The sequence below is a fragment of the Mercenaria mercenaria genome, chromosome 13 (genome assembly GCF_021730395.1).
Source record: "Mercenaria mercenaria strain notata chromosome 13, MADL_Memer_1, whole genome shotgun sequence".
NCBI classification, from domain to species: domain Eukaryota; kingdom Metazoa; phylum Mollusca; class Bivalvia; order Venerida; family Veneridae; genus Mercenaria; species Mercenaria mercenaria.
The window spans coordinates 67280600-67568957 of record NC_069373.1 but is presented as its reverse complement, the minus strand read 5'-3'; the positions used below and the strand labels follow the sequence as shown (position 1 = coordinate 67568957).

General features: G+C 35.1%; 11 protein-coding genes and 2 long non-coding RNA genes across 26 annotated transcripts; 5 read left to right on the top strand and 8 right to left on the bottom strand.

Moving 5' to 3' along the window:
* Positions 1-9691: 9691 nt before the first annotated feature.
* Positions 9692-26576, top strand: LOC123544078 (G-patch domain and KOW motifs-containing protein-like). The gene is made up of 7 exons (XM_053520956.1): positions 9692-10529; positions 11564-11703; positions 12190-12293; positions 14660-14923; positions 18401-18480; positions 23540-23625; positions 24914-26576. Exons 1-7 carry the CDS (start codon positions 10322-10324, stop codon positions 25052-25054), a joined length of 1023 nt encoding a protein of 340 aa, XP_053376931.1. The 5' UTR covers positions 9692-10321; the 3' UTR covers positions 25055-26576.
* A 9355-nt stretch (positions 26577-35931) lies between these two features.
* Positions 35932-54805, bottom strand: LOC123529994 (uncharacterized). The gene is made up of 3 exons (XM_045310662.2): positions 54459-54805; positions 50991-51098; positions 35932-50470 (listed from the first exon to the last, which is right to left on the bottom strand). Exons 1-3 carry the CDS (start codon positions 54550-54552, stop codon positions 45645-45647), a joined length of 5028 nt encoding a protein of 1675 aa, XP_045166597.2. The 5' UTR covers positions 54553-54805; the 3' UTR covers positions 35932-45644.
* Positions 54806-61541: 6736 nt separating this feature from the next.
* LOC128547990 (uncharacterized) lies at positions 61542-74228 on the bottom strand. The gene is made up of 3 exons (XM_053522155.1): positions 74096-74228; positions 73505-73618; positions 61542-68816 (listed from the first exon to the last, which is right to left on the bottom strand). The coding sequence occupies exons 1-3, from the start codon at positions 74142-74144 to the stop codon at positions 64042-64044; spliced, it is 4938 nt and encodes a 1645-aa protein (XP_053378130.1). The 5' UTR covers positions 74145-74228; the 3' UTR covers positions 61542-64041.
* Positions 74229-84655: 10427 nt separating this feature from the next.
* Positions 84656-95912, bottom strand: LOC123528446 (uncharacterized). Of its 2 annotated transcripts, none has more exons than XM_045308160.2 (4): positions 94149-95912; positions 92314-92410; positions 90334-90447; positions 84656-90085 (listed from the first exon to the last, which is right to left on the bottom strand). In XM_045308160.2, the coding sequence occupies exons 2-4, from the start codon at positions 92360-92362 to the stop codon at positions 85320-85322; spliced, it is 4929 nt and encodes a 1642-aa protein (XP_045164095.2). In that variant the 5' UTR covers positions 92363-92410; positions 94149-95912; the 3' UTR covers positions 84656-85319. The 2 variants fall into 2 exon arrangements, with proteins under 2 accessions (XP_045164095.2, XP_045164096.2); XM_045308161.2 differs by lacking the exon at positions 94149-95912 and adding an exon at positions 94006-94110.
* Positions 95913-96237: 325 nt separating this feature from the next.
* LOC123528445 (RIB43A-like with coiled-coils protein 2) lies at positions 96238-104924 on the bottom strand. The gene is made up of 6 exons (XM_045308157.2): positions 104696-104924; positions 102381-102462; positions 100986-101216; positions 99212-99444; positions 98586-98813; positions 96238-96596 (listed from the first exon to the last, which is right to left on the bottom strand). The coding sequence occupies exons 1-6, from the start codon at positions 104810-104812 to the stop codon at positions 96348-96350; spliced, it is 1140 nt and encodes a 379-aa protein (XP_045164092.1). The 5' UTR covers positions 104813-104924; the 3' UTR covers positions 96238-96347.
* Positions 104925-115550: 10626 nt separating this feature from the next.
* Positions 115551-154778, top strand: LOC123530165 (ubiquitin-like modifier-activating enzyme 1). Of its 5 annotated transcripts, none has more exons than XM_045310900.2 (27): positions 115551-115859; positions 116240-116323; positions 122528-122617; positions 123911-123981; positions 124485-124653; positions 128660-128794; positions 129732-129838; positions 133332-133416; positions 133883-134015; positions 134455-134552; positions 135095-135241; positions 135711-135881; positions 138112-138222; positions 140621-140701; positions 141533-141688; positions 142070-142235; positions 143684-143766; positions 144316-144543; positions 145065-145211; positions 145827-145901; positions 146257-146452; positions 146822-147003; positions 149228-149314; positions 150870-150974; positions 151394-151477; positions 151790-151890; positions 153948-154778. In XM_045310900.2, the coding sequence occupies exons 2-27, from the start codon at positions 116240-116242 to the stop codon at positions 154084-154086; spliced, it is 3231 nt and encodes a 1076-aa protein (XP_045166835.2). In that variant the 5' UTR covers positions 115551-115859; the 3' UTR covers positions 154087-154778. The 5 variants fall into 5 exon arrangements, with proteins under 5 accessions (XP_045166835.2, XP_045166838.2, XP_045166839.2 ...); XM_045310902.2 differs by lacking the exon at positions 115551-115859 and adding an exon at positions 116011-116076; XM_045310903.2 differs by lacking the exon at positions 122528-122617 and having other exon boundaries at positions 115552-115859.
* A 4023-nt stretch (positions 154779-158801) lies between these two features.
* LOC123529420 (uncharacterized) lies at positions 158802-161378 on the bottom strand. Its single transcript, XR_008366845.1, has 2 exons — positions 160758-161378; positions 158802-159316 (listed from the first exon to the last, which is right to left on the bottom strand). It is a non-coding gene; the product is annotated as an uncharacterized LOC123529420 (long non-coding RNA).
* Positions 161379-169430: 8052 nt separating this feature from the next.
* On the top strand, positions 169431-177339 carry LOC123530204 (uncharacterized). Its single transcript, XM_045310948.2, has 6 exons — positions 169431-169471; positions 170053-170123; positions 174840-174967; positions 175590-175754; positions 176436-176482; positions 177149-177339. Exons 2-6 carry the CDS (start codon positions 170068-170070, stop codon positions 177218-177220), a joined length of 468 nt encoding a protein of 155 aa, XP_045166883.2. The 5' UTR covers positions 169431-169471; positions 170053-170067; the 3' UTR covers positions 177221-177339.
* A 4429-nt stretch (positions 177340-181768) lies between these two features.
* On the top strand, positions 181769-187077 carry LOC123529837 (uncharacterized). 4 transcript variants are annotated; one of them, XM_045310383.2, is made up of 3 exons: positions 181769-181923; positions 184797-184927; positions 185382-187077. In XM_045310383.2, exon 3 carries the CDS (start codon positions 185895-185897, stop codon positions 186654-186656), a length of 762 nt encoding a protein of 253 aa, XP_045166318.1. In that variant the 5' UTR covers positions 181769-181923; positions 184797-184927; positions 185382-185894; the 3' UTR covers positions 186657-187077. The 4 variants fall into 4 exon arrangements, with proteins under 4 accessions (XP_045166318.1, XP_045166320.1, XP_045166317.1 ...); XM_045310382.2 differs by lacking the exon at positions 181769-181923 and adding an exon at positions 181977-182741; XM_045310385.2 differs by lacking the exon at positions 184797-184927 and having other exon boundaries at positions 181776-181923.
* Positions 187078-189727: 2650 nt separating this feature from the next.
* Positions 189728-201611, bottom strand: LOC123528986 (myosin-2-like). 3 transcript variants are annotated; one of them, XM_053522152.1, is made up of 7 exons: positions 201444-201611; positions 199911-199968; positions 199478-199704; positions 199074-199284; positions 194656-194748; positions 193357-193425; positions 189728-192701 (listed from the first exon to the last, which is right to left on the bottom strand). In XM_053522152.1, exons 1-7 carry the CDS (start codon positions 201563-201565, stop codon positions 192336-192338), a joined length of 1146 nt encoding a protein of 381 aa, XP_053378127.1. In that variant the 5' UTR covers positions 201566-201611; the 3' UTR covers positions 189728-192335. The 3 variants fall into 3 exon arrangements, with proteins under 3 accessions (XP_053378127.1, XP_053378129.1, XP_053378128.1); XM_053522154.1 differs by lacking the exon at positions 201444-201611 and adding an exon at positions 200926-201152 and having other exon boundaries at positions 199911-199965; XM_053522153.1 differs by lacking the exon at positions 201444-201611 and adding an exon at positions 200926-201151.
* A 3429-nt stretch (positions 201612-205040) lies between these two features.
* Positions 205041-258438, bottom strand: LOC128547988 (uncharacterized). Of its 4 annotated transcripts, none has more exons than XM_053522148.1 (8): positions 258185-258438; positions 218140-218221; positions 217748-217784; positions 215641-215789; positions 213127-213337; positions 212432-212524; positions 211112-211180; positions 205041-210452 (listed from the first exon to the last, which is right to left on the bottom strand). In XM_053522148.1, the coding sequence occupies exons 1-8, from the start codon at positions 258384-258386 to the stop codon at positions 209964-209966; spliced, it is 1332 nt and encodes a 443-aa protein (XP_053378123.1). In that variant the 5' UTR covers positions 258387-258438; the 3' UTR covers positions 205041-209963. The 4 variants fall into 4 exon arrangements, with proteins under 4 accessions (XP_053378123.1, XP_053378124.1, XP_053378125.1 ...); XM_053522149.1 differs by lacking the exon at positions 258185-258438 and adding an exon at positions 220290-220616 and having other exon boundaries at positions 205043-210452; XM_053522150.1 differs by lacking the exons at positions 218140-218221; positions 258185-258438 and adding exons at positions 218283-218362; positions 220290-220615 and having other exon boundaries at positions 205043-210452.
* On the bottom strand, positions 222279-227046 carry LOC128547989 (uncharacterized). Its single transcript, XR_008366844.1, has 5 exons — positions 226863-227046; positions 226304-226403; positions 225696-225793; positions 225202-225286; positions 222279-224590 (listed from the first exon to the last, which is right to left on the bottom strand). It is a non-coding gene; the product is annotated as an uncharacterized LOC128547989 (long non-coding RNA).
* Positions 258439-280702: 22264 nt separating the features above from the next.
* On the top strand, positions 280703-287519 carry LOC123528450 (heat shock 70 kDa protein 12B-like). Its single transcript, XM_053522147.1, has 6 exons — positions 280703-280952; positions 281758-282084; positions 282558-282779; positions 283769-283931; positions 284133-284353; positions 284702-287519. Exons 1-6 carry the CDS (start codon positions 280836-280838, stop codon positions 285545-285547), a joined length of 1896 nt encoding a protein of 631 aa, XP_053378122.1. The 5' UTR covers positions 280703-280835; the 3' UTR covers positions 285548-287519.
* Positions 287520-288358: the final 839 nt, after the last annotated feature.

Below are 288358 nucleotides of genomic sequence, written 5' to 3'. Positions count from 1 at the left end.
TCCGTGTTGGCTCCCTATGGTGGTAGGTGATTGCATCCCTGAGCTGACTTCAGAGGATAACAAAAATCATCGTCTTTGCGGTTTAACGGCACAACCATGGACGTAAGCTCTGCGCTGGGAATATCACATCCAGGCGAGTGAAGACAGTGAACCTCGGGCATTGTACTTCCGGGTTATGACATCACCAGGAAAAATCGTCTGGCGGAAGAAGCTAAAATATATAACATATGGTAAGCACCATAGCAAAACAAATAAGTCAGGGCATAAAACTGCTCCTTTGGGTATACCATACCTCCGTAGGCTCCCATAAATAATACGTGCTACTTATACAAAACATATGTGCTACTAAGTTCATACGTCACATGATTAAAATACGTCACTTATACTTCCATTATTACAAAGATTACTTACTTAAAAGACTAAAGTTAAAGTATGAAATGATATGAAAAGTATATGATGAAACATTATAGATACGGACATGATAAACTGCAGCTATTATTTACACTTACAAATTAACAAAATTCAATATAAATCAAACGTTATATCATAGTTGGCATCCATATAATATCAAATGCCATACACTACAACGGACATTAATTAGATGTGCTATAGACTGACACACAATTACAAATTACAATAATATATTACAAACATGGCACTAGACTTGCCATATAGATTTATACATAACCATACAATGCAGTGATGGCGTTCCATAATTAACAAAATGTTTGACATAAGTTTTTGAAACAAAGTACTTTATAAATATCATGTTACAAATTTCAGTACAAATTTTACATCTTATATAAATGAAACATTTTAGATTCCTCTTTCGAAATAATTTACAAAAGTCTGAAAAATTTAATAAATCATCCTGACATACCGAAACTAGCTAAAATCATATGCCGAAAAGTAAATGTTACAGAATTCTGTAGAATGAACAAAAATTTACCAAATAAAAATCGTAATGCAAAAATCATACAAAAATCTAACAAATAAATTTCTTACCTCGATCGAGCATAAATTTCTAGCAAGAAAATAATTCAGACATAGATTCGTCTATAAAGTCGTAAGGTGGTGTGCGCAAGGCATATCTAGTCCAGTCTATTTAAAGGATAATGTCCCGCCAAATACTAAATTTCATGGGATTCACGGCTAAGCCGTGAGCTATGACTATTTAGTATTTGGCGGGACATTATCCTTTAAATAGACTGGACTAGATATGCCTTGCGCACACCACCTTACGACTTTATAGACGAATCTATGTCTGAATTATTTTCTTGCTAGAAATTTATGCTCGATCGAGGTAAGAAATTTATTTGTTAGATTTTTGTATGATTTTTGCATTACGATTTTTATTTGGTAAATTTTTGTTCATTCTACAGAATTCTGTAACATTTACTTTTCGGCATATGATTTTAGCTAGTTTCGGTATGTCAGGATGATTTATTAAATTTTTCAGACTTTTGTAAATTATTTCGAAAGAGGAATCTAAAATGTTTCATTTATATAAGATGTAAAATTTGTACTGAAATTTGTAACATGATATTTATAAAGTACTTTGTTTCAAAACTTATGTCAAACATTTTGTTAATTATGGAACGCCATCACTGCATTGTATGGTTATGTATAAATCTATATGGCAAGTCTAGTGCCATGTTTGTAATATATTATTGTAATTTGTAATTGTGTGTCAGTCTATAGCACATCTAATTAATGTCCGTTGTAGTGTATGGCATTTGATATTATATGGATGCCAACTATGATATAACGTTTGATTTATATTGAATTTTGTTAATTTGTAAGTGTAAATAATAGCTGCAGTTTATCATGTCCGTATCTATAATGTTTCATCATATACTTTTCATATCATTTCATACTTTAACTTTAGTCTTTTAAGTAAGTAATCTTTGTAATAATGGAAGTAATAAGTGACGTATTTTAATCATGTGACGTATGAACTTAGTAGCACATATGTTTTGTATAAGTAGCACGTATTATTTATGGGAGCCTACGGAGGTATGGTATACCCAAAGGAGCAGTTTTATGCCCTGACTTATTTGTTTTGCTATGGTGCTTACCATATGTTATATATTTTAGCTTCTTCCGCCAGACGATTTTTCCTGGTGATGTCATAACCCGGAAGTACAATGCCCGAGGTTCACTTGTCTTCACTCGCCTGGATGTGATATTCCCAGCGCAGAGCTTACGTCCCATGGTTGTGCCGTAAACCGCAAAGACGATGATTTTTGTTATCCTCTGAAGTCAGCTCAGGGATGCAATCACCTACCACCATAGGGAGCCAACACGGAATCAACGTATTCACGGTTTAAAGGGACTGTATTTGAATTTAGAAGCTACATTTTGTTTGTGCTACTTAAAGTTCACAATTGAATTAAAGAACTGTGTCACGTCAGATTAGAATGGAATTTAAGAACTTTTGTATCTAGAGATACTGAACTTTCTTTTTTTTTTCTTTCTTATAATCAGTTTTTTTTTTCTTTTCATATCTATTCATTGTAAATAATCATCTTATGTAAATAAATTTGTAAATATTGTAAAGGGTGTTGATTTGTTCTGATGGTTGCTGTCGCCGGTACGGCCTTTCCTGTCACAATGGTGGTCAGAAGTGGGATTCACGATACAGCCGGGAAATCTAACTACTTTGGCGCGAATTTAAATTGACAATTTGAGGCCCATTATAGTGGTTTTGGGGATAAAAAAATATATTACTGAAGTTTATAAAATATCAACTTTCTTATTACTGAACAGAATTTAATGAAATTTACATTGAAATTTAAGTTATGAAATACAGAAAAACATGAGAGGTATTTCATGCGTGAAATCTGACATTTACCTCAATAACTCAAAAATTTACAAAAAGATGATGCAATACCTGCATTTACAATACAGATAAAATAAGGCCCGTATGTCAATTTGTGACACACGTCCCCCCTTAAAAAGAAAATTTATAATTTTCTTAAATGAAAACAAATTGGCATACTGCACATAGCAAACACAACAAAAAAAAAACACGCTGTCACTATCTGTACACCATATAATATAGCCACCTGTCTACACTCTACTTAAATAATCTGCACCTACATTTTCTCTACCAGGAATTGCTCTGATACTGATCCTATATGGCTGCAATGCCAATGCCCATCTCATCAGCCTGGAGTTGCTAAGTTTCGCTTTATTCAAATAAGTGAGCGGCTGATGATCTGTCTCTAATACAAAGTCTTTACCGAACAAATACCGGTGAAACTTAGCTACTGCCCATACTATCGCTAAACACTCCTTCTCTATCACTGAGTACTTTTGCTCCCTGGGTAGCAATTTTCTACTAGCATACGCTACAGGTAATTTCTCTCCATCACTTTCCTGAAGCAATACTGAGCCTAAGCCTACATCTGAAGCATCTACTCTCAATATAAAAGTCTGATCTAAATCTGGCAACTTCAAAATAGGCGGACCCATTAAGCTAGCCTTCAAAGTCTGGAAAGCCTTTTCTTGACTTTCACCCCACTCTACAAGATTTGGCTGACCCTTTTTCGTCAAATCTGTGAGCGGAACTGCAATGGCGCCGAAATTTGAGATAAACTTAAAAAATATCAATAAAAATACACATACAAAATAAATGTCTGTCAATACATTTGAGAAATTGTCTAACAAATCTACTACTTCCTGTTTACATTCTACTGGTAACTCTGGATTTACCTCTACATCTTTGTACGTTTCTGTACCCTGCTTTATAGGACACAAAACTATATCCTTTTCTACTCTACTCGAAAACTCATCACTAGTTTCATTCGGATCTAATCTGTCATAATCTCTCTGATCCTCCTCTACAATAGCTGCTCCAACCTTACTTAATATACCCTTATCTGGTATAGACTTACTATCATCCTTCCTTTCACAGTACTGTTTGAGCATGTTTGCATGAAACGTTTTCAACTTTCTGTCTACATCTATCCTGTAATCTAGTCTATTTACTACCTCTACTACTACGTAAGGACCCTTCCAATGTAACAACAATTTATTATGTTTCGTAGGTAACAATACAAGTACCTTACTACCTGCCTTAAACCTCCTATCTCTAGCCTTCCTATTGTAATACTTCTTGTATCTAGCACTACTTTTTGCTAACTGTTGCTGAGCTATCTTACACGTATCTTCCAACTTTTCTTGCAAATCCATAACATACTGGTAAGTGGTTTTAACCTCATCATTCTCCGTCTTACCAGCCCATAACTCTCTTAGCACAGTTATCGGTCCACGGATTGTTCTGCCGTAAAGTAACTCAAAGGGAGAAAATCCCAAACTTTCTTGCGGAACTTCACGGTAAGCAAACAACATAGCATTCAAATACCTATCCCAATCTCTAGGTCTCTCACTACACATACGCTTCAACATTTGCTTCAAACTACCGTTAAACTTCTCTACTAAACCGTTACACATAGGGTGATACGGTGTTTGTAGTTAACTGCCTTAATGACAATAACCTACTAACTTCTGCCATAAGGTCTGACGTAAACTGCGATCCACAATCGGTAAGCATTTCCTCTGGCACTCCTAATCTACTGTACATATCTACTAATGCCTCTGCTACTCTCTCAGTTTCAATACTAGGTAGTGCTATAGCTTCTGGATATCTAGTAGCATAATCTACCATAGTCAAAATGTACCTGTTTTTCCTATCAGTCATAGGTTCGATCGGACCAACGATATCGACGGCAACTCTCTTAAACGGAGTATCAATCAAAGGCATTTTTCCTAACGGAACTTTACTTACTCTACCCTTAGCTATAGTACGTTGACAAATACTACATGACTGACAGTACCTCCTAACCTCTGCCATTACTCCTGGCCAGTAAAATTCGCCTAATACCCTATCACTAGTTTTCCTTATACCTAAATGGCCTGACAGTAATGAATCATGTGCAACTTTCATTACAGTTTCTCTAAGACATTTAGGTACAATCAACTGTCTACTTTTGTCTAAATTCTGGGCGGTATACTCTCTATATAACAATCTATTCCTTATCTCAAACCTAACTGAACCTTTACCTCTACACTGCTTAATCGTACCTTCCTCAGCCTTCTTTCTACACAAATCTAACGTGCTATCTTTCTGTTGCTTTTCTAAGAATTCCTCTCTAGATATATCTAAAATCTGAGACGGAACTTTAAGCTTTACTTGCTTCTTAACTTTGGCTTGCGCCCTAGTTTCTACTGCTGACGCTAAACTACTAAACTGAGGTTCTACAGCTCCCTCTACATTACCAATTATAACATCATTGGTAGGATTATCTACAACCAACGCCTCTACTGTACCCTTGAAATACGGACAATCAATATCTATTCTAGCTACATCTAGCCTATGTTCACTCCCATCTATGTACTTACATCTACGGGTTTTCTCTAAAAACTGACTTGCTTCTACTAAGTCCCGTTTCACTATCACACATGTACAACCTGTATCTCGCATAGCGATTACATCCCTACCATTACACGTACCGGGTTTTGTAGGACATGTACTTACACTAAGCATACCTAACTCCTCAACATCACTTAGTTCTATAATGCTATTTCCACTCTCTGACCTACTTGACTTACTCCTATCTCTATCTCTATTTCTTCCTCTACCTCTACTCCTAGATCGGTCACTGCCTCTACCTCTACTTCTACTTTCCTTACTATTTCTATTCTCCCCTTTACTACTTTCCTGTTCCTGCTCTACTTCTAACTCTGCTGCTGCATTAGCACTGTTACCGCCGTACTTTCCACTCCTACAGTAATATGAACTATGCCCTATTCGACCACACTTATTACACTTCAGTACACCAAAGGGTTGAAAACTTCTACCTCTATTAGCAACATTGCTACTACCTCTATTACTAGTGCCTACATTACGACTACTAGGATAGTGTCTCTGAGGTATATCATATGGTTTATAGCTCCGGTCCTTAATGGTTCGATTCACGACATACTTGGGACCTCCACGAGTCTTTGCAAACAAATCTGCATCTTCTGCTACATCCTTAGCTTTAACTAACTTCTTACTACTCAAATTCTGGTATAGTTCTCTATTACATACATCTAAAAATTGGTCCCTAAGAATAAAATCTAACAATCCTTCGTACGTTTTGTCTACCTTACTCAATCTAAGCCAACCATCTAAATATCTACTTATTCTGGCTAGAAACATCACAAAGGTCTCATTATCCCGAGGCCTCTCAGTTCTAAACTTTTTCTTATAGCCATCGTCAGTGAGTTCGAACTGACGTAGCAAAGCGGCTTTCAGTTTATCATAATCCTTCCTATCTTCCAACGGAAGCCTATCAAAAACCTCTCTTGCCGTACCCTTTAGAAGGAACGGTAAGTTAAGTGACCATATCTCTTTATCCCAATCCTGCGCAACAGCGTACGTTTCGTACACATTCAAGTACGCATCCATGGAATCAATTTTCTCATCAAAGGGAGACATCTTAACCTTTACCTTTTTCTTACTCATCTTTTTCTAAGTCTGTCTTAAACTTATGCTCTGTTTCTAATTTCCTACTTTCTGCTTCCTCCTTCTCTGTTTCTAACTTCCTAGCTAACATTAACTTCTCCTTTTCCATTTCTAACTTATCTAGTTCTAACTTACGTTCGTATTCTAACTTATCTAGCTCTAACTTACGTTCTAACTCTAACCTTTCCTTCTCAGCCTCTAAGCTACTACGTCGTTCATATTCTATCTTTTCCTTCTGCAACCTAACTTCTAACTCTAATCTTTCCCTATCTGCTTCTAACCTTTCCTTCTCTCTTTCTCTCTCTGTTTCTACTCTTAATCTCTCTGCTTCTAAACTACTTTGTTTTTCATATTCTATCTTTTCTTTCTGCAACCTAGCTTCTAACTCTAATCTATCTTTCTCTGCTTCTAACCTATCTTTCTCTGCCTCTAATCTACTATGTCTTTCCTCACGTTCCCTAGCCTGCTCTTCCTTAACAAAGTTACGTAACTCCTCTCCTTCATAACCTAACTCTTTTCCTACCTTCGTTAACTCTACTACACTAGTCATGATTACACTACGTTAACACTATAACACTACAGTACAACAGCTACTATAACAACCTGAGACACTAGTTAAACAATCGTGAGGGAATACTAGACTACACTAGTTTACACTAAGGCTCTAACAGTTACCACTGAAGCCAAAACAAAGTACTATACACTACGTATATACTACACAAAACGTCCTCACTAAAATAATAATACACTAAGTTGCGCAACAGTACTATGTGTCAATCAAGGTTGCATAGGCAACAATCAACAAAGTACAGTGACAGTAGGCTGTAACAATACCCTAGCCTTATCAAATATCAATCAACTGTAACTGGTGTTAACACTTTAGTGTAACAAATAAACAAAAATAAATCAACGTGCTTTATCCTAAGATAAAGTATAGGTATAACACAACTGTGTAGCACTAAAACTTAAAAGTAGGTAAAAGTAAATGCAAGTAAACAAGCTTGCTAAAACACACAAATTAAAAAAAAAATACTGTATCTGGTATGTATACAGTACACTAATACAAAATAGGATCACTGGGAGAAGTAGGGCGACGCACAATTAAGAGTGAGTAGGATAACTCTCCTTGTCAAGGGCGGTCACTCTCAGCACAGATATATGATGGCTTAATCATAGAGTGACACAAAAACCCAAAAGAAAAATAAAAGGAACGAACTCACCCCAGAATCCAAGTGTCGTAAGCAACTGTCTATCAGTCTGTGACCACTAAAGCTGGTTAGCTGAAGCTATGGATCTGTCCTTGTCTTGTCTGAGGTAAGACGTCACTCTGAAAAATGAATAAAACTATTATATGTGTACAAATAGAACAAAACAAGAGGAATCTTTACAAATTATTGCTGCAGTTAAATGGGTGTTAATAATGTTCGAATAGCTACTGTGTCTGGTCGACCAATCCCACTTCTGACACCATTGTGACAGGAAAGGCCGTACCGGCGACAGCAACCATCAGAACAAATCAACACCCTTTACAATATTTACAAATTTATTTACATAAGATGATTATTTACAATGAATAGATATGAAAAGAAAAAAAAAACTGATTATTTCGAAAGAGGAATCTAAAATGTTTCATTTATATAAGATGTAAAATTTGTACTGAAATTTGTAACATGATATTTATAAAGTACTTTGTTTCAAAAACTTATGTCAAACATTTTGTTAATTATGGAACGCCATCACTGCATTGTATGGTTATGTATAAATCTATATGGCAAGTCTAGTGCCATGTTTGTAATATATTATTGTAATTTGTAATTGTGTGTCAGTCTATAGCACATCTAATTAATGTCCGTTGTAGTGTATGGCATTTGATATTATATGGATGCCAACTATGATATAACGTTTGATTTATATTGAATTTTGTTAATTTGTAAGTGTAAATAATAGCTGCAGTTTATCATGTCCGTATCTATAATGTTTCATCATATACTTTTCATATCATTTCATACTTTAACTTTAGTCTTTTAAGTAAGTAATCTTTGTAATAATGGAAGTAATAAGTGACGTATTTTAATCATGTGACGTATGAACTTAGTAGCACATATGTTTGTATAAGTAGCACGTATTATTTATGGGAGCCTACGGAGGTATGGTATACCCAAAGGAGCAGTTTTATGCCTGACTTATTTGTTTTGCTATGGTGCTTACCATATGTTATATATTTTAGCTTCTTCCGCCAGACGATTTTTCCTGGTGATGTCATAACCCGGAAGTACAATGCCCGAGGTTCACTTGTCTTCACTCGCCTGGATGTGATATTCCCAGCGCAGAGCTTTCGTCCCATGGTTGTGCCGTAAACCGCAAAGACGATGATTTTTGTTATCCTCTGAAGTCAGCTCAGGGATGCAATCACCTACCACCATAGGGAGCCAACACGGAATCAACGTATTCACGGTTTAAAGGGACTGTATTTTGAATTTAGAAGCTACATTTTGTTTGTGCTACTTAAAGTTCACAATTGAATTAAAGAACTGTGTCACGTCAGATTAGAATGGAATTTAAGAACTTTTGTATCTAGAGATACTGAACTTTCTTTTTTTTTCTTTCTTATAATCAGTTTTTTTTTTCTTTTCATATCTATTCATTGTAAATAATCATCTTATGTAAATAAATTTGTAAATATTGTAAAGGGTGTTGATTTGTTCTGATGGTTGCTGTCGCCGGTACGGCCTTTCCTGTCACAATGGTGTCAGAAGTGGGATTCACGATACAGCCGGGAAATCTAACTACTTTGGCGCGAATTTAAATTGACAATTTGAGGCCCATTATAGTGGTTTTGGGGATAAAAAAATATATTACTGAAGTTTATAAAATATCAACTTTCTTATTACTGAACAGAATTTAATGAAATTTACATTGAAATTTAAGTTATGAAATACAGAAAAACATGAGAGGTATTTCATGCGTGAAATCTGACATTTACCTCAATAACTCAAAAATTTACAAAAAGATGATGCAATACCTGCATTTACAATACAGATAAAATAAGGCCCGTATGTCAATTTGTGACAAAAAGCTTTTAAAATGTTCTTGTCAATAACTAAAACATTCAAATTTGGACCACATGTATATTTTTGAGTGGCAAGATGAACCTTGACACGAGTTGACCTTGATTTTGACCTAGTGACCTATTTTCACATTTCTGTAGCTACAGCCTTCAAATTTGGACCACTTGTATATTTTTGAGTGGCAAGATGAACCTTGACATGAGTTGACCTTGATTTTGACCTAGTGACCTACTTTTACATTTCTCAAGCTACAGCCTTCAAATTTGGACCACTTGCATAGTTTTGTGTACCGAAATGAACTTTGACCTTTACATTGACCTAGTGACCTACTTTCACATTTTTTAGGTACAGGCTTCAAATTTGGACCACATGCATAGTTTTGTATTCTGAAATAGAATTTGACCTTGATTTTGACCTAGTGACCTACTTTTACATTTCTCAAGCTATAGCCTTCAAATTTGGACCACATGCATAGTTTTGTGTATCGAAATGAACCTTGACCTTTACATTGACCTAGTGACCTACTTTCACATTTCTGTAGCTACAGGCTTCAAATTTAGACCACATGCATAGGATTGTGTACTGAAACAAACTTTGACCTTGACATTGACCTAGTGACCTACTTTCACATTTCTCAAGCTACAGCTTTTGAATTTGGATCACATGCACAGTGTTGTGTACGGAAATGAAATTTGACCTTGAGGTAGTCAGTAAGTCTTGAAATTTGGAACACTCAAAAATGGCACATTGGTGGGCGCCAAGATCACTCTGTGATCTCTTGTTTTTATATCTCAGTTTGAAACCAAAAGAAGAAAAGAAGGAGATAATTATACCATTGATAAAGACAAACAACTGGAAGACAGATCATGTTAATAAAACACAGACTGATAAGCCTCCCCTGCCTACAGATGGAGTTGATTCACAAGCCATCAAGGAAATTATGCAAGGTACAACAGAATATATATTCTGTACATTATATGTGTATATATTTAATATTAATGAAATGTCATTTTTTGTCGAGCCCGCTTGCGGAAGCGAAGACATAGTTGTCCAAGTGGCTGTTTGGTGTATATGCGTCAGTATGTCCATGTGGATTTGTTTGTCCGGACCATTACTTTCACAATTTGACATGCATTGAGGAATCTTGTTTTTATTTGGCTTGATTGTTAACCTCAGTGAGACAGAGTGCCATGCGCAAACCCCAGATTCCTATCTCAAAGGTCAAGGTCACAATTGGAGGTCAAAGGTCATGTCAGATATTTTCCGGCCCATAACTTGAACATGCATTGAGGAATCTTGTTTATAATATAAACTTTATATTTGTCATGAATGTTTAACTCAGTGAGACAGAGAGACTCTTGTCTCAAAGTTCAAGGTCACAGTTATGGGTCAAAGGGCAGGCTCGACATGTTGCCTTTGGGCTTGTAGTTTCAGTAAACAAGGTTACAAAATTATGATTTTATGCTCAAGTTACGGAATTCAATGCAGATTCAGAAAATGTGTAGGTCATATTTTTCATCATAAGATCTTAAGTAACAGATCTGACCTTATAGTTCTTGGACGGGTTTTTTTTCGACAAATTGTTATAGACGGTGTTTTTTTATTGAAATGGGTATTGCTTGACTTGAGATGTAATTACTTCAGTCTGAACTTTTTTTTGGGACATTTGGATGTTACAAAATACTTGAAGCAACAGCAAGTGATAGTTTTATAAGTACCCCAATGCTAACATTACCAACATTTGACAGAAGTTTGATAAGACCATGTTGCAACATTTTAATGCTTGTTCAGAAAGAGATTCAGTCAGTATGGATTGGAAATCTATTTAATATGATTTGATGTGGTGGGACTTTCTTGATCTTGACCCAAAAATAGACTTGAAATATGCACAATTATACATTTTGTCTAAAAAGAACTTTAAGTAACAACAGTTGTATTTTTGAAGTCTCTTAAAAGTAAATGCACTGCTTTTCTATTTTAGATACAGCCAAACAGCTTGACTCTTGGCAAACACATGGAGTTGTTGATCCGAACATAGAGATTCCATTGTTGATGCAGAACCAGGTTCCAGAAGGGTTTGAAACCGATGAACGACTTGATGTCTCCCTTAGACCTGACGGGGTTTGTACAATACTAAACCAACGATTTTTAAAGCTTCATCATAAAGCTATGCCTAGCCAGTTATAATATTTTATCAATGAATAGCTCATCAGAAGTTAATGCTGAGACTCCCACATTATATGGTTAATAAAATAAGAAAATGTTAACGCTTACGTTGCTAGATTTTCAATTTGGACAGTACCATTAACTGTTAAAAGGAGTGATTACCAAAAAGATACTGACTGAATGGTGAACAGTGCAGATCATGATCAGACTGCACAGATGTGCAGGCTGATCATGATCTGCACTGGTCGCAAAGGCAGAATCAGTCGTGTCCAGATATTAGGGTTAAGTGTACTGAGATAGCCATTTAGTAGCAATTCAAGGACTTACACTTTTCATAAACCAGGCGTATAGATTTACCCTTCATCAGTCATCAGTGTTATTTCATGGTTTGTTGTGATGTATAAATTCAGCCAGAAATTAAGAAGTTATTTATAATTTCAGCCTGAAGATACTGACTATGATGAGGTGCCCATTGAAGCATTTGGTATGGCAATGTTGAAAGGAATGGGTTGGAAACTAGGTGAGGGTATTGGAAAGAACAACAAGTAAGTGGTATATGAGAAGGTCTGTAATAATTACAAAATGTTTGGAAAGATGACATCCTTGTCAGATCTAGGGCTGTCATTGCTTGAACATTTTATATCGATTTATATACACTTACAGCCATCAACAATACGTCAATAGATGGACAAAAATCTCGAAAGATAGGGCAGGATGGAATTATTCCATCCTAAGGAATTCCAAGATAAGGTCATATTTTTAGCTGGACTATTCATTGTTCAAGGAATATGTAGAGCTGTTGGAAGTGCCCATTCATCGTCATCTGCATCTTGATTTGGTTAAGTTTTTGTATGTATGCTAGTAACTCTATTGTGCATTTTTATGAAATTATGCCCCTTTACGACTGTGATTTTTGGTTAAGTTTTTGTATGTAAGCTGGTATCTCAGTACCCATTGATGAGAATGAATTGAAACGTCATACATTTGTTCACAGTGATGATTTAACATGCAGAACATGTCATGTTCCATGACTCTGCTTTGCACTTTTACAAAATTATACCCCATTTTCAACTTAGCAATTAGCAATTTTTGATTAAATTTTGTGATTTAAACTTTACACACTTGTCCACTGTGATTAGTGGACTTGCATTGTACTGGTTTCATAACATGTTTTGCATGTTTGAAAAATTATGCCCCCTTTTAAGCTCAACTATTCATAGAATAGTAGAGCTATTGGACTCGCCCGTGCGTCGGCGTCCGCGTCCCAATTTGGTTAAGGTTTTGTATGTAAGCTGGTATCTCAGTAACCACTTGTGGGAATGGATTGAAACTTCACACACTTAATAACTTATTCACTGTGATAAACTGACTTACATTGCACAGGTTCCATAACTCTGTTTTGCTTTTTTACAAAATTATGCCCCTTTTTCGACTTAGAAATGTTTGGTTAAGGTTTTGTATGTAAGCTGGTATCTCAGTAACCACTTGCGGGGATGGATTGAAACTTCACACACTTATTCACTGTGATAAACTGACTTATATTGCACAGGTTACATAACTCAATTTTGCTTTTTTACAAAATTATGCCCCTTTTTCGACTTAGCAGTTTTTGGTTAAGGTTTTGTATGTAAGCTATTATCTCAGTATTCACTTATGGGAATGGATTGAAACTTCACACACTTATTCACTGTGATAAACTGACTTACATAGCACAGATTCCATAACTTTATATTGCTTTTTCACAACATTTTGCTTCTTTTTCGACTTAGAAATTTTTGGTTAAGGTTTTGTATGTAAGCTGGTATCTCAGTACTCACTAATGGGAATGGATTGAAACTTCACACACTTGTTCAGTATCATGATCTGAAATGCACTAAACAGGTTCCATAATTCTACTTCATTTTTTTTTCAAAATTATGCCCCTTTTTCCGGCTTAGCAGTTTTTGGTTAAGTTTTTGTATTTAAGCTGATATCTCAGTATCCACTAATGGGAATGGATTGAAACTTCACACACTTGTTCACTGTCATGATCTCACATGCACTGTGAAGGTCCCATAGCACTACTTTGCATTTTTACGAATTTATGCCCTTTTTTGTCTTAGCAGTTTTTGGTTAAGTTTTTGTATGTAAGCTGGTATCTAAGTATCTACTAATGTGAAAGGATTGAAACTTTACACACTTGTTCACTGTCATGATATGACATGCAGTGCAAACGTTCAATTACTCTATTTTGCATTTTACAAAATTATGCCCCTTATTGCAACTTTTGTATTCATTCAATTGACAAGGCTGTTGAATAGTTGAGTGTTGTTGTCCACCGACAGCTCTTGTTGACTTGTATATTCATTCAAGTGACAAGGATGTTGAATAGTCGAGCATTGCTGTAATCTGGCAGCTCCTGTTTATAATTGAAATGTAAGACAATCTGTGCAAAAAGAAATCTTAGTTTGAGTTATAAGTCAAGTTTATAGTTATATTCATTTTCTTTCTGATTGATCTACGGGAAAATTTTTCAGTAATCTGCATCTCTTTCTTCTTTGTTTTTGGGGTATAATGAAGTATACTTTAAATTTGGTAAAAGTTACATTTTGTAAAAAAAAGTCTTTAGTATAACCTTATCGACACACAAATTTGTGTCGGGTATCCAGTTACGTTTTAAAGAATGATATTTTCAAATTACATGTAGTAATGCATGTTAGATATTTTCTACAATGTCTAACAAAATCAACATTCTATACAGGTTTTTAAAATTCTGGTCAACTGCTTTTGTTATTTCTCAATGTCAGAATTTGACAGATATACATTTCATATCAAAATCAGTGAGAACAAAGGTATTGAAATTTTACTCTACAGATAAAAAACTTGAAGTTTTGGTTGTTGCGTTCTTTACACATAATTATATTTTTTTCAGAGCTGTTGCCCCTGTGGAAGCTGTTCTTCGACCGAAGGGAATGGGTCTTGGTGCAGACAGGAAACAAGCACAGAATTTAAATAATGCGAAACAAAACTCTGAGAAGGGTAACGATTCAGGGGAGTTGACCATGAAGAAGGGTGCTTTCTGTTTGATAGAGAATGGACCACATAAAGATCTTTATGCAGTAGTAAGCAAAAAAACGTTTATGATTTGTGAATTTAGCCTCTGCATAGAGACAGACTTTGCAAGAAAAAAGGATAAGTTACAAGGATAAAATACATAGCTATGTTTAAAAAAAACTGTTGAAAAAGAATTGAGGCAGCTATATTGCAACTGAGTGAGCAAACTTTCATATTGCAGGAAAATTAAAACTTAGAAAGTGGAGAAGAAATTGAACATTGTTAAAAGGTTTTGTCCTGTACTTGAAATGTCATTTGGAATTTAGGTAATTCTGTATGTTTATTACATCAGAAGGTATGGATTCATGCCATTTATCATGTCATTTATCTAAATAACCTAGAATAAAGTCTGGGTTTGCAAACGGAACTGTAAAATATCTCACTAATATATGACAACTTTTGTGTTTACTGATATAGCTAGAAAGTCAGATGTATATCTGGAAATGTTCATTTACTCAATATTGGCCTTTACTTATAGCATTTTATAGATTTTTATTGATACTAAGAAAAGTTCAGTAATAGAATCCATTTGTTGCAGACTAATTTTTATTGGTTTCCTGATTTTATCTGTCCACAAAACTAAATCCCAGCAATAAAATATAATTTCATTTGTTTCATCTTTAGACTTGAAATCCATTAATTCATGCAATCTTGAAATCAGGTTTTCCCAGAATCACAAAATTCTGACTAGCTAAATTTAAAATAATTTTTCTTATTGAATGGAAAGTATTAATTTTTTTCCATCAATTTGTTTTACAGATAGGAAATTGAGGACAATGCGAGACGATTTAAATTTTAACGTGAGCGTAAACGTCACAGTGGTCAGTAAACACAAACTCTTTGTAAAGGGGAAGAATACAACAAAACTCAAAATATCTTAAGTTGCAAATATCAGTATGTTTTTTTTTAAAAAAAAAAAAGAAGAGGAAAGATTTTTAAGACTTTGAGATTGAATTACTTGAGGTTAAGTTGTTCGGGATGTTGTGTGGGGGTTTCAGTCAGTCGTAATGAGCCTTCAAACTTACTTTTTATGCCTGAGAATGATGTCGTATTGGCCTTTTGCTTGTAATAAAAGGGCCATTGCCCTTGGGGCAAAAAGGGTTTCTCATATTAAAGAAATCCATGTGCTCTTTGTTTAAACATTGTTTATCTTTAGATCCCCTTTTAAAAGTGGAAAATTGTCTGCTAAATTTAAAATTGAAAAATATGAAAACAAACGTGTTTGTAGGGAATAAGGGGTTTCAGGTTTGGCCTTTTAAAGGGGCCAAAAAATTTGCTTTTTTGGGTTTTTGCAGCCAAATAGGACTTCATTTAGGGTTTTATTTGATACAAATTTGCAAAAAATATCTTTAAAAACAATGGGTCTTGGATTCCAAACAATCCACAGATAAATCAAGTTCCAAATTTTGGGCCCCCTGAAAGACCCCAAAAAATTGTTTTTTTTTTGTGAACAGATAGGAGTGACATTTTACTTCGTTTTAAAACCATACTTAAACGAAAATTTAATTCCATAAATATGAATGATTACAATGAATGACTGTGATCAAAAAGGTTTACTCCAAAAGTTTGATATTTAGCAATTTACTTTGAGAAACAAAAATATTTCTCTTAAGTAAGCATCAATTTCAGAATTAGCATGGCCACGTTTTTTATGCATGATTTAAATGGTGAAGGCATTTTGCGAGGATTTGTTGCAAAATGCCAATGAATTCAAAAAACGCCTTAATGTCTGGTAGTTTTTTATTGGATATAAGAAAAAGGTTTAGTAAAGTTTTTCCCATGTTTTTTTACCCTGGCAGAGATGGATTAACTTTCAGGTAATTTGTGAAGAACTTACATGTTGCCCTTGAAGGCATTCAAAAAAATTCAGAGGAGGCTGGGTGTCCCCTTTCTGCAATTAAAAAATGTTTTACATGTAAAAAAAAATTTTGTTTTTTTTCTTTTTAAGACAAAGTTTGGGGACAGATAAAAAAGAAAAAAAAAAGAAAAAGGAGAAAAAGAAAGACCAGATGAGAGAGTGAATCACCGGAGAAAAGAAACACAGAAAAGGGGAAGATGGGTTTATCCGGGGGGAAGTAGATTAAAGATCAGTGAAAGAAGAATAAATAAAAGATGAAAAAAACACGATCAAGAAAGAAAAAAGCATGAAAAAAAGGATATCGGCAAAAACCCCATTGTTTTTACAAAATTATGCCCTTTTTTCAACTTGGGGTTTTTGGTTAAATTCTTTATGAAAGCTGGTTCTCGGCCCCACTAATGGGGGGATTGAAACTTCACACCCCTTCCACTGTATGAGCAGATAAGCACTACGCGGGTTTTCCAACCCTGTTTTTTTTTTACTAAATTATCCCCCTTTTTCGATTTTGTAATTCAATTGAAAAGGCTTTTAAAATTGTCGAATTTTGCGTCTTCCCGACGCTTTTGTTTTTATGCAACCATTTCTGGATAGTGCGTAGCGCTATTAAATTCAGCCTAAAAAACCAATATCTCCCTACAAAAGCAGATTTTTTCCTTTACAGTTAGCGTTTTCTTAGTAAATTAACCTCCCAGATCAAATCCTGGGTTCAAAAACAAATTTCAGACTCCTTTCGTGTTCAGAATATAGAGTACCTAAAAAGGTTAGTGGTTTTTTAAAACCCTTACCTGCTAAATTTCTGTAATAACTTGCCTCTTTAAATTTTGGACAATCCATAATGTTAAAAGGGACAACAAAAATGATACGACTGAATGGAAAAATTTACAGGGGTCGCAAAGGCAAAAATCAATCATGCCCAACTTTATAGGGTTTTTAAAAGAAAACCCCCCACCGGAGCCGACATAATTCGCTTCAGAATTAAATAAAAGGGAAAAATCAAAAATGTCAGTTAAATAAAAAAGTTATGTAATCAGGAAATTTAGTTAGTTAAGGAAGTTATGTCTCCCCACCACACAGTGGTTTGGGAGATATATTTTTTATCCAGTCTGTCTGTCTGTCGTCTGGGTCTGTCACAAAATTATCCCCACCCCAAGTCGAAATTTTCATCCGATCTTCACAAAATTCAACAAAAGGGTCGCCCAAAGTTCGGCCCAAATTCGTTTCTAGCCAAATCGGGCCCGGCATTTGGAAAATTTGGTCCTTGATTACCAAAAAACTAGATTTTGGTTCAGTTTTGCCCCCAAACCAACCCTTATACTAGTAGTATAGGCGTCCCTTTGGTGTCAAGAAAGACATGCACATGTGGATTTTTAAATAAACATATAAATTTTGACTTTTATTTAGTGTTAGGCAGTTTTGGGAGACATGCGCTTTTCTCAAAAGCATCTCTAGTTTATATTGAATATAGTATGAAGTTTTATAGATACATGTACAAAGGTTCAGCAGTTTCTTTCGAATTCAGATTAGTCCTTTCTTAAACTGACAAGAGATTTAAGACCGTGGAATTATAAATCTTAAAAGAGTACATTTGCTGAAGTCCAAATTCAGACAGATATAATTTTTTCTTTTTAAGGGGGTTTGTTTTTTATATAAAAGTCATTCATGGGGGAATGATGTACGATCGTTTCATTGTTTATTTTACAGGTCCACGCAGTATATCATTGTCATCATCACTACAAAAGGAAAAGCAAAACTCAGTTATTTGGGGTTCGTCCAAAGTTGGGGTACGACTGGTAGCGAACGTATAAAAAAAGGAAAAATTAAATTGCAAAGAAGTCCAACTTTAATTGAGAAGTATTTGTTTGCCATTAAAAAAGATCACCTTTTGGCGGCTGTGATAAATAAATATAGTTTCGATTTTTCTAAACAAAATTGTCATTTTTTAAAAAAAATTGATTTGCTAATGAAATTTTTTCACATATCCCCTTTAAACTTGTGCTATTTTTAAAAAATCTGAAATTACTAAACCCCTGCTTAAAAATTTTGTATCCGTTTCCCGATAAGGACTCTTCAAGCCTTTGACAAGTGTAAAATTGGCCCCAAAATTTTCTAAACCAGCACCGTTTGCGTTTTTGAAGTCAAGGCAAAAAAAATTTTCCCCCCCGTTTATTGTTTTTGGTGTTTGTTTTAAAAAATTTACTATCATTAAAATGTCCATTTTCTTTGAAAATTCAATTTTTGAAAAAAGTAATAACAAAAAAATAGTTTTGGGTTAAAAAAGTGTTAAGTATGGAATGGAAACACTTTTTTGCCCAAAATTTTGAGTCTAAATGACATTTGAGCTTTTTTAGTATGTGTCAGTTGAAACGATTATATTTGTACAGTTTTTTTAACTAATGACAGTTCTGATTCTTTGTTTGTGTATTTATTCTGCATATTTTAAAAAAAATTTTTTTATTTGTTTTCAGATTTGGAATTTTGATTGGGTTTTATAGGGTCACTTGTATGGAAAACGTGAGGGAAAAGTTTTTGAAAGGGATTTTTCTTGATGTTCACATTTTTGGTTTTGCTCGACTTTTCGAAAAAAAAGTAGAGTATTGTACTCGCCCCGGTTCGGCTTTTTTGTTGTTAAAATTTTTGATTAAAATCAAAAATCTCTGAAAATATTAAAGCTATTGACTTAAGTAAAATAGTTATTTACTATCAAAGTCTACACCCGGGAAAACTCCCCATAACTCGTTTTAATTTTTACAGAATTTGCCCTTTTTAAAATTAGAATTTTTTTTAAAGTTTTGATAAGTCAAAAATCCTTTTTACTTCAAAGCATTACTTGAAACTTAAATATTATTTTCCAACAAAATCTAATAGGGAAACATCCCCAAAATCTGTTTTTTAAATTTTGACAGAAATTTTGCCCTTTTTAACTTTGAATTTTTTGTTAAAATTTTTGATAAATAATATCTCTGTTTTCTACAAAACTTTTTATTTGAAACTAAATCAAAGTCTACACAGAGAAACAATCCCCATAAATTGATTTGAATTTTGACAGAATTTTGCCCCCTTTTTAACAAAAAATTTTTTTTTAAAATTTTTTATAAAGTCAAATATGTCTGTTACTATTAAAGCTTTTGACTTGAAACTCAAAATAGATATTCACTATCAAAGTCTACACCAGGAGACACAATTCCCATAACTCTGATTTGAATTTTGACAGAGTTATGTCCCTTTATAACTTGGAATTTTTTTTACTGGCAAAGCTCTAATTCAGAGTCAAGCACTGAGAAAAGTCGAGCATGCTGTCTTACGGACAGCTCTTGTTAAGTAAACTTTTCTATGTTGTTTTATAGTATTTGGCACATGCAAAGATGTTATGGTGTTCCTCATATCACAATAACAGCAGTTCATAATTTTAACGTGTCCGAAACATTGCCGAATGATATTGATTTCACTTGGATAATGATTACAGTTTACTCATACTTTATCATAGACTCCCTGTGTAAAATATCAAATTTTAAACTTAAATAAAGGTATTAAATCCATATAATATTTCAATGAAACTTCAAAGTTTTGTAGTTTGTAGCATTGCCTGGGGCATGTGCAGTCAAAAATCTAATTTGATTTTCTGAAGTAGTATGATATTTATTTCTAGTCACTATTATATAATTATGTTCATTATAAAAATACTTTGTTTTACCTCAGTGGAAACTGGCAGGTACTTGAAAATGTGTCTCTCTGATTGGTCAGTTAGAACTTCTGATATATCATGATAAAGTTAATAACTTATGAATGTCTGTAAGATATCAAAAGCCATATTTATTTTTCTATTAATCAAAGAGTACTGAAACTTTGTATTATTATGCAGCACATGCATCATTTGTATGTCACAATTACTGTGTCATAGAGACTGCTGGAAAAGAATACCACACAAACCAGACAAATATTTGGTGAATATCTTCAGAGATATAGATAATAATCATCGATACCATGATAGAAGCAAAATAATATTTCTCAAACAGTTATTTGCCCTTGAATAAAATCATTGGTTGTTGTTAAGGTGTGTAGTATCATTTTACTTGGGCTGTGCCCTTGTGATATAATTCTTTAGCATCTGAACTCCAAACAGTGATTTTATTCAACGAAAAATCACTAATTTTGGATATGTAATTTCTCAGTTGGTATCACTGAAGTCGATGTTTTATGCGTATGATATGAATTTACAGTTGAGGTCAGTCTTAATTGTTAAATAACACATTAGGTAGCTTGTTGATACACTTTTCACGCTATACAAATATTTGATAGATAGAAATTGCAAAGAATTCACAGAATAACTTTATGGTTACTTTTAATTTAAGGAATATGTACTAACAAATAACAAAAAAATTTGTAAAGTTTGATATATTTGATATTGATCATGAGAGGACACCCTTCCAGAAACGAGATACAGCTATTAATGAACAAAAATCTATGTATTTCTTTTCATCAGTTAATTTTCTTCTTGATGATTATTCAGTATTATGCTTTTACTTGTTTGTATGGCTTTAAACCAACATGCAATGTAACTCAAACAGTGAGTCATATTGTTTAACACTGTGTTTTTGGACCAAATTTTGAAATTATTAAATATTAGAAATCCAGCTCATGAGGCCTGACATGTTGCTTATATGAGTTTAATTATATAGAGGATATTTGTTTGTTTCAGTGAGATATCAATTTTATTTCACAAGTGAGCATCAAAAAGTGATATTTTCAAGAGTGGCGTAGCAACGAGTGAAAATGACATTTTTTGGTGCTCACGAGTGAAATAAAATTGATATTTCACTGACACAAACAAATTTTCTTTTTATTTCATGTGTAAAACACTACTTTTGTTGCGTAATTTATAAAATGTCGAAAATCGCGGGAACGATCAACAGAAAGCATAACACAAATGACGTCATTTTAACGACGTCATCGTCATTATGGTCCCCAGTATTCATAACGCTCGGTATACAATTTGACTTCGATCGTGACGAAGGACCGGAACTAGTTGGGCAAAAACAGTGAAAAATAAAAATGATAATCTACTGTTTCAAAACTGTGGATTATCACTTTTATTTCACTGTGAAAACTCAATAATTCACTGGAAAACATAAAATAAATAGTTATTCCTTCATCATTGTTTCAGTTGTTATAGTACTTACAATGTTTACTATTTTTAACAATTCGACATTGCAAATGGATTAAGGATAACATGGTGTAATAAGCCTAATTTCACCAAAAACGTACATACAACTTGATAATTTTAGCTTTAAAAATGTCAAAACAATAGAAGTAAGGTGCATATTGACAAGTTATATAGTGACAGAAGTTCTCAAAAATTTCCTTTAGATTACAACCCATGATTAGTTTAGTTTTTTGAGTCGGCTAAAGGCTGAAAGCCTTTTGACGAGTCCTTGCTATCCAACGATTCTCTAAATGGACCGAATAACATGTGAAGGGATGTAGTTCCATTAGATTTCTCAAATTTCAAATAGTTCACTGCATGAATGAAGTTAAGTTGTGTCAATTCCCTTTGCTATGACCAATATACGATGTAATCTGTCATATTTATGACTTGTAATTGTGCAATTCTCGAATGTAACTCATTAGGCATAAATGTGCATTTTAAGAATTGCGCAGGCCTACAAAGCTTGGGTAACATCCAGCGAAAGACAAAAAATAGTTCCAGCAGGGCTCCAGATAAGATGCGTATTAGCGTAAATTACGTATAGAAATAATGCAAATACGCATGTCTAATAATTTCTAAGCGTATAAAAACGTATATAAAATTACAGAAACGCACACAATGCTTTTTTAAAAACAAAATCTGAATCGTCTGGATGCGTTAGGTAACATAGCCGATCAGCCTTAATTCTCCCACATTGAACGTAAACACGCATCGAATGATTTCTATAAACTTTGCGTGGGTTGAATTTTGCAGTCAGTAAACGGATAAATTATCGGAAGAAGCTGTTACTGGTTTGTTTAGTTACTACTGATATTAAAAATGATTTTAATTCTTATTTTTCGAGAAATAAACAAATCGGCGAAACATTAAATTGTATTTTCTTGTAGTTTTTGAAATCGAAAGTAGATCGTCTATGTTTTGCGAAACGAAACAACTTTTTTATGAAAAGATTTAAATAAGAGGTAATTTAACCGTAAACTTCAATGTCAGATACTGCCAATTGCTGCTAAATGTCTTCGTATCATCACAATTTGTAAAACATATTGTTCAAACTGGAGAAAAGTGTAATCGTATCCGGATATAATATTTTGGGTAAATATCGAGCTGTGTTATGAAATTTTAAGAAAAAAAACGAAAAACAAACTGAAACTGGTAGACTATACTGTCAGTACTAATCATTAGCCGACTCAGGCCATTCAGGCCTTTGATTATGAGTTATCTTCCCTGAAAACTAGAAAAAATTATTTTCTCCTTTTCCCTACGGGGAATTTTAGATTTCCTTTTGATTTTTGTATCAAACTCATATAATGCAGCTTTCTACCACAAACGTTTCGCGAAACTCAAGTTCACATCTCATAATCAGAGAAATTATATATTTCCCATAGGCATCACTGTTAACTTCAATACCGATTATTTCCCCAAAAAATGATAAAATTTGAAAAATCTCTTTGTGAAAAGTTTTTAATTTTGAATATCTTTAAAGTCACAGAATTTCATTTAAATATTACCATCCAGTTACAAGATATGAAATATGGCTATTACACCATGTTATCCTTAAATACTCCATAAGAAGTCAATTAATTGAAAAATTTAGAATGAAATTTTATAAAGACAACCCTTTCCATACTATGTTTCAGATATATCACAGTCTATGTTAGAAACAATGGTGCCAAAGTCTGATTCCTCATATATCTGTATTGTTTCTGGGAAATACAGGGGGCAGGTAATGACTGTTATACTGTTTTCTGTTGATTATTGTTTGTTGCAGTAACTGTAACAAGATAAGCAGGGAATGTATCATTAAGTTGATGCTAGTATTGAATGATAATTGTTCTGAATGAGGTTTTTGCTTGAATACTCTGGCAAAAAGCCAACTTATTTATTACACGTAAAAAGATTGTGTTTGTTTTGATGGGTTATACTGGTTTTTCAATAGGTCTTCTATTTGAGAGGGAGATGTGGGGAGCTGATATAAAACTTGTTCCTGGATTCTTTACCACTGCTGATTTTTTCTCCATATGTAACTTGACAACTCCCCTACATGACTCAGACAAAGGTGAAGGACTAGTTACTTTGGATACATTGTTCTCCCCCAAATTGTCATGGAGATCAAAATCACAAACTCTTATTATATGGTCTTGTGCTCAACATAAATGCTAAAAGGGTGGAAAGATATTATGTAAATATGTAACAAATTGTTCATTGAAAATATACCTTTAGTAGTGAAATGTCCTTTTAGTTCGTAATGAACGTAGAGAACACATACTTGGAAGATCAGTTTGGGAAGCCAATTCTTTGTTCTGCTTAAAAATTTGGTATGAAGTTGAACTGCCTTAACAGCAACCTGCATCGAGCAGCCACTTGCTTTTAGCAGCCTGCCAGCTAATTTCTCAAACTGATCTTTTGTTGTAATTTTAAACTTACTGAAGCTGCCATATTGCATTACTCCCTTTGGCTGGCTGCATAATACAAGTACAGTTGACATCGTACTTGCGACCACCTCTATTAGGCGATTTTTGTATTAAACGACCGGTCAAAATCCCTCCCAAACGTTTTCAGTATATAGGTTCATTCCATTAAACGACTTTTTTATTAAACGACTAGCGACCACATTAATGTAGTCCCTACAGGTAAAATATTCGACAAAAGTATCTATTAAGCGACCGGGTACCAAATTTCTACCGGTCATTTCTTCATCTGTGTAATTGGAAAAGTGCTCATGATGTTAAAACAGATTTTGAAACCATACATGTATGTTCATAATAAATACAGTTACATTAACAGTTAAAATAACTTTTCTTTTCATCTGACTGAAATTCATTAAGAGACCATTCCATTAAGAGACCACTTCTTTGCAGTCCCTTGGGTGGTCTCTTAATACAATGTCGACTGTATGACAATATGCAGTATAGTATATATACAATGTTGTGTAGTGTTATGGTTATTTTGAATGCTTGTCATCAGCTTTTCAAAGAATATTGTTTAATTTATTTTCCCTGCTATATTTTCAGCTTGGACAGGTTTTAGAAAGGGACAAGAAAAGATGTGAGGCTTTAGTACAACTTCTAAGTGACAGAGACAAAGTTTTACAACTGGAGTATGATTCTGTCTGTGAATATGTTGGTGATATAAATGAAGAGTTTGATTATTAGTGTTACACCTTTGTAAAATGCCTCAGATAGTCAACTAGAGCATCTAATCAAATGCACAACTCTACTTTATCATTAGGAAGACTGAAACAAGGTCATAGTTTTGAAGGCTGTGTGCTTAAGGGAAGAAAGTAGAGTCCGGTTAATAACTAGAGTGAAATGGTCACAAATTTGAATTTTGAACATCCAGCAAGATTGTGACAGGATTATAAACAAGAAAACAAGATTGGCAGCTGGACTAATAAATCCTTACAGTGTATGTTATAGCTACTTCATTTAAGATATCAGAAGTGTATGAATCAGCTGTGGACATGTTGTGCAATTATGTGTGATGCTGGTTGCCATTGTGATAAGTTGTATTGACAGCAGTTAAAAAATGTTTTATTGCCTCCATACAAGACATATTATGAAAGTTTTAGGAAGAAAATTTTTACTTATCTATATTGTCTTTCTTTTAGATCTGTTTGTTACAATAATTCAATAGAAAGATAAAACCTGGATAGATATAATGTGTTTTGTCCACAGTTAACAATTTAAGTTAAGAAACACACTGTGAATCAAGAAAAAAACAAAAAACAATTATGTTTATATACAGGTTCAACAACTTAGACTGTGATGAAATTTCGTGTATCTTTTTAAATTCCAATTACAGTCAAATACCATTACCTCAATATTCAAGGGACTGCAAAAATTGCATCGACATATCCGAAGTTCGACGTAATGATAACGACTATCTAGGACTACAGGATTACAACCCATGCTTCTTGTAGAGGATTTGAAAAGGGAAAGAAATAATATAAAACGTAAATACTATCTTAATTCTATTGACAAATGAAACATCTTATTTCAATACTACATACATACAACTTTTTAAATTTTCCCCGGGTCCTTCCCCATGATAGCATGCTTGGTAGAGTTGTTAGGTATCCCCCTCCGGTTGGTTAGCGGGTCCTTCCCTAAACAAGTCTGAATGCAGCTGTAATGATCCTGGTTGAGTAGTCTCAATAACGAAAATGTGCCACTAAAATACGCATATTGTTACTCTGTCAAAAATGGCAGATTTTCACTCCGTCAAACAGAAAAATATTTTGTCCAAATTAATTGAGAACTAAATGCAAACTTACTACATTTAAATTGGAATAAAGACACAACAAAACAAACACACAAACTAACCTGATTATAATTAATACATCGCCGGACAACAACAGGTTGATTTCACACCTTACAAATAATTTGAATACTTTTTGACAAGCTTTGATATCGAGGAAACTAGGTGTAAAAAATGTACAGGACTGAAAAATCCCATCGAGCTAAACAATATCGTGCTTATAATATCGAGGTAATGATAAATCATACCATTAAAATAAATAGAGAAAATTCGGGACCGATCAAATCACATCGTGCTAACAGGAGTATTGAGCTAACCGATATCGAGGTAACGATATTCAACTGTACTTATAAAGATTTCTGTATAAAAAAGTATGTATTTATCAGTTCATGCTGGTCAGTAAATTTAAATGACAAATTATATGTTCCTTCTTATTCCCCAACACACTTCTGTACGATGCAAGTTCCCAAGACGGTATCTTCATACCTGTCTTCTAAAGCAACCAGATTTCTGTTTAAGAAGCAACTTGGAGGTTGAATTAGAATAAATTGCAGTCCGCCAACCACTTTTTGGGACTGTAGAATTACTTCATTCCCTACATTTTCCAAAAGGTCCAATGGTCTGTTTGGGTTTTTGTAACAGCTCCTGTAACTTCCTTTGCCATTTTTAGCTTGACTATTCGAAAGAAAGGTAGAGCGTTTGGACTCATCTGTGTGTCAGTGTCCCGATTTTGTTAAGTTTTTAACTCACCAGAGCAAGATGAACTATTGTGAACGGTCATTGTCTGGCGTCGTGCAGTGTGCTCCGTGCTTCGTCCATCAACATTTGCTTTGTTAACACTCGAGAGGCCACATTTGTGATCCAATCTTTATGAAACTTTGTCAGAATGTTTGTCTTGATAATCTCTTGGTCAAGTTCGAAACTGTGTCATGTGGGATCAAAAACTAGGTCATTAGGCCAGATCAAAGGAAAATCTTGTTAACACTGTTGAGTCCACAGTATAAATTTGAAACTCATGAGAATTTGTCAGAATGTTAGCCTAGATGACCTCTAGGTCAAGTTCATATTTGGGTCGTGGGTTCAAAAACTAGGTCACCTGGTCAAATTGAAGAAAAAGCTTGTTAACACTCTTGATGTCACCTTTATGAACCTATCTTTGTGAAACTTTGTCAAAATGTTGATCTTGGTGATCTCTAGGCCTAGTTTGAAACTGGGTCAAGTGAGGTCAAAAACAAGTCACTAGGCCATATCAAAGGAAAATCTCATTAACACCCTAGAGTCTGCAGTTTGAAACTCACGAGCATTGGTCAGAATGTTTATCTTGATGACCTCTAGGTCAAGTTAAAATCTGGGTCATGTGGGGTCTAAACCTAGGTCACCCGCACAAATCAAAGGAAAAACGTGTTAACACTAGAGCCACATTTATGACCCTATCTTCATGAAATTTGGTCAGAATGTTTGTCTTGATGATCTCTTGGTCAAGTTGGTATCTTGGTCATGTAGGGTAAAATAAAACTAGGTCACAAGATTAGATCAAAGGAAAATCTTGTTAACACTCTAGAAACCACATTTTAAGTTTTAAACTCATGAAAATTGGTCAGAATGTTTAGCTTGATGACCTCAAGGTCAGGTTTGAATCTGGGTCATGTGGGGTCAAAAACTAGGTCATTCAATCAAATCAAAAGTAAAAGCTTGTTAACACCCCAGATGTCACATTTATGACCATATATTCATGAGACTTAGTCAAAATGTTTGTGTTGATGACCTTTAGGTCCAGTTTGTATCTTGATCATTTGGGATAAAAAACTAGATCACCTGATCAAATTAAAGAAAAGTTTGTTAACTCTTAAGGGGCCGGATTTATGGCCCTATCTTCATGAAACTTAGTCAGAATGTTTATCTTTATGATCACTAGGCCAAGTTCAAAACTGGGTCACTAGGCGAGTTCAAAGAAAAAGCTTGCTAAGACTCTTGAGGCCACATTTATGAACATATCTTCATTGAACTTGGTCAGAATGTTTTTTCTTGATGATTCCTGGGCCAAGATTGAAACTGGGTCATGTGGGATTCAAAAACTAGGTCATCTGCACAAATCAAAAGGAAAAACGTGTTAACATTCTAGAGGCCACATTTATGACCCTATCTTCATGAAACTTCAATTACTTGGTCAGAATGTTTATCTTGATGATCCCTAGATCAAGTTCGAATCTGAAATGAGTGGGATCCAAAACATGGTCACGTGCTCAATTCACATGAAAAGCTTGTTAACATTCTTGAGGCCAGATTTATGATACTATAATTATGAACTTTGGTCAGAATGTTTGTCTTGATGAACTCTAGGTCAGTTTTGAAACTGGGTTATGTGGGGTCAAAAACTAGGTTAGTAGGCCAGATCAACTCTGGTGAGCGATATAGGGCCATCATGACCCTGCCGTTGTATGTAAGCAAGTACAATGTATCTCAGTTACTACATGTGAGAATAGATTGGAACTTCACACACTAACTCACTGTGATAAACTGACTTAATATTGCACAGGTTCCACATTACTCTATTTTGCTTGTTTACAAAATTATGCCCCTTTTCCGATTTTGCAATTTTTAGCTCACCTGTCACAAAGTTGAGCTTTGTGATCGCGCGGTGTCCGTCGTCCGTGCGTGTGTCCGTAAACTTTTGCTTGTGACCACTCTAGAGGTCACATTTTTCATGGGATCTTTATGAAAGTTGGTCAGAATGTTCATCTTGATGATATCTAGGTCAAGTTCGAAACTGGGTCACGTGCCGTCAAAAAGTAGGTCAGTAGGTCTAAAAATAGAAAAACCTTGTGACCTCTCTAGAGGCCATATATTTCAAAAGATCTTCATGAAAATTGGTCAGAACGGTCACCTTGATGATATCTAGGTCAAGTTCGAAACTGGGTCACGTGCCGTCAACAACTAGGTCAGTAGGTCTAAAAATAGAAAAACCTTGTGACCTCTCTAGAGGCCATATATTTCACAAGATCTTCATGAAAATTGATCAGAACGTTCACCTTGATGATATCTAGGTCAGGTTCGAAACTGGGTCACGTGCCTTCAAAAACTAGGTCAGTAGGTCTAAAAATAGAAAAACCCTGTGACCTCTCTAGAGGCCATATATTTCAAAAGATCTTCATGAAAATTGGTCAGAACGTTCACCTTGATGATATCTAGGTCAAGTTTGAAACTGGGTCATGTGCCGTCAAAATCTAGGTCAGTAGGTCAAATAATAGAAAAACCTTGTGACCTCTCTAAAGGCCATATTTTTCTTGGGATCTGTATGAAAGTTGGTCTGAATGTTCACTTTGATGATATCTAGGTCAAGTTCGAAACTGGGTCACGTGCGGTCAAAAACTAGGTCAGTAGGTCTAAAAATAGAAAAACATTGTGACCTCTCTAGAGGCCATATATTTCATAAGATTTTCATGAAAATTGGTCAGAACGTTCACCTTGATGATATCTAGATCAGATTCGAAACTGGGTCACATGCCGTCAAAATCTAGGTCAGTAGGTCAAATAATAGAAAAACCTTGTGACCTCTCTAAAGGCCAAATTTTTCATGGGATCTGTATGAAAGTTGGTCTGAATGTTCATCTTGATGATATCTAGGTCAAGTTCGAAACTGGGTTATGTGCGGTCAAAAACTAGGTCAGTAGGTCTAAAAATAGAAAAACCTTGTGACCTCTCTAAAGGCCAAATATTTCATGAGATCTTCATGAAAATTGGTCAGAATGTTCACCTTGATGATATCAAGGTCAACTTCGAAAGTGGGTCACATGCCATCAAAAATTAGGTCAGTAGGTCAAATAATAGAAAAACCTTGTGACCTCTCTAGAGGCCATATTTTTCATGGGATCTGTATGAAAGTTGGTCTGAATGTTCATCTTGATGATATCTAGGTCAAGTTTGAAAGTGGGTCACGTGTCTTCAAAAACTACGTCAGTAGGTCAAATAATAGAAAAACCTTCTGACCTCTCTAAAGGCCATATTTTTCATGGGATCTGTATGAAAGTTGGTCTGAATGTTCATCTTGATGATATCTAGGTCAAGTTTGAAAGTGGGTCAAGTGTCATCAAAAACTAGGTCAGTAGGTCAAATAATAGAAAAACCTTCTGACCTCTCTAAAGGCCATATTTTTCATGGGATCTGTATGAAAGTTGGTCAGAATGTTCATCTTGATGATATCTAGGTCAAGTTCGGAACAGGGTCATTTGCGGTCAAAAACTAGGTCAGCAGGTCTAAAAATAGAAAAACTTTGTGACCTCTCTAGAGGCCATACTTATGAATGGATCTCCATAAAAATTAGTCAGAATGTTCACCTTGATGATATCTAGGTCAAGTTTGAAACTGGGTCATGTGCCTTAAAAAAACTAGGTTAGTACGGCAAATAATAAAAAAACCTTGTGACCTCTCTAGAGGCCATACTTTTCATGGGATCTGTATGAAAGTTGATCTGAATGTTCATCATGATGATATCTAGGTCCTGTTTGAAACTGGGTCAACTGCGGTCAAAAACTATGTCAGTAGGTCTAAAATTATTAAAATCTTTTGACCTCTCTAGAGGCCATATTTTTCAATGGATCTTCATGAAAATTGATCTGAATGTTCACCTTGATGATATCTAGGTCAAGTTCGAAACTGGGTCACGTGCGGTCAAAAACTAGGCCAGTAGGTATAAAAATAGAAAAACCTTGTGACCTCTCTAGAGGCCATATTTTTCATGAGATCTTCATGAAAATTAGTGAGAATGTTCACCTTGATGATATCTAGGTAAAGTTTAAAACAGGATCACGTACCTTCGAAAACTAGGTCAATAGGTCAAATAATAGAAAAACCTTGTGACCTCTCTAGAGACCATATTTTTCAATGGATTTTTTATCTTGATAATATCTAGGTCAAGTTCAAAACTGGGTCACATGAGCTCAAAAACTAGGTCACTATGTCAGATAATAGAAAAAACGACGTCATACTCAAAACTGGGTCATGTTGGAAGAGGTGAGCGATTCAGGACCATCATGGTCCTCTTGTTGGTTAACCCACTGATGGGAATAGATTGAAACTTTACAAGCTTATTCACAGTGATGGTCTGACTTGCAGTGCACAGGTTCTATAGCTCCACTTTTCATTTGTTTACAAAATTACGCCCCTTAGCAGTTTTTGGTTAAGATTTTGTATGTAAGCTGGTATCTCAGTAACCACTCGTGAGAATGGACTGAAACTTCACACACTTGCTTACTGTGATGATCCGACATGCATTGCACCGGGTCATAACTCTACTTTGCATTAAACAAAATTAAACTCCTTTTTCGACATTGCAATATTTGGTTTAGTTGTTTATTCTAGCTTGTAGCTCAGTACCTACTAACGGGAACGGTTTGAAATTCCACACACTTGTCTACTGTGATGAGCTGACATGCACTGTATAGGTTCCATCACTCTGTTTACAAAATTCAGGGCGTCAAGTTACCTATATTTACCTATATTTTCCTATATTTTAGCCCTCTACCTATAATAACCTATAAAATCCTATATTTTGCCAAAATACCTATAAATACCTATAATCTGGAAATTTTGTGGTAAGCAAGGAATACAAAGGTCATTCAAACCATTAAAAAAGAAGTAATTCTATGATAATTGAGTTTATAAATATGCTGTTACCTTTTAGGCATTGAAATTTGTATTCCTTTCAGGTGTAGCAACCCTGCCCAGCCCAGCTTTAGGAAAGCTTTAAGTAATGGAAGTTCTTCTTTCAATTGGAATATTTTCCATTTCTTAAAGCTTTCATGTATAAAAATGTGAATAGGAAATGCACATTTTTTTTATTTTGTTTTCAGAATAAGCAAGCCTTAATGTTTCATAATTAAGCCTTATAATGCCTGCTAATAAGAGTCAGTTTCGAGATAGGTGGCTATCAGAAGTAGATGGCAATGGACATGAACTGAAATTATGGTGTGTCAAGGGGAAGAGTGACTCTAATGGTCACTGTACATTGTGCAAAACTGACATAAAGTGTGATAATGCTGGACTGAGACAAATTCTTCAACATGCAAAAGGCACTCAACACAAGAAATTAAGTAAAGTTGCTTTCTCATCAACACAAGCTAAACTGAAATTTAAACCTATAACAGCTGATGAAAACCCATGTTCAACTTCAGAAGGAACAGTCCATGGTAGCATTAGTGAATCACCAGCTTCCACCTCAAAGCAAAAGCAAATTTTAAGCTATTCATATGCTAAAGATGATGTTATTTCTGCTGAAGTATTGTGGGCAGCAAAATGTGCCTATTCTAACATAAGCTTTAGAGCCAATGAGCATCAGATGGAATTGGAGAAACATTCAAAGCTATGTTTCATTGTCCAATAGCAGATGGATTTAGTATGAGTTGAACAAAATTGTCATACCTCTTGTCTGATGGGTTAGGACCTTCCTTCACCAAACTGTTGCTGTATGATGTGAGACAGTCAAGTAACTATTTTTCTCTTCAATATGATGAAACTACTCAGGCTCAAGTGAAGAGGCAAATGGACCTTTTAATAAGGTATTGGTCTCCAACATACGATGAAGTCTGGTGTAGGTATTACAAATCCTTGTTCTTTGCTCATGCAGATGGAAAGACTGTTGCATCAGCAATGGTAGAGACTCTTCTTGGGGACACTGTACCAATTAAATATTTAATTGCACTTGGCAGTGATGGACCAAATGTCAACAAAACAATTTTTAGGGAAGTGTCTAAACAGATTAAAGAAACTTCACCTCAGTGGGAAGGACTATTGAATGTTGATACATGTAATCTTCATACCATGCATAATGCATTTAGCAAGGGCATTGAAGAGTATGGTCAAGAAGCAGAAGACCTTGAAATAGCCTTATTTGGTTTGTACAAATGCAGGCCCAACACAATATTTTATACTTGTATTAACAATGTACTGATATATGTTGTTAGCAGTATGGCTTGGTTTGCCTAGTTCCCTGTTAAACTGATTTGAGTACCAGTATTGGTAAAGTTTTGTCTGTTGGTGAATTAAAAGTTTATTATGAAAGTAAGATATATGTTAAAATGTTATTTGTTTAAAATCATAAAAGTAGCCACTTTTTCTGTTCCTTTGTATTTTATGTTTAATAAAAGAGAGTGCTGATAGGTGGTGGAGGAGGATAAAACACTTGTCTGACTTGTTTTCTTCATTATAAGCAACCTATATAATCCTATATTTCTGGCCCCCAAATACCTATATTTCAGGATCCTACCTATATTTTTGACTCCCAAAAGCACTTGACGCCCTGAAAATTATATCCATTTTTCTTCAATAAGTTGACAAGGCTGTTGAATAGTCGAGTGTTGCTGTCCTCCGTCAGCTCTTGTTCAAATAGCTTGGCACAATTTTGACCACAAAAGTATGTTTCACGAACAAGACTTGGGCCCTTATCTTGACAGTTGATTTATTTATTTTATTGTGTTTGGTTTAACGTCGCACAGACACAGTTATAGGTCATATGGCGAGCTTTGATGGTGGAGGAAGACCCAAGGTGCTCCTCCGTGTATTATTACATCATTAACGAGCACCTGGGTCAAACCGTCGACTTTTCGTAAGCCAGCTGGATGTCTTCCTCACATGAAGAATTCAACACCACAAGTGAGGCTTGAACCCACATCAATCGGGCAAGTGATTTGAAGTCAGCGACCATAACCACTAGGCCACGGAGTCCCCTCTTGAAAGTCACACTTGAAGTTGACTAGGTCAAAGGTTAGCAGGGTCTGCCTAGTGCAGCTCAAAAAGAATACTTCTTTTCAGAGCATTAGGTTAAGTGGTAAGAATCTTTTTATATGCTTACTTTGGAAAAACGGACATCTGTATGTCCATCTGTCTGACATAGTTTATTATTTGGTGTAACTTTAATAACCGTTCAATATATAGGTAGATGGCGATGAGAGATCATGTGCAGAGCGTATGAGCCGGGTCATTAGATCAAAGGTCAAGATCACAATTTGAGCTCAAAGAACAAAGATTGAATAAAATCTGGAAAGTAGATCCCTCAGAAGCACCGAAAACAAAGCAAACAGTGAAAATTGCAGACTCGGTTTGATTGAGTCTGTTCATGAGCAGTAATGGAAAATGCAACACTGCCCACGTCCCCTAGCACCGGCTTAAGCAGTATTCAATCTTCAAATCTAAACGAGTTGAAATCAATGATCCCGAAGGACCAGAAAATATAACAACACTGAGATGAAGTCGGGGCGACTTTTTACGGCCGCCACACAGCACTTAACACCCGCTGTTGTGAAGTAAATAAAATCTGGAAAGTAGATCCCTCAGAAGCACCGAAAACAAAGCAAACAGTGAAAATTGCAGACTCGGTTTGATTGAGTCTGTTCATGAGCAGTAATGGAAAATGCAACACTGCCCACGCCCCCTAGCACCGGCTTAAGCAGTCATTTTTCTTGTCTGTTACTTTACTATGCATATATGGATAGTCAAGACACATATATCAGGTAACTGCATAAAGCCTCAGATCTATATTAACCACTTATTGATTAAATCGGGATCGCAACTTTTGCTTATACTTAAAATAATGATACAAAACGGGAAACGTTTCAGTCAATTTCATACACGAAAAAATAAACAGTCACCATAACAAACTTAACGGCTTCTCATGAACCACTTGACAGAATTTCACTAAACTTGGGTTTTGGCATCTTTGGACCTCTCTCAGGTTTATACAAATGATTCCACTTTGCCCCAGATTAAAAAGTAGAAACATTTAAGTGACTTCTTATGAACCACTTGATTGATCTTTACAAAGTGTGGTCTGTAGCATCATTGTATAGTTCCCTCACCTGTGCTGAAAATAGAAATTTTTTTAAAAAGGTTGTCATGAATCTCTTGATGGATCTTCTCACCACATTTGGTCTATATCATTCTTGTATGGTCCTCTCTCAAATTTGTTTAAATGATTCCGCTTGGCCTTTTTAAGAGCAACCAGAGCTGAAGATAGAAAAACGTTAAATGGCATCTTCTCATGAACCACTCGATGATTCTTCACCAAATTTGGTCTGTAGTATCCTTTTTACGGATTTCTGTAAAGTGTATTCAGATTGTTCTGTTTGTCCCCTTTTTGGGCTTTCAGAGCTAGAAATAAAATAACGTTTAAATTACTTTTTGTGAACAACGTCTGTGATTTTCACCAAAGTTTATCTGCATCGCTTTTGTAGGGTCATCCTTCCACTTTGTTCAAATGTTGGCACTTCTCCCCTTTCAAAGATATGTGTGTGTGTGGGGGGGGGGGGGGGGGGGGTGGGGGGGGGGGCTAAAGATTGTTGTGTGGATTTTTAACAAATTCTGAACATGAATCATATGATGGATTTCAAGCAAATTTGGTCTATAGAATCCTTGAAGGGTATTCTCTCAATTTAGTTCAATAGGTTATGCTAGGCATTTTTAGGTTACACTTGCACACTTTTCGGGGCCGCCAGAGCTAAATAAAGAAAAACCTTTAAACCGTGTTCATCAAACTTGGTCAGAAGCAGGGTTTTGTGTTTTACATAACGTTTATATAATGAAAGTTTTAAAAACTGAGAGTAAGAGATGGGTATAAAGTGTTTCATGACATACTTATGTACATGTATATTCAAGGTCAAAAGGACAGCGTAAGACGAATGCCGTAGACAGTTTGATGGTAGCTATGTCTCGACACATGCAATGTCTTAGAAGACAAACGTATAGCTGTGAAAATCTTTCAATCCGAGACGAGAAAAAACAATACCTTTCAAATTTCTTTTATTTTCACAGTGCAAAACATTAACAATTAACGGTGCATGATAAATGTACAATAGACGCATTCACACTTGTTGTAGAATGAAATATTGACATTGCGGTACATTTGTTAATAAAATTACATGTTCAAAGTAATTGAACATACACTATACAGTAATGAGCGGCATTAAAACTTTAATTAAAACACTTTCAATTTAAAACAAATACATACACTTCGCGACAGCAAGCTTTAAGAAAATAGATATATCAAACACAAATTCAAAGACATAGATGTAACAAAATGGAAATATCATGAAATATGTGAAAAAAAATAAGAGCCGACACTTGTGTGGCTTTTTGTTAAACCATCAGTTTTCAAAAAAGTGAATTATATATACATGTGGTATAGTTTCTATGAATTTAACACTGGAACAATTTTTTTTTGAATTGTAACAGGTTATAGCATTAGTTCTTGAGTATTACTGATGTGATGGTTAATTGTCTCATCTCAGTTATGGCCCGTTAAGCGAGATCATCTAGTCTAGGGCTTTGATGGATTATTTCCCCTGATCTTGGGAGCGAATTCTGGCAATTTGAGGCCGAGTTTCGCTCGATCATCTGCTATGCAAGCATCCTCTGACATTTGGCTGACATTTCTAGGGCACGTTTATGATTTTGGATATTTCCCCCGAGTCTATGCTTATAGAGACCATAGAAACAATGCGTTTATGGTTATTGCGATCATAAACAAAAAAGTGTAATGCTGTGCGTTTATGATCACAAACAAAATGATTGCTTGGGATGTATTTGGCAGACATTTTAGGATTCGGTTATGATTTTAGCGACCACAAACAGTCATTTGACTCTGCGTCTATGAATAAAGCGATCATAGACATGTGTTTATGGTTATTGTAAACAAAATTTGTGCAAGGAAAAGATTGTTGGCGCTGCGTTTAAATACGTCCCTACTTGGTACAATTTGGTAACCAAGAGAGACAAATTGTCCACACACTTTTTTGTTTATTTAAAGCATATGTTCTGTCATAATAATTTATCACATGTTTGATGTCAGGAGACGTTGGTCCAATTCACTTTGCCTGTAATAGGTAAAGAAAACAAGAGGACCATGATGGTCTTGAATCGCTCACCTATCCCCACATGACCCAGTGTTGAACTGAGTATGACGTCGTTATTTCTATTATTTGACATAGTGACCTAGTTTTTGAGCACATGTGACCTAGATATCATCAAGATAAAAAATTCTGACCAATTTTCATGAAGATTCATTGAAAAATATGATCTCTAGAGAGGTTACAAGGTTTTTCTATTATCTGACCTAATGACCTAGTTATTGAAGGCACGTAACCCACTTTTGAATTTGACCTAGATATCATCAAGATGAACATTCGCATCAATTTTCATGAAGATTGCATGAAAAATATGGCCTCTAGAAAGGTCACAAAGTTTTTCTATTTTTCGATCTACTGGCCTAGTTTTTGACCGCACATAACCCAGTTTCAAACTTGACCTAGATATCATCAAGCTAAATAGGCTCACCAATTTTCATGAAGATATATTTAGAAATGTGGCCTCTAGAGGGGTCACAAGGTTTTTCTATTTTTAGACTTACTGAGCTAATTTTTGACCGCATGTAACCCAGTTTCGAACTTGACCTAGATATCATCAAGATGAACATTCTGATCAATTTTCATGAAGATCTCTTGAAAAATATGGCCTCTAGAGAGGCCACAAGGTTTTTCTATTTTTAGATCTACTGACCTAGTAATTAATCGCACGTGACCCAGTTTCGAACTTGGTCTAGATGTTATCAAGATAAACATTCTGACCAATTTTCATGAAGATCCATTGAGAAATATGGCCTCTAGAGAGGTCACACGGTTTTTCTATTTTTAGACCTACTGACTTAGTTTTTGACCGCACATAACCCAGTTTCGAACTTAACCTAGATATCATTAAGATAAATATTCTGACCAATTTTCTTGAAGATCCATTGATAAATATGGCCTCTAGAGAGGTCACAAGGTTTTTCTATTTTTAGACCTACTGACCTAGTTTTTGACCGCACATGACCCAGTTTCGAACTTGACCTAGATATCATCAAGAGGAACATTCTGACCAACTTTCATAAAGTTCCCATGAAAAATGTGACCTCTAGAGTGGTCACAAGCAAAAGTTTACGCACGCACGGACGGACGCCACGCGATCACAAAAGCTCACTTTGTCACTTTGTGACAGGTGAGCTAAAAATGATGTTTTTATGTTTAAGCAGAAATAACTTACGTGTTATAACAAGAATATTACATTTTTTTTGTCTTTCCATATTGAATTTATTCCAGTCGTTTAATAAATTCAGTATGAAAAGACGCTCATGAATATTTATATTTATTGTTTATTATAGTCTCATCTACATACAAGTATATTACACCAATTATATAAATGCATATGGCCATAATAGAACAGAATTATAAGAGAATTGTATCAATACTGTACAGATTAAAACAACAATACATGACAGGATAAGATACATCGAACATTACATATAACACAAGCTATGCACTGTATATCAGTTCTTCTCTGTATAAAACTATATGAAATGTCTGAAACACTTGAAAACAAGAGCACCACCTTGCGGGTGCAGACGCTCATCTGATTTTTATTGCCTCTGTATAATATAACTATTGTCATACCCATGACTTTTTTAGTCCAGAAGGGGCCATAATTCTTGCAAAAAGCAATGTAGAGTTACGGTATTTGCTGTGCAAAGTCAGCTGGTAATGGCAAATAACTGCTCCAAGTTTTAAAGCAATAGCTTTGAACCTTAAGAAGAAAAGTTGACCTAAACGCAAAACTTAACCAAGAAATCGGATTCTTTCCAAGTCCAAAAGGGGCCATAGTTCATGCAAAAAGCAGGACTGAGTTATGTTTCTTGTTTTATAGAGTCAGCTTTTGATGGTGATCAAGTGTTGCAAGTTTTAAAGCAATAGCTTTGATAGTTTAGGAGAAAAGCTGACCTAAACACAAAACTTGACCAAGAAATCTGATTTTCTAAGTCCAAAAGGGGCCATAATTTTTTTTAAAAGCAGGAGTTATGTTGTTTTTTTGCAATACTGAGTCAGCTATTGATGGTAAACAAGTGTTGCAAGTTTTAAAGCAATAGTTTTGATAGTTTTTGATATAAGCTGACCTAAACATAAAACTTAACCAGGCAACGCCGACGCCAACGCCGATTGATTATTTTTCAAAACATCAGATGAGCTAAAATTAGAGATGACATTCCCTAAGAGTGCAGAACAGCATTTCAGCTAGATTGCAGAACAGCATTTCAGCTAGACGGACAATACGAAGCCCGGTCAAGGAAGCTCACAAACGCTTAAGTCTCTAAAACATAAATAAAATCTGGCATATGACAAGAAGTATGCATTAAATGCATTCCAAAATTTAAAATAGCCTACAGTTTAGGAAAAAGACAGATTCGCAAACTTCCCATGCAATCATGTAAAATATTTTGTATTCAAACAGGTATTAACATACAACATCCACTACCTAAAACATTGTGGCAAATTAAAATTACAGTTACAATAAACTTACATACCATGTTTCACTTTAAAACAGAGTACACATAGATTATAATATCTAGTTATTAAAATATTTTCTAGCTAAAACTACTTATTACTTCAACTTTTTACTACAGGCCTACAGAGAATTATGACGGTGCTTCAATATAATTATTGTAAAAGGTTTTTGCTATTACCCTAATCATATCTGGGTGGGTAAACAAGAATTCAAATCTATCATTGCTATTCAGTGAATTGAAGTTAATACTGAGAGAGTTTGCTTTTACAAAAAGAGCATTTCTCTCGGATAAATACAGAGTACAATCTAATATGACATGCATTTCTGTCTTGACTGTATCGGCACAGAATGCACAGACCCTTTCTGATAATGGGAGATTCACAAAGCGTCCTGTTTCTATTCTAAGAGGGTGGGGTGGGAGCGGGGGCAACCCCACATCTGAATTTGGCTAATGCTGATCTATGACAATACGGTAACTGCATTTTACAATAATACTCATTTTCATAGCTAGTTTTAAACTTTCTGTATGTTCTTAGCTTATTATTGCTGTCATGAATGTAATATCCTTTATGTACCATTCATGTAATATTACATCAAAATTTGCATTATAACACTAATGGTAATTTGCAATAGTTTGTTTGGTTAATTAGAAAATATTTGTCATAAAATAACAATAATGATCTTTTATTTTTCTGCGTGCCAGTTCATTCATTTCATTATTACAACTTGATGTTGCACGACTCATAGGTACAGTGGTGAAGAGCACATACTTTATGTGTCAAGCCGCCCTATACATAAACAAAAAATAAACATAATGAATAAAATAATCTAAACAGGGCATGTGTACAGATTCACATTACAATAAAAATGCATTCCTAAGGAATATCAAAATTGTAGAAATATACCATTTTGTGTATGTGTGCATATTTAAATTACGCTTTTTATTTACAATATCATTTTTTTAAAAACAGAAATGTTTACAAGATCTGTAAAATCATAAATCATTGTTGTCTAAATTGATGAATTATATAAAATAATAAATAAATGTCTATTCCATCTAGTTTTTTATGAAAATTGTACTGCATAACCAAAGTTCTACATACATTTGTATTTATAAGTGTTTCCCGTATAATTCAATACTTCCAAAACTCCTCAAACACTTATTTAATTTGAAATAACTAAGGAATAAAAGCAAACAAATCCATATAAAGCTTGAAGCGTGCTCATTGAAAATACGATGCGTAAAAAAAATTATATTGTTGTCCAGCTTTGTGTTACTTTTCTTTTTGAGTTTTTCTGATCGCTCGATGTCCGTCGTCTGTCGTCTGTCTGTCAACATTTAGCTTGTGTATGCGATAGAGGCTGTATTTTTCAATTAATCTTCACGAATATTGATCAGAATGATTGCCTTGATGAAATCTAGACCGAGTTCGAAAATGGATCATCTGAAATCAAAAACTAGGTCACTAGGTCAAATCAAAGAAAAACCTTGTGTATGCGATAGAGGCTGTATTTTTCAATTGATCTTCATGACATTTGGTAAGAATAATAACCTTGATAAAATCTAGGCCGAGTTTGAAAATGGGTCACCTCGAGTTAAAAACTAGGTCACTAGGTCAAATCAAAGAAAAACCTTGTGTATGCGATAGAGGCTGTATTTTTAAATTAATCTTTATGAATATTGGTCAGAATGATAACCTTGATAAAATCTAGGCCGAATTTGAAAATGGATTATCTCGAGTCAAAAACTAGGTCACTAGGTCAAATCAAAGAAAAACCTTGTGTATGCGATAGAGGCTGTATTTTTCAATTAATCTTCATGAATATTGGTCAGAATGATAACCTTGATGAAATCTAGGTCGAGTTCGAAAATGGGTCATCTCGGGTTAAAAACTAGGTCACTAGGTCAAATCAAAGAAAAACCTTGTGTATGCGATAGAGGCTGTATTTTTCAATTAATCTTCACGAATATTGATCAGAATGATTGCCTTGATGAAATCTAGAACGAGTTCGAAAATGGATCATCTGAAATCAAAAACTAGGTCACTAGGTCAAATCAATGAAAAACCTTGTGTATGCGATAGAGGCTGTATTTTTCAATTGATCTTCATGACATTTGGTAAGAATGATTGCATTGATGAAATATAGGTCAGACTTGAATATGGGTCATCTGGGGTCAAAAAGTAGGTCACTAGGTTAAATCTAAGAAAAACTTTGTGTATGCGATAGAGGCTATATTTTTCGATTGATCTTCCTGAAATTAAGTCAGAATGATTGCCTTGGTGAAATCTAGGCCGAGTTTGAATATGGGTCATCTGAGGTCAAAAACTATGTCACTAGGTCAAATTAAAGAAAAACCTTATGTATGCGATAGAGGCTGTATTTTTCAATTGATATTTATGAAATTTGGTCAGAATGATTGCCTTGATGTAATCTAGGTCAAGTTTAATTATGGGTCATCTGGGTCAAAAAGTAGGTCACTAGGTTAAATCAAAGAAAAACCTTGTGTATGCGATAGCGGCTGTATTTTTCAACTGATCTTTATGAAATTTTGTCAGAATGATAGCCTTGATGAAATCTAGGTCAAGTTCAAATATGGGTCATCTGGGTTTAAAAACTAGGTCACTAAGTCAAATCAAGGAAAAACCTTGTGTATGCAATAGGGACTGCATTTTACACTGGATTTCATAAAATTTGGTCAGAATGGTTTGCTTGATGAAATATAGGTCAAGTTTGAATATGGGTAGTCTGTGGTCGAAAACTAGGTCACTTAGTCAAATCAAAGAAAATACTTATTTATATTTAAGATTTTTTGCCCAAATATTTATGATAATTGGTCAGAATATTTTTTTCCATGCAATCATTAGGTCAAACATGTTTACACTAGCTGTTATGGTGTGTTTCTCAGGTGAGCGGCCTAGGGCCATCTTGGCCCTCTTGTTTTCTAAATAGTATCACATGTTTATACTACAAATATATGGTATAAAATAAACCCAGACATTGCCAATCCAATCCACTGTACGTTTTGTGTTCAATTCAGTAAAATGACCTAAACTTAGATCCTTCAACTTACTTATCAATTGTGTTTATTTTAGAAGGAACCTTAATGATGCTATGTAGAAAAAAATATAGATACGAATTTACATTTAAATAGATACATGTATGAAATTGACTAAATGTTTCCCGTTTTTCACCTCGTTGATTTACATAGTACTTATCAATACATATTATCTAATATAAAGTATTTCAAGATACTACGATACTATTATCAATATCAGCAACAATTACACGTTAAAATGCATAACATGATATTAAATATAAGCACAAGTTACGATCCAGATTCAAAGAATAAATATTTCAGGTTTTATGCAGTTACCCTGATATAATATTTGTACATGTATATAAATATAGAAGTTAGTAAGACTTTGAGTCATATTTCTTTAATGACTAAAAATCGCCTCGATAGCCTTGTAGTGCAGCCGCTCCGAGTGCGGGAGGTCGTAGGTTCGTTCCCTGGCCACGTCATACCAAAGTCGTGAAAATGCACGGTGCATGCTCATTCCTGAATTTGTTGAAAGTTTAAGATTTAACGGACAAAACATCTAAATTAGTGTTTTTTCTTTCGGAGAAATAGGTAGGAGGATTTTTGCGCTTCAGTTTTGTTTTGTTTAAGTTATTTCATGGAAGATTCAATGATTTATGTAGCTAGCACAATTACATTTTCCTTTGCAAAGTTATTTTTAGCTCACCTGTCACGTAGTGACATGGTGAGCTTTTGTGATCACCTTTTGTCCGTCGTCCGTCCACAATTTCTTGTCTGCACGGTAGTGGTGTCATTTATGATTTTATTTTAACCAAACTTGCATACAACTTGTATCACCATAAGATCTTTTCTTGAACTGGCCAGATCCCACTAAGGGTTCCAGAGTTATGGCCCCTGAAAGGGCCAAAATTAGCAATTTTGACCTTGTCTGCACAATAGCAGCTTTATTCATGATTTGATTTTTACCAAACTTGCACACAACTTGTATCACCATAAGATCTTAGTTCCTTTCTTGAACTGGCCGGATCTCTTTATGGGTTCCCGAGTTATGGCCCCTGAAAGGGCCAAAATAAGTTATTTTGACCTTGTCTGCACAATAGCATCTTCATTTATGATTTGAATTTAATCAAACTTGCATAAAACTTGTTTCACCATAAGATCTCGGTTCCTTTTTTAAACCGGCCAGATACCATTATGGGTTTCAGAGTTATGGCCCCTGAAAGGGCCAAAATTAGCTATTTTGACCTTGTCTGCACAATAGCAGCTTCATTTATGATTTGATTTTAACCAAACTTGCACACAACTTGTATCACCACAAGATCTTGATTCCTTTCCTGAACTGGCCTGATTCTTTTACATGTTCCAGAGTTATGGCCCCTGATAGGGCAAGAATTACCTATTTTGACCTTTTCTGCACAATAGCAGCTTCATTTATGACTTGAATTTAATCAGACTTGCACAAAACTTGTGTCACCATAAGATCTTGGTTCTTTTCTTGAACTGGCCAGATCCCATAATGTGTTTCAGAGTTATGGCCCCTGAAAGGGCCAGAATTAGCTATTTGACCTTGTCTGCGCAATAGCATCTTCATTTATGATTTGATTTTAACCAAACTTGCACACAACTTGTATCACCACAAGATCTTGATTCTTTTCTTGAACTGGCCAGATTCTATTATGGGTTCCAGAGTTATGGCCCCTGAAAGGGCCAAAAATAAGCTATTTTGACCTTGTCTGCACAATAGCAGCTTCATTTATGATTTGATTTTAACCAAACTTGCACACAACTTGTATCACCATAAGATCTCGATTCCTTTTTATACGCCCTAAGAGACGTATTGTGTTATCGCCTCGGTATCCGTCCGTCTGTCTGTCTGTCTGTCTGTTGGTTAGCGATTTCCCTTCTGCTCTGTACCTATTGAAGCCCTTGAAGGATTTCAAAGAAACCTGACACAAGTGTTCACCTCATCGAAACGATGTGCAGAGTGCATGTTTCGGATGGCTCACTTCAAGGTCAAGGTCACACTTAGGGGTCAAAGTTCATGTGACTTTGTTTTGTGTGTATATTGCTCTGCATTTGCGTTGCATTGCAGTGCTCATGTTTTTATTTGGCAGATCCTTCTTTTGTTCACTTACAATAATTTTTTAATTACTTCCCTTTTATGTTACTATAAATAGCTTATTTAGTAACTTTCTTATTATTGGCCGTAGGGAAAACCCAAGACCACTTTCCTGTGGTACAACATGGATGATACCTCCAATTTCTAGGTGTATTTTGACATATCTGTACCTTAAAGAAAATTTCAACTATATTTTCTCATAATTCTTTTGATTGATCTTATGATTTTTTGACCTTCTTGTCCTTAAGTGCAGTGATGACAGGTGAGCGATAAAGGGCCATTATGGCCCTCTTGTTGTTATTTTTCTTTCGTGTTAGATTTTACAAAGTCTTTGCTTACCAATTCAGATGAGATTTGTTACAATATATTAACAGCTTCATAGACAGATTGAAGTACCATAAGAATAGAAGTTTTTTTTACCAAGTGATTGCTCATTTCCAGAAACAGTTTGCAAAATAAAAAGTATAATTGGATACTTTAACCATTAATCAGCTACATTAGGGTAGTGTAAAACAACATCATTACGAAATTATCAAGCCGCTGATTTTGTGGTAGAAAAAGGTGTAGAAATATGTTTTGCTTCTCATGAAGAAATGATACATTTACAGTTTAAACACATGCTAACAGTTTACAAATGAATATAGTGTTACGTACCATGTCATTATTATATATTAGGTGATGTTTATAAATATTTCAGTATTATCATATACTTGTTGGAAACACATACGAATTTTTAAAAGTGGTGCCTTTGTTTGAATAATATATCTTAAATGATGATAGCATGATGTTGGCGAGAAGATGCAAGACAGGGTACAATACTGACAATTCTCCGAACTTTTAGTATGCCGAGTAATTATTCGTCGTCACTTATTATTTATTACCCAAGATATTAAGCAATTTGCTTCCATAAGTATGTCCCGTTTCTCATTTCAACACTGTCATTTAAATTTATGTCTCAATTACATCATTTAACTTCATTCAGTTCGTCCTTCTGGACTGGTCTTCCGCATTTACAATACAACGTGGACTCGCAGCTTGTGAACTCGAGTTTACGACTGCAGTGAGAACATCCATAGCGTTTGAGGATTTTGACATTATATGCCTCAAAGCCGTTTTGGAAGGAAAAAGCCAAATTAAATTCTACTCTATGCCCAGCAAAACGAGTTCCTTCTAATCGAACTATTTTTGGGATAAAGTATACCCGAACCTCTGGCGTGTTTGCTCCGAGATCAAGAGCGATCATTCCATTTACTTTGTTCGTGTTAGGTCTGCAAATTGTGCCTTTACATACTGCAAGGTCAAGTCTGTTGTTTGAAGTTTCTCTATCCTCTGCATAGATTCCAACATAACGATTTCCAGATTTTAGCCGCTTTATTCCCTCTCCATCACTACCTAACCATTCGCGTGGGTATTTAGGTCGTATAATTAAATTGTTCATCTTGACCAGTCGCTCTCTACAATCTAGTGCTTCAATCAAACATTCTGTCTTACCCTGAGTTTGTTCTGTGCCAAAACCCAACAGACTTTTTAAAATGAATAGATAAAATGTCGATATTGGAGACCCCAATTTATCGTTCCATTGCTGGACATGACTAAGAACTACTTCCAGGGAGTAATCCCTTTTGAATTTATCAAGGCGTATGGCATATATCCAGTCCCTGTAGTCTCTTTCCAATTCCTTTTTGCCGTCTTCTTCTTGAAATCCATAGTCTTGTATGTCAGTGAAGTTTTCCTCATACCAATGAATTATCTCCTCTAGTTCCTTTTCATCATCTATTGTTTCAACACCACTTAAAATGTTTGATGTTTTTCCATACTTCAGTTTTTTTGCAGCTATTTTAAGTCTTCTATTGCTGACCATATCATCAGACCAAAATGAATCAAGTGGAAGGATTTGTTTCTGAAAAAGCGTATTATACCAAACAACGTAACGGCGCAGTGATTGCGAATCTCTGTCCATCAATATCACATCCATGTAACATTCATATATCAGATTTTCAATGACTGAAAAACTCTTCTGCACGAATAACTTGGACCTCTGGTCGGCATCTGAACTCAAAAACTGTGTAATTCCATTTTCTCCTTTGCGAAAATGCCTGTTAACAAAATCACAAAATTGTAGTCTGGATTGTATTTCACCTGTGTATGCATATGTGTAAACATCATGGTTTGGAGGCGTTATATCTCTCGATTTTTTAAAGTATTCACAAGCCGTTTCAACAATAGGTACCAATTCTTCTGTAATTTCATGGAATAAAAAATCTTTGTCGACGGTCACAATTCTTTCTTTTTGCGTGCGATCAGTGTATTTTGACATACATCTTTGTTTCATTATTCCATACATATGGTATATGTGCATCATAGTCAGTTTTATTCCATCGTCTATGTCTTCATCACGTTTGCCATGTATTTGGTCTTCGCATATTTTTATAGCTTTCCGGAAACATTTTTCGGCTTCATTTTCTTCGTTAGGTCTACAAAAAGCGTAGAAACGCCCTAGATGTGCACAGTAATTTGGATCATCAGGGAATGACTCTGTCAGTTTCTGCAATACTAAAAGCCTTTCTGTGAACAGTGGCTTTCCACCTGGAATATCTATCATTAATTTCGATAAGACTGGTTTCTTCCGAACCTGTTCCTCATTGTCGCTCATGTCCTTTTCGTCCCGGAAAATGAAGGTTTTAGTAAGAATAAATCGTATAGTTGTTGAAAGTGTGCTCACCTTAGTTTTCTTGCTGCACGAATATTCGATGAATTCTTTGCAAAATTTTGCCAGATTATGACATGCTACTTTCCCGATTGTGTCGTTTCTTTCGGTTATTCTACCTACATGTCGTGATAAAATTTGTTCGAGTATTTCTTTGGCTATTATGTAATGGCAAATTCGGATGTTGTTGCGTTTTCCTTCATTTTTGTCATAGACAACAAATTCTTGAACCAGTGGAGGAAAGTCTTCCAACGTCATGTTGTAACCTGATGGTTTGTTGAACAAAGCCGAGAAGAATTGGCATGGGACGCATGACTGCCCATAATAATAAACCAAAGCCAAAAATCCTAAACATTTTTGACATGAATTGAGATCTCTTGTAGGGTTTTTGTCAAGTTCAAGATAACCCTCAACGTAAGACACGATGCCTTTAAATTCATGTAAATAGACTGTCATTCCGTATTCGTACATACAATGATTTGATCTTCCATTCTTAATATCAATTGTCATCTCATGAAGGCGTGCCCTTTTGTTCTCATCGCCACACTTGACGCCTAGTTTTGTTTCTAGTTCCAGCGATTCTTTAGACGAAACAATACCAGACATGTAAACTCGATCATGGTCTTTTGAAAAGTGAATTTTATAAGGATAACGCTTAATATACAATATGACAGTATATTTTAATTGCCTGGAGAGAAGACGAACTTTGGATTCTTCTTCGCCATCAATTAGAAGAAGAACAGGTAAGTCCGTTCTGTCATACAAAAAACAATTTTTTCTGTTCAGCTCATCTACATTGGAGACTGTTCGAAGCTTAAGATGAACACATGGAGTTTTTCGATGAAAATGCCAAAGTATTTTCTGTGCTAATGTTGTCCCACCTGAACCTGGGGCATGACAGAGTGTAATCATTGAAGTTCTGTAATCCTCTAGATGTTTGCTAATTTTTTCCTCCAAGTCCTTCTCAATGCCTCGTTCAATAACGGATGTTTCAGCTTCCCCACTGTACCATGTATACCATGGAAGTGATCCTCCTTTACTAAAATTTGTCAGCTCGTTTTGTATTTCTTCTGAAGAAATGTTTGAAGTATCATATGGATTATTGACAAAAAGAACTTCGAAGTCTTCTCGCAGCCACGTTGCATCCTTCTCTGATACTGCTGGTGACTCGTGCATTTGGTTTCTTGGCAGTTCGTATGATATCGTCTTACTTGTTTTTACCGACGACTGTTCGCTGATGCCGATACACATCTGTTCATATTGGAGGTAACAGACACTGATACTACTTCCGAAGTCATCACAAAGCGTTTCAAATTTCAGTCGACCGCTGTTTGTTTCTGGTTGTCTGTTCATACACAAAACCAGATTCGGCGAACTTGTGAGTGTCTCTGTTAATCGTGACAGAAATTTTACCATAAATGGTACAAGTTTTTCCGTTTTCGGCCACAAGAAGACAACAGTTGGGACAGTGTAGTCCTCTGCAAAGTTAGCAAGTTTTTCGCAGTTATTTTGGATTCCTCTTTTCGCCAGTTGAAACCAAATATTTGTATCTTCAATCACATTGTCTTTGAGATCTGTTCGTGTGCTACCCATCTCCTGTCGGCCCCTCATAAAGCACCAGCGTGTCCCTAGTTCTGATATATTCTCTGCCGGTTCATTCCATGTATTTATTGATAAATGCCTCTCCGTGTTCAAAGAGTCTTGCATGGCATTTAATAGTCCGTCGCTGTAACTGAATATATCAAAGTCGTAGACACAGATCCACGGAACTTTTGCTAAGTGATGCAAGTGTCGTTTGTCACACGCTATGTCCCCGACAAGCAGTACGAAATGGCCTTTTTGGAAACCCTTAACTGATTCCCAAAAGAAACTTAATGTTTCTCCAGACAGATATCGAGTTTCTACGTTTGAGTTGATAAGATTTCCTTGCATGTGGTATTTTTCATCATTGTCGTCATTCGTTCTTTTGTCTGTCCAAACTCCTGTTTCCGACACCATACTTCGTTTGTGTTTTGGCAAGTGGCCGGAAAACCAGCTGTATATTTCAGGTAGATTTTTTGATTCACAAACAACGTTGCGAAATGATTTCCGGACCCAGACTTGCATCTTCTTTATAGTAATACCATCAGGGACCTTAAAGTTCTTTTCTACAACACATGGACTACCAAACCCGCAGCTTGATAATATCTCAATCACAAGAAGACATTTAGAGTTATACTCAATATTGTAATAATTGAATAAAGGTTTCTGTGAAAAATACGAGGTTTGGAAAAGATTTTCAAAATTAGTGGTATGAAACTGATCATCTACCCCAATTATATTTCCCTGGATCATCCCTATGATAATATATGATTTTGATCTATGTGGAGTGTTCCACATACTTACAATATCTAACGATAGTTTGTTTGGACTATCTATATATTGGTGAATGGATAGTACAAATGCAAGATCTCGTTTTTCGCCATGTCGTATCAGAGCGTCAACTCTGTCTGGTGACCAGTCCTTTCGGATATTGCTGGCAGTTGTTTCATCTAATTTGTTTGTTTGTTCAGTGTCTATTGTTTTATCGTCTCTGACATCAAGTGAATATATTGTCATATCGTTACTATTTGCCCCACTTGTACTTTTGGAGTCGGGTACAACTTGATTTTGCTGTCTTTGTTTCACTTGTTTCCAGTTCTCTGTAACTGGCTGTAACTGTTTAACTCTAGCATCAGTTTCATCTTTAGCACAGTTATTACTTTCGTTCGGAACATCTTGAAGTTGCATGCTATTTTCAACAGAATCATACTTGTCGAGGCAAGTTGAGGAATGTACGATATTGTGTTTGCGTTTATGACGTAGTTTAACATATTTTCGTTGCTTTCTGTTAAATGTATCAAATTGATCTCTATTTTTTATAAGAAAGTCGTTCAGTGCCCAACCTGTGACTGTTTTAAAAGACTTTAGCCCCTCTGTATGTACATACTCTTTCACTTGTAATTCTAGGTCAGCAAACAGTATTGGTCTATTTTCATTTGACTCGAAAATTGTCTTCAAGATAAGAATCCCTGCATGGTTTTTCGCTTTCTGGCTGCCATCATCTGATAAAAAGAGATTTTACTTAACAGTGTTAAAAGAAAGAAAACGTACGATTATATAACTGCTTACTAATTTACGCCGATTTAGCAGAGTTCCCGATCATGACATGTTGTTAATATTTTCACGAAACCAACGATTCCATACTGCAGGTCCGATTTATCCACACATTTTTGCGGCGGATGCTTCAGTTTGTTTGTTTTTACTCTTCTTTGCGTTAGTACTATACATGTCCTAAATATCATTAGCTGTTGTTTTAAAAATGATAAGAAAAAGACATAGTCATATTTTTAACAGTTTCACATACAATACATGTATATCATTCTTTAGAAGAAAAAGTATTTTCATGAATTACTTTTCGCTTGAAAGTACAAACTTTCTCTAAAAACTAGCCCTCAGCTGAAAGCTACGCAAAATAAACATCAGAGCCACACCATTTCAATGTTATGTATAAGATGAAGCTTGTGGCATGCAATGTTACCTCGTTTTGACAGATGGAATGACGATAGTAAATACTTATTATACCTTTTCTTCTCGGGGAAGTAGCACTGTGTCCTCCATCTGACTGCACTAAGGTGTTGTTGTTTCCTATTTGACAGTTTGACAAATGCACTTGATATATTGTGGAACTAGCTGCAAGGTCAAAGGCTTTATGTTACATAGCATTGATGATTTAAAATATCACTTTTCATGAAACAAATTTACTAGTGTGTCTTTTATGAATTGTTTTGGTTTACTTAGTTGAATTTTAGCAATTCCCTTTGAAACAAAGAAAATGACTCCCTGAATCGAGTTTTCAACGATTATTTCAAGCGCCTACTTTAAGGTGATGCTTGATCCCCATCATGATTCAGTCATTGCCTGGAGATGTACATAACGGTCTAACGACAAATTGAAAGACGAAACCATTGAACTTGATCAAACATTCCGTGATTTATTTTCCTAATTTTGAAAGACCCAAACACCGGTATAATAAAACCTATAAGAAAATGCCTTGGAAGCATAGAACACGTCCAAGCAAAATTATAGCAGATTTCGCCTGACCGAGTCTGTACACGAAAGGTCATGACATACGCAACCGCTCACATCCCTAGCGCCGGTGTAATGAAGTATTTCGACCCCCATAGAATAATGACCCCGGTCATTATTCTATAGAAAAAGTGACCCCCTGGTCATAGTATTATGACCTCCAGATCATAGTAATATGACTCCCCCACGTGAAGTAAACTGAACCTCACAAAGAATATTGACTCCCATAAAAGAAACGACCCCCGGTCATTTGGTCAAATTTAGTGATAACTCATGTATCTAAGGCCTAATTGCTGCATTTTATGCCCCCACTCGGGGGAGGGGGGCATATAGATTTGCCCCTGTCCGTCCGCCCGTCCTTCCGTTTGACCATTAGCCCCAGATACCATCACTTGACACAGAAATCAGAGCGTTCCGCAACGGGACAAGGGATTCTATGTCTAGACGCTGTATCTTGGTGTATACATTTTTTCAGGAAAATAACAATTCACAATACGTTCACAAAACACACCAGTGTCAATAATCCCTGCAAACGTCGGTATGAAGTAATTCTTCAGAAGAAAACTGCACAAGAAACTGCTAGCATAGAACTTAGTATTAATAGAAGTTGAAATACTTAGCAGTGGCAGTAAAGTACGGTAGCGGCAACAATAGAAAGTAGTAGTAGTAGTAGTAGTAGTAGTAGTAGTAGTAGTAGTAGTAGTAGTGGTAGTAGTGGCAGTGGTAGTGGTAGTGGTAGTGGCAGTGGCAGTGGCAGCGGCAGTGGCAGCGACAGCAGCAGCAGCAGCAGCAGCAGAGGAATAAGTGACAGCAACAACAGCAGCAGTAGAAGAAGAAGTAGATGTACAAGACGTATTAGTGGAAGCAGGTATAGTAGTATCAGTAGTAGCAGTTGCAGTAGTAGTAGTAGAAGTAGAAGTAGTAGAAGAAGAAGAAGAAGTACATGTAGTAATAGCAATAGAAGTAGTGGCACCAGTAGTAGTAGTACAATCAAAATGTTAACTATTGGCAATGGAGGGTATTAGAGTTGTAGATCTAATAAAATTGTCCGTTAGGTTTGGTGGGGATCACTTTTTAATAGATATTATCGTTGAAAGTCTTTTTAGGAGCCGGTGTTTTACACGGAAAGAGTAACTTTTTTAAATAGAATTATGTCCGGGAATCGATATTGTATGAGAGTTCGAATGTAGTAAGTGAGTATTTTACATGGAAGGAGTCACTTTTTCTATAGAATAATAACCGGGGTCGTTATTCTATGAGATTCGAAGGGAGTCATCTTTAGGGAGTCAGTATTTTTCTTGGAGGGGTCAGTTTTTCTATAGAATAATGACCGGGGGGTCGTTATTCTATAGAGTTTTCAAAGGGAGTCAGTTTTTTATAAAGGGAGTCAATATTTTACAGGAAAGGAGTCACATTTTCTATAGAATAATGACCGGGGGGTCGTTGTTCTATGAGGGTCGAAATACTTCATTACACCGGCTTGTGCAAAATTCTGTTATAATAAGATTGAATGTACTCAATGATCCCAAAGGAAAATATAAGAACACTGAGTCAAATACGGGGGGAGAATTTTATAGTGTCACACGGCACTTCAATATTTAATAAAATCTATAGGAATATCCTTTGGAAACATAGAACGAAACCATACAAAATAATAGCAGACTCGGTTTCCGTGAAAGGAAAGGAAAAGCGCAAAACCCCTCACGCCCCCAGCACTGGCTTAAGCGGAATTCTGTTATGATAAAATATATTGTGCTCAATGATCCCACAGGACCAGAAAATATAACAACTTTAGTCAAAGTATGGAGTCGCTATACGGCACTTAAATACTTCTGATCTGATAAATAATAAGAATCACTTGCCCCTCATCGATGTGGGTTCGAGCCACGCTCGGGGCTTTGAATTCTTCATGTGAGGAAGCCATCCAGCTGGCTTACGGAAGGTCGGTGGTTCTACCCAGGTGCCCGCTCGTGATGAAATAATGCACGGAGGGGCACCTGGGGTCTTCCTCCACTATTAAAGCTGGAAAGTCGCCATATGACCTATCATTTGTCGGCGCGACGTTAAATCCAACCAAAAAAAAAAAAAAAAAAACTAATAATAAGATCTATAAGATCTTTCCAAGCAAAACATCATTTAAATGGTATATAGTCACATTTATGAGTTTTTAAACACTTATTTAACCATTTCAGCTCTATGGACCAAAATTGCCGAAAAATGCCAGCTCAGATTTGAAATTATTACGATACGAAACAACTTTTAATTGAAATATTACTAATATCATTTAATTAAATATTCTAAATCGCTAGTAATAGACCCTTTATCGAATATTAAGAATCAATACTTAATATACTTAGCTGTTTGATACGATATTGTATTATTCGGATATGATCAGTTTTTATCGCCGATAAATGTTTAAACCTTTAGTTGATTTGTATTACTAGTATTGCGTTATCGGTCTTTCAAGTTGACCCGCAATAATTATCTATTCAAAAACTTACGTAATAGTTGAGTTTCCATAAAAAGCTGATAAAGTACTTATAACGCAGCAAAAATAATTGTATCCTCTTCAGAATAATAGTAAGATTGAAATAAAACGAAATATAACAATACAGATAACTTCATGCGTAGAAAACCAAACAGTTGAACTCGCGATTTTATTAGAAAAATATATGCGCATTTGGTCGTATACCCATGTTTAGCAAGGGTGTCCCAATAATGTTTTAAATAGATTTCATTTTATCATTTGTAGCTAAATAAAACCATGTTTGAATGTATACTGCATTTTGTGAGAATACTTAATATAAAATTAAATACATTTTAATATAATCATTACCCTTAGATTTTATGCTCGTGAACTACTTGGAAAGGTCCAAGCGTTTATACAAGTCTTATATTTTTGTTTTTGTTATCAGAGTTTTAGTGACACACACCAAATTCTGATATATGACATGTACCACTTACCTTGTTTGTTCTGTTGTATACATCGATTATCTATCTCTTCTTCCGGCTTAACTGAACGGATACTCTCCGTAATTTCCTTTCGTGATTTCTTCATCGTTCATAACAATTATTGTTTGATTTCCAAGTTACACTCAAGGTCGTATATAAGTACATGTAGGCTTGGTAGGGTATGATTTTCAACCATTCGTTACTACTTCCTACTTTCTGTTTCAAAATTCACTTATTTGATTATAACTCACTTGTTAAATGATAATATTATAGTAATATATAACTGTTAAGTATTATATATGATACATTATTCCAGCATGAATACATTATATTGCTTATAACCGACTGGTTGATTTCGGTGTATGTGGGCCTATGTTTATAATACACCTGATAACAGGTGTTTTGTCACTTCAGTCAATAAGGCGTAAAAAAATGTTTGTTTCCGGTATCCCGACCTACCCTAAATTTTTGGCCCGACCCTAAATGTTTTTATGACCTTGGAGAATAATTTTTTCAACTTTTTAACAAAAAGTTGCAAAACTGCACTTTTTATGCTTCAAACATGGCCAGTGATGTTAGAAATCAACTTACTGATGCTCTAAAGGCATAACCCCATTAATTGTATTCATTTTTTGACACAAAAGTAATTTCCGAAAAGTCTCCCTTAATGAAAAGATATCAAAAAAAAGTCCGACCTACCTATCCTAATATTTTTGAGCGTGTTACCGGAAACAAAGATTTTTTTAGGCCTAATAGTCGTGTTGATATATATCAATGGTCTTGTTGAATATGATCAAAGAATTGAAATCATTCCAGTCCATGTCGATCAAATAGTTTTAAATGTATTATAGCTATTTCTTTCGTATATTACACAGACGTTTGACTTGCTCTGCAACAAATTTTGGTTAGTCATGTCAGTAATAATAATAATAATTATCAATGATTATTATAATATATACGCACAAAATGTGTTTTACAAAATTCCAAAGTACAAACGATCAGATTACAAATCAAAGAAATGCTGCATGAATAAACTAAACATTAGCCGGTCGCTATGGCCGAATGGTTAAGGGCACTGACTTAAATCTCTTGCCCCTCACAAATGTGGGTTTGAAGCCTCGGTATGACTCTATCCAAAACTAACTAACAAAACAAAACAAACTAAATATGAATATAAAACGAAAGAAAAGATATACGGTATGCATTTTGCAGACGGGTTCACGATTACCCGATCAGTTGAAACAAGATTAAACTTGATTTTGATAAGGTCAGTGTATCAAAGTTTTGCGGTGTGTGTGTGCGTGCGTGTGTGTGTACGTGTGCGTGTGTGTGTGTTTTCAACGTTTATTTCAACAGTTTTTATACGCCCGTTTCGGACGTATTATGTTTCCGCCCTTTACAATCTTGCGGGTAGGCGGGTGGCGGGCGGAAAAAATCGGGGTCTGCCCTATAGCCTAACTATATTTTTTATCAGAACTAAACTAAACTTAAACAACATGTGTATCTGTATAAAATCTAGGTCAAGTTTGATCACCAGCCATTTTGAACCAGTATCTACAGAGTTATGACCCTTGAATTGGTCAAAATTTCTAAAATTAACAGTGTCCGCTCGATAACTAAAGTAATTTCTCTTTGATGTCAACCATACTTACAAAGAAGATGTATTACAGTTACTATAAAATCGAGACCAGGTTAGATAACCAGCCAGTTCGGACCAGAATATCCATGCTTTTGAAGTCTGTTCGATAACTAGAGTTTTTTTCTTTGATGTCAACCATACTTATAACGAAAATATATTACTATAAAATCTAGGCCAAGTTGGATAACCAACTAGTTAGGGTTACTGTCTCCAGTGTTATGGCCCTTGAACTGGTCAAAAATTGCTAAAATTGACAGTGTCTGCTCGATTACTAGAGTAATTTTTCTCAGATTTAATCATAACTTATACAGAGTTTGTAATCTCTAAAAAGTAGAAGCCAAGTTCGATAATAAGCCATAGTTCGATAACTATCAGAATAGTCGTAATTCCTCTGGAGTTATGGCCTTTGAATCATTTGAAATTCTGAAAATGACATCCAGTCTGCTCACTGTGTAGAGTATTTTAAAAAGTCAAAGGTAATTTGCTGTAAAGGTCGTATTTGTGACAATTTGGCACTCTTGTTCAGTCACTCTTGATGAGAGCACAATGCCCAACGTTTAAGCCGAGTGACTAAAGTCGCTGGCTCCGAAGTATTTGCACTTAAACTTGGGTCGTGATACTCCTAAGTCATCTAGATGTTTTATGGAAGGTCATTGTTTTTATTCAGGAGAACGTTCTTGCCTGGCATGTAGTCCTGAGGGGCACCTTAGGGCACTTCATCCTCAAAAGCTGAAAAATTGCCATATGAATTTATCTGAGTTGGTATTTCTAACACCAGTCTCACAAATGAGTGCATCTTGTCCTTTTCCCCTGTCATCTTTAGACGGATCTTAAGTTCCAGCATAAATATGTTATTCCTCCACTCACGTTTATTTGCCATCATCTCCGTATATCGACGTAATAAATATATGTGTAATGCTCGATATTCTCTCATGACAGTAATCAAACCAAACACGTGTACAGTTTTGTTGAATTCAAACCAGTACTCTCAGACGTATAACTCATACCATCACTTGTGACAGACGAAAAGAAAGATTCACATAAAAATATGGATACATGAACAGTACAAAACAGATTCATCGGCTCTTTAAAAGTTTTCTACATTTATATACTAATTTAACCTTTTGCTGCTTTAGTAGAAGATCACTTTATGGTAAATTCCGTAAAATCAATTTCTGACCATTGATTGTTTGGGAAAATGGGCGTGTCCCCAGGCAGCTATGTACTTTGCTATCATTTGTCAATAATCAGGTTTTAAATAATTCCTTATGCACCCGTTTGATAAAACACTTACCACCACCATGGCCAAAATTTGAGTCACCCAGCTTGAACAGCCTTAAACGTTTGCTTCATGTCTCTAAACTTTGTACTTTTTGCTTCATGTCTATATACTTGGGACTTACTGGTCCGCCCGCTTAGCTCAACAGTCAGAGCGCAGATCTACGGATCGTGAAGTTGTGAGTTCGATCCCCGGGCGATGCGTATCTCCTCCGTAACGATTGATGAAAAGACATTGTGTCTGAAATCATTCGTCCTCGTTAGCAGTTATTTACGGAGAACAGGTTAGTAATGGTATAGAATCCACGATCTATGCTTCTTGTCAGAAAGTGACATCAATATGTAACAAAGCAAGATGACATAAAATGTTTTGCCTAAATAAAGTTCCAAAGTTTACACTGTGTTAATTTACTTCCCAGGGCATGCGCAAATTAAGAGCATTGTCGACATAGATTTCATGCATGATCATCTTATATTGGAGAAAAATGATGGAAAAAGGTGCATTTCTAAAACATGCTGAAATTGTCAAAACAAAAAATTGTGAACGCCACCCTATGTTCGATTTATAAAGCTAAATTTTGGCAGGGGAGTGTGGGCTTAGAAATCTGTTGAAAGTATTAGAAACTGAAGCAATATTGCTCGTGTGCAGATGCATTGTCATGCATAAAGCAGATGCTCCGTAAACCAGTTTTTGAGCGAAGTTTAACGTAACCTTTTTTGAACCCCGTCACTTTAAAACTTTCCAGTAATAGATTTGCCGGGCTCATTGGGTATTTGCTCAAAAGGGCAAAAGAAAATTATTTATAGAACTCGTCAGCAACTTTGAGTTATTTTTGCGATAACTGGTCGTTCTTGCCTTTTCAAGCCACTGTTTGTTGTTTATCGGCTTTTGAGGTTCGAAATAATATACCTGTGTCTCATCCTCTAATAGAAGATCTGCATTTTTATAGAATTTTAGAAGTTTTTTGCAACATTGCACCCTTTGGGATTTTTGCTGTTTAGTCAGAAGATGGGGTCCCCGCTTTGCACACACCTCCGATAATTCATAATTTCAAGTGTTTAGTCAGAATGTCGTGAACACTTCCTTGATGTAGCTATTTGGGAAACTGTATATCTCGTGTCCTCTGCTACAATGCCTGCTACAGCAACAATGTTATGAGAGGAAGCTGTTTAAGGACGCTTCTTGGACTCCCTTATCGTACATGGCCATAACACATTATTTTTAGTTTTTATTCAACTGGTATATATAAATGAGAAGCAAATTTTTTCTTTTCATCAATTTATGTATTTTAAAATAAAATGCTAAGCAACATAAATATAAGTCTTATGTCCTAGCAACTGATGTCTAATAACATCAATAAACCGAATACTTTGTGTATATTTTTTTCTACATGTGATGGAAATCAAAATACAATTGCCCTTGATACAGAACTAATAATAATCTTAACAAATCAAAAGATATTCCACATCTAGTTATATCCAGTATTTAATTATTCTTTTGTCTTTATATTTATAATCAAGAAAAAACAGCATATCAACACAGACGTTTAAAGTGCTTGGCTTTTTAAAGATGCAATACTGATACATTTGTATTAATAAATGTTGGAAGGTAAGTGTGCATTTACGGCAATTGTTTCTGGTAGTGATACATGGTAGTTGATGATTCATTCGTTCGATTTATTGATAAAATTTAATGTGCAATGATTTTTGTTTATATATCGAGATCAGTATAATAATTATACTGATATAGAAAACTTAAAGTAAACTTATAACTAACAATAAATTGTTCAACATGTACCAACATGTATTGTATAAAATTGTTACAACAAAATCTCTCCTACTTTGATTACTGATATTATGATTTCTGGTCCTTTGAAATCACGTAGTCTATTCAATATATACGTACAACAGAATGTCCGCCTGAGTCTGTGCTGATTGTGTTTTTCATTACCTGTAATGCATAGACTTATTTATACTAAATAATTATGATCTATTTTTGATTAACTGGTTCTATTCTTCTAAAGGATCATCTTATAGATTTGTTTCAGATGGGTAGTACTAAACTCATAAGAATATGGAAAAGCATTGAACATGCACATCGCAATCAGTGTCAAACACAGTGAAGCCAGCAACTATCTAATCAAACTCATTGTTTCTCGTTTTTTTTTTATGAGAAAATGCCCATACTTCAAAGAACTTCAACAAATGTAATAGAGAACTTGATGAGGAAAGTTATCCCTTCCCTTCAAAATATATTAAAAGAAAGCGAAGCTAATTTTAAATAACTGAACAGATCTATAATCAACATCACAAAAGAAAGATAAATAATAAATAACCAGCATGTAACAGAAGTGCATTCAAATACAACAATAACTATCCAGCGTGCTCGACAATTCGATTGCTTTAAGATGAACACGTGGGCCAAAGTGGTCCTAAGTCACTCAACTGTAACTGACTATTTGACCTAACATGTATGTATGAAAAACAAAATTATGGTTTGTAATTGATGTGTTTAGTGTAGAAATATATGAACAGGTGAACTGCCCTAAATTGAACAAATTTGAAGCAGGACCTTACAACGGACCATGAATGAAGATCCGCCAAACAGTTCAAGGGAAAAGATAATTAAAAAGTTGTTTAAGCTCTAGTGTCCCCTTAACGGGGCCAAATAAGCCATTTGAAGAAATTTAACCTAAAACTTAATTAGAATGCTACAGATCAGGTTTAATGAAAATCAATCAAGCTCTTCATGGGAAGAAACTGTCTAAATGTAATGCTATTTTTAGTTATAATAGCCCTCAAAAGGGGTTAAGTGTGCCCCAATTTGAACAAAATGAAGACAGGAATTTATAATGATGCTAAAACCAAGTTTGATGAAGAAATATCGAAAAGGTCGTCATAGGTGTTTCTATTTTTGGCTTTTGTGAATGCTAAAGGCCAAGTGCCCTCATTTGAATAAATTTTAGATAAGACCTTACAATGATTGCAAAGACCAAGTGTAATGAAAATCCATCAAGAGGCAAAAGTTATTAAAAAGGTCTTGTATTTCTTAGCTTAAAAAGAACGAAAAGGAGCCACTTTTCCCATTTTTAATAAATTTGGTATAGGGCCTTATAAATGATACTACAGACGAAGTTTCATGAAGATCAATCATGTGTCTTTATGGGAAGAAGGTTCTCTATCTTTACCTTTAAGTCTAAGTATCCCTTTTTCAAATAGTTTATAATGATGCTAAAACCTAATTTTGATAAAGATCCATCACGTGGTTCATGAGAAGAAGTCGTTTAAATTTTTTTTCTACTTTTAGTTTTAGCGGTCCCTAAAAGAGGTCAGATGAAACCATTTATATACATTTGAGGGAGGGCATTGCCAGGATTCTAGAGACCAAGTTCGGTGTAAGTCTGAAATGCAGTTTTTGTGATAAATTTAAGTATTTGATAATCAACCGAAAACGAAAATAGTACAATGACAGTATAGCTACGGAACATTATGAAAAATACATTCCAGGACTATATAATATGCAAGTAATCAATACATTGTGTAACAAATTACACTAAAATACCATAGAACAATGTTAGTTTGTTGTAATTGTTCGTTTTCATTAAAAATAAAATATTTTAACTAAATACAAAAATACAAAAGTAGCAAAAATAAGCATGATTGTGACAAGATGTAAAACAGCAGTTGTATTTTATTTTGGTTATAATATTATAATAACTAAAAATAAACATTCAAAGACGTATAAAGTAGCACACTGGTGGCAAGATTTAAACAGCTGTTCGGATTTTATTCAAATAACTATAAAACTAAATTACAAAAATAACAAAATGTAGCATAAACTAGTGGCAAAATATTAACAACAATCACACTTTTAATTTTGTTATGCATGTAATACAGTATCACAGAGTAAACAAGGAAGTCTTATGTATTATATGCGTAGTTGTTCCCTGAGCGATGGACGATTTTCAGCAGTGATGATTCAATCAATTATGTTTAGGCCGTCAGTGTAATCATGCTTAAAGTTCGAAAATCAAAACTCCAGATTAAGAAAACAGAACATATGTGAGTATTGAAGGTTTTTTGTTTAATTCTCTGTTAAGAAAAGCTTTAAGTAATATCACGTAAATCATGAGATAAAGCTTTAAGTTTCGTCTTTACAAATGAAAGAACTGAATCCCTGCACATATTAAAGCATATGTTTTCATGTTCGGTCGCGTAATTTAAAAAAAATTGCGACCTTCAAGTTCATGTATATACACTCTTGAAATCGACCATCATTCTGGAACCAACAATAAGATTGATCAATACTTTAATTTATTATTAACCCTCGTACACTAAATTTATAAGGAGAACTTATGTATTTGAATCCAAAACATAACTTATTTTATAATGCTGCAATTTTTTTATCAGGCTGTTAAACGTTTTGCTGATGTCTCCTTAAAAGTCAAAAAATAAAGTTACACTCAAAATTGATACAGTTGAGGTTATGTAACTATGTAGATCTATTTATATTATCTAATTTATTAGCAGTATTACTAAGAAACGTGTCTGATGGCGTCAACATATATCACTTATGAATAGTATGCAGTGTATATAGAAATGAAAAGCTATGCGTTCAGTATACAGACCCTTGATTTCCGAGACAGACAATTTGTTTGATATACATAAGCTTATGTCATAGGGCACGACGGGAGCTTCGACAATTAAATTCAGAACAACATCCGCTATAATTTCATTAACTGCTCTGCCTACTATCGAAGCTCCCGTCGTGCCCTATGACACTTACACAAGGAGACTTGGAAATATTTCAAAATGTTAAAGGTATACTAGACCAAACTTTCTTGTTTGAAAACATAAACGAATACTACATATAGCTAATGTGTATTAACAGTACTACTCATTAGGTTAAAATAGTATATGCCGTATACATGTATAGCTGAACACAGTATAAAAGTGTGATATCACTAAAAAACTAAACAATTTATAAACAATCGACTGTTACTGCATGAACAATTAATTTATATATTTAATACAGTAAAATACATCTGATGAGGATTTTCTGCTTTTGAAGTAAATATAAACTATTTTAGTGAAAAATAGCTATTGGATATCTTTAATGTAAAGAGATATGTACATTCAAACTTGCTCTTGAAACCATGTCTATTAAAAGACCATTTGCATTAAGAGACCACAGTTCCTTTATGCAATGTTAAAGAACAAAATTAACTATGTTGCATTAAGAGACCACCTGTGCTAAAAGACCACTACTTGTAGTGTATACTCCTTTCATGCTATTAATATGACCTCATGTAGTCAATTGCCATTTTGATACAATCGTCACCGTAAAGCGTTGACAACATTAAGATGAAATTTTCGAAAAGCAACAAGCCATACAAAAAACAAACATTTATTATTCACTTACCTGCTTCTGCACACATTCAAGTCATCTAATGGGCTACATAGATATACAGCAACATAACAAGTGCAGATGTATTTTCACTCAATATACCGGCACATAAGACAAGCACTAACAAAACTGTTAAAAAAGAGCTTGCATGAAGACTACTCCAAGAAACAACTATTAGAAGCTACAATCTATATACCTATCTATTACAGTAAATGCTTCTAATATGAACGTCTGGAAAAACCTATCTTATTTCTTCATCTCTAGCCGCATTTAAGATCAGAGCAAAGGCTCTGGATAAAGTGTCAACAATATCAAATGTACCATTTAATGTACTTTCAAACTCGAGAGTGTTCCTCTTTATACAATGGTCAAGAGCTAGGTGGTCTGATTCCCTTCGTTTGCCTTTAAATTCTAAAATGGTCTGACCTGGCATATGAGCAAAATAAATTATAACATACGGAATAAAACAAGGACAAAGATCAACAACAGCTCCGCCAAGCGGGGCAATATACGCCCGAAGGGTTATATCAGAGGATGGGAGCAAATTTTAAAGAACTTGACTGTTGAAGCCCGAAGGACAGGAACAACAAAGGAAAGAAATTCAAAAAAAATATTCTAAGTCCACAAAAAAATCTTTACCAGGTACAGATATGTCAAAATACACCTAAAAATTGGAGGTACCATCCATGTTGTACCACAGAAAAGTGGTTTTTCCCTACAGCCAATAATAAAAAAGTTACAAACTAAGCTATTTATAGTAATATAAAAGGGAAGTATTTCAAAAAATAATTATTGTAAGTGAACAAAAAAGGGATCGGCCAAATAAAAACAAGAGCACCGCAATGCAGAGCAATATACACACGAAACAAAGTCATATGACCTTTGACCCCTAAGGGTGACCTTGACCTTGAAGCAAGCCATCCGAAACACGCGCTTTGCACGTCGTCTCGATGTGGTGTACATTTGTGCCAAGTTTCTTTGAAATCCTTCAAGCAGTTCAAGAGTTACAGAGCGGACACGAAACAAACTCATATGACCTTTGACCCCCGAGTGTGACCTTGACCTTGAAGCAAGCCATTCGAAACATGCGCTCTGCACGTCGTCTTGATGCGGTAAACATTTGTGTCAAGTTTCTGCCAAATCTTTCAAGGGGTTCAAGAGTTACAGAGCGGACACGAAATTGCTAACGGACGGACAGACGGACACCGGGGGTATAACATAATAGTCCCTTCGGGCGTATAATAAGGTACAACTATATTCCAAGAACGTATTTATGTATCCTCAGGACTCTCCCCACACATGTCGATTTCTGCTGTATCCTCTTGTACTGTTTTGATCTCATTCAGATGATCTCTGTGTATCATTTCGCCACAAGCACAGGACAGTGACTCGTCTACACTTGTGAATTCAACCATTGCGCTGCATGAAGAACAACCATGTCTCTTTAGTAGTTTGACATGAAATGCCTCATATCCATGCTCTACACTAAAAGCGAGATTAAACTCGACTCTTTGTCCGCCATAACGAGGTCCTTCAAGATTACTATGCTTTGGAATGTAAAACACGCTTACTGTGCTAACCTTCAAATCTAACGCTATTCGGCCCCCAAACTTGCCATTATTTGGGTGGCAGATTGTTCCTTTGCAGACTGCCAAATCAGTGAGACCGCGCCCAGCCTCTCTGTTCTCGTTTAATCCAATTCGCCTGTTTGTCGTTTGAAGAACTCGTATGCCATCACCCGAGCTCCCCAGCCATTCTCGAGGATACTTAGGGCGAATTACTAAACTATTCTTTTTGAACAGCTCAGATTTAAGACTTTCTGCAGCTAACAAGCATTCTGTTTTCCCCGATGTTGTTTCTGTGCCAAACCCAAGAAGACTCTTCAGAACAAATAAGTAATACGTTGACATCGGTGAACGGACGAGGTGATGCCAGTTTTGGACATGCACCAGTACTTCTTCAATTCCATAAGTCTTTCGGCAGATATCCCGCCGAATGGCAAATATCCATTCTCTATAATCATATTCGATTTCTTTCTTGCCGAGTTTTCCCCCAATACCATTGCTTTGTATTTGCTTAAACATTTGCTCATACAAATCTATGATTTTATTGAATGCATCCTCATCAAATATGCACTCCATGCTTAGATTCTGTGTACCGGTACCATATTGTAATTTCAGAGAAGTTATTTGTAATCGTATGTCACTCACTTCATCGTCCAAAGTAGTTGACTCTTCTGGTAAAATCTGACGTTTAAACAAGGCATTGTACCACTTCACTAGCCTCCTCAAAGTCGCTTGATCTGCCGACTCCAAATTAACGTCCATGTAGCACTCAAGAATTAGTCTTTCTATCTTCTGAATGCTAATTTCAACAAAATACTTACTGTCTTCATCGGCAGATGAATCCAGAAATGCTTTGAAAATCTTGTCTGGTTCAGCTTTTGTGTCAAAGTGCCGCATAATATAATCACAAATTTGAAGTCTTACTTCTATTTCGCTGGTGAATGCATGTGTAAAGATGTCACATGCGTCTGGAGTCATTTCTCTGCTCGTTGTGAAAAAATCACTTGCCATTTCTGCTGTGTGCACCAAGTCTGTTATTTTCTCGTTAAACTCTGATTCTGTGGACATGATTTTTACTTGGTCTTTCTGTTGTTTTCCTGTAAAGGAACTAACTTTGCGCTTTTTAACAATACCATACATATGATATATATGCATTAGCGTAGACTTCATAGAGTCGTCAAGGTCATCTAATTGCTTGCCTTTATTTTTCTTTTCACAGAGCTTTATTGCAGTTGTGAAACGATCTTCAGCCTTTTGCTCATTATCTGGCCCACAGAATGCATGAAAACGGCCAACATGTGCGTGATAATTCGGATCGTCTGGAAAGGAACTTGATAGCGTTTCAAGTATCTGCAGTCTTTCTGTGAACAACGGTTTACTGGCGGGAATATCGAGTAAAAGCTGGGATACCTGTTGTTTCTTTCTTGTGTCTTGTTCTTCATTTTCTCCTCTATCCCTTTCGTCTCTGTGAATGAAAGTCTTTGTAAGTATATGCTTGATGGTTTGGCAATACACGCTGTCTTTTGTCTTTTTCCTGTTACAGTATTCAATGAACTCTTTGCAAAAAGACGCCAACTTTCCACGAGCACAACTGCTCAAAGAATAAGACCTTGCACTAGGTTTTCCTCTCGAATGCCTTGACAGTAACTGCTCCAGTGTTTCTTTTGCTATTTCGTAGTGACAAATTCTAAGGGTATTCCTTCTTCTTTCGTGTGATTCGTAAACCACAAATTCTGATGTTGGGTAAGGAAAATCCTCTTCTAGTTCCATCACGTAATCAGAAGGTCTACTAAACAAAGCGGCGAAGAACTGGCTCGGAACAGAGGTTTGTCCATAATAATACACAAGAGAAAGATATCCAAGACACCGTTGCCAAGGTAATAAATCATGGGTTGGGTTTCTCTCAAGTTGCAAGTATCCTTTCACGTAGGAAATCAGACCTTTGAATTCATGGTGATAGACTGTCATGCCAAATTCATACATGTAGTGATGTAACCTTTTACTTATATCATCTCTCATTTTCTTAAGGCGTTTTTTCATTTTGCTAGAACATCCTTCACCGAATTTTGCGGCAAGCTTTTCAGCTTCTCTTCCCGATACACGTCCAGATAAATATATCTTGTCCTTTTGATTCTTTTCTACGAGTTTCTGCATATTCCAAGGGAATCGTTTCACGTGTAGAATAATCGTGCGTCTCAAGGCATTAGACAGATACTTGACCTTTCTATCTTCCTCACCGTCGATAAGTAAAAGAACGGGTAACTGTGTCTTCTCGTAAAGAAAAGATAGTTTTCTCTCAAGATCACTGGATTTCAGAAATGTGCCACTTCGTGCTTGTGCACACGGAATGCGTCTGTGAAAGTTCCATAAGGCCCTCTGAGCAAGAGTTGTTCCTCCTGATCCTGGGGCATGGCAAACGGTTATAACTGAGGTTCTGTAGTCATCAGTATGGTTTTGAATCATTTCCTCTAATCTTTTCATTTCGTCTCTTTCTATATCTATGCTGTCGGCATCTTTATGGTATCTCGCAAACCAGGGTAATGTACCACCCTTATAAAACTTCATCATTTCATTTTTAACGTTCTCGCCATCTGAAGACTTTTTGTATGGATTTTCAAGGTACAGCACCTCAAGATCCTCTTTCAACCACACTGTATCTTTCTCTGGGATTATAGGCGTAAGATACGAACACGCTACTGGAAGTTCGCACTGAGAATGTAATGGTTCTTCCTTGGAAATGAAATTGCCTATTCCAAGACAAAGCTTACTAAAATTAAGCTTGCATACATGAATATTGTTAGTATATTCATAACACAGAGATTTAAATTGCGACTGTCCCATTTCTGTGGCTGGTTCTTCGTTTAGACATAGTACAATTCTAGGAGAGTGTGTAAGAACTTCTACTAATCTGTCCAAATATTTCTTGATAAATGATACAAGTTCCTCTTTCTTTGGCCACAAGATAACGATTGTAAAAACCGTGTGATTGTCCGAAAAGATTGCCAGTTGCTCGCAATTTTCAACCAGACCGGATTTTGCTATTTTAAACCAATTCTGAGGAGACTCGATTAGTCCATCGGGAGAGTCAGTCCTTGAATCCGATAGTTCACGACGACCTCGGAGAAAGCACCAGTATGTGCCATCGTCCGACGGATAAGGTGGAGCTTCCCTCCAGGTTTCAATGCGTAGATGCCGTCTGCTTTCAAGGGAATCTTGGACGGCATTGAATAAACCGTTCGAACAACTGAAAACATCGAAATCATACACAGCTACCCAGTCTATCAAAGAAAGTTTTGCCAAGTTCAGTTGCTCATTAGGAACATCGCCGGAAAGCAAAATATAACTATTGGTCCCTTTGAAAGAATTTACGTAGCTCCAAAACTGTGCAAAGTCCTTACCTATTTCTGGAAATGTAGCATCAGATAGCCTCTCGTTTGTGTCAACTGCTGCCTGCTTATCACTGGAAACAACGATATCTGTTTCTCTATAACTTACCTCTGTTGGTTCCGCTTCTATTGGTACAACTGGCATAGCTCCTAAAAACCACTGGTAGATAGAACCAATAGTTAAATCGGTAGGTGGACAGACAACGTTGGTACGTCCTTTCCTGTACCATAATTCGTTTTCTTTCAGAGATACACCATCCTTATCATATGAACATTTTACGATGCTAGGTTGTCCTTTACCACAACTAGAAGCGATTTCTACTAGAACGAAAGACTTTGACTGATATTCAACAATGAAACAGTGATACATTGGTCTCATAGTAAACAAATCTATACTGAAAAGGGTTTCGGTTTCATAAATAGAAATGTCAAAGTCTTTGTCTATACCATTTAACTGCAACTGTCCATCATCAGTTTTCTCCACGCCAATAATTATGTACGACTTTGTCCTTTGTGGAGTATTCCACATAGAGACAATGTCTTGCATGCACTTTCCTTGATTTTCGGCATACAATTTATGATCTGGAATAAACAATATGTCTCTGTCTTCCTTTTTAGCCACGAGATCTTTGAACTTCTTTACTGTCGGGTCTTCCTCATTTCGATCAGATATTATTTCTCTTGCAAGGGGTTTTGGGGTATTTCGTTGCCGGTGTTTTGTTTGTTTCTTCGACACATATTGCCAATCGTTTGATCCAATATCTGAAGCAGATGGTGATTCCCCTGATGAATCGCCGTCATCAACATCCTGACGCTGCTCTCCAACATTTCTTATGTTATCTTTGTTCTTAATCAGCGCAACATACACTGTTGATCTTTCTTGATAAACACGAAAGTCACTATTATTCACTAACACATAGTCCTTTAGTGGCATATGGCATAGGTCTTCAAATGACTTGGAATCGCCTTTTTGTAATATTTCCGTGACACACTCACCTAATTCTTCCAGTGGTAACGGCTTTCCTCTGTCTTTGAGTAGATTCTTGAGAACAAGAAGACAAGTCTCACTGCCAGCACGGTTACTTCTTGATAATTCTGAAATACGAAACCTGCAAATGACTGATACAAGGGATATGCAGGTATACTGTCGAAGTGCTGTTTACTTAATTTGGCCTGCTGCACAATAAATTGACCTCATGTAATGCAATCTTTTTAAAGAAAATAACTTTCTACAATCCTTGTTTTTGAATTTTCTGGTTGTTCTTAGAACTACATCAATGCATTTGAAATAAATAATCAGTCAGAGTATCAGAATGTTTTACCATTTTTGAAGGCATATAAAGCGCCAATTTATTGCTTGAAATGCGTTAGCATGAGGCATTTTGCTTTTCTTCGAACTGATACCGTAAATTAAAATGATAAATCTGAATTGGAAAATTGTATTACATTTCATATGGTTAGTGACACTTGAATATAGACAGTGACAATTTTAGTCAACAACGGATTTAATAAAAAGTGTCTCGTTTTTTTCGAATAAGGTATGCCATACATGTACATGTATTGCAAAAATACACATTTAGCAAGAGAATAGTAATATTGTATTTTATATGTTAAGAACAAGAAATAACTAATTTTACCAAGTTTGCATATATTTTGTAGACAAAAAAACACTGAATTGAAAAACAATCCTTTCTAACGATATTTTACATACTTATTATGAACAAGAGGGTCATGATGGCCCTATATCGCTCACCTGTTAAACTTGGCCTTGGAATCATCAAGATAAATATTCTGACCAAGTTTCATGAAGATAGGGTCATAAATGTGACCTCTACAGTGTTAACAAGCTTTTCTTTGATTTGAGTTGTGACCTAGTTTTTAACCCCACATGACCCAGTTTCGAACTTTGGCATAGGAATCATCAAAATAAACATTTTTACCAAGCTTCATGAAGATAGGGTCATAAATGTGACCTCTACAGTGTTAACAAGCTTTTCTTTGATTTGAGTTGTGACCTAGTTTTTAACCCCACATGACCCAGTTTCGAACTTTGGCATAGGAATCATCAAAATAAACATTTTTACCAAGCTTCATGAAGATAGGGTCATAAATATGGCCTCTAGAGTGCTAACAAGCTTTTCCTTTGATTTGAGCGGGTGACCTAGTTTCGGATCCCACATGACCCAGTTTCAAACTTGGCATAGGAATCATCAAGATAAACATTCTGACCAAGTTTCATGAAGATAGGGTCATAAACGTGGCCTCAAGAGTGTCAACAAGTTTTTCCTTTGATTTGACCGGGTGACCTAGTTTTTGACCCCACATGACCTAGTTTCGAACTTGGCCTAGGAATCATCAAGATAAACAATCTGACCAAGTAACAAGCTTTTCCTTTGATTTGACCTGGTAACCTAGTTTTTGACCCCACATGACCCAGTTTCGAACTTGGCCATGAGGTCATCAAGATAAACATTCTGTGCAAATTTGTTTCAAATCAAAGCATAAATGAAACCTCTATATGACTGAAAGGGCCAAAATAGGAAATTTTGCACCTTTCAGGGGTAGTAACTCTACAACCCATGAAGGAATCAAGCCGCTTTTCGCAAGGAATTGAGATCTTATTGTGACTTAAGTTGTGTGTAAGTGTGGTTAAAATCGAATATAACATGTCACTTCTATCGTGTTCACAAGGTAAAAATTAACAAATTTTGGCTCTTTCAGGGGTCAATCAGGGGCCGTAACTCCGGAACCAATGATTGGATCTGACGGATTCATCATGGAATCCACGATCTATTGTTGTTAAATATATTTTGCAATTTTGTATCAATTCAAACCATAAATGAAGTATCTTTATGGCTGCAAAAGCCAAAATAGCAAATATTATGCCAATACAAATTGTTTGCAAGTTTCATTAAAATCCATTGCAACATGTGGTCTCTGTCTTGTTCACAAGCCAAAATAGAACATGTTGGCCCTTTATGGGGCCATAACTCTGGATCCCATGATGGGATCTGGCCAGTTTTCGAAAGAAACCGAGATATGCCAATACAAGTTGTGTGCAAGTTGTTCTATCGAAAGAAATTGTGAACGGACGACGGACGGACGACGGACGAAGGGCGATCACAAAAGCTCACCTTGTCACTACGTGACAGGTGAGCTAAGAAAAGCAAAAAGAATAATTATTAAAAGGAAAAAATTCCAACAAAATCTAAAAGTTATGTTTAACATCCGTCCCCCGTAACATCCTTCCCTTATATATGCATCTTAATTAATTGCACGTTATACATATTCTCTTTCATATAATGAAAAAGGAATTTCATCTCTCCTTATGTAAGAGACTAAATACATGAAAAGGTTAGTCTTTTTGAAAAAAAGTTTATATTATTTTTTTTAGAAATAAAACGAAAATTACAAAAATACCCATTAGTCTTGGTCAATATTAATAAATCTCTCACTTAATTTTATACACAGACATGCAAACAAATGTTGTTTGATTAAATATGTCTAGCCATTTACCAATGTAATTGTCAAGATATATCTGTAGCCAGTCGACGGATGTAACATAAACTAAAGTAATGCCTATTTTGGGCATTCATATGTAAAAAATGTCTATTTTCAAACATATTCTATATTTTAGTGATCACTATGGTCAATAAGAACTTACTAACTGCATTATTGTATATTCAAATGGAGCATATTTATGTACTTCTTCAAATGGTCAAAAAATGTCCTTAATCAATTAGCTGTGAAAACGCTAACCTCCATTAAGCATTAATTAATACTAACTCTAATCTGTCATAAAGATTAGACAGCATTTGTTCTGTGACAAGATGCTCTATGTATACAAGAGAAGTCGCCTGTGGTTCTTACAAATTATAATCAGCCTTTCAAAAAACAAAGTATTTCACGTACCAAATCTGTGCCAAAGCCGGAGGAGCATAAGATGTCAACATATGCAAATTAGACAATGGGCCTGTGATTTATGGCAAGCAATAGACAGCTATTGTTACAGAAGCACTGAGATTGATGTGGTTACATTCTAGTCAACAATAGGAAATGAACATACTGTTATGGTTTTTTTTTTGACTCAGGTACCGGTCAGTAACGAACGGACAAGGACATTCTGCTGAATATCAAAAACAAAACAAAAACAAAAAAGGGGACATAACTTCCCTAAAACTTGGTGGACTGTAACCAAAATCGAACTTAGCCTGTATTTTTTAATCACGTACCTGTGTACCAAAAATAATTTCAATCCGTTCATCCTTTCAAGAGTTACCAAACGGATATCGAACAGTTTGCTGAAAGTCGCAAAGCGGCCTTATCTCTGGAAAATTTATGGATTGTAACCGAAATCTTAAGGTAATATACTTGTATACCAATAATGAACTCCATCCACTCATCCTTTCAAGAGTTATCACAGGTGCACGGACGAAGGACGCACGGACGAACGTACGGCAGAACAAACGGACAATCCAACTTGGTAGTGTAGTGGTAGTATACCTTCCTATCCTTCATTTTGTTTACGATAAATATGTGGATGGAAACAACAAGCAGTTTCACAATGAAATCGCTATAATTTGAAATGTATTCCAACATATATATATATAATATTCAAGTAAGTCCCCATCAGTTCATAATCATACAACGTTCTTGGCCCAATATTTCTTATCAAAAGTATGCTCACTGTAAAAGTTTCCGCAACTTTAATACAAAACTCACTCAAAATACATATTGATAAAATGATAAGAAAGTTGCTTGCTGTTTTGAAAGAATTTTTTATCAGACAATTACATATATTTCTAAATACTTGTTCTAATACAGTAAGCAGAAACCTTCCTTAAAGCTCATATTTCAGTCCATAAACTGTTTTAATGTAACATTTAAGGTAAGATTGATGTCACAGCACTCAATGAAGTTAAAAGAATGATGAACAGTCATATGATATCTTCACATCTTGGTGTATGCAATTAACACCAGTCCTTCTGCGTTTGTAAACAACGACATTGTATTTTTAACACATTTTGAAAATATTGTAAAATGAAAGGATGTTCTTTTTTTAAAAGAGTATGTTTACTTGTGTTCTCGGCAGGGAAAAAGTTTTTCGTATTTCACAGGGCGTTTTGACATGTGATATTGATTGCAAAAATATATTTCATCAACATAAACAACCTGTTTGATTTCTTTAATTAATCTACACAATCAAATTTGGGGAGTTTTTCAGCTACGTGTTTCAGGTAAGGTAAAGCTAAGCTTTTATTTAATGTCGCATAAAATCAACAGACAATATGACTTACAAAGCTTTTATGCGACAAACCAGGTATTCAGTAACAAATATATCCACTAGTGCTCCTGACAGAGAAAAATATCATTTGGATTGATTCTAAAACAGCTGTAATATTTAGGTTTTACTATGCATTTGTAATGTCCCTCCTGATACCTACCTACTGAAGTAAAATGGTAGATATTGAAACAAATTAGTAGAAAGTTATCTTTTCTTTTACCGTTTCATAAATTTTATCTAAGATAATTACCTTCATCAAAAAGGTGGTAAGTAATAAATTATTTTTGGCCTTTAATGCTAACGTAATTGAACCATTTACTGTGCAGCAGGCACTTTGTGAAACGTTAATAGTAAAAACGAAGTGAACTTCAAATACAAACATTTTATGATTCAAAAAAAAACAAATATTGTAACGTAAGAGAGCTAACTTTCAGTTGAAAAGTACATGTACTAGTTTCGCAAATTTTATGACAAATGTACACCTGTATTCGGGTATTACCTGTGAGTTGACTGGATGCAGACTCGTCATCGCCGGTATCTACAGTTGATATGTTAGTTTGGCCAATCTGTACAGTATGACAGTTTTTGATGTTGATCACTTTTTCTCCGGTATCTAAAATAAATTGCAGATATCTAACCTGTATAGCCAAAATGCACGTGCAAATATACACAATCTATTTGGACTCTAGATTAGAATCCAGTTAAGTAATACAATACTGTACAATGAACGATATTACTTCCATAACAATTCTCTGTAAATGTTTGGAATGAGCTCAAGCTAAATGGATGTAGTTTAAATATATTTTATTCAATTTACAAAGTAACTGAGGAAATTGGCAAATTTATGTTAGTTTGCTGTTGTTCTATACACGGATTTCATGAAACACTCTGCTGAATGTTAGTGACAACTATCTAGTTTAGAAGAGAGCTGAACATTATACGATAATTTAAGGTTTGAAGAGGAAAATGGTAATACACTAGTCTAGTTCATATGACTGCAGGTTAGAGTATTAGACTGGTTATTGCCGAACCTATCAAACACTTTCACGATGTCTCTGTGACAGACCAACTAAATGGACAAATAACACACCTGCTTCTGTCCTTTTACGTGCAGACTTTCTGGTGCGTTTCCTCGTCATTGTAACTGTCAATTCAGTGATTAAACGTCTTATTTTGACATCATCATCTTGTATATATGTTATCCTACAAGAAATAGAACAAAGTAAATCAGGATGAATAAAATTAAAAAATGGCTTATGTGACATTACATAGCTTTTGTTTTCCCATGTAACCTATTTCTTTCACAGGTGCTCGTCCAGTTTTGGTGCCCATATATGGGTTTCCCAATAAAAAAAGTTAAAAAGTAACGTATTTAATCCTTAAACAAAAAAAAATATTTTTGAATTTTTTTTTACTACATGTATATACAGATAAATTGAAAAGGTCCCAATGTTGCCGTAACGCTATGGAGGTTTACTAGGACACGCTGTGGAACAACCAAAATGTCCAGTTCAGTAACAATGCAGGCTACCTTGCTGTCGTTTACACATCGGGCATTTAGAAAATAGTAAACAATCCTATTCTGCCTAGTCTGCAGCCTTAAATAACTTACATTTAAACTCAAAGACGCCAAGTACGGCATGGGTTTTCTACTTTCGTTTTGCAACAAAATGGCCGATCGTCACTGTTATTTTGCAAGTGTCTATACAAGTTGGCGTGTTTGAATTTAAAAGTAAGTTATTCAAGGCTTTTAAATAGGCAGAATAAGATTGTTTACTATTTTCTAAATGCCCGATGTGTAAATGGCAGCAAGGTAGCCTGCATTGTTACTGAACTGGACATTTTGGTTGTTCCACAGGGTGTCCTAGTAAACCTCCATAGCGTTACGGCAACATAGGGACCTTTTCAATGTATCAGTACAGTAGAGTAAAAAAAAAAAACATTTTTTTTTTTCGTTTTAGGATTAAAAACAGTAGTTTTTAACTTTTTTATGGAGGACCCATATATGGGCACCAAGACTGGACGAGCACCTGTGGAGTAATCATGACCCTTTTCAAACACAGGTAAATTCAATATATAGTAATTAGTATGTCTTCAGCGAAAATGCATTAAACGTAAAAACATAATTATACGACCCAGTTGCACTTCCTTGTCGAACACAGTTAAATTCAATATATAACACCTTCAGCAACTTTGTTAAACATAAAAACAGCATATTAAGAAATAAATGGAAATCTTACCAGCAGAAGAAAATTCATATTAATCACTGTTGCTGTCTAAATAAATAATCTAAATTTAGAAATATAATTTTCCGAAAATCTTGTTTTGGTTTCAACACTGGATTTTCCCATTTATTAATAACCACAGGGATTTGACTAGCAACACATAAATTATAAAATGTTGTAATACATTTTTGAATGTATCCCGTGTGCAGCATTGCTTTCGAAATAAAACTTCTTGATATAAGATAATAAAGATATTTAAAAAGTCCAAAAGAAAAGAATCATCGAATATAGATCGTTGAAACCGTTACGTAATGACCGGTAATTACACAGCCATGTGCGTCTGACCTACTTTTCTGTTCGGGCCACGTCGTCGTTAGTGTAAATAAATAACGCATTCCCGTGACTTCACGTAACTTGATAGGCTTTTAAGACCGATCTTAAAAGATATTGTGTATTAATCACAGGGTCTGAGTTTTTGACTTCGTCTACACTAAATAGAAAATCTTAAAATAAAGAATATTATTCTGGTCATATAATAAAACATTAATTTCACTGCATCTTATTAACAAATGTGAGTAAGTATTTGACTCTTAATTCATGTATAAATTTGCTCGTTTGAAATGGTCGGAAAACCGCAGATGCGATTGAAAGTTCATTAAAAGATTTACGACATTCATCAATAATTTAACAGTTATATACGATATACATGATTTGATAAAAAGAAATCCATACTAAGTGTCAAATAAAACCAATTATAACTGGATTGTACTCATTTAAAAAAAAGAGAAAACGTTAAATTCGATTTCCTCGTGCATGCACGGATCAGTATAATCCGTGTTTATAAAATCTAACCTTTCAGTCTGATCTTATTAACTTTGATGTCAATAAAAAACCATGTTGAGAAAAAAAAAGAAATTTATTCAGTTTTCTTTCTTTTTTATATGCCTTGAATTCCACCAAATTTACATGAACGTGCAATTGGCAAGCTTAATGCTGGTATGGCGACGTACGAATTAGGTTGCTAGGGTTGTTGGCAGTTCTAGCCGTGCTATTCGAAACCTTAGGCAACGGTTTCAAGCAACAGAGCGTACGGAAGATTTACTACGTAGTGGACGTCCGCGCGTCACGATGCCTGGGCAAGACCGCTATATCATGAACACCAACCTATGCAATCGCTGCAACTGCTGCTAACACCCCTGGTACACGTAACAACCGAATATCTGACCAAACTGTACGCGATAATCTGCACGAGGGTGGTCATCGTGGACCTCGTCCTTACGTTGGCTGTGTTATGACGCGAAGTCACCGCCTAAATCGTGTTATTTTGGCACGACACACCATCGCTGGTTAAGGCAACAATGGAATAGTGTTCTCTTCTCCGACGAGTCGAGATTTTCCATTCGTCGAAGTGATGGCAGGGTTAGAGGCATGGTTCGAGTATACCGTAAAAGAAATGAACGTTATGCCGACGAGATCGTTTTGGGGGTGGATGTTCCGTCTCTTGGTCTGGGCAAGTATTGCACATGGTTATCGCACACCTCGTGATCGATGGGAATTCGAATGCCCAACGCTACCGATATGAGATTCTTGCGAGGCACGTCATCCCTCTGTTTCAAAATAATACCACTCTGTTTCAACAGCCATACAGCTAGAGATACTGTGAATTTCCCGAGGACGAATAACATTGCCTTTATTAGCTCGACAAAAGCCCTGATCTGAATCCCATCGAACAACTGTGGGAAATTTTGGACCAGCGAGTTAGACGTCGCCCTATTCTACCGTCGAACGTCAATTAACTAACACATTCAGGAGTGGAACAACATTCCACAGGCCGAAATCAACATACTTGGCGGTTCTATGCGCCAATGATGCCAGACAGTCCTCGATACTCAAGGTGGTCATATCCGGTATTAATGTGTGATTTTGGTGTACGACCCCTACCTCATTTAATCAACCATTTCATCATTTTTCACACTGAAATACTCTTGCAATACATATAAAAATATTTTAACCTTTATTTTCATGTTTACGTACATCTGCACTTAAACACAGCGGAAGTTACTTATTTTGTTCAGTATATAAAAACAGGAAGCGGTATGGGGAATTTATGTAAACTTCTTTATCCAAGAATTTAAATGGTATGTTTGTTCCTGAACGGGAAAAAAGACAAATAAATATTAAATATATAAGAAACAAGTGGCACGCAAATCGAAGACAAAAACGTACAGTCAATAAAATTAAATATTTCACGAAAATATATATATATATATATATATATAAATATTCACTGAAATTGAAACGTTTATTGAACAAGACAAAGTAAAGTAAGATCAAAATGAAATGTAATCTTGTGAATTCCAATAAAAAAAAGGTTGAATGTTGCCGAAATGGAAAACGTGAAAAGCCCATGCTAAGACGGTTTAACGACAGCTAGAGTTCTACAAGGTATATTGGAGAGATATAAACTTTAAAAGGGAAGGATAGATTTCCCGAAAGCACAGAGCACAGAGTACTCGACAAGAGCCATGCATCGGCTGGCCCGCAACAAATGGCAACTGTAGTGGAAAGATATAAGGTTGTTTTCTAATAATGGTCACATGTCTGAACTACGGAGCAAAATATGCCCAACGCAAAGGTCAGAGACTTCCGATGTTATTGAACGGAAGCTAATTTGCAACCAGGCGAGCGGACGACCAACACAATCGCACATTATGCCCATTTGTACACTGGTCACGACAGCGGCCATGACGTACTTTGATCAAGAAACCTGAAAACCAAAACGGATCCATGCTGAAACTTCTTTTTGTACTAAAGGTCACTGTAATCTTAACCTTTGACTCAACGATCTCAAACACCTTTGGAATCATTAACTAAACATGAGTCATGTGTCTGCATAGTTTGAGGGTCTTCGATTATTTAAGGCATTTGGAAAGGAGTCACTGCGACCTTACCCTATCAGGATTTCAATCATAGCCGATTAACACTAATTAACCATTTTTAAGCTGATAGAATATACATAGTACAGTCGAAATTCGTTATCTCGACTTCTTCGAGATCTTGAAAAAAGTCAATACACCATCTGCCGACCATCACGGGTGTATCTAATTAAAAAAAGGAAAATAGATGGGGAATAAAGATAAAGAAGTACAGCCAAATATGAAATTACACTTAAGCATACTGTTTAAAACAAGACTCTTTCAAAAATTAGACCAGCCATTTCCTTTAAAACGCTATGTTCAGAAAATTAAAAAGGAAAATAAATATAACAATGAGCAGTTTGTTTCTGAAGTATTATCATCAAATTACTTTATGTCAGTAGAAAAACTAATCTATCACGTATTACGACTAGAACCCTAACTGTGTCAGAACTAAATAAAATTTAAAAGTCTTATATGTGATGTAGGCCAATATTTTTTGCAAAATACTGTCCACCAGGACATGGTCGGGTATACATATATTATGAATTTAGACTCGAATCTCAATTTAAGTTTATAACTTGTGTCATAGGTTTGATACATTGTTTGATTTTGGTTACTAGTATTTAAAACCTTGATGGATCAAGATATTGAGTCTGTGCTATTGCACAAATTCAATGCTTTTATCCATAGCTTTGACCTTGACCATCGCTTCCTCCTCTATAGCATTTTCACATTCACTGCTGGATGACAGATTCAAGCCATGATCCCAAGTGAGAAATGGTAGTGTAAACCCTACCTTTGAGATTCGGAATCACAGTGCATGACATATTGTGTGGCGCACATAAACCGAACCGTTACTGGTCAGAGGGAAGTAACCAACGAGTCCGAGCTGATTGGTTGAAAAAGTATATGGTATTCTGCGGTTTATATCTATCATGTAAAATAATCTCCCATTGGTGCAAAATATGTTCGATGTGTTTGAAAACTATCTTATTTCATAAAATAAAACTGAAATCCATGATTACTGGCTAAAATAATATGAAATGATGCATTTTGTTTGAGAAATATGCATGTTCTATCAGTAGGGCATATTTATGAAAAATAAAAATAATCACTGCCGGACTACGGGTAACCGAGTTCAAAGAGAAAAAAAGTGCCAAAAAGTGATGGTCAACATATATATTTCCTGCAGTTGTTCGATAGTACTTGGATAGTTCTTTCAACCTGAGTAGGTGGCATCAAAAGTTTAAATGTTAGGAAAGCCCCATGACCGGAAACATTACAATGTGGGCCTATGGAAATTTAATTGTTTCCCTATGACCTACTGCGACGTCTATGATGAACTCGCCAAATGCAGGACTGGCAAAAATGTAAGTCGAAATAATGTTACAGCATTGAGACATTCATATTTCAGTATGCAAAGCTTTCAGTAGGGACGATTGTTTATTGATGATAAGGATTAACTAAGAGATAAATCTCTAATGACAAATGAGATCCATAAAATTCTACTTTTTTGTAATTACCAGCGGCACAAATAATTGTTAGTTACAAATATTTCGAAGCATTTTTAAAGCACTGTTCAAAATATTTCTGTTTTATAACATTATTTTAAAGAGCACTACACCATCGCACAGAAATAATGTAAACCTCAACATTTTAGGTGAATTTGGTGTAAAAACAAATCAGACCAACTGATAATGGATAATGAAAGCAACAGAATCATTTGAAACTATGCACACCTAAAAGGTAAATAAGGTATTAAATAAATGTAAACAGGCACAACACATGTCATGGATTTGTCTTAACTTTCCGAAATGGAAATTTCATACTACCTTAAGAATAAATTACGCTTGCGCTAATGTATTATTTTTTCTTTTTCTTTAACCTATCTGCCGAATCATAAAGGTATATGTGACAAACATTTTTGCGTACAGAAAATAAGGAATACACGTTTATGAGAAAGAAAATTTGGGAGAGTGGTGGGGGGGGGGGGGAGTAACATTGAGTAAAATCATTCTTTTGGAGACACATTTGGTTTGTATTTATTGTAAAATATCTAAAGATAAGAGAAAGTGACTTCCGCTGTTAATAACAGCATAACAGTTATCTAAAGATTCAAATTATTGAAAACAAATGTTAAGACGCTCGTACACGTAACTACAAAACAGAAATTCCTATTCTAACAAATACAAATTGTTTTCAGTATTTTCTTTTTAATGCTGAGCTGTCACACAATTCGATAAAAAGGGTCAATTAAACAAAAATTGTATTAAAATGAAACTACATTTTTGGATACACATTATTTAAGAGCTAACCCGCCATTCGTATATTGGACTATTTTCACCAATATTGCGTAGTATTCCTAAAACTGGTTGGCCTTTGTTTCGTGTAATTTGGACTGTGGTGGAGAAAGAACACTTATAATAACTTATATGTAACCAGAAGGGTGAAATATTCAAATATGACTTAAATAATTATGAAAATATTAAATACGTGTATCTACAATCTCTGCTGAACACACTGATGGCATTTAAACAATAATGAGTTTTACCTGACCCGTGAAATAAATCTAAACAGTAAATCATACTGTTTAAAAAATTTAAGCAATCAAGATACAATGCATGTTCATGTTTATGTATATTTATCTAGGTATTTCCTTTACCAAGCAAATACTAGTAATATTTCTACAAAATTATGTCAAATAGTCAAACAGTTACTATTATTATATAGTTTATATCTATCAATAAACCACCGCCTGATTCTTTAATTAAGTGCTCTATCTCCTGTTTTTAAAGAAAATGAGATTCTTATAGATATTTTGTTTGTCTTGACGAGCTCTATGGCTCTATATCAAGCAAGTTTATACTGGCCAATCATGCCCTGAAACTACCATCATGTGGTTATATAATTATGTCTTTGTAAAGAATCGATGTACAATAAATCAGAAATTTCTGTAAATTGAAATAAAGAGATACAGATTTGTCACTATATCTTCCGATAGAGCACTTCACATTTAACAACTTTTGTCTTAATTAACGATCACCAAAGTGCAAAAAAATGCATTTGCAGAACAAAATGAAAATAAACTGTTACATAAATCATACACAGTCAGAAAGTACTGAATTGCGGGTACAAACATTGTGAGAAAAAGCTTTGGGGTCAATTTTCTAAAAATGTTGAAAATAGTAGAGCATCGTTTCATTGAAGCGACGAAATTACCAATGTTTCATCTTATAAACAAACATAATATACATGTCGTTGAAATGTTTCACTGGAAAAGAATATTTCTAGTAAGACAATTAACATAATTAAGAATTATGCATCTTACTCCAGCATAAAATGTATGATACATTGAAATTTATGAATTGTTTAAATATATTGCTATGAATAAATCCTTGTTTTTAATTTCTATGAAAAGTAACAAATACTTACCGTAAGTACATTATAATGCAGAACAAAATTAATTGTAATTATCCAAAGATAAAGTATGAAATATACATCATGTAGCAGCACATGTACAAAATTCATTCATAATATTTCTTTGTATAAACTACTATAAAGATACAATAACAAAACATGTCAAATGTCAAACATGTAAATATTCTTTTCTTATTTCATTACAGCATGACTTAAGCAGCATAATAGAAATTTAGCCAAGTACTCTATTACATAATGAAACACATATATACCGTAATTTAATCGGAAACATAAGGGTATGCTATAAAATGTTGCCTGTTCCACCTAATGCATACAGACTGATGGGAGCAATTCATTTTGGATGTAAACAAATGTATCAAATGCGAAATTACAAACCAAAGTTCGTCCTCTCGTTTAAAAAAAATGAAGAAAAACACTCAGCATATTAATTATATTTACAGTTGCCATTTTGACTTTGACTTTTCAATGACGTTTGAATATAGTGCATTTACTATATAGAAGTCGCACAAAAAAGAGAGTAATTGTTCTTTAAAGGAAAATGATGTATCGTACCTTTTGTACCGCCTCAGTCTAACTTCTGCTGTAATTAAGACTGATCGAGCCAATGTGATGAAACATTTAAGTACATACAAACGGACAATTAGACCTAGAAATCACAATATTCCTACATACGCTAACCACTAACATACTCACGGGAGGGGATCCAACATATGTATTCCCGAATGGGCACCGCTTAAATTCATATGTTGTGCTTCCGGTAGTACATATGTGTAAAAATTTCGAAGAAAAACAGGTGAGGTTTTTATTTGTGATTGAATTTTGTGGAAATGACATTGTTTTGCCAAAAAATCGCGATGCAGTGCAACCGAGTATACATTACCTAGCATGTAAGTTCATTTATCTTGCCTGTATTTGTAGAAATGACAGAGAAAAACATATCCTTCGTGAAGCGGTATGACTGAAAATTAGCAACATTTTTATCAACAGATGGAAATATGTTGTAATTGCCCTGCACTTGCTTAAATTTTGCCCTCGAAACATTCCGTATGCTAAACCCCATCCAGAAAAAAAAATATATGGCGATCACTTTGCTAGAAAAATATTTTTGGGCGAAAAACCGAATGGGATACATATGTTGTGCATGGGCTACATATGTAGTGCATTAGATTTTTTAGAACTCAAGAGATCTTGAGCTTAAATGGTACCTGGATAAAGAAACGAACAGCCTGTTCGGAAATACGTGCCAAGTACATGTCACATCATTCCAAAAATTATACACATGTATATTAAAGGGATGGCATATTAGAAACGAGAACAGTTTTAAGCTTATTTCCACTTAGGAGTCAACGCATCTCTCCTAAATCCGAAGGCGTTTATGTGTTGCTTATGATTGTTGACCTGTGAATATCGGAAATATGCATGTATAGTTTGGTGTATAGCATATTAGCTGCCGATACCGTCTGCGTAATTGTTTTGTTTTTTTTTCGTGTTTGTTTTACTCGTTCATGTGCGCCTCTATATATATCTTTGACAGTATTCTCCATCGTTAACTGTGAAATTGTCTGTCGTTGAATCATGTACGTGAACTGAGTTATAGAGCCAAATATCTGTGTCTCGGGCAACGGACTCGAAAATAAAATGTAATAAATACTTTAGGGTCTGGGATTTCAATTCAGGAGATAATTTTGGTTTGCTCGATACAAAACTATTGGCCCTGCCGCTCCAATACATAAGATATTGTGAACCTGGCACTTACTTGTGTTGAACTAGGCAGTAACTTCGCAAGCTAGACCTATATAGTTTGTGGCAATATAGGAAGGAGGATATACTGCAAGGTACTCGGTCAAAAATTGTGTGAATATAACTGAGCATGGTCATTAAATTATGAAATATGTCCTAGGCCCTTAATTTGATTAAGTTTCCTACCAGACCAGCTATGTTCTGATTATATGACCGAGTACCTTGCAGTATATCTCCCTCCTATATTTCCACAAACTATGATAGGCATAGAATGTGGAGTTGCGGTATACATGTAACAACGTAGTTTTACACAAATAAGTGCCAAGTCCACAATATCGTATGTAAATGTAGTGGAGAGGCTGGGCCAGTAGTTCTGTATCGGGCAAACCAAAATAACTCCAGAAACACCCTGACCGTAAGGTATTTATTACATTTTATTTCTGAGTCCGTTGCCCGAGACACAGACATTTTGCTCTATAGCTCAGTTCACGGACATACAAATACTTCCACAGTTAACGATACAAAATACAGACGAAGAGGTGCACATGAACGGGTAAAGCAAACATGAAAAGAACACTAGATTCAAGAACATATAATTACGCAGACCGTATCGGCAACTAATGTACTATAAACCAAACTATACATGCATATTTCCGACATTCACAGGTCAACACATATAAGCAACACATAAACGCCTTCGGATTTAGGAGAAATGCGTTGACTCCTAAGTGGAAATGTTCTACCACATCTAATATAAGCTTAAAGCTTTGCTTGTTTCTTATAAGTTATCCCTTTCATACACATGTATATATAATTTTTGGAATGATGTGACATATACTTGGCACGTATTTCCTGTTCGTTTCTTTATCCAGGTACCATTTAAGCTCAAGATCTGTGGAGTTCTAAAAAATCTAATGCACCACATATGTAGCCCATGCACAACATATGTATCCCATTCAGTTTTTCGCCCAAAAATATTTTTCTAGCAATGTGATCTCCAAATACGTTTTCGTCTGGATGGGGTTTAGCATACGGAAGGTTGCGAGGGCAAAATTAAGCAGGCGCATGGCAATTAAACAACATATTTCCACCTGTTGGTAAAAATGTTGCTATTTTTCAGTTATACCGCTTCACGGAGGATATGTTTTTCTCCGTCATTTCTACAAATACAGGTAAGGTAAATGAACTTACATGCTAGGTAATGTATACTCGGTTGCACTGCATCGCGATTTTTTGGCAAAACAATGTCATTTTCACAATATTCAATCACAAATAAAAAATCTCACGTGTTTTTCTGTGAAATGTTTACCACATACGTACTACCGGAAGCACAACATATGAATTTAAGCGGTGCCCATTCGGGAATACATATGTTGGATCCCCTCCCGTGATACTGCAGATGTAAACTGTATTAGCATCAACCCTCTGAGGAGGAAAAGCTGAATGTATAGTATGTCGAGGGCTTAACGGGAAATAACTGAGTGACGACTATGTGCCGTTATACCCTCAATATTCTTCTCTATATTGGGGAGAATAGACAAGCCTGCATCATTTTTACACTGGCAGTTGGAAATCAGTATACATATCAAATTTAACTTTAAAACCTTCACTGACTACATGCAATCGTCTTCACACCGTAAGCAACAAACATGTGAAATAGTGTCGAAAATCTGGAAAGTTTCAATGACTCATTCGAAACTGTCAAGAGCAAGTCGCAAACTGACTGTGAAACTATTATCGATGTGTATTTATAAGAATTTTGAGGTTTGGCGTTGCAGTTTACAATGTTACAGAATTTAATATAGAATACGTACGCTGACCCTGTATTTTCAATATGTAATAAGTGTATATTATCTGTTTTAGTAAAATATATGCAGAATTATTGACAGTTGAACTAAAGTAATGTTGAGACACCTACTTTGGTAACTGAAAATACACCAATGGTCACTGATATCAGTACATGATAATCTTAAAACTGAACGCACAAAACCTATCATTCTACGCAATCATGGAACTGATAAATTCCATCAGTATCTTCTTCTATTCTGACCTCATTCAGGTGGTCTTTGTGTATCATTTCCCCGCAAGTACAAGACAAGGAATCGTCAACACTTTTGAATTCAACCGTTGCGCTGCATGAAGTACAGCCATGTCTCTTTAACAGTTTGACATGAAAGGCTTCATATCCATGTTCCACACTAAACGCAAGATTGAATTCGACTCGCCGCCCGCCGTAACGAGGTCCTTCGAGATTACTTCTTTTTGGAATGTAAAACACGCTTACTGTGCTTACCTTCAAATCTAACTCTATCCGACCCCCAAACTTACTATTATTTGGATGACATATTGTTCCTTTACACACTGCCAAATCAGTGAGACCCCGTCCAGCCTCTCTGTTTTCATTTAATCCTATCCTTCTGTTGGCGGTCTGAAGGACTCGTATGCCATCTCCAGAGCTTCCAAGCCATTCCCTAGGATATTTAGGACGAATTACCAAACCATTCTTTTTCGATAGTTCGGTTTTTAGACTTTTTGCATCAAACAAATATTCCGTTTTCCCAGGTGTCGTATCTGTACCGAATCCCAGAAGACTCTTAAGAACAAATAAGTAATACGTTGACATCGGTGAACGTACTAAATGGTGCCAGTTTTGGACATGTATCAACACCTCTTCAATGCTATAGGTCTTCCTACAGATATCTTGCCGGATGGCAAATATCCATTCTCTATAATCGTACTCGATTTCTCTCTTGCCTAGTTTCTCCCCAATACCCTTGCTCTGAATAAGCTTGAACATCTGTTCATACAAATCTATGATTTTATTGAACACATCTTCCTCAAAAACGCACTCCATACTCAGATTCTGTGCCCCATACTGGATTTTCATAGAAGTTATTTGTAACCGTATGTCACTAACTTCATTGTCCGCTGTCATTGACTCTGCAGGTAAAATCTGACGTTTGAACAATGCATTGTACCACTTTACTAGCCTCCTCAAAGTGGTTTGGTCTTCTGCTTCCAAATTAACGTCCATGTAGCACTCAAGAATTAGTCTTTCTATCTTCTGAATGCTGATTTCCACAAAATACTTGCAGTCTTCATCGGCAGATGAATCAAGGAATGCTTTGAAGATCTTCTCTGGTTCTGCTTTTGTGTCAAAGTGTCTCATAATGTAATCACAAATTTGAAGTCTTACTTCTATTTCACTGTTGAAAGCATTGGTGAAAAAGTCGCATGCGTCTGGGGTCATTTCTCTACTCTTTGTGAAAAAGTCACTGGACATATCTGCTGTATGTACCAACTCTGTTATTTTATTATTAAACTCAGATTCTGTGGACATGATCTTTGCTTGATCTTTCTGTGATCTTCCAGTAAAGGAACTAACTTTGCGCTTTTTAACGATACCATACATATGGTATATATGCATAAGCGTAGATCTCATTGAGTCGTCAAGTTCATCTTCCTGTTTACCTTTGTTTTTCTTTTCACAAAGTTTAATTGCTGTTTTGAAACGAGCTTCAGCTTTTTCCTCATTATCCGGACCGCAAAATGCATGGAAACGCCCAACATGTGCGTGGTAATTTGGATCGTCTGGGAATGAACTCGACAATTTTTCAAGTATCTGCAGTCTTTCGGTGAACATAGGTTTGCTAGCGGGAATATCGAGTAAAAGCGGAGATACCTGCTGTTTTTTCCTTGTGTCTTGTTCTTCATTTTCTCCTCTGTCCCTTTCATCTCTGTGAATGAAAGTCTTTGTAAGAATATGCTTTACAGTTTGGCAATACACGCTGTCTTTTGTCTTTTTTCTGTTACAGTATTCAATGAACTCCTTGCATAAAGACGCTAAGTTTCCACGAGCGCAACGACTGAGAGAATCTGACCGTGCTCTAGATTTCCCGCTCGAATGCCTGGACAGTAATTGCTCCAGTATTTCTTTTGCAATTTCATAGTGACAAATTCTGAGAGTATTTTTTCTTCTTTCATATGTCTCACAGACCACAAATTCTGTGGTTGGATAGGGGAAATCTTTTTCTAATTCCATCGTGTAATCAGATGGTTTACCAAACAACGCCGCGAAAAACTGGCATGGAACAGAGGTTTGTCCATAATAATACACAAGAGAAAGATATCCAAGACAACGTTGCCAAGGTAATAAATCCTCAGTTGGGTTTTTCTCAAGTTGCAAGTAGCCTTCAACGTAAGAAACCAGACCTTTGAATTCATGGTGATAAACTGTCATGCCAAACTCATACATGTAGTGATGCGTCTTTTTACTTATTATTTCATCTCTCATTTTGTAAAGGCGTTTTTGCTTTGTGCTACCACATCCTTCGCCGAATTTTGCAGCCAGCTTCTCAGCTTCTTTCCCCGATAAACGTCCGGATAGGTATATTTTGTCCTTCTGATACTTTTCTCCGAGTTTCTGCATGTTCCATGGAAATTGTTTCGCGTGTAGAATAATGGTGTGTTTCAATGTATTGCAAAGATATTTGACTTTTGAGTCTTCTTCTCCATCGATAAGTAACAGCACGGGTAACTGTGTCTTTTCATGAAGGAAAGATAATTTTCTCTCAAGGTCTTTTGACTTCAGGAATGTACCAGCTCGTGCTTGAGCACAGGGGATACGTTTATGGAAGTTCCATAAGGCTCTTTGGGCTAGAGTTGTTCCTCCTGATCCTGGGGCGTGGAAAAAATTTATAACTGAAGCTCTGTAATCATCAATATGGTTTTGTATCGTTTCCTCTAATCTCTTCATTTCATCCCTTTCTATATCTATGCTGTCATCATCTTTTTGGTATCTCGCGAACCAGTGTAATGTACCACCCTTGTAAAACTTCATCATTTCATATTCGATGATATTTTCACCATCTGAAGACTTCTTGTACGGATTTTCAAGGTACAGCACCTCAAGATCCTCTTTCAACCACACTGTATCTTTCTCTGGTATTATGGGTGTAAGATACGAACACGAGCTTGCTACTGGGAGCACACACTGGGAATGCATTGGCTCTTCTTTTGAAATGTGATTGCCTATTCCAAGACAAAGCTTGCTAAAACTGAGCTTGCATATATGAATATTACTACTGTACTCATGACACAGAGATTTGAAATGCAATTGTCCCATTTCAGTGACTGGGTCTTCGTTTAGACACAATACAATTCTTGGAGTGTGTGTAAGAATTTCAACTAACCTGTCCAAATATTTCTTGATGAATGGTACAAGTTCTTCTTTCTTAGGCCACAATATAACGACTGTAAAAACTGTGTAATTGTCTGAAAATATTGCCAGTTGTTCGCAGTTTTCGATTAGACCAGGCTTTGCTACTTTGAACCAACTTTGTGGAGATTCGATAAGTCCATCGGGAGAGTCAGTCCTTGTCTCTGATATTTCACGACGACCTCGAAGAAAGCACCAGTAAGTGCCATCTTCCGTCGGATAAGGTGGTGCTTCCCTCCAGGTTCCAATGCGTAGATGTCGTCTGCTTTCAAGGGAATCTTGGACAGCATTGAATAAGCCATTCGAACAACTGAAAACATCGAAATCATACACAGCTACCCAATCTATCAAAGAAAGTTTTGCCAAGTTTAGTTGCTCATTAGGAACATCGCCTGAAAGCAAAATGTAACTATGATTCTTTTTGAAAGAATTTACATAGCTCCAAAACTGTGTAAAGTCCTTACCTATTTCTGGCAATGTAGCATCAGATGACCCGTTTTCCTCTGGATCAGTTGCTGTCTGCTCATCAATTGAATATATGGTATTTGTTTCTCTATAACTTACCTCTGCCGGTTCCGCTTCCATTTGTACAACTGGTGTTGTCCCTAGAAACCACTGATAAATAGAACCAATAGTTAAATCGGTCGGTGGACAGACAACATTACAACATCCTTTTCTATACCATAATTCATTTACATTAAGAACTACACCTCCCTTATCATATAGAGATTTTACAATACTTGGTTGTCCTTTCCCACAGCTAGAAGCGATTTCTAGTAGAATGAATCTATTTAGATCATATTCAACAATGAAACATTGGTATGTTGGTCTCATGGTAAACAACTCCATACCAAAAAGATTTTCAGTGTCATAAAATGTCACGTCGACGTCTTTGGTAATGCCATTTAACTTCAGCTGTCCATCGGTTTTCTCCACGCCAATAAGAATGTATGACTTCGTTCTTTGCGGTGTATTCCACATGGAGACAATATCTTGCATACATTTCCCCTGACTTTCGGCATACGTTTTATGATGTGGAATAAACAGTATGTCTCTGTCTTCGTTTGTAGATAAGAGGCTTTTGAACTTCTTCACTGTCGGATCTTCCTCAGTTCGGTAAGAGACAATCTCTCTGGCCATGGACTTTGGGCCATTTTGTTGCCTGTGTTTTTTCTTTTTCTTTGGCACATAATTCCAGTCATTTCCTCCACTCGATGCCGTATCAGTAGCACAAGGTGAAATCTTCGAAGAAACGGAATCATGATCTTGGGCATTGTTTCTGTTCCTTTTATTCTTAATGAGTGCAACATACACTGTTTTTTGTTCTTCATAAACATGAAAATCATTATTATGCACTAACAGATAGTCCTTAAGTGACATTTGGCAAAGGTCCTCAAACGACTTTGAATCCCCTTTTTGCAATATTTCCGATACACACTCGCTCAAATTTTCTAGAGGCACTGGCTTCTCTTTGTCTTTTAGTAGGTTCTTGAGAACAAGAAGACAAGTTTCACTGCCAGACCGTTTGCTGCACGACAACTCTGAAATACATTCAACTAGACATTTTTTCAATAATAAAACCTATATAGCTTATTCTTATAGGAATATACTATCATATATTGCATACGAAAACACTGCGGGCATTGCTGTTATAACAGTTTATAAAATGTCAACAGCAATAAACTTGTAAGTACCGAAAAAGTACAAGAATCATGATTCTTTTCACCTACTTATATAATAAGCAAATATCCAGTTAAATAGCAATTATTTCGCAATAGCTGGAAATTACCTGCGACTTGACTGGATGCAGAATCGTCATAGCCGTTATCTAAAGTTGATATGTTAGTTTGGCCAATCTGTACTGTATGACAGTTTTTGATGTTGATCACCTTTTCTCCAGTTTCTAAAATATAAGAAAGTGAAATGAAATAATGCATGATAGATTTCTGAGCACTATGCTTCAAAGAAAATCTCCTAATATACTATCACGTTACCTCAGTTCCGACCCGCGCGACGACCGCTAAGTTGGACTCGGTATTATTATATTTGCTTGTCGTTCCTTTCGAAACAACTCAAAGTCATTCAATGTATAGCTAGGTATACCGCTTGAGTCGGTGCTTGGAGGGAGCGTAAGGAGTGTTGCCCTTATCTACCTCTCACGGGCGGACTCTATATTTAACGGCTTGTAGGCGTGAATAAAAACAAGTACTAGTATACAAAAAGTCGTCTGGTAGCATGAATAATATCTGTAGAATAATAAATTCCGCGAAAGCCTTGGCATTATGAGCAGTTTGCGGCCAACTTAAAGGACAAGATCTCGGCAGTGGGCCCAGGAAATCCGGACTTCACTGAAGCCGCAGGGGAGGCGATCACCCATGAGCTTGCATTAGCACCTGTGGGTTTGATGAAAGAAGTTTCGACTTTTTATAAGATTATGTTAATTTCAAAGAAAAACTGTTTGCCTATCAAACAACTTTTGAGAGATAGATAAAAATTGACAATGATTTTTCGTTGTGTTATGTTTAAATTTTTAAAGTCTTTATCATTTTGTTCTTCTAATAAAAAGTAAAAAAAGTTCGGTAATTCATACTTATTATAAACAACTTTAAGAATATAGCGCAAATATAACAATATTTTCTAATTTTTTAGATAGCAATTATTTTCTTTAAATACTAGCTATTTTACCAGGTACAGCGACTTAAAAAGTGAAATCCTCAGCATTACGAAATCGGTAAATTCCCTCCCTTTCGATTTCTTAATGCTGTACTCTAATCATTCCAGTACTATACAGAAAACACAGATGTCAGTAAAAGTATGTATCAATTTTCAAAACTGAAGCATCAATATCTTAATGCGTTTCTTTATTGCTATCATTATTGTAACGATTGCTGTTACTATTACTATTCATCAGATGACAACCGAGGCCTCAATGGCCGAGTGTTTGTCGCTGATTTCAAATCACTTGCCCCTCCTCGATGTGGGTTCAAGCCTCACTCGGGGCCTTGAATTCTTCATGTGAGGAAGCCATCCAGCTGGCTTACGGAAGGTCAGTGGTTCTACCCAGGTGCTCGCTCGTGATGAATAATGCACGGAGGGGCACCTGGCGTCTTCCTCCACCATCAAAGCTGGAAAGTCGCCATATGACCTATGATTGTGACGGTGCGACGTTAAACCAAACAAAATATTAAATAAATGGACGAAAACCATCTACGTATTAACAAGAATTAATTTTTATAAATCATATTCAAAAAAACGAGTTAGAAAGTTGATCATGTTCAAAACTTTTTTCCTTGTCATTATAGGAAACCTCATTTATCTCCACGTGGTCTGTCGGAAACCTCCCTCTGCTGTGTTAATACCTTACAACTAGCAGCTATTATATAATTATTGATAAAATGCAGATAAGGTTGGATTTTTGTTGAGTGGGAGCTAGAACTTATATAGAGTATCTAGGCTTTTAATTAGCAGATGGTTCTTCTGTAGTTTATGGTTTTAAATTGCAGAAAAAAACCTCTTAAGTGAGCTATGACAAATCCATTACCACGATATAGCTGTTACATAAGAAAACTGTGGGTGACAAGTGATTTGAATTCAGCGACCTTTAAACGCTAGGCCAGGGAGTCTCCTGTTTTGAAACAAAGTCGGTAATCCTACAGTCTTCAAACAGTTACTCATTGTAAACTTTGAAAGTGTAAAAGGCGACTCATGATTATCGTGTTGAAAGTTACTGTGGGATGTAGATCAAATATTAAGGAAACTGTTCACAAACCTGCTGCTGTCCTTTTACTTGTAGACTTTCTGTTTCGTTTCTTCGCCATTGTGTCAACTCAATGAATCAAATGTCTTGTGATGAAATCAACGTCAGCCTACAGTATAAGCCAGGACAACTAACACTCAACAAGAGCTCCTAGAACACGAAATGCCCCCTTGATGCATTCAGTAATTGTGCAAGGAACAGAAATTAACTGGTCACTGTACACTGGACGTCTGACATACTGACCTCAAATCAATAATCATGGGCCATTTACCAGTCATAAGTAAACTCTGTATCAAATGTGATCTCAGACCAAAAAACATTCTCTAGTTATTTGGCAAAGAACAGTTCTACAGTTCTGGGTCGATGTGACCTTGACCCTTGACCTACTGACCTCAAGACCAATAGGGGTCATTTGCTGGTCATGACCAACCTCCTTGTCAACTTTCATGATCATAGGCCCAAGCGTTCTTGAGTTATCATCCGGAAACCGATTGGTCTACGGACCGACCGACCGACAGACATCTGCAAAACAATATACCCCACCTTCTTCGAAGGGAGCATAAAATATTGAATTAGCTCTTGCATTATATTACTCGTGACTGAACTGCTAATAAGCCTATTTCAACTTTCATGATCCTAGGCCTAAGCGTTCTTGAGTTATCACCCAGAAACTGTTTAACTGTTCCGGGTCACTGTGACCTTGACCTATAACCTACTGACCTCTATTGATGTTGAGGTCAGTAGGTTGTAGGTTATAGGTCAATGTCACAGTGCTGAACATAATCAACATCCCTATTAAGTTTCGTGATCCTAGGGACAAGCATTCTTAAGTAATAGTCCGGAAAATGTGTAACTGTTCCGGGTCACTGTGTCTTAGACCTTTGACCTACTGGCCACAAAATCAATAGGGGTCATCTGCAGGCCATGACAATCCTCCCTATCACATTTCATAATCCTAGGCCTAAGCGTTCTTGGGTTATCCTCTGGAAACTCTTTAACTGTTCCGGGTCACTGTGACCTTGACCTATGACCTACTGACCTCAAAATCAAAAGGGGTCATCTACCGGTCATGACCAGCCTCCCAAGCATTGTCGAGTTACCATCCGGAAACTGTTTAATTCTTTCGGGTCGCTGTGTCCTTGACCTTTGACCTACTGACCTCAAAATCAATAGGGGTCATTTACGGGTCATGACCAACCTTCCTACTTTCATGATCCTAGGCCAAAGCGGTCTTGAGTTATCATCTGGAAACCGTTCAACTGTTCCGGGTCACTGTGACCTTGACCTTTAACCTACTGACCTCAAAATCAATAGGGGTCATCTGTTGGTCATGACCAGCCTCCCTGTCAACTTCCATTATCCTAGGCCCAAGCGTTCTTGAGTTATCATCCGGAAACCGATTGGTCTACGGACGGATCCACCGACAGACATCTGCAAAACAATATACCCCACCTTCTTCGAAGGGGGCATAAAAATATTAAATTAGCTCTTACATTATTTTACTCGTGACTGAACTGCTAATAAGTCTATTTCAAAATCACCTATAAAAGTACTGGACATTTATTTGTTCTGTATATATTTGTCTTATTTTACTTGGTGTTCCTGTATCCAAAGTTAGCTCAGTTTGATTTTTAAAAAATGTGTGGTTGTAACAACTTCCTTCAATCGAATTAGAAACAAAATATGAATATGAAACTCTAGTACCATTTTGTGCGACCCATTTAATCTCGCAAACACAATAACACTGTATTTAAAGTCCTTGTTAAACTTGATGTAAAACTTACTTTACTGTCTTAAGCAAAGTTCGTCTTCATGGCTTTAAGTAAAAAAATGAAATGAAATCTTACCGGCAAAACGTCCACGACCTTAATCTGCTGATGTCTAAATTTAGCGAGATGATTAACTGGTTTTTCCTCATGTCTTTTTTTCTGTTGGACAAGGACAACACATATTAATCAGTTTCGTGTTTAGTTATGTACTATGTGTGTCCCATGTTTGCGAAATAATCAGATGTTAGGTCAAGCAGTTTGAACGTTCCTTCTTTACTCTGTGCTGTGATTAACTGGTTTTTTCCCTTATTTTCACTTTAATTGGACAAGGATAACACATATTAATCACTGTTCCGTGTTTAGTTACGTACTATGTGTATCCCATGTTTGTGAAATACTCAAATAATTCCAATAACTGTTAAGTCAAGCAGTTTGATCGTTCCTTTTGTTACTCAGTGCTGTATAAACATCCATAGCCATATTTCGGCTTTGCATCAAGCAGTAATTAATATTCGAAAAACGGCGATAACTTTTCTTATGATTAAATGACTTTTTTCTGGTGTTTGAGCGTGCCTATATCCCGCCTTGTAACATACACATTTAAGACAAGACCCCTTCTAGATCAAATTCAATTGTGCGTTATTCAGCCGGGTTTACACATGTAAAAAAAATATTTCTACCGTCAAGTTTCTGGTATTATACTAGACAAAGTGTAATAACATGTTTGAGGTTGACGTATTTCACGAAGACGTTAGTCTACAATGATTAAAAAAGGAGGAATTTCTATACTAACGTGTAATGAATAATAGTGTATTGTTTCTTTTCAAATAACAGACTCTTAGACTAAAATGATCAAACGATCGGCAGAAAGTCGTATTTTAAAAGTTTTATTAAACTAGTTTAATAAGGCACGCATTTTATATTCTCTAAGTATGATCAGTTTTACACTTATTGTTAAGTCTTGATAATGATAAAAGATCTCACTAGTATATCGAACGGTCGCGAATATAATCAACAATATTCAATAAATAATGTTTAAAATATCAATGAATTATTAAATTAAAGACTCCAAAATCACTTGTACTACGCGGAGAGGTATTAATAACAACGAATGAAAGTTTGAAAAACTTTACATGTAAAAATCGACAGCAAATAGGAAGTTTTTAAATAGTTATATACATGTATAAAACAACAATGGCAACCATCAGCTCTTTATATTGGCGGAAGTATAATAATGTATCTAAAAATAAGTTGCGTCAGCTTTATGAAAGTATTTGAAATTCTGACTGGTTATTTGTTGAAAGGTCACATGCAATAAATAAAAAGTAAGTTGACAGGAAGCGAATTTTGGTGTACCAATTGCAAATGCCGCAAATCTTGGGAGAAAAAAATAACCATTTTTGATACTGCAAATATTTTACTCATAACTTTTTTTCGTACAACATATACACTTCTTAAACAATGATGTATCTCATAAACGGGAAGTCATCTTGTCCAGAAAACTTATATCACAGATATTTAGCGTGTATAATAAATATAGCAATTAGCTATTGTCTTCAAATATTAGTTCTTTTAATGAACAAGTCAAATATGAAGTACATTCACATCCATGAAAGTCATATTATAAAATATTTCAACTTTTTTTCGACAGTTTACGTGCTTAAATTCAGCATGGATAACCCATTGATTTATTGTTTATTTTTAAAACACATAAAAAAATGACCTTTTTATCAATGTATCAAAATTATACACAGTCCCTTCAAAGATGTCCACATACATGATAACGGATAACGAATATGTATAAACAAAAGGCTTAATTATTACACGTTTATACTTCCTTTAAAAAACATAACGTAATAACATTAAAATATCATTTCACTTTTCGACCCCCAGTAATTTAGAATGTATCAATAATACTTCTCTACGTTCCTTTGCTTAAAATGATCAAAATACTGCAACAATTGCATCTTAGTGTAAATGATGATAAATCTAAGATAAAATAAAACATTATATTTTAAATGAATGGCAGTTCAATAAAACGTTTTCGACATGCATAAATAATCCAGGAATATCAATCACATGATTAGATACAAAACACTACTAAATGGGTGCATACTCCAGATTACTGAAAGAAAAGTATTCCAGTTAAAACCACTTTATATCAGAACACATTTATATATATATATATTTCATCACTTTTTTTTTAACCAAAATACAAACGAAAAGAATAAAGCTGATAACAAAACAGATAAAAATTGTCTAATTTCAGGATTAAATTTATCTTGTAGATGTGTTGAATTGCATAAAATAGGAAGCGGTTGGTGGATTTGTGTAAACTTCTTTGTCAAGGAATTCCTTGTGCGAGGTCTGTTCCTGAGCAAGTCTGCGATTTTCATCTGCCATACGTCTGTTGAGTTCCTCCCTTTTACGTTCCGCTTCACGTTCCAGCAGCGTGGCAGCGCGTGCATTTGCAACACGCTGTCTGTCAAATTCCAGGTCGCGTAATTTTTGCTCTTGAGCCAGTCGCTGAATAAGAAAAGTATTAATCATTTAAAACGAATTAAGAAAAAAAAGAGAAACAAAAACTGCCTTACAACGCAATTACTAGTAAAAGATAGACACCGAATCGTGAGTTTACTGCCGTTTAAATTACCACATAATGTACGTTACACAATCTTATCTAGGTTGGAGAATGACTTCTGGAACACGTGATTTAATAAGCCCGCCCTGCTTTAATCAGCTACTATGTTATTCTGCTGCATAAGTAAATACGTTCAGGTCATAATCTACGTAAGGGTACAAAGTGCAAAAAGTATACATGCATGTTCTTTTCTGAAATTAACACGAAATGGAAAAAAAAAACATAATTCCGAAAGCTTCTGTGCTGGACAATTGATGTACTTAACACAGAAGAGTTACAAATGATACGTATTTTGTATTTTGCTCTTTATTTATCAAATTCATTAAAACACGTTCTGGCTATTTTCTGCTATTTTTTTCAACAAAGCAATTTTTTGTTGTCTATGTTTGTTTCCTAAGCATCATGATACGTATTCATCAACGTTTAAATAAATAAGTAATGAGTTACGATACTATGCGTTCAACTCTGTAATTAAACTTTGCATATATGTACCTTCAACAACTACAGAGAGTTCGTGAAAATCTCAGTATAAATACAGAATGAACGACGTCGTGGCAACTGAATATTTTTGGTGGTTCTTAAGCCTAAATTCAGATTTTGAACTTTGATAAATACAGACCCAGGGCCTGTTTTCACCAACGTTTAAAAGTCTGAAAACTCAGATTTCAGGACAGACTTCCTCGAAACTTTATCCACTTGTAATCTTTTGTACAAGTAATACATATCTGAAAATTCGGCATTTTAATGTCAAGTCTATAATAATAAAAACAATAAAGTTGATAACACGGATCTTAGACACATCCAAATCAGTGGAAACCTGGTGTTATTGTAGCAACAACCCACAATATACGATGTGTTATAACTACTAATTAAACAAGAGCTGTTACAGGAGACAGCGCGCTCGACTATTTCGATGCTGGATAGTGAAACTGGGCACATCTGAGGAAGCTGGAGCTGTCACTGGAGTGTGGATGAAGATATTGGACAATAGCTTGAGTCTGTGTCAAAAGTATTAAGTTATAAGAGAGATAGGGATAAAGTGTATCAAAACATTAAATAAGTATACTTCTAAGCAAAAAGGGGGCATAATTCATGAAATATTGGTGAAAGAGTGATGCACCTTGTGTCATATGATGTGGGTGATGATGTGAAACAACTATTTCAAGTTTGAATCAAATCCATTTAGTAATAATCGAGATATAGTGAAAATGCATCAAAATTAACCTTAAATTCTAAGTAAAAGGGGAGCATAATTCATGAAAAATTGGTGCCAGAGTTATGGTCCTTGTGTTATATGATGTGGGTGATAAGGTGGAAGAACTATTTTAAGTTTGAATCAAATCCATTTAGTAATAACTGAGATAGAGTGAAAGTGCATCAAAACTTTAACCTGAAATTCTAAGTAAAAAGGGGAGATAATTCATGAAATATTGGTGCGAGAGTTATGGCCCTTGTGCCTTATGATGTGGGTGATGATGAGGAATAACTATTTTAAGTTTGAAACAAATCCATCAAGTAATTACAGAGATAAACAGAAAGTGCATCAAAACTTTGACCAAGGTGCGGACACGGAAGAACACCAACGCCGGGTCGAGTAGGACAGCTCTCCATACTTCGTATAGTCGAGCTAATGGGTCAAATGGCGATTTTCCAGCTTTTCCTGGTGGAAGAAAAGCCAAGGTGCCCCTCCGGGCAATATTTCATAAAGGGAGGGCACCTGGGTAGAACCACCGCCCATCAGAAAGCCAGCCAGGTGGCTTCCTCACAGGAATAATTCTACCATTTGGGCTGAATGACCTTGTGGTACAATTACAAAAGCAAGTGAGCACTATCTTTACCTTTTTGGTGCTATAAGTTAAACCAAATATATTTACCTCTTTCTCAAGTCTTTGTTTTTCCTGCTGTTTACGAATATCCTCAAGCTGTTGTGGGCTCATACCCTTCCATCTGTCAGTGATGACTCTGTGTGGTCCAAATGCACTCTGTGCAACAGCTGGATTCTCGGTCAGTGCATCTCCAAACACATGGTTAGCTATCTCTGTCATGTTATCGTCTAATTCTTGCTGTTTTTGTAATCTTTCCTTTTCGTTCCTCTCGCGAGCCTGGAGAAGACACAGATTAACTGGAATATATTATTCCACAGAATTGTATACAATGTCAAATTTAATGTCCACACTTACTTATTTTGACAGGGACATTAACATTCTTTGATAAGATTTATGGAAGATATTGTCTGGTCAAGATTGAATACTAATTCAGCAAACTCTGGTCTATTCTTTACTTCCAGTTTGTCATTGGAAAGTTTTTAACCGATCTTAAAAAAAGAATGTCTGCCTCTGTCATTCACCTTAATTATAATTTTGTTTGTTAGTTTGAAATCACACTGGGGTCAGCACAATTTAGGACATATCTTTATAACTTAATAAATGCAGTTAGTAGTCCATTACAGAAATTAAAGAAATGTGTTCCTAGTTCAAAACAAATTATAACATAAACCTACCAGAGCATTATTATAATCTGTGGTTGCCATGTTGATGTTGCGACGACAGTCCTCTTCTGCCTGTTGTAGCTCCATTGCACGTGCATCCAATTCTCTCATCTTCAATTCGTACAATCTATCTGCCTGTGCCTGGTTTATTCTGGCCTGTTCTCTTTCCCTCTGCTGTTCCAGTGACCATTCTCTTAATTGTTCCTGTTGGTACTTATTCCTAGCTTTGCTGTTCAAATCTTCCCCTGAAAACGGTTAACAAATAATTTTCTTGTCTATCCTTGTAATGAAAAAAAAAAAGATTTCTTTTTAAATTTAAATACAGATTTAATTTATGATTTGAATCTATACTTGATATGCAAAAATAATAGTGAATAATCTGTACGAAAATTATAAGTGAAAAAGTGGGTACAATAAACTGAATACTTTAGACTTAAGTTAAGCATGAAGTTCTCAGGGGTTTCATTAAACTACTGAAGTTAAAGGTAAAAGTTGAAAAGTAGAGGGAGGTCTGGGGTCTTTATTTGCTTTTGGAAAAGTAGCTGGGGCATCAGGCCACTACAGCAGGGGAAAATCCCCACAAATTATTGAAACCCCTGGATTGAACAAGTTACTTTAAACAAATGATCAGGAAGTACCGATATGTTAATTCCCTGGTGAAAATGTTGATTTCATTATTAAAGGGACTAACCCATACATGTTAGGCAAAAAATAATTTCTCTCAAAAATCCATAAAAAGTGAGTATACTCTGAAAGTGACAAGAGGTACAAACTTATTGGCGTAAGATTTTTGCAAGATATTCTTATAAATAACCAATAATATTGTGCTGAAGGTATACTAGTAAACTGTTGCAACACTTGAAATAATGCAGAAAATTTACTTTCTTCTTACATTTTTACCAATATATCTAACTTTAATTTTCACCAACTTTATCATTTTTCAGTGTCATATATATATATATATGGGTCAAAACGTTTAGGAATTGTCAATTCCAGACATTTTGCGAGCAGAAATTTCAGCTAAATTTTAAACTTGGTGAAAATGAACATGTTAAAAAATTTCACCTAAACTGTGGGCGAGTAGCTTTAACCTGCCTTAACTCACTGTAGCTGTTAGTTGTAATAGTAAAAGGTTCTACTTGCACTCTTATGCTTATTCTTAACATAACCATTACTTCATATGTGCATGTTAATTAATTATGACTTCTTTACCATTTCCAAGATTTCCCAGTTACTAGAAAATAAAACTGAATTTAACTTTTTTTATATTTTTCTATACATTAATATATATATAGGCATAGACATCCCTCTCCCAACCTAAGGTAAAAATAAGCCTGCATTAGGAGTATATACATAGATCTAAAGGCGGATGATTTTTAATATAAATTAGTTAACTGCAATGGGAAAACATACTCTTTTGGGGTGTTTTTTTTTATTGATTAAAACATTTCAGTACCCTGGGTTGCCAGTTTTGCCCCCACGCTCCTCACTACTTTGAAAAATGTCTGGGAGCAACATATGCTCCAATCTCCCAATTTATAATATTGTACCAACAGCTGCCTTTTCACAGTAAAATAGTGAAATTAAGCCTATTTTAAAAGTATGTTACTAAGATCCAAAAATAGATGATTTTTATTGTAGCAGCAAATGAGTTTGACTATACAGTTTAGGCTCTGCTTCCACAGTGGGTAGGGGATGGGGCACAGATGCCATCTTTGGGCCATGAAACTTCATCTCCAAAAATACTAGCTCTGAATAATAATATATATAAATCATAATTTCTTACCATCAAATTTCTGTATGCTTGAAATACCACATCTTGGATCGTCATCACTAACACGAGCAGGCTTATCTTTTTTCAGGTAGTCAGGATCATACAGATCAAATTCTCGTCTGCTGTCAGCCTGCTGGTGAAGTGTGCGGAACTCATTCAGGGCTCTATTTAACTCAAAGACATCAGCTTCTTGTCGTTTCTCCAGTAACTGAGAAATTTTGTCATTTCTAATTGAGTCAGCAGCTGTAATCGAAAGCCAAATGCATCTTAGAACATTATCCTACTCATGTAATTTTTCAGGCTGTAAATATAACTTTTAACCTTTTCCAATGCTAACTTTCTATAATGGACTGGTCCATCGCTCAATTTGGGCAGTACCACATACTATTCAAAGGGGTGTTCACTGAACATTTACTGACTCAGAATAGCAAATGGTGCACTGACCATAATCAGCCTGCATGGGCATGAAGGCTGATCTTGGTCTGCACTGGTCTCAAAAGCAGAAACACTTGCCAGCAGCAGACTTAAGGTAAGTAGATATATTTGTGGGTCAAAAAGTTAAGGCATTGTCAATTCCAGACATTTTGCAAGCAGAAATTTTAGCGAATTGCCAAAAACTATTAAAATTAAGCTTTATTATTATTCTGTAATGTTTACTTGATTATAGTGATGTGGTTACCAGGTATGTGTGCAGTAAATTATTTTGTGTAAATATTTGTTTGTCAGATCTTTATACTTGACCAGTGATTAGTAAAGGTATGTTTAACATTGAAAGTTTAGAATTCATACATTCTTACAACATGCAACTGTAAAATAATTGTGATACACGTATCTGCCTGTTAATGTTCCTTTCTTAAGCTAGCCGTGGCAAAGAAGATGTAATTAATTTAAGCACATTATACAAAGTGCTTTTGTGTGTACATGTATGATGTTTCTTGGTATATTTTCTAAAGTGCCAAATGCCTTTCTGTGAAATCAATAATATTTGTGAGGGACTCATTTTTGTGGATTCCATTGTTGGGTCAATCCATGAAATCAAATCCTAGTGAAAAATAAAATTTCCATTCATTTTATGATAAAAAGCGAAATTCATGAAGTCATATCCACAGAGACAGCTGTTTTGCCAAAAGCCATAAAATTTCCTGCTCACAATAAATTAAAAGATTTCACAGGACTTTACTTTACTTTGCTAATTCATATTGAAATCTTATAAATTCAACACAGGTCACTCATATTGTATTCCACAGTGACTTGGACAATTATAATTGTTGGTTTCATTATAAAAATCTAGCCTATATATGATTACCATAGTTCGCACCACACATAGCTAGACCAATCATCTTGCAGACTGGTTTCAGTAAACAATGTGGCATTATTACTAAGCCTCATAGGCAAATCAATACTTACCAAATGCATCTGCTCTTCTCCTTTCATAATCTTCCTGTTGTTTCTTGTCTTTTATTTGTTGCTCAAGTGCTTGCATATCAACCTGAGATGGAAATTAAACAACATTTTTTACATACGTCAAGGTCTTGGGAATGTGAAGCTGTACTAAATGGATTCATCCAAACTTTTTCATCAACATGCTCAAGTGTTATATTTACTTTTTAAACTGAAAGCAGAAATATTTCATCTGCATGCATCTTGTAAAAACAACAGACCTCAGTGGATTCTATAAGCACCATATAACACATTTGTTGTGGTAAATGCAACAGGTTGAGCCAATAAAATTTTGCAAGGTTAAGAAGAGAGGTTTGGACACACATTGGTGTGTAGTTCTGGCCACCATAGAGAGCTTTGCAAAAGCTGCAACACAGACTGACATATCATGCAAATCTTAAACCAGTTTAGTAACTTAATGAGAGGTCCTGAGACTCCAGGCAGTGAACCAGATTTATTTAATATCGGACATTTACACTTGTGAACAACCATGCATTCTAAAATTTATGAAGTGTACGTGACTCGATCTCTCTTGACAAAAAAAAAGCAAGATAATGTAAAGTTTTATTTGTAATTTACCTGTAGCATCTGATCAGATTCTGTTTTGTATAATATTACTACATTTGGAATACCAATAATAAATACATTTAGGAATCGTAAAATGCCCACCAAAGAAGTTTTCTTTTAGTCAGATATCCCTGAGTTAAAAATTTCTCTGACTGGAAGCATTTGAACTGCATGGCTACTAAAAGATTCACTTCAAACATCTCTTAAACCAATGAATGCACAAACTAAACAATTAAAACATTTGTATTGGTGTGAAAATTATACTCTGTAATTCTGCAACAATGACCAGCTCTTTGTTTCGGTCATTGACATAGTATAGTAACATGATATTTAGTCCAACATATTTGATGCGACCCTTTGAAATATTGAGTTTTTTTCTTATGGGCAATATCTCCACTCGCGTCAAACACTAGTCGAAAAACCAAAATAGTGGAGAAAATTTCCGATGAAATTGTCATCGCTGCCGATTTGGGTTTAAATGCTGACTTTGTTGCGAATACGAGATAAATTCAAATAAAACTAACATGTATCAAAAGGGGATTCAATTCCTCATTAATTTATTTAGAAATTAACAAATAATTTCCAAAATTACGAATTTTCTGGTGATTTAAACCTAGTTAAGGTGCATGATAAATGTTTACCGTGTCTACACGGCAATATGTGCAAGCGATAAAAACAGTAACTTTACATGATGGTGTACAGTGAATTATCCTCCATTATTTTGGTCCTTCGAAGTTTTGACGGTTAGACTGCCCGTCACAAATCTAAAACAATATGACCATCAAATTATTTTTACTATATGATATTCTAATCAATAAACAAAGTAGCCTTACTCATTTGGCTTATCGTGATGACTTATTATATGATCTGATATATTTTATAGTTGTCATCCCTCTAAGCCTTACCTGTACCTGCATTTTACTGTTAGGAAGACGAAGACATTAAAAAATCCAAAAAAGTCATAATAAACTGGTCAGACATACTTGCTTTGATAGATTAAACATTAAATTAATTAAATATTCATGTAGAAACTCCCAATGGGTTGAAATTAGTTCGTAATTTTAAATAAGAGACTTAAATCTTCCAAAATATGATGTGACAGGTGTGAGAACACATCTACCCTAACACCAGATTCAATATACAGCAGCCTGCCCATAACACTAAACTGCAGAAACAAAACACAATATACAATCATAAAATGTCAGCGGGGCAAGTTTATGCTTAAATGGTAACATAAATTCATTATCAGAGATGTAATCATTACAAATACTTTGTACATGTACCAGAAAACGTTCCCAACAGATTTCATTGGGGATTTCCTAACAAAAATAGGCAGAATAAGTTTGGACGTGACAGCAACAGTCAAAAGTTATCACCCTGTCCCGAAACATCATATAATTTGGACTATAAACAAAGACAGCCGTGAGGTGTTTGGGCTAGTCCAACTAATTGTACACAGGTCGCGATATTGTAATAATTTTTGCACAGGTCAATATCCCTCCTCCACATACGTAGCTTCAGACATATAGTAAATGTCAGTCTGTGAAATCAGTCTGCCTTGCAGTCGAAAATATGAGACTAGAGGGCGAATGAAAAGACCAGTAACAACAAAGACTTAAAATAAAAATCGCACACCAGGAAGTGGAAGGTCCGGTATATTAGATTAAATAAATAACACTTGGTCTGAAACATTTTTGAAATTTCAGACTGCTTACCCCAATTGTTCGCGCTTTAGCATTAAAAATTCTCGATTTTCGTTGCTCTTCCATATTCCGACGGCGCTCTATTGCCGCCGCCTCCTTATAGTCCACCGGAAGATCCAACTTATACATTTTTGTGTGTGTGATAAAATAACTTTTGGTTAAAATGATAAAAATGAAAACTTAAAAAAACTTGATAACAATTGATGACTTTGTTGTTATGTTACACCGTTGTTATGCGCGTAATCGTGCAATCTGGTTGGCTGAAATTTACCCGGTGTTAAATTGTTCATTTATTCTTGTGTAATTCACTTATCAGGTATAAGACTATAAATGTAATTGGAAAATGATGACAGCTGCGAAAACGACAGTAACTGTTGTCTTAAGGATCCTCGCGACGTTTACTCATAACAAATCTAATATTTTCTACACAGATGTAGATATAAATAAACTATTATAATTCGCGGGCTTACAAAGTAGAAAAAGTGGCTTACAAAATAGAAAAAGTGGAAAATCCACATGTCGCTCTACAACAGCAAAAACGAAAATGTTGCAGGCTCGGTTTGATTGAGCCTGTTCATGGACGGTAGTGGGATGCATGTTACCGGCCATGCCTTCTTGCCCCGGGTTGAGCAGAACTCAGCATTTACACGTCACATGCTACAAGTACAAAAATCAATTTAAAAACATCCGCAGATGTATTCATACAACCTTCAATGATGCACTAGCATGTAATTCCATGAAAAGCGGCGTATGGTCCCCCGATTAAAATAATGGGTCTGCCCTAAACGAGAAAACAATGGGCAGAACTAAACAAACTCGAATTTAGAAAGGGGATCTGGGGTTATGGAGCCTGCATATCACAGGAACTGCCAAAAGAAAAAATTAAAAAGCAGGGAAAACATTTTTAATAAAATATATTCATCATAACTCTAGAAAGTTTACAGAGATATATTTGCCCGTTCATTGTTATAATAATTTAAAAAAAGAGGCTGCAAATTTGCATTTAACATTTCTTTCTCAAAGTAGTTACTGTTTTCATTTTACTCTAGAATTAAGAAGCTCGGAGTTCGATAACCTGTCTTGTATGTTTTTGGGGTTTTTTTTTAACATTTCAGTCTTTTATATATAGTTACTGTCCATAGATCGAAACAAAATGTATACATGACATTTCTGGAGATAGAAATGTTTTTGATTATTCGTTCAAAAATTATTTTAATGATCAGAATTGAAACTCCGGTTATAAACTGTATCACTGAAACTAAAATCACGAGAAATTGCTGGTGCCTTTTTATATTTTAATGCCACATTCCGGGAAATGCAAATTTGTCATTATGTAAACGATAGTTTGAGATAACGAATTGAGACAGTGACAGTAATATCACACTGCCGTTTTTATAAAGATTATTTTTGAAGTTACTCAGAGAGACGCGGATCGACAAAGCGTCAATGGGATAAAGGTTCTGAATGCGAAGTAATAGGTTACTAATTTAATTTCGCTATTTAAATTACTCAACCCCGGAATAAAAACTTTCATAATTTTTGTTTTTGAGAGTATTTTGCAGAATGTCTGAATGTTATGAGTCTGCAAAATATTCTATCTTTTTTTCAGTCTAAGTCATATTGATAAGCATGGACGAGGACTTTAATTAACAAGTCGGCGTTCATCCCATGTCTATAATACTCGAAAAAAAAGGGTGACAGAAAAAGACAGAGCAACATAACTGCAGTCTTGGTATGACGGAGTCTATTCATGATAAGTACGTCGAAATTTGGGCCTTTTACTTGAAAATATGGACAATATTCATTCGTCTGGTTGACATATCGTGGAATCCTTGAGGCAATTCTTTTGATCAGGAAATAGATTGTTGATTTTATATGGTGACAGAAAAGAAGAATGACACACCTTTCTGTTTGACGCCAAACTTAGGGAAATGAAATAAACATTCGGCAATCTCGAGGCAATCCTTTCGATTACTTCTGCATTTGCTTAACATACATAATGTCGTATGCTCAATTTCTGTAAGTAAAAGTTGGCGTTTCTGTTGCCACTCATTGAATGATGAAGACTTTCTTTTCATTTTAGTTGATAAAACAGGATAAATATGTATTTTTCCCGTGAGAGTCATTATTGATAGAGTAATGGAAAAATGAGTCTGTTATATATCAGCCTTTGTGTATATATTATATATATATATAAGGATAGATATTACGCAAGGAAAATAACTCTTATAGGAATAGGCACACGTAGAGAATTTAACACACCTCCACTAAAACGTTACCTTTCAGCAGTGTATGTACGGGTGTGTACGTTAAGTTTTTCTGTACAAAAATACATAGATGAGGTAGATACATTGAGGTAGATACATTGAGGACAAAACAAACAAATAAATGAGCATCGCCCTGAATATGTCAATGGCAAATTACCACTGGAGAGTTAAGAATAAAATAACATGCATTCTTATTCCCAAAAGTGTTCTCAGTTAGCAGAACTATATAAATGTTAACCACGCTATCTTTTTAACAGTATAAACTCACCAGTAGTTGTTTTGCACTGATCGTTCAAAGGCCGCGTTGTCACAATTTTTGCTTTCATTTGTCAGTTTTGTCTTAGTTGTCTGTATAACAGAAAAAGTGGAAACCTATAGGTCAACCAACACGACAAAAATGAACATGTTGCAGGCTCGGTTCAACAGAGCCTGTTCATGGATGGTAATGGAAACACGTCCTCTAGCCCCATTTACACATGTTACAAGCACCAAAATACGAACTAGAGACATTTGCAGATGGTTTACTTCAAGAATAAAAGAATTTAAATTCACTGCCCTAAAAGCACAAGTTTACCTTCCTGTGATAAACCCAAAGTGCTTGTCACTGTTCAAACACTTTGACCACATGTTTAGTTGCGTCGGGCGACCTGTGAATTTCCACTTTTTCTATGTAACCATGTTTCACTCACTCTCCAGTACTTTGCACAAAATACAAAACGGTGAATATATAGCACGTAAATCCAGATTCTAAAAAAACGCAGTTATACTAACTGACCTGTAATTGGCCTGTAGTTGCCTGCATCTTTCAAAGTAAAGAACTGTCATTTTTGCTGTTTTCCAGTCACCTTGAGTTTCAAATGTTTCAAAACTTGTAATAAAAAGTATGTATATTGACAAACCATGTACGTCATACCGATCTTTCAGAATTCTATGTCTAATATAATAATATAATAATTCATTTTCAAATTTTTAATTTATTCCACATTTTCTTTGAAATTTCTTATCTATTTTCTGAGAAATGTCGTTAGTCAATTTCTGAAGAAATTCATCTCCAAGATCAACAATGAACACTGATTTGAAAAATTCTGCTAGAACCTTATCTTTTAAGTATCTGAGGACGTCTTTTTATCGTCGTGAAGATATAAATCTGTAAGAAAAGATTTAATGAGCTGAAAACATGAGGAGACAGTTTTAAATATTAGCATCGTTTTGAACCCAGGACCGTTATCTTTAGACCTAGGGTTCTATAAATTTAAGTACGTTGATTTTCTAGTTAGCTTCAACTCTAGTATTTTCAATTTAGCTTCAACTCTAATAATGGCTTTAAAAAGCAACTCTTTCGCATTTTTATGTGAAATTATCATTCACCCAAAAATTGATAAAATATGGTAGCTGCGAAAGTGACCAAAGTGAAATCTTATTTATTTATGAATTTTGTCAGATATCTACGGAAGATCATTAGTGTCAAGTGCTTTTTATTTATTACTTATACTAACTCCAGTTAATAACATGAAATTTCGACTTCGTATCTTGCCCTTTTATCCGCAAAATTTGAACGTCTGTCCGTCTGCCAAAGGCCAAAACTGTAATGGACGACTTTTGATTCTTCGAAGTTGAATCATCTATCTACACATCCGTATATTGTACCCTGCATGTAGCGACTTGAACATATACTACCATACATCAACGTATGACCTATCCCACAGCCTATAGAGCTACTCCAGATTTCAAGCTGTATCCAGGATATATACCTACATTTGCATGTATGGTATGTTCAGGTGGTAGAGGCGCGAACTAGGTCGAAAACCTTCCAGATATGGTCAAAATAGTGAAATATTGTAAGTTTGAATACTTCCAAGTCAACCTCTATGACCTCTCCTCAAAATCTAGATCAATATTCAGGTACCCAATCTTGGTCAGACTCATTACTACACATTCATGTAGGGTATGCCTATATTTCCTTGCCATATGGGCTCAAACTAGATCGAAAACCTTCCAGACTTAAATATGGTTTCAATAATGATATTTTTATGAGTAAACGCTGCTCGGTCATCTTAACCCTTACCCTGCTAAATTTCTAAAATGGACTGGTCCATCATTCAATTTGGGCAACACCACTAATTATTCAAAGGGGTGTTCACTGAAAATTTACTGACTGAATAGCGAACAGTGCAGACCATGATCTGACCGCACGGATGTGCAGGCTGATCTTGGTCTTCACTGGTCGCAAAGGCAGAATCACTTGCCACCAACAGACTAAAGGTTAATCATAAGACGCTGTAGGGCTATCCGATGGATACACCAGGTGCCTAATCTTGACCACGACCTATACATCAACTTAAACTCTAGTAGTTAGTACTTAGTAACTCGAAATTTCGAGATGTTTAACTCGAAATATGTAACTCGAAATATGTAACTCGAAATTTCAACTTAGTAAATCGAAATTATATTTCGAGTAAGTAAGTCGAGTTTATAACACGAAATTTCGACTTCGTATCTTGACCTTTTATCCTCAAAATTTGAACGTCTGTCCGTCTGCCAAAGGCCAAACATGTAATGGACGACTTTTGATTCTTCGAAGTGGAACATCCGTATATTGTACCCAACATGTACCAACTTGAACATATACTACCATACATCAATGTATGACCTATCCCGTAGCCTCTAGAGCTACTGTATCCAGCATATATACCTACATTTCATGTATGGTATGTTCAGGTGGTAGGGGCTCGAACTAGGTCGAAAACCTTCCAGATATGGTCAAAATAGTGAAATATTGAAAGTTTGAATACTTCCAAGTCAACCTCTATGACCTCTCCTCAAAATCTAGATCAATATTCAGGTACCCAATCTTGGTCAGACTCATTACTACACATTCATGTAGGGTATGCCTATATTTCCTTGCCATATGGGCTCAAACTAGATCGAAAACCTTCCAGACTTAAATATAGTTTCAATAATGATATTTTTATGAGTAAACGCTGCTCGGTCATCTTAACCCTTACCCTGCTAAATTTCTAAAATGGACTGGTCCATCATTCAATTTGGGCAACACCACTAATTATTCAAAGGGGTGTTCACTGAAAATTTACTGACTGAATAGCGAACAGTGCAGACCATGATCTGACCGCACGGTTGTGCAGGCTGATCTTGGTCTTCACTGGTCGCAAAGGCAGAATCACTTGCCACCAACAGACTAAAGGTTAATCATATGACGCTGTAGGGCTATCCGATGGATACACCAGGTGCCTAATCTTGACCAGGACCTATACATCAACTTAAACTCTAGTAGTTAGTACTTAGTAACTCGAAATTTCGAGATGTTTAACTCGAAATATGTAACTCGAAATATGTAACTCGAAATTTCAACTTAGTAAATCGAAATTATATTTCGAGTAAGTAAGTCGAGTTTATAACACGAAATTTCGACTTCGTATCTTGACCTTTTATCCTCAAAATTTGAACGTCTGTCCGTCTGCCAAAGGCCAAACATGTAATGGACGACTTTTGATTCTTCGAAGTGGAACATCCGTATATTGTACCCAACATGTACCAACTTGAACATATACTACCATACATCAATGTATGACCTATCCCGTAGCCTCTAGAGCTACTGTATCCAGCATATATACCTACATTTACATGTATGGTATGTTCAGGTGGTAGGGGCTCGAACTAGGTCGAAAACCTTCCAGATTTGGTCAAAATAGTGAAATATTGTAAGTTTGAATACTTCCAAGTCAACCTCTATGACCTCTCCTCAAAATCTAGATCAATATTCAGGTACCCAATCTTGGTCAGACTCATTACTACACATTCATGTAGGGTATGCCTATATTTCCTTGCCATATGGGCTCAAACTAGATCGAAAACCTTCCAGACTTAAATATAGTTTCAATAATGATATTTTTATGAGTAAACGCTGCTCGGTCATCTTAATCATATGACCCTGTAGGGCTACCCGACGGATACATCAGGTGCCTATAATCTTGGCCAGGACCTATACATCAACTTAAACTCTTGTAGTTAGTACTTAATAGTAACTCGAAATTCCGAGATATGTATCTTGAAAAGTCGAGATATTAACTCGAAATTCCGAGTAACTCGAAGTAAATAAATAACATACACCTGGCACTAATGCTCTTCCGTAGATATGCTACTAAAATACTAGAAATAGTGAGCGGACTGGAGTGAAACATTGTAACGCTTTTGAATTATGAAGAAAATCAACATTCTTCTTGCCTTTTTACCATTATCTAACACTTATTTTCACTCATTTTCTCATTTTTTCCACGCCATATACATTCTATATTAAACGTTGTGGAAATGAACATGATGGACAATTTCACATCAACTGTTGGTAAGTAGCTTTAAAGGGCTATTTATTCTGTCTTGAATAACTATATGAATCCAGTACATAGTAAAAGGTTTATCATGCTTACAAAACACTCGCCTCTTATCGCATGCTACATACGTTCTGGGGGTACTGATATTTATGAGGGGAGGGGCGGGGTGCGAATACGAGCCGAGAATGGACGAGTTGGGGAGTCTCCCTTCTGCAGGTCCGTGTATTGGAGTCCTCTCGTTGTTTGTCGGACAATTATCGGATAGTAAAGCAGTTTCACTCGTTTTTATTGTTGTTGTTTTTTCTCCAAAGAAATATCTAACAGGTTTTATAAAAATTACCGTGAAAAATTCAAATGTTTATCAGATGCGGTTTAATTACTACCTGTGAAGTGTCCTCTCCTTCATTATCGTCTGCGTCATAAAAAAAAGTTCACAAGCGTTTGCGAACGTTTTCAGCTGTGATATAACAATCATTCTTGAATACTTTCAATTTTAAGTGTCTAAATGGGTTGTCACTATTTAAACGCAGTGAAATATTGGACAAAGCTATATACATCGAACCATAAAGTTCAATGGTCTGATTTCAAATTATTACTTAATACTTTCCATATGCGTGTTTTTGTTTATTTTTCAAAACTCGACATTTTTTAACGCTGCATTATCAACACATGTAAACGAGACTTAGTTTTCTTTAGTTTGATACACAATATAGGGCAACAAATGTTCGAGAATCTATACATTGGAAGTACTCTTCCTGTGTGATGGCAAGTTTGAATCCTCCAGAGATAACTTGTTTGGCATGCGTGTATCTGGTCCTCCGTTGCTGAGTGCTTGATGTCCCTTCAGTTGGGATGTCGAGTTCTTTCTTACAAGGAAGATATATAGATGTATATGGCAAGCCAGTTGACCAATAATTACGTGAATCCCGGTTCACGGTCGAAAAACTAGGATTAACGATCGATAAACTAGGTTTTTCGAACGTAAAACTAGGTTTTTCAAATACTAACCTATATTTTCGAGTGAAAACATCAGATACTGGGCGTAAACTATAGTTTACGCTCGTGAACCCAGGTTTACGTTCGATAAACTAGGTTTCTCGATTGAACTATGAATTTCGGTCGTTATCCTATGTTTACGACCGTAAACTTAGGTTTACGAACGTGAACCTACGTTTACGAGCGTGACTATGGTTTACGACGTTATCCTATGTTTTCGTTCGAAAAAATAGGTTAGTATTTGAAAAACCTGGCTTTACGTTTGAAAAACCTGGTTTATCGAACGTAAACCTAAGTTCACGCTCGTAAACCCAAGTTCACGTTCGTAAACATAGGTTCACGCTCGAAAATATAGGTTCAGGTCCGTAAACTATGGTTCACGGTCGTAAACATAGGTTCACGTCCGTAAACATAGGTTCATGGCCGTAAACCCATGTTCACGCCCGAAATTCATTGTTGATTCTAAAATCCTAATATATCGACCGTAAACCATGGTTTACGTTTGATAAACTAGGTTTCTCGATTGAACTATGAGTTTCGGTCGTTATCCTATGTTTACGATCGTTATCCTATGTTTACGCTCGTAAACCCCGGTTCACGCTCGTAAACCATAGTTTACGAAAGTGAACCTATGTTTACGACCGTGAACTGGGGTTTACAATGGTGAACCTACATTAACGAGCGTTAACTATGGTTCACGGCATTATCCTATGTTTTCACTCGAAAATATAGGTTAGTATTCGAAAAACCTAGTTTTACGTTCGAAAAACCTAGTTTATCGATCGTTAATCCTAGTTTTTCGACCGTGAACTAGGGTTCACGTAGTTATTGGAAAATTGGCTTGCCATATTGTTACAAATCGATAAACACGGTTTAACGAAGGTAAACTGTAGTTCACGGCCGTAAACCTAGGTTCACGCTCGTAAATATAGGTTCACGACCGTAAACTTAGGTTTACGGCCGGAATTGATAGTTGATTTCATAATCCTAGTATATCAATCGTAAACCATGGTTTACGTTCTATTAACTAGGTTTCTCGATTGAACTATGAATTTCGGTCGTTATCCTATGTTTACGACCGTAAACTTGGGTTTACGAACGTGAACCTACGTTTACGAGCGTGAACTATGGTTTACGACGTTATCCTATGTTTTCGCTCGAAACAATAGGTTAGTATTTGAAAAACCTGGTTTTACGTTTGAAAAACCGGGTTTATCGGACGTAAACCTAAGTTCACGCTCGTAAACCCAAGTTCACGTTCGAAAATATAGGTTCAGGTCCGTAAACTATGATTCACGGTCGTAAACAAAGGTTCATGGCCGTAAACCCATGTTCACGCCCGAAATTCATTGTTGATTCTATAATCCTAATATATCGACCGTAAACCATGGTTTACGTTTGATAAACTAGGTTTCTCGATTGAACTATGAGTTTCGGTCGTTATCCTATGTTTACGATCGTTATCCTATGTTTACGCTCGTAAACCCCGGTTCACGCTCGTAAACCATAGATGGGAAAATCATCGGCAATACCCTCCTTGTAAAAGCGTGTCACTACGTGTTATAACCATGCCACGGCAATATAATCTTTCGGGCGTGTTATGGATTTTTATATTTCAATCGTCGACATGAACTGTATTTGTCTTCTACCGCGGTTTACATCAGGCCCGGATGGAGGGCCGTGCCGAGGGGTCCCGTGCCCCCCTCCCCCAAACTGGGGCTGAGAAGTGAACTATACTCATCGAAGATGAACTCTACTATTTTGGCAAAGGAGTAATATTTTCTCAAAATGTGGACCAAGAAACGCACCAGTGGCCACCATCTTATACCTGTATTTCACCCCCCCCACCACCACCATCAAGAGGGGAGTAACCTCTCCATTACCTCAAAATTTAGACCTAAAAATGCACCAGAGGCCACCACTTTATGCCTATATTTCTAAAAAAAACAAAAAACAGGGGGAACGTCCCCCCCCCCCCCCTCCCCAACCCCTCCCCTTCTCAATATGAGGGAAGTACACCCACCAATAAATGCAGAGGACACCATTTCATACAGGTCTGTATTTCAAAAACAAAAAATTCCAGGGGAAGGCCCGCCCCCCAACATGGGCAAAGGCACCCCCTCCAATTCCTTGTTATGCGCCTAGGCGGTGACGTTTTCGTTCTAGACTGGTGCCCCCCCCCCCCCGCTCCGCCCCTGTCAAAAACTTCTGTACATCATACATCTAGTAAAGACTTGCAAGTTGGTGAGCGAAGTGAATTAAAAAGAAAATCAGAAAAGCATAACGTAAACGGCAATTGGAATAAATTTTGCTTTCTTTATCGAAAAGGGGGAGGGGTGCGTTCGCATCCGCAGCTCCCTAACCCCTAGATAAGATAAGATAAGATAAGATAAGATAAGATAAGATTTATTTTGAGTCGGCAAGACATTTACAAATAACATAAGCTCTGAAGAGCTTTTTTAACCGACTATATAACAAGTGTATGTTAACAAAAGTAAATAAGCTACAAGTAAGAAGGATAATTCACAACATAAAATCTATGAGAAACATGCTAATCTTACCAATTTTGGTTTAAAAATGCTTAAAAAGATGAAATTCGTTACAAGTTGACCAAAAATATGGGGCAAAGGTGCCATTTTTAAGAAATATCTTAAAAAATCAGAATATCACTCAAATCAGATTTGAAAGTGACCTGATTAGCATCTTTTTCATAGGGTAAATCAATAATCATTAAAATGAACATGATTAAATAACATAGGAATATAGATTGTATTATGGTTAAAAAATTTACTTTGTTTAATTAAGAATTTACATACAGACATGACATATAAGCTCTATCATTAGATTTTCCAATAGACAGGCAGGGTTGCAAGCAACTAGGTACTTCACAGTTAATAGGTACACAGACATGTTATTTTAGTTCTATAAAAGGGATGTAATTACAATAAACACAAAATGAATATAACATATGAACTAAAGCAGAAATACATTTGAGAAACAAACTCAAGCAGGTCTCATTTACATACAAAACAAACATTTAGCTACAGCAAAATTCAGGAAGACAAAAATCACACTACACACATCTACAGTATACACAACAGCAGTAAGCAGACTACAAAGGCAAAAAATGAAACTCAAATGCTTGAAAAAAAAAATATATAAAGCGGCAAAACCCTGGATGCGCCCTTGGAATATAGCAATTATTTAGCGGTCTACGCCTAAGTAGTTTTACATGACGTCATACCCATAATTCAGCTTGAACATAGAAACAGGAAGTATTTACGTGAATTGGTTTTCTCGGAAACTTGTGAATAAGTTAATTTTTCGAGCTGTTTTTGAATTAAAATCAGTTTGAAATTTAGTGAAAATAAAACATTTGTCAATTTCGGGAAGATTGATATTGTGATATTCAACTATCAGCGCGTATTAAGACCGATCTTCAAAGAAATTTCATTGACATTTGCCGGCTTCATTTTGTGTATTGGGTGTTTATAGTTATTTGACATATCTCAAGAATATCTTTAACCCGCCTCGCTTTCGGAAACAAAGAAGTTTGTTTCCGCTTGGGTGAGATTTACTATTTATATTGTCTTTTGAGATTTTTTAAGTTCGTGGTCTTCAATCAATAAATTATTATGAAATTTTTGTAGTCTGAAAAAAATGTTTGGGATTCTTGTGAGTCATTTCTAAATTCTCCCAACTTCCGCACGTGTAGGGCGCCGCCATATTGATTTTTAGAATCGGCAGAATTTTATTTGCTCGTCTGTTATTTTCAAAATTGCAGGTAAACTGCGCTTTATTTGACGCAACAGACTTACCAAATTCAATCGTGTTGATTATAACACGAACGTATTTAACAATTTACCCATGTTTACGCCTTTGAACTGATATTTTTTAAACTAATCAAATTGTTGTTTTCACTTTTGTCTTTTGTATCCACACTACAGATGTCCAGTAGCATCGACCAAGAGCCTGCAGCTAAGAAGCAAAAACTCGACACTTCTGAGAATTCACACTGCAATTCAAATTCGGTAAGTGAATATGTGCATGATAGACGTGTTAGCTACATTGCGAATTGATGATATAAAAATTTGGAAGAAAATCAATGGTTTGATTCGTTTTCAACGGGTGCAAGCCAAATCTCAATAGGTGCAGGACCTGCACCCGTTGAGGTTTGACTTGAGATCAAAATGTATGCAAACCAAAATGTACCCACATGTGAAAGTCAAAAGAATAGAATAGAATAACTTTTATTTCCAATTTCAGACCTTACATTAATAAATTTTAAAGGAAAGGAAATGTATCTGAATGTTCTTTGCTAATTTACACAAAATTAGAAGGCCAATCAAATTTGCTACCTGGCTTTGCATCTGTCCAGTTCTGTTTCCAGCCCTGTTAAAATTGCATATCAGTATATGTGTTTAAAATGTTTTAAAGATATGTTTTATTGACTAGGATAAAACAAAGAACTCTCAAAAACACAGAAGGGCAACTGTGGATAATCCTGTGTCATCTTGTGTTAGCGTGTTATCTTCTTTCAAAGCGTTTGCCAACTTGGTCAATCGTGATCAAATCAACAGACACTTACTGAAGTATAAAACTGACGGTACACCCGAAACATAATAAACCGAAATGAGTTCAACTTTCAAACGACAACTGTTGATTTCTCAGACTTCCAATCATAAATTCATTCCTTCCCCGTGTAGAAAACACAAATAACGTTAAAAAAGCACCATTATCATAAACAAAGTAATCTTTATTTCAAAGCATTTGCTGACTTGATCAATCATGATCAACAGACGCTTACAATGAGATCTCATTCAGTTGCCACGGGATGTTGGCGAGATTTGCTCTATATGCCTTTCAAGTTGCTGATCTATTTATTTTTATAGCTCTTTGGATAAAATAATGGCTGCATATGTATATTTATTAAACAAAATTAGGAAGAAAATAAAACATTACGCTAGAATGAAGTCACGTTAACATGCAGTGACGACAATGTTTTTGTTGCGACCAAGAAAGAGCGCTACTAGATTAAGGGCATTTTAGAATCGAAATAATTTATATCCAAACCATGTTTTAACTATTTATGCACTCGGTCGGTACTACATTGTACAAATAATTTCACTCGGGCTGCGTCCTCGTGAAATTATTACGCCCAACGTACAACCGCCCATCATGTATAAATAGTGGTAAAACACTCTTTTGCTGTAAATTATTTCTTAAATAAATGATGGTACTGACTACTGAACAATTATATATTCAGTGTTAAAGTGAAGCACAACTGACATAGGATTTTGAAATCTTAAAGAAATTTAAGTCATCTTGATACGTAAATTAGATGTTACTCCATTAACAGGTCAGAGAGATGGCCTTTTTGAACCAGGCAGGTTCGTTTGAACCGGGCTAGTTCAATTGACCCATATAGGGCTGTAACGAGTATCCGAGTACTCGGATATCCACGATTTCAACCAAAAGTTCTAGTACGGATATTCGTCATTGTCCAGATCGTTGCATCGCGATCTTTTTCATTAATACATGCAATATGTAAAATTCTATCAATAAAACTAAATTAAAGCCACATTAAACGTCTTCAATGAATTTTATTGCACATCTAAGATGATTAGGCGTTGTCAGATTCTAAACCAGATGTAAACAAATGTCTTATGTAGAGTTAGCATCGGTCTTATATTCAAACCAAAATTAATACAAAATCTGTCAAAACAGTGAATAAACATTTATCATTTAAGTAATTAAATTCAATAAAAAGTTATATACGAATTTCTATCGAACAAATAAAATTTTCTTATCAAAAAATGCGAAACTGTTACTAAATATTGTGATATTAATTTAATGACCAACGTCATTATCGTTCATCTGCAAGAATGGTCGAACATTACAGAAGTTCACCCGCGAAACCTGACTTTAATTACTGAGCAGATCATTAGCATAAGTCAAAACTATTAAACTGAGCACTATGAGAGCTGCAAAAGTTTAGATTCCATAAATCAGGAGACGCACGTTATTTTGGTTTTAGAAGAGGACTAACAATCATTGTGTGGATATTTTATGGTTTACTGAACTTTTACTTGTACAATGCAACTAAATTTCAATGAATTTGACACTTACAACAATCTGCGAATCGCTATGCAAACAGGTACGTTATTTTATACATTTAGGTCATCATATATTTTACAAAATTCTTAAAATAAAATAATGTAACTGTTGGAAAATCTTTATCTGGCCATTTGTAAAATCCGAGAGATAAAGGTGGAAGAAAACATATTGACTTCCACTGATTTGAGATGCAACCGCATATTCGTATCCCCCTGCATCCGTAACTAAAATATGGCAACATTTATCTCCCTTTATAAATACTATTTCAGTTTCGCCAGTATCAAATGGCTACTTTCAGTCACATGATCATAATACAGCTGGGAAAATTGCAAAATGGTGGCGAACTGCTGAAACACAGCAAAATAGTGTATAAAAGTTGAAAATTACCGTAAAATCGATGCAAATAACTCCTGCTTTACTGACAGTTCTAAATCTGTTCCACATTCTCTTCGTTCTGCTGCAAAAATCTAGTCAAAGCAGCTTATATAGCTTGTCTGAGCACAAAGTGCATGCTCAGAAGTAAGCTTACATGTCAAAACAAGATTGCGAATGTGTTTGTAAGCGCATATTTTTACAAGTTTTTCATCATAATTTGATAATCATTAGTCCCATGTGTACATGTCTTGTTATGGGCCAAATGAACCAGCCTGGTGCATACGGGTCATCTCTCTGACCTGATTAATCGTTTAAAGAAAGGATAATATCCTTCACAACAGGTGTGAAAGTACTTGGTGCTCTTTTGCTGAAGGTGTGAAAACTAATCAATGATTGTGTTAAAACTAAAGTTTTAGTATAGGTTAGTGTTTATTAGTAAGCATTTATCAAATTAAATTGGACTGGCGCTGTTTAAGAGTTTGAAATTATTTTTTGTTTACAAATTTAAGCTCAGCCTACAGTATGTGACTTACCGGATGAATAAACGACTGGAAGTAAATGTTGATTTACCAAAATAAATTTCCCGATAATTTGAAAAATACTGCAATGCCATTGGTCAAAAAATATTGTCAAACACTAATAACTTCTACATTGAATTAAAATATATTACCTGGACTTTATGTATACATTTGATATTTTAATAGTGGGTACATTTTGACTTTACCATGTGTGTACATTTTGGTTTGGGTACGTTTGACCATAAATCCGTTTTCAACAAACAACAACATTACTTGATTGAATTGAGAATTCATGGAAAAATCAAATTTTATGTAGGTGTAGTAATATCCATGAAATGTAAAAAGGCTGAATTGTAAGTTCTTTGTTCGAATATGGCACTATGATTTTGAATTTTAATATATAAATTTATACTTTATCTGTTAAATTTTAATAAAAGTCATGCTGAAAATGGAAATCATTTAAATCTCTTATATCTTTACACCATTATGAAACTGTTAATTTTATATTATTAAAAAGAAAATGGTAAGAGCGCTACTATCAACTTATAAAAACGCAGACAATATAGAAGAAAAAATACAAATCAGTACTTCAACTGCGTTTCTTCCAACAATTAACTTTGATTATAACTGGAAGACTTAACAAAGGCTTTAAAGAGGGACATTTGCTTAAATAAATGGGGAAAGGTTGATATAAATCATGGATGACAAGTAGTAAAGGTAAAATGTATATATATAGGGAAAGTTGACTGCAAGTGCAATAGTTTATTAAGACTTGCTTAATAATAAAGTGTTGAAGTAAAATGTTTATTATGTTTTTTATACTTTCTACAAAATACACATTTTTTGTATGCAGCTTTACAGCCTTTACATTGTGTTTTCTTATGATCTTACAATACAAATTACAATGTGCATGTAGAAACATAACATAATAGTAACGATAACAATTTAAACAAACATAGTATAATTGGAAATGATAGGTTACTATTATTAGGTATTCAATGCCTTTCAGTATTTATTAACCCTTAGCCAGCTAAATTCCTAAAATGGACTGGTCCATCATTCAGTTTGGGCAGTACCACTTATTATTCAAAGGGGATTTCACTGAAAATTTACTGACTGAATAGCAAATGTGCAGAGCATGATCAGACTGCACGGATGTGCAGGCTGATCATGGTCTCCGCTGGTCGCAAAGGCAGAATAACTTGCCGCCAAAGGTTAATAACTAAGTCATAACATGGTTGGGAACCCATCAAACAAAAACCATAAAATTGTAGTCATGTCTTTAAGGTATTGGACCCCTAATAGTAATGTTTAAAAAATGACTTTTGCTTGGTATATCCTTAAAGTTGACCATGTTTGAAAGTCTTGAAAGAAGTAAAAACTTACTAGAAAAAAGGAAAATATGGAAAAAAAATGTTTGGTCCCAGTGGGGTTTGAACCTAGGCCCCCTGAACATTGCAGTCAAAGTAGGTTTATGGTAGAAATTGAATACTCTTCAAAAAGGAGGTAATCTATTATGGGTCCAGTACCTTAAATATTAGTCATTAAGACATTTTGTATAATTGGAAATGATAGGTACTGGTATTCAGGGTTTCCACTGGGCACATTTTATTTTCTGCCACTTAAATTTGTGCGCGGCAGAGGTCAGGATCAATAATGTCGAAAAATTTAGGTTTTACAACACTGAAAAAACACAATTTCAAGTGTCCATTGTCTGTATTGGGTTTATATATCTATATAGATCAATATTTGTTACAATTTCATGTACTTAAAAAAGGAAGTATTCAATGCCTTTCAGTACAACATTGTATTTAGTCGCGGTGGCTGCAAAAGTCAGAAATTAAAAAGCAGCCACTCAGCGACAGTAAGCTTGTCTAACACTATTTATGCACAATGGGCAGTTATATCTTATACGTCAGGCGTAATAATTTCATCAGGGTGCAGCCCAAGTGAAATTGTTTGTACAACGAATTACTGCCCGAGTGTTTAAATAGTGTTAAAACACGGTTTTGCTATAAATTATTTAGATTCTAATAATTATGTTCTTAATATAAAACAGTAGATAAAATATAGTCGCGCTCTTTCTTGGTTGCAACAAAAACATTGACGTCAAGATATGTTTTTGTGACATCATTGTAGCGTAAGAGTGTTTTACAGAAAAATAACATAATTTAATTTATAAGAATTTTTGATAAAATTTTTTACCAGTCCACTTTTCTTGAATATTTTTTTTTTTTACCACGTTTTTATAAATAAAGACATAGAAGTTACTATTAGTGGGCATACAGCCATGAACTCTGTCTTGCATAGTGCCCTATGTCTGAGACTCTAACCTTTATCAGACAGGCAGCCTCACTTGGGGCATTGAATTCTTCATGTGAGGAAGCCATCCAGCTGGCTTACGGAAGGTCGGTGGTTCAACCCAGGTGCCCGCTCGTGATGAAATAATGCACGGAGGGGCACCTGGGGTCTTCCTCCACCATTAAAGCTGGAAAGTCGCCATATGACCTATCATGTGTCGGTGCGACGTTAAATAAAATTTTTAAAAATTTTTTTTTGATTTATCAGACAGGCATTTGCATCCTTTTGTTAAATGGTACACACAAGCAATTTTGCATGGGTCTATCTCTTGAGAAACTCCTAAAGCAGTGATGATGACAGTATAGTTTTGAAGTTGAACATTTGTCTGATTATCACACAATTGATTGTCTCGGTTTGTATCATTACAAGATGTTATCTTTGTAGGTTGGCAGTGCTTTTTTTTAGTGATATAACTAAAATTAAAGTAGACTAAGTTAAAGTCCATTGTACTAATTACTAACTTGCATGATATTTAGTACATGTATATTTCATTTTCAATATTTGGACTTGTTGGAGTTGGCAAGGGGTTTTATGTTTAATCTGAACATATTGAGTAAGTTTTATTCATTATTGATCACATATCACTTAAACAGCTATTGAGGAAGTAAAATATTTGGTGGTGGTGGGACTATATAAACTTAATGATACTAGATACTACTTTGTATATTGCATTTCATTGAAGCATTACTCTAAGCCTTATAAATTATTGTCGCCTTCCCTTATGTCAGCTAACAACAGTTTCCTTACAACAGAGGTCATGAAATATATATGTTGTGTATTTAATAGGATAATGTATTTATACACAATCATGTAATAAGATGTAAAACTAATACATAAACTATATATTTATGTATATGCATGCAGCCTGGTAAACTGGCTTCTACTACTGATTCATATCAAACAGACACCTGCACTGAACATTTAGACACTCAAGCTATGTACAGAAAATATTCAGTAAGTTTGATTTATTTAGCTGATTATCACAAAATTTGTTCCACTTATGCACATTCCTTTTTCGGTGAAATTCCTAAAAAATAAACACACAAATCGTGCTAATATTCTGTTAAATTGTTATCAAGCTTAGAGATGTCTAAATATTTTATTGTTATAAAGGTAGTTTGTATTTAGTATTTGATTCTAATTGATCATTCCTGTACTTCATTTTAATGGAAACAGTCTCCAGAAGAAAAGTTCGCCAAAATTTTAAGATTACTAGAATAATATTCACAGAATTGAAAACACTTGAATGGGCATCTCCAGCTGGTTATTTAGAAAATTTGACTAAAAATTGTTCTTGCAAATGTTTTAACCAGACCACCAACAGGGCCAATGCTACTATAATTTTATGTTGGAATTGCTATTTCATTGGATTGGTATTTGCTGAAAAATTTCACAAAATTCTCCGATTAAAGAAATGTAAAAGTATGCCCTGATTCTGAAGACTGTTGGTCGTTATCTATTGATGCCATTTGAGTGTACATCTCATTTGATGATCATTTCAAAAGAGTTTTGATAATATTAGTCAGATGGCAGTGGATAGAACTCAGGGTCCCTAGATTTCTAGTCTGAGGTCTAACACAAGGCTCGTTGAGTCAGTTCTCCATGCCATTTAACAATAAGCTTTCAATATTTGTAACTTTATAAGCTCGAATGGTAGCCTGGGAAACGCTCTATACATCTAGTTAATTAAGATACTTTACCAATGCATTAAACATCATTTTATGGTATTGATCAAGTGTCTGACATTAGCAATGTCAGTTTACTAGTGAAAATTGTCAGACTGGATACCCAGGCTATGCTGATGGACACTAACACAAATTGTAAGCTTTGGCTTAGGAAAAAAACTGTATATATATATATATCATTATTTTGAACTAAAATTTGGTTTGAGAGTGTAAATGTAGGACTAGAACTAGCTTGTATATTTTTAAGTTAGATATTTTATTGTGAACTAAAATGAAATGAGAGTGTTTTTATGGTTTGGTTTTAGGTTTTGGATTTTAGTTTTATGACAGAAACATGCAGGCTTCTTAGTCTACAAATCAATGGTCACTTTGGTGACTTATCTTCAGTAGAAAAATCACAGTTGTCTCCTTTGTCACTGTTCTGTTTACAAGAAAGTTTGGTAGGAACTAGCATTCTGTAAACCAGCTGTTTTGTCTGTATTTGTAAACATGAATATATGAGGGGAAATCTGGGGAATTAAAATAGTTTGACCAATGTTTAATGAAGTATATTGGATTACAGGCAGAGATGGCGAAGAATTCCCAGAATGGTGTAGAGGGGGAGATAGATGAAGGGCTGTACTCTAGACAGCTGTAAGTATTAACATTTTGTAGTCTGTCTAACCATGTCAGTCTGACTTGTAAGTTATTCTCATCTGGGGAAAGTTAATTTCCTAGACTAATAAAATAACTTCGAATCGTACCTTAGCCAGATGAGTAATTCATAGATCTATAATACGAAATGATCAGCCCGTAAGAAATCCACAATTTCAAAACTTCTTGGCTGAATTTTAGACTGACTGAGGTTCATTTGGATATTATGTCTTGAATATATCTGTTTTGGGGAAATTGTTAAGGATGGTCTTTATTAACAATTGTTAGATGTCTTTTCATTGGTTATGGAGATGTTGGAAAATCCAGTTAAATTGTAAATTTAGATAAGTTAATGTATTTTGTTTGTTTTCAGGTTGTTTTTGATCTGAACAGTTTATTGTTTTTAAATATTTTAAGACATGTAGCTGTAGTAGTTTTCTCTTTTCTCTAAAATTCTCTTTAACTCTAAAGACTATAGATTAAATTTTATGATTATTTAAAAGGTACGTTCTTGGACATGCTGCTATGAGACGTATGCAGTCCTCCAATGTGTTGATTTCTGGCATGAAGGGTTTGGGTGTGGAGATTGCCAAAAATGTTGTCCTGGGTGGTGTCAAGTCAGTTACAATCCATGATTCTGGTAATGCAACATGGACAGATCTGTCAGCACAGGTAACTCCTTAAAAAGAAATTTTAGTGATCTGAATAGTTGATATTTGGAACAAAAATGTGCTCAGAATTGATATATCCCACTTCAGGGAAGGTGCAGTGTAGTTGATAGAAACTTTGGTAACTATTAAATTATGTCTCCCACCACACAGTGGTGTGGGAGACATATTGATTTACTTCAGTCTGTGTGTGTGTGTGTGTGTGTCTCTGTCACAAAGCTTGTCCGCACTCCAAGTCCAACATTTCTCATCCGATTTTCACCAATCTTGAACAAAATGTGTTTGACCATAAGACCTCAGCCAAGTTCGATAACTAGCCAAATCGGTCCAGGCGTCTTGGAGTTATGGCCCTTGAATTACCAAAAATCGGTCTTTTTACTCTTGTCCGCACTCTAATTTGAATATTTCTCATCCAATCTTCACCAAACTTAAACAAAATGTGTTTGACCATGAGACCTCGGCCAAGTTCGATAACTAGCCAAATCGGTCCAGGCATTTTGGAGTTACGGCCCTTGAATTATCGAAAAATTGGCATTGTTACTCGTGTCCACACTCTTAATCAAACATTTCTCATCTGATCTTCACCAAACTTGAACAAAATGTGTGTGACCATGAGACCTTGGCCAAGTGCGATAACTAGCCAAATCGGTCCAGGCATTTTGGAGTTACGGTCCTTGAATTATCGAAAAATAGGCCTTTTTACTCTTGTCCGCACTCTAAGTCGAACATTTCTCATCCGATCTTCACCAAACTTGAACAAAATGTGTTTGACCATGAGACCTTGGCCAAGTTCGATAACTAGCCAAATCGGTCCAGGCATTTTAGAGTTACAGCCCTTGAATTACTGAAAAAATCCGTCTGTTTACTCTTGTCCGCTCTCTAAGTTGAACATTTCTCATCCGATCTTCACCAAGCTTGAACAAAATGTGTTTGGCTATAAGACCTTACCCAAGTTCGATAACTAGCCAAATCCGCCCAGGCACTTTTGATTTATGGCCCTTGAATTACTGATTGGATCCACTCATCCAGACCATCTAATAAATACAAATACATGGCATTTAAATAGCGCAAAAATTATAAAATATTCTGTTGCGCTTTACAATTACATAACACACATTTAACATAATATATACATGCAAAATATGAACAGGATTCTAGAACTTAGATTTAGAGATTTGGACAGGTATAAATACTATTTTACACCACTTCTGATATTTTGTATTTTAACAAGACTACACTAATTTTATATGAAACTGCCTAAATAAATGTGTTTTCAGTTTTGATCTAAAGCTGGCTTCAGACTGAATGCTTTTCAGACAGCTAGGCAGATCGTTCCACCATTTGGGACCAACGACTGCCATAGATCTGTCTGCTAATTTTGTTCGCCGTCTAGGGATGTTAAAGTTAGTGTCACTTTGTGAGCGAAGTCTGTATCGTTGTCGAGTAGGTAGAAACATTTCCCTCAAATATACTGGAGCTGTACCATTGATGACACGGAAGACTATTACTAAAACTTTGAACATGACTCTAGCCTTAACTGGAAGCCAGTGTAATTCTTTCAGAAGTTCGGCACTTGGTTTTTCATAGGAAGCATTCTTGACTACTCCAGCGGCATGATTTTGGACTCGCTGTAGTTTATTGATTTGGTAGGCTGGAATTTCTGTTTTGGATCCACTTGTCTAAAACATCTAGAGAAACTAACATTTTTCATAGGGGCAGTTGTGGGAGACATGCGCTTTTCTCGGAAGCATCTTTAGTTAGTAATAGAGGAAGCATTAGCTTACAATGGTCAGTTTTTACAGCATGGTTATCTATAAACAGCAAGCGACCACTATTAATTTTAATTCAAATCTATTTTACTTCATCAGTTCATGAAATATTTACAAAGTGTTGGACAGAGAGCTATATGACCTTATTGTTTTTAGCTCACTAGGTGAAATGTCAAGGTCACAAGATACAAGTTTGAGACTGAAACACCCAGGTTCCTCTGACTGGTCATCATAGTGACATGAAATTATGTGTTTTATAAATAGCACTTGTTTAATATCTTTAATACATTTGCATGAAATGAAATGCACATAAGGAGTTGTTTAATGGCAAATGTTTTTGAAGTGTCACCTGCTACATAAAGTAGCTAATGTCTATTCAATGAAGACAGTGAAACAAAGAATTGTGGTGGTATATATATACAGTGGAACTTCTGAAAACCGGAACCTTTGAAAACTGCACAAAACTCAAGGTCCTGTTTTTTTTCTGTTCTTATTTCTATATATTTTTTTAACCTCTGAAAACCGGACGATTTTTGAAAGACCTTTTATATTTTAACACTAAAATTGACTTCCAAAAACCGAACAGCAAAATATTTGCCAGATTAAAAGTGTCACCTGTTAATCCAAAAACACCTGTGGCAAGTTGTCAACATGTTCTTTTGTTATTATTAGCAGTGGTTGTTTATTTTGACACGCTTTATAATCACAATGATCATTTGATGCAAAAGTAAGATAGTAATCGGAGATTACTTTCATTTGTATTCAGTTTATGAAAACATGATGAATTTAATATCTTAATTGTGAAAAACTTTCTTTACGTTTGAATGAAAGAAAGACTGGTGTTTTAATTGATTTAGTTACATCTATTAAACTACAGTAAAATTCCTACTTACGACCACTCCAAAATTACGACCGCACCGCTAATACGACCGATTTTGCAAAGAACGGAATATTTCCTTCTTAAAAGCAATGGTCGTTTGTCCGAAAATGCGACCAGACCGCTAATCCACTAATGCGACCACCAATTTCAGAACTGTTTGATTTTTTCACACTTAATTAATCACCGCAATTACGACCACTCAATTTCTTCTGTATGTTACCGCGAATCGCCGCGGGAATTAACATGTAAGACATCGTGTTAACACGTTAAGCGTGTACATTGTGTATTTATCCGTTAATTGCTACAAGTCTTTTAAACGTTATCAAAACAACGTATTAATCTGTCTGATTGTCTAAAATTGTTATTTAAAAATATTTGGTGTTTTACATCACTATTTTGACATAAGAAATTGTTGAAATAATTAATTTGTTTGTAATTAGACAAATGCCCGCTGATCGAATTGACTGGATTAAAACGGATTTAATTAGATCTAAACGGTGTTTGTTTGTTATTATTGATGTAAATACGTTTGGGATTTCAGCGGAGAATGAAGTTTGAAATTGTTTGATATTGTTGTAATTGTCTTTAATTGAACGAAATTCAAACCATTATCAGTTAAGTGCGTCCTTAATAATACATAGTTTGATTAACTCTTTGATTAACACAGTGATCAAGTATTTAAAGCTAAAAAAAATTAAAGAAAATTAAGGTACATATAAATTGAACACTGTGTTTGCCATTATTGCGTCTTGATTGTATTCCAATGTGTTATTATCTGCCAGACCATACCCGTATAGCCTTGTCCACTAATCAGACCAGACCGCTAATAAGACCAGTTTTACAAAGAACCATGGGTGGTCTTAATAGCGGAATTCTACTGTATTATATGCATTATCAACATTAATTAAATATTGACGAACTTGGGACTCCAAAGATGGTAAAATGTAAGTGGAAAATGTTTGCGTAAATGCTATTATTTAAGATATGTTATTTCTTTATATTTGTTATTTATGTATTTATTATCCTTGATGTTTGTAATTTATTAATTAATCAACTAATTAATTACATTATATAAACTTGTAAAATTATAAAGGATAATAATCTCCTTCATCCTACGTGTAAGAAAACATAAATCTTGTGCACCATGTCCACTTTGCCTACAAACTTTCAAACTTCTGAATTCCGGAAACTTCCAAATACTGAACTTTTAGGCTGGTCCGGAGGTCGTTCGGTTTTCGGAAGTTACACTGTATATGTATTGTCCCATAGACTATTGATTAGCTGGTTAAGATGTTAATAAATTGTCAGTTTTGTTTGCTGTGTGAAATTTTAATCAAGCGTAATATATATATATATTTCAGTTTTTCCTAAGTGAGTCAGACATTGGGAAGAACAGAGCAGAGGTTACACTACCTAGATTGGCAGAATTAAACAGTTATGTTCCATGTAATTGTTACACAGCAGAACTGACAGACTCCTACTTAAAAGACTTTCAGGTAGCTAACCTAGATACAGACCTTTTTATACCCTGTAAAAACAAAGAAAAGAAGTTGTCTTATGGTCATTCTGTCATGTGGTTAGTCCATTGCAAAAGGTGTGCAGAACAAACAACTTCCACTTAGTAAAGGGATTCCTATGAAACTTCATACTCTTAATCACCATTAATTGTAGATTGTTTGGATGGGCAAGGTGAGTGGCCCCCATCCCCACATTGCAAGAAGTTTGTGGAGCAAACTACTGTCACATTGTTGTAGAGATTCCATTCACCCCTGCCCTACCTCATGTAAAAAGTTTGTTAAGCAAACTATTTTTAAGGGATTCAAATGAAACTTCATACACATGATTATCATGGAGAGAGATTTACATGACATTTTCTGGGGTTGGACAAAGGTGAGGGACTACAAAGCATCAATCCCCATTTTAAAAAGTTTGTGGAGCCAACTTCTTCAACCTTTTAAAAGGGATTCCAATATGAAACTTCATACACATGATCTCCATGAAGTATAGATGTGAGCAACATATTTTTTGCAGGATGGACAAATACCTGAGGCTATCATTAAAAAATATTTGTTTGCAGTAACACCACCTACCCACAAAAATCGCTGTGACCCAACTTTTTTCTGGCCAGTCGGAATTTTTTTTCTCCCTATATGATTATATGCCAAAAAAATCCCTACCTACCTACCCACAGAAAAAAACTTTGGGTCACGTTATCGCAAACTAACAATTGAGGCCCCAGTTTTTCTTTGCTCTTCAACAGCAGTGCATTCTCAACATAAAATACAAATCTTGTTGATTTTCCAAGGATAGATTTTTGGAAAGATATTACAAATGATACTAGCAGTATGCAAATAAAACAATTGAGTTTATTTTCGTGATTAATTTTACAAATTTCAAGTATATCATTACTACAATCTTTTTTCTTCACAACAGGTGGTGGTTCTGACAGATTCAAGTCTTGAAGAGCAGGTCAGAGTAGGTGAATTTTGCCATGCAAATGACATTAAATTCATTGTTGCTGAGACAAGGGGACTTTTTGGGTAAGTTATGTTTCCCTGTCTACAGTAAGTAATATTTGAGACAGTTTTACTAAATTGAAACAACAATAAAGTGAACAAATAAAGATAAAGTAACACAAATTATATGAAAATTTTAAGATTGTAAACATGTAGCTTTAGTTATTGTTTTTAGCTCACCTGTCACAAAGTGACAAGGTGAGCTTTTGTGATCGCGCGGTGTCCGTCGTCCGTCCGTCCGTAAACTTTTGCTTGTGACCACTCTAGAGGTCACATTTTTCATGGGATCTTTATGAAAGTTGGTCAGAATATTCATCTTGATGATATCTAGGTCAGGTTCGAAACTGGGTCATGTGCCTTCAAAAACTAGGTCAGTAGGTCTAAAAATAGAAAAACCTTGTGACCTCTCTAGAGGCCATATATTTCAAAAGATCTTCATGAAAATTGGTCAGAATGTTCACCTTGATGATATCTAGGTCAAGTTCGAAACTGGGTTACGTGCCATCAAAAACTAGGTCAGTAGGTCTAAAAATAGAAAAACCTTGTGACCTCTCTAGAGGCCATATATTTCATAAGATCTTCATGAAAATTGATCAGAACGTTCATCTTGATGATATCTAGGTCAAGTTCGAAACTGGGTCACGTGCCATCAAAAACTAGGTCAGTAGGTCAAATAATAGAAAAACCTTGTGACCTCTCTAAAGGCCACATTTTTCATGGGATCTGTATGAAAGTTGGTCTGAATGTTCATCTTGATGATATCTAGGTCAAAGTCGAAACTGGGTCATGTGCAGTCAAAAACTAGGTCAGTAGGTCTAAAAATAGAAAAACCTTGTGACCTCTCTAGAGGCCATATATATCATGAGATCTTCATGAAAATTAGTCAGAATGTTCATCTTGATGATATTTAGGTCAAGTTCGAAACTGGGTCATGTGCGGTCAAAAACTAGGTCAGTAGGTCTAAAAATAGAAAAACCTTGTGACCTCTCTGGAGGCCATATTTTTCATGGGATCTGTATGAAAGTTGGTCTGAATGTTCATCTTGATGATATTTAGGTCAAGTTCGAAACTGGGTCATGTGCGGTCAAAAACTAGGTCAGTAGGTCTAAAAATAGAAAAACCTTGTGACCTCTCTAGAGGCCATATATTTCATGAGATCTTCATGAAAATTGGTCAGAATGTTCACCTTGATGATATCTAGGTCAAGTTCGAAAGTGGGTCACGTGCCTTCAAAAACTAGGTCAGTAGATCAAATAATAGAAAAACCTTGTGACCTCTCTGGAGGCCATATTTTTCATGGGATCTGTATGAAAGTTGGTCTGAATGTTCATCTTGATGATATCTAGGTCAGTTTCGAAAGTGGCTCACGTGCCATCAAAAACTAGGTCAGTAGGTCAAATAATAGAAAAACCTTGTGACCTCTCTAAAGGCCATATTTTTCATGGGATCTGTATGAAAGTTGGTCTGAATGTTCATCTTGATGATATCTAGGTCAAGTTCGAAACAGGGTCATGTGCAGTCAGAAACTAGGTCAGTAGGTCTAAAATTAATAAAATCTTTTGACCTCTCTAGAGGCCATATTTTTCAATGGATCTTCATGAAAATTGATCTGAATGTTCACCTTGATGATATCTAGGTCAGGTTTGAAACTGGTTCATGTGCCTTAAAAAATAGGTCAGTAGGTCAAATAATAAAAAAACCTTGTGACCTCTCTAGAGGCCATACTTTTCATGGGATCTGTATGAAAGTTGGTCTGAATGTTCATCTTGATGATATCTAGGTCAAGTTCGAAACTGGGTCATGTGGGTTCAAAAACTAGGTCAGTAGGTCTAAAAATAGAAAAAACCTTGTGACCTCTCTAGAGGCCATATTTCTCAATGGATCTTCATGAAAATTGGTCAAAATGTTCATCTTGATGATATCTAGGTCAAGTTCGAAACTGGGTCACGTGGGGTTAAAAACTAGGTCAGTAGATCTAAAAATAGGAAAACCTTGTGACCTCTCTAGAGGCCATATTTTTCATGAGATCTTCATGAATATTGGTCAGAATGTTTACCTTGATGATATCTAGGTCAAGTTCGAAACTGGGTCACGTAGGGTCAAAAACTAGGTCATTAGGTCTAAAAATAGAAAAAACTTGTGACCTCTCTAGAGGCCGTATTTCTCAACGGATCTTCATGAAAATTGGTCAGAATGTTCATCTTGATGATATCTAGGTCAAGTTCGAAACTGGGTCACGTGGGGTTAAAAACTAGGTCAGTAGATCTAAAAATAGAAAAACCTTGTGACCTCTCTAGAGGCCATATTTTTCAAGAGATCTTCATGAATATTGGTCAGAATGTTCACCTTGATGATATCTAGGTCATGTTCGAAACTGGGTCATGTGGGGTCAAAATCTAGGTCAGTAGATCTAAAAATAGAAAAACCTTGTGACCTCTCTAGAGGCCATATTTCTCAATGGATCTTCATGAAAATTGGTCAGAATGTTCACCTTGATGATATTTAGGTCAAGTTCGAAACTGGGTCACGTGCGGTCAAAAACTAGGTCAGTAGGTCTAAAAATAGGAAAACCTTGTGACCTCTCTAGAGGCGATATTTTTCAATGGATCTTCATGAAAATTGGTCAGAATGTTTACCTTGAAGATATTTAGGTCAAGTTCGAAACTGGGTCACGTGGGGTTACAAACTAGGTCAGTAGATCTAAAAATAGAAAAACCTTGTGACCTCTCTAGAGGCCATATTTTTCATGAGATCTTCATGAATATTGGTCAGAATGTTCATCTTGATGATATCTAAGTCAAATTCGAAACTGGGTCACGTGGGGTCAAAAACTAGGTCAGTAGGTCTAAAAATAGAAAAAACCTTGTGACCTCTCTAGAGGCCATATTTCTCAATGGATCTTCATGAAAATTGGTGAGAATGTTCAGCCTGATGATATCTAGGTCAGGTTCATAACTGGGTCATGTGCGGTCAAAAACTAGGTCAGTAGGTCGAAAAATAGAAAAACCTTGTGACCTCTCTAGAGGCCATATTTTTCACGAGATCTTCATGAAAATTGGTGAGAATGTTCACCTTGATGATATCTAGGTCAAGTTTAAATGTGGGTCACGTGCCTTCAAAAACTAGGTCATTAGGTCAAATAATAGAAAAACCTTGTGACCTCTCTAGAGGCCATATTTTTCAATGGATCTTCATGAAAATTGGTCAGAATTTTTGATCTTGATGATATCTAGGTCACATGTGCTCAAAAACTAGGTCACTATGTCAAATAATAGAAATAACGACGTCATACTCAGTTGAACACTGGGTCATGTGGGGATAGGTGAGCGATTCAGGACCATCATGGTCCTCTTGTTTTCAGAAAGAAGCAGCTGTCCAAATTAAATTTTCTTTGAAATTAACAAATGCTTGAGATTTATTTCTATGACAGAAGCACTTTGTCGTATGAATTTCTGTATTATAAAATATTTATATCCATTTGCTTTATATTGTTAAGTTGTACGTATTGTTATTTCAGGATGATATTCTGTGATTTTGGAGAAGCTTTTGTTGTCTCTGATGTGGACGGTGAACAGCCAATCAGCAACATGATTGCTGATATTGTAAGTATTGTACGAGTTTGATCACCAGACAAGGTGTATGGTCTCTGTAATGATTTGATAAAAGACATTGTGACTGAAATCATTCGTTTCTCAACCTTTGATTCATGTATAGAAAATAGTAGTTACTTGTGGAAAACAGGTCAGTACTGGTAGAGAATCCAAGAGCACTGGTTAGGTTAAGTGCCTGCTGTTACATTACTGAAAAACTTAAAAATGGTGCTAATCCAGAACAAATTCACCCCAAGTAGGCTTCGCGGAACTAATTTTCAAGCTTTCTTTTGATGAAATTAACTCCTAATAACATTTTCATTCATTTGATCTTCTGAGTTGAAATCCATGAAGTTATATCCCCTTGAAATGGCCATTTTGGGCAAAATCAAGAAAGGTCGATGTCCAGAAAATCAAATGATTTCACAATATGTTACTTAAAAAGATAGGGATGTGAAGTTTTAAGTTCTGATTACAGGATGAGGATGGTGTGGTGACATGCCTAGATGAAACACGTCATGGTTATGAAGATGGAGATTATGTACAATTTTCAGAAGTAAAAGGAATGACAGAACTTAACTCACATGAGCCTATCAAGATCAAGTGGCTAGGTAAGTTCTTAACTTTACAGTCTTAGTCAGTTACTGAAATCATGCAAAATAAGTTGTAAGTTTTGTTCAACAACTGGAAACAGTATACTTCTTGACAAGGATAAGGAAGTTTAACGAAAAACATTTTGTTAAAAAGTAATTTGTGACAAAAATACATTTCGGAACTAGAATGTATTATTATGCCAAACAGCTGCTGAATTTTCATGTCTCATGTTAAACAATAAAACACTGAGCAGTATAGAATATACTAATAAATCTTACCTTTAACACAACTTAATGGCATTTAAGCATAAATTTGTTTGTGTGAAGATAATGAAATGTATTACCTGTGTAATATATATATTAGGTGCAGACTCTTACATTCAGTAGTGGTAAATAGTACTCAGACAAGTAGGACTTTTTCATGGACAGCATTGCTTTGACCTCTTTTTTTCTCCAGGACCATACACATTTGGTATAGGAGACACAAAAGGGTTTTCAACCTATCAAAAGGGTGGTATAGTGACCAAAGTAAAGATGCCAAAAACTATCAAGTTTGTAAGTCTTCCCATTTATATATTCATATGTAACATTTCTCAAATTGTACTCAAGCAGAATTTTAGTTCTGTAAGAAAATAGACTACCAAAACATTGCATTTCCAGCTATAGCAGGAATCTAAATTTAACTGGAAAGAGGGGCCTCTGTGGCCGAGTGGTTTAGGCCGCTGACTTCAAATCACTTGCCCCTCATTGATGTGGGATTGAGCCTCACTTGGGGTGTTGAATTCTTCATGTGAGGAAGCCATCCTGCTGGCTTACGGAGGGTTGGTGGTTCTACCCAGGTACCCGCTCGTGATGAAAAAATGCACGGAGGGGCACCTGGGGTCTTCCTCCACCATTAAAGCTGGAAAGTCGCCATATGACCTATCATGTGTCGGTGCGATGTTAAAAAAAAAAAATTAACTGGAAAGCTTCAAGATTATATCTTTCTTCTAGAAATGTATCTTTATTTTTGTACATACATTTTGTACACCCTGTAAATAAATTTTGTTAATATATTCATGTGTTCGAATGCCAGTAGAGAATTATTTTCTTTATAGAAATCCATAAAGGAGGCAATGAATGCACCAGAGTTTGTGTTGACAGATTTTGCCAAGTTTGACCGTCCAGGCCAGCTTCATATAGCTTTCCAAGCAATACATGAATACATCAAGAAGAAGTCTGAATTACCAAGGAGTAGAAATAAGGTACAATTTGAGCTTTCTATGATGTTAAAAATTTTCGGGGAAAGAATGTGTTGTATTTTTGTGAAGTATGTGATACAGGGTTCACACGGTCTTTTACAAGTGCTAGATTTTGATGCTTATTGTTGAAAACTTAATGAAAATGACTTCAAAAAACCTTAAAAAGGTATGTCAACAACTCTATTCTAAAAGAGTTGGTAATGTTGGTCTTTGTTCCCAAGTTTAAAAACAGTATCAAAATTGAAATTCTTTTGACAATTCTAAGCTGTTTGAGTAATAAAGTATAAATACAATGAAGTTTGTTTGTGAAATGCAAATGTGGGAGAGCCAAAAAGTGCTCTTTATTAACAGATCTTTGATCTTTAGTGCTTTATTTACACTGCAACATAAGGTAATTTAAATCAGAAAAGAAAGTAGTGGTTGTTAGCACAGGTTTGGCTGTATATACTTACAATGTGATTTATTATTGCAGGAAGATGCTCGAGAGTTTATGAAAGTTTTCAATGAAATCAATGCTAATTCTGGAGCTAAATGTGAGGATGTAGATGAAAGTGTAATAAATGAATTTTCATTCGGAGCACGAGGTGATCTATGTCCTTTGGCAGCCGTCATTGGGGGAATAACTGCACAAGAAATCATGAAGGTATGTATGGGAGGCAGAGTGGTGCAGGGTAATCACTAATGTCTTGGGATTGTCACACTGGTTTGGGTTCAAACCTTGAGTATTACCTAACAAAGATACCAATACCAGTCAATAGTAAAGGAAACTGCTGTCAGAGATAGTAAAGATAAAGTGTGAAAAATGTTTCCAAAATTGATGTGAAATAAATGTGTTAATCTAACCTAGCAAAAAAAGGTTTTGATGTTATCAGGGCTCCAGATAAGATGCGTATTAGTGTAAATTATGCTTTGAAATAATGCATATACACATGTCTGCTAATTTTTTAGCATATAAAAACGTACATGTTATTAGAGAAACGCATGCAATGACTTTTTACTAGCGTAAACAAAATCTAAATCGTCTGGATGCTTTACATAACAGAGCACGATTGGCATTCATTCTGCCACATTGAACGTACACAGGCATTGAATAGTACTCTATAAACCTAGGTTAAACTATATTATACACTCAATGCATGCGTAAATCAAATTGTTCGGAATTAATATTGATGGTAAGGTAGTGTATTTTAAAGCGGTGTCGATTTAAAATATCAACTTCCGGTGTGGAGTAAACAACAACATGTCTCTTTCAAAGAATGTATGAAGTGAACAAACGTACTAAGCATTCTTTAAACCAACAAAAAATGATTCCCAAAACATTGTTAAGGTATACTGAATAATCTATTGGAATTGGCACTGAGTGTGATGCCAAAGCAAGCCGATGGAGAAAAAAGAAGCAAAAACTTGGATGCTGAATTGAAACTGAACTGCAAACAAATTTATGGGTGTTACACCAAATATGTTATAAAACTGATTTCTGTTTTTTTCTCTTTACAAATTTTCAGGAGTAAAAATACTCCTAGTCAATTTCAGATTTTACCATTTTACTCATTTGCAAGAATTATGATGAGTAAATACTCATAGGCCAAAAAAATTATCTGGAGCCCTGTGTTATGAAGAGATGACTGGGCACTTCATGTCTGTGCATTTTTAGTATGCCCCCGAAGGGAGGCATTTTAGTTTTCTACTGTCCGTCTGTTTGTCACAACGTTAACTTTTTGCATGAAGGCACTTTTCTTGCGAACCACTGCACCCAGGACCTTCAAACTTCACATGCTGATAGTATTATTGAGTACACGACCCCTACTGACTTTTGGATCACCAGGTTAAAGGTCAAGGTCACCAGGTCAAAGGTCAAGGCACTGTGGGGGCATTTGTCAGCTCTTGTTACAAGCTTGAGAGCTGATTTTGAAGGTTCATTCTAGATTTTTGTGTGTCTTTTTCTTTTTAAAACCTGAAGACAAGGCTTGATACAGCAGTTTAGGTTGTGATGGATTTAATCAACTTGTAGAAATGGTAGTTGTTACATTCCTTGTGCTTTTTCAAAATCATAGGTTTATAAATGATATCTTGTAAAATGTCTTGATAAACACTAACATTACATATTGTATATTTTTATGCCCCCGAAGGGAGGCATATAGTTTTTGAACTGTCTGTCGGTCTGTCAGTCTGTCAGTCTGTCCACAATTTTCGTGTCCAGTCCATATCTTTGTCATCGATGGATGGATTTTCAAATAACTTGGCATGAATGTGTACCACAGTAAGACGATGTGTCGCGCACAAGACCCAGGTCTGTAGCTCAAAGGTCAAGGTCACACTTAGGTGTTAAAGGATAGTGCATTGATGGGCGTTTCCGGTCCATATCTTTGTCATCGATGGATGGATTTTCAAATAACTTGGCATGAATGTGTACCACAGTAAGACAACATGTCGCGCGCAAGACCCAGGTCTGTAGCTCAGAGGTCAAGGTCACACTTAGATGTTAAAGGATAGTACATTGATGGGCTTGTCCGGTCCATATCTTTGTCATCCATGGATGGATTTTCAAATAACTTGGCATGAATGTGTACCACAGTAAGATGACGTGTCGCGCGCAAGACCCAGGTCCGTAGCTCAAAGGTCAAGGTCACACTTAGGCGTTAAAGGATAGTGCATTGATGGGCGTGTCCGGTCCATATCTTTGTCATCCATGGATGGATTTTCATATAACTTGGCATGAATGTGTACCACAGTAAGACGACGTGTTGCATGCAAGACCCAGGTCCGTAGCTCAAAGGTCCTAAACTCTAACATCGGCCATAACTATTCATTCAAAGTGCCATCGGGGGCATGTGTCATCCTATGGAGACAGCTCTTGTTTCTTTCTTTTTCAGGCCTGTTCAGGCAAGTTCAGTCCAGTGTGTCAATATCTGTATTTTGATGCCCTGGAATGTCTACCACAAGAAAACAGAGATGAAATTCTAACAGAGGAGTCATGTAAACAGGTAAGCATTTGACATTTCGCCCTGCAGATGTTTTTTTTTTTAGCTTTACTATTTGAAATTTGAAATTTTCTATTAAAGAATCTACTTCACTGTAGGCTTTGAATTTCATCACAGGTCTTCGATGTCATTAGTGTATGTTACAGAGCAGGATTTAGAACTCCTTGCATTTTGTCAGAATTATTCTTTTTTAGAACAGAAATTTATGAATGTTTTCCATGTAAGCCTGTTTCTCAGAAACTACGTAACAAATGTTTTTAAACTGTACAGACATATGTGGCATCATGAGGTTACCATGCCTTGCAGGTTTTGTAACTGGCTTACATTTTGACAAAATTATGCCCCTTTTTCACCTTAAAATTTAGTAAAAGTTTCACATGTAAGGAGGATCTATAGTAATAAATTTTAAATCCTTCATAAGTCTCCAATATCATGAAAGGATAATTCTTAAACAGGTTCAGTATCTTTGACTTGCAGTTTACAAAATTATGCCGCTTTTTCAGCTTACAGAAACTTGGTAAAGTTTTGTACGAAAGCTAGTTTTAAAATAAAGAGTCTCAAATAGTCAAATTTTGTAAAAATTTAAATCACACTTACAGATAAACTTTGCAGCAGGCATAGAAATTACTGTCAAGCTACAAAATTTATTTTAAATTGAAAAAGTTTTTTTTTGTCAAGCACGCTTGCGGAAGCGAAGACATAGTTGTCCAAATGGCTGTTTGGTGTACAGTGATTCATTTTGCCGTGCGTCCTGCGTCAAAGACGCATATTTTTCATGGGGGATGCGTAAATTTAAAATGTGTGCAGCCGCGGGACGCAAACAATTACCTTATCACTGTTCGATTTGTAAAGCATAGGGCTTGAGCTAGGGAGCGAGTTGAGCGAAATAGGCGCTTTGTAGCTCCCCACTTCGCTCTAATCTAACATCAAAGCAAAATTCAAGTCGCCCGATTTTTTTTATCCACACTCCACCAGTTATCCACTATCAGCCTGTTGACACTTGACTGGAATATACGATGGCATAATTTAAGCTCCGCCTACTTCAGATTACCGAGAAGTGCGAAGGTGACACTTGTTTTGTAAACTGACTGTTGATAAACAAAGCAGTAGAGATTTATATTACCGGTACATTAGCTTACACATGCTTTTTTGACCTTTAGAAAGTATCTTACCTTGACTGGCTCGAATAATTTCCTTAAATCCACTTAATTTTACTCATATTTTTCAAAACCAAGACTTTAGAAACATAATTTTATCACTGACACTTTCTGAGATTAAAATAACGTAACTGAAATTTACCCAAACTTTTGACACTTGCATCAAATTTAGAAATTGGGTTAAACATGTTTGACAACTGTTTCTTTTGATGTGAGCCCACACCAGCAGATCAAAGAGACACCAGCAGATCAAAGAAGACAGTGTTGGAGTGATGTCATAGTGATGTCACTGCTATTGACATGTATTTAATTCACATACTTGTTATTTAAAGTGACTGACTTTGAGTGCATTAGCGCTGGGAGCTTGATTTATTTTCTGCTGATATGGAATTAACATTTTTAATTAATTGTATTCATATTTAAAGGGTTTTCTTGGTTTGGACAATCATTGCAAGAGTGAAAAAAACTTTAATTTGCAGTTTAATCACATTAGATTCACAAGGTTTACAAAGATAAGAAAACAGAATCACTGACATTTTCAGTGAATTTATTTACTTTAAATTAATAGACTTAAACAAAGACGGGAAATAATAAAATTAGTAACGTTATATTATTATATATTAAGCATATTTAGTTCCTTTTTCAACTTGCATGACTCATTACTCACTGGCTGGGACTCATTGTTTCAAAATATGTGAGTCCTATGGACTCGTATCTTCAGATTTCAAAATGAATCACTGGGTGTATGTGCGTGTGTGCGAGCTTTGACAGGCATGGAGCAAACTTGTTTATATTTGGCATGAATGTTAACCTCAGTGAGAAGGGAGTGGCCTGTGCAAGACCCAGGTTCCTATCTTGGGTCAAGGTCACAGTTGGAGGTCAAAGGTCATGTCAGATCTTGTCCGGCTCATAACTTTGACATGCAATGAGGAATCTTGTTTATATTTGGCATGAATGTTTAACTCAACGAGACGGAGTGTCATGTGCAAACTCCAGGTTCCTGTCCCAAGGTCAAAGTCACAGTTAGGGGTCAACATGTTGCCCGTGGGCATCTAGTTTCATTAATTAGTAACTTTGTTTGCACTAGGAATTACTGAATTTAGGTAAACTGTTATTTGTCATTTTCAGACAATCTGATACCTGACTATGAAGATAGAAACATCTGTTTAGTTGAAGGTCTATATTGTAATATGTTTTAGTGTTTACATGCTTAAGTGGAATCATTTTGGTATATTTTTCTTCAGAAAAACGACAGGTATGATGGGCAGACGGCAGTGTTTGGACAGGAGTATCAGAACAAGCTTAATAGTCTAAAATATTTCCTAGTAAGCTGATTTATTATAAATTAATTTGTCCATACTAAGTCATTAATGAGATGAGACGTATTTCTTAAGCATTTCTCAAAAGTCCATTTAAGATTCTTACAAGTTTTGCAATGTGTGAGTTGAAGATTTATTAGAAAAAACAGAGTACAGTTGTATAATGAATGTTTTGAAGTTTATTATTTCTTATCCCCTGCTGAAGGGATATTGTTTTGGTGTTGTCTGGATGTGCATGCATCCATCCATCCGAAATTGAAAATGCCTATAATTCAAACAGTATTAAAGGTAGTATCATCAAGTTCACATAATTTATATTAGCACATGACCTTTGCTCACACATTGTGTAATCCCCCTTAACGCCATAAAAGCAAAGTTTTCACCCTTGATTTGGTAAAAATTAAGAACTTTTGACTGTTTCTAAGTAATTTATTGATGAATCTTCATGAAACTACACAAATATATAGCACTAAAGGGAGGTGGTGCACAAGCAGTTTAGTCAAGATCCCTTCACTAAGCAGAGTTATATTGGCCTTTAAATATTTTAGAAGCTATAAATGCCCACATAACAAAGTAAATGTTGCATGATTCTTTTGTACATAACTTGTGTATAAAACTGAAAATTGAATATCTTTCAAAATATAGTCACCTCATTCACAAAACAACTTATTTGGCGGGGGATATTAATTCACCAAATTTGCTTGTTTTATTTTAGCCTTGTGCTGTACATGTAATTTGGAAAAAGCATGAATACTACACCATAGTCGACATCATGACATAACACTATCTATAGCATATTTGAATATCAGTTATATTTAATATTTTCCTTTTTGCCAGGTTGGAGCAGGAGCTATTGGATGTGAAATGTTGAAGAACTGGGCTCTAATGGGTGTAGCCTGCGGGGAGGGTGGTCGAGTGTACGTAACAGATATGGACATTATCGAAAAATCCAATCTTAATAGACAGTTTCTGTTCAGACCTTGGGATGTATCAGTAAGTGACAAGAGTTACGTTATGCATATCATATTTAGATATATTTCAACATGAAGACAATTGCTGCAGATTTATAGTACTTTTCTACAAAAATGTAAAGAGCATGTGTTCCTGAGTCATGGTAGAAACACATAAGATTAAGGAAAATTGTTTCAGTCAAACATTTTACAACAAATGGAAAACCTTCAAAGTGAATAACATATAACAGCAGTCGAAAACATTGAGGTCATCAAAACATTGATTAAATGAAACTTTTGAAAGGAAACAATTACAAGAACAAGAAGCCCTATGTATATACATATAGGAAGTGATGGATTATCAGGGTACTAAATTACATTTTGGTTTGTATGGTAAAACAGTGATGTTCTTGTACTTTTTCAGAAACACAAGTCATCCACAGCAGCTGCTGCAGCAAAGGCAATGAATCCTGGTCTCCAGATCACCCCGCAGGAAAACAGAGTGGGACAGGACACTGAAAATATTTACACAGATGATTTCTTTGAACAGCTGGATGGTGTTGCCAATGCTCTTGATAATGTTGATGCTCGTAAGTCATACAGTTATTTTCTTCATTTTTTTCAGTAGTTTGTTCTGCATTGCAAAATTTGTCAAACCTTTTCTATAATGGCCACCATGAGAAAAGGGATAAAGGGGACTTTTGGAATGTCTTCCATAACAGGTAGAACTGGACTGTTGATAGGTAAACTTGAAGAGAAAAGGCAGGTTGTATCAATGTTCTGCCGAGGTAGCTATATTGTGGGCATAAAGTATAAAAATTATGAATGCCATGCTAAACTTGGTCTAGAAGTATCGATTGTCACATTACAAAAAATGCTTGGGATCATGAACTGGCATAAGGGATGACGGGTACTGAGTATGAAGTCTCCGTTTTCCCACAAAACGTCGAGGAAAAAGTCAAGTGAAGAAATGGAGAACAAATTTGAATTACTTTTCTGCATCTGCAGGCAACAAAAATGTTCAAAGTCATGACGATCGTCCACTCCTTGTACTTCATGTAGTTCCCTCAAAAAGCTCCTAGACAGCTTAAAATGAAATGTTGTTGACCATTCGCCACCTGCTGCTTCAACATGTAAATTGAAAGTAACTTAGGAAAATCCCATAACAGCTCAAAATCCGTCAACTGTTCAACACCCATTATCTCAAAAGCTGAAAATGTAACCTAAATTCAAACAACAGAGGGTTTAGAAAACCCTTGTTATTAAGCCAAAAAGAAAAGTGATAGCAAATTTCAGGACTGTTGATTGAAGGATTATCAATGGCTAGATTACAATAAGAACTTCAGTTATAGTAATGATATTGATTATTTCAGTGATATAAAGCTCCAAAAGTTGTTGTCTCCAAGAGTTTTAAAATGTCCCCACTTTTCTTACAAAGGGGTCATATGTCCCCACAATTTTTGATCCTCGGCAGAACATATGTTGTATTGTTGTGGTCATTGTTAAGAGGTGGTATAATACTAAATATTGGTGCAGGTTCAGCTGTATAGTTCCATACCTTTATTGAAGTATTTTCTAGTTAGTGGGGCTTCCGTGGCCGAGTGGTTAAGGTTGCTGACTCAAATCACTGGCCCCTCATCGATGTGGGTTCGAGCCATCCAGCTGGCTTACAGAAGGTTGGTGGCTCTACCCAGGTGCCCGCATGTGATGAAATAATGCTGGGGTTTTTCTCCATCAAAGCTGGAAAGTCACCATATGACCTATAATTGTGTCGGTGCGACGTTAAAACCCAACAAATATTTTCTAGTTAACGGAGTGGTTATGTGAAGCCAGTGTTTTTTTTTTTCTTTCTTGTTTGTAAAATATTTGTAGAATAACTGTAATAATCACTAGATGAAGTTGAGACATTGTATCATGTGTTATAGAGAGATAAGGAGTACACACAAAGTACTTAAAATACATTTGAATTGTGTATTAAGTAATATTTGCACAAAGAAATAGAAATCTGATAACCAGAAAAGTTGCTTTTATATTTCAGGTATGTATATGGACAGAAGATGTGTGTATTATCGAAAGCCTTTGTTAGAATCTGGTACACTTGGAACAAAAGCAAATGTTCAGGTGAGTTCAGTGACATTTTTCATTGGTTGTATTAATATTAAAACATGTGGGTTCCATACCTGCTTAGGGTATAATTCAATTATTCTCCATTCAGCTGGTTTGCAGAAGTTCAGTGGTATTAACCAGGGTTTGGTCATAAATGCTTTAGATTTTGCTCCATGTAAAGAATATTTACCTGACCAACATTTTCATTATTGATAAATGTATTCAAGATGTAGTACTTTCATACCAGACTGTATCCAGTTAGATGCAAAACAGTATCTGAGAAATTAAAACATTTGTGACTTTTTAATTCTGTCATGGGAAGTCACTCACTCTTGACATATATTGGAATGCATGGTAGTTTTTGTAATTGTCTGAGATACATGTATGGTCCGACAGTTAAATCTCCCATCCAAGACATTAAAATTTTAGACCTGCTCAAAATATTTCTGACATGTCGAAAAGTCTGACTATTTACATAAAACTGGGTGTGTCCATATTTTGTATAATGGATTAAGATTTATCAATATCAGTTCTATCAATAATCTGTACATTTTTGCATTACAGGTAGTTATCCCACACCTAACAGAATCCTACTCCTCGTCACAAGATCCACCTGAGAGATCTATACCTATCTGCACTTTGAAGAACTTTCCTAATGCCATAGAACATACTTTACAATGGGCCAGAGACACATTTGAGGGAGAGTTTAAGGGACCAATAGAAACAGCTAATCTTTATCTTACAGATCCTAAGTTTATGGAAAGAACATTAAAACTACAAGGAACACAGCCGGTGAGTATTTGCAATATACTAAAAGCTTGTGTGAAATATATTTTAAACAAATGTTATAATAGAATCATGCTTCAAGTTAAACTAGTGATAAGGGGGTAAAAGTCTATCATTAAAGTACGTTATTATCCAGTGTGCCTATTATTGATAATCATGTTACTAAAAATAGCCTTGTAATACAGATAAGATACTAGCAAGTTAGAGATGTAGTGCCGTTTCATTTTGTCACATGTTCTATTTCATCAACCTTTAGCCTGCTAAATTTCTTTAATTGACTGGTCCACCATTCAATTGGTGCAATACCATTTATTATTCGAGGGGTGTTCACTGAAAATTTACTGACTGGATAGCAAAGGCAGAATTACTTGCAGCCAGCAGGCTAAAGGTTAAAACAAAATAACATAATTGTTCTCATATTTTTGATGAGACAGGATTTCTTATGTATAACTCATTATTTACCAGTTGTGTTATGAGTAACAAATGTGTAATTGGGGAATAACTGAATTTATGACATACTATTTCAGATTGAAACATTAGATACAGTTCGTAAAGTTCTAGTAGACAACAAACCATCAAGTTTTGAGGATTGTGTGAAATATGCTAGAAATTTGTGGGAGGAAAATTACAGCAATCAAATACAGCAGTTATTGTTTAACTTCCCTGCAGATCAGGTAAATTTTATGTTGCATATAAAATAAGACTGTTCACACATACCACTTAAATACTTGAATAATGTTGCATGACAGATCAAAGGAGAGAATAGCTTGATACTCTAATGCAAGAGAGGTAGAAATATAAATAGAGTTTTTCCATAATGAGTTTTGCCCACAACTTCTTCAGATATATATCTTGATGATATGTCAGGGAATCTGTTCAGCTTGAGCTTTCACAGAAATTGATGATTAAATTACTGCATGCATACCAGCTTTATGTTGGGAAGTTGTCACTTTCATGTGGAAAATAACTCATTACTGCTAACAGTATTGTTCAACTTGAAAATGTTAAAGTAATTGCCTTAGGTATTGGACATGTAATGAGACTTTTCAATTTCCATTTGTTTACATATTTCCAATAGGCAGTGCAGTATTCCTCACATGTAAAGTAGTTAAAAGCATGCATTATGAAAAGAAAAACTGTAAAATGCAAAAAAAAAAAACCATATAAATAATAAGTTTATTGTAATTAAAGGTCGACTACCTTAATAGAAAAAAAATGCATCTGTCCATACATTTTTTTGTTGTTACCAGGTTGGAAGAGAAATATATATGATATAAACTGTATTTCAGGTAACCAGCTCGGGAGCACCATTCTGGTCAGGACCTAAGAGATGTCCACATCCTCTCAAATACGACTCTAACAATGTAAGTTGAAGTTCTCTGAATCTAGGCTCGAAAGTCGGAGAGCGGAGCCAGATCCATCAGCCCTTTGTTGAAAGCAAAGGCATTTTAGCTATATTGTTGTCAAAGTTCTGTTTTTGTGATATTTGTATGTCAAATGTTTAAACATGAAAGGATTAAAGAAACATTTAAGTTGTTTATTTTGATATAAAATGTAGGTTTGTCCCCCTTTGGGAAACAGAGTCTTGAATGATGTGAACCTGAAACTGTTATGACAAAGGTGTTAGAGATAAGTATGATCTGCTGTCATTTGAAAGTTATCATTCTTTGCTGAAAGGGTTTTCCAAAAAAGTATCGTGTTTCTTTCCCTGCATTTCAGGATATGCATTTAGAGTTTGTAGTTTCTGCAGCAAACCTGAAAGCTGAGATATATGGGATAAAGCAGGTTCGGGACAAAGCGGCAGTCAAGGCTATGGTAGATAAGGTTGTGGTCAAAGAGTTCAAACCAAAATCTGGCATCAAAATATCAGTGACAGATGCCGATCTTGAGGGAAATTCAAGCAATGGAAACTTTGGTATGTTGTGTTCAACTAAATTCTTTATGATTGCTTATACATAGAAAGCTATAGAGTAGGATGGTTTTTTTTTATCATTTTGTCAGACATTTATTTAAGAAAAACAACTTCAAGGAATACTGATATTGTCACAAAGGGAAGTAACCTATCCAGATTTGTTTGAATGTCAGCATTAGTAGAAGTCATGGATGTCACATTTTAAACAAATGTTAAAAATTAGAAGTCCTGCAATCTCATTTTGTAAGTAGATGGAGATGTGGTCTCATACACATCCTTATCACATTTTACTTATTATATGATAATAAAGCTAGTGTTCACCTTTTATTATATGTCACTGCAAATGATACCTAGTTCCTTGATTTGTTTCAGATTCAGATGATGTAAAGAAATTAAAGGAGCAGCTACCATCTCCAGACAAGATGAAAGGATTTAAGTTACGTCCAGTAGAATTTGAGAAAGATGATGATAGCAACTTTCACATGGACTTCATTGTTGCATGTTCTAATCTCAGAGCCGAAAATTACGACATTCCACCCGCTGACAGACATAAGGTCAGTTATAGAAACTTAAGTGTTGAATATGTTGAAAAGGTCTTGACATATATTTTGTGCATACTTATAGTTGATTGCAGGGGAGAGGGGATGGGATGCTTGTAGATTTTCTCTGTTTTTGGAAATGATGACTGAACTACCCCCATTTTTAGCTCACCTGAGCATGAAGTGCTCAGGGTGAGCTTTTGTGATCGCCCTGTGTCCGTCGGCGTCAACAATTTGACTGTTTACACTCTAGAGGTCACAATTTTGACCCAATCTTAATGAAACTTGGTCAGAATGTTACCCTCAATAAAATCTTGGACGAGTTCTATATTGGGTCATCTGGAATCAAAACCTAGGTCACCAGGTCAAATCAAAGGAAAAGCTTGTTAACACTCTGGAGGTCACAATTTTGGCCCAATCTTAATGAAACTTGGTCAGAATGTTACCCTTAATAAAATCTTGGATGAGTTCGATATTGGGTCATCTGGGGTCAAAAACTAGGTCATCAGGTCAAACCAAAGGAAAAACTTGTTAACACTCTGGAGGTCACAATTTTGGCCCAGTCTTAATGAAACTTGGTCAGAATGTTACCCTTAATAAAATCTTGGATGAGTTCGATATTGGGTCATCTGGGGTCAAAAACTAGGTCATCAGGTCAAACCAAAGGAAAAACTTGTTAACACTTTAAGAGGTCACAATTTTGGCCCAATCTTAATGAAACTTGGTCAGAATGTTACCCTCAATAAAATCTTGGACGAGTTCCATATTGGGTCATCTGGAATCAAAAACTAGGTCACCAGGTCAAATCAAAGGAAAAGCTTGTTAACACTCTGGAGGTCACAATTTTGGCCCAGTCTTAATGAAACTTGGTCAGAATGTTACCCGCAATAAAATTTTGGACGAGGTTGATATTAGGTCATCTGGGGTCAAAAACTAGATCACCAGGTCAAATCAAAGGAAAAGCTTGTTAACACTGTAGAGGCCACATTTATGACAGTATCTTCATGAAACGTGGTCAGAATGTTAACCTTGATGATCTTTAGGTCCAGTTTGAATGTGGGTCACGTAAGGTCAAAAACTAGGTCACCAGGTCAAATCTAAGGAAAAGCTAGTTAACACTCTAGAGGTACATTTATGACCATATCTTAATAAAACTTGATCAGAATGTTAATCTTGATGATCTGTAGGCCAACTTTAAATCTGGGTCAGATGGGGTCAAAAACTAAGTCACCAGGTAAAATCAAAGGAAAAGCTAGTTAACACTGCGTAAGCCACATTTATGACAATATCTTAATGAAACTTGGTCAGAATGTTAATGTTGATGATCTTTAGGTCAAGTTTAAATCTGGGTCAGGCTGGGTCAAAAGGTCAAATCAAAGGAAAAGCTTGTTAACACTCTAGAGGCCATATTTATGACCATATCTTCATGAAACTTGGTCAGAATGTTAACCTTGATAATCTTTAGGTCAAGTTCGAATCTGGGTCATGTGGGGTCAAAAACTAGGTCACCAGGTCAAATCAAAGGAAAAGCTAGTTAACACCCTAGAGGCCACATTTATGACCATATCTTAATGAAACATGGTCAGAATGTTAATCTTGATGATCTTTAGGTCAGCAGGTCAAGTGAGCGATACAGGGCCTTCATGGCCCTCTTGTTTTTATTTGTGGACTTATCTGGCTAAAACTGTTTACTATTATACATGATCCATGCCTCATATGTTGGAAGTTGGTGGTTAATTTTGAGAAAAAATTAGGATTGGTTAGAATGTCTAAATAAATGAAGAGTTTTAGTTGCATGATGTTAAGGACGTATGCTAGAATTTGGTGCGGAAATTTTTCCAATAACAGAATTTCTTCAAACTTTGGATATTGAAGGACAATCATCTAAGAAACAAAAATATGCAATAAAAGTCATAGGTCACCGGTATCGAAAAAGAGTTATCTGCCCTTAAAAATGGCATTTCCCCCAAAAAAAGACGTTTTCAAGGGCAGATAACTCTTTCAAATCCGGTGACCTATGATTTTTATTGCACTTTTTTGTTTCTTAGATGATTGTCCTTCAATATCCAAAGTTTAAAGAAATTCTGTTATTGGGAAAATTTTCGCCCATCTCATATACAGGGAATTCTAGCGTACGCCTTTAAGAAAGAATACTGTTCAGTTACATTTGTAACATTTAATACTGTTGATATATGACATATTTCAACTGCATTTATCACATCAAGAGATTTATTTTCAGAGCAAGCTGATCGCAGGTAGAATCATTCCAGCAATAGCTACAACCACGGCCATGGTTGTTGGTTTAGTATGTCTGGAAATGTACAAGGTGAATTTGAATTTTTATTGATGCTAATTTTGTGTGATAGAAGTAAATGTTTTTGTCATTTATTGTACCCCCCGACAACAAAGTTGTAAGGGGGGGTATACTGGTTTCAGGTTGTCTGTCTGTCTGTCCGTCTGGCTGTCTGTCCGTAGACGCAATCTTGTGCGCACCATCTCTCCTTATCCCCTTGACACAATTTAATGAAACTTCACACAAGTGATCAGTACCAACAGTAGTTGTGCATGGGACTTTGTTTTTTGTTACTATACTATATACATAGACACAATCTTGTGCGCACCATCTCTCCTCATCCCCTTGACACAATTTAATGAAACTTCACACAAGTGATCAGTACCAACAGTAGTTGTGCATGGGGCATGTTAGGTTCTTTTAGAAAAAAAATTTGCAGAGTTATGGGACTTTGTTTTTTTGTTACTATACTATATACATAGACTCAATCTTGTGCGCACCATCTCTCCTCATCCCCTTGACACAGTTTAATGAAACTTCACACAAGTGATCAGTACCAGCAGAAGTTGTGCATGGGGCATGTTAGGTTCTTTTAGAAAAAATTTTTTGCAGAGTTATGGGACTTTGTTTTTTTGTTACTATACTATATACATAGACACAATCTTGTGCGCACCATCTCTCCTCATCCCCTTGACACAATTTAATGAAACTTTACACAAGTAATCAGTAACAACAGTAGTTGTGCATGGGGCATGTTAGGTTCTTTCAGCAACAAAAATTGCAGAGTTATGGGACTTTGTTTCTTGTTAACATACTATGTACATACAGTCTGCATATGCAATCTTGTGCGTGCCTAATCTACCAAACCCTTGCACACAATTTAATGAAACTTCACACAAGTGATCAGTACAAACCCTAGTTGTGCATGGTGCATGTTACATTCTTTTAGATAAATATTCTGCATAGTTATGGGACTTTGTTTTTTGTTACTATACTGTATACATACAGTCTATATACATACAGTCCACATAATTATGCAGTCTTGTGTGCGCAAATTGCAATGTACTGTGTCAGTGCATGAGGTGGGTACATTCATCACCTTTAGTGATAGCTCTAGTTATATCATATTCATTTGAAGCATTGCTCAGTTTTTCTTTCCTGCTACCTGTTAAAAGCCACTTAAGTTTTATAGAGATGAGTGGAATCAGTTTAGGAGTTACACATGTTTAAGCCATTTTATAAATTGTAATAATTCAACATAAACAGATAAAACTTCCTCTAAAATTTGCTCTGTTTGGTGATTATATACTGGTTTAGAAGATATAATAATTGCAATATTAGTAAATGCAAGAACTTGGGAGTATCCAAAGATTTTAAATCTGAGCCAGCAAAACTATTTGGATATGTCGTAGCCTATAAATTTTCAGTATGAAAGTATCATAGCAAGTTGAAATTCTTTTACAGACTTAATGAGCGCTAATAAAATATTTGCCGAACATTCTTTTTTGTTTAAACATTCATTTTTGCAGTGTTGTTTTTTTTTTTACAGAAAAAAGAAATTTTATTAACTGGTATATTTGTATTGCAGATAGTACAAGGTCACAAGAAGTTAGAGCTGTTTAAGAATGGTTTCTGTAATCTTGCTCTACCATTCTTTGCTTTCTCCGAGCCTATTGCTGCACCCAAAAACAAGGTATTTCATATTGTTTGTACACACTTTAACAGAAATGTACAAGAAGCTTTATTTATGCTTTATATTAAAATCAGAAACTAGTTATTACTTAACAATACTGGTAGAGAGAAAAAATCACCATATTTATTATCTTTATTCTTGCCTAAAAATATGTCTAAGTTCATGCTTTAGTTTGTCCGAATTCTGTGGAAACTTGTATTTCAGAGTCTTTTAACTGGACTAGATTTAAAAAGTATCTAGTCCTACTCGGTAGGACAATAACCGTAATAAGTGGTTTTGACCAATAATGTTACTGTGTTTATGTGCTACTTTCCAAGTCTGATGACAAAATTCCTTTCCTTTGAAGTTTCAGTAATCCTGATTTTATATATTTCTAAATAAAATATTGTCCTTCACTATATGATACATCATTTTTCCAGTATTACGACACAGAATTCACATTGTGGGACAGATTTGAGATACAGGGTGAAATGACACTACAGGAATTCATTGATCACTTTCAGGTTTGGTTTTCATTAGATATTAGTTACAAAAACATAAGAACTTATTAGCTAAAATTACTAATACAAGATGTTAAACCTAAAAGTTATAATGATAGAACATTATGAAGAATGCAAATTGGTTATTTTCTGGAAGTAAGCTAGGGTTGTTCAGTTGGTTTTAAAATGACAACAGGAACATATGACAGTATTTGCCATTGTTAAATGCTGGATAAATATTCCAGATGTCTGTGACAGCATTTTTTATTACTTTTGGTGGTTGGCACCTGGTCTGAACTTACACATGTATATTGAAAATTGTGTGAATTATTTCAGAATGAGCGCAAGTTGGAGATTACAATGTTATCACAGGGTGTTACAATGCTTTACTCATTCTTCATGCCACCTGCCAAGAGAACAGAGAGAATGGGACTACCGTAAGTATATCTACCATGTAGTATTTAAACACACATACAGCTCTTAATAAAGCTGAGGCCTCCGTGGCTGATTGGTTAAAGCTTCCAACTTCGAATCGCATTCCCCTCCCTGCTATTGGCTGGAAACCTTGCTTTGGGTGTAGAATTATTCCATGTGAGGAAGTCATCAAGCTGATATATTTACGGTCAGTGGGTCTACCCAGGGGCCCACTGGATATGAAATAATGCCTTGAGGGTCATCTTGAACTGTCTGCTATTTGGCATGTAATTTTGTCATTGATAACATTGATAACAACAAAAAGAAAAAACAAAATAAAGCAATGATATATACAGTCGAAACTCGGTATCTCGAATTTCAAGGGACCGTGCTTTTTATTTCGAGATAGCCGAAATTCGAGTTATGAGATGGGACGAAATGATGGTTTAGTTACGAGAAGTTTTAATAAAAAATAAACGCTGTTCCCGTGAAGCTGTGCATACGCTGTCGGTACTATACACGTAAACGATTCCGTAGAGTTTGTGTTTACCAAAGTTTTCACTTTTTTGAAGAATGAAAATGATACTAACCTAAAATGTTTTTGAGCAAAGTTCCTTTTTGTACCATATTTCTCTCCCGGAGGATTGACAGCATTTCAATCTGACATTTTAAACGAATGATAGATTCCCCCAAGAAGTTAATTTTTATACATTCTCTACGCGATTACCTCTAATTATTCCTTATCAAAAAGCCCAGCTGTTCAAACTAATTAATTCATTAGTTTAAATTAAAAGCAATTTTCATAACATCTCAAAAACAAATGACCGCTGATTGAAGAAATCTAATGTTTACATCAAACAATTATAATTATGGCACATACAAACAAGTATGACATCATCTCACTTTGATAAGTCGGCATCGCGGCTATCTGGTTAGGCAATAAACATGGACAGGTGTTGAAAACCAACCACATTCACAATGAGATGTGTGAAATTTTATCGCATATTTTCCTCACTTCGACTTACCGAATTTACAATGCACTTGAATTTTACTGACGGGACTGAAAATCCCTTTCGACACATCCGGAGTCTCGGTAAGTCAAATTTTGACGTAACCGGAGTTGAATTACATATATAAAGAAGGAAATTTGACGGGACCTGAACATTTCTTCGACTTAAGCGGAATTTCGAGGTAAGCGAGTTTGAGATACCGAGTTTTGACTGTATATGATATAAAGCAATGAATAAAACATGATCACAGTTGATATGAATTGGAACCATCTCAAAATTCTCAAAGAATTCAATCGTGTTTCAGAAATCTTAAGAAGTATGGATAAAAACCTGTTCACTTTGTGGATGGAAATATTCTTGTTAAGAGCAAATCAATGTTTTAAAGGCATTAAGTTATGCACTCATTTCGAATAACACTTGCTTAAATTTAACCATATATTCACTTATTTTAGTATTTTGCGTCTTCAAATGAAGAGTTTATTTCCTTTTGAAGAGATTGGAGTTCTGTTTACATTTTGTGTGCTTGACTCAAGTGTTGCAATTAAATAAAAATGTAATAATACCTCAGTGAAAACTTATTTTAGCTTGACTGAATAAATTTACATTGTGCCCAAAATTATTGTGTACACTGCCTTACCTGTGTTTAATGTGTGGAGGCTATTTGACTTTTGTGCAGAACAGGCATAAGTTGTGGAAGGAGATATTTTCTGACCAGTTGGGATCATGGATCCATTCAATACCTGTGTAATAGTTCCGCTTTAGCGTGCTCGGGGGTTTGGGGGTGTTGCACTTTTCATTACCTCTCATGAACAGACCCAGCAAACTGAGTCTTCTATTTTTTTGTTTGGTCACATTCTGTTCTTCAAAAGGATCTTAAAGATAATATCACAACCAATCCATTAAATATCAGCAGTTGTATGTAAAGTCTTGAATGTCATTGGTGCATTTCTAGTACTGTTGAATCATTGATACTGGATGGAGTTTAAACTTCCGTGTTTTGTGGATTTTGTGATTGATTAAACATACAGTTTTACAGCAGTTTTACAGTATGTATCATTTTACTACCGCAGAATGTCAGAAGTTGTGAAGAAAGTATCAAAGAAGAAGATCCCAAGTTACGTTAAAGCTTTGGTTCTAGAACTCTGCTGTAATGACACTGAAGGAGAAGACGTGGAGGTGCCCTATGTTCAATACAGACTACCACAGTAAAATCTAGTTGTTACCTCCCTTGTCTACAAGAAGCTCAACTGGGATAGCCTCCCTTTGATGATGATTTTTTGAAGAAAGTGAATATATGTGATACAGAGATTAATCAAGATCTGTGTAGTTAAACTCTCACTATAGTGTATAAAGGTGTATACAATACTGACATATTTTTGAAATATGTGTAGATCAAAATGATTCTATGTGTGCAGTGCAGGTGAACTAACCTTTTATCAGTGGTTATGTTACATGTTCAAAAATCCAACAGGTAACGAATAATTTAGGGCTTGAAACTGTGATAGGAATGCTCGTTAGGAAGCACAATTATCATTACTTGGATCTTACATGTAATTTCATTGACATTTGCTTGCTTTGAGAAATACAGGTATGTTGTAGACGCCTATATGTCATAAAATAATTACTTAGAATACTTTTTATGCTAAAGTCTAGTTTATCAAAATAAGTGCTATTGTAAAATTGAACAAGTATGTGCTGTTGTATTTATACATGTATTATGTGCTAATTTGTTATTTAAGTTGGGATAAATGGTTATTGAAGAATTTGAACATTTGTGCACGATTCTAAAAATGCCAAAGTTATATTTGGTATTTATTGTTTATTTTTGCATGGTGATCTGGACTTACCAGTTGTTTGGTATAATGCCATTATGATACGAATAAAGTCATTGTACAGAAGTATTCGTGTGTTGTGCTGTCAAGTTGGCAAGTTTTTATCAATGTTTAAAGTCTGAAATGCTAAATTTTCTTTATACGCTGTCCCTTGAAAAAGCAAAGGTTATACTGAGTGATGACATGAGAGTGAATTCTGGAGCTTAGCAACAATTCATCAGAAACAGAAACTGGTATAAGCAGAGGTAATGGTAAACTAATTGTGTGCCATTTCAGAGTCTTAAAGTTTCAAACTTTGAAAACGCAAATGAACATGAGCCTAATTTGGTAATTTTCAAGGCTATGAAAAATTTGGGGTTTCTTGCTGGAAATTACAATACATCTGTCTATGGAAAAAGTTCGGCATTTCATCATACACAGGTGGTCCCGTTTGTTAAAGGTGTGTTTTCATTTCTGTCCTTTATACTGCCAATTTCAGAATAGCGCGCCGATTCAGTGTTTGCATCATACACATTTAGTCACTGACTGATATTGATTTTCTTATCGTGAGTGGCTAATTTTGTAACCGTCATTTACATAAACTCCGCCCAAGACGAGAGTCAAGTTAAACTGAAAAGCCTGTCATACATGTATTTGTGGTTTTTAAAATGGAAGATATTAATACAGTTTTTAGCTGTATCTCAGACTCACAAGTTTCACAACAAACATTTTTACGTGCACCCGGACTGATTACATTATGTCTGTAAAACTGAACTTGATTAACGTTGAATTCTCCCGATCATTTCACGTATACATTGTATTTTTTTTTCCTGTCACCGATGTACGTCGATTTCCTTGACAAGTCGATAAAAAATAATGTGTATTTTTATCGCTTGGTCAGGGATCTAAGTTTACAATAGTAAATCATAGCCTGATGGACATCACTTTTCACATTAAAAATTATATATTTAGTTTAAACATAAATGCCCTGTTTACATACATTACTCAAGTTATAAAGGTAATAGCTCTAAACATTTCTGTGTGTTTGATAATCCAGCAAACATGCGATTCTGAAGACATACTTGAATTAACTGGAATCTTTTTTTTTCGTACAGAGAACATGTATTTAGGTCCTACTTATCAACGATTTAACTTCCGGTCATGTAGCCGTTGTACATGAAGTTAAAAACCTCAAGTGCTGGGCTCCTTAAATTCATTTGGCTTTAATAGCAAATTGAAACTTGATTCGGGATTCATGACTAAGTAAGTCTCCTTGCCAAGAAACTTGCTCACGACGGAAATATGTTGTCTTGGGATTAACGCCAGATTTCAATAGTTCTTCTTTGATGTCGGGTGGTTAGTTTACTTAATTAAGCATCGCTCCTGGGAAGAACCAGTACTAGACTCTTGTCTCCGTAAGAAACTGCCAACTTTCTCACATAAAGAAATATGGTCGGTAGGAAGGCTCGAACCCGTGCCCCCCCCATCCCAATCAGTGAGAGGTTAAAGTGATTTCAAGACAACGACTAACCACTCGACTACGAGAGCAGTCAAACGATGGATGGGTACTACAATTCGGATCTAGAAATCACACGGCAGAAGTCGACACAGAACTCTCAAGCTGATTAAGGGCGATGGAGTCAACTGACAGCTTAAGTTTTTTCTCCATTTTTTCCGTTTGACTTAAGTATTCATGACATCGCATACCGCATGTCTTCTGCATTCAGTAATAATTTGACGGATTTCTATGAAATAATGTACATTTTTTGATATTGAAAACTTGTCCAATGAAATTCTAATCGATGTCGATCCTTTGCTTTGGTATTTTACAGATTACAGTATGTTGTAAATACAAAATAGATTCTATAGAACTTACGTGTCTCAAAAGAGTTTTTGATTTAACACTGTGATAGTAAAATTGCACCTCTATGTTCACAGCATTTGTAAAAGGCGATCTTGCTTATACTTTGCCTGTCACAAATACTAGTTTTTAACGATATTACCATCTGACCATGATATGCATTTAGTCAGAATCGCATGTGCTTTTGTTAGTTTAAAATCATAGAATCTAACTATAATTTTCCTATCGTAAGCTTGTCTGACTTCGACAATTCTCGGCGTCAAACTTGGAAAGATCGAAATAAACAGCACCAAGGCAATCTAAATTAACCCACTTGGCACCTGGAAGACTGGATGTGGTAATCTGACTCAGATGGAGGTATAATTATATTGACCACATCACTTTGTATTTTTTACCGACAATCGGATTACATCGCATTGTAGGAAAGAAAAGGCTGCATGTTTATCTGCACCATTTAGTAATTTTTGAAACAAAAAAGAAAAAAAATAACAATGCCAAGACTGCACGCGATTTACTCGGTTGCACTCAGCGCGCGTTGCGCTTATACAGAATTGTCCGATACGCATGTGCACAAGAAAGGAATTACTGAACAAGACTTAATGCTATAATATAACAGTGACTTGAAAGCATGTTCAATAGAGTGACATCAGTCATAATTCGTGCGCTAAAATAGCAATCAACATGACATGTAAACTGGACAATAGAGCTTTTTATTACAAAATCTAGTGCATGATCTTAGGTTTCTATTCTCTGTGTAACAAGAACGAAATGCAACAAGCTGCGCTCTTAACCCTTACCCTGCTAAATTTCTATAATGAACTTGTCCATCTTTCAATTTGGACAGTACCATTAACTGTTAAAAGGGGCGCTTACAAAAAGATACTGACTGAATGGCAAACAGTGCAGACCATGATCAGACTGCACTTGCCACAATCAGGCTAAAGGCTGAAATAGAAGAAAGGCATTATACATATAATCATGTACTAGGTATTACCAGACGTTCACAATTCTAGGGACAAAACTTTCAGTTGTATTTTCAAAATTTGACAAGATACTGCATGTAGTTTTAAATAAATATTGCCGAGTTTGTCTTCTCACAGTTGAAAGCAAAATGGGTGAACAAACCTTATAGTTCAATGTGGAAGACAACATCGGTAACAAGCGGTATAAAATCCATGACCGACATCCGTGGATATAATACGAAGACTAGATACATCAATTCAAAATAAATACATGAAACCAGCTGTGTTGTATTTCGTCGAGAGTTGCTATAAATACAAATTATACACATCAATGTCGATTTTCAGACATTTCAGATCTATAATGTAAAGAGTTTTAAGGTATATGCTGCGTATGTTTACATATATATGTATATATTGTAATGATTATGCAGGATTATCCTGAAATAAACTCCCGTAATATATCACTTTTGTAAAGTTGCTTTCCACTGCGACCGATAGAAATATACGTTTGGGCGGAGCAAACTACAAGCGTCATCAAATTACCCTCTCACCGATCACTTCAGTGACAGCTACGTCATATACTACCTGCGTTTGATGTAAACACCCAAACGGCGAGCTTTTCTGAAATTGGCAGTATATAATTTATATGCACTAGAAGGAGATGGCCATTTCTATGTATTTTGGATATCAAGAATGATTACACAGTTACAAGGCTTATCCCATAGGCTCAGAGAAAAGCAGAAAGATTATAAGATTCACAAGTTGTAGGTGCAAATGGGAATATCTGGCTCGAGGGTAACTGTTTAGGCAGTAACGAGGCTCCGCTGAGTTACCACGTAAACAGTTTCCCCAAGAGCCAGATATTCCCGTCTGCACCTAAGTCAGTGATCGAATCTTTTTCTTACCATATTCAAGAAATTACTGTAAAAACAAGAAATATCTTTAAAAATGATGGTCGGCGAATTGTAATAAGGAAAGAAGTTTATGAATTTTTCATCTAACATTTTTCAAATTGCAAAACTAAACACAGCACTTTAACAATTTAAATGGTTCTCTTTTAATTTTTCGCAAAGATAGTAAGCATTTAACATTATTTGTTTTCATAGTATGTTACACTAATGTATATCTTTTGTCAAGCGATAAAAGTTTTTGATTCCTTATTAGACCTCACCATAAGAGCAACAATCAGCTCTGTCGCGTTCTTTCATGAAAAGACACAATCACATTATTTTGTGGAACTTCTACAGTTATTCTACAATTATACGTGCCTGACCATCGTATTGTTTTTCGTCCATTATAACGATGCCACTTTGCGTCTGTGTAAAAAAAAACAAAAAAAAAAAAAACAGAATGATAAACAATAGTACATTGAACATACATTTTGTATATACGTATAAGTAACAAACCTTCCTACTGTCTAGTTGCAGCTTAAAATATTTGAAGAAAAACCAATCGTCTCAGTCTTTTGGACGCCTACTCATAGGAATCCCGTCGTTTATATGACTGAAAAATTGTTGAGAAAGACGTTAAACCCGAACACACACACACATAGGAATCGATTCATTTTTGCTAAATAGAAAGTCTGCCTTGTAACCAAATTCTGCTACACTTTTGTCAGGTTTCAGCAAAATGCACGACGGTGTCTTCCTGATGCAAAATCCCGTCGATGACCATTTGGTTGGTACCTTAATACTTTTCACGCAGTTGGTATTCTCATAGTCGGATCTCCACTGCAAGGCGATTCCACAGGCATAGGTTCCAAATTCTATGGCAATGACTAGCTGTGGTGTCATTTTATTGCCCTGCTGAAAGAAAAAATAAAATTGGACTATGTTGTATTGTATAATGCTTACAATTAAGCAGATCATGAAAGATGTTACTTCAAATCTGAGATGGTGACCTCAGAATTCACAGAATTTCGACAAATAATGTTATTTTCAAGAAATATTTCGAATAAATAAATCGTACAATTTTACATGCATAAGCTAAGCTATTTCTATTGTTAGAAATAGTAATGTAACTTTTAAACTGTTAAAGATATGTCCTTAGAAATGTTTACAATACTGTACAGGGGATAACCGTCTCATTTACTGAGGATAGTTTCCAAGTTGACAAATGTGTACTAAGGGCAACATGTAAATCGGACAAAAAAACTGTATTCTAATTGATAGTTATACTATGTAAAAATATGTCTCTTTCGAACTTTTTATTTTATTTTAATTACGTTTACTCCAGTCTGTAGAAATATTTACCATACGTACGTCTAACACTAGTAACTAGAAAATTAATTAATAAATAGAGTGCAAATCGTAGCAAGACGTATCACGTTTTACCAGAGGCGGATAGGGCCAGGGCAACAACCTTTAATGTCATCTTCATTACCAATGTTCGATAATTACTAGGTCTTACCACAATGTGATGACAAATAAAACATAGATCTATAAAACGACCCAAGATATTGCCGGCTACTGTTTGTTCTCCATTATCCGTAACTTGATATCAACTACACGTTATCTTAAGGTCTCCGAGGGTGGTAGTAGGATCTTTTATATCTTTCGGATACACTGTATTTTTATGTTAATTTTATTGCATAAATGCTTTTTTCATTATGTAAAAATCAGGCAAAATCACTATTATGAGAAAAAAGAAATTCGAAATCTACATTTTATACGGAAACGTTGTTTTTATGCATATGTGTCCTTAAAGTTTCAAAAACAATATATTCACCGATAAAGTCCTTATAGAATATCAAGTGTATAAAGAACTCAAGGCAAAACTGTGTTATAGAAAAGGTAGGTAAAACAGTAGCTTTTAATTGCTGCATATGTGATTAAGCAACAATATCATATTGCCACTACTTTCAGAGAAGTATCACTGAAGGATAGTAACTTTAAAAAGAAACAAATACATAGAATCTCCCACAGAACGGATTTACGGTGGAATTTATTGTACAAAACGATTCACTATTGTCTTTTGCATCTTTCAATGCAATACCTGTTGAATTTGACCAACCATTGCCGATATTGCTCTGGAAGGCCGAACATTCAGACAAGTTGACAAAAAGACAGACGAGCATACCGAGCTGTTTTAAGTACATACAGTTAAAACAAATACTTTTGCTCTCATCCCTCGATATAGACAACGACAGAACCATATCCCCACGACTTTGCGTAGAGGTAAAAAATCGTAATCATTATCACAGTCTCATTATTCAAAATACATCGTTACTATACCCAGTCTACTTACTAATAAAAACTAGCCCCTGTACAGTTACATATTTGCTTTGTCTATCCACAGCTCACTTTCAGGTCTCTCCGTTACAACAAAACATACTGTATTGCTATCTTACACAATACTGAAAGATGAAATTATAATAAAATCAATCGATTTTGTTTTTATTCTAATTTTCTATTTGTTGTTTTATGTTTGAAATCCTACCACTTTACTGAACATTTTTGAGCGGTTATGCAACTTTCATTTAAGAGTAGGGACATAGTATATTGCATAGGATCAAGCTTTTCGAAACTCTTCGATTTTGATAAATGTATCACCATATAATACAAAAGAGAATATGGTAAAATAGTCAGCGTGTGTCATTGATTTATCACTTTCTGAGCTATATCCGGTGTCCGTTTCCCAACAGTGTAGTATGTACTCTGTGTATAAGTGATAACGCTGTCGGCATCTATCATTTAAACCACAAGCCCTGAAATTATTTATTTTCAAAATTGAAAGTAATTTAAGTTGTTGGCTTTCGTCTTTCACGTCATTTCTAAAATATGACCTGACGAAAAAACGTGTACTTCACGGGGGAGGAAATGTTACACGAGACTCGGTTTTGGAGGATATCATGTTACAGATTTAGGATGCTACTGTTACAGTATTCCTGGATAACGTTACAGCATTCGGAGGATAATAATCGCTGTCGGTGTTTTGTTTGCCAAAGAAATGGTAGATTTCTAAATATATATTTCTTTTTTGCAAAAGTAAAACTTGTTGTTTTTTTCTAGATCAGTGGTATGTACGTCTGTTGAGACATGGTTTAACCTGCGAAACACTGTATATTGATGTCTATCAAGCTCTTAATGACAAAATTCGAAATTTTGATAGACAATTATCTAAAAGAAGTTGATTAAAATATATTTCAACCATATTTTATGCTCATTTGCATCGATAAAAACCCTCTTTAGGCATGCACCTATAATACGAGGTAGAAAAATCACTGTGGGTCTAAATATTCGTGGTTTTATAAAATGTTACAGTTTAGCTGGATATGTTACAGATGTGGGTTGCTACTTCTGGATGTGTTACAGATTTAGGATGATACTTTTTGGAATACATTTTGACAATATACAATACCAGGATGGTAAATAAAATTTAGATATCATGAATTATGCGGGATTTTTTTTGTAAGATGTAACTAATATATTATGCCATGTGCAGTTTTTTTTCTAATTTCGAAATTTTAAATCAACATCTATATATAATAAAATGAAATAAATATTTTCAATGGAAAGCTAGTGTTCTATATACAATGTATATAATACCATAATCACAAATTCGCATTGAATCGTCGTTTGCACTTTAATAGGCTGATCTTTTATAAATAGTTCCTGTTTATGCTACATGTACTATGCTAGCAAACAATGTGTCCTAGCTTCAGAAGAGCTTGGCAATGCATGTATTTAACAAAGATTTCAATTACTAATATGCTTAAAAGAAAATATCCTTTCGGAATCGATAATGGAGAACTTAAGAATTAATTGGCTTTTCTAACGACAACTCGCACATGTGCAATAAAACTTTATTTCAAATAACAAAAGATTCTTTCTGTGTTAAACATGTATACGTATTTACTGTTGGAACATAGTCTGCTTGCATGAGCGTAGCTGCCTATCTGCGCAATGAAGATCTGGCAAGCATGCACAATTAAATTGGCTAATCTGAAGCATTGAATCTGTTTGCTCACAGTTAGGAGCCAATATCATTTAACAGAGGATTTTATACGCAACTCATAGTTAAAATGTATAATGTTTCAGGATTTTCATCTAAAAATATATGTGTCTTTGTCTTCGTATGTATTCCGGTGTCAAGGGCTTTTCAGGACTGTGCGCCATTCGAAGGCATGTCCCAGGACTGTAATGCCCACCATCTGGCATTGTGTAAACGCGGGCACGAGCACATTAAATTCGGGTTGTTCATAAATTAGGAGTTACCTTATAACCATAGTAACTCGCTGTCTTATTAGATTTGAACGAAAGTAATCTATGTGAATATGAATAAAGAAACACTTAGAACATTTTTTGATATCGCTCTGCGATATCTCCTGTGATTTATTTTGAGGTTATGAAAAAATTTAACAACCGATGTATTTAGAGATTGTTCAAATGATCGATCAATCTGCATGGAAAAGGGATGGGAGATTTGCTCTGCATAACCTGTAACATCAACTGTTCATCGTATGTGATTCTTGACATATCACAACCGACATCTTCTCCCGTTAGGTAAAATGTTCTAGTTTTTCTTTCCTGTGTTTTCAAACGTCGTTACAGCAACGCTTCTCTAGTACATGTCTGACTTCCTCAAATGACAAAGTAAATGTTGTTTAGCAGTATTTACATTTAACAACAGAATTCTGAAGAAGGAAAAAGTATCATTCTAAATCTGTAACACATTCAAAAGCAGCACCCCACAACTGTAACATATCCTGCTAAGCTGCAACATTCCATAAAATCACAAAAAATTAGACCAACAGTAATATTTCTACTTCGTATTATTAGTCCATGCCTGAAGAGAGTTTTAATAAATGCAAATGAGCATGAAATACGGTTGGAATATCTTTTAATCAATTTCGTTTAGATAATTTTCTATCAAAATTTCGAATTTTGTCATAAAACGCTTGATTGACATCAATATACTGTGTTTCGCAGGTTAAGCCATGTCTCAACAGACGTGCATATCATTGATCTAGAAATACAATATTATTTTTGCAAAAAGGAGATAAATCTTTACCATTTCTTTGGCAAACAAAACACCGACAGCTATTATTATCCTCCGAATGCTGTAACGTTATCCAGGAATACTGTAACAGTAGCATCCTAAATCTGTAACATAATATCCTCCAAAATCGAGTCTCGTGTAACAGTTCCTCCCCCGTGTACTTTATACATAGATAATTCACATTTATCTTACAGGAAGCAAATATTACACCGTAACTTAATATTTAGGTTGTTCGACATGTTTCGATCGATATCAGTGTTATCAATTTTGTGTTACAAACGAACTAAACAAATCTGAATTACCTGCCCTTTCCACGTTTCTTTATCAATAACTAAAATTAGTTTGAAATGTATGCTCATTTCATTTCAAAGACATTTGACAGTGTGCACGTGCATACTTGTGTTCTAGTTTGTGACAAGTTACACAAAATTTCGGTTATGCAGATGCGGCGGAGGCATCTTCAACAGACTGATTGGATATGGTCTGTTGTTTTCATTGAATCAGTACGTAAAAGGTCAGGGTCATTCTGATTTATGTCTGAAAATGATATCCGATCAACAACAGGAGAAGATTTGTGAGTTTTGGAACACTAATTTCATAGGACATCTGTCTGTGCATGTTCGGTGACATTTTTGATGACTCACATCATCATATTTCCATAGTCAGCTGGTCAAATGTCAATATCGCATTGGTTTAGAGCCTACAAATAGTTTCCGACTACTTTGTCTTTTATTTGATTCTTGTTTGTGGTCAATACTATGTGAATAATTGGTGTTTCAATATCAAAATGTCATTGAGGCTAAAATGATTGATTTCATGATCTGTCACTACAGAATGTTTACGCAAACAAGAGCTCGTAGAACACGAAATGTTATTGTCTGGAAATGGTTGAACTGTTCTGGGTCACTGTGACCTTGACCTCTGGTTCCAAAATCAATAGGGGCCATCTGCTGGTCATGACCAACACCCCTATCAATTTCATGATCCTAGGCCCAAGTGTTCTTGAGTTATCGTCCGGAAACCGTTTAACTGTTCCTGGTCACTGTGACCTTGGCCTTTGACCTACTGACCTCAAAATCGAAAGGGATCATCTGCTGATCATGATCAACTCCCCTATCAACTTTCACGATTCTAGGCCTAAGCATTCTCAAGTTATCGTCAAGAAACAGTTTAACTGTTCCGGTCACTGTCACCTTGACCTTTGAACTACTGACCTCAAAATGTATAAGGGTCATCTGCTGGTCATCTGCTGGTCATGTTTAATCTCTCTATCACTTTTCGTGATCCTAGGCCCAAGCGTTATCATCCTGAAATCATTTAAATTCGTACTTGTTCGACAAATCACTGTATGTTGCTGGAATTCATTAAAATGTACCCGAAAAAGTCTTCAAAAATGATTTTTAGCTCGACTATTTGAAGAATAGTCTAGCTATTCTACTCACCCTGGCGTCGTCGGCGTCGGCGTCACACTTTGGTTAAGTTTTTGCATGCAAGTACATACAGCTATCATTTAAAGGCATATAGCTTTTAAACTTATTTTTTTCTTTTTCTAGGTCAATTACCAACCTCACTGGGTCAAGTTCCATAACTCTGACATGTATTTTGAGTAAAATATGCCCCCTTTTGGGCTTGTAAAATTCTTGTTAAAGTTTTGCATGCAAGTTACTATCTCTAAAACAGATATTGAATTGAAACTTCGCATGTGTCTTTGGGGTTATAAAACTAGTTGATAGCACCAAGTCCCATAACTCTGACCTTCATTTTGGCCAAATTATGCCCCCCTTTTGGACTCAGAAATTCTGGTTAAAGTTTTGCGTGCCAGTACATATAGCTATTACTAAAAGGCATATAGATTCGAAACTTATTTTTTCTTTTTCTAGATAAATTACCAGCCTCACTAGGTCAAGTTCCATAACTCTGACATATATTTTGGGCAAATTGTGCCTCCTTTTAGACTTAGAAAATCCTGGTTAAAGATTTACATGCACGTTACTGTCTCTAAAACTAATGCAGATATTGAATTGAAACTTAATATCTGTCTTCAAGGTTATAAAAAAAGTTGATAGCATCAAGTTTCCTTATCTCCGACCTGCATTTTAGCCAGCCAAATTATGCCCCTTTTTGGACTTAAAAAAATCCTGGTTAAAGTTTTGCGTGCAAGTACATACAGCAATTACCAAAAGGCATATAGATTTAAAACTTATTTTTTCTTTTTCTAGATCAAATACCAACCTCACTGGGTCAAGTCCCATAACTCTGATATGTATTTTGGGCATATTATGCCCCATTTTGGACTTTAAAAATCCTGGTTAAAGTTTTACATGCAAGTTACTATCTCCAAATATAATGCAGATATTGAATTGATCTTCACATGTGCCTTCGGGGTTATAAAACTAGTTGATAGCATCAAATCCTATAACTCTGATAAGCATTTTGGTCAAATTATATCCCCTTTTGAACTTAAAAAAACTCTTTTGTTATTTAACATTTTGGGTAATATTTTCCTGCTTCTGGATCAATATTTCGAATAGCCGAGCTTAGCTATCTTACGGACAGCTCTTGTTTATGTTTCCGACCGTTTGAATGAACCAGAATATGCAATTATACCTTACTTATCAACTGTATTAGTTCAATAAACATCTCTATGACAATGTGTTACAGTATCCAAGTTTGAAATTCATTTATATAGCTTAAAAGCTGTATGATTTTAAGATGGGTTTGGGTTTGCGGATAATGTATATGTGAACTCATTCAATTCTATAGAATATAAGTTAGTTAGGTTTCATTCCACGATTTGGTGTAAGTTAGGTTTTTATCCATTCCTCGTGTAAACTCAGGTTCGGTTATTATCAACTCGAAGTTAGGTTTTTATCCTTTTCCTCGCTGTCAGCATATTTGAACGTGTATTGTGTCAATATGCAGTGGGCTAAAAAACATAGTGTAAACGGGTCTATAAAGCAGTACATTTTTGCATCCGAACAATAAAATAATAGGGGCAACAAAAGCATACAAGTACACCATGGCAATAGACTTTGAAAGCGAACAGCATGAATCCTGACCAGACTGCACGGATGCGCAGACTGGTCTGGATCCATGTTGGTCGCAAATGCACTATGTTGCTTTTCTCATGGTGCAGCTCATAAAGTTCCTAGATTGCAAAACAAGGCATGCCTTTCCAATTAAAAGGAACGTTTATTATCTTTTAATTGAGAATATTATCATGGATACCTGTAATGGTCTCATTTTACGCCTAAAAATAAGACACAAACTAGTACTTGAAATATAGAGTTTATCATAATTAATCATCAACAAAGAACATCGAAGACAGATAATTACTGTTTCAACAGTGTTGTCCTTTCATCTATAATATATAAACATTGTTTGGTCAAAATTATTGTTTGTGATTGTGAATATATTGGACCTCCGCGGCCGAGTGGTTAAGATCGCTGACTTCGAATCTTTTTTCCATCACCGCTGAGAGTGCGAAACCTCGCTTGGAGTGTACAATTCCTTCATGTGGGAAAACCATCCAGCTGGCTTTCGAAAGGCCAGTTGTTCTACCCAGGTGTCCGTCCGTGATGCAGTAATTCCCGAATGGGCTCTTAGGGTCTTCTCCACCATCAAAAGCTGAAAGATGGCCATGTAACCTACAACTGTGTTGGTGTAATGTTCAATCAAACAAAACATGTAATTATTATTTTTTATATGAACCCAATTTTATTGTCAGCAACTACTGGCTGGAATTCATCGAAACTTCATAGGAAGCTTCACGTTTAAGAGGAAATGTGCAAATTGTCTTCATATTTTGTTCGATTGATTTTTCACTAAGTTATTTGCCTTTTAGTTTTTAACATAGTGTACTATAGTACAATCCATTATCCGGAGTATTCCACAGCAACTGCTGGACGGAATTCAAGGAAGCTTTATAGGAAAAGTAGCGTTTAAATCATCTTCGTTCTTCGGTTATTCCCCAATAGCCACAGCAAGGAATTCATTGAAATTCATAGGAAACTTCACTCCTAAAAGGAGATGCGCATAAAAATTTCATGTTCCGGTCGGATGATTTTCGGATAATTCCTCAGTAACCACTGGATAGAATTCATCGAATCTTTATAGGATGCTTCACTCTCAAGAGATGGTGCGCATATTATCTTTATGTTCCGATGGAATGCCCTTAGATTATTCATCAAGAGTAAACTAGGCGTGCTCAAGTCAAATCATTTTTTTTCAATACACAATAATCATATTTCGGAGAGTATCCATCGGTTTTACCGATTCTTATCCGATAAATTACTATAGGCAAAACTTACATACGTGTTGTTATTGAAATACCTACCTCAATATTTGTCACACAGCCAAACCATCTTTTCTTGTAGATTATTTTTCTTCAGTTTTTTACCTCTTTTCCATTGGAGACCAATCCAGCGGGGAATAGGGGACATTTATAATTTCGGCATCCTTTTTCCAGCCTTCCTCTACGCTATAAATCAAACTCTTATATCAATGACATGTTTGGTATTTATGGCTGCTTGTAGCTGTTCCTTTCCAAATTAACTTAAATTTCATAGTTACGATTAACGTACCTCTCAGACTGATTTTAAGTGAGAAAATAACATTTAAAGTCATCGTTAATCGATAATGACTAATGTCGTATAAAATAGCAAGTATTCGTGTCATCTTTCAAGAGGATTTGTCAGAGACCAGGACGGAAAATAGCTGGAAATTTAATGTAATTGTCTAACAACGTCCCACCAATGTCCATGAGCTACAAAAAGAATCACTAGATGAAAACTGAAATTATTTAAAGCATTTACAACGATTTATTCCGCAAATATGTTATACCAACTGCAATAATTGTGACTCTTTTCAATTCGATGTGGTAAATCTATCTATTTCTTATATGTAGTCTGTGCTAACATTTGATGTTCAGGAATATCTTTGGCATGCATGTCCTTGAATGTCTTTGGCATGAAATGTTCTCGATGTCTTTTGCATTCATGTTGTTTAATATCTTGAATGTCTTTGGCATTCATGTTCTTGAACGTCTTTTGCATTCATGTTGGTATTCGTGTTATCAAATGTTTTTACATTCATGATTAGTAATGTTTCGTGCATTCATTGTTCAGGAATGTCTTTGGCATTGACTTTCTTGGATGTCTTTGGAATTCATGTTCTTTGAATGTCTTTGGTTGAAATGTTTAGGAATGTCTTTGGTATTTATGCTATTGAATGTCTTTGGCATTTATGTTCTTGAATGTCTTTGGCATTCATGATCAGGAATTCCTTTGCATTCATGTTCTTGAATATCTTTGGCATTCATTTCCAGGATTGTCTTTGGCATTCATTTTTTCGAATGTCTTTTGAATTCATGTTCTTTATCGTTCAGGAATGTCTTTGGCATTTATGTTCTTGAATGTCTTTGACATTCATGTTCTCGAATTTTTTTGACTGTAATGTTCATGAATGTTTTTGACATTCATATTCAGGAATGTCTTTGGCATTCATGTTCTAAAATGTCTTTTGCATTAATTTTAAGTGTTGCTGTTTTAAGGCGGTGTACTTAACGGTGTGTTTAGTTATTTTGCCTCCTGTGGGCAGATCGTTTGGTACTTTTTGAGGTCACAAAAATGTATAAAATGATCTCTCTAGTTTTTTTCTAATTGACAACCGGATACAAAAGTACACAAGTAAGAAAAAGAACAAACAGGTGTCCCTTTATTTTCGTGTAAGAAAAAGAATAAAAAAGAATATCTTAAAATGTTGTATGAATTGAATTTATAGGATTGAGATAGCACTGAAACTTATGAGCCAGGGGAAAGTTACTCAATAATTAACTATATAAAACTTTTCTTTTTTCAGCGGTCACCTTTTATGAATAGAACTAAGATAAGAATTTTCTTTCAATCTATAAAAGGAATCTTATCATTTTGAGTTCATTTGTTCAACACTTCTGTACGCTGGTAAGTAAAGCTTTAAAATAAAGCATAAGGAAACGTAAGAAATATTTACGTTGTAAAAATAATTTTTAAAGTAAGTTTGAAATTATGTTTGCCGTTTTTTTAGGAAATTTACTATTACTTCTTGGATGTTTCAATAGGGCATTTTACGCACTGATTTTTCTAAAAGATTAAATGAAGTACCTTTTATTTTGAATTGTTGTTCGTCCCTTGAAATTGAAATTTCAAAGTACTAAAGTGCCGACAGATATGTGAAGTGTCACGTTCGATATGAACATTTGGTTGCTTTTCTCATTTGAAAACAACAACAACAACAACAACAACCTTAAGGCTTTTGCAGATTCACTGGGCAAACACACATAATTTTTAAATCTATATTTTCTTTCAAAATAGTTTTTCCGCGTTACCGTACAACATTTGATGTACTTTATATATGGGACACATATGTCTGCGCTACTTTTTTATTAATTGTTTTCTTTTGATTAAAAAATAAGCATGAGACAGATTTTAAATTATTTAATGTTAAATTAGCTAACAAATTCTATCCGGTTATCTAAACAAAATGTTTTGTTTCACCGAAACAGAAGAACGTCATCACAATGCTACGGCTGGCACTGGTAATAACTGTGTTGTACTTGGCAGGTATTTGCCGTGGGTAAGTGCATTTATCCTGTTTTGTGTTGCCCGATATTTACTATTCGCCGCGGTTAAATGTACTTGTTACTGTCAAATGTACTTCTTCTGTGTTGTGATTGATAAATATTACTCAGTTAAATGTATTTGTCCGGTTTGGATCGAGATGTTTATTTCCCCTGTGATTACTCACGGTTTAGTATATTTGTCATCACACCGGCCATAGCTTTATCAGATCAAGTGGTTCCAACGTTGTTTGAGCGGTGAATTTTACGCCGATCAGATGGAGAAATATGGCCGATACTACAAATTTCCGGTATTTTAAGTATGATTTTAATGAATTTCTACCTGTTTAATAATTAATCAAATGAAAACGATGGGTGCACCTGGAGCGCAAATGTGTCTATGTTTTAGCACATATGTCCATTTAGCTGAGATTTGTGCCGTTTATTCAAACACTTCTGTACAGTCCGGCGGGGGAAGGAGATTTTTGACAGGTTTTGACAATATCGCATCAAATATAGTGTTAATCGGGAACAAGAAACTGTTAAAACACCTTTTTCGTAAAGGGCTACCTCTTAAAACAAAGCGTGTGTATTTTCATAGAATTAGTCAAGGTTATTTCTGAAAAATCGGCCGAAAACCTAATGCAACGCCGTTTCGAGTGGGTCGTTATGCAACGCAATCAAGTGGATACCGTTCTGTGTCTTACTTGCGAAGTCTTATCCGTCTTAACAACAGTCATTAAAGCCTAACAATGAATAAATTTAGTGAGTTTTATAGCATTATAATGATCCCGCCATTTCTAATATATTGTACATCGAACAATATCATTAAGTAAATAATGGTAATCGTTCGTAAAAACAAGAACCAGTTCACGGATATCTGTCTCCTCCACGAATGGTACTGAACAGCATACCAAATTCGGGTTGACTCTTTAAATCAGTATAGTTACAGTTGGTTACTTTTTAGTCCCTTAAAACCAATACATTGCGATTTCATTACTAATTTGTTGTGCATTTAAGCTGTTCATACAAAATAAATAAAATCTGGTCCATGATAAAAGTATTAATCAGTTGTTTGTCAGATTTTCATTCATATTCCTGTGGTAGCGTTCATTTAGTTTTAGAAAAATAAATCACAGAGAACGTTAAAATTGGCCAGGGAAAAGACAAGATTTTATTTGTCCTCTATAAAACAGAAACGACGTAATATACCTCTATGGTCCCGTTCAAAAATGAAAATACAAATGAAATACAGACACCAATGAAAGAAAATAAACCGGACCAGCAATACTAATAGAGATGTGCCACAGTTGTACTATTTAACTGTCTCTAACCAAAGAAGAAAAGTGATGTTTGTCAACGGGTACTTATTCGATTTGATAAGAGTTAGAAATATTGTAAAAATAATGTATCTTTTGCTTCAGAAAGTTGTCTCAGAACAGCCTTGTCACTTGCAATGTCTAAAAGATCTGTATCTTCCTCTGTTAATTCTTCAAAGATTTCATCTCATAAAACTCTTTCTTTTAATACCTTATTGTGAACAGTTTTTTTTCTTGATATTTTGGTGCTTGAAGTTGGAGTTAGCAGTCTTTCGTTTCTCAAGCAAACGATTAAGAGCATTTTCTCCATGTCCTCAATGTGAATAAAAACACACACACAAAAAAAAAAGAAAAAAAAACTACGGTGCTCCTAAAGTGACATGTTACGCACTTTTTTCCACTTAGGTAATGTGAGAAACGAAAGACTGCTAACTCCAACTTCAAGCACCAAAATATCAAGAAAAAAAACCTGTTTACAATAAGGTATTAAAAGAAAGAGTTTTAGGAGATGAAATCTTTGAAGAATTAACAGAGGAAGATACAGATCTTTTAGACATTATAAGTGACAAGGCTGTTCTGAGACAACTTTCTGAAGCAAAAGATACATTATTTTTACAATATTTCTAACTCTTATCAAATCGAATAAGTACCCGTTGACAAACATCACTTTTCTTCTTTGGTTAGAGACAGTTAAATAGTACAACTGTGGCACATCTCTATTAGTATTGCTGGTCCGGTTTATTTTCTTTCATTGGTGTCTGTATTTCATTTGTATTTTCATTTTTGAACGGGACCATAGAGGTATATTACGTCGTTTCTGTTTTATAGAGGACAAATAAAATCTTGTCTTTTCCCTGGCCAATTTTAACGTTCTCTGTGATTTATTTCTCTAAAACTAAATGAACGCTACCACAGGAATATGAATGAAAATCTGACAAACAACTGATTAATACCTTTATCATGGACCAGATTTTATTTATTTTGTATGAACAGCTTAAATGCACAACAAATTAGTAATGAAATCGCAATGTATTGGTTTTAAGGGACTAAAAAGTAACCAACTGTAACTATACTGATTTAAAGAGTCAACCCGAATTTGGTATGCTGTTCAGTACCATTCGTGGAGGAGACAGATATCCGTGAACTGGTTCTTGTTTTTACGAACGATTACCATTATTTACTTAATGATATTGTTCGATGTACAATATATTAGAAATGGCGGGATCATTATAATGCTATAAAACTCACTAAATTTATTCATTGTTGGGCTTTAATGACTGTTGTTAAGACGGATAAGACTTCGCAAGTAAGACACAGAACGGTATCCACTTGATTGCGTTGCATAACGACCCACTCGAAACGGCGTTGCATTAGGTTTTCGGCCGATTTTTCAGAAATAACCTTGACTAATTCTATGAAAATACACACGCTTTGTTTTAAGAGGTAGCCCTTTACGAAAAAGGTGTTTTAACAGTTTCTTGTTCCCGATTAACACTATATTTGATGCGATATTGTCAAAAACTGTCAAAAATCTCCTTCCCCCGCCGGACTGTACAGAAGTGTTTGAATAAACGGCACAAATCTCAGCTAAATGGACATATGTGCTAAAACATAGACACATTTGCGCTCCAGGTGCACCCATCGTTTTCATTTGATTAATTATTAAACAGGTAGAAATTCCTTAAAATCATACTTAAAATACCGGAAATTTGTAGTATCGGCCATATTTCTCCATCTGATCGGCGTAAAATTCACCGCTCAAACAACGTTGGAACCACTTGATCTGATAAAGCTATGGCCAGTGTGGTCATGTTCCATGTAATATTTATTCTGTGTTGAGACTAACAGATACAGTCCATAAAATAAACAAACGTCTTTCTAAACATGGATGGATCCAAACGGAAGGGGAAGAAGCATTTTATAGAAATATTCCGATGGCAAATACATATCCGTAGCCCTGGCCAACCTATAAACCGGGCAAGTCTATTTTATAAGTACATCAACACGGCTGACCCATTTAAACGAGCTGTACTTGCTACTGTTAATCACAACACCTACCCACAGATACAACACAGGATAAATACATGGCAAAAACTAGCTACGGTTAAGTTAATTTGCTTTGTGTCATGATTGGCAAATATTTTCTGCGGTAAGCATATTAGTCCTGTGTTGTGACTGGCAGGGGTTAAGTGTATTTTTCCTGTAAAGGCTAATCATGCACTACCAAATCAAACGTAAGCCTAAGCTGGTCAAGTAGTTCAGATGTAAATAGTCCTAGTCTTTCTTCTTTTCCTCGTACACGTTCTCAAAAGAATCTTGTTTTCTTTTACTCTAGTGCGTTTTAGTATATCTAGCATGCTAGATAAAAATGGCGGCGTAGGAACTTAAGTCTCGGAAAGGGACATTAGAAGTGGCTAAAAAGGATTAAATCAGAGTGTTGTATTTAAAGAATAACAGTTTTCTTATATAAAAGTTAACACTCCTTTTTCTACCTTTTCTTTCTATAGAAGTAATAAACCAGTAGTGCTTTACGGCAATACAAGTCCCTGAAAATCTAATACTAGTATGCTAGAAAATGTCGAAAAAAAAAAGTTATTAAGTAAGTGGATTTTATATGAAATGACAATCAGCCGGATTTAGTTGTGTTCAGCCTTGACAGACTGGCACCTTGATATGATTGACATATTTTGCTATAGCTGAGTGTATTACTCCTGTGCTGTGATTGTCAGGTATCTGCTATGGCTAAGAGTAAGTATACAATTTTCAGTGAAGAAAAAATGTATATATATGACTGTTGTGGTCGGTTATATGGATATTTAAATAGATCAAGTTACAAGCCTCGGGGCAACACCTACTTCAGCTCTTTTGAAAATGCCCGTGACAATTATTGAAGCTAGATACTTCATTCAAATAATACTTTCAGTTAAACAGAAGGCTATATCTTTTACTGTAATATTTCCTCACTCGACTATAAAAACATTTCCTTTTTCAAAAGCATGACGTATCAGGAGATTTACTGTAATATTCTAGTATGTTTCGTGATCTTAAAAATGTCCATTCGCCGTAAACAATCGGTAATTTCCGTGCGAATACGTATCTTCAGCATGCGATTTCGGAATCCTCCGGCTACAACAACCGGAGAATGCCGAAATTTCATTCGGGAAATACATAAAAGAACATTCATTGCTTATTGTAATTACGGATCCATTACTTTAAGACAGACAACACTTTGTTGAGAAATGTGTTTTGTTACCAATGTTTTCAGTCTTAGGTAACAGAAATACAATGAACACGCAAACTTTGCAGCTTTCTTCTTAAGCCAGTAACCTTAATATTTCCAAAAGTGTGGAAGATGGTTTATTTTTATGTGACAATTCACGACGAGAGTTGCTCTTACTAAATACTGCTTTTCAGGTATTCTCTCCAGCTGAAGCCATACAATGAGACGGCAATTATAATGTTCCTTGGAAACGACTTGAATCGCGATGGCCATATCGACCGATCAGAAATCAACGCTACCTTTAGTCTTTACGACAAAAATAGTAACTTTTAGATAATATTTTTACCATACCTGTTCATTTAAATGAGAGTGGTTGTCTAGTGGTTAAGGGGTAGGCTGCTTAGGTTCGAGACCCCACACCTTCTCATATGACACCATTATTTGGTTTTCCAGGAAACGGACCTAAAAGTGGTTCGATCAAGCTTTTACCTTCCATTACAATCGAGCCAAGAAGAAGTTATATTGAACTAAACTTTGTCAGCCTATTTAATTGAAATTTTGCTAGTTCAAGACCGAATATAGTAATAAAATTTTCTTATTTTTTACTATTTTTCCGTAGAATTATAGAATAATCAATCAACTATGATCTTTTTTTGAAGATCAAAATAAGACATTTTCCAAGATATATGCCTAAATATTAAGCTGAAGGACAAAGATAGATATGTCATTGGAAACAAAACTCAGGGCTGATATTCAGTGAAACCTGTGTAAGCGGTCATCTGTTTTAAGTAGCCACTTGTCTTAAGCACATTGCTATTTCCCAAGTTCCATACTTTCAATGCAAATTAACCTGTATAAAGCAACAACCTGTCTAAAAAGGTCATTTGACTGGCTGCTTAACGCAGGTTTAACTGTACAGCAATTGAATATTATAAATATTTAAGGTGACGGATACGAGACAAGATACGAATACACTGAGTATATTTGCGGAACTTCCCCAGCTCTGTATCAATTATCACATTACCTCTTTGACGAGTATGACTTCAATGGGGACCATATACTAGAGGAATATGATTATGAAGTTCTCTACGACCAAATGGATAAAGACAGTAAGTAATATGTACATCTAGGTTTTATAAATCTAGTTTGGGGACCAATCTTAAAACTCAAAAATCTTAATGCAACCATCTTGAAAATCAACAAGTCTCAGACCGGACCCTAAAAGGAGTTTTATAACATACTGAGACTGAAGCGTAGGCAGAATGTGACTTTTATTTTTTTTCTATGATTGATGAGAATATTACTCAATACGTAGCTCTGTTTTCTACAATGCTATAGGTGTAGGTGCATTATATACAATATAATTTGGTGTTACGAGATCTGCCCGGAATGTTGAAAGATACAGGTCTGATTTTATTACGCTAATCACCTTATAAACACTATTTTTTACACATACGGTGTTTAACGCGTGTTTGTATTATATACACATGTATATTTCTGTTTCATTTTGGCATACCTATAGATAGAGCACTAGTTAGTAATCAGATTATTTTCACAGCAAAATCAATGTTTTACGAGTCAAGAGCGTCCAACATCTTACCAAAATGATACATAGTCGAAGTGCGATTGAATCGGAACATTGCTATGTTTTCTGAGGTGCAAGTGCACGCTTGAATTCCAGAAAATGGTCGTCGAGCGTTCTAAGTTGTGAAATCTTTATCTGTTATTGGTTCGGAATAAATAAGTCCACACGGAACTAAGAGAATGATGTTGTGCTTCGTGTATTTCAGAGGACGGTCTAATCACACCAGGAGAATTCATTGACTATTGGGAAAGGGTAAATTTATTCTTTATAAGTTGCTTCAACGCAAATGTTGTCTTTGTTTTTTTATACACCCCCTTCCACCCCCACCCCCACCCCCACGCCTCCCCCGAAAGGCACGAGAGATATGGTTAAGGTCTCCATCCTTCCGTGCGTCCTTCCATACGTCCGTTCGTACACCTTAATAAATCCAAAGCTGTCAGAGGGATTTTGTTAAAACATTAACACAATGGTAGGGGCCATTAAGAGAAAGTACTCTGTACGGGAGGGATAGCTCTATCTTGGTTACTTTTTGAATTATCTTTCTTTATTTAATTTGCTACTTTGTCGGGAGCATAACCCCAAAGCTATCAATGTGATTTTGTTAAATATTTTCAAAATGACGGATGACTTTGAGTGGAAGTGCAGTGTACAATAACTATAACTCTACTTTTCTTACTTTTTGAATTATCTTCCTTCGGTAAATTTACTTAAAACTGTATTCAAAGTATTACTTCTTGGTCACTTTTTCCGCGAAACATTGCCTCGGCGGGTCTTAATTGCCTGACCAAAAAGTTGTTATCTAGACCCGTAAACATGCAAGTTTATTGAACAATAACTTATTCAAGTATACGGTGCAGCGCTACAAACCTTCTCTCTGAATGTACATGTCTTACTCATTGAGATGTCTTTTTCTTTTAGGTTTTCCCAAAGTATGAAAATGTTGGACCGCACCCAGAGACGTTAGCTCATGGACCATCTTCCTGTCATTGAATTTGTCTACTGCTTGAGCGTGTTGTCATTTCATTTTCATGAAACAATGAAAACAATGTGTCTTTGTGTGTTGGAAATAGTTGCCGTACATAACAAATAAAAATGTTTTGCGAATGAAAGTTGTGTAGATTGTTGCACTAAGAATATGCAAAAGTACTTGGATACATGTATTATCTTTATGACAATGTGTAATTCCGCTTATTTTCTTTAAACTTGTTTCAATGTACATTTGGTTAAGATATGTTGAAAGTAGTTCGTGCACTTTTAAGTTTCATTTAGGTATTATTTGGCAGCAATATCTATATATCTATATAAGAAACAAACAATGATACTAATATAGCTTTAGTGTCTATAAAGACCATTTAAAATAAGGACATATTCACATGTGGTTAGTTTCCCACGCATTATTTCAGGCAAGCGGATTTTTTTTTTCATATCACGAAGTAACACTACATATGGAAGCGACTGGTTTTAAATTTCATCAAGCTTAAGGCAACGTTTTATTACATTTTAAATAAAGACAAAACCTGAAAAGAAAGAGAAAGAAAAGAAAAAAAAGCTTTGTTGACAAATCATATACACCTTTGAAGAGAACTTTGTCGGTACCAATGGTTCGGTCAGACTTACCAATTAGGTGTGTTATCACATTGCATTTTTAATCGAAGTATGATAGTTTTTAAGTTCAAAGGAAGTGCTACAATATGAGGATGCCTGTTCACGAGGCTGTAATGATCCGCCTGCAGTCCGATAGAACCTGTGAATGGCACCAGTAGCTCAGGAATCCTTATATAAAGCATCGACCTATTGACCGGAAAGTCATACCGCCTCGGTAGCCTAGTGGTAGAGCGTCCGCTTTGAGTGCGGGAAGTCGTGGGTTCAATCCCCGGCCGCGTCATACCAAAGACGAAAATAATGGTACTAGTAGCTTCCTCGCTTGGCGCTCAGCATTAAGAAGAAAGTGCTAGGACTGGTCAGCCCGGTGTCAGTATAATGTGACAGGGTGGGGTATCATGCCACGTGTCTACGGCGTGATATTCCAGTGAGGCAGCACTATAAAGTTGGACATTGTGCTCACTGCTACAAGTAGACACTGTCGTTTATATGACTGAAAATTGTTGAAACAAGAAATATCTTTAAAAATGATGGTCGGCGAATTGTAATAAGGAAAGAAGTTTATGAATTTTTCATCTAAAATTTATCTTTCATTTAACATTTTGCAAAACTAAACACCGCACTTTAACAATTTAAATGGTTCTCTTTTAATTTTTCGCAAAGGTTTCGTAGGGTTGCAATTTTGTTTCGTTTATCCTTAGACGAATAATTACAGCTGTAGTTTGATGAAGATTCATGAAGCGGTTCATGAGAATAGGTCATTAAACGTGTTTATATTTTTAGCTAAAGTGGTCCTACTACCCCCATTTGTAACAAAATAGCAAGAGACCTTACGATATTGTTACACATCGAGTTTGATAAAAATCCATTACATTTTAGTGGTTAATGCGAAAAAGGCATATCTACTTTTAGCTATAGTGGTTCCTAATAGGGCCCAAGTTCCTATATAAATTGATTTGGAAGAGGACCTTATAATGATGCTCCAGACCAAGTATGACAAAGATCCACCAAGCTGTTCATGAGACGCTGTATAAAGGCATTTCTAGTTTTAGCTCTAGCAGCCCCTAAAAGGGGTTAAATGTCCCAGCTGAACAAAGTTGGCTGCGGGCCTAATAAAGATGCTACAAATCAAGTTTGATTATAATACATGAGAAACAATCAATTAAAGGATTTTTTTTTATTTATTATTTTTATTTATTTCTAAAATAGGCCAACTGATCCCGCTTTAACAAATGCATATTCGCTATTCATGAATCTTTGGACAATGACGTCACACCTATAAAAAGTGAAGGTCAAGCAAAACATACAATTGTAATTATTTCAATATTTCTGTTTCATAAGCAAAGTTTGACCGTAGTCATATCACATAGATAAACTGTATGCAGCGTACCTTCATTTCAGTGTAATGAGATTCAGTCATTATATAGCATATATATAATAAAACAGATTTCAACTGAGTTCAATATTTGCATACCATACTAAAGAAAGATATTCATATATAATAAATCAGTTAAATAATTTATAACAAATATATCAAAGCAAACAAGTACTCATTTTAATATGCAAATTGAATAAGTCACAAAAGCAAGAAACCTTTTCATATACAGACGACAATTGTAACAAGGAAAATCTTTTAAAAAGCACTTCTCTACATAAAAGACTCTTATCACACCCTTATTCATGTGATACGCAGACCGTATTCAGCTCTTTCTTTAATTTGATATATGTTGGTATTTGAACAGGTTTTTATCATATTTATTAAATTTACTTTTCATTTTGAGATATATCAATATTCTTGCTAAATATACTGAGCAAAAGTTAGCTTTAAAACTGTGAACAGCGTCGTTTAGGATAAACGCTTTGTCTACATTTCACTTAGCGTAGCACAATCAACAGAGTGAAGGAAATTGACACTCTCGTCCAATCAGGCAGAGTGTTGCATAAATCTTCCATTTTGATAAATTATCTATAATGCATCATCAAGTAGTTTGATTTGCTAACTGAAGTCACGTGGCATAGGTAATTTAGACGGCGTCGCCGAAAAAGACGTTAAACACCGAAAAGTCATTTAAGAAGTGGTATATTATAATACTACAAGGATGGAGTATTACAACCAATTAAAACATGTTTGAAAAAGTTTTCTGTCCATAAGTACAAAAAAACTACAGGTCTTGATTGTTTTATTCAAACTGTAACACAATAGTGCAAGTTACTAAGCTAACAAATAATTTTAATGATTTTGTATTCCCGCGAAAAGGATGTCACAAATATGCATGGAATACGACAGAGAGTTCGATTTTTAAACAATAAAACGACAATAACTCTAGATTTAATGTCTAGATTCTGGGTGAATTAAACAACAATGCACCTCAAGTTAATGCAAACATTTGACATATAACGTTAGCAAAAATTATCACTTTAACAATTTCTTCTTTTTAATCGGAGGACAATAACTCTGGCATCCGTGTGTAGATTCTTACTACATTTGCTTGGAATCATCCTCTTGGAAAACAAACATATACATAAGATATCAACTTTTAGTTACTTTGAACTTTGACAACGTTAGCAGCGATGAGCAATTTGTAACTAAATCAGGGACAATAACTCTGACCATAGGTTTAATTCTGTAACTTTCGCGGCTTTAATGCCACCAATTATAACAAAGAAAATGTTACCTGAAGCACCTGATATCGCAGTTTATGAAGGAAAGTACAACAATTAATTCTTGTTTATTTGTGAAGATTCTGCCTACATTTGCAGAAAACCATCCCCATAATACAATTTTTTTAAATAAATTCAAAATATGGTTTATGTATAATAATGACAAAATTATCCGCAAAAAAAGATCATTTTGATTAAATCAGGGGGAAGAAAAACAGTTACTCTAGTCAGTTGATTTTCTCGCGTTTTTCAGGGTAGCATTTATGAGTCTATAAACACACTCGTACCAATTATCAGATCAGTGTGATTAATCTGTTCAGACCCTGTGTTTTGTTCACAGGAGATAACTCCTGAAGCTATTCAAATTTTGTATAATTATATCCTTTTCTTCTCAAAACAGGTCAGAATATATAAGAGATTTTTTATTATTTTTAAAAGATAATCTAGCCGGTAGCCAGACTACAGTGTGATCTATAATAACCAAAGTACGGATGCGAAAGGACGGGCAGACGGACGAACAGACAGAAATCCAAACAGTTTGTGTTCGCATCAACTCGACAAAAACCAAGTCAGCCGCTTAAATTCAAAATAGTTTCATCAACCAAAAATGTACCAACCATTGTTCTCGCAGTCCCGTAAACAAAAGATGTTGGATCATGCGGACGGAAGGACAACGGCAAAATTATATCTAAATTATCGTTTGAACTGTTATCGACAAAATTTAACTGGGTATTTCAAATCCCAGGCATGGCATGAACCGCTTCCGCAAGGCATTTGCAGAATTCAGCCGGAGCCGAACCTGCAATGGCAAAGTGGCACTTTCGGCATATTAGCGACCCTAAACCTTCCCGTCAACGCCCCCCCCCCCCCCCCCCCCCCCCACTCTCACGCACACAGCAACAACAACAACTACAACACATAACCAAGTATAATGTCTTTGGGATAATGGATCATCTTTTGTACAACATTAGGATACCAGCATATTTGGAACAATGATAATGTTCAAGCAGATTTATGCTCCCCAAAAGAGTTCTGGGGCAGCATATGTTTACCACTTTTTCCGCGCGTTCTTCCGTCTTTGTGTTTGCCCATTGCGCTTTCGTGTCTACCAAAAATGCAACTTCAATTAAACACGAGCTCAGTGTCTACCTGCCAATAGCTTAAAGAATATTCTAACCGAATAATAAACTGAAATTTCTTTGCTTTAAACGTCCGGCATATGAAATTAAGTGAAAAATAATATTTATAAATCAGTTTGATCGAACTCCCTTGGTAAAATGAACAAATTCATTGAATTATTAAATACGAAAGATTGTGATCGATAAACCAAGATTATTTAAGTTAGGTTATGAAAATCCCCTGCATGTTAAACTCTATTATATTTTTGACTGGATTATAAGGTATTTTCAATATCATGTGTCATGATTAAGGTAAGGTTACTTTTATTCTGACGAATATTTGACGTTTATTTTCTGAAATTATTGGAATAATAGAATGAAATGTAATCGATTAAACATGTTATAAAATAATAAGACGAATGTTTGTATGAATCGTTTTCAAATAAGCACCTCCTGCAGCCAGCTTTGATTGTTTAATTGTTATAAAATCTATTTCATAGGTCATGTATTTTGGAGTTAATTTGATGTTAATGCACAACACAATAAGCAGCATTTTTTAAAAGTATAACAACTCTTATTCGACATTTTATGTGTTTAAAAGTCTATATCATTTCAATTTCCAAGGATTATTTTTTTATATTTGGCTTAAATGAAAGGTATCTATATTTTTCAACGTTAAAGAATGGATGACGTTTCGGTGTTTATCTGTTTGAAGGCTTAATATAATTTATAATGCGAAGGGATTATCTTTCGGTCAAAGATCTAAAACTGTGGTCATAGACTACGGATTAATGTCACAATATGCATAATAACATTCTAGTTTCTACGTTCTTTTCCTTAGTTTCTGTAAATTTACGTAAGTTTTCGTCATAACAACTTTGTGTAGAAAGTAAACGTGCCAAAAATAATTTACATTTCAATAATCGGGAGAAGTCGGTGCTAAAAACTAGGAAATAACACATCAATATCATGTCAAAAGGACTGGACATTATAAAGATTGAAAATATTTTTCTAAAGGGACAATATTGTTTTAGACTTAAAAACGATAAAAGGAAGTGGATAATTTTCTCACGATGTGTTTGGATATTTGATGTTGAAAAATATCGGTTGTACAGATATCTGAACAAGAAGTAAGGCTATATCTTAAGTTTCAAATCTTCTATTATCAGTTTGAATTTATTGCTTAAATACATTCATTCATAATGATAAATAGCTGGAGAAAGAAGATCGAATGATTATTGAAAAACTTTTTAAACTTATCAAAATAGATATATAGTCGATAAAATTTCAATGGGTATAAATTGTGAGATGATTTTTTGGCAATAGTCATTTACAATAAAAGGCTCATTTTCAACCAGATAAGATTTAATCTCGGTCATTGGTTTATGTAATTATTTACAAGTTGACTTATATCAGATTTTAATTACTGCAAAAGTATCAGTTATCAAAATTTAGGTTAATATGTTTACAGAACACATAAATTTAAATATAGTTTATGCGATTGTTTGTTAAATAAACGTCCATGGTTGCCCATTATTTGGGTGATCAATCAATGTTTTTTCCCTCTTTTTAACAAAGTTTAGACTGTATACTGAAACAAAAATGTGTTTAATTTTTCGATTTTGTCGCCTCGTATTTCTTTTACTTTGCGCTGATTAAAGATACTATAGGATACAGTTTTTTTGTTTGTTTCAGCTTACATCAAAACATATTCCATCAAGGAAACATAAAATATAATCACAAATCACAGTTACAGTTACAGTTTCCAGTTTTAGTTTGTAGATTCATTATTTATTTAGAATTTTTACTGATTGCTTTTTTCCCATTCATCGTACGAGAATATAAAAGACGATTTACTTACTTATTATATAATAACAATTCATTTTTAGCTTTTGTCTATTTTTACCGGATATATAATTTTGGGGACCCCATTGGAAATAAGTGATTAAGTTTACTTTAATGGGCCATCCCAGGCTATAAGATCAAATTTGCATATGATTAGTTATTAGAATAATTGTCTTTTATATTGAATACGTATGTTTATGTGATGTATGATATTTTTAATATGATATTATATTCTTATGATCTTATAACCTGAATAAAATTGAATTGAATTGAAAGGGTATAAATGTATCTTCAAGAAATGATGATACTCTTGAGGCAGATATTTCAACCCACACCTTTCGTGGGCGGAAGATTCTTAAATTCCTATACGATTGTAAACTCTTCCAAATTAACATAAGAGTCAGATATTTCCGTCAGCAACAACAACTGGCGTTGTAAAAACTACACAAAACTTTTTCATAAATGTAGTTTTTTACTGTGACAGTCATTTATAGCACGAGAGTCATGATACAACGGAGTTTCAAATCACCGGTGAAAACATCGACAACTCCCGTTAAGGATGCAAGAAAAATGATTTTAATATAACAACTATTCATTGTGAACATGTTCAAACAACGACGTTGTAAAGAAACGTTCACAGACTATAGAATAATAATAATGTGGATTTTTTATGAGTCTTTCATTTTAACAATTTACAATTTGAAAATTTTCAATCTGTTTATTTAGAACAGAATAAATTGCTTTAGGGACAAGTCATTAAAATTCAAAATTGAAGAAACAAATCAAATCAAAATCGTTCTTGTCATTTTAAATTGCCTATTTTGACATAACAAAGTTTGAATTGATGTGTGTTTGTATGACATTGTCAAACATGACTATCAAAATTCCTTTGGCAGTTGTCGCGAAAAGTAAACACAAAGATGAAAATTACAAGTGCAACATAACTACTTATTTTAAGCCATTTAGAATTTGAACACATTTTGAAGAGGGTGATTATCAAAGTACTTGAGCTCTATATATAGGTATGTTTGTTGATAATAGACAGGCTCCTGACTACAATATAGGGTAATATCTCTCTTTAGTATATTCCTCTATTGATATAAAGCAAATAGTGTGCATTATTTATGCTTACATTTGGCATGCATGCAAAGTAAAAATGATTTATTACGATGCCACAGCACATTTTGAAGTTGAATGTCATATTGTATATAGAATGGATTAACAAAAAAAGATTTTTCGGATTTTAACTTTTTATTGTTTTGAAAGAAAAGAGCAGAGAATTAAAACAGTTCCATGATAGGATTTTTTTTCTTTTATATTTTCATATTAAATTATTTCAGCTCGATTGTGATGGATATTTGAAGCTTGTTGTAAGCATACTTGAGTACGTTTTCGAGAAAAGTTATTACTAAAGGTTGCAAAGAAAGTTCTTTCATTTGGGAACGTAAACCAGCGTATCAAAAGATAAAAAGTAAGCCATCAATAGAATTTCAGACATGTGAAATACTGATATATTGATTTAGTGCAGACACTGTAATTTGTTTAATTTTAGGTTGAATTCAATTTATTCTTATATATACACACACATTAAAAAAAGTCCAGCATACATATATGATCTTGTATAGTGATGTAACCTCTTATATGATAATTCATTTACATTTTCATTCTGCCTTTGCGACCATATAGACCAATATCAAAGGCTGATCATGGTCTGCACTGTTCATTATTCAGTCAGTAAATTTTCAGTGAACACCCCATGGAGTAATTAATGGTATTGCCTGAATTGAATGATGGACCAGTCCATTTTAGAAATTAGCAGACTAGGGGTTAACTATTTCTTGACATAAATGTTACGCTTATGATAAGAAAAATAAGATTTCGGTATTACAAATAATTGATTAAATGTTATTCTGTTGTATTTTCAGACATCTTAGATGCCATAATTCACGGCGGTTGTCACTTTTGTCGTGAGAGTATGAAATATTAACAAGCGATCTTGTCGATAGTTCCTAGGAGCCAAGTTAATAGCCATAATAATTTGAAAAACAAACGATTCATTGATTCCCTGCTGGTCGTGCTGAAAGTTAATTATCCTCAATTGGAATTTCAATACAATGATTTTGTGATATTTGCAAACAAGACCAGCTATCTATTTCCGGTGTATTCGTAGACCTTTGGGAGTTTTCATGATCTGCTGTAATTTAGTGAAGTGATTTAATTGATTTTCGTATTTGTCATCAATGTTAAACACTTTTAAACAACTGGATATTTATTTTGCATAAAATTCTCGTGTGAATTGAGTTTCAAAGGGTGTTTTTCATGGATAGTTTAACCTGTGGTATTTTTATTGTCTGAAAAGGAAGGCACATTTTGGACAATCTGCTAAATAAATATTTTATTGCTAATTAGCACACCAGTTGAAACAAATAAGAGTCGCGATGGGTTTAGGCGAGGAAGTGGATGTCAAAAGGCGAAAAGTGATTTATGACGAGTATACTGGAGGGTTTTATGCCGAGTCTAAAGTTGAGAGCCTTCAAAGGCAGTGTGAGTATCGTGCCAAACTGACTGACGTCATGAACAAGGCGGAAGAGGCTAAATATAAACTTGCGTGTAGGCAAGTTAACGCAGAAAAACACATGTTTCTTATACGAAAAGAAAAGGCAACTCACAGACATTCCGAGGCTTTGCAAGATTACAAAGCACATAAGAATGTGTTAGATAAGCTGGCAAAGGAACGAGAAGAAATTCACGCGCAGATGGAAGATATTTATGGTAAATATCCTCCAGATAGTTTAAGAACAAACATTGAAGAGCTTATTGAAGGAGAACTTAAGGAGATGAGACCGGTAGTCAGGCGACGAAGGGAAGCGACGAAACTACTTGGTAGAAGAAATGAACAGACAGAAATTGATAGAACAATGTCTACAGAGGATCTGTTCGATGACTTAAAGCAAAGAAAGAGCCGCGTACCTAGTCCAGTAAAATCTGCTTCACGGGCCACAGGGTCAGCAACGACAAAGCCGGCAGCAAGACTTATTCTTCCGGCAATTACTGTTAGACTTGGAAATAACAATAGTGCGACAAAGTCACGTGTCATAGAACCTGTGTCTAGAATAAATGTAAAATCAAAATCCACTGACGATAATTCTGGATTTCCATCAGTTTTTGTAACGGATCCAAGGAGCAGTGCATTAGGATGATGTTTTGAAATTAAAGTTTCTTATTAACGAACAAAATATTTAGGAAATTCGATATCAAGCATTAAGTGAGAATTGCAATTGCAAGACCGATCATATGTAAAACTTACTTTGTGTTCATCTTTTGCATGGGAAATTCAAAGACTTTTCTCTTTTAACGTGCTTGACCTACATTAACAGTATTATCTTCGGCTTTATCCGTGTGTGACGTGCAGACATTCGTAATCCTATTGTAGAGCTTTGTCAACTTTTTGTCGGATATCATACAGCATTAAAGCTTTTAGTTTTGTGATTTTATCACATGTTGATAAAAATGTACTTGTGTTTATTCTGTAATGATACTGTCTACTTGTCATTAAATTCAAATCATCTTCGATTGATAAGCTTTAAGGAATAAAGTTATTATTTCTTGAAAGGAAAACACTGACGAAGTATGAGTTACGTTCCTTAAATCTTCAATATATGAGCCGAACCATGAGAAAACCAACATAGTGCGTTTGCGACCAGCATGGATCCAAACCAGCCTGCGCATTCGCGCAGTCTGGGCAGGATCCATGCTGTTCGCTTTCAAAGCCTATTGCAATAATATTAGAGAAACCGTTAGCGAACAGCATGGATCCTGACCAGATTCGCGCAGTCTGGTCAGGATCCATGCTGGTCGCAAACGCACTATGTTGATTGTCTCATGGCACGGCTCAATATAATATTCGTTTGAGCTTGCATTAAAATTATCTTTCTTAAAAAATACACGTCTTGCGTGATTAGGCCGAAATCGATGGCGAAAATACATAACTTTACTGTATCTGAACTTATTCACTCACTGTACATTGATTATTTTTATCTTTTAATATCTCTTCATATCATAGTTATCTGATAAACTTTGTTTTATTTTATCGTTTAATACTGCCGTCCTTGTATGACAAGTTAATACAATATCATTTGATCGGTACGCCTTTAACTGCATCCGGGGTCATTGATATTTAAAATGTTTATTTGCTATTAACCCATAGACAGACAATATTTGTCAAAGAGCTGTTCAAATTTACGCGTCATCTAAAGACAATCTATTGTATGTGCCAAATTGAAGTAATAATTATCACATTAAGTTTAAAAGATCAAAAGAAATCGGACAAGTAAGGCTGGATAAAATGCAATTACTATACCATGTCATACAATTTAATTTGGATAAATAAAATGACCATGTTTAATTTGATTTTATTGCTTTTTTATAGCTACGGCAACAAATTTATGCCAAACTTTTCGAAATGTTACGGGATATAGAATCATACATATTAAGATATCTATTTAAGTAATGCTCGTTTCTCATTTTCAACTTGATCGGGTCATTACAACCCATATTTTAATCTGAAACTATATCGGCAAGGAAAATGGCAACAGTAACCAAAATAAACCTTCTCGTCTTGAATAAATATGCACTATAGTAAACAAGTTTTTCCTCTTGGATCATTCCTGTAACAGTTATTTTGTAATATCTTTTACGAACTGGGTTGCACCTCAAAATGGTAGCAACGCATTTTGGTAGTCACTACCAAAGTTCGGCCGAGTTTTGATGGTCACTACCAAAATGCGTTACACTCAACGCAGTGTGGTAGTTTACAAAAAATGTAGTACCAAAATGCGCTGGATATGTACAACTCCAACGCAGAACGGTATTAATAATAATCTCATAATTAACAAAAAGAATATTGTGTCGGATGGAAAAAAAGATATTTCAAAGAGAGTCATGATGGAACTTAGTCGCTTATCTGACCTTGACCTTTTGACCTTGAAAATATAACGACCATAGATTCAGTCAAAGAGGACCATTGGAACACACGTGATCTCGAGAGGTCATTGCAACTTTGACATATATTGAGAGATATTGAAGGAACTTGGCACAACAGTTACTGTTCACCATTCTTTTACGTTGTGTTTCAAAGATATCTGTGGCGGACTCTCAAAACCATTTACTTTTAGAGAGAAAATATTTTTAAGGAAATATTTATCCAAGACCCCTAAAACACGTTCAGAATTCACAATTCATGTTTATGTGGGTTGTTTAAAAAATACCCAAGTGGAGGACCCACGTGTCAACCTCACCATTTATCCTTCGTTTTACAGAATTCAACATTTTCGTGCTTTAAAAAATGTCGGTGGACTATCCCTCTGACAACAGTAGCATATTAAAACAACAAAGCAATACATTGTTTTTGCATAAGATGCGTCGTTTAAGACCCCTTTCATACGCTCAGGAATCTACATTTTTGTTGTTTTTATACAAAAACTATATCTCGGAGAGGAACTATGAACCATTTTTATAGGAGACATTCCCTCATTTTATCTCTTTCGTTTGTGCGTAATGTAAAAATGAACAAGGCCGCTGATGTAGAAAAAACTACCAAAATACGTTTCATTCCATGATCCTTAACACATCATATGTACACTTGCGACACATTTTGTCGCTACCAAAACTCGGCCGAATTTTGATAGTGACTACCAAAATGCTTTGCTACCATTTTGAGGTGCCACACGACCTGTAATGAAATGTTCTTCAAAATACCGGAAACTACCAATTAGATATTATATGAGCAAAACTAACGTTAAGGTTTTGCGACCAGTTTGGATCCAGGTCTGCCTGCACATTCCTGGACCCATATTGTTCGCTTATCAGTTGCTTAGAAGTGCCGAAATTAATAAATGAACTGGACTAGTATGCATGTGCACAGACCTGGATCCAGCCCTGACGTTGGTTTTCGCACAGCAGCGCTCATTTGTTCTTTTTAAAACTGTATACCGATGGTAATTGTCTTCTCGATTTGTTCCTTTAGGAAAAACATAATATCCGATAAAGAAGCATACACTGAAAAATCCTACTTACTACTTTACGAAAGTCGACGTTAAAAAATTTATAACGCCAAAATGTTTTATTTTTGTCATTTTTTTGTTTGTTTTATAACCTTGCATTTGTAAAACACATTGAAGAAGATACTTGATCTTGGAGGAGGCCATTTTAGTGTTAATGACATGAACTACACACTTGCTAAATTATCAATTAAAATCAAGCAAATGCACTCTTAAAGACAAAGAGTTTATTTATGTCTCTTCATACGTACAGCATGATAAAAAGTACATTAAGATATAGTAAAATACGCATGCCTTTCAATACAGAAATGTAAGAGACAATTTGATCTATAAATTAGTTTCATACAGAAGATTGAAGAAAAAGAAGAAGAAATTTATTTATTATAGTGACATGTAATGTTCATAATGGCACAAATCATATAATATATACATTTATCTATAATTACCCGGCCCCATGGACCTATAAGTCACTTCCAAAAAAGGAGTACACGCTATTTAACAAAAACAAGCACAATAAATATACATGTAAGTTGATCAACTTAATAAATAACTAAATAAATAGGGACATTATGTCCCTCTTATACCATTTCTGCAATAATCAACCTTTAGTCTACACATACATCCTTAAAATTGTTCTGTTGTGAATTTAAGTGCATAATTCAGTCCGTTTTTAGTTAGATAATTAAGAAGAAGAGTTGTACATTTACACATTCTAAGATCTAATATCTAGTAAGATGACTAAGTCACTGACAAAACTATTAAAATCCTTATTAATAAGCTTACCTTCAAAAGGTTTCCTTACATAAAAAAAACATGTAGAAACCGAATCCATCTGTGGCTAGCTGCAGATAGATGGTATAAAGAAATTTTGAATCTGTTTGCGACCAAATAAAGTTAAAAACTGCTTTATGGCATGAAACAGAGGCATTTTCAGATTGAATCAGTGTTCCTTCACACTTTTTTTCTGAACTACAACTGACAATGTTAAAACTTTCTATGTTTTGGCTGTATACTACTAAATACTATATCTATATTAGTATATAATACACAAAAGTTTTCCTTATCAGATGCATTGAAATTCCTTCTGATATGTGAATAAAATTCCTCCCATACAGATAAATATAATCGACAATTTAGTAATCCTCAGTAAAGTTCAAATAGTTAAAGAAAGTTCATTGATCAAACGCAAAAACTTTCATATCTCCATGTTTTTATTCGGATGTTGCTATACCACATCTAAATTTTGCCACTACACTACGGTAGTGAAATGGTAGTTGCGTTTTAACATAAAATTCAGTTTCAAAATTAGTCAGTAAAAGTCTGTAAGTTCTTAATTTAATACAACCTTTTCCCCCATACTGATTCATCGTTTCCATTTATTAATATTTTAATCTCTTATAGCTTATGTTCTAACCCGTCGACAAAACTCTTAGTACAACCATGTAAATGTATATTATCTATATCAAGACTGCCAATACTATTAAACATTTGCCAAATGCGAAAAACACTGTTTTTACATCTAAGATTGGATAATGATTTTACCCAGTTAAAACTTCAGTTTATTCAATCTCGATTCCTGCATTTTCGAAAACCTACAATACTGTCTTATCACTGAAACCCCATTGTTTAGCAAATACTGGCTCACGGCGCATATCCCCAAGTACAGACTTACATATAATAAGCATACAATTGTTTTTAGTTTTAACGTTAGATGCCGTAAAAGCTACTTTTGTTCTGGTTGAAAAAAAAATTGAGAAACTATTTTTACCTTATTCAATAACTACAATTTAAATGTATCTCTAAACGAAAAATCGACCCTTTTGGTTTTACAGTGCCAGGGAAACAAAATGACCACCACATTTTGCCAAATTTGAAGCATCCTATTTTTCTCATTTTAAAGACAATTTTGTAACCGTCCTGAATGGTTTAAAAAGTACTTTCCTTAAGTTAGTTTTAGTTATTTGGAAATATTGCCTAAACAGGAGTTAATGATAACACTATAGATATTGTGGAAGTTCTGAATTTGAAGTTATATTGCTTTCATTGTGAAAAAGTAACTGGTTTATTATCAGGCGCACCACTGTAGTTATAGTGTCGCTCAACGAAAGGGAAACCAATATCACTTTTTTAAACTTAAAATTCACCCTAGTTGTTAATGGACTTGTTACAATTTATTTAGTTAATAAAATGTTCTCAGCAAAAGGGAAGCCAATATCAAATTCTTTTATTTATAATTCATCTTAGTTAAAGAACTTGTTAGAACTTGTTTAGTTGATAAAATGAAAAGTATGAAAGTGAAGTGGCTGCCATTAAAATTACTCACGGATAACTATTATATAACACATTCAAGAAAGAAAGAGAAATATCTACTGACAACTGACTGACTATTTACTGACAATGATAAGGAGTCGCTGAACTGTTTCACTTTCAGCTTATACTAAGGTTCTGATTCTCCAATGAGCCGCGTCATGAGAAAACCAACATAGTCGGTTTGCGACCAGCATGGATCCAGACCAGCCTGCGCATCTGCACAGTCTGGTCAGGAGTCATGCTGTTCGCTTTCAAAGTCTATTGCAATTAGAGAAACTTGTTAGTAAACAGCATGGTTCCTGACCAGACTGCGCGGATGCGCAGGCTGGTCTGGATCCATGCTTGTCGCAAAGCCACTATGTTGGTTTTCTCATGGCGCGACTCAAATGAATTTCCTTCAGGACATACCAGTACCATTTCAGATAGATCAATATATTGATCAATAAGTTAAGCTTAATCATTAAAAATGTAAAATAGAATGTCAAAATCGACAACTAGAGTTCCTTTGTTTTAGTTGTTTTCCTTTGGCTCTAACCCCTTTTTAACAAGGACAACATCACCTTTCATATAAATCGCACACTCATCCTTTTGATGTACACAAGGCCATACAACTTCGCATATTGTACCTACAACTTTTGACATATCTTCCACGGGCCTTTTCGTGGAATACACTTTGAAATTATCCGTACATTCACTAAAATGTTTTCCAACTACATCAAAATCAAGCACCATAGCAGGATGCGAAACTGACATCAGCCAGCAACAGTCCAGGTATTCTTCCAGAAAGCTGCGCAATTTCATTTTTACATCCACTCCGCTTTCCCCTGAACATAGTACACATACTTCTTCTGTTTGCAAAAGCTTGTCGGAAATTACCTGAAAATATTTTTGTAACACCTTTAAAAACATACTAGACCAAAATTTCAGACTTGAAAACATGGAGGAAAACTACATCATAAAATTAATAAGTTTATCAGTATTAACAGTACTATGCATTAGGTTATAATAGTACACATTGTACACATGTAAAGCTGAACGTAGTGTAATTTGTGTACTTAGCAACCATTAAAACACTTGAAGTTTTTTAATCAATCAACTGTTACTGCAATACATTTAACTATGAATGTAGCTCTACATAAACAAATGATTTATATATTTAGTAATTTTAAATATATTTGGTGAGGATTTTCAACATTAAATATGTAAATATGAAATATTTAAATGAAAGATAGTCATTGGATATCTTTAATATTTTTAAGAAAAACGAGATTTCCAAATCGTTTCACCAAAAGAACATGTTACACGTTTCTATATTTCTATTAGATTTAAAACGTCCGAAAAGAATACGATGTTTAACTGTTTGTGTAAAGAGACGACAATGAAAATGATTTTAATGAAGAAAGAAGATCTTTGACTGAATGTCAGTCTTAATGTGCAAGTTGTTTGTTAGAATAAAAAGTTAACGCGATTTTAATGTTGTGAGCTTTACTAGTAAACATATCGAGATTATATTAAGAAATATCGAACTTACCCTTTTTATATTGTTTCTGACAGAACCTTTTACAGCATATTGTCTTCGTAATTGCAAGAACTCCGAAAGCTTAATGAAAGAAACAATAAAACCATGTTGTGGAATTTAAAAACTGCTAGTATCTGTTTCAGTCACAAACACTTGAGGATATTTGAAATAGGTTCTTGCGAATATGCATGTGAAGCTCCTTTGTAATTTTGAAACATATTTATTTTTCGGCGTAAGCTGTATAACATGGATTTTGACCTATATTCCTTAGTAATAAGTCCCAAAACAGATACGCGCTGAAAAGATAAACTGATATTACAAGATATCTAGTCTTGAATATCAGTGGACACATATCAAATAGAAGATATTTAGTAGTTTTTTACATACAAACTGAAATGGTTTATTTTAATTTTAAAGTCTTTAGTAATTTATCATCGCAAGAGAAATCGAAAGTAAACTTCATCCACCGTTGCGTACCTCGCTTAGATAAGCTTATATTTCATAAAAATAATAACAACAACAATGAGCAAATTGAATTGAAAATCACTATTCCATCATATATGTAAGTATTTACCTATTACTTTACGCAAATAAAAAAGATTCCAACAGTAACTGTTATTCAGAACTTAATTGAGTAATTAGTATTGTTGGGATCACTAGCGATTCAACATCTTCTAGGGTTTTATTTTTCTTTCTAGTCCAACTAATTGTATGCGGGTCGAGATACTGTGCTAGTGGGTTACCTGTGGGGTGTTCTGACCCAACATGAAATTATTTCAGATTCAGCAAAGGACGTCAAATCATTTTAACCTTCTGTCACTGAATGGATACCTACTGATCATTTAAATTTGCTAATTAGTTGAAATGAATCATGAGTTCATAGATTCATATCCAAATCTTTGCTGTCTGTTCACCCTGTTTAATTCTGAATTTTCCATTCGCCAAACATTATTTCCTCTACGCCGTTTGCCTTTTCTAACCTTTAGACTACTGGCGGCAAGTGATTCTGCCTTTGCGACCAGTGAAGGCTAAGATCAGCCTGCACTGTTTGCTATTCAGTCAATAAACTTTCAATGGACACCCCTTCAAATAATAAGTTTTACTGCCCAAACTGAATGAAGGACCAGTCCATTTTAGAAATTTAGCAGGCTGAAGGTTAAAGACATTTCTTGTTTAATATATTCCGAAAACGTTGCTGATATTTTTATCCTTGTATCTAAACTTATTCGATCATTCCCAATTATTGCAAGAAATATTTTGTTACATGAAATATAAACAATTAATGTTGGGGTATCTGAAAAATATACTTACGTCTTCGTCTGCTGGAACCTCCTCTATTTTATCAGTCTGCCACAAAGTACATAACTGGCTATCTGCTGCTGCTTTACATTCATTATATCCATACTGGAAAACAAAATTAGACATAGATACCCGATAGTATCCATATGATAAATTTAGTTTACAAATCAAAATAGGTACAATCGCTATATTTCAGCATCTTGGAGAATTTAAAATCAAAGAAAGCGATAGAAGCAACCCCTAAATTCATGATAACTCTGATAATGGAAAATATACATGTAACAAATGTACCATAAGGTTGCAAACAAAGCGCATCTTTTTCAAGAGTGATTTGAATTCAACGAAATACAGAAATGTGGTGAAACATTTGATTACTGACTAAATACCTTTGTCGTTCTCTGAAACTTTGAATGACTGATTTAATAAGCAAATGAAGAAACTACTTTCATTACTGTTAGTTTGATACGAGATAATGACATTATTATTTTTTGTTTGTCGCACCGACCCAATTAGGTCATACGGCGATATTCCAGCTTTGATGGTGGAGGAAGACCACAGGTGCCACTCCTGCATTATTTCATCACGGGCGGGCACCTGGATAGAATACCAATCTTCCGTAAGCTGGCTGACTTCCTCACATCAGGAATTCGACGCCCCGAGTAAGGCTCGAACCCACATCGGTGAGTGGCAAGTAATTTGAAGTCAGCGACCTCAAACAATCGGCCACGAAAGCTCCGATAATGCCATTAATATGGTTTAACAGGTCTAAGAAATCATGGTGCAAACATTTATAACAGTATGAAATGCAGTAGGTAAAAAACCATCATACTGTTTGATTGACATCTTGAGTAAAATGTTTTTGATGACATCTTTTTTAAAAAGAAAACAAAACAACAAGTATAGCTCATCCTTCCAATGAAATACAAAGATGGTAACATGATTTGCTCTTCAAAATTATTAAAGATCTTGAGCAGTTGGTATGGTCAAAATATCATTTCTGTTGCCTTTCAGCCACGCTGGGCAACGAAATTATGGTTCTCAGTGATGTTGTTATTGTAGTGCCTCCCACCCTGGGTCACTTTTACTGTATTCTGGTTAGGGTAGAAAGATAAATGTTAAATGTAAACAGACCCAGGGGCAAGGGGACTACAGTCTGGGGACTGAGTCCACCAATTACAATACTGTAAGGTTATTCATTTTGGGGAATAAACAATATGTTGACTAAACTAGGGTCTGGTCGCGACCCTGTAGGCTGGTAGCGCCCGAGTTCAGATTTATTTCAAAGTTAAAATAAAATACTGACAATGTTCCTTTCGGCTTCAAAGAACTTTTATTTATGGGAAGCCTTAACAATAAACATTAATTAATACTGAATAAGATAATCAGTAATGAAAATATCAGACAAAGTCGTGTAGCAGGCGGACCGAGAACCAACTCTAAAATTACAGCTTTCTATCAGAAAAACAGCCAAATACTGCTAATAAATATAACTGTATAATTTAATGATAATAAGTACCGTGCAGTTTCAAAGTTTGAATAATTCGTATAGGTTTAAGAAGTGTAAATTAAAAAAAGTCTCAGAACAAACTGACAAACAGCCTGACTATACGAGAGACGGAGGCAAAGTCATGATTCTAGCGTTCTAATAATTAACCTTTGTGGTATGCATGGTATGCAAATGAGGATGTAATACCAAATCTAAATAAGGCCAAAGTCGGAAATACCCGGACAGATCCGTAACCGAGTTGAGTCTACGAACTCACTTCGGCCAACCATGACGTCATTCGGGATACGAAAATTTCCTTATAGGTCACAATAGCCTAAATAGTTTTTCCCTATATATTCTATATAAAACTGACCTTTTTCAAAGAGCTACCAAACATAGCTAGACCCATTTCAGAGAACAAATCCTTACCTCATTTTAAAGAGTTATGATAAAACTGATATAAAATGAAGAGAAAAGTAGGGGTCATGTATCTTCTAAGAGAGATTTCTCTGGTCACATTTACTTACAGTAAACTGACATCAAAATCACATTGCTGTGACCTGGAAGTACTACTCATACTAAAATTGAGCTTGACTTCACCAAATACAACCTGCTCTCCCATTTTTCCTACCAACATGTCAACAATACATCCACAATGAAATTTAAACAAAAACTAGCCTCAATTTAGACCTCTGTTGCCATGCCAAGTGAAAAATTAGTGTTCAAATACCTGGCAGCCATTATGCGACTAGACCAGATGGCTCCCACGCTGGTTCCTTTAGTTTAGTTAGGCCTATATGCAAATAAGGCGGAGCTTAACCTCTAAACTAGTGTAAACAAACAAAGTCGGACAGAAATAAATAATAAAACAATATAGAACGCTACGAATCAACACTACATGCCAAGTATTAAATATCAAATACTTGACAATGAAAGTTAACTATTTCTGCAGAATATGAAGCGATTTCAGTCCGCTTGTACGAGATTTAGTCACCCGGTGCATACGTACAAAAATCCAAGATGGTTAACACTGTCAAAATTTCAACTGACATAAACTTTTATGAAGCTTTACAAAGTCAACAATGGACATTACATGAAAACATCGATTTAATTTAATACAGCAGGTAATTGTTGATTGAACTGTTGAATAATTCAGGCTGACATTGCGTACTTTTATAAAAAAAATCCCTGCGAAAGCTACAGTTAAAAGGTTTCACTACTGAAACAAACACGTGACTTACTATTTTGGAATTTTGTTTAGTAAACAACAATTTAATAAGCATCTGGTTATCTGTCAATGCCTAGAAAGGTTACGGAACAATAAACTGTGATTAAAGTGTAGTTGACAGATAGCCTAACAATTTTGCAATAAAAATAAAAAACTACAGTTAGGCCGTAAAAGCAGTGCAAAACCATCGCATGAAACGAGTTCGTGAGGCATCATGCCTCACATTATGTATGATTATTTTGGGTTATACGAGGGCCGTTCAATAAATACGTAGACTGACGTCATCAACTCCAAACTAATCATAAATACGTCTTAAGTTTGTGTCAATTTAAAACTTAGTGTGTCTGCTATATGTGCTAAATCTGAAATTGTTACCATGCAGTATATGCTATGACAATTTGCTTAAGTAAGGGGTAGGTTGTACGACCCACGTCAGCGACGTCTTCATAACATCGACTTTGTTTACAAAATGTTTGGTTTCCAGTTTAATTATGTATGTAATCTATTGAAAATATACTAGGTGATTAAACTCTGTATATCAAATGAAGAATATGAATATTCATTTTCATTGATTTTTGTAAAACAAACATTTAAACCCGATGTAGATATTGTATTTTCTTTTCATTCATTTCACTGGATATTCACAGTCATAAAATTAATTATTTACAGGTGTATTATGCCTTGTCAAGGCTTATGAATGATTGAGCTATCTTTTAAGATAGGTTAATGTTTTACTCAGATTTCTAGATGTTTATGTGACATCATCCTTGTGTAAGACCACGTATGACCATCCTAAAGAAAGTAAGGAGAGGACAACTGTAAGCTAATATAGCTTTCTGTCCAATTCCTGAAATCTTGTATTGTAAATATTTCATGCATTTCGGAATAAAAATATGGTTAAACTAAAGAAAGTTATTTATTTAAATTCAAATGACCGATTGACCTTAGATTATACGGAGACATCACTTAAATACTATAAAAATATTTTAACGGTGTGAATTTGTTTGTAAAAGGTTTTGTGATTATATTTGCAGTGACTGATGGATGTTTTTGTATCTAAGTCGTCAAAACGTCGCGACCTGGCCATTAATGCGTTGCTATGGTTATTTTTAGTAACCTCTAGTTTTCTACTGTGTCATTCTAATTTAATAATTACAGTTGCATGCGAACATGTTTCTGGTTAAAACGATACCAGTTATACTAAATTGTACATAAAGAGGACAAAGCTGTAGCGCCAGTAGAACAACCCTAGTAGAGTTTATTCAATGTTCGTCTATGATAGACTTCCATTTGATGTTGCAGTTGTCATTACCACACATGGACGCACTCAGTCAAACCAGTCTCCTGTTATGTTTGGTTGCTTGAAAATAGTTTTTCATGTTTACTTACTTCGTATGTCTTTATGTCACATATGAAAATTCAAGAATATTAAATAGCTTAAAAGTGAATTACTTTGACTGGATGTTTACAACACGTCAAAAAGGTATTTATTTCCTAAATCATCTTGGCCCATAATTAAACAAACAAAACCTTTTTGTCTATATGGAACTGGTTCAATACCCAAATGTTCTGAACAACTCTTGGAGGTCAGTAGATTTATGTATACAATATACCTTTCTTTATAAAGATATAGAAGAAATTCATGGATACCTATCTAGAGGAACCAAGATATATGAGAGGTAACATTATGATTAAATGTTTTGATAACATACATACCTTCATGAGATTTGTAAGAAAAGATATTCGTTCCAGCTCTGGCATGCTCCGAAATGTTTTTGACATCCGCCCTGCTAAGAAAACCCACTTATTTGAATACAAAGATTCAAATATTTGAGCAAGCTTAGAATTATTAAATTCGTCGTTAACATTTTCAAAGTTGCCTCTAGCATCTGTTAGTTTGGACATTGCACTTGTTATTTCCATAGACCTGTGGAAACACAAATGGAGATTAGAACACATAGGATATTTATTGTAAATGTAACAGAAAAGTACCTCAGCATTGTTGAAATCATTTAATAAAACTTCAAATTATGTATATTTGTTATCAAGATTATAGATTATAAATGATGGATTCAAAATAAAATTAATCATATGATATTAATATCCCGCAAATGTGTTACCGGTTTTCTAACTGTTTGAGTTGTTTCTTTAATTTTTCATTCTGTCGCCCCAGATCTTTATTCTCTCGTTCCAGTTCTTTTATACGCTCCGAATTTTTTTTGTGATCGAAATCTTTTATCCGTACCAATTCTTTTATTCTTGCTTCATATTCCTGCTTGATTTTCTGCACTTGTGTTTCTTCGTCCTGTATCTTTTTGACCCTTTCTGTGGTTGGCTCACGCATTTCCTTTTACAAAAAATGCATTACTGCAATCAAGTTAAGATACAGATATTTTCGGAATTAATGTGTTTAGCATTTATTTTGCTGACAGTGTTAAACATATTCAGATTCCAAATACTTTATTTAACTGTCAGCTCTTGTTCTGAGACATGTTTTATAGTTTCAACAGTAAAAGAAAAGACACGACAGTATAATCGATCCATAATACATACCCTCTCTTCTCTTTGACTGTCTTTGGGTGCTTGCTGTGCATCATGTCTTTTCTTACTGCTAGAGAAGAAATAACAAAGTTTACATACAAGCATTATCGTGCTTCAGGCAGTTGATCAGTATATGCCAGAAGAGTAACAGAACAAAAAGAAAGAAAGAAAAACACACACACACAAACGAAATCAAGACATGCATATACAGATTAAGTACGAAACAAGTAATAACCGTTCAACATCAGTTCATTGTGAATATATTTACATGACTAATACATACTTGTGTCTAAAAAGTCCAATTTGTTGTTGTTTTTTTTTTGTTGGGTTTAAAGTCACCGACACAAACATTGGCGACTTTCCAGCCATTCGTGGTAGAGGAAAACCCTAAGATGCCCCATCCAGGGATTATTTCATAACGGATGGGCATCTGGGTAGAACCACCGTCCTTCCTCAAACCAGCTGCTCACAAGAAGAATGTTATACACACCAAATGAGGCTTGAACACACCGCACATCGGTGAGGGTAGAGTGATTTGAAGTATGTGAACCACTCGGCCACGGAGGACCCTTTATCTAATTTGACTAATTAATGCATAACCAAATGACACAACTAGGTTATATTATCATGCGGGTAGCATTTATTACATGCCGTATATAATGTATATATTTGGTCGGTATTAAATCTGCCGCACTGAGTGTACTTTCACATTGAATGTACATTATTAAACCTATATCAAACCGTACACCCAAAAAGGGCGATTTAATGTTTGCGTTCATGGTCGTATATTATCGGTATTTTGTATATGAACGCGACAACCAGGTCTAAACTTGTAATGGTTTTTTAAAATAGATTCCGTTTGCAAGTAACGAATGTGCTGGTCACATTTTTCCTATGTTTTTACTATAAAAGTACACAGCATATTCAAAACCAAAACAGGTGGATGAATCCGTATCTTCACTTTTAATCTACATCATTGTATAGGAAGTAGTTTGAATTAGGACGAATTGTAAAATGACATACGTACCTTTTGGAGGATTTTGATGTACCTGTCGCATATGTCTTATATTTATTTCCTATGAATGCTACAGCATATTCAATACCAATTATCCAGTCAAGAGAATCCATATTTTTAATCACGTTTAATGTAGCAAAATGGTGGTTTGAAATTCAAATGTATATCACCTTTGTCAGCTGTTATGAACGACACAGTTATAACTATGATATCTCATGTAAAGAGGAAGTTAATTAAATTTCAGTCAATAAATAGGCCTACTGTATTTGAAAAATCAATTTTCACCGCATGAATAGTAATATAAAGTCGTGTATTTACAGGTCTTTCATAATTTTAAAACTGAAATATAAAAAAGAAACTAATGGAACGAACGTTGTTATGCAAGCTGAGTCACTAGTATTTCACAAATATCTTATCACATATCGTTTATTGCCTATATCCTGACCTAAATATGATATTGGTAATTTTATTGTTAGAAATGTACACGGTTAAACTTGATAAGATATTGACAATGTAAAAAATAACTATACCTAAAAGTTGCAGCTAAAACCTGTATTGTAGAGTTCTCTTTAGCTTGTGGCTGAACAACAGCTACAGTGTATTTTCGACACTTTTTACACCTAAAACAATTCATATCCTGAGTACTAGTCATAAACACTGAAACATTGCACAGATATAGTATCACATACAGTGGGGACAATTGAACATATATCGTGTTTATACACATGCTTTTATGCACACTTGTTTCACGTTCATATTTTTTTTCTGCGCTGTCACGTTTATACATATATCCACCTATGACAGATTTTTCATTCTTGCAACTAGTTTGCAAATATATTGATATTCGTTTATTAGCATTTATTACGTTGTTGCATGTTGTGCACAAGTAGCTCGTGTTGTCGTTCATGTAATTCAACATTCACCACGTGCATTTACAAACAATTAATTGTATTACATATTGAAGTCCATTATAAACTTATAAACAACCAAATTTTCTTTAAAATTGTCCTTGTCTGATTTTGAATTTAACGTCTTTTGTTAAAATCCTGATCGACCTTTTCCTGCGAAATGGAGGCTTTCTCAAAATATTTTTAATGAACCGCACTTACGCGACAAGATCAAACACTATATTTGAGAATCATCGAAAGTTAACTGGCTATGCTGCTATTTAGGGTTCGACATTCCACTCTTACAGTTTTAAGACGCGCCACAGAATAACTGTTTTCTTTTATATTTTCAGTATGTATACATGATTTGCACACACAAAAGGGGAAAAAACAAGTATCTACATGTACATGTAGTTATAATTAGACAGTGACAAATAATAGACCAAATATGTGTTTTAAGTCTAAACATTTTGTTCTAATGATTGTAGCATTATGTACAATATTTGTTGTATTAAGATTTATTTGTTTCTACAATGTAATATAGTTATTTATCTATGTTTTCAAAACTATACTGAAAAGTAATTTACTGAATATGTTTGCATATTTGTCTAAAGCATTAATTCAGAGAAGGCCTAAATTGTCCATCTGTCATGTTGAAGTATAGCTGTATTATACATGTGATACCAGGATCAGTTTCAAAAGTAGTTCACTAGGTTGTGATGGATCTTTGAAGTTCGTCAACGTCACATGCGTAATCGTTTCTCAACGAGAAGAAAAAACTCTTAACTAACTCTAAATCCTTAAATACTTGTCACTTCAGAGTAGGGTTATACATTACGTCACTATTATAGAAGATTATATACTGTAAATGTTGTGGACGCACCTCAGAGTAACCTTATACATTATGTCATTATTAAAGAGGACTATATATACTACAAAAGTGGGTGCATCTCAGCTAAGTGCACATCAACATTCATTTTAAATGTCAGAATAATTCTTGTAAAAGCTTGAAGTTTACTTATATGATGTTATTTTGGTGTTCGGTTTTCTATCTACTGTTTAAGGAATGGACAGTACATAATGTTGTAAGAACTTGTTGTCCGACCCTTATTGAAGGCTTATGCCCTTTGATTATATAATTATGTTGAAATATTGTTATTGTAATACCTTCGTATCAAAGAGTAATAAAACGTGAATATTCTCTTTTTGCATTGCCAACACACCGCTAAACATGCACTATACCTTAGAAAAGCCAAAAGTGTGTCGCTATATCAAACACAATGTAACCACTGCAGTAGAGGAAGACACACATGCACGCACGCACGCACACACGCACACACACTGTGTACCAGACCTTGTAGATCTACCCCAGACACAGACAATACCACCAGAAGAATTTTTTCTGCACTTGGTTTCCAACACAGGAAGTTCTGAGACATACTTTGATATTCCTTTGCGAAATTATACTAATAGATCCCACTGGCAACGGAGACATTGAAATACGGAGCTGATAGCATGTCCAATGTACCTGTAGTACCAGACCTTGTAGTTCTACCCCAGACACAGACATACTATCCACAGCAGAACTCTTCAGACTAATGGCATAGTTCTTCTGTTTCATCAGATTTCTTTCGAAATTTCTCTGTTTTCTTCAAATAGTAATAATACTGCGTTTAGGATCTAGCAACTTGTCTTCTTCAAAAGCTCGAATAAACATTTTTACTCCATAATGATTTTCTCTGTCTTGTTTTGACAAACCATGTCTTGTAAATGTGATTTCTGTGCTCTGTACATTCACAGAACCGTCTCTTAGCCGTACGGATTGAAGATCACTGCGTCTCCTGAAAGATGTAATTGCAATGAGGAAAGCATATCTAAAAGTAATTAACTTCATAGAAGCAGTTTTCAAAGGTTTAAAAGATTTTTTCCTCCAAATTCCACTCTAGTAGGTTGCCTAGAATTAAAGACACCTCTAATTAGACGAATGATATCTGGATATTGACCAACTGAAACCATCTTTTAACAAATTAGCTGGTAAAATATCGAACAGCATGCTTTTGTAACCTGCAATAGTTCTATACGTCAATCCCTCTTGAAAGAGATCTGCAAGAAAAAAATCAGAAGCATCAATTAAAGATGCATTATTGGAGTTAATTACCCTTAAACAACGCCAGCTACTGAATTTTCTGTATTTGGCATTGTAGTCTTTATGGGTACCAGATCTCCAAGAAGCCCTGAATAAATTTCTAAACTGTTTAGAAAAGCCTGTCTTTTCAAATTCTTTTTCAATAGTCTCAATGCCATTAGTCTGAAGAGTTCTTGCTGTGGATAGTATGTCTGTGTCTGGGGTAGAACTACAAGGTCTGGTACTACAGGTACATTGGACATGCTCTCAGCTCCGTATTCCAATGTCTCCGTTGCCAGTGGGGATCTATTAGTATAATTTCGCAAAGGAATTGCAAAGTATGTCTCAGAACTTCCTGAGTTGGAAACCAAGTGCAGAAAATTTTCTTCTGGTGGTTGATTTTCGATGCAAACAGATCCATCAACGGGTGATCCCACATCGAGAAAATATTCTACATTATTTCCGTTTTCAAGGACCATTCTGTTGCTAAAATATTTTTGCGACTCAATTGGTCGGCTAATACATGTTTCCCCTGCTATATGTACTGCTCGCAAATTATATTGGGTCTTGATTGCCAGATTCTACAAGTCCCAAGTTTTCATGCACAGATAACTACCCCATTCCACCACCACGTTGATTGAATTGTCTGATTTTATCATAACAGATGTCTGTTTCAACTGAATGAGAATATTAGCATGTAAAATGTCCTATTTCATGTAAAATTCATTCCACGAGTGAAATAATGCCCATTTGACCCCCGATGTACGCGCAAATGCGCGAAAAATGGAAAATATAGGATCTATTTATTAGGGACTTCTTTCGACTATACCACGGAAGCACACATTTGACCGAATTACTGCAACATTACCTTGGAAATGAAAGTGTAAATGTTTTTTATTGCCTCACTTTGTTTATCTCGGTTGCCCAACCAAGATAGATTGAAGATAAATGAACTACGAAGCTACACACTGTTTTCGAACTTGACTATTGTTTTTGGTAGTTAAAATATCCCAATCTATATCAAATGCAAAACTAGTAATGATATTGAAATCAAAAGAGGTAGGGCACTTTTTAAATACTTTTATATTAAAGGTTACAAATAGTTACAAATTTTAATAAAAAGTAAAACAATTATACATTTCCAATAGGGATCTAGATCTAAGTCTATGTAATAGGTCGTTTGGGTCCTTAAATAAATCTCTAACAGAATATACGAAAATTAAAAAAATGTCATAAAATGTTGTTCAAATGTGATTGACCACTTTTAAAGTAACCATGGCAACAGAGATGTTTAAGATATCTCACATCTTGCTTTTTTATCATATTTCTTTGAGAAAAAATATTTAAAACATTTATCTTTCTTGTATAATGTAGGTTCAAAACATTTTATTTCTAAAGTTAGTAATATGTTTTTCTTCTTTTTATGTATTTATTAAAAGGATTTAAAATTACCAAGACAACACATTCTTTACTAGTTTCGACCTTTATGTCTTCGTCAGAAATAACAACGTACAATACAAACGACGTCACGTCCATTTGGACGCGAACGTCAACGTGACAAAAAGCGCAAATACAGAATATATTTGTATTAATGTACATATAGATACGGATCAAAATGATTCGGTGGGTATTTATCGAAAACATATTTCTTCAATATGAAGCAGAGAAAAAATAAAACCCAACATATCTACATGATAAATTTTGAAGTAAACATTAGCATAAGCGAGAATTAACAATAGATCTATTTATAATTATATAAATAGTAAAATAACATTAATTTTAAAGCTAATCACACATATATTATTACAGAAACAATCAAAAATTAAAAACTTTCACAAAAATACGATTTAAAGACAAAATGCAGTCAAACGGCGGAAAAGGGGACATTGAAGCAGTAATAAGGGGAGGTAATAAAATGGCAATAAAATATTAAAGTGCTGGAAAATAGAGCAGATATATTCTTAACTTTTTCATAAATTTTTAATATTATTTTAAAGTTAGAAAATATTTATTTATTAAAAATATCATTTCATGTCCGCAGTTTACTAGTGCACAGTCAACTCCAGTTTCAGAACTTTTAAAAATATTTCAAATTTGAAATTTTAATAAAGAATTGACTGCAAGCATGCATCTTACAATTAATTGTTGTAACTGTAATTTAGTATGTACCTGTTTACGGGAAAGAGTTTCTAAAAAAGCTTATTAGCTTACTACTCGATCCCTTGCTTTTGTAACATGTATTGTAATTTACATGCTATTTGTTGAATAAAATATTGTTTAAACCAAACAAATATCAAAGATTAAATACTGCCTGGCTGTAAGTAGATCTACTCCTCATCTGACTTTATATGAAAAATTGTGCTAGTAAATTTCGTTCTCATAGATGGCGTCAAAATACTAATAACAAGAGGGCCATGATGGCTCTATATCGCTCAACCGGGTTAAATTGCTTGCTTGAACAAATTTTTTTGCTTTTAAACAAAAAAAGTAGGTCAGTACGTAATATTCACGGTCACTGAGAGTCAGTTTTAAAATTGGTGTGCAAAACTGTACATTTCATCCAAATTTCAAGGCTGTATCTTAAAATACAAGAAAGTAGGTCAAGGTCACACTTGGGGGTCATCCGGTAAATATAATTAAACAGTCTAGGAAATATGATCTGATAATTTTTGAAGTATTTTTCCTGTATAACTTATATATTAAGTGATCCCTGGAGTGGGGCCTCTTTTCACTTCAGGGGAATAATTCGAACAATCTTGTTAGAGATCAACTAGACATGATACAAGATATCGAAGGCATAGGCCTTGAACAATATTGTTAGGAGAGCACTAGACAATGCAGCATACCAAATATCAAAAGTATAGGCCTTGCAGTTTCAGGCAAGAAGATTTTTTTAAAGATTTTCCTATGTAAGTCTATGTAAAACTTGGGACTCTCTGGGTGGGGACCTTTTTTACTCGGGGGCATAATTTGAATAATCTTGGTAGAGGACCACTGGGCAATGCAACATACCAAATATCAAAAGCATATGCCTTGCAATTTCAGACAAAAAGATTTTAAAGATTTTTCCTATATATGTCTGTGTAAAACTTGGGACTACCGTAGCAGGGCCTCTTTTCTCCCAAGGGTATGAATTAGAACAATCTCGGTATAGAACCACAAGGCAATGCTACATACCAAATATCAAAAACCTAGGTCTTGTGGTTTCAGACAAGAAGATTTTTAACGTTTTTTTCATATGCACGTCTATATAAACCATGTGACCACCCCCGGGCGGGGCCATATTTCATCCTTGGGGGATAAATTGAACAATCGTGGCAGAGGCCCACTATATGATGCTACATACCGAATATCAAAGCCCTATGCCCTATTGTTTTAGACAAGAAGATTTTCAATTTTTCCCCTGTAAAAGTCTATAGAAAAGATGTGACCCCCAGGATGGGGCAATATTATATCCTAAGGGTATAATTTGAGCAATCTTGGTAAAAACCCTATAGATGATGCTACATACTAAATATCAAAGCCCTAGGCTTATGGATTTGGACAGGAAGTTTAAGTCTATATAAACCAGATGCCCCCTTGGTGGGGCCATATTTGACCCTACGGGATAGTTTGAACAATCTTGGTAGAGTCCCACTAGATGATGCTACATACCAAATATCAAAGCCCTAGGCCTTGCGGTTTACGACAAGAAGATTTTTGAAGTTTTTCCTTTCGGTTGCCATGGCAACCAGAGTTCTATATGGAATTCAATTTTTTAAATCATTTAAAGAAGACCATTCAAGGATCATCCCTGTGAAGTTTGTTGTTTAAAGGAAAGTTCGGACGGACGCCGGACGGACGGATGCACAAACGGACGACGGACGGACGCCGGACGGCTAGCGATCACAATAGTTCACCCTGAGCCTGTGGCTCAGGTGAGCTAAAAAAGCTAAACGCCTTTAAATTTTACATTTAGATATAAAGGTCAAGTGGTTCGTTTCCATGGTAACATTAAAATAATTCATGATATCACTATTTTCTACTGATATATGAGTATAGTTTTAGGACATAAGAACCAAATTATCAACAGAAACGGAAAAACTGGTAATGCAAATCAAACTGTCCCAATTTAATTTGAAAATGACTGTAATAACTGCACCAATCTTTAGTCCCTATAACATCAGTTACTGTCATCAATTTTCTTACATTCCGCATAATATTTCAGGTGCATAAAAGCTGCAAAAGATTGATCATCACTCAAAGCGAAAGACTCATAAAAATATTCCGGAAATAATGTCTGTTTGGAAATAGCCCATTTCTACTATGTTTTCTCAAAAAAAGCAATTATAGCTCTTTGGGTTTCTTTAGATAATCCACACCATACTACAGATATCGTTTCGGACGGACGGGCGTAAAGACAACGCTCCACCTTCGGCGGGGTATAATTAAACGTCTGCTTTTAACATAATCAACGTTGTATAGAGAAATTAGTGAATTATGTTTTGCCTATTTTTTGTTTTTGTTTCTCTATTATCATCTCTGCAGTCCAGTAATATCAAATACAATGTAAATAAAGATAACAATAAAAGCGATCATGTCATATCTTGTTTTACATTCATTTATATACGTATCCCAACTGATAACGATTGCAACTGATTTTAATGCGGGTTTGTTTAAATAATGCATTGATATATGACTGTGCACAGATTTTAATGATTCTGTCTTCACAACTTTTGAAAGTAAACATTATAAAATCATTATGAATAGAGCACAACCTAACAAAATAAAAGCAGACTTTTTGATTGAGTCTGTTCACGAGAGGTAGCGGAAAGTGCAACACCTCCTCACGATCCTGGCCCCGACATAAGCGAAATCATAGTAAAAGTGAATTAACTACATGATCCGAAAATACCAGAAAAATATAACAACACTGATTCAGAGTGCGCTTAGACTTTTACAGCCAACACACTGCTGATATTTTATCCTCATTTGCCCTTTCAGTTAGTGTATAATTTTAAGCTCTGGTATGTCTTACTAGTTTTCTAAACACCTCGTGGACTTGAAGCCAATCATCATCGTGCAGTTTATAGAATATTTCGGAAATCTTTAAGTTGGCATACTCTTCAAAAGTAAAATATAAACGACGCTATGAAAAGATAGGGTCACGCATAACCAGTAAACTGAACATAACCTCTGAACGGTAACCCATCAAAGATATCTGTATAAGTTGTATAGATAAAACATGTAAAAGTCCACTCTTGTGGGTTTTATTTTGTTATGTGACGCAAAATCATTCTTAAGATAACAATGAATACTTCAGATAAAAACAACACAGTGCCAGTGGACCTTAATGATGAATAAAGCTCTCTATAAACAATTTATTTATTTACTTAGTTTAATTAGAAGCATCTGATTGGGACTTTCTACATAAGAATAAATATTATAGCGAAAAATTGGCAATGGATCTCTTTTACGCTTGAATAGTGTTTCAACAAACATTTTGTTCAAGTTGAAAAACACCTAAAGGTATTTATTTTCCGATTAATGGCGCAAAGTATATTAACGGTCAGGGAGTATCAGCCAGCCCACTAGTCCTACAATGCTCAAATATAACACTATAAAAAAGATTTTCGCAAAATACAATCATTACAGTAATTCACACATTTTTACAATTCTCAGGTTGTTACCATAGAGCAGTAATCAATAAACGAATCGAACAATTTATCTTTGCTACAAGGTAACCGTTGAAAACAACGAAAATACAAATGACAAATAGACGATGGCAACAGCTACGTTTAAAAAATAAAACACGTAAGTCCTGTATTGAAACAAAACTACTATTTTACTTACCTCTACCAAATATAATGCTAACGAGTTTCAATTGTATTTCTGAATATTCTATTCTTTTTATTGTAATCTGACTTTTGATAACTGGACTGTCTGATTATAGGAATATCATAAATATAATACACAATAACTTATACCTTGTCACTGACATTTAAATAATTAACTTGTCATACTTCTCATACTATGTTTGTTTGTTTTTCATGTATCTATTAGACAACACTATGTCTCTTGTCTTTCTCTTTCCTGTCACTAGTACCTGTGCCAGACGTACTTGTCTCGGTTAATGGATAGCTAGCACCGCCAGACTGTGAGCTTTGTGCCTCCGTGGTATGATTATCTATTTCACTCATTGGTTTCTTTCCCTCATTTACTATCACAACATCACCCTTTTTGTAACATGCTGATCCGTCTGGAAGACAGACACTGGGCCAAACGACTTCATAAATCGTACCTTCTTTCGTCGAATCTGTCACTGGTTTCTTAAGTGAGTATGGCCTAAAATGTTCGGAACAATCTTCGTGGGGTGTTCCAATGACATTGAAATTTAACACCATAGGAGGATTTGAAACTATCATAAGCCAACAGCAATCATTGTATTTGTTGAAAAATGTCTGTAATCTTTCGGTTGCTTGTTTTCCATTTTCCCCAAACATGAGAACAGTCATGTCTTCCATCTTCATTAATTTTTCCCATACTGCCTATAAAATTAAAGAAAGGTAAAGAAAACAACAGTTGCAAAATGTGAATAAAAAGACACAACATAAGATCTGACCCACTGATACTTTAATAAGACATTGAATTTTAAACCTTATCGTTTCTTTGCAGTCAAGGTTAATCAAAAAGGTGTTAAATCGGATTCAAGTTGTCATGTCCGATAAAGTTTTTATTGATATAATATTAGATTTAATGCTGTAAAGAAGGTACCTGTAAACTGTTTGTGTCAAAATACATAATATTTGATTATATAATTGTGAATTAGTTATTGCGCGCATTCTTTACATCATATATAAATTAAGATCAATGTATACATGTATATTAAATGTCACTAAATGTATTAACTGCTTTTAAATTTGAATATATATCAACAAATAAATAGATAAACAGGGTTTATTGTCTGTCCGTTGTTTGAAATAAGTCAATTAGTTGTGATCAATTTAAGTATCCAAATGCAAAAGTATTTCTTATTAATCTATTTTATGAAAGGACTGTTGCAGATTTTAAAAGAACGATTAGGAATTTCACCAAAATAAGCTCGGTTGTAACTATTAATTTTTCTTGCATTTTTACAGATAATAAACCATGTTGACATAGGAGAAACCAGTTGTGAAATCTGATAATCAGTGGCACATTAACTTACTTGTTTCATTCTAGTCCTTACTGCTTCCTTTTGTGCATATTGTCTTCTTAAAGCAAACAGCTCTTCGTACTGTGAAAAAGTCAACCATTGTATTTTTAAGTTGCTAATGCACCGCATAATGTCTATAGTTAGTTATATATGAAAAATTAGGAGGAGACCTAGACTAAAGACTCTCACGTTCCTTTAGTAAGCCATATTTGCTGATTGATCACATGTGATTATGTTTATTCTTAAAATTCAATAAACGATTGACTATCCAGCATGGTCAATATTTTATCCTCCTTTGTGAAAACAGATATGAATAATGAACTTGTAAATAATTGTAAGGATATTCAAACAGGAGCTCGTAGAACACGAAATGCGCCGCTTGATGCATTCAGTAATTGCACAAGGAACAGAAATTATTTGATAATGTGAACAAAAGTTCTACTGTTCTTGGTCAAAGTGACACTGACCTTTGACCTATTGACCTCAAAATCAATAGATGTCATCTGCTGGTCATGAATAAACTCCATGTTAAGTTCCGTGATCCTAAGCCCAAGCATTCTCAAGTTACCGTCCGTATACATTTTAACTGCTCCAGGTCACTGAGGCCTTGACCTTAGACCTACCGAGCTCAAAAGCAATCAGGATCATTTGCTGGTCATGATCAACCTCCCAATTAACTTTTGTGATCATAAGCCCGAGCGTTCTCAAGTTATCGTATGGAAACGGGTTTACTGTTCCAGGACGCTGTGTCCTTGATCTTTGGCCTACTGTCCTCAAAATCAATAGAGGTCATCTGCTGGTCATGACCAACCTCCCTATAAACTTTCGCGTTCCTAGGCCTAAGCGTTCTCGAGTTATCATCCGGAAACCGTTAAAATTGTTCCTGGTCACTGTGACCTTGACCTTTGAGCTACTGAACTCAAAATCAATAAGGTTGATTTGCTTATCATGACCATCCTCCTTGTCAGCTTTCATGATCCTAGGCCTAAGCGTTCTTGAGTTATCATCCGGAAAACTTTTAATTGTTCTTGGTCAACTTTTAATTGTTTCATGATCCGGAAATCGTTTAAATGTTCTGGGTCACTGTGACCTTGACCTTTGACCTACTGATCTCAAAATCAATAGAGGTTGTTTGCTGGTTATGACCAATCACCCTATTAACTTTCATGATCCTAAGCCCTAGCGTTCTTGAGTTATCATCCGGAAACACATTGGTCTACATACCGACCGACCGACATCTGCAAAACAATATACCCCTCCTTCGAAGTGGGGAATAATAAAACGAAAATAGGTACTTGTTTTAGGCATTTTTACTGGAGGTAATATGTTTACCTGTTTTTGATCTGGGTCTGGATCAGGGTCATTCAGCAGGAAAATTTGACGAATTTGCGAAGTAGCCAAACGTAGACAGTCTTCATATCCAAACTAAAAATGGCAACATGCTTGATAAATATGTAAGTATACAAAATCTAATGAAATAATTATTGTACTCGTAACGGAAGACATTAAATCCAAATATAGTAAATCTTTCTTGACTGAGTAGCCGTCTGTATGCAGATTACCAAATGAAGTATAACAAAAATACTCTTATTACAGATAATTTTGAGAATGATAAGAGTATATCAAATCTTTAAATTGACAGACTTTCATAAATATAAAGGCTATCGCTTCGGAAATTCTCAATTACCACATGCATCAATACATGGATTCATAAGGAATAAAATGCGACCATTGTCTTATAAATGCAATGAAATTGGTAGTACAATGGCGTTAATAATAGAAACTTCCGTATGACGTATGCTGCAAAACGCCGCATGTAAAAAATGTGAATAAAATATATTTATGCTTTATATTTTTATATGTTGATATCATGTCGAAAAACTTCTCTTTTAGATATAAGGAATGGAAATTACGTAACATGCATTTTTGAAGCCGTCCAGCTGACAGATAGTTATTTGTCTCCTAGCTGCATATCTGTTTTACTTGCATGAGGTATAATTTTGATAAATATATCAAAGTATATTTACTCTCATTAGCTCCGCAAGGTGGTGTATAATTTCAAGCTCTGACTTGGCTTTAAAATTTGTTCCGAACCATCTCAACATATGAACCCAGTCGTCGTCATACAGTTTATAGAATGTTTCTGCTATCTTTGAGTTGGCAAATTCGTCATTGACATTCTCGAAACTTCCTTTCATGTCCATCATTTTAGCCATTTCACTTGTTACTGCATTAGAGCTGGAATAAAATACAGATATGTTTCATACAATTATGTCATGTGCATTTATTCCAAAAGTCTTTGCAACCGTTTCCACCAGTTTCAGCGTAATTAATATTCAGTGACGAAGAGCACAAGATTTAAGTTTGATGCATTAAATTATATAAAACATATAAATAAAGAATTAATTTCACAAAATTATTTCATTTTCTGCTATCTGGCGTTTAGGTTTTACAGTCTGTTTTACGCTACAATTGAACTGTTTATGGAAAATTCTGACTTACACTTTTGTTCGTCATAAATGGTTTCAAAATTACACAATATGTCATGCATAAAGAAAACCTTCACAGGAGTATATTTCGTCACAAAAAGTACCAAATATCAATTTGAAATTTACTTTACTAAGTGTACATTACCAAAGCAATGTTGTTTCATTATATTAAATTTAAATGTACATATCATTCGAAATTTCTCTACACGCTATTATATTCGTGAAGTATATAGTTGGAAGTATCATTCAAGGAAGTTTGCTATCTGGCTGTCAGTTTCTATGTCCAATACAGACTGTTTTATACGTTACCATTAGCATGATAATGTAAGCTACCGACTGGCACTACTGCAGTACTCGTCCTAATTGGTTTATAGACTAAACAATATGACATGCATATTGAAGAGCCAGCCATATGGTAACAATGTTTAACTAAGAAACCCTTGGTCGTGAGTTCCAGGCCTCGCTCTTCCAGCTAAAAGTATTACCATTCTTGAATTGTTCTAGAAGCTCTATGCTTTGTTCAGACAGGTAGTTATGCTTATGTATAAAATATATGAATAAGAAAGTACATGGTTCTAGACGTTGCAGAGACTATATTTAACCTATTATTAAAGGCAACTCGTATTACCTTCCTTACTGAAACTAAAGATGTTGTTATTTCTGACGAAGACATAAAAATCGAAACTAGTAAAGAATGTGTTGTCTTGGTAATTTTAAATCCTTTTTACTGAAACTAACAGTGTCAAATTGATCAAGTAATATGAACATCAATACTTGAATCTATCGCAACATTTTACCAAGTTGATCAATCTGTTTTATGGATAGTGTAAATCAGATTTATTACACCCGACTGTAAATCCCAAAGTTACTACTAGACACGTTTTACAGATGCAAAACTTCTATGGAAAATAGGTTTTTAACTAAAGTTACAAATGAAGCACCATGTTGAATGTGTTTCAGACATCTTCCATGGGAAATACTAAACGCCTTTCAAAATATTTATAACTGACATGCCCATTGACCTGACTAGAAACTACAGACTTTAAATAAATCGGAAAACATTTAATGACAGATTGGAAAAGATGTAATAAAACACTAGTGTAATTAAGTTCAGTCATTCAAATTTACTGATCTTACGGGAAAAAAAATCAAATGTATACTTGGACCTCTGAGCTGAACAAGTCGTACAGATTATGTAAATTTGTTAAACCTGACATGAGAGGTAATATCTCAAACTTAATATCATGGACTCTTAAAAGTGTTAAATGTTAGTGTGTTTTACATATTAACCATAAGGATTTGTTGTTCCTGTATCTACCATTAAAAAAATTTATACCAAAAATAACAAAGTTTATAAAGGTCTAACTAACACATTTCATAAACAATATGTATGTATAAATCAGTTTTAACCTGCAAAGATTTACTTCAGAATTAAAAAGTTTCTGGTGTATACATGTACGTATAGCATTAGTATATTTCGATTTAAACAGCGATAATGTATACACAAATATAATACTTTTAAGAATACTGTAGTGGATAAAAACCAAATACGCAGTCAATTTACAATCTACTAATATCCCAACGGTTCGGCTACATGTCTCATCAGGAAATAATAATAATGATAAACGTGTAAGAGTAATTGCTCATTAAAAAAGCGTCACTTCAATCACATCTATTGCTTATTGTATAATACTATAGGCAGACCTTCCTGAACAACTGCCAAAATACTTATTGTACATGAAAGTCCTATGAAAATGTCCACAAATTCTTTTGAAAAAAGATTATCGAAGTTCATGAATAGCATAGTCTCAGAATACGAGAAGAAAACATGCTAAGAATAAATAGGAACTTGTGATTGACAAGTACATTTCCGACATTATGTAAGATACACACTGAAGATCTTTTTCTTTACATAAATTTCAAATTTTTCAACGAAATTATCAAGCACACAAATCCTTTCACTGTCTGCATTTCTAGATCATTGTCAAGTAAAATTCTGCATTCGTAACAAGAATGGACCCAGACATGAAGAAGTTCATTTAAGCAGCTTACCGTCTTTCAGTGTCTCGAATTCTCTGCTCGGCCCTTTCATTTTTTTCCTTTAATTGTTCTATTTCTAGTTCTCTTTTTTTTATGATATTCAACATTTCATCTATGACATCCCCACTGCCTTTGTCTCTGTTCTTAGCTGGTCGGCTTACCTAGAAAATATCCGATATAGTTGAATGTTAACGTTGGTATAACAGTTACTGCGGACTGGTTGGTTGGTTAGTTAATTATGATAAACAAGAGAGTCATGATGGCCTTATATCGCTCACCTTGAGTTTAGTTGCATGTTTTAACAATTTGTTTTGACAAAAACTGAGGTGAGTAGGTCATGGTAAGGATTATTCAAGAGAGCTACAGAAATCTGTTTAAGAATTATACAGGTGGTTCAAACCCCTTTGCTGTAACTTCTAAAACAAGAAATAGGCCAGTAGGTAAGGGTTAAGAAAATTAAAAATGCCTATTGAAATCTGTATCAACAGTTATAAACGTGGTCCAAATATTTAAGCTGTACCTTCAAAAACAAGACAGTAGGTCAGTAGGTCATGATTAAGACTTTTCAAGATGAGCATTAAAACTTGTATAAAAAAATATACCGGTGGTCCAAATTTTTATGCTGTGATTTCAAAAGCAAAAGAGTAGGTCAGAAGGTCATAATTAAGACTATTCAAGATGAGTATTGAAATATGTTACAAACATTATACTTGTGGTCCAAATTTCTTTGCTATTGCTTCAAATGTAAAACAAGGGATCATCCGGATGTGGTCTATACTGACTCCAGGGTCATGATTTGAGCAATATTGGCTGAGAACCACTAGAGCATGCAACAAACCAAATATCTAAGCTTTGGGCGATATGGTTTCAGAAAAGAATTTTTAAAGGTTTTTTCCTCATATAAGCCAATGTAAAAAACTGTTGATCCAGGGCGCAGTCAATTTTGACCTCTGGGCCATAATTAAAAAAAAACTTGACAGCTGACCACTATAAAATATTAAATACCAATTCTTAGGTCTGGCCTTCTGGTTCTGGACAAGAAGATTTTTAAAGATTTACCTATGTATGTCAATGTATATCAAGGGACCCCTCAGGCGTTGCATATATTAACACCAGGGTCATGATTTAAACAATCTTGGAAGAGAACCACTAGAGCATGCCACATACTAAATATCTCAGCTGTTGTTCTTATGGTTTGAGACAAGAATGTTTTTAAAGGTTTTTCCCTATACAAGTCTTTTTAAACGATGTGTCCCCGGGGTGGGGCCAGTTTTAACCCAGGGAGTTAATTTGAGCAATCTTGGTAAAGAATTACTACACTATGTTACATACCAAATATAAAGGCCCAAGGCAGTGTGGTGTTGTAAAAGAAGATTTTCAAAGGGTTTCCCTATATAAGTCTATATAAACCATGTGACCCCCAGGACAGGGTCATATTTGACGCTGGGTGTAATTTGAATAGTCTTGGTAGAATATTACTAGATGACACTACTTACCAAGTTTTCCCCTAAATAAATCAATATATAAACGATATCTATATGACTCCCCAGGGCGGGACCACATTTGACCCTAAGGGATAATTTGAAGAATCTTGGAAGAAGACAAGTAGATGATGCTGCTTACCAAATACCAAAGCCCTAGGACCTGTGGCTTTGGACAAGAAGATTTTTAATGTTTTCGTTTGCCGTGGCAACCAGATTTCTGTATGAAATTCAATTCTTTTAACAAATTTAAAAGAAGACCATCCAAGGAACATCCCTGTGAAGTGTCATCAAGATTGGCTTGATGGTTTAGGAGGAGATGTTGTTTAAAGGAAAGTGTGGAAGGACGCCGGACGAACGATGGAAAGAGAGCGATCGCAGTAGCTCACCCTGAGATATTTAGTATGTGGCATGCTGAGATATTTAGTATGTGGCATGCTCTAGTGGTTCTCTTCCAAGATTGTTTAAATCATGATCCTGGTGTTAATATATGCAACGCCTGAGGGGTCCCTTGATTTACATTGACATACATAGGAAAATCTTTAACTTCGTGCTCAGGTGAGGTAAAAGTGAATCATTACCTTATCAGAACTGGATGTGAAATTGTAACAAAGACATGTCCGATCTTTTCTACATACCTGTTGATGTTTGTGTGTTTCACTTCTCTTGGACTCTCTGTAAGTTAAATGAAGGAAGTAATTTATTCATTTGCACTAATTACATGTTGTGTATGTGTTTGTTTGTTCGTTGTTTGTGTGTGTGTTGGGGGGGGGGGGGGGAATAAAAGACGTGTACTCTTGACAAGTATTCGTATACAAATATGAATTATAGATTATGCTGTTGTATAAGCAACAGATCATGCAGCACGTAAATTTCGCACATGCATTATTTAATGATTCAACAGTAAAGTGCGAATAATCATTACATCATGTCAGCATTAAGATTTACTTTCAAATACTAGGTAATGAAAACATCTTTACAACTATTGAGTTTTTACACTCTAAAATCATAAATTATATGTAATTTGTACTTAGGATTAGGGGCTGTTCTGGTTCTATCACTGTTGTCACTGTTTGCTCTTGTTAAGCCTATTGCATCCATCAGTATCATCTCTAAAACATATACAGATATTTGAATATACATAGAGTCATCGTATTCCTTAATCATACTTACTGTGACATCTTATACTTTATGCTTGCTAACTGTAGTGCCATCTTATTTGAGCTTACATTTGTATTCGACCAACATACTTTCTGAAGACAAAAATGCTATATTTGAAAAGTGTAAGCGCGTGACAGTTTTATGACATATTCAGGCGCATTATCATAGATTTCTGTGTATTACATAGAATCCCATATATTTCAGGATGAGAATTCTATAACACAATGTCTTTCGTTCTAATCCAGTCCATACAAATACAATACATGTTGAAATAACTATTTGTACATGTAGTAAGAATAAATATGTTTAAACTTAAAAAGCTTAGAATTATATATACAGTAATATATTAGATATTTGTAGAAAACCAATGCGTACAGGAAAGTTAACATTTTATATCAGTTTTTGAACAGTCTAGGTTTTATTCGGAACTTTAAACACATAGCTGCTGTGATCTTTTCAATAGTTGTTTAATAGAAATAATGCTTTGACATATGGTAAACACAGTAAGTATTAGGCCGTTCCAAATGGAATATATGTATAGCATCTGCGGGAACTCATCTAAAAATATGTTTAAAAACGACAGTGATATTAAATGGATTGAACATAATAAAATTGGCGATTTCTATTCATAACAGAATTAAACTATATAGTTTACAATAAATTTTGCTAAAAGCATATACCCAGCCAGCATTCTATATCGGCCCGATATCAAACCGACGTCGTTGTCTATAACGGCCCGATATCGGCTTCAATATCGACTGCAAATAGGAATGGTGTCGGTCCGACGTCGGCAGACGATATCAGGCCAACATCATAATGACATCGGTCCGACATTGGCAGATCATATCGTTGTCGCGAAATAGTGTGACCGCAGTGCTTCATCAAAGTCTTCTTCAAGTATACACTTTATAAATTCTCAGAGTAATTTACTTGAGAACAGATGTGTCTCGCATCATGTGTATGATGTTTATTTGATTTTATTGATATAACATTTTTCACAACTATATACTACATGTTTTATACAGTTACGTAAGTTTTCTGTATATTCTTAACACTATTAAAATTGTTCAATTAGAATTTTAGACATATTTATATTTTCATTTTCTTTTTCTTGGTAAATATAAATATTTCTACGGCGGCATTCTACATAAAATAAAAATGCATCTTAATTATAACCCCCCTTTATTACATATAACATTTTGATAAATACCGTCTACAAATTTTGTTTGGAACCTAGTTTGATTAATTCTGGCATACATCATATTTGCTTAATAAATTAGCATACATAAACAATAAGATTACTTTTTCACGTTTATCAATAATATTTTGAAAAATATAGCTATATTAGAGAATCCAATATCGACCCGATATCAATCCGACTTACGAAATAGTTACATTGATTGATGTCGATCTACCGATTGGCAGTTCAACGGTTCGATCTCGGCGATACATATTGTGTCCAAAAAATCTAACTCACTCACTCACTCACAACGGCCAGACGTCGGCCCTACATCAGCACATTTTGCCGACATTCCGACATTATACCTATATCGGGCCGATACAGTCATGCTGGCTGGGTAAATTGCTTAATCTCGGGTATATTTTTCATGGGTGAATAAGCTATACCAGGAAGTAACGATACCTCATGATTTTTTTATTGACAATTCCTTTATATTTTCTGCCTGGTACTAGAAGTTACGCCCTAGACTTATGAACTAATGTTTATGTGCAAAGTTGTCATTGGTTACACTTGTAATAACATGCAAGTGTCCCAAATTCATTGTACATGATCATAAGAGTACAAATATTATTTCAAACAAGAGTCTCCCATTTATCTATTCAGCTGTCTGTGTATATCTATTTCAAAACTGTCCTGATAATATTCCATTGTTGTACGTGATCTACGTTTATGTAAAATTATGATCGTATGAAAAAGGCCGCCATTGTGCAACTAATGTATTGACACCGTATGAAAATGTAACAAAAATACAAAACAAATATGGTTAAATTTTCTCTTACCTGTCATTTTAAACAATTTTTATATGACAACTTGCACGTAGTATCAACTGCAGATTTATCTTCCTTTTTGAAAATGTAAAGTAGTCTTTGAATAGTTGTAAATAATGATTTATTTACTTCTCGGTTTAAAGTTTACTGTGCGAGTTATTGAAGAAAATGCGTGGTGTGCTTATATTACCAGAATGTTCTTTCAACCTTTGTAAATAATTTCAACATTCCATCTAAAAAGAAACTGAATATCCTGTAAGTATTGGATTAATCAAATAGTTATCGTGTTATTACCTCCACATATACCAAAACGAAAGTAGGGAAAACCAGATTATAACTATGCGTGCGCCTCCCATTTATAAACGTAATTAAAATATCGACCCATTACACATACTTTATCACGTGATAACGCGACACCACAAGACAACATTTAACGTTTGAAGTATATTTAATTTTGTCTATACACAATGTGAATCAACGAAAACCAGATTCCTACCAGCTTTCGAGGATAGAAAGTCAGGGGAATCTGAATTAAAAAGACCATCAAATAATCGCACAGATGGCTAATCCACGGGCAGAGTTTCATTGTTTTGGATTTTGAACCGAGGATTTTTTCTCATTTCTGAAGCAACAAACTAGGCATTACCCTCAATAAAAAAAACCCAACATTTTATCTCTTTGTCTGCCAAATATCCTGGCGAAATCTCTATTACTTTCGAAAATACGAGGTGTTAAAATCGGATTGGCAGACCATAAATGTTCTGTCTGACACCACATGATTCGCTTGGAAGGTTCTTAAGGGGACGCATACTTTGAAATTAGAAAAAAGTGGGTGGGGTATGATAAAATTTACCTGCAAAAAAGTGCAAGGTTTTGGTACATGAAATGGATACTGTTTCAACTGTTATAAGTACACAAAGGATTGCTCACTAAAATAAAAATGAGAAAACTGAAACAAGAAAGTTATTGTTGAATTACATAAGACTTATTGTGTACATTCAAAGTCAACAATTAAGACTTTTTGGTGCGAAAATAATAGTGCTTCACCTTGTCCAAACATTTATCAATGTCCTACAGATTCTAATTTAAAGAAAGAATGTGAAATATGGTCACTGTCTTGTTTTTCATTTCGCATATGTAAGCTAAAACACATTATTTAGTTTGTTTACAAAGTAGTGCATAAGAAAAGATACGGTGGTCAAGGAATGCCACATTCCAAAACTAAAACAGTATATTCCCCTTAATACATTAAACATTTATCGTTACAGAAGTCTAGTGGCTTACAATAAGGGCCTAGAAATGTTGCCATTATTAATTTTAACTTGGTATTCATGAACTACAATACACTTAAATATCAAAACACATTCAACAAACTTTTGAAAATGTATTGTCTTAAAACTCCCTAAAATAAGGTATGAAATTTGGTTGAGAGGTCCAATCAATGTGTATATGTGCAAAAGTAACATTCTAATCTTGTTCACAAAAGTTACTATAATACACAGCAGGCATGTCAATGATCAAAACTGGACGAATACACAGTTATCCTCACTTTAATGTCATTTATAATTTGTCCTTGAATTCTTCACCATACTTTTCATAACTCTGTTTGCACGAGTTGCACGAGAATGCTGTCATTCACGTAAAAAAATGGGGTCAAATAAGTTGTAAATGCAATACCATCTAAACGGTTTTAGGCATTGCACCTAGTTTAAAGAATATTTAAAAAATGGAATAAAAAAGTAAATATTGTCATATATGATGTCATTGCATGATACAACAACTTTAATTTTCAATGTTCTGTCATCAGAAATGGAATAATGTTCAAAAGATGATCATCAATAAATAGTCCTACCTGTGTAAAGGGAAGGTAACTGTGTAACAAAATATTGGTTACTTAAGACAGTACTTGTTATCTCCCTTATCAATTTGCATATAAAGTGTCAGAACTGACCCTAAATTGACCTATGGTCTGTTTCATGTAGCAATCAAAGAAAACACTGATGTTCTTAAATATTTATTTAATTCTGTTTATATGAAATATAATGATTTATATAATGTTTTATGAAAATAGTACAAGTATGTTAATGAAAGTGATATAAGTATATGGTATTGCACTTAGTTGACAGTAAAAAATATGAATTATATAAAAATGGACATTTTTATGAGATAAAGAACATAGCTACAATTCATTAAAAACATAAGATCATCAAAAATAAGCCAACTAATTTCTAGGAAAAGGAAACTTCATAGTAACAGAGAAAATCAAAAAGTACTGGAAAAGAGGTCAAATGTTGCCTTATAGTACTACTTCTTAATGTTTGAATAATGCCAGCTCAAATCAAAATACAACATTTTTGGAAACGTTTATGAAAGTTTTATGAAGGCTGCTAAAGACCAGTAGCCTGTAATGTGATATAAAATCTGAAATACAAAACGTTTGACTAGTACAGTGGTGACATCACTTTAGTGTTTCTAAAGTAACCATGCCACTATCAAAGTTGACAGGGAACTTAAGGAAATTAACCTGCAAAGTTTCGTGAAGACTAATCAATAATATATTGTCCAGACAAACAAATCAGGACAGGCACAGGCACACATTTGGACAACTAAGTCTTCATTTCCGTAAACTGGCACAACAAAAAGTAATGACAATATAAAATACTGAAAACATACTCATGACAAGTACAAAAGGGCCAACATTTCTGAGTCATAGAACTTTCTGATCTTATGATGCTTAATGAGGTAACATGTTACACAAAATATTGCTATGGTAAGAAAATGGCAATAACTATGAAAAAAGCCAAATGCAGTTATGGAACTAGTGCATTTAATGTCAAAATATTACAGTTTGTAATTGTAAGAAGTTTGATACATTTTTCATTAACAAAGACGAAAGTGGAAGGTGTTTTAGGTATTTTTATGACAAAATATGTCTCCCACCTATGTATACCTTTAGCAATAGTATGGCAGCTATTTTGTGCAGCAAAATGGAAGGTGTCGGTGATATGCAAAAATATACTTGGTACTGATCACTCCTGTGAAGTTTCATCAAAATCTGTTAAGTAGTTTTGACCTGTGAAAGCCGACAAAATTTTTCTATTTTTAGCTTTGGCTGCAATTTAGTGCATCGAAACGAAACATGCAAGCGATATGCACAACACTATGCTTGGTACTGATCAGTCTTGTGAAGTTTCATCAAAATCTGGCCAGCAGCTTGTCTTCTTAAAGCCAGACAGGCTTAATGCGGACAGACGAGAAGGCATAAACAATACCTCTCCCCACCTTTAGATGAAACATAATTCCGAGATAAAACCTTACATACAACACTTTACAAAATAGGGATGCTATAAAATGGATGTGCAATACCTCTACCTATTCTTCAGTGAAACTAAAAAGGACAAAACACAAATAATATGGAGGACTTATGGGCCATGACACCTACGATAAACAAATGTTTTAAGACTGAAGAAAATGCATTGTTTATTTATTTTGTTGGGTTTAACGTCGCACCGACACAATTTTAGGTCATATGGCGACTTTCCAGCTTTAATGGTGGAGGAAGACCCCAGATGCCCCTCCGTGCACTATTTCATCACCAGCGGGCACCTGGGTAGAACCACCGACCTTCCGTAAGCCAGCTGGATGGCTTCCTCACGTGAAGAATTCTACGCCCCAAATGAGGTTTCGAACCCACATCGATGAGGGGCAAATGGTTTGAAGTCAACGACTCTAACCACTCGGCCACGGAGGCCCCAGAAAATGCATTGACTAGTTCAAAAATTTACATTAGTGTTTTAGTTCAATATAAACTTTGTCATACTAAAATGATATTGCAATTATAATGACCAATCACTTTTTAGATTTATGAAGGAGAAAAACAATTTATGCCAACTTTAAACTTACAACTTTTAAAGTGAAAATTATCAAACGTTTTACTGTGGTATTGCATGAAATTAAATTTTGTCACCATACAAATAATTTATGATTTTAATAATACTGATCACTATGGTCTTAAGTTTGATTTGTGAACAAATTGTGCTATAAACTGAGACAAAACAGTATTGATACACTGCAGGACACAGCATTTTGAAAATTATAACAGTGTAATGTTTACATATTCTCAAAGTTTCTGAATCACATTTACATGCACGGCTGGACAGGACTTGTTGCTCTCTACATGTGTGTCCTACAATAACAGCAAATATGTAACAAAATTGATTCAGAAGGCTCCTCTATACTAAACTGTGCAAGCTGCAGACACTGATCTTGAACAATAGCTGAACGGTGACACTGAAGATTTCACAGGTACATATCTGAAGAAAGAAATGCATAATGTAGTAACTGTATTCGAGGTGTCTGCAGCTCTTTAATATTCAAAATATGTATATTTCTGAATATAAGGTAGAATAAAAGTGTTACTGGATTAATAAAACTTCAACATATCTTATGCATAAGACCCATTTTAGTAGAATATATCAAGAGGCCAACAGTTACCCTAAGTCACTCACTTGACCTTACCAATTGACCTAAAATATATGTATGACACACTTTGTATTTTGGAATATTATGATGGCAGGCTATATTTTATTCTGTATCTTAAATACTTTGAAAATAACACACCTTATACTTGACATTTCATAATTTATATCTTACATTCACCTTTTTAAGCTTATAACAATAGAATTGTGTTTACCTATTTAATTACTTTCAGGAGAAAAATGTAAGATATTTGGAAAGTTACATTCATAAGTCTGTAATTATTTGGTACTGTATAATTTCTTTTTGTAAGTGTAAAGTTTATGTAATTATCATACTTGACCCTTGGTCTCATGTGAAACAAACTTTACACAAGCCTCTTGAAGAGATATATACCAAATCAATAACTGAATTACATTGTAACTCTTTCAATATTGTAAACAGTTACCTGAAGGTATCAATATCTGTGTTTAATTAAGTCATACAGATCAACACTGGCATTCTCATCATATGAATCCACAGAACATTTTACACTGAAATAAAGAAACAACTTCCTATAAATTTTGTACTTCCATTACTGAAAAATACAGAATTTACATTAAATTAGGACTCTAATCCATTGAAAACATCAAGTGACAGATATAAAGAAAACATTGCATTAAAAATATATTTAAACAAAATGGTTATTGCTATAGTGTGTTTAAAAGCTTTGAAACATGGTTAGTGGCTGACAATAGTAGTTCTTTTATCTCTGTATCATATGAAAGGCTAAGAGTTAAGAAGTCTGAATAGATATCTTTACCTAAGTCAAAATTTCTTGATTCAAAATGGTTGGGTGTACCATCCTTCATGAAACTTCATAAAATCATTTTAATTACATTTACAATGTGTGTCTGTTAAATGTTAAGGGGAATATGATTTTAATAACTGGCATTATATTACCCTTGACATCTTAAACTTGTTAAAGAGTATCATTGTACATCATTGTACCATCAGACCATCTTTCACTTCTGTCAACCTGACTAGACATGTTGGACACCCTGAAATATATAAATGATAAAATCTGTGAAAAGACTCATCATGCAAAAACCATAACACCATCTTTATAAAATCACCTTAACACCTTGATGTTAAAAAATATTATTTCAAATTATTATTGTCCATTAAAGTATAATGTATCCCATCCATAATTATTACATGACTCCTTATATAATTTACCAGTTCATAGTTTGGAATGGCTTCCAGTCTAAACCCAGAAGTTGAAGAAAAACAAATTATGAAAGTTTATTTATGGTGTCATTTAAAAGAATGACATGCCTGTTAATTGTCAACTGTTTGCTCTTTTTAATATTGATAGGCAAACCATTCAATAATTGCATTTTATTAAATGCTGTCTAATATCACCTGTCAATAGTTTACAAGTGTTAATTAGATGTCACTGACTTGTTTACTCTCAACATCATAAAGAGAGATAAAACTACATGTAAATTGTAAAACATTGAATGTGATACCATTCCATCCTGTATAAATTGTCTTTAAAAAGAAATTACATAGAAGTATTGTCCCACTGTTTTGACTGCCCCTGCTCTATCTAACTTTTCAAGCTTCTGCAGCCACTTTAATATGTCATCTGTTCACTTGTACTTCTGTCTGAAATGAGGTAATTATAATATTTCAATAACTTATAATGACTATATTATGTTATTCTTTCCCTACAATTTGCAACAGTTTATTTTGAAAATTCATTTGATCTCAATTACATTCTGTTCTGACTACAGCTAAAATACATAGAACAGACTATAAGCTATTATAAGGTCAAAGGTCACTCTAAAAGGAAAAAATCGGTAAACTTAGGCCCAGTTAATCACAGATGCTTTAAATAACCTGTCATTTCACACAATAATTTGCTATAGGATTATGTATCTACAAACAAAAAACAAGAAAAAACAAATTAATAGAAAGAACATTTTTGGGCAATTTAAAAAGCGACAATGAAAGTGAAAGTAGAAAGTCAATATTTTCTTATCGGCTTTTCTTTCACAATTTCCATTTAAAGCGTAACAGTTTACTTTCATACTATATTGAATAATCCATAAACATTATACTTACCGTTTAAATGCATGAAAAATCCTCATGGAACCCGTAAACTTATAATTTGTTGATAACCTCTCGGTTTTCGGCCGTTTTCACGTGAAAATACGAAACCGGTGTTGACATAAATGTTCTACTTCCGGCGGTATTCGATTGCGTAAATCGGCTCTAGTACTATGTCTACTAAACGTAATTAATGGATTATGCAGTTCAAGATAAACTTTATCTCATAACGTAACGAACATGTATAATGCTGAAACAACAACTTCACTTACACTGATTTAAGTAGCAGTCGGTTTATAAGTGACTTTATTGATTCATTTTGTGTTTTGTTATTGTTGTCAAAAAGTATAACGGAAGTGCCTCACAACTGAAGCGGAAACCAGTTTGATGCGCAAAGTAGTCCGAAATGTAAGTAATATTTTTTGACAAATGTCCACAGAAATTAATAATTTTCTAATATTAAAGACGAATATCTGAATAGGATTCATTATTTGATAAGAAATTATAATCATCGACATGTTTTTTTTTAAAAATCGTACACGTGCTGACACCTAAGTTGTCTCCCGTTGTTTATTAGAGTTACCTTTCGTCCGGCGCAGTAATACATTTGCAGTGAATCGCCGAGAAGTCGTAGGAAAATTAAAAACCATGTAAATAAACTAAAATTAACCACCTTTTCAAGATGAATTTCAAGTGATCGCCATTATGCATTTAACCCGCCTGACCTGTGTAGCATCTTAGATATCTGTTCTAAGGTATTCATTGTGTAGAATGTCATGTTATGCCCTTGCAATGCTAATCCCACTCTGATTTTTTTTGTTTACATTTTTATCAATGAGAAATATGGCGTCCATCCCGAGCTGAAATGACGTGGCGTTACATTTTTACAGGTTTAAGCAAACCTGGTGTGTTAGAAAGAAAATCTCATCCCTTCAACATTATTTGGAACACTGTTATTGTAAAAAAACCTGTTTTTTCCTTATACAAAAGCTTAATATTTTGTGTTGAATGTACTTTCACAAAGACCTCTGTTTTCCTATTACATTCATAGTACCACATCCTTATCCACAAAATACTGAATATTACAGGTGTCCATCAGTATTATATCAGTTAAGGAATATGTTTTTTATTTTTCCACCATCGATTTCTTGAATATGCACCCCTTCCGCATTTCTTTATGAACTGTGAATGTAGCAATATGCGTCCCCTTAATAACACCAAGTTTTGATAAGATGTTCTGTCTGTCACCAACATTTGACCACACGTTTTCTTCCTTTTTCTTCTCTATAGGGGCTAATTAAACCGTGTTCTTATAATTTCTGTATAAATTCCACACATTGATAGCAATCAATATTTCAAGATTTCAAGTTAACGGAAAAATAATGTACAACAGACTGAAGTACAGATATTACTAATTTGATGAAAGCTTTGATACAGAAGAAAGTATAGAACATGTAATAAAAGGCACAAATCATTGATTTCTCTTTAAAATTCAAAAATTATATCCGAGATCTCATATTGGTATTACTCATTAAAACTCTTATATTTCTGAAAGCACATTCTTTCTTCATGAAATATTATTTATAGAATAGCAAACATTACCGCAACATAATTAAAATTATAAAAATTTGACAACTCAAGTTAAACAAAACATCATACTTTAGATATAAAATCTGAGTAATCATTACAAGAGGACCATGATGGTCCTGAATCGCTCACCTGTTTTGAACTGAGTATGACGTCGTTTTTTCTATTATTTGACACAGTGACCTAGTTTTTGAGCTCATGTTACCCAGTTTTAAACCTGACCTAGATATCATCAAGATAAAAATTCTGACCAACTTTCATGAAGATCCACTGAAAAATATGGCCTCTAGAGAGGTCACAAGGTTTTATATTATTTGACCTACAGACCTAGTTATTGACGGCACGTGACCCAGTTTCGAATTTGACCTAGATATCATCAAGGTGAACATTCTGACCAATATTCATGAAGATCCATTCGAAAGTATGGCCTCTAGAGAGGTCACAAGGTTTTTCTATTTTTATACACCCGTTTGAAAAACGGGACGTATTATGGGAACGCCCCTGGCGGGCGGGCGGGCGGGGTCCACAGACTTTGTCCGGAGCGTATCTTCTACATGCATGAAGGGATTTTGATGAAACTTGGCACAGTTGTTTACCATCATGAGACAGAGTGTCATGCGCAAAAACCAGGTCCGTAGGTCTAAGGTCAAGGTCACACTTAGAGGTCAAAGGTCAAATTCAAGAATGACTTTGTCCGGAGCATATCTTCTTCATGCATGGACGGATTTTGATGAAAGTTGGCACAATTGTTCATCATCATGAGACGGAGTGTCATGCACAAGAACCAGGTCCCTAGGTCTAAGGTCAAGGTCACACTTAGAGGTCAAAGGATACAAGAAAGAAAACTTTGTCCGGAGCATATCTTCTTCATGCATGGAGGGATTTTGATATAACTTGGCACAAATGTTCACCACCACGAGGCGGAGTGTCATGCGCAAGAACCAGGTCCCTAGGTCTAAGGTCAAGGTCACACTTAGAGGTCAAAGGATACAAGAATGAAAACCTTGTCCGGAGCATTTCTTCTTCATGCATAGAGGGATTTTGATAAAACTTTGCACAAATGTTCACCACCACGGGGTGGAGTGTCATGCACAAGAACCAGGTCTCTAGGTCAAAGGTCAAGGTCACACTTAGAGGTCAAAGGTCAGATACAAGAATGACTTTGTCCGAAGCATTTCTTCTTCATGCATGGAGGGATTTTGATGTAACTTGGCACAATTATACACCATCATGAGAGGAAGTGTCATGCACAGTTCCTTTCTTTAGAATTACTTCCCTTTGTTGTTACTATAAATAGCTTATATTGTAACTTCTTAATTACTAGTCGTAGGGAAAAATTGAGACCACTTTTCTGTAGTACAACATGCATGCTACATCCAATTTTGAGGTGTATTTTGACCAATCTCTACCTGGTGAAGATTTTTGTGTGGACTTCCATTTTTTTTTGGATTTTTTTTTTTTTTTTTTTTTTTAAGATTAACTTCCCTTAGTTGTTACTATAGATAACTTATATTGTAACTTTTTTATAATTGACCATAGGGAAAAACCAAGACCACTTTTCTGTGGTACAACATAGATGTTAGCCCGCCCGCTTAGCTCAGTAGGTAAGAGCGTTGGTCTACGGATCTCGGGGTCGCGAGTTCGATCCTCGGGCGGGGCGTATGTTCTCCGTGACTATTTGATAAACGACATTGTGTCTGAAATCATTAGTCCTCCACCTCTGATTCATGTGGGGAAGTTGGCAGTTACTTGCGGAGAACAGGTTTGTACTGGTACAGAATCCAGGAACACTGGTTAGGTTAACTGCCCGCCGTTACATGACTGAAATACTGTTGGAAAACGGCGTTAAACCTAAAACAAACAAACAAAACATAGATGTTACTTTCAAATTTTAGGTGTATTTTAAATTTTTAAGGTCTCTCTACCTGGTAAGGATTTTTTTTGTGGACTTAGGAAAACAAAAGACTTACAATGATTACTAAACAACCACAAAATTAAAATTCATTTGCAATACAGCAGCTAGAGTAAAGAAATTTGCTGTGACGGGCGTATATTGTGACATTCTGGCACTCTTGTTAGATCTGCTGACCGCAGTTTTTAACCGCAGTTGACCCAGTTTCAAACTTGACCTAGATATCATCAAGATAAACATTCAGACCAACTTTCATACATATCCCATGAAATATATGGCCTCTAGAGAGGTCACAAGGTTTTTTTATTATTTAATCTACTGACCTAGTTATTGATGGCACATAACACAGTTTCAAATTTAACCTAGATATCATCAAGATAAACATTCTGACTAATTTTCAAGAAGATACATTCGAAAGTATGGCCCTAGAGAGGTCACAAGGTATTTATATTTTTTGACCTACTGACCCAGTTTTTGACCAATGTTGACCCAGTTTCAAACTTATCCTAGATATTATCAAGATGAACATTCAGACCAATTTTCATGAAGATCCGTTCAAAAGTATGGCATCTAGAGAGGTCACAAGGTTTTTCTATTTTTAGACATACTGACCTTATTTTTGACTGCAGTTGACCCAGTTTCAAACTTAACCTAGATATTATCAAGATAAATATTCAGCCCAACTTTCATACAGATCCCATGAAAAATATGGCCTCTAGAGAGGTCACAATGTTTTTATATTATTTGACCTACTGACCTAGCTATTGACGGCACGTAACCCACTTTCAAACTTGACCTAGTTATCATCAAGGTTAACATTCTGACCATTTTTCATGAAGATCCATTTAAAAATATGGCCTCTAGAGAGGTCACAATGTTTTTCTATTTTTAGACCTAGGTATCGTCAAGATACAGATCCCATGAAAAATATGGCCTCTAGAGAGGTCACAAGGTTTTTATGTTATTTGACCTACTGACCTAGTTTTTAATGGCACGTGACCCAGTTTCAAACTTGACCTAGATATCATCAAGATGAATATTCTGACCAATTTTCATGAAGATCTTATGAAAAATTGACCGCACGTGACCCAGTTTCGAACTTGACCTAGATATCATCAAGGTGAACATTCTGTTCAATTGTCATAAAGATCCCATGAAAATGTGACCTCTAGAGTAGTCACAAGCAAAAGTTTACGCACGGACGGACGGACGCTGCGCGATCACAAAAGCCCACCTTGTCACTTTGTGACAGGTGAGCTAAAAACTCATATATTTCTAAAAGCACGTTCGATGTACATGAAATCTCAATTATAAAAGCATTACCGAAACATAATTAAAACTATGAAAAACTAAAATCTCATATTAATCAAAAGTTCCAAACAAATGTTCTGTATAAAATCCTGCACAGAATATACGAAATGCTAGTATAAAACAATCATATAAAGTTATCTTAATAATTAAAAACAATTCAACGTTCATCATGCAACAAAAACTTCAAGATGTTGGATGTTTCTTTCTTCGATGTCTGCGCAATGACGTCTCGTACCTGTAGTCCTTATAGTACATGTGAAGGAGCTGTTTTCATGCTTTGCTGAGTAATGCTGTACCAGTACTCTCTACTGAATCGTCCGTTGCATATGTCGCACTGTATTATCTTCTCATACATTTTTAAACCCGCCCGCTTAGCTCAGTAGGTAGAGCGTTGGTCTACGCATCGCGGGGTCGTGAGTTCGATTTGATAAACGACATTGTGTCTGAAATCATTAGTCCTCCACCTCTGATTCATGTGGGGAAGTTGGCAGTTACTTACGGAGAACAGGTTTGTACTGGTACAGAATCAAGGACCACTGGTTAGGTTAACTGCCCGCCGTTACATGACTGAAATACTGTTGAAAAACGGCGTTAAACCCAAAACAAACAAAAAACAAAACATACTTTTAAATGATAGTCCCAGTCGTAACGATTGGCAAAGACTTTGGAGACTTTGGAACATTTCCAGCAAGTATGCGATATTATTCCAGAGTGTCTATTCATATGATCCTAAAACTTGCCTCTATGGATAAACGTCTTCGTACAACCAGCTGGAAAAGACATTGCCCTTTCCATTCCATTGCAAGTTTCACTGTCAGAGTGTTTCATTTTGATATGTTTGTTCATGGTAGTTTTTTTTTGTGTGCGAACCATTTCCCACATTCAGTACATAAATAACTCTTCTTATGTGCAGATATAATGTTTTTTTTCAATTCATCCTCACTTGCAAGAACGAGGGTACATTTGTTGTATTGGTGATCTAGTTGTTCTTTTATGGTGTTTCCAGTTATTTTTAGACGAAAATCATTACTACAACGAAGACATTCATATTAAGTACTGGAATCGTTGATGAATATCTGTCTCAATTATGTCTGTCTCAATCTCCGCATCATGGCCTATTTTCAATGAACTGACATAGTGACATGTTTTTTAAACTTAGGTACAACATATTTTAACTTGATCTCAATATCATACAGTCAACATTCTAACAAAAGTTTATGATAATCAATTTGGATCAGGTAAACCATTCTTGAACTTAACCTACATTTCATTGAGGCACACATTGTGACAAGGTAAAAGAAAGTGTGAGCCCTAGAATATTAATAAGGTTTCCTCATGGTTTAACCTAATGACCTAGTATTTGACCTCTGGTAGCCAAGTTTCAAACTTGACTTAAGGACGTATGCTAGAATTTGGTGCGAAAATTTTCCCAATAACAGAATTTATTCAAACTTTGGATATTGAAGGACAATCATCTAAGAAACAAAAAAATGCAATAAAAATCATAGGTCACCGGTATCGAAAAAGAGTTATCTGCCCTTGAAAACGGCATTTCCCCCAAAAATGACGTTTCCAAGGGCAGATAACTCTTTTTCGAATCCGGTGACCTATGATTTTTATTGCATTTTTTTTGTTTCTTAGATGATTGTCCTTCAATATCCAAAGTTTAAAGAAATTCTATTATTGGGAAAATTTTCGCCCATCTCATATACAGGGAATTCTAGCGTACGCCTTGAAAGGATTTTAATGATAGAAATCATCATAATACCAAGAAATTATTACAACAGGGTTACGGTTATCATAAGCTACGGAACGATTTCAGTAAATTTTACTACAGATCGTTGTTACTGTAAGAAAAATACAATAATAACCTAAGAACACTTTTAAAACTTGGACCTACACACCCGGAATACTATGGAGATGTAGTTTATAAAATTCGGACAATTAAACACAGTCCTTATTTTGATCAAACATTTGTAAAATGGCTTAAAAGGTTTATCAAAAAAGGATACGATCGTAATCCTTAGGTGGTATACTATTGTTTTTCCTGTTATAGGGGTGCGTTTGTGTGCTTGTGAGTCTAAAGCGGTGCCCTACTGTGAACTTGTAACTTACTTGTCTGTTTTTCTATGTTAGTTAGTTGGGTGTGGTTGTGTATTTAGCTTTGGTACATGAATGCCTGCGCCATTGTGGTTTACGTTGTAGTGTAGCTGTGATTAAGGAACGTAGCATTCTCTTGGTATATTCATCCTATTTCTACTTTCCCCTTCAACTCGCTCCCCCCTCCACCCCAACCCTCCCTCTCTTTTTACCCCTTACCACTTCCTCTCCATCTATCTATATTTGGCATAAATTTATATGTACTTGTTATATAATCATTGTTGAAGCAACCCGTCTGAAATATTTTTCCATTACGGCTTCTTTTTGTTGTGGGCCTACTTTGCAAATGCGTGGCTCTGAGGCTGTGTTTTTGGTGCTCTGTGATTCTGAGAAATCTACCCTTACCTATTATCTTTTTACATGTCATACAGACAAGCATTATGAGAAAATTTTAAGATCAAACAGAAAATTGGGCCACCACTTTTTCTGTTATTTGACCAAGTGACCTATTTTTTACCAAAAGTAATACAGTTTTAAATTTTTTACTGACAGGTATTCTGATAAAGTTTCACAAAGATGACATAGAAAATATGGCCTCTAGAGTGTTAACAAGGCTTTCCTATCGGTTGTCATTGTGAGCTAGTGTTTGACTGAACATGATCTACTAACAACTCGTCAAAGAAATTATTCATGGTAATATTCTGACCAAGATTCATAACCTGCGGCAATTGGAAAGCAACAAGTAGTGTAGCACATAGAGATTGGGCGATTTCACGTGATTTTTTTACCAATATGCGATTGGCTTGTCGCATTTATGAAACGCCGTTTTTGCAATATAGCTGTCACTCTATGATACAAAGAGAAACGCTTGTGTCCTGAATTCCTCATTCATTATTTCATATAATTTATTAAAACTTGCAGCAGTGATCAATATTGATACCTAGTTGTGGATAAGAGAATTGTTTTTGAATTGCTCTTTAATTTCCTGGATTATGGTTTTGTGTTGTTTTGCTCTACATGTCAATGCATTCCAGGTGAAGGCATGAATCACATTTGTTAAAGCTCTATTAAAGTATTTCAGTAGTCAAGGAATGTGACCAGTTAAACTTGAAGTTTTGTTTTACACGAAAGGGAAATAAAGTTGTTAATTTTGCTCAAAACAATAACTTTCAGAATTAAGAAATACATATTTCACAGATCTATTTGTAAAACATGTTGAATGGAATGATATTTCATACATTAAAGTGTAATGGTTTGATAAAAAACAAGCATGCTAATCACCCATACGTTTCTCTTTAGGCTGAGTGGTCACACATGCGTCCATAACAATTTCTAGTCTATATAACTTCTGGCCGCAGGAAATCTTTCGACTTGTTACGATTGGGCTAAGATTGTGACCTCTACAGTGATAATAGTTGACGAATGGACGACAGACACAGCATGATAACTCAGGTGAGCTAAAATATATGATGCCAGAAAATATCAAATTCCCTACAAAATGAGGGATAATATACGAAAGCTATTAGTAACAAGGTAAGGTAACTGATAACAGCAATGGATGCTCTGCCCCCCCCCCGTCAGCAATTACCCCAAAAAGTGTTGGGGGCATTTCACATACAGGGTCATATATAGTTATGGTTATTAGTTACTGCACTCACCCTCAGTGTGTTCTATAAGAATTTAAACTTTGAACAAAGTATCTCTAATTGTTGGAATCTGGGATAGTCAAAACGAGTTTGCACTGGTTTCTCTAATATTTATTCATCAGTGATTCTCTATAAAGTAAAAATAAATAAGGTAAACAAATGACAGTAAATATTAAGATTTGGACATCTCAAATTGTTTTCAGTTCTATCTATCAAACTCAAAATCTAGGTATAATATTCCATATAAATATAAATTTACTTGTAAAAACATAATACAAATTTCGCTCTTACCGAATTTGACATCTGCAACATTTATGAATGTTTTAATAACTTCCAGTTCCAATGTTGTTTCAAACATTTACTTTATTTGAATGCCGTCAAATATAAACAAGTTACGTAAATATGACGTCGCGCCAATTTGCACGTCAATTAACGTCAATACTTTAGCGCCAAAAATGACATTTGTACATTAAATTAATAGAAATTAATAACGCGTCAATTTAAGATTTACAGAAATCTTACACTGCCCACCATGAAATGTATATTCATTTCAATTTATATAATGCCAAATAAAAGGACATACTAATTATTTATAAAAATATAAACACTATTACTTGTCAATGTAAACAAGATAAATCCCCTAAAAAATAATAAAGTTATCTAAACATTGTAGGGACATTTCAGAAATATCAATGCTGTAGTAAAACACAAATATAAAGCTTAAGTTTGCCAAATGTAAATCTTAATCTGCACTTTCTAAAAGACATAATTTTGTGATCGGTCTAAGAACATTTGTGTTTCTAGTACGGACCATGCATTTACGTACAAACCCATCCCTGCTTTTAAGGACTTAGTTAATCTGCCCAGTGGCCACTGCCCTCTAGGTACATTAACGTCTACCACAAGTACAACGTCATTTACATGCAAATCTCTGGTTTCTCAATGCCACTTTTGTCGGGTTTGGAGGGAAGGTAAATAATGTGCGTGAAATTAGCCAGAGCATCCAGAGTAGCCAGAGTAGCCAGAGTTCAGCCAGAGTTCGGCCAGAGTTCAGCCAGAGTAGCCAGAGTTCAGCCAGAGTTCAGCCAGAGTTTAGCCAGAGTAGCCAGAGAAGTCAAAACTCTGGTTACTCTGGCAAGCCAGATTAGCCAGAGTTCAGCCAGAGTTTAGCCAGAGTAGCCAGAGAAGTTAAAACTCTGGTTACTCTGGCTAGCCAGAGTAACCAGAGTAGCCAGAGTTCAGCCAGAGAAGTCATAACTCTGGTTACTCTGGCTGGCCATAGTAGCCAGAGTTCAGCCATAACTCTGGTTACTGTGGCTGGCCAGAGTAGCCAGAGTTCAGCCAGAGTAGCCAGAACTCTAGTTACTCTGGCTGGCCAGAGTAGCCAGAGTTCAGCAAGAAAAGCCAGAGTTTGTAGGATGTTAAAATGTTATGGCTTCTCTGGTCAGCCATAGTATCCAGAATAGCCCGAGTCGCCTGGATTTTTATTTGCTTTGGTTAGTCTGGCCAGAGTAGCAAGAGTTTCTAGGATTTAAAGAGCAGGCAGAGTAACCTGGTTCACTAAACATTTTCAGTCTTAGCTATTCTGGTTGAATTATGGCTAATCTGGCCAGCCAGAGTAACCAGAGTTCTGGATACTCGATGAACTCTGGCTACTCTTGCTTAACTCTGGCTACTCTGGCCAGCCAGAGTAACTAACCAGAGTTCTGGCTACTCCTGCTGGACTCTGGCTACTCTGGCTAGCCAGAGTAACCTGAGTTATGACTTCTCTGGCTGAACTCTGGCTGAACTCTGGCTACTCTGGCCAGCCAGAGTAACCAGAGTTATGACTTCTCTGGCTGAACTCTGGCTACTCTGGCCAGCCAGAGTAACCAGAGTTATGACTTCTCTGGCTGAACTCTGGCTACTCTGGCCAGCCAGAGTAACCAGAGTTTTGACTTCTCTGGCTACTCTGGCTGAACTCTGGCTACTCTGGCTGAACTCTGGCCGAACTCTGGCTGAACTCTGACTACTCTGGCTGCTCTGGCTAATTTCACGCACATAGGTAAATACTCTCTGATCCATCTTTTCCAGAATATGTCAGCTAAGTATTGGATTTGTTTCCACCATCTCTTGCAGTATACGTCTTCCTTCTGGAAAACGCCTCTCGGTATACATGAATTACTCTTCCTCAAAAGAAGCATGTTCGGTGTTAATGCTGGTGCATCTCTAGGGTCGGTACTCACAGGAGTGACTGGTCTGTCATTGATTATTCTTTCTGTCTCTGCAATCAATGTCAACAATCTTTCGTCATTAAGAAGTTGTTCTTGTGCAAGAGCTTTCAGTATTGTTCGTGTGGATCTGATCATTCTCTCCCATGCTCCACCCATGTTGCTTGCGTATGGTGGATTGAAGTGCCATTCTGCGTTGTGCTGCACCAAGTACCGGCCGATCTTTTACTGGTTCAACTCTTCTATGGATCTCTTAAGTTCTTTATCTCCGCTAACTAGGTTTGTACCATTGTCACTAAATACTTTTTCTTGATGCCCTCGTCTACTTGTGAAGCGTTGGTAGGCCGCTATGAACGAATCAGTTGTTAAGCTATGAGCTACTTCCAGGTGGACTGCTCTCGTGGTCAAACAGGAAAAGAGACATCCATACTTTTTAAGGCAAGAACAACCTGATTTCACCATTAACGGACCAAAGTAGTCTACGCCGACAAAGGTAAACGGAGGTTTGTCAGCCGTCGTCTGTTCTTGGATCAATGGCGCCATCTGCTGTGTGAGTGACGGACTGTGTTGTCGCTTACATACAATACATCTTCCAATCGTCTTCTTAACAGCACTATGTCCACGTAATATCCAGTTTTTCGTCAGTAATGCTGCAAGTACGTGTTGGCACCCAACATGTCCGTTGTTTTTATGACAATGACGAATTATTAGCTCTGTCATGTGATCACTGTTGGGAAGAATGATTGGGCATGTATCATATTCTGTGTGAATTTGTTTGCCAGACATCCGAATGAGTCCATTTGTCAGTATAGGGTTTAACATAGCTAAACTGCTATTCTTCTGCACATAATTTCCTTTGTTTAAGTATTCAAGTTCTTGACTAAAGTTGGCCCTTTGTACATATCGTAATAGTGCAAATGCAGCGTTCTGTGTCTCGAGGTCTCCACGTTTTAATGTATCCTTCTGTCGTCTGCAGTACGCAATGAACCTCTGTAACCAAGCACACGCTCTCTGTAGTTTACTCCAGTAGGGGTTGATAAGGTCTTGAATTGTTGTTTCCGTGTACAATGCGGTGGTGTTTATTGCAACCTCCCTTTTGACTTCTGTGTCGTCGTTTACTATATCCGGTTTGTTTGGTGGTCGAGGCCAAGTAGATTCATCCTGCAGATATTTCGGTCCGTTTAGTCTTGAAACTGGTTTCATCGCTGGGATCTATACCTCTAGAAGCCAGATCTGCAGGGTTTGAAGTGGAATCGACATAACGCCACTGTTCTGGATTTGTCATCTCGTAGATGAAGCTTAGTCGGTTTCCAATAAACGTCTTGAAGTGTCTTGTTGTGTTGTTTATGTACCCCAAAAGGATCATAGAGTCAGTCCAGAAAAACACCTGGTCAAACTTTAAGTCGAGTTCTTCAATCAGCATGGCATACAGGCGACAGGACACTGCGGCTCCACACAGCTCCAGTCTGGGTATAGATGATTGCTTGATCGGAGCAAGTCGGGATTTACCTAGCACTAGACTGCAGACTGTCGTATCACGTTGATCTGTGAGGCGCAAGTAAGCGCATGCGCCATAGCCAGTCTCTGAACCATCGCTGAACACGTGTAATTGGATGTTCTTCAGTACACCGTAATTACTTTGTTGGTACCACCGGTTTATGCGAATACTTTCCAAACGAGGTAAGTTTGACAGCCAACGTTGCCAGTCTCCGTGCTCCTTCTGCGGTATAACATCATCCCATCCTATTTTTTTTCTGCAAAGATCCTGGACGATAATTTTCGCTCGTAACGTCACAGGTGCTACAAGTCCAAGTGGATCATATATCGCACTGACTATGGAAAGAAGTCCTCGTCTTGTCAGAGGTCTATCTACTATCTTGATTTTGAATGTTATTTCATCGTCGTTGACATTCCAGTTAACACCCTATGCACGTCGCAAGAGAGAATGTCATCAGGGTCATCGCTAACAACCGTAGGTGCACGTTCCGATTCAGGAATGGTATCGAGTAGTTGTCTGCTGTTGCTGATCCACTTTGTAAGTCTAAAGCCTCCTATTTGCATTAGTCTCTGTAGATCCGCTGCTAACATCGCCGCTTTCTCTTCCGATGCCACATATTTCAAACTGTCATCGACGTAGAAGTTTCTGTTAACGGTATCTACAACTTCGGTTGGGAATGTTTTCGCGTTGTCACTGGTTGTTCTTTTCAAAGCATAGGCAGCACAGCTAGGAGATGAAGTGGCACCAAACAAATGCACCTGCATACAATACGTTTTTGGAAGTTTAGACATGTCCCCATCAGGCCACCATAAGAACCGAAGCGCATCACAGTCCGCCTCACAAACACGAACTTGATGGAACATTGCCTCTATATCGGCAGCAATGGCTGTCTTTTCCTGACGAAATCGGATAAGTACCGCTATCAGACTGTTCGTCATATCAGGGGCCTTGTAGGAGTTGACTATTCAGTGAGATGTCCTTGTATTTCGCGGCACAGTCAAATACCACACGGACCTTTCCTGGTTTGTTCACATTTTTCACAGGTGGTGGGGTAAGTACCATATCCGCTTGGAGTCTGTATTTTTGTCTTCTACTTCTACTTCCTTGGCATATCCTTTGTTTATATAGTCAGTGACAGTCTTTGTATACATTCCATGTAAATTTTTATCGTGTGATAGTTGATTTAGACGTGAGTGTGCCATTGCTAAATTATTTGGTAGGGTAACATCGTCCGCTCGCCAAGGTAGTCCCATCTCATAGTGACCGGCTACATGTGAAAGGGTTGAATCCATAATGCCTAACGCCCTTATCTTCAACTGACACCGACTGTTTTTCGCATTGTGGCCCGTCGTTAAAGTCTGAAGTCCACATACGCTCTAGTTGTTGTTGTAATATTACGTCACTGGATTGACCAAAATGGATATTTGCTGCTTTTCTTAATTGCTCTGTTCTGTTCTGTTCTACACTGGTTTGGGGGACTGGTCCACGAACTGCCCACCCTAGTCGCGTCCTTACTGCGTACGGCTCATGGCTGCGTCCAGTGCGCATCTCCAGAGGAATGTGTGCTTCTTGGAAATCTGTACCAATAAGTAGCATGACTTCGTTCACTGCAACGTGGGGAATCTGTAGATCGGACAAATGAATTATAACTCGAATATCCTCAGCTGTTGCCTCAGAACGTGTGGAGATTGGCAACTGCTTCACTGTCCAAACATTATTGAGCTGAATATCGCCGCCATTTCCGGAAATTGAACTTACACTGAAGTCTACTTCCTGTCCATGGATCGTACTTCCGGTCGAGCTTACGGTCGATATCTGAAAAGTGACGGGTCTGCAGGACACATTTAATTTCTGGATCAGTCTCTCATCGCATAACGTTTTGTCAGCACCATCGTCGAGTAGAGCTTAAGTTTGACAAAAGTAACCGTTTACCTTAGCAGTAACAAGTATGATCCCCAAACATGTTTTAACATATGAACCATTTACAGCAGCACAGAAAGACGAAGGTTGTGTTACAGCGTTATCAGAAGGTGTTTGTACTTAACTATGTAAAAGTGAATGGTGTTTAATAGTACAATCAGGAACAGTGCACATTTTCTCTCTCCTACATTCGAAAAACACATGGTTACGTTTGAGGCAATTAAAACACAATCTAGACTTGACAACATAATTCTTTCTATCTTCTAAAGACATATTTATATACTTATCACATGAGGCTAAGTCTGTACATGTACCTGAGCAACAATAACATTTCCTATCGTATCTAGGCCTTTGATTTTCTGTGTATGTAGAAAGAGTAGTGACTTTACTTTTTACAACATTTTCCGACGGACCATGAGACGGTTTACTGACTCTGACATTTTCTTTTACTATTTCAATGCCGTACACTGAAGTAGCGAAACGTGATCGTTCGTCTACAAAATTTGTCAAATCCAAAAAGTTTGCCTCTCTACCTGACTCAAAAATAGAGTGTGCTATCTCTGCCCATCTCGACCTTAAATGCATTGGGACACGTCTAACAATTTGCCTCAAATTCTCAGAGTTATCTACATCTGATATAAACCCTAGCTGTGATAGTGTGATTTGGCATTTTTGCATATTCAACGCTAATATAGACAGTTCATCAACATCAGAGGCCTTAATTTGAGGACCATGTAACAATTTGTCAATGTGACTTCTTGCAATAGCATGCGGACTATCATATCTAGACTGCAAAATCGCCTTAGCGCGGTAATACCCTACATCCGAGTCTAACAAAACACAATCTTCTATACATGACTTTGCCTCACTAGTACAATATTGTATAAGGTAGCTTAATCTTAGTCTATTATCACTTACTTTGCACTGTATGTTCGTCTCAAAATGTTTTATGAACTTACAATAATCAAGTGCAGAACCACTAAATGTCAATAGCTCAGGTTTCGGCAAGTGTAAACCATCTTGTAATATTAAAGCTAGTCTCTCTACATCCAGACTGGAAGAATTTTTTCCGCCTTCCTGTAATCTTGCGTCCTCGCGCCTACCGGAAGCTACGTCTGCAGTGTCTGTAACATCCGTATGGCAGTCACGTGATGCATTACCTCCAGCCATTCTGTTAGCGGGTACTCGGTCCTGTAATCTGTCTTTTGCGAATACTAGCGTGTCATCGTCCGGTCTGCTCATATTGCTGCTTAACCGTTCGTTACCGGAAGTGTAGTTTTTAACGGTCGTCTGCTTCACGTATGTAGAATCTTGCAATTTCTTTCTCAAATGCCTCGTGCCATACTGACTCTTCAAGCCGTGCTTGTTCTAACTCGGGTTCATATTCAAGTTCTTGCTCCTGAATTTCTATCTGTCTGCGCGCTAGCTCAAGTTCATGTTTCTTTCTAAGAAAATTCAGCTTCTTTTGTGCAATCATACGTTTAGCCTTAGCATTCGCAATTTTCGTCGTGCACATTGATGACGTGTTGCTGTAAGTTTCGTCATCTTCATTATTTTGGTATGGTGACTTCCATTGTTCGTATCTTTCCTGGAATTCTAAGAAGTTATCTTGACACCTTTCGTAGTTTTGTACCAAATTTTCACGGTCAGCAGGTTCCGTACATAAGTCTAGACATTCTAAGTGGATAATTTTGAACGAGTTAAATCTGTCACACAATTTTCCATATAATTTATCAACAAGCTCATCATTGTCATGTGATATCATAAGTTGTTCCAGCTCCTTGTAGAGTTTCGTCAGCTGAGCGATTTGCGCTGAACGAGACCTTTTTAGTCCTTGAAAATCTTTGTTTTCAGATTCCGCCATTTTTATCGTCACTGCTTCTCAGTGGATCTTCATCAAAGTAGACGACAATTCGAGAATTGTTGGAATCTGGGATAGTCAAAACGAGTATGCGCTGGTTTCTCTAATATTTATTCATCAGTGATTCTCTATAAAGTAAAAATAAATAAGGTAAACAAATGACAGTAAATATTAAGATTTGGACATCTCAAATTGTTTTCAGTTCTATCTATCAAATTCTAAATCTAGGTATAATATTCCATTTAAATATAAATATAAATTTACTTGTAAAAACATAATACAAATTTCGCTCTTACCGAATTTGACATCTGCAACATTTATGAATGTTTTAATAACTTCCAGTTCCAATGTTGTTTCAAACATTTACTTTATTTGAATGCCGTCAAATATAAACAAGTTACGTAAATATGACGTCGCGCCAAGTTGCACGTAAATTAACGTCAATGCTTTAGCGCCAACAATGACATTTGTACATTAAAATAATAGAAATTAATAACGCGTCAATTTAAGATTTATAGAAATCTTACACTAATATTTAAGGAGAGATGCTCTGTATAAAGTTTTTGATAAAAAGGAGGTAATTAAAAAATGAGGCCAGTTAGAGTTGTGGTTCTAAGTTACTGCACTTCCTCTCACTGACCTGTATAAGTATTGAGTCAATACTTCATATACTTTTCAGTAATACACCGGAAAAGTTTTTATACATAAAGGGGAAATAATATACAGGGTAAGCTAGAGTTATTGTTCTTTGGCACTGCACTCCCTCTCACTGAATTATATCAATATGTAAAGTATTAAGTTAGTCCCTGAAATAGTTGTCAAGGTATGCTCTGGACAAGTTTTTTTCACATAAGGGGAGATAACCCAAAAAATGGGGTCAGTTTGAGTTATGAGTTTTTCACAATATACACCATAATTCTCGGGAGATGTTATTAAAATAGTGGCTAAATAGGCTTTGATGATGCCAAGGGGATTTGATACTGATCCAGGAGTTCGGCACGGTCCATGCTAGGGCCAAAATGTTCAGTGCATATATAAAATGGCCTCTGTCTCACAAAATCTCGTTATGGAAGATGATACTACAATATACATGCCACTTATATTAAACAATAAAAACACTTCAAAATTACATGTATTACTTAAATCTTACACATGCAGAATGTGCACATGCATATGCAATTCAATCCCTTCAACAAGTGTTAGGTTATTCGCGTCGAATAAAAGAATTACCCTCCCACTATCGTCTACATGTATATATAATTTCACTACCACACTAACATGTCAAAGTCCCTAAAAAGGGTTGAACGGTAGGACGGGACAGGCATCTTCATATATACATACACCCAAAGTGTGTGTGTGCGCGTGTGTGTGTTTGTGTGTGTGTGTGTGTGTGTGTGGTCCACGTTTAATAATTATGCAACGAAAAAGTAGAGCTTAATTTCACAGATATGCAATTATACATATTTTGTAAATAGGACAACGTTTAAGGTTTTTTAACATTATAAAGTACTTGCCAAGATATGCAGTTACGTGCTTTTCACATTTTCTGCCCGTTAACCGTCGTTCACAAAATTGGACTATTGGCGACCGTAAGCAGTGATAATCTGGTTTAATATAGTCGTAAGCGTATCAATTTTGGTACCCGGTTTATGACATGCGCGCTATACAAAGCGAGGGTACAGCGCAAGCAAGTGTTCCCAGTGTCCGTGCTCTATTTCAAATCTTCAGATATTGAGAGCATTGATGGAAAAAAATGCACTTTTTAAAACACACTGAAATGTTACAAAATGATCGTCACCTATGCTCAATACATGGTAAAATGCAAAAGAATATTCGCTAAACTTGACCAGGGGCGGAGGAAAGTCGGGCGGGTGGGGAGTCCTAACCCCAAGTGTCTGTGATACCGGCCAGTGCAAACATTCCCCCACACTCTAATAAATTTATATACGGAAAAAATCCTTGTTCGAATTTTCACTGTTCCGCTTTAGCCTAATGGCAAGAGTTCTCGCCTCACATTCAAGAGGTCGGGAGTTCGAGCCCTACTGGAATATTATATATTTTTTTAATTTCACCAGTTTTACTACTTTTTTATGAATTTAATTTACCATGAATTTTGCAAATATTGTCACAAAAATCATTTGTGTGAAAACTTAAAATGGTTTTGGTTTGATGTCAGATTCCAATGTACTTCCTGTACAGTAGTCGGAGTACATCAAACAAAAAAAATGGGGGTCTAAATTAACTGGCGTGGAATTTTTTAAAAACACATGTTGCTCCTCTCTCCTTTTACATATATTGCATTCATATATCCTTTAAATCATTGACCAGCGTTTCACACTTGGGATAAACTTGTTGGCTATAGAAATGAGAATTAGCATTCAAAAGTTCCTACTACCACCCATAATCTATAGAGATGAAAAATATAAACCTTTAAAAAGCCCTAGCCTGGGACTGTAAGCTGTTTGGTAAATTAAAAACAAAAATGTTCATGTAAATGGTTGTTTGTTATTCTCCCATACCAGAGATCTAGCATAGTAGTGTTTCTTGACCGGAATTTGGTCCAATTCTTCCTTCCAAAACGAAAGTAATTTGCATTTAGAAATAGAAAATCATTGATACAAATATCATAATTGTAACAACAGAACATAAAATTCCTCATACGGATTTGTAATTACAGGTATTTGTAGCCATTGCAATAACACCACTTCTTTGAATTTTAATGGGCACTAGTGATTTTTCAAGGAGCTCTGCCTTTTAAGTAGAACCGATTTTGATATTAAGACAAGTAAAAAAGTATTTTGAAATATAAAACGAGTACTAATACAGACGCCATATTGTAAGGAAGCTTGAACTTGCTGCGTTATCCTACGATCGAGCATAATTTGCAGTGCGGCGCTATCGCAAGTTTCGCAAAGATTTAAAAAAAAATAATTTCATTTTCAGGCAGACGACACATCTTTGAAGCTGAAATTGTACTGTACTTGCACTGAATGTCTAAAATTAGTAACAGTATTTTTGTGTTAGTTTGCTGTTATATAACCTGTATATAGCTTATGTTTTGTATTGTACTCGCACTGAATATCTTAAGAGTATCAGATATTTTCATATAAAATTTCCAAAATGAGCCGCGCCACGTGAAAAGCCACATTCTGCGTTTTTAAGGTTACTGATTTAACTGTACAATAACATCTCTGATAGACGGAAGATGGGAGCCTAGCACTGGGCTTTCCCGGGAATGATATTTTGATAAACTGTCTGTTTGTGAAAATAGATGAAATATTGTTGAAAATCTATAAGTAAACCAAAAGAACATATAAAACTAGAAAATTTGTTGCAGGCTATCGTTGATTAATCTGGTGAACATGATAGGCTTATCATCGATCTCGTGGAAAGTCGTGAAAATTGCAATTGTAATAGTATTTTATACCATGTAAGTTTAATACATTTAAAATATAACTGTTACTCTAACCAAAAACATAGTCTCACATCTGGTGCGCAATATTCAAGACGACGTCTTGTGATTAATCACAGTATTTTTGTGCTAGTTTGCTGTTATATAACCTGTAAGTTGTTGATAATTTTGTTTTGTACTTGCATTAAATAGGAGTGGTCATATTGTCTAAATTTCCGATTAAATCTTGTTTCATATTGCCCTACAAAGAAGCATTGGCCCATTGATCCATAGACCACATTTTCTTGATAGTTAACCAAAGAACCCGTTGAAACTTGATGTATGATTATTGAATCACTGTGACTTTCATATAGGTCATCAAAGTTAGTTCGAATTTCAAAGCCACACGGTTGCCTTTATATCGAAAACGATTTGCAACCGCTAGCTGAATAATACCATTTTCTTTTACAATTTGTCAGCAGATGAGTCTTGCATATTTGTGTTTTACATAGAGGATAGTACATCAGTGTCTTTTCATATTGAATTTATTAAACGAGTTGAATAAAATAATTAAAAAAAAAAGAAATAAGATAATCTATTTTTGTACATGCCTGCATGTGAAAATCCTAATATTTTTTTTTGTTTTTAGAATACTTTAAACTAGTCTAACATTGTTATATTACTACATTAAAGTTTATAGAATATATAATGCTCTTTCTTTTCTCTTCTATCCATGTTTGAAATGAGTTTGTACAAGCCTCCTAGTAAAACCTTTATTCCAGAATACAACAGTCTTTCCTTTAACCTCCTTTGTCTCTATGGTGTCTAGTGATGAAGCCAAACAAATTCTACTGTGCAGCATTTCTTAGACAACACCACATGATAAAAACAATAACATGACACTTGTACTGCAGAAAATGGAAACAAGGTACTTCTTTCAAGTACACCACGGAGGTACATTTTCGATAAAATTACGGTGAATTGCTATATTATAACCTAAACCCTTATTAGAAAAGTGAATTTAACGACCCGTTATACCCGAAATTCGATAAAATACTGAAACCGAGCAAACCGAGCGAAATAAAGGCAAGAAAACGTATGACCAAATGTTGGTGTCAGACAGAATATCTTATCATCAAAACTTAGTGTCAGTAAGAACCTTCCCTGCGAATCATGTGGTTCAGAGAGAACATTTTTGGTCTACCCATCAGACATTAATACCTATTTTCGAAAGAAATGGAGATTTCGCCGGGATATTTGGCAGACAAAGAGATAGAATGTTGGGCTTTTTATTGAGGATAATGCCAAGCTTGCTGCTTCAGAAATGAGAAAAAATCGTCGGTTCAATATCCAAAAACAATGAAAATCGGGCCGTGGATTAGCCACCTGTGTGATAATTTGGCGGTCTGTTTTTATTTCAGAAAACATTCCTCTAGATGCCTCTTTCTATCCTCGAAACCTGGGGCCACTATCTCAAAAAATAATTCGTATCGTAAGTTAAGGTATGGTTCACGATAAACCTAAGGTAAGACTAAGGTAAACTTATTCGGCTATCTCCAAACACCTCTTAACGCCCTCGTAAAGCGCGCGTAACTTAAGGTATTGTAAGTCAGTTACGATATCGTAAGTCATGGATAATCCATTTAATGACGCCATTTTCGAACAACTGTGCGTGCACCTAATAGCCCACTAGCTGTTTATTGCTTAACAACACGGGAAAATATATCCACATTAAGTGAATTTTAACGGTGGTATATGTTTAGGACATGTATTTCTTTTTTTTTTTAAAGATTAAATTATCTTGAGCGCACGACATATTTTCTCGTGCGCACGACATCTTATCTCAAGCGCACGACATAGTTTTTTTAATCGATTTTTTTCTATAATATACCCAATATACATTTACATACCTCGTGAATATAAAACATGAATTATAATACATGTATATATAGTCAGCAACTACAATATGACATTTATCTTCTTGAAATATTACATGTAATACCAAGTTATGGAAAAAAGGAAAACAAATGCAATTAATATGTGTTTATTTATTTGTTGTCGTTGTACGTGCGTGCATGCGTGCACGTGTATGTGGATTTATTGGTCGTCGTTGTGTGTGCTGTGTGTTTGTGTGCGCGTACGTGGGTGCGTGCTTGCACATGCGTTCTTGCGTATGTGCGCGTGCATATGCGTGTTGTTTGTGTGTATACAATTATTTTTAATGGCTGTGGTGCTGAGGTCGAAGTAAGACTACCGGTTATAGAATGTAGATGTTTTGAAAAAAATGTCTTCAAATTAGGAACTGAACAAATTTTGCGTTGTGAACATTTACTTTATTTTTCGTTATAGTTATAAATATTAATCTGATAAAAAAAATGCACCGAAAATTCAGCGATGGCACAAAGGAATAAATTTAAATCCTTGACAAAATAAAGATTAAGTATGTAGGCTTCGCCCATATATCAAAGAATTTCTCTGTTTCGCCATTATTCATGCATCCAATTTTATAACTTTTCTGACTATTTGCGAATCAGTTAAACTGCATTTTGTTGCTATTCTAACATGCAGTAAGCATGATTATGTTTTAATTTTGACGAAAGGATGATCAATTATGTGCACTGCTCCCCCAAATGATGTGATAAACTTGTACTTGAGTTTAAGTTTATACTAATTTGTTTTAGCTCGATTGTAATGAAAGCTTCAAGCTTATTGGAACCACTCTCGAGTCCGCTTCCTGGAAAACCCAGTACTGGTGTCATATGAGAAGTCATGGTCGTGACCCCAGTGGGGCTCGAACCCACGATCCCTGGATTGAGCGGCCAACACCTTATCCACTAGACCACCGCTCCCCTTTGTACTTGAGGAAACTTTAAATAAAATCTGAATAGGCGGGACACTAATTATCTACTCATCCATATATTTTCACTGATGACCTGAATACACAAAAAGGCCCTAATAAAATATAGATAAGATGTCGTGCGAACGAGATAAGATGTCAAGCGCACGAGACAAGATGTCATGCGCACGAAATAAGATGTCGTTCGCACGAGATAATATGTCGTTTGCACGAGATAAGATGTACAATTCACGGAATAAAATATCGAGTGCTCGAGATAAGATGTCGTGCGCACGAGATAAAATGTCGTGCACTGAGATAAGATGTCGTGCTTTCGAGATAAAAATGTCGTGCACTCGAAATAAGATGTCGTGCGCTCGAGATAATATGCATTAGCATTCCTGGATTCCTTACAGATACTCCCCCACATTATGCAGAGGTGGAAAAGGAATGAACTTGTCTTTAGCAAATCATCACGGAAACCATGAACGCCTCGCTCGGTATTCGAACCTACTTTGAGGTCTTGTGTATTCTATCTATTAAGCTAGCATAGCCGGGGATGCGCGTGTAGCATTCTGTATGAAAATCAATATACAATGTATAGTCTTGTGCAGTGCAATTCCTTTCGATGTTAGGAATTCTACTGCTGGCAGTCCTAACCATAATTCAGTCTCACCAGTTATTACAGTCCACGGGTAAATGTCTACAATTTCGTGATAGGATATTTCAACCCTATTTGTGATATACGTACCTCAAAGGATACAAAATATGTATGTAACGTGTATCGTACCGCGCTAAAGTTTTCAATGTGATTTGTAAAAAATTACTGTAACGTTTGCGTTTTTTCCAACACCATTTGACGAATAGCATCCGCCAGTAAATATATACCGCAGTAATTGTCACAGTGGTAAAAGTCAACATTTACTTGTACATTTTACATTCTTATCATATCAGAATACCGCCGGTGCCAATTACCAAAAAATATTGTTACAGGTTGATTCAAACGGGGCCGTTTGAGCTAAAGCACAGTCCTAACAATTCAAATGCCATGCAAATCTGACAAACCGTTAAAACGATAGCCCTGATGAACAAACGGACAAACGTTAATGTATTTCCTTCTCTGTGAAATAAAAATAAAACTGTGCGTTTTATCTATAAAAACGGACTGAAAGCACTAAATTTATTCATCTATATGAAATATATTCATGTTCGTTGACACAAACGAACGGAATGCCAACTTCAATAAATATTTTTACGACAGTTTCAGCGTGGTACAATAAGAAAGAAACATATTCACCTTAAGACAGGCAGACATACATAAGTTTTTATACACTACGAGAACGTTAAGGGGTGGATTTTTTAGCCTTAACTTACGAGGACATTTACGAAGTTTCGTAAATTACGAAGCTTCGAGATAGAGAAAATATCTGCTACGAATACCTTACGAACCCTTTACGAACATCTTAGGACTTAAGGTACCTTCGAGATAGTGGCCCCTGGTAGGAATCTGGTTTTCATTGATTTACATTGTGTATAGAAAAAATTGAAAATACTTACTTCGAGACTGTTGACAACAGATCGGACAGCGTAACACTGTCCGATCTGTTGTCGTCGCGTTATCACGTTATAGAGTGTGTTACATTTCATTTTTGCATTACCAGTTTATATTTTAGTGGACGGTACTACTGGTGAAACATTTTGAGATCCCTCAATTTGCAAAACTGGGAAATTTTGTGTTGTAAACCTTATTTCTCGATTGTCCGTGTTTATACTCATAACAATATTAACTTATAAAAGAAGGCGTTGACGGAAAAATGTTAAGATTACGTAATGGTATTATGCATTAAATCTTGTGTGAAACACATCGATTCCTTTTCTGATTTCCTCAGTTGTAATATAGGCTTATTTGAAGGGGAGATGATGTCGCCAATATAAAATCGGAACTAAACATTGTTATTTGTCTTTGAAAGGTCATGGTGTCTTTCCTGTTTAAGGACGTTGGTCCCCCGTGCTTTGTTTAAATACGCTGCTGTAAGTAAATACAGGATATTACATTGTGTATATCTTACCAAAGAGGCTACCGAAACCCTTGTGCTGTCATTGGTGATATCCCATTTAGATTATTGTAATGTCATTTTGTATGGTATTGCTCAAAGCGAAGTAAACAAAATGCAACGAATTCAGAACATGTGTGCAAAATTGGTCCTAAATCGAAGAAAATATGATAGTTCCAAGCAAGCGCTGTATGATCTTCACTGGCTACCAATCAAAGCCAGAATCACATTCAAAATGCTCACTTACATGTATAATTGTTCAGTTGGAAACTCTCCAGAATATCTTTCTGGACTTCTCATAAAACAAACACAGACAAGGAACTTGCGTTCTTCAAATTCCGTTACTGGGTGTTCCGTTGTTCCTTTCAACTAGCGCAAAACGTTTAGGTACTGTTGGACCTAAACTCTGGAATGAATTGCCTCTCGAAATAAGGAACTTAGGCACAATAGATGTTTTCAAAAAGAAGTTGAAAACTCATTATTTTGGAAATTACTTTGCACTCTTTTAGAGACTGTGACTGTGACTTTTAAGAGCTTGAAGTAACGTGAACTGGATGATTTTATTGTGTAAATAGATTCGAATATGAACTATTTTACAACAAATACAAAAATACGGTTGCTTGTAATAACTTCTGGACATGTCGCAATAACCCACTTATTCTTACTTAATAACAAACAGCTATCTTACTAAATCTTAATACTCTAATATTTTATTAACCTTATCTGATGCCTGACCTTTTGTTTAATGCTTACTAAATAGTTTATTTACAATGATATTTATGCTCATTTATGTCATATGTCATTTAAAATGTAATAATTTTTGTCGTATTTTTATGTATTTGTAAAACGCCATTGAATGTTTTACGTAAAAATAGGCGTTTAATCAAATAAAACAGTTTAAGTTTTAAGTTTAAGTTTAAGGATATTACATGAGTGTCTTTTCATATTGAATTTATTGAACGGGTTGAATAAAATAATGAAATACGAGGCTCTGCCAAAATGCGTTACCATGGAAACACGAGCTCTATCTACTACGCAGACTTCTGCGGATATCAAAGAAACCGAAATACACTAAAAATGTAAAATATCCCTATTTTCATTCTTCTTTCAATATGAAATACCTTTGGAAGGTTATGTACTTCAAACCTTGCTTCAGTTTTTTATCCATGGTTGCATAAACCAAAGGAAAGGAAAACGGAAAATAGCATGTACGCAAGCTAAGAAAATAAAAGTCGGAAATACATGCAGAGGGTAAGACCATAATTACTCTTACAGGATGTGCATTTGCCATTTCATATAAATTGGATTTGTGTAATGCTGAAACCGTACAAATAGACCTTTACAACGGACACGGACAATGTAGACGTACGATGTACTATGGTCAAAATCTAGGGGATTTCTCAAAACATAAAAATTGAAAAACATAACCGCAGAGATGCGTTTGATTTTTTAAGACAAATTCAAATGTTGTTGTTTTTCTTTTTAGCCTAATTATCTAGAAACAGCATATTTTTATAATTCTTGGCAGTGTTATCCTCTGCTGGGAATAAATCTGTGCAAGGAGAACACAGACGAACATATATATCTACATCTTACGAACAATTATCAGGTTCAGTTTAAACACCCACCACGACCTAGTGACCTATTTTTTTCACTCACAAAAACTTCATGAAAATCATTCTTCAAATACAGGTAATATAAGTTATACTACAAGTTTTCAAGTGGACAATTTAGGCCATTCCTGATTGAATGTATTTTGACAACTTACTCTGTCAATCACTTTGCAGCAAAGTTTGAAAAACATAGATGAATAACTATCTTATACTGTAGATACAAAATGTGACTGAAATTTCACTACATACACCAATTTCTGTACATATTGCTACAGTTATTCAATAAATGTTAAAACATTACACACATTGTCTTGGCCTAATATATGTCACTGTCAGTTTGTAACTAGATACTTGTTATTTCTCATTTTCTTCATGCAAAAAACATGTATAACAAGCAAATTCGATGAATTGGTATCCCCCGCCGAAAGGGTTTGTGGTGAGGTATGGCAAAAAAATATATCCGGCAAAAAGTTAAGGATGTTAATAAGAAGCAAATAATTTCATCAGTCAAAATCAATTTAACAGAAAACAAATGTTTAATTAAAGAGTACATAATAAATGTATGATACTTCGATCCTGACTAAAGAATTTATTTTGAATGGGATATGCTTACTGTAATAAGCTAAGCTTTTAAAATTAAATGCAGTTAACTGATATGTGAGCCTGAAGTTTAACTGAGTGGTTTGGCACCAGGTGTTGCTGTTTAACATGTACATTAAAAGAATAGATGTCCTTAAGAGAACACAGGTAAGATATCTTGAACATGGCTGAGGGCAAGTTTTGTGCAGTCACAACTTAACATCTTGAAGGTTTGAACATTGTAAAAAAAAATAAAAAAGGAATGGAAATAGAGGGTGGGGGAGCGGGGAAACGGGTGAGGAAACAAACCTTCACATGTTGATTATAAATATTGATGGAAAATTAAAAATGAAAAAAAAGGGGGTAAAAGGGTGAAGGTGAGGAGGTGGGGGCAGAGGATGCATGATCAGTGGTGGGCATGACTGGGTGGAGGAGTGAGGTGGGGAAATGGTACATCTTGCATGTTAATAAATAATCATGGAAGGTTTGAAAAAAATCTAAAATAAGTAATGAAAAAAAATAAATTTTTGTTTGGTTGGGGGAGGGGGAGGCTGTGTGACCAAGGCAAGTGGGTGACCAGGTGTGGGTGCGCAACTTCACATGTTTATAATAAATGTTCACAGAAAAGAATAAAAGAAATTTAATGAAATTCTGCCAAATGGTAAGTTTGTTATGAACAAATATGTGGGTTTTTAGACAATTAAAGTGCAATAAATCTGAAGTTACAAAAGAAATCCGTATGAAATTGTCCTCCTTTATAGACTATTTCGGTACTATTTCACCTTTCGTTTTGAACAGGCTCTATTTCACTACTCTCAAAAGTGCTAACTTAAGAAAGTAATTTTTGCAAATCGCTCTACCTATATATAAATGACAATCATTTATGACTGTAACTAATTGCCCGTTTAACTGAAATGCTGCACCAAATTGTTACATGTACAAAAAGTAGTCTTTCTTTACAACTTAGCGCCACCTCGGAAGTATCATTAGCTCTTTCTCCGACTCACCACATTTGCCAACGAAAGCAGGTGGAGTCAGTGTATACAGGCCGTATTGCAGCTCGTTTTGTTTCTAAATATTAATTTTCCTCCAACCCACTGACATACCCTGATCACCAAAACATGTGACAATAAAATAATAAAACTTTGTTTTTCAATATGCCCAGACCCTTTATCTCAATATTCGCTTTTATTTATAATCATATATATTCTTAGTACAAGTTCCTAAAACATGTTTGAGAAAACCCCGCAAATTTGAATGAAGTACAGAGTACGTTTACGTTTACATTTCCATGTCCGTGTCCGTGATAAAGGTCTAATGACAGCACAGGGCATACATATGTAGACCAGGAAGACGATGTTGGCATTAATATTCCTGATGAAAACAAACCGAAAAAGATACGGAAAAGTCTGCGTGTACATGAAAAAATATACTTCTGGATAAAATTTGTTAAATGTTTTCCGGTATAATTTGGTTAGAGATTATATCAAATTAGACAAAATCATACAGCTTATTAGATATAGCTCCGGTCAGGGACTAATCAGAGGTGAGTTGGCAAACTTTAGACATAAATGAAGTTTGAAGTTATGAAGTTTCATAATGTCTAAGTCCAGCAGTTTCGTTTTATTGCTATTATCAAAGTTATTATTATTACTTTTATACCAGATTTGTTCAGCGCCCTTTTCATATGGAATATATAAGCGCTTTACAATTAACATGTGACACATCGCAGATATGTAGGAAAATAACAAAACATGACATATGCAATCACAAAACTGAAACTGAACAGTTTGATTAAACGCCTTTTTTTGTAAATGATATATTCAATGGCGTTGTACATAATAACAAAACACAACAGTTATTACAACAATATCATAAATGAACAATGATAATATTTACAGCCTTATTGTAACAAACAGCCATGACCGCACCCCTCCCCTTGAGGTCGTTTTACCCCTATTGCCAATACCAGTGCTTTAAACATCTGGTACGCCAAGACCGGCTGCATATAGTGGTTCAACCTCCCGATAAATGGTGCCATCATATACTGTATTAGATAGAAATACCACACACTTCAAGTGAAACTCAAGTCTTGCGAAAATTTATTTAAAGTTTTCTTGACAGTCAGATATGATTATTATAATAATAGCTCGATCTTGGATGCTGTATTCGTCTTGAGTAGATTTTGATAGTTCGGAACTCACGAGGCGCGCATGCGCCAAGTGTGATCCGTTCTTGCAAAGTCCACGAGAGCCGAATACAAGATCCCAGATCTAGCATCTATTTAATGACCCTTTTATTATATACCTCCATCTTTTTGTTTGTTGTTTTGTTATCGAACGAAATCTCCAATGTTTGTCGATGTTAAAATAGAAATGAGTGAAGTTGTTGTGTGTGCTGTGTCAGGTCATGCATAGTAAATGAAAGTAGTCCGGCAACATACAATACAAAATGTACAATACGTTTTTTTTCTGTTTGTTCATATTTACTTGTGAAATACAAGCAGTATTTGTGACAGAATTTATATATTAAGTAGAAAAGAAATTTGTTTATACTGATGTTTCATCATGCTAGTTTTCTTGATATTACATGTAACGTTTTTAAGACTTGTAAATTGTACAATGATGAAGTGGTTGCCAAACTGGACTGACACACTTTATACCAATATCAACCTTTATGGCAATGTATTACGATTTTACAAATAAAGACTCCATTACAAAACTCCTGGAATACGGAATTTAAGTCAAACTGTGAAATAGACTTGCTGTGTTTGTTACCGTCATGTTATATTTACTGCTGCTTTGTTATGGTAGTTATTGTCGGGTTATGTTTGCTACTGTCATGTTATGATTGGTATATCTGAGAATATTTCTTTGTAAAATCACGCCTCAGTTTCACAATGATCTAGCTGGAAATACAGCTTTGCTTACGAGCTCACAACAACATGAGCATTTCACATTCATATGTGAAGCTTTCCTATATTTTCTATCAGAAGATCATTTGGAAGACACAAACAGGCAAAATGATAGCAAACTCGATAATGCTATGTCTTTTAAAGGCACTCGCTACAGTTTTTCCAGACGGGTCGATATTTACCCCAACACCGTGCCAATTTGGTTGTGTTTCTAATCGATGTAGCTCATTGCAGAGTTGGAGCGGTCTTCTGCGCATGCCCGGAAGTGATTATCTAATGTCGCGTACGGCAAAAACTCGCAAATTATTGTATGTTCGCATGCATTTAATGTATAATATGTATAATATACTGACAAAAGGTTAGGGTAAGTATCACCATGGTTACAAAATATATACATTTAAAGTACTTTTAGTTCAAATTGCTTCAATCCGACATATACTTGAGTCTGTAATTTATACCAGCGCTCCAACTCTGCATTGAGTCACAGCTGTTTCTAATCCAGTACCGTACCCATACCGTACATCCGTATTCGTAAACGATAGGTTTAGTTCGGAGAAAGGCGGAAATTTTCATCGTTCTATGACATCAAATTGCTTCAGAAACACCTTAAAATCCGCTTATTAAGAAATCTGCCGTTTGATATTTGATATATTTCTAAGTCATTTGCTCAAACACAGAAAGAGTATTTCGTACCAACCTGCGTTGTATAAATGCCCGCCACACCCCACCTCGTTGTAATTTGATTTAAGCGAAATCTAATATGGTGACCTATCAATTTTCTTTTTGTTTTAGATTAGGTAGAGATAACCAAAGGTATGTGCAGAGTTTGATTAAATTCTATTATGTGAAACTCGATAAAATAGCAGAAGTACCAATTTAAAATTGACAAAAATATGCAAAAATAGCCCTTGGGTCTGCTGAACAAGTATTCCTTTCTTTACAAAATCATTTTCTTTTGATTCCTCGGAGCATGTTTCAAATAGATAAATTGTTTTCCGTTATAAAAATGCTTAGATATCAAATTTATGCTGATTATTGTACTTTACTGAAATATATTTTAGGATTATAGACATTTTGAAAAATGTTAAAAATAGCAACATATCTAGGTGCAAATTAAATTGAAACAAAGCTGGTGACCTACTATTTCTATTACATTTTTCAATACATCATAACATGATCTTTTAATACAAAACATTTCATCAAAATCTATTATTGAGAAAAAAATTACGAAACTGGAGCGAGCGTCCTTAAGGAGAGGTAATGAAATGTGAAACACCTCTCATCTCATGTTATTATACATTTAAAGTAACATTGAATGTACTTCATGTTTTGAAGGACAAACATTATAGCAATAATATGTCAAGGCGGCGGTAAAACTCTCTAGGTAAGTCAGTAATTCACTCGCAGTGGATGGTGATATTTTAAGTAAAACAATAGACATAACATAGCATGCACAGCAATAAAACATCTTTTCTGTGTTAATACGATTCTGTGGGTGGTAAAGACTTCATCCAGATGTATAATTGTTTATTTTTCGCATTTCGACAACTGAACACAGAGATCGAGTCCAAAAGTAATTGTCAAAGATAAGTAATGAAAATCTTTATTTCAATTAGAGACTATTTATAGAAACTTTACTATACTAACATATAATTTGTAATTTGGCGAAAAGACGTATTCCTTCAAGACAGGCCATACTTATATACTTTGATTCCATATAAATTCGCGATATTTAATGCTCTCTTTTGACTGTTATACATATATGAATTACAATGAGGGAATAATGATGTCAGTATGTTCATCAATGAAGAAACAGTCGATGTAAACGAAAGTCTGGAACAGGAGACGAATAGTGTATTTATATACCTTGGTATTATTTAAGTTACTATACATCGATTTTCTTACCTTGCTGAACTGTCCCAGAGGAGCTTTCATTGCTACTGCCGCGCGGTGAATCTGGTCCGTCATTTTCTCCAATAGCTCTTGAATTGGGCTCTCCTTGTTCTTTACTGAAACAACTGCAGCTGGCGTTTGAATGCCCCTTTGCAATTAACATTCCCTTTGACACGACAATGACATCGCCTTTTTTTATAGTCTGCAGTTCCATCTTGAAGACAGACACTAGGCCACACTACTTCATATACGGTATTCTCAAATTTAGTGCTATCCTCCACGGGCTTTTTAAGAGAATATCTTGTAAAATGATCCGTGCAGTGTGTTTTTCCAATTACATCAAAGTTCAGTACAATAGGAGGATTTGAAACGACCATAAGCCAGCAACATTCTAAGTATTTTGTAAGGAAATCTTGCAGTTGATGCTTATCCTCTTGGTTGAAAAAAGGATTTTCTTCCGCATGAAGTATCTTGTCTAAAACCCTCTAAATACAAATGAAAATGGACGATTATCTTATAATTCACGTATGACTAATATAACCTTTATTTCATTAATCTATTTAAGTATCTGTTTCTCAACTTACATATTTTGCGTTATTTGACTGTTTACATCTAAATAAATGATTTTTATTTAAATCAATACAGAAGCAAAATACATAATGATATAAACTAAATATCGTTTCAACTCCATTTTAGAATATACATACTGATCAATAGTTATTATTTTGACAGGTTCGGTTGAAACTGAATTATGATGAAATCACGTTGTTAAGTTCTGTAATAAATATAATATATGTTCTTTCTCCGAAAAGTCCAAATTTAAAGGAAAGAGATAAGTTCAAGGGGAATTACGCGAAAGTGTGTCTTAGGTTTGGCCTATCTCCTGTTTAGAGAAGTATTTACCATTGATATTTTTCTCTAATATACTATATTTGATAGATGTAGAGAATGCATAGGAGTTTTATTATCATACGGGATTGACTTAGATACATATAACTTACAGAAATATATGTTACAGAAATCAAATTATTTGAAACATATTTGGGACTTAGTTTCTCAACTAAGAAAAAAAATGTGCAGGATATTTAGAATGCATACCCGTTTTATATAATTCCGTGCCGTGTCTGTCTCTGCATACTGCTTTCTAACTGCATAGAGTTCTTCATGCTATATTATACACAACATATGCAAAAGTTTATAAACTGTATTAATTGAGTTATATGTCACAAATAATCTGACGTGCAAAACTGTAATTTTGTTAAGTTAATGTTATAACATATATTCTCTAGTATATAACATATGCCTTGAATAATGCACATTTCTTACTCTTAATCTTCTTTAAAATGAATGAGTAACAAAAGTCTTCTGCAAAGTTAATTCAAAACTGACTGATGTAGTTACTACAGAAGTATTTTAAGAATAATGTTTCATGTGCATAATATATCTCAGAAAATATTCAAAGTGGTAAACAATTCACATTTTCATTGTTGGGAATATTCTGTGATTTATCTAGCATAAGAAATTTACGAATTTGTTCGTCAGCCAATCGAAGACATTCTATGTAGCCATTCTGAAAACAAAACGAAATATTTTTTATATTATTACTTACACATCGTCTTTTATGTGAAAAGGAAATAATTTGGAAGATATAAATCCATCTTTGAAAGAATTATGTGAATGGCCTTTACCTTCAAGCATTTATTAATTTATTATGGATACAAATATTAATTAAATATTGGAAAGATTTTTCTCACCTTCATCAATGTTGTAAGGCTACTTATCATTTTTCTTTCTTCTGTGGCGGGAAAGGTTTGTCCAAGCCACTTCGACAACTTTACCCAGTCGTCATCATATAGGTTATTAAACCTTTCAGTAAGGTGCGTGATTGCAAACATGTCGTTCACATGTGTTTCCGAAACCATCGCCATTCGTTTTGTTATTTCGGACGATCTATAAAAAATGTCAATTCAATAGATTGTGCATGTAACATCGTAAACGACCAAAGCATGAATGCAGTTATAGATTGATTTAAAAAATCGTAAAGTTTGTACATTTTGAAAAATCTAATACATTGTAAGTAACTTGCGACTGATAATGTCATTTCACTGCTTATATGTATAATAGTCAAAATGTACATTTTGATGTGGCACAAGGTTATCCAACACCATTTCATATATTTTTGTTGTCTTTAAAATTTCATATAACATGTCCCGTGGGTAGGTTAGTGTACTCATCCTAAAGTTGTACTTCATTTAAAGCATGTATAAATTAACCTTTTAGTATTAAACACTGTCAACACTTTTCGCAAATTATAACCATATTATTTCTTTCGGATACTGTCAATTACAGATGTAACTGTTGCTATGGTTGTGCTTTGCATTTCCAAACTGAAGCAAGTTTTCAATCAGCTGTTGTCAAATGTGTATACTTCTAGTCTTGATTTGTCAGAGAATGAATTCTGCATGGGGCATAAGTTAGTCAAGTTAGTGAGCGAGTGAAAAAGATGCATTTGTGTCGGAAATCTTCAATACCAAAATGAATCACATTATATGCTATACATCAAATAAAACTTCAAATGACTCTTTCCGTTACAACCATTTCTAATTTTATGTAAAAAGTAGAAATATTTATTGACAAGACCGGCATACAAAATACACATTTTATCATAATGCCTAGATTGCATCGAACATATGTTTAACCTATTGCAAATTAGATTAAAATATACCCAATATGTACAGTATATATTTACGATGAAGATTTTGTTACCGTTTTTCAGCTTCTTTATTTCTTTTCTCCAACATTTCGATTTTGGTTTCCTGTTTCTGAATGACCTGCAGTAGGTCATCAACTGCGTCCAGTTCTTTGGAATATTCATGTTTCCTTGGTACCTTATAGTGAAAGACATTAATTAGTTCATGAAAAATATATTATGCTTTTCAAACTCGCAGAAATTTAAAATTTATAGTTAAAAGATACAATACTATTCTAAGTTTTTATTCGCTACTATATCTAAGTCATATATACATGTACTTCAATTTAATATCAACAAAATATAATTGACAAGTAGTGTATGAGGTCCATTCTAAAACTAATGACAATCGTGTTGGAATATAGTATGTACACATCTGTGCACAGACTTCAAATTTAATTTTTCCCTTCGAAGTATTCGCCCTTGACATCCTTGCACTTCCGCAGTCGAGAAATCCAAATGGTATTGTCTAAAGTAACTGAAAAATACCACTTGCAAGTGCTTTATTTGATAAATATTTGCGCCCAGTCAGCATCTTAAACAAGTCACTAGGATTTAGATCTGGTAAATAAGCGGGATGATTGTTCAATATCTCAGAAACTTTTTTGAACGATGACACTTTTGTGTGCCGCTGCGTTGTCACTGATCAACACTGGAGACCACGTAAACAGTCCTTAGACGCAATTTGTTTTTGTATTTTCGTTTACCAGCTTTCAGTACCTTGTCTCTATAAAACTTCCCGTTGACGGACTTTCTTGACGGTGTAGGAATTTGTACAACAGTACCTTCTGAGTGAAAGAAGATGGAACACAAAACCTTTTGACACTTTTAGTTCGTTTTGCAATAACTTGTCTATGGTCATGTTTGCGCAGCCATTGTCTGCTGCCAATGCGACGCGGTGGCTCATAAAAGTATATCCAGCTCTTATCTTCTATCAAGAGCTGTGACATTATGCGATCATCTAAGTTTGAGAACTATTTCAGCGGTTCTTTATCACATTTGACCCTACTGAGCTCGGACAACGTGTGCCTGGTGTCTTCATCAAAAGACGTCTTACAGCAGCAATATCCCTTGACGTCACTGCTGCTTTTTTGGCCTACAGGGACGGGCCCTGACTTTAGAGACTGCCTGTCAGTGACTATTTTAAAATTTACGTACCTATCGTTAAACAATTTTCTCTGATACTGCAGACTTCCCGTCTACCCTGCAGTTATTTCTAAAAACGTACTTTAAGGTATCCTCTAATTTCAGATGTTTGTTTGCTTTCCATAGCTACATCTACTTTGCTTGGTGCAAATGACTACACCCGGTACACAACTATATATCTCCGAAACGGTACGAGATCTGTATCTGCATCTGAATCTGTATCCGTAAGTAGTAGAGGTCCAATTCTGGCACATTAACTACGGGTTTGCGCTTCTGGTAATTTATTCCCTTTTTTGTATGGCAATTTCAAAGCCGTTTAATGTCTCTGTACCTGGTTATCGTTAAGGGCGTTCCAGTCTGGAATTGTTTTTAAGAAAAAGCTTTTTTGTACACTTCACTAATCGCAAGTTCCACTTTATAGCACTGTGAGTTGTTTGTTTGGAATTTACTCACTATATTGCTTGTTTTGAAATCGTCAAACGTTTTCACTTTGATTTGCCTTTTAGCTGGAATATTTTGAAGGAACTCGTCAGCGTTGATTGCTGGTACCACACCCCTAGCGATCTTAAATAGCATTACAAGGCGTTTCTCTTTCCGTCTTAAAGAGGTGGTAATCCAAGTTCTTTTAGCATTTCAGTTATACAACGATCGTATCGAGATTTGTGATCATTTTTAATAAATCTAGCTACTTGTCGTTGAGTTAGTTTTCAGTAAAACTTTGCAGGACTTTAACGGAGTCATTTATGTATCATCCATGTCAGACTTCTACGGAAGCGCGCGATTGTCATTAATTTTAGAATGGCCTTCTCATTCATTTCAATAGACATTAATGCGAACACCTATTACTCTTACATTTTTATTCATTTCGATTCTAATAATGCTTAACAGTATCATTTACGAACTATTCATTTTGTATTAATCGGCTATAAATTTGTTCATCTTACATAAAAGTTAATAAAAAGGAGCTGGAGCGGTTAATAACTGCACAATGCATGTAATTAATACTCAACCATTAAAATGTATCATGAAAATACGAATTCGCATATACTAGTAAAATATTTCCTTCCAACCTCAATCAATGCGTAGTAAATACAAAGTTTTATGCGTGAAACTACATTGTGTATATCATTTTTTATGTGATATAACATAATAATTCTACTTACTTGTCTTCTTTGCTGGTCTTTATTTTGCTCCTGCCTGAATAAAAAAGTGATGCAATTTAATCACTCAAAATTGAAATCTTAAACTGCCAATTCATACATCATGCCTTTTCCTGTCATATATTATGCATATTGAGTAAGCAACTCAAATCTATAAGAAAAACCTACGAAAGCATAGAACACAACTAAACTAAATGATAGCAGACTTGGTATATAGGTACTGAATGTGCAACAACCACATGCACCATAGCACCGATTTCAAAAAACTCAAAACATGTGATTGAATTAATTCCATAATGTAATAAACTGCTGGAATCAAAGGAAGGAACGACTTTTTACGACCACCAAACATAAGGTTTTAATTGTATGTTAAAAACAGATAAATCAGTTTCCAAATAGAGGATGTGCATAATTAGCACTTCTTTCAATATTGCAAATGACTAGTTTAAGATCAACGTTCAAAGTCTAAACAAAATAATACTTCCTACTAATTGAACAAAATGTTCAATTTCTTTTAGAAAACAATTATCAAAAGTAAGATTTAAAAAAAAGCATTAATGCAAAACAAAGTCATTATGATCCTTTCAAGATGATATCCAATATCCATCTTCCACAAAGATATCTTATCTGTACTTTTAAATTAATTATTGAAAATCTTCATTAATTGTATTTAATTTTACTGAGTATTTAAGCAAATCGCTTATACAGAGGTACATTCATGATTAAATGTCAAGCATTAATTAACAACCAGTTATTGAAAATTCTTCCAGTTTTTGGCGGTAACTGTACACTTTTGTATTATAAATATATTAAGCTGTAATATTTTAAACCTAATGCACAGAATCGTTAATAGACCTGTTAATTTAATGTTTACTCAAAGTAGAAGTAGTAGTAGTAGTAAATCGCAGCAAAGCATGATAACAAAGTAGAGGTAAAACGAGAACCCATTTATTTGTTGTAAAATTTGATTGATAATGTGTATTGTCAAAATTAGTAAACATTCTAGGTAGAACTAGGTCTAAAATTTCCTTTCGAACAAATTGTATTTAACATGATTATAACATGTATTGATAAAAATAGAATGACGAATTTCTGTTTTCTTGGCAGTTGCAGAGACATCGTTGGTCATTCTTTTACTACATTTCGTTTCTTTCATCTGTCCTCATTATAGTTACAAATATTAGATGTTCATTAGCCTCAATTAGAAGTAATTAGAAGATGAATACAGTAATGTGTGACAGGAAAGGCCGTACCGGCGACAGTAACCATCAGAACAAATCAACACCCTTTACAATATTTACAAATTTATTTACAAAAGATGATTATTAACAATGAATAGATATGAAAAGAAAAAAAAACTGATTATAAGAAAGAAAAAAAAAAGAAAGTTCAGTATCTCTAGATACAAAAGTTCTTAAATTCCATTCTAATCTGACGTGACACAGTTCTTTAATTCAATTGTGAACTTTAAGTAGCACAAACAAAACATATCTCAAAATCCAGTCCCTTTAAACCGTGAATACGTTGATTCCGTATTGGCTCCCTATGGTGGTAGGTGATTGCATCCCTGAGCTGACTTCAGAGGATAACAAAAATCATCGTCTTTGCGGTTTACGGCACAACCATGGGACGTAAGCTCTGCGCTGGGAATATCACATCCAGGCGAGTGAAGACAAGTGAACCTCGGGCATTGTACTTCCGGGTTATGACATCACCAGGAAAAATCGTCTGGCGGAAGAAGCTAAAATATATAACATATGGTAAGCACCATAGCAAAACAAAAAAGTCAGGGCATAAAACTGCTCCTTTGGGTACACCATACCTCCGTAGGCTCCCATAAATAATACGTGCTACTTATACAAAACATATGTGCTACTAAGTTCATACGTCACATGATTAAAATACGTCACTTATTACTTCCATTATTACAAAGATTACTTACTTAAAAGACTAAAGTTAAAGTATGAAAAAGATATGAAAAGTTTATGATGAAACATTATAGATACGGACATTGTATGTATATGCAATAGACTGTGGAACAATTTGCCGTTGAACATCAGACAAAGTTCTTCAATTGACTGCTTTAGGAAAAAGTTGAAAACGCATTTCTTCAGAGACTACTTTGCATTATTCTAAGTTTTGACTGAGTTTTAAACAGTGATGCTGGTGACAGTGATAGAAATTTAATGTTTGTCTGTGATAATTGTATGTTAGTAATATTTTAAAATATAGTATTATCATTGACTTTAAATTAATAATTGCTATTTTGATTCGTTTTAATTAATCTTATTTAAAATATTTTATATTTAATATTTTATTTCAACTTGTATTGTAAAACGCCATTGAATATGTTTTAAATGTAGAAATAGGCGTTTAAGCAAATAAACCAGTTTCAGTTTTCAGTTTCAGACTGGCACACAATTTCATATTACAATAATATATTACATACATGGTACTAGACTTGCCATATAGATTTATACATAACAATACAATGCAGTAATGGCGTTCCATAATTAACAAAATGTTTGACATAAGTTTTTGAAACAGTGCTTTATAAATATCATGTTACAAATTTCAGTATAAATTTTACATCTTATATAAACGAAACATTTAGACTCCTCTTTCGAAATAATTTACATAAGTCTGAAAAATGTAATAAATTATCCTGACATACCGAAACTAGCTAAAATCATATGCCGAAAAGTAAATGTTACAGAATTCTGTAGAATGAACAAAAATTTACCAAATAAAAATCGTAATGCAAAAATCATACAAAAATCTAACAAATAAATTTCTTACCTCGATCGAGCATAAATTTCTAGCAAGAAAATAATTCAGACATAGATTCGTCTATAAAGTCGGAAGGTGGTGTGCGCAAGGCATATCTAGTCCAGTCTATTTAAAGGATAATGTCCCGCCAAATACTAAATTTCATGGGATTCACGGCTAAGCCGTGGACTCCGACTATTTGTGTTTCCACGGGATTCACGATATAGCCGGGGAATCTAACTACTTTGGCGCGGATTTAAATTGACAATTTGAGGCTCATTATAGTGGTTTTGGGGATAAAAACATAAATTACTGAAGTTTATAAAATATCAACTTTCTTATTACTGAACAGAATTTAATGAAATTTACATGGAAATTTAAGTTATGAAATACCGAAAAACATGAGAGGTATTTCATGCGTGAAATCTGACATTTACCTCAATAACTCAAAAATTTACAAAAAGATGATGCAATACCTGCATTTACACTACAGATAAAATAAGGCCCGTATGTCAATTTGTGACACACGTCCCCCCTTAAAAAGAAAATTTATAATTTTCTTAAATGAAAACAAAATGACATACTGAAAATAGCAAACACAAAAGAAAACGCACACTGTCACTATCTGTACATCATATAATATAGCCACCTGCCTACACTCTACTCAAATAATCTGCGCCTACATTTTCTCTACCAGGAATTGCTCTGATACTGATCCTATATGGCTGCAATGCCAATGCCCATCTCATCAGCCTGGAATTGCTAAGTTTCGCTTTATTCAAATAAGTGAGCGGCTGATGATCTGTCTCTAATACAAAGTCTTTACCGAACAAATACCGGTGAAACTTAGCTACTGCCCATACTATCGCTAAACACTCCTTCTCTATCACTGAGTACTTTTGCTCCCTAGGTAGCAATTTTCTACTAGCATACGCTACAGGTAATTTCTCTCCATCACTTTCCTGAAGCAATACTGAGCCTAAACCTAAATCTGAAGCATCTACTCTCAATATAAAAGTCTGATCTAAATCTGGCAACTTCAAAATAGGCGGACCCATTAAGCTAGCCTTCAAAGTCTGGAAAGACTTTTCTTGACTTTCACCCCACTCTACAAAATTTGGCTGACCCTTTTTCGTCAAATCTGTGAGTGGAACTGCAATGGCGCCGAAATTTGAGATAAACTTAAAAAGTATCAATAGAAGTACGCATACAAAATATATATCTGTCAATACATTTGAGAAATTGTCTGACAAATCTACTACTTCCTGTTTACATGCTACTGGTAACTCTGGATTTACCTCTACATCTTTGTACGTTTCTGTACCCTGCTTTAAAGGACACAAAACTATATCCTTTTCTACTCTACTCGAAAACTCATCACTACTTTCATTCGGATCTAATCTGTCATAATCTCTCTGATCCTCCTCTACAATAGCTGCTCCAACCTTACTTAAAATACCCTTATCTGGTATAGACTTACTATCATCCTTCCTTTCACAGTACTGTTTCAGCATGTTTGCATGAAACGTTTTCAACTTTCCGTTTACATCTATCCTGTAATCTAGTCTATTTACTACCTCTACTACTACGTAAGGACCCTTCCAATGTAACAAGAACTTATTATGTTTCGTAGGTAACAATACAAGTACCTTACTACCTGCCTTAAACCTCCTATCTCTAGCCTTCCTATTGTAATACTTCTTGTATCTAGCACTACTTTTTGCTAACTGTTGCTGAGCTATCTTACACGTATCCTCCAACTTTTCTTGCAAATCCATAACATACTGGTAAGTGGTTTTAACCTCATCATTCTCCGTCTTACCAGCCCATAACTCTCTTAGCACAGTTATCGGTCCACGGATTGTTCTACCGTAAAGTAACTGAAAGGGAGAAAATCCCAAACTTTCTTGCGGAACTTCACGGTAAGCAAACAACATAGCATTCAAATACCTATCCCAATCTCTAGGTCTCTCACTACACATACGCTTCAACATTTGCTTCAAACTACCGTTACACTTCTCTACTAAACCATTACACATAGGGTGATATGGTGTTGTAGTTAACTGCCTTAATGACAATAACCTACTAACTTCTGCCATAAGGTCTGACGTAAACTGCGATCCACAATCGGTAAGCATTTCCTCTGGCACTCCTAATCTACTATACATATCTACTAATGCCTCTGCTACTCTCTCAGTTTCAATACTAGGTAGTGCTATGGCTTCTGGATATCTAGTAGCATAATCTACCATAGTCAAAATGTACCTGTTTTTCCTATCAGTCATAGGTTCGATCGGACCAAGGGATATCAACCGGCAACACTCTTTAAACGAGTATCAATCAAAGGCATTTTTCCTAACGGAACTTTACTTACTCTACCCTTAGCTATAGTACGTTGACAAATACTACATGACTGACAGTACCTCCTAACCTCTGCCATTACTCCTGGCCAGTAAAATTCGCCTAATACCCTATCACTAGTTTTCCTTACACCTAAATGGCCTGACAGTAACGAATCATGTGCAACTTTCATCACAGTTTCTCTAAGACATTTAGGTACAATCAACTGTCTACTTTTGTCTAAACTCTGGGCGGTATACTCTCTATATAACAATCTATTCCTAATCTCAAACCTAACTGAACCTTTACCTCTACACTGCTTAATCGTACCTTTCTCAGCCTTCTTTCTACACAAATCTAAAGTGCTATCATTCTGTTGCTTTTCTAAGAATTCCTCTCTAGATACATCTAAAATCTGAGACGGAACTTTAAGCTTTACTTGCTTCTTAACTTTGGCTTGCGCCCTAGTTTCTACTGCTGACGCTAAGCTACTAAACTGAGGTTCTACAGCTCCCTCTACATTACCAATTATAACATCATTGGTAGGATTATCTACAACCAACGCCTCTACTGTACCCTTGAAATACGGACAATCAATATCTATTCTAGCTACATCTAGCCTATGTTCACTCCCATCTATGTACTTACATCTACGGGTTTTCTCTAAAAACTGACTTGCTTCTACTAAGTCCCGTTTCACTATCACACATGTACAACCTGTATCCCGCATAGCGATTACATCCCTACCATTACAAGTACCGGGTTTGTAGGACATGTACTTACACTAAGCATACCTAACTCCTCTACATCACTTAGTTCTATAATACTATTTCCACTCTCTGACCTATTTGACTTACTCCTATCTCTATCTTTATTTCTTCCTCTACCTCTACTCCTAGATCGGTCACGGCCTCTACCTCTATTTCTATTTTCCTTACTATTTCTATTCTCCCCTTTACTACTTTCCTGTTCCTGCTCTACTTCTAACTCTGCTGCTGCATTAGCACTATTACCGCCGTACTTTCCATTCCTACAGTAATATGAGCTATGCCCTATTCGACCACACTTATTACACTTCAGTACACCAAAGGGTTGAAAACCTCTACCTCTATTAGCAACATTGCTACTACCTCTATTACTAGTGCCTACATTACGACTACTAGGATACTGTCTCTGAGGTATTTCATATGGTTTATAGCTCCGGTCCTTATTGGTTCGATTCACGACATACTTGGGACCTCCTCGAGTCTTTGCAAACAAATCTGCATCTTCTGCTACATCCTTAGCTTTAACTAACCTCTTATTACTCAAATTCTGGTATAGTTCTCTATTACATACATCTAAAAATTGGTCCCTAAGAATAAAATCTAACAATCCTTCGTACGTTTTCTCTACCTTACTCAATCTAAGCCAGCCATCTAAATATCTACTTATTCTGGCTAGAAACATCACAAAGGTCTCATTATCCCGAGGCCTCTCAGTTCTAAACTTTTTCTTATAGCCATCGTCAGTGAGTTCGAACTGACGCAGCAAGCGGCTTTCAGTTTATCATAATCCTTCCTATCTTCCAACGGAACCCTATCAAAAACCTCTCTTGCCGTACCCTTTAGAAGGAACGGTAAGTTAAGTGACCATATCTCTTTATCCAATCCTGCGCAACAGCGTACGTTTCGTACACATTCAAGTACGCATCCATGGAATCAATTTTCTCATCAAAGGGAGACATCTTAACCTTTACCTTTTTCTTACTCATCTTTCTAAGTCTGTCTTAACTTATGCTCTGTTTCTAATTTCCTACTTTCTGCTTCCTCCTTCTCTGTTTCTAACTTTCTAGCTAACATTAACTTATCCTTTTCCATTTCTAACTTATCCTGTTCTAACTTACGTTCATATTCTATCTTTTCCTTCTGCAACCTAGCCTCTAACTCTAACCTTACTCTCTCTGCTTCTAATCTTTCCTTCTCTGCTTCTAAACTACTTTGTTTTTCATATTCTATCTTTTCTTTCTGTAACCTAGCTTCTAATTCTAATCTTTCCTTCTCTGCTTCTAAACTACTTTGTCGTTCATATTCTATCTTTTCCTTCTGCAACCTAGCTTCTAACTCTAATCTATCTTTCTCTGCTTCTAATCTACTATGTCTTTCATCACGTTCCCTAGCCTGCTCTTCTTTAACAAAGTTACGTAACTCCTCTCCTTCATAACCTAACTCCTTTCCTACCTTCGTTAACTCTACTACACTAGTCATGATTACACTACGTTAACACTATATAACACTACGCACTACAGCTACTATAACAACCTGAGACACTAAATAAACAATCGTGAGGGAATACTAGACTACACTAGTTTACACTAAAGCTCTACAGTTACCACTGGAGCCAAAACAAAATACTATACTCTACGTATATACTACACCAAACGTCCTCACTAAAATAATAATACACTAAGTTGCGCAACAGTACTATGTGTCAATCAAGGTTGCATAGGCAACAATCAACAAAGTACAGTGACAGTAGGCTGTAACAATACCCTAGCCTTATCAAATATCAATCAACTGTAACTAGTGTTAACACTTTAGTGTAACAAATAAACAAAAATAAATCAAAGTGCTTTATCCTAAGATAAAGTATAGGTATAACACAACTGTGTAGCACTAAAACTTAAAAGTAGGTAAAAGTATATGCAAGTAAACAAGCTTGCTAACACACACAAATAAAAAAAAATAATACTGTATCTGGTATGTATACAGCACACTAATACCTAATAGGATCACTGGGAGAAGTAGGGCGACGCACAAGTAAGAGTGAGTAGGATAACTCTTCTTGTCAAGGGCGGTCACTCTCAGCACAGATATATGATGGCTTAATCATAGAGTGACACAAAAACCCAAAAGAAAAATAAAAGGAACGAACTCACCCCAGAATCCAAGTGTCGTAAACAACTGTCTATCAGTCTGTGACCACAAAAGCTGGTTAGCTGAAGCTACGGATCTGTCTTGTCTTGTCTGAGGTAAGACGTCACTCTGAAAAATGAATAAAACTATTATATGTGTAACAATAGAACAAAACAAGAGGAATCTTTACAAATTATTGCTGCAGTTAAATGGGTGTTAATAATGTTCGAATAGCTACTGTGTCTGGTCGACCAATCCCACTTCTGACACCATTGTGACAGGAAAGGCCGTACCGGCGACAGTAACCATCAGAACAAATCAACACCCTTTACAATATTTACAAATTTATTTACATAAGATGATTATTAACAATGAATAGATATGAAAAGAAAAAAAACTGATTATAAGAAAGAAAAAAAAAAGAAAGTTCAGTATCTCTAGATACAAAAGTTCTTAAATTCCATTCTAATCTGACGTGACACAGTTCTTTAATTCAATTGTGAACTTTAAGTAGCACAAACAAAACATATCTCAAAATCCAGTCCCTTTAAACCGTGAATACGTTGATTCCGTATTGGCTCCTATGGTGGTAGGTGATTGCATCCCTGAGCTGACTTCAGAGGATAACAAAAATCATCGTCTTTGCGGTTTACGGCACAACCATGGGACGTAAGCTCTGCGCTGGGAATATCACATCCAGGCGAGTGAAGACAAGTGAACCTCGGGCATTGTACTTCGGGTTATGACATCACCAGGAAAAATCGTCTGGCGGAAGAAGCTAAAATATATAACATATGGTAAGCACCATAGCAAAACAAAAAAGTCAGGGCATAAAACTGCTCCTTTGGGTACACCATACCTCCGTAGGCTCCCATAAATAATACGTGCTACTTATACAAAACATATGTGCTACTAAGTTCATACGTCACATGATTAAAATACGTCACTTATTACTTCCATTATTACAAAGATTACTTACTTAAAAAGACTAAAGTTAAAGTATGAAAAGATATGAAAAGTTTATGATGAAACATTATAGATACGGACATTGTATGTATATGCAATAGACTGTGGAACAATTTGCCGTTGAACATCAGACAAAGTTCTTCAATTGACTGCTTTAGGAAAAGTTGAAAACGCATTTCTTCAGAGATACTTTGCATTATTCTAAGTTTTGACTGAGTTTTAACAGTGATGCTGGTGACAGTGATAGAAATTTAATGTTTGTCTGTGATAATTGTATGTTAGTAATATTTTAAAATATAGTATTATCATGACTTTAAATTAATAATTGCTATTTGATTCGTTTAATTAATCTTATTTAAAATATTTTATATTTAATATTTTATTTCAACTTGTATTGGTAAAACGCCATTGAATATGTTTTAAATGTAGAAAAAAGGCGTTAAGCAAATAAACCAGTTTCAGTTTTCAGTTTCAGACTGGCACACAATTTCATATTACAATAATATATTACATACATGGTACTAGACTTGCCATATAGATTTATACATAACAATACAATGCAGTAATGGCGTTCCATAATTAACAAAATGTTTGACATAAGTTTTTGAAACAGTGCTTTATAAAATATCATGTTACCAAATTTCAGTATAAATTTTACATCTTATATAAACGAAACATTAGACTCCTCTTTCGAAATAATTTACAAAAGTCTGGAAAATGTAATAAATTATCCTGACATACCGAAACTAGCTAAATCATATGGGCCCAAAAGTAAATGTTACAGAATTCTGTAGAATGAACAAAAATTTACCAAATAAAAATCGTAATGCAAAAATCATACAAAAATCTAACAAATAAATTTCTTACCTCGATCGAGCATAAATTTCTAGCAAGAAAATAATTCAGACATAGATTCGTCTATAAAGTCGGAAGGTGGTGTGCGCAAGGCATATCTAGTCCAGTCTATTTAAAGGATAATGTCCCGCCAAATACTAAATTTCATGGGATTCACGGCTAAGCCGTGGACTCCGACTATTTGTGTTTCCACGGGATTCACGATATAGCCGGGGAATCTAACTACTTTGGCGCGGATTTAAATTGACAATTTGAGGCCCATTATAGTGGTTTTGGGGATAAAAACATAAATTACTGAAGTTTATAAAATATCAACTTTCTTATTACTGAACAGAATTTAATGAAATTTACATGGAAATTTAAGTTATGAAATACCGAAAAACATGAGAGGTATTTCATGCGTGAAATCTGACATTTACCTCAATAACTCAAAAATTTACAAAAAGATGATGCAATACCTGCATTTACACTACAGATAAAATAAGGCCCGTATGTCAATTTGTGACATAATGAGATGGGCTGTTGTCAGTAATGCGCCATAAAATGTAAATGATGACAAACCCTTTAACATGCTGATTATTCCCTTCCGTAGAATTACGGTGTGTAGCAGCGCTCATATAGTCATTTCCATACATACCTGAAATTAAAAACTTCTTTGTTACTATGTACAATTTTAATATTTTATAAATTGTTACTTTAGATTATTTTAAATTCAATACCGTAAACATAACAAACAAACTTTAACCTCTATCCATCTTTGAGCTAAGATCCCTGTGTGTAACAAGTGTAACAAGTCAAATGGTTTATCGCGGCCAGAAATTTGTACAAACCGGACAGAAGTTGCGAAATTGTCATTTGTGCAGGAAAGAAGCGTTTACCGTAATGTCCAGTACTGGACAGGTATAGTGACCATGCACGGACACAGCCAATTTTCTCAGAGGGGGGGCCGATCCCCTTGCCCCCCCCCCCCGCCCCTGGACATTTTGAAATTTAGCAGTTCATTTTTTGCATTCTGGGACAGTTTTATGGACTAACCTGTTAAATTTGGGAAATGATAAAATCAAGCTTCTTGAGGTAAAATTCTTAGTTTTCTTTAGATAAATAATATGAATTATGTCGGGGTCGTATGTAGCAGCAGCCGCATATACTTTACATGCAGTCCTAATGTTGCCTTTTTCGAAAAACATTTTCTTTCCTTCTTGTCTTCTTTCCTTTTTTAAAGATTTTCCAGAGGGTGTCCGGATCCCGGTACCCCACTCTGGATCCGCGCATGGTGACATATCATCCTTTTGTTTATGCAGGTAAACTTGTGTTTGGTTAAATTTCAACAGAGCACAATTGTCTGAACAGTGTACAAACTCATTACTGGTTTTTCGGGCAAGGGTGGAAAAAAAGTGGTAACAGTTTTATTAAAAAAAATAAACAATGAGACAAACATTTCCAACATCTTGGCCGGTTCAAAAATCCCATGTTAAACATACGATAAAGCCCGAAACGCGTGAAAATGTTCCGAATGTAAATCGGGTGAAATAGACGCTCGTATAGTTAGATTATGCGTCTAGATTGATTAAACTGGGCGAGTCTACTTACTTATTACTTGAGGATGAAAAAAACGTGTTTTTTAAATGTTGCTCTTAAACAAGAGTGGCGGTTGAACTACTAAAAGTACAACAACAGTTAATTCACAACAAATCGTCCGGTATGTTTTTATAATCAGTAGAAGCTAGTCGTATTTACGCTTATGAGACCTGTTTCACCCATAAAGTAAAGAATTGACAGGTCCATCGGCCGCGATCAACAAAACTCTCAATAAAATGACAGCAAATATCAGGACTTTAAAATGTCCGTTACACGGTTAGCAATCTAACCGTTTGTTTAGACAAAAATTTGTTTCCTTTATCTGTATTTTGTACCGTCGATCAAAATAAATACTTAACTTTTACAGCCGATTGTACGAGTAGACGAACATCACGATTGACTGAATAAGTTTTTTACCGCCTCGATGGTCTATAGCGTCCGCTTTGAGTTGCGGGAGGTTGTGGGTTCGATCCCCGGCCGCTTCATATCAAAGACGTGAAGAATGGTACCAGTAGCTCCCTTGCCTTAGCGCTCAGCATTAAAAAAGGGGAACTGACCTTTTCTCTCATATCCTCGTGGCGATGGATTCCATCAGAAATGAGGTGTCGAGAGTGATTTTCATAAGTTGTAGAACTTGCTTCACAATCGACCTAAAATAAATTAGTTTAAACTAATTGATTAAGTTCAGGTCTTAAACTTTCAACGTTATTATATACATTTTATATGCAATAGCATAACTGTATTTATATTTAAATTTGAATGATATGAACGTACTTTATTAAGTGCTGCATTTAATCTTTTAAATCGATTACATGTTTAGGTAATTATTTTTCTTAACAAGTTTTTTTTTATCATTTAAGTACATTACATTGAAATGTCGGCTAATAGTTGCACATATCTAATGTTGTTTGCATTCGACGTTATCTTTGATACCAAACCTTGGATGAGAGTATAAACATTTGATATTGGATCAACCACCGGTTTTGTTCAATCATGAAATGTTCAATCTACTACGGCTAAAGACTGGTGGAAAGTTATTAAAGGCTTTATCTCTACAATTGATAAACAAACTATTCCACCATTCACAAACCCTGCCACTCGGGAACTTGTCTTTGATTCTAAATCAAAATCTGATCTATTGAATGACTTCTCTTGTAGCCAGCAGATAAGCAGCTCTAATAAGGACCTTCCTGACAATGTTCATCAAGTGACGATAAACAAACTTGACTTCCATTACCCGGCAAGACGCTGAAGACGCTCTGAGATCTTTAAATATTAACAAAGCCTCAGGACCATGGAATTAGTAACCGGGTACTGCGTGAAACTGCTTTCGTGATTAAATTTCCTCTTTGATATCTGTTTAACCATTCACTTCAATGCAATAAGGTACCTCAAACTTGGAAAGCTGTTAATGTCTGTGCTGTCTTCAAAAAAGGTGACCCGTCTTTACCCTAACAACTACCGGCCGATTGCGTTGCTCGGTTGCACTGAAAAGGTATTAGAACGCATTTTATTTAACCTTTAGCATGCTAGATTAATTGTCGTCTGCTGGAAATGTCGTCTGCTAAAATTGTAAAGTTCATTCAATTTGCTCCAAAATTGGAAGAAATATTGTCAGAGTAGCAAACAGCTTGGAACCTGATCAGACGCCGATTTAATCGGCGTCTGATCTGGTTCCAAGCTGTTTGCAAAGGCTGTTAAATTTGCCTGCAGCAGGCTAAGGGTTAAGTACATGTATCTTCTTAACTTCTTCGTGATAATAACTTCCTATCTTCTCTACAATCTGGATTTACTCTAGCGGACCCGACCGTGAATCAGCTCACTTATTTGTATAAGACGTTCTCTAAAGCTCTCGATGATGGGCTCGAAGTAAGAACTGTCTTCTTTGATATTAGCAAGGCCTTCGATAAAGTTTTGCATAAAGGACTTCTCTTCAAGTTGAAAAAGCTGGACTGGATGGACGTTTATTGAAGTGGTTTTCTGACTATCTCTCTAACAGACGTCAGAGCATTGTCCTACCAGGTACCCAGTCCAGTTGGTCAACATTAGATGCAGGAGTCCCACAGGGTTCTATTGTATATCTTCTTTTATTCTTAGTATTTATCAATGATATTGTTGATGATTTGGGCTGTCATGTACATCTTCTTTGCTGATGACACCAGTATGCATATAATTGTTGATCATTCTTTTTCTGCTGCAGTAAGTCTTCTATCTGGCATCGGCAAGATATGCAGTTGGGCTGATAAATGGTTAGTTACGTTTAATCTTTCCGAGACAGAAACGATGACCATCGAAGCAGACAATTTTCATGAGCATCTGTTCACTGAATCACTGAATGCTACTTGCTATACTGCTACCATTGACGATCTGAATGATCTCTCTTAAGTACTTTAAAAACTTTTGTTCTGATATTTCACTCATTAATTAAGGCTCTTCTATTACCGTTTTTTTTTTCCATATTAAAATGTGTTATTTCAGACAAGATTATAAGCACTGTCATAAAGTTTTTATAACTGTACTTCATTGTAGGAGAAGACCTTTATAAGCTTTAGCTTTCGGATCTACATTTTTCATACATTTATCTTCTGTATTGCGTAATGTAGATTTGTATATCTTGTGAATATTGTTTGAAATAAAATTATGTTATAACTAAATTGAAGTCAGATGAACATTTGCAGGTTGGGAGAACTTCAATAACTGTTGACATTTGGGTGATGTAACTGGTAAATACTTTCATATCCTTTCCGCAGCCGTAACGTAATAAAACGTATTAGCGTTTGATGGCCCTTTCACGCCGCCGTAAAATCAACATTTATTACACGAAATTCATGAAACTTTTAGACAACATAGGACCTTTTGAGCGATTTGAGGAATTCCAAAAATCTACACATACCCTTGCTCTATTATGGACTCCTGTGGGATTTGTGTTTATTCCGAGTACAAATACTTTTGCATTGATGAAAAGCTGACATGTCATGCTAAAGACCAGGTATTTTCAAATCGTAAGAAAGTGCTGAAAATTTACTCGTCATTAGCAAAAAGAAAACAACAAGACGTCAACGCGCATACATTTAGACCTGGTGACCCCTGCGCGTGAACCCTGGCTATTGACCAATGCCAATGCGACGTACGTTTTCAAGTTGAACCTGTGTACTTCATTTTCTCTACTTCTGGGAAAAAAACTGAAGGTCATCTGACTTCATTTTCTGTGTTGTTAAAAACATTCTTATGCCTGGCGAGATTTATAAAAAAAATGTGCTGAGCTTCCTAAGGTTATATGATGGAATAGTGATTTTTCAAATTTAATTTGCACACTGCTGTTGTTTGCATAGTCATTGTTTTCAAGAAATTTAATATTTTTCAGCTGACCTACTGGCCTCCATTAGTGTTGTTTCTGTTTTTGTCTGCACTTACCAGAGCCAGGCTCCAGTGGGGAACGACCTCTGGTGTCAAATTAAGTAGAGAATAAGTCAGTTTCGTGAAATAATAACAAAGAATTGCTAATTTTCTGCTTTTTCTACTTTATTTTCACGAAGAACATGAATTTCCCGGATGTGTAAAATCATGTACAGAGCGAAACCGGTTACACTTACTCGACAGTTGCAACCAGCCACGACTCATCTATAAGCAAAGGAGGAAGAAGTTTATATACTTCCAATTTCTCTTTGCAATGATAAATTAATGAAGTCTTTGAAATTAGAATAAATAACTTTAGTTTTGGGTAAAAAAACTACTAAATGTCTTTTTTTTAGTATGTGCCTCCTGACAATCAATGTTTTTTAAGACGTAATAAATGCTTTAATAGACTGTTACGTGCCCAGATTACTACGTAATATAGGTAAAAATCGGTCAAATAAAACATATAATGTATAACAGTATTCGATCGTATAATGTTATTTTCAGTATCGAATGATTTTTATTTGCATCTGAATCCTTAAATAAATCGCCTGTCCAAAGTTTACGACCTATCTGCGTTTGAAAAGTCAAGGACAAGTACTGAATTAGCCAGTATAAAAATAGTCACGTTCCTAGAACGCAGCCTTCTAAAATAGCATAAATTATGTACATAAATGTATATAACATTTTTTTCACTTTTTATCATTAGACAACGGTAGTTATTCACTATATAACTGTCCACTATATTTTTGTATTAAAATTAAAATAAGTGTAAACAAAGTAATATAAATAATAACAAAGACAAATGAATACAGTGCGGCACCGCTTTTGAGAGGTCAGTGGCAAAACTACCACAAGAGTGCTTTAACCGAATGCATGCTCACAAATGCTCACAAACGAAGTTATTTTTGATGTAATAAAAACCTGTTGAATGCCGGTGGCTTACCATACAATTAGTCACAACCAGAACACATTTTAAAGCTATTTTTAGATAATTGTAAAGAGTATATGGGTACACAGTGCAGATCTGATATCCAAACGTTTTAGTTGGGACGATTAAAGCGTGACGAATAACCTACCACTATTGATTACATTATAGTAGTCGCAACTTGACCGCGATGGTTGACCTTAGGCTGATTATTCATATGGATTATTTCATTGTAGAAATCAAGGGTGATTAGGGTACCCGTGTATATTTATATAGAATGAGTTGGTATACAGTGCAGTATCAGAGTACATATACTTAGATTTGATCAGTTAAAGCTTTCCAATAAACTAATTTATATTTACAAAAATTCATATTTCCTTTTTCTCGTGCAGCTCGTGTTTTACGTACACTCCTTTTCAATAGTAGGTTGTGCCTTTTTATGTATTATAATACAAAGGTCAACCATCGGGGTCAAGTTGCGTCCACTATAATATCGTATGTTTTGATTATTTAAACACGTCGGGCAACCTAAATGTTAAGTTACGGTGTGATATTTACTTCCCGTATGGTTAAATGTTAATTATTAGTGATGGGCAAATCGGTTAGATTTGCCAACCGATTAATCGGCATAATCGGACAAGCCAACCGATTTGATTAATCGGATATAATCAGATAATCGGTTACTCTAGTTGCATATCTATAAGTTCACCTCACAATGTATGTTTTATGTCATTTCTTAAAAAATGAACCTCACAGACATCAAATATCTTATTTCTATTGTATCCCTTCATAAATATGAGTAAGTATAACAGCATAAAAGTAAAATATTTGTGAAGATAGTAACCTTCAAATCAGATACTGTTTTAATTTCACCAGGGACTTATCCAGTTATACTATGTTATTAAATTAAAACTATTTGGAGCAAAAAAAGTAATAACGATTTATTATTTCTTAGTTAACGACTGGAATGATTTCAATCGTACAAAATCAAAAATTGAAACTTTATACTTTTGCTAATATGCTTGCGTAAGTCTTACGGCATGCTATGCATACTGCCATAATAATGTCAAGAGTTTTGGCTGATGGGTTTCCCGGCTTAATTTTGTAAAAGCCATATATCTTCCAAAATCTGGGTGATCACAGATGATATCAATTGTTTTTGACACTTTGGAGGAAGACATTTTTACGTAGAGTAGATTCCTTTGGCGTAATTGCCCAAAAGAACCCTAAATACCAGTATGAAAAAGGTCAGAAACAACTAAATTATCCGTTAGGGTGACAAGTAATTAATCGGTCAGGGAAAAGTGAAGTCGGCGATCGCGCTCATGAATGCAACGCCGACGATTATTCGATTGTCGCCGATTGTCGGCCCATCACTATTAATTATATATGCACTTAAGCATTTGTTTTCTCGTCATGACTTATTCTATGACGCTAGAAATGACGGGAACAACGAAAGCCAACATATTTTACTTTCAGTCATGAAAAGTTGTGATAAATTCCTAAAGTTAGAGTAAACAATTTTGGTTTAAATGATATTTACTGACAGCGTTATCAGACAGTATTTAACATCAAGCCTTTTCACTTATATTCAGATTACATACTAATGAGAAGATTCAAATCTTATAAGAATAATAACAAGACTATTTTAATGATTTGTTTCCTTCTGTGTCAAAGACGTAAACAAAAATATTCAAAAAAGTGTGACAACTACAAAACGTGTTTTCTATTTGAGTCATATTTTGGAATTCTAGTTTTGGTTTGATACGTATTTTCTTAGGTAGGAATTTCCGAAATTGCAACTTTCTTTTTTAAATTTACAAATATCAGTATTTTAGGGAAAGAATCACAACTTTAGGTTAGGAGGATTTCTATTAAAAACATGTCTGCTACAGAAGTCGACTTCGGACCTAGTCCAGATGGGGACAACTCTGTAGATACTGTTGACCGTGTAAGTGATGATTCGGATGGGGACAACACTGTAGATACTGTTGACTGTGTAAGTGATGCAGTTACATTACTTTTTTGTAAATTATTTAAATCATAATTTATGAACGCTTCCAATTATTTCACATAGAAATTACAGTGAGAAATTTCTTCACTATTACCTGTTTTGTACAATTATATTATGAATCTACATAGGCTTTTGTCTTTAATGTTCACATTAGATTCTTGTAAATAATTCATAAAATATATTTTGTCATACAGTTTATTTACAAAACTGTAAAATATTTAGAAAAACAACATGTAGAAAATAAAATATATATTACTGTAGTTGCCACAAGCTTAATTGAAAGCTGTATATTTCATCTTAAATTGTTTTTGAACTTATATTTTAACGTAAGTATAATTAGTATAAATAGAAATTATTTGGGAGGATAATATTTTGAAAAAAAAAATGAACACACGTAGTCATACTTTGTAATGTGTATTCTTTAATTTGGCCCTAATTGTTCTGGCGAGGTGCCAGATTCAGAGTAAATATAAATATATGTCAAACGTGAACATATCTAACATGCGACTCAATCAATTTTGAATGCTAACATTTCGTTTGTTTACACATTCAATATGGGCAATAAGGCAACTTTGCGGATTTGGATGGTACACCTAGGAATCCCCTATGTGTCCATCCGGGTATTATTTCAGGCTTGAGTTGGCATCTGGGTAAAACCACCGACTTTCCTTAAACCAGCTGGATAGCTTCCTTTCATGAAAGAGTTCTATACCCAAAAGGAGCGTTAGAACCCCTCGGCCACGAAGCCTGTAACGTAAAGTTCATCTGTTTTTTTTCCGTCTTACAATAGGACAATGAAGTGACACCACGGCTAGTCATTGCCATAGACTTTGGAACCTATGCCTGTGGAATCGCCTTGCAGTGGAGATCCGACTATGAGAATACCAACTGTTTGGAAAGTATTAAGGTACCAACCAAATGGTCATCGACGGGATTTTGCACCAGGAAGACACCGTCTTGCATTTTGCTGAAGCCTGACAAAAGTGTAGCAGAATTTGGTTACAAGGCAGATTTCCAGTTTAGCAAAAATGAATCGATTCCTGAAAGAAGACGTCCAAAAGACTGGAAAGACTGGTATTTCTTCAGATATTTTAAGATGCGACTCTACAGCGGAGAGGTTTGTTGATAAAAACAGATTCTCTTAAAATATTTACTTACACATTTATATGTTAAATGTTCTCTTGTTTATCCTTCTTTTGTTTGTTTGTGGGTTTGAGTTAAACGTTGTGTTTTTGGAATGGATGAAAAGCCTTGGTACTCCATTACGGTGTCAGTTCAGGCACGTGAAACAGCTAATGTAGAACTTCTACAAGTTTCAGACGTCTCTTCATATGAAAGAAATCGGTACACCTGATGGAGGACCGAATGGTGAGGTGCAAGCAGTAAGGAATCAGCGACCTTAATCACTCGCCGGAAGATGCATCTTCCTCTAGTAAAACGTTAATGTAATATATCTAAACAAAGATAGTAAGCATAATACTTTTTGTAACAATATGGTTTCAAATTAAGTACTTTTGGGGCGCTTATAAAATATGCTTTTATTTTGTTAGATACGTGTCTTTTGTAATAATATTTTCACTTTTTTTAAAGGAACAACTGACAGTTGATACGCCAATGGAAGCTGCAAACGACAAACATTTGCCAATGGTAGAAGTTCTGTCTAAAACAATTGGCTTTCTAAAAGACGAAGCTATCAACATGCTGAAAGAGGACGGTGTCGTGTACCCGGAAGAGGAAACTAAATGGGTCATAACTGTTCCCGCCATTTGGAATGATCCCGCGAAACATGTGATGCACGAGGCAGCAGAAATGGTATTTCAGAATATATATTACTTTTTGACTCTCTCATAAAACGTTTGTAAAATTCATTTTTACAGCTACTTTACATCTAAATCGTAAATACACCCTTATAAAGAATCAAGTAATTAATTAAGGAAAACGTGCATATAGATGAACAAATATGGAAACGACGGAAGAAAACATTGTTTCAGCTTATAGTTACAGTGCCATAATAATAACTACGCACCGTTTAAGGGGCATCAGTGACCGAATGGTTAAGGTCGCTGGCTTAATAGACAATACTGTGGGTTCCAAACCCCGCTTGGTACATACACTTCTTTCATCCATTCCAGGAATCCGCCCTTTCACGAAACTGTGCTCGGAGGGGCATTTGCCTATCGGATAGTATTGAATTGCATTTTCATAAAACATTATAGGAACATACTAGGTGTTAAAGCGTGGTTTGAAGCCAGTAAACTAGTTCAATCTCCCCATTGGTGTCCAAGGCGGTACCCTGTTGTGTTCTTTTTTCATGTCTGTTTGTGCATGTTTGTACATCTTACAATATTATTGTGTACCCCTGTTTGTATGTGGAGTGCTTGCTCGGTTGCATTCTCTGAATGTGTTTTTTTTTTTTTTTGCTTAAACATTTGTCCTAGATTTTCCTGTACCATGAAAAGCTAGAAAGTCGCCATGTCATATAATTGTGTTGGGGTCACATTTCTCCTAGCAAGATAGAAAACAGCAACCCAACCTTTGTCTTTTTTCAACAGGCTGGTATCATGGGATGTCTGTTTGTGCCTGTTTGTAAATCTTACATTATTATTATGTACCCCTGTTTGTATGTGGAGTGCTTGCTCAGTTGCATTCTCTGAATGTGTTTTTTTTTTGTTAAACATTTGTCCTAGATTTTCCTGTACCATGAAAAGCTAGAAAGTCGCCATGTCACATAATTGTGTTGGGGTGACATTTCTCCTAGCAAGATAGAAAACAGCAACCCAACCTTTGTCTTTTTTCAACAGGCTGGTATCATGGGAAAAAACTTATCTATTGCACTAGAACCAGAATGTGCCGCGATTTATTGTACAACGCTTCCACTTGATAAAATGGATGTCGCAAGTAATACCAAAAAGACGACAAACATTGCTGCTCCTGGTCAAACACTAATGGTCGTGGATATGGGAGGTATATTCTTTGTTTAATTATATGCCAATGGAATATGTTCCAGTTATCCTAGTAAGTCCTAAGTATCTATATGCTTTTATGTTGCATCTTCCAAAGAATCTTTTCACAGATATTTTTAAAACTCAGAATATCTTAAGATTGTATTATGACTTATAATACGTGACACATTTTCAGATCATTTAGTTGTGTTTTTTTTTACAGGCGGAACAGTTGATATAACTACGGTAAAAATCAACGAAGACAAGACTATGAAGCAAGTTTACAAATCATGCGGAGGACCTTGGGGTGGAACGAGGGTCAATGAAAAATTCGAAATGTTCCTTAGAGACCTGATTGGGCAAGAGACAATAAGGACTTTTGTAGAGAAGCATGCAATCGACTATTACGACCTACGAATGGACTTCGAAAGTAGAAAGAGAGAGGTAACGACACGATTATTTACGTCTTCAAATTTCTAATTCGATCTATACCCTTGGAATTCTCTTTATGATCATTTTGTGATCTGAGGTTTTTTCCGGTGCATCAGGCGTGAGTAGTGTTGCACATTTCATTGCCTCTCATGAATAGACTCGATGAAACCGAGTCTTCTATTATTCTGATTGGTTGCATTCTTTGATGTCAAAGGATCTTTTTACAAATTTTATTAAAATGAAACCAGACTGTGTTATTTTTCACATATATGAATATATGAACATATGTCTAATATAAATTATATAAATGGAAAGACTACTAGGTATTGTTTAAACGCTGTCTTTTCGATTTCATTACAGATGAAAAGTTCGGATGACCAAATACCAATTAAACTGCCAGATTCACTCCGGCAATTATGGGAACGTGCAGAAGACAAAGAAATTGATGATATACTTGAAGGCAAAGAAAACTTCGGTAATATTGAATTCATGTCAGGTCGGCTTTTCTTGGATGCATCGATAATTCAGAAGTTTTTTCAAGAGACAATCGATGGTCTTCAAAAATTCTTGAAAGAAGACGTATTTTCTGAAAATCCTAACGTTACAGTTGACTCTCTCATTTTGGTTGGAGGCTTTGCGGAATCAAGTTACGTGGTTCATTGCTTAAGAGAGAGTCTAAAAGCACGTAATATTCCTGTTGTAAGGCCACAATTACCTGAGCTTGCGGTATTGAATGGCGCTGTGCTTTTCGGTCAAAATGAAAAAATTGTCGTTTCTAGAGTTATGCGTCATACCTATGGAGTTGCAATGACAATGGACTTTGTTCCAGAAAAACACAGAGAAGATGAGAGATATCAGCTCGGACGACAGCTGATGGCAAATAATGTTTTCAGAAAACATGTTACTGTAGGGCAAACTGTCAAAATTAGCGAATGGGTCTCATGCAAGGAATATTACCCTGAAAGTGAAAAAGAAACAAAAACTACGGTATACATTTTCACCTCTGACTCGGAAGATCCAGTTCATACAACAGACAAAGGATGCACATATATTGGCCAAGTTGATGTAGAATTTGGACGGGGAAGCGTGCCAATGAAAAAGAAGGCTGTTACGGTGGAATTTAAGTTCGGAGGCACCGAACTGAAAGTTAGAGCCCTTACAACAACTGGTAACAGAACACATGTCAGATATCTGAAAGTCCAATAGACATTTCACCAGAAGCAGTCCATGCAATTTGTTCTGCTGCATTGGTGGATATTTTAGTGTTAAACATATTACGTTACATAAAGGGTACGTGCCCCGATTTACGTTGAAGATGCAAATAAATTTCCATTATTTAGCAATTGCAGTAAATATTTACAATGATCTTGTGATCGACATCTGGTCGCAAATTCCATAAAAAATTAAAAACAGTTAAATTGATCAATTTTGAGACCCAAGGTTGTGTTATCAATACAATGTTTTAATACTTATATAAGTACTTCATTTTAGTTGTACGAGACTGTATTTGTATAGAAAGGAAGTGATTGATAAAATTTAATAGTTCATACATTCTGAGCACTAGCTATTTAATGGATATTATTGAAATATGACGATGGATTATATTTGGTGATTTGATAGTTTTATTGTCAAAATTGATTTGACTGAAGGTATTAGATCACTAATAGAGAACCTCCTTTTTGAAGAGCATTCAATTCCTACCATAAACCTACTTTTACTGCAATTCTTAGGGGGGCGTAGGTTCAAGCCCTACTGGAACCAACACTTTTTTTATTCTTATTTTCCTTTCTTTCTAGTAAGTTTTTACTTCTTTCAAGACCTTATTTTGATTTTTTGTACAAAAATGAAAATAGGTGAATCTTATAAGAGATTTTTTGGTGTTCAAACAGTACTTAAACAGAAGGGTAGAGTTACGCATCTTTAAAAATATTAAGTTACACGCGGTGAAAGTTCTCTATTTTGCTTTCATTCTTAGATTATATATTGTGGAAGAAATTTAGGTAGGTTTAACGTCTGCCCTAAGGTCATTTTTAAATGGAGTAAGCAAAATTCAAAACAGAAACACAGCATTCGACCTTATTTTTTCAATGTTGAAATATGAATTCTGTCTCATTAAATCCATTTACTTGAGACACCATAGAAAAAATGATATTGACATTTTTATTTTGTGTTTTATAATTGTTTACCAATAGTTTGATGTTTCTTTTATTAAAATTAATGGTAAAATGAGTTCTCTACAAACGTTTTGGATAGTGGCTATCACTTTGAGATTTGTCTCTACTTGAGCTTGAGGAGATACCATAAGTTAAAAAAAATATATATAAAACGGCACGGTAAAAGTAGTTCAAAAATGCAAAATAGTGCAAAACACGGTTACCTTTCAGAATATACCAAGCAAAGGCCAATTTTGTAAACATTACTATTAGTGATATAATACCTGAAATACATTGCAATGTTACATGTAAACCAAAAACGGTTTGAAATATTGAAAGGTACTCAAGCTTTGTTTTACTTTTCATTTGATCTTAAAATTCATCACGAAACTATTACAAAGTAGTGTTGATGTCATCGCAATTTATCAACTAGACTGTGAACATGGAGAAGATATTTACTAGTGCTGACAGATGCATTTGTTTTCTACTCATGAAAACAAGAGTTTACTTTATAACAAGCTACGTTTCTCGTTTAGATATTACAGCAAGTATTCACTCGTTGAAAAATGTTGTAAAATGTTAAAACATTTTGCCACCTGAAACGAACAGATATCTGCTGTATGTCATCAGGTTTCTAATTTTCCTTTAAATTTCCTTAATCATTCAACTTTTCCGACAAAAAAGTAAGTTCAAAGTAGCCAATGTTAGAAGATCTAGGCGCTCCAACAATAACAACATTTAATACAACTACGATACATCCGACACAAGACTAGCTTTTAATTTTACACATACCTTATTTAATAAGAGGGTAATTGATGTGTGATAATTATATCTCTGCTTCTTGCATTGAAATGATTTATATATAATTATTATATATGTAGTTAGATTAGTTCTGATAACTTTATTTAATAAATTTCATTGGTAAAATTGTAATAAATCACTTTTAAAGTGGTTCCTATTGTTTATAAATCATTGTTGTACTGTTAACTGTTATTTTCACTCTATTAAAATTTTAATTACTGAAACTCGGATTTAAATCATTTTTTTTTCTAGAAACATTATCTATTGTAAGCCATCTTTACTCTGGATTCATATATAAGGTAATTTCCACACGAGTAACCGGCATTGCAGTTAAAACTGACAGCACGGTCACTCATCCTAGAATTTGTAGTCGAAACCCAGCTCACACATTCATTATTTCTGGAACTTTTGGTGTCATGGAATGCATTCAAATTACAATGTATTTTTAGATACGCGTAAATCGATGCTAGAGGGTGACATGAGTGGTCTATAACATATACATGTATTTCCTTCCACCCAAACCGAGTCTGCTATTATTTCGATAGGCAGCTTTCTCCAAATGATAGATAGTAGCATGCATTTCCACTACCGTCCACGAACAGGCTCAGTCAAACCGAGCTTGCAACAGTTTCGTTTTTGTTGTGTTGAACGACCTGTGGAGTTTCCAGTTTTCTATTTTACATGTATATTTAACATAATTGTGACGCTAGCATTGTAATCCACTATCAGCGCATACTAGTACTTAAGGGTCTATTTCAAACTTTCACTTAATTACTAAGAGAAAGAAAACAAACCCTTTTACCGAATGAAAACAAGTGTTTTCGTGTAAATTATAAAATGTTATACTTAACCAGATATCACAGCTTTAGCCCACTCAGCAATTTATATATTACGTTATGTAACTTAAAAGCGCTTTAAAGGTTACATAACTACCTCTTCGATGGACGTAGCTTATGCTTACAAACATGATAAAAATATGGCTATAAGAACATATTTCCAGTATTTATAGACAGACAGACAGGCAGACTGACTTGCAAATGGGAAGATAGATTTATTCCTATAT

Excerpts from the sequence above, each read along its gene's own strand:
- LOC123544078 (XM_053520956.1), top strand. The coding sequence starts at position 10,322 with ATGGCACATTGGTGGGCGCCAAGATCACTCTGTGATCTCTTGTTTTTA. Across the intron at positions 14,924-18,400 it reads TTTGCAAGAAAAAAGGATAA|GTCCACGCAGTATATCATTG; the intron begins GTTACAAGGATA and ends TTTATTTTACAG. Across the intron at positions 18,481-23,539 it reads GGGGTTCGTCCAAAGTTGGG|ATATATCACAGTCTATGTTA; the intron begins GTACGACTGGTA and ends ACTATGTTTCAG.
- LOC123529994 (XM_045310662.2), bottom strand. The coding sequence starts at position 54,552 with ATGAAGAAATCACGAAAGGAAATTACGGAGAGTATCCGTTCAGTTAAG. Across the intron at positions 51,099-54,458 it reads TATACAACAGAACAAACAAG|CTAGTTCCACAATATATCAA; the intron begins GTAAGTGGTACA and ends TTGACCTTGCAG. Across the intron at positions 50,471-50,990 it reads TACTTCCCCGAGAAGAAAAG|ATGATGGCAGCCAGAAAGCG; the intron begins GTATAATAAGTA and ends TCTTTTTATCAG.
- LOC128547990 (XM_053522155.1), bottom strand. The coding sequence starts at position 74,144 with ATGACGAGGAAACGCACCAGAAAGTCTGCACGTAAAAGGACAGAAGCA. Across the intron at positions 73,619-74,095 it reads ACGTAAAAGGACAGAAGCAG|ATACCGGAGAAAAAGTGATC; the intron begins GTGTGTTATTTG and ends AATTTATTTTAG. Across the intron at positions 68,817-73,504 it reads TGCATCCAGTCAACTCACAG|AATTATCAAGAAGTAACCGT; the intron begins GTAATACCCGAA and ends TTCGTATTTCAG.
- LOC123528446 (XM_045308160.2), bottom strand. The coding sequence starts at position 92,362 with ATGGCGAAGAAACGAAACAGAAAGTCTACAAGTAAAAGGACAGCAGCA. Across the intron at positions 90,448-92,313 it reads AAGTAAAAGGACAGCAGCAG|AAACTGGAGAAAAGGTGATC; the intron begins GTTTGTGAACAG and ends CTTATATTTTAG. Across the intron at positions 90,086-90,333 it reads TGCATCCAGTCAAGTCGCAG|AGTTGTCGTGCAGCAAACGG; the intron begins GTAATTTCCAGC and ends AATGTATTTCAG.
- LOC123528445 (XM_045308157.2), bottom strand. The coding sequence starts at position 104,812 with ATGTATAAGTTGGATCTTCCGGTGGACTATAAGGAGGCGGCGGCAATA. Across the intron at positions 98,814-99,211 it reads CAGATTATAATAATGCTCTG|GCTCGCGAGAGGAACGAAAA; the intron begins GTAGGTTTATGT and ends TGTCTTCTCCAG. Across the intron at positions 96,597-98,585 it reads AACAAAGACTTGAGAAAGAG|CGACTGGCTCAAGAGCAAAA; the intron begins GTAAATATATTT and ends TTTCTTATTCAG.
- LOC123530165 (XM_045310900.2), top strand. The coding sequence starts at position 116,240 with ATGTCCAGTAGCATCGACCAAGAGCCTGCAGCTAAGAAGCAAAAACTC. Across the intron at positions 134,016-134,454 it reads TATCAAGATCAAGTGGCTAG|GACCATACACATTTGGTATA; the intron begins GTAAGTTCTTAA and ends TTTTTTCTCCAG. Across the intron at positions 151,478-151,789 it reads AATTCATTGATCACTTTCAG|AATGAGCGCAAGTTGGAGAT; the intron begins GTTTGGTTTTCA and ends GAATTATTTCAG.
- LOC123530204 (XM_045310948.2), top strand. The coding sequence starts at position 170,068 with ATGCTACGGCTGGCACTGGTAATAACTGTGTTGTACTTGGCAGGTATT. Across the intron at positions 174,968-175,589 it reads TAGTCTTTACGACAAAAATA|GTGACGGATACGAGACAAGA; the intron begins GTAACTTTTAGA and ends TAAATATTTAAG. Across the intron at positions 176,483-177,148 it reads TCATTGACTATTGGGAAAGG|GTTTTCCCAAAGTATGAAAA; the intron begins GTAAATTTATTC and ends TTTTTCTTTTAG.
- LOC123529837 (XM_045310383.2), top strand. The coding sequence starts at position 185,895 with ATGGGTTTAGGCGAGGAAGTGGATGTCAAAAGGCGAAAAGTGATTTAT.
- LOC123528986 (XM_053522152.1), bottom strand. The coding sequence starts at position 201,565 with ATGACTAGTACTCAGGATATGAATTGTTTTAGGTGTAAAAAGTGTCGA. Across the intron at positions 194,749-199,073 it reads TTCTTACAAATCTCATGAAG|TATGGATATAATGAATGTAA; the intron begins GTATGTATGTTA and ends TTTGTTTTCCAG. Across the intron at positions 192,702-193,356 it reads TCAGAAACAATATAAAAAGG|GTAATTTCCGACAAGCTTTT; the intron begins GTAAGTTCGATA and ends AAATATTTTCAG.
- LOC128547988 (XM_053522148.1), bottom strand. The coding sequence starts at position 258,386 with ATGGAACTGCAGACTATAAAAAAAGGCGATGTCATTGTCGTGTCAAAG. Across the intron at positions 218,222-258,184 it reads CTCTGGGACAGTTCAGCAAG|AGATGATACTGATGGATGCA; the intron begins GTAAGAAAATCG and ends TATATGTTTTAG. Across the intron at positions 217,785-218,139 it reads AGAACAGCCCCTAATCCTAA|AGAGTCCAAGAGAAGTGAAA; the intron begins GTACAAATTACA and ends TTTAACTTACAG.
- LOC123528450 (XM_053522147.1), top strand. The coding sequence starts at position 280,836 with ATGTCTGCTACAGAAGTCGACTTCGGACCTAGTCCAGATGGGGACAAC. Across the intron at positions 282,780-283,768 it reads TGCACGAGGCAGCAGAAATG|GCTGGTATCATGGGAAAAAA; the intron begins GTATTTCAGAAT and ends TTTTTTCAACAG. Across the intron at positions 283,932-284,132 it reads AATGGTCGTGGATATGGGAG|GCGGAACAGTTGATATAACT; the intron begins GTATATTCTTTG and ends TTTTTTTTACAG.